The sequence below is a fragment of the Cataglyphis hispanica genome, chromosome 3, assembly GCF_021464435.1.
Source record: "Cataglyphis hispanica isolate Lineage 1 chromosome 3, ULB_Chis1_1.0, whole genome shotgun sequence".
Classification (NCBI taxonomy): Eukaryota; Metazoa; Arthropoda; class Insecta; order Hymenoptera; family Formicidae; genus Cataglyphis; species Cataglyphis hispanica.
The window spans coordinates 4,367,206-4,605,942 of record NC_065956.1 but is presented as its reverse complement, the minus strand read 5'-3'; the positions used below and the strand labels follow the sequence as shown (position 1 = coordinate 4,605,942).

Here is a 238,737-nt window from a genome sequence, read left to right as displayed (position 1 = left end):
GAATTACTAATTGACGTTTTTAATAACGCGCGCGATATTAATATAAATTTCCCAGCGTCTCAACGTGTAATAAGATGGTCAGTTTCTACAATTGCGATATACTTTCGTAGACATTGTGAATTGTAAATCAAATAATTAATTTTAACTAGGATATACTTAATAAATTATCAAGCTTATATTATACATTATAAGCTACACGATTGCTTTAATAACATATCCTTCTGATAGAGTCAATGTGGGGTGCTGTATGAGCCTAACATTTTGGACTACATGAAGCTGCCAAATAATTATCTGTCATACCCCGTGTCCGTGTTCACAAATATAATCGTGACTGTCCTTGACGTCATAAAATACACAGCTATTAACGTAGCTGACCAAAGATCGTCGCTCTGCCGAGCGTCCTGCTCGACACCTTTACTATCGGTCCAAAAGCCATGCGGATGAAAATTGATGAAACCACAATTGGTGTTAATGGCGTACCACAACTTCCCCCTCGTTGTTACCATCCAACAACCTTCTGTATCCTCGTTACATCGCTTTCGACATCTATTTCGGGATCGATCGGATTTGTTTGGAAGTCGGGGATCCGCGTGTGTAGTCCGGTCTGTGAGGATGTATGAATCTGTAATCGTTAATGTATTAATAATAAAATTAGTTTCCTTTTATAACTTTTATGTATATCTTTCCACATGGGATCAATCTAGGATCGATTTATTTTGCACGTCAATTTTAATTTAGAGCAAGTGGCTAAAAGATTAATTTTACATATTTAACATTTTCAGATTATTAATTATTAATTATACGATTTAATTGATAACTATTATTGTATATTTTTGATGTACATTTGAGAAAAACAGAGAGAAGAGATTTTCTATTCTTTTCTTACTCATTATTTAAAAAGATTAAGTTTTTTAAATATTTCAGATAAATGTACATGTGCGTGTATGTGAATTACAACTTAACAAGATTGTGTGTGTATACAAGTCACTGGTTTAATATAAAGATAACTTCCGTCGTTATCAACAATTCAGAAAAACCCCCTTTTAATACTAAATGTGAATACGAGTTGTTACTTTGATAAATTAAAGCAAAGAAACCACGTGCTCACATGTCACATATCTTCGTTTTATCAATTATATTCTTCTTATTGTTTTAATCGTCATAATACTTGGCAAACTTTGTTTTCGCATCGTTAGTGATATCAAACTATATTTAACTAAAGAAGCCAAAGTTGTAAGAAAAATATATACACGCTTATTTTTTTTAATAAAATAATTAATACATGATACATACATATCTCATTAATAAATATATAATTTACATGTATATGCTAAGAATATCTAAATCAATGAATATATGTTTGTCATGTGGTCGGGTATGAGTTTATCATGATGATATTTGCATATTGGGAATATCTCGGGCAGGCGAAGTATTAGCTCCGAGAGGAAGGACCTTTCCGTCGCGGAGAGAAACGGCCGATCTCACGCGGGGAATGCGTGCTCGCGCGCGCTTTGCAACGTTACCCGACACGTGGGACGTGACGAGAGAGCGTATTAATCGTTTATGGAGCGTGCAAATGCAAGCAACACTGCCCGCGACCCCATCGCTCTCGGGCTTAGCCCCCCGCGCCGAGCTTTCGCCGCGTTCGTCATCCTCGTCGGCGCTCGAAATCGGATCAAATCGAAAGCAATCATCGCGCACCGATTGCCGGCACCGGGCCCGACGACCCCCATCGCTAATTCGTAATGCGAAATATTCGATTTGTCGCCGGCCGCCGACGTCGCCGACGTTTCCTATACGTGAATTAAAAGGCGTTCGTCGCGAAATACGGTAATAATGGCCGGCGAATATCATAATCGTTAAAGTGGAGGACATACGCCGAGGAAGACGCGTCGTTTCTCTTTTACGATGCAAGCGATAATAAAATATATCGACGAGCAAATTCCAGTCGGGCGAGTTTATATCGCTCGTCACACTGCCTGCTCTCGCGCGCGTCTTCTCTTCCTCCTCCTCGCCGTTCGTTTCCTTTACCGGGATGACAACCGGGTGTCGGATTATCACGTCTTCCATTTCTACGTAGGTGTTCGAACGGCTGAATTAATCCCGGGCCGACTTTCGAGTCCGATGGCTAAGTCACAGTCGTGGCCTCGGAATATCAAAGACAGGATAGAACTTACAAGAAGACGCGAGAAACGGCAATCCAAGTCCAAGTTTCCCGCAGAAACTCTATCACGATCAGGCTCATCTTACACTATGATTCTTGTCTCGAGTAGAGTTCTTGTAATTATTGTACAGTCATTAATGTGAGTATCGTTACAGTTTAGTATTGCAACATTAGTTCCCTTCAGTCTAATCATCTGAGATATGTTATTCTGATTAATTATATCCATATCCCAGGTATAAATTATTTATTTTCTTTTTTTTTTTTTTAATTACAAATACATCAAGTAAATATTTCGACATTTCTTTAATTAGGAAACTCGAAGGCGGAGAGAAGGGATTGCCCTCGTTCCCCGACTGCGACGTTGCACAGCTACGCTGTGTGAACGTCTTTATGTACGAAACGGAAGCGGATGTGAGTCTCTCCTTCCGTGTATTCTGGTAAACTCGCAGACTCGATGAAAGCGCTTCAAACATGTGCGAGCGCATATACAACGGGCAATCCCTAATCGCCAACTTTTTCCTTAGTCCTCCCAGTTCTCGTTCTTTCACTGTTGCGAGAAGAGGAGATATCGCCATAGACATCGATTGCAGTTTATCCCGAAGCCGATTGATCGTGCGTGAAATGGAATTGCTCTCGGGTACGAATGTAGGCAAATATTGATGAGATGAAAATTGAATATCAATGTGCTGTTAAGTTTCATACGATATTTTAGTTATCCAATTTGAAATACAAAAGCGTTCGCGTGTATATCGAAATTTAATATTCATTTAAATAATATCAATATTATGGCAACACAAAATGCATATCGATGTTCTTGCGAGTATGTACTATTATTTTCGGAGAGACAATTAATGAATAAATGTAGCATTGTTCAAACTGTGCGGCATTATGAAATTACCAAATTTCCACGTCGTGTACTATGCAATTAAATGTATGAAATTACCGAGGAATGAAATATTTTCGATGAGGTGGATACACAGATTTCCTATATATCTGTATCAACCACCATCGTAAAAATTACACATTTAAAACCCAAATTGAACAAAGCTAAATAAAATGTCATAAAAAAATCTAAGCAATTAATTATTATTCGCAAACAAGTACTCTATTGGAAAAAGTCTTATAAATATTGAATCCGCGCTACCGATCAAAGGCCATCTCATCTATTTGCGAAGGATCATTTCCGGCGCTGCTTTTGTCGTTCCATAATTGATTTAGCCAGAAGTTCGCTAAAATGATACAGCACGATTCTGCGCGTGTACAATATATCCTCGGCTTTCGGATTTATTTGGGAAAAAAGATAGCCGCGCGCCCCATGAGACACGCTGCTGGCTAAAACCGTACCCGCCGTGTGTGGGCGTCGTAACTATGTAGCGTGTTCTGCCACTAACAGGTTCGTTACGGTTCGCGCACGTGAAGTGCGGATCGCCAAAATCCGGCGTTGTAAATTCATCCCGATAATGCGGCCGCGCAGTAACGCATCTTACCTCGTAACGGGTGACTACTGCGTATGACTAATACACTTTATATCGTTCGAAATAAGTCTTTATACGCGTAACGCGGTTTATGCCCCTATGAATTTTGACAATCGTACGTGAGAATGAAATTCTTCTTCTTCAAGAAAAATTAACGTTTTTTCGTCTCGCGTCGCATACTTTACTGTTATAAATGCGATATTCAAGTCGCGTATCCCTGACTATAATAGTTATTATATCTTGTCCAGAATAAATTTTTTTCTAAAACTAGATAAAATAAGTACTAGAGATATGTAATAAAAATTAGTGTATTATACAAAATATAAGAGAGATTTAGAAAATAAAATGATAATTATAAATTCTCTCTATGTATGCGTGCAATGAAGACATTCGATACATGCAAAATATTAGAAAGAATCAATTTTCGATAAACAAATATATGTAAAAATTTAAATATTAATTGAATGTACTAATCGGACTTTTTAATCATACACAATTTTTTATTAATACAAAATATTATTCACAATATATATGTAATTGCATTCTTGCGATCGTATAATCTTCGATACAATCCCTGCGACGCCTTTATTGTGCGTCGTATCGTACGATATGCGGGCGGCCTTTCAGGGTAAGAAAAAATTAGCATACTTTGGCGAGATACATATCGGGGGAACACCCAGAGGGTTACAGTGTTCAACTGTCGCCACCCTCACTCGAATAACCGTGTTGCAGTGCACGATAAAATATTACACAGGACGTATATGCGAACATACTTCGTTACGCTTTATTTTCTCTCTGCTTCGCCGAGCAGAAATTATCAGTTTCTAAATAAACTCCAATATTTTGGAATTTACGCCATATATAAACGACGACAGATATATACAAGTGCTTTATACGGATTATAATTTTCCACATAAAATTGTACGTAAGTCTTTTGTGGCACATTTGAAATATTCTTTATATTTTCGCGGATTTCGCCGTTTCGTGTTGCTTTCCTGGGACGTGAGATTTGGCCCATTAACTTTTATATGTGTATTACACATTATATGAATGCGTACTGTGGACCTAATTTTCATGGTGATCGTTCCTTCATGGCATAATGACGCTTGGTCTATTATTGCGAATCTTAAAAATATCGATTAATTCAAATAACGCTATACAAACTTAAATTTTTTAAATTAATTTAAAATTATTCTTATTACAAACTAAAAAATATATATAATTTTATATATACATATAATTTGATATGTTGATATTGACTACAAACTTTGATCAAATAAAAGTTCTCAACAAAATAATATTTATGTCAAATTTTATCAATCTTCCTCAAATTTTCTTCAACAAAAATTAGATTGATTATTTATTAAGTTTTTAAAAATTCGATCTTAAATTATAAGAACGATTAATAAACTTAAAATTAAAAGAAAGGAATATATCTGATTAAGATTAAAATAAGAATAAAAATTTTAAATGTCAAAATTAAAACCGTACTATAAATTTTATAGCACACACGAAATAATCTCTATAATTTCGCGGGTTTCGCCGTTCCGTGCTGCTCTCCTGGAACGCGAGATTTGGTGCATTTACCTCTCGCAAATCGATCCACAACGAGATGTCGGTGACCGAGGCACGTCGGAAGGTTCCGGAGCGATTTGATGGCCGGTCGAAAAACACAACGATATTACAACCGGGATTCTGGGTTACGACGCGACGGACAGACGCCCTTGTGAAAATATTGTTTCAACGCGTCGAGACTTCGCGGGCAGGCTCATATTATTTCAGGGCCGAAATGACGAGGCTTCTTCTTTGTTGGCATTAACGTCGTCATCAAATATCAGGCCTAATCTTGCTGTTCGTTCGATAATGCGCGATGATCGGATAGGCGGAAGTCGCATATTCATTATGAGACAACACATGCCTTCTCTTTCGGAGAATAAATAATAGAGATAATAGCTCTCTGATTTCATGTAATTTTTCATAACATTGCTTTACTTATTTAGTAAATATAATGTAAAATTGCATGCTATAATTGTTTAATTCTTGATATCGTAAATATAATTAGAAAATTTTGCACATGAATAATAATGATTTTCTCTAAATGCATACCAAATGTTTTGCTGTGAATGCTTTTGATTATATTCATATGCTTCTTTGATATTGCACAAGCTAAATGGAAATAATTATTTAATTAATGCGGCCTTACGATAATAATAACGTAGGAGTTCATCATCGACGTGCATTTAAGAACAGGCAGAGACTGTCCTCTCTTCGTTTAATTGCTTCCAGAATGAATTAATCATGAGGGATCAGCGGCTGCCAATCTCCTTTCTCGCAATTGCAGCGTGGATTAATGCTATAGACTGATCTAATTTAGAAGGATTTTTCGTTGGAAGGTATCGACATATATATATATATATATATGTGTGTGTGTGTGTGTGTGTGTGTCGTTTTCGGTAATCTGAATTCTGCGAATAAAAACGAACGGGAGAGCATGATATTCAATCGGGAATTTTCAATCGATCGGGTCGTCGACGCGACGTCGACCTTTAAAGAATCATATTGCACACTCTGGTTGTGTATCATTACTCTTCATATATTATTACCGCGGAGATTGATTTCGCGGAGAGAAAAACAAATCGAACTGCCGCTATCACGGCGGCCGCGCGCGACCTTTGCCATTGAGACAAGAGCTGTTTGTGCATTCTCAAGCAATATATACAGGGTGTTTCAAATATATTATCCATTCATAGATTCTATGTTAATCTTGAGAAGTATATAATTTGTTTGAAAAAAACTTGGTAAAAAAAGCAAAGAATTATATTTGTCATAAATTTACACAAAAAATATCTAAAGTTTCAGTTTTTACTCTAAATCTTGATATTTTGAGTAAAAAATATAACTCTTTTACTAATTTTCTGCATGAAAATTTATCTTTTCATCTCATCAAATGTTTCAATTTCAACATCTAACACTTCCGAAAATAATTTCTTATTCCATAAAAAAAAAAATGGTCAAAGAATTGCCAGTCGAGAGAAATAGCGGCGATTCTACGATACCCTGTACATATGAGAGCACATAATAAATGTATGAATGCAAATGCAGTCGGTTGGCCGATACCCGATATCGCCAATGAAACCTCGATTTTATGACTCCGTGGAGTCGATATAGCGCTATTATACGACGTTTTTTTTCTCTCCCTTGGAAAATAATAATTCACATTCGACCGGCTTGAGATGACAACAACGGTAAACATTTATTTCAATAACGAGGCACGATAAAACGTCTACGTCTCGCGATTCATAGCTAAAATTAATTATTAACCGAGCAAATAATCAAATGAACTGGTCATCGAAGGAAGCGAAGAGTGATATTTCCACGTCGCTGAGTAATATAAACCAAAATGACCGCGTTATTAATTATTAATAGATTTCCTTCTAGCATAAAATGTTGATTGTAAACATTTTATCACATTTTCAATCATAATATTATTTCCAGAGATTTATCTGTCACTATTAGTTAATCCTGTGTTAGCTGATTTTTTATATCAACTTAGAACATAAATGATTGATAAACATTTTAAATACTTTTTGCTGATTGATTTGAAATTCTACTAAAAATAGCCTAAAAAAAATAAACTATAATAAACAGATTTTAAATATTCTCGTAAATGAGGAAGTTAAATCAATAATTCGAACAAGATTTATTGTTAGATTAATCGCAAAATGTGAATAAATCTGTCAGGTAACCGCATATATTCTTTGATATAATTAGCATCGCATCAATAATAATAAAAATAATGAAATGCACTAATAATTTTATATAAAAAATCTCGAATAGCTTTACTTGCATAGGATAAAGACTAATTTCGTATGATATAATCAATGATCGTTTGAAACATTTACGAGTCTGCGACGATCCAATTAGAAGCAGTATGTTATTCGACCGATTGATTCAACATGAACAGCTACGAGAGAAAGAAAGAAAGATCCTTGTCTCTTAGCCCAAGTAACCAGACTGTAAACGCATAATGCTCGAAGTGAACCATAAATTTGAACCGCAACCCTTCTCTGCCAGTCCGTCTCCTTTCGCTTCAGCCCCATTGCACGGTGACTCACGTTATGGGGGTGATTCGCCCCTGACTTGGCTGGTGATGTGCCCGATGCAATTGTTGTCTTCTTCTTCTTCTTATCGATAAGGTCGATACGCGAAGAATACGAAACTTTGTAACATAACGGGATCTTCGTAAATTGTATAAAAGGATCGAAATATTTCCTCTTTAAAATACACAAGTTATCTAAATCATATTAAGACTGTGTTGGATAAAGAATACTTCTCTCTCTCTTTAGTGACGCTTTTCGGATACTAGAATAATTTTGATACTGTAAGATAAATTAATTTGAATAAAAATTTCACTCTCTAAGAACAAGAATAAAAAATAATTGGAACAAAATAAAAATATATAAATGTTATCAGTATAATTGTCATATATGTGTACACATCTACTAAAACAAATATCTACAAATAAATCGTTGTTTTACCTAGCAGCGGTGAAAAATGCAAATCCGTTTTTATCCGTTAGATGCAAAGCGTCGATGTCGATGCGCCACGCCCTCCAGCATCGCGCCAAGGGGCGAAGAAAATTGGAGTAAGTAAAACAAAGAACGCCAGGGTGGGGAAGGGAAAATCATCGTCGACGAGAGGAAGTTGGAAAGCATAACTGAGACGCAAGAAAATTAAATAATAATAAAATGTATTAAAAATCGTATACATTTTGAATATACGCGTATGTATATACACGCGGACGTGTGTGCATATATATATATATATATACACATATATATACTATATATATATATATATATATATATATATATATATATTATCTTTATATTTTTTTGCAACCTACCGAGAGACGGCGGTTGATTTTTTTTTACATCTACGGATTACTATGGCAACGAAAGATTGTACAAAGCAACCGATGGCGGCCGCGTGTGAAACTCGTCGCGCGAGTCAGAACGTAAAAATGCTTGAACGAGGAAAAACGCACGGATGAAAACTAAAGAAGGGAGGCAACAGAGAGAGGCTTCGATATGGTATATCGCGCTTCGGCGAAGCGCGGAAAATGTTGCGGAACGATGATTTTACGTTTCTCGATGAGAACACGTGTTCTCGAAATACACACTCGTGATACACACAGTATTCTCTTTTTTATTGACAATTAGTGTGACAAAAAGTAGCTTACAAATACTTATAAAGACACCTTCTCATATTGGTTTCTCTAACATCACTTCTTAATAGATCCATTCGGGGATCTCTCAAATATTCGCGGGAGAGAAATCGCTTTTCCAGTGTGTATTTTTTCATTCAAGACTCGCATTCTGACACTTTCCTTTCTTTCTTCTCTCCCACTTTCGTCAAACAATGTCAACTATTTTCCCCTTTCCTCTCCCTTATCGGTTATGTATTGGCGTGATATGTGAATACTAATTATAAGACGTCTTTACTCCCGCTACTCTATAACATTACTATTACGCGTGTATGTTCCGTTTTGGCAGAGGTTTACCGTCAAAGATACGACGGTTAATGTATTTAAGTTGGATGAGGCAGTTTTCGTTTTTCAGTCCTTTCACTTTTGTGCACTCCCAATATCCCGTAAAGAAATACAGTGGGCAGTGATTTAAAATTGTCATGCCATATCTCTGTTCTCACCTTTAGTTACGGACAATTAAACTTTGCATTATTACAGATTATAATATTTTGATGGAATTTGAAAAACCTGAAGTATACCGATAAATATATTATTTAAAATTCTCGTTCAAATATTGTCGTATAATTAACTTCCAATATATCCGATTGTAGTTCTATTACGAGATGCCATATATACATATAGTTCCCTGGTTTAAATTTTTTCTCTACGATTTCCGATACTAGAAAAAAATTCTGTAATTGCGATATTGCTAGTGACAAGACGCCGTCACATGTATAATATGTATTTAAGAGCTGTTACTTCCGTTACATATCGCATGTAATCTCACGCTTGGGGGCTACTTCTAGATCGTCGGGATTTACATGAGAATGACATACGCGCGCGTGCATAATTTTCTTCTACCTACTACGTTCGGGGGTGCATGTAGATTTCCTTTCGCGCTCCTTCGCGCCCGCCGTAAGGCAAGCTATTAGGCAAACTCCCTTTATTTCGTATATATCGTTCACCCTTCGCAACACGTATGCAAAGGAGCCGATCACCTCACGAGGTGTAGTAAGAATAAAAAAAAAAACATCGCGTCTCTCTTTTTCTCTCTGTTATCATCGATTTTCTATGAAGATCATAATTATGTACGCGACAAGAATCTGTGACACGTTCTTACTTTACAGTACAAAAAAAGTTCGAGCTAATACATCGATGTGTTAAATTATATTATGTGATATTCGCGAGGCAAACCTATATATATGTATACTTATTATATATGTGTTACACATTTTGTGAATGCGTACTGTGGACCTAATTTTCATGACGATCGTCCCCTCGTGGCATAATGACGCTTGACCGGTCTATTATTGCGGAAGCAGATCTTAAAAATATCGATTAATTCGAATCGTGTTATGCAAACTGAAATTAAATTATTTTTATCATAAACTAAAAAATATGTATATGTAACTTTATATATATAATTTGATAATATAATTACATACTTATCGAATAAAAGTTCTCAACAAAATAACATTTATGCCAAATTTATAAACCTTCCTCAAGCTTCTTCAACAAAAGTTAATAATGATTTATTAATTTTTAATAGTTCGATCTTAAATTAAAAGAAATTGACGATTAATGAACTCTAAATTAAAACAAAGAAATATTTCTGATTAAAATAAGATCTTTTAAGCATTGAAGAGAGAAAGACTGAATGTTATCTATCTCGAGAAAAGTTGGCAAAAGCGGCGGATTCCAGTTTAGCTTGACAACTGGCATAAAGCGTCTCAATTAGCAGACTTTATATCGAATGCGACAACTTTTGGCTGGTTAAAGGCTTGTGGAAGGATACAATGTGTAACGCTTGCCACGAGCACGATCGTCCTCGCGTCAATACTCTACAACATGGCGACCATTTTATTTACAGCATCAATTAACATCTAAGAACAATATTTACAATAGTCCATCCCACTTACTCTAACGTCTGTCCTGTACACTCGCTTTTGCCCATCATCGCGCGTTTACCACGAACGGCGACAGCTTGCTCTTTCGCTAAAGATACTTTCAGAATTTCGCGATTTCTTTCGATTGCGAAGAGTGACGAAGGAGTGGTATGAAAAAAGCCCGGGTTTAGCGCGCGCGACATCAAGGATATAGCATTTTCCTCTCTTTCGAGAGAAGAAAAAGCAGGCTGCCGCTTTTCGCGTCGCATCCGTGTGTGTACATTTCCGACATGGCTTTTTATGGCTAGATTAGATAAATAGACGAGACGAGATACACGTTAGACGGACACATTAACGGGCTTTACGAGCACCGCTTTTTACGAGAAGATGTAAGAAAGATTAAAGAGAGATAGATAGATATGGATATAAAGACAGATCAATCTATCGACACCACGTTCATTGCTATTGTGCGCACGCGTGTACGTTCTCGCGTGCCACTGAGTTTTTCTTCTAAATCACAATCTCACTATACCGCGACACTCGAGCGATCCTTTCTGTCAATGATATTATAAAAAAGAGATTTCGCATTGTACTCCTACAATCACTCACCAAAAAATTCATTCTTTCGTAATTTATTCGTAAGATATAATTTTCATCGATCAGATGAAGACACTATTCGAGTGAAGAAATCGTCGATGGTCCGACTGAAGAAAGGATTCCTCGAGATTCCCGCGGGAGAAGACATGTACAGGCTAAATACGTATATCGGTAATCGAGAAGCACCGCGGCCGCTCGTCGTTCAAACTCCACGTGTTCCTTCCTTCACACCTCGGTGGCCTGCGTGTAGGAGGGCGCGATGCCGTGCGCCGGCGTCAGCGGCCCCGTCGTGGACGCGAGTGACCTCCTGGAGTAGATGGTCGCCGCCGAATGGGGCGTATGCGGCGCCGTATGCGGCGCTGTGTGCGGCGTCGCGTTATGTCTTCGCGAGGCCGAGGCGAAGGGCTAGATGGGCCCGTAGTTGCTGAGGGCGGAAGGCCTCTCCTGTTGCTGCGACTGCTGCTCGCATCCAGCGGTGTTCATGTCGCCCCCCGCCGACTGGTGACGTCATACGTGTGAGAGCGGCGGTTGCTTGAGTACATGATGGTGCAGATGATGCTGAGACGCACTAGCGACGCTCCCCGGTGGTAACAGAGCGCTACCCGGACCAGGTGCCGTTTGATACGGCACCGCGATGCTGCGACCCATCACACCCTTGATGCCGACACTGCCGATGCCGCTGCTCATACCGGTCACGCCAGCCACCATGCCGCCACCTGCGCCCATGTGACCGCCCGGTCCGCGATTACCGCCAAACAAACGCCTCCATAGCCGCTTCCAAGAATCGACCGTTTTGCCACTCCAGATCCAGACGCCCGAGGTGCTACCAACCGCGAGAGCCATAAAATATTTCAGCATGAGGATGGAATAGAGCGGTCTCGCTCGCGGTCGGCAGGGACATGCCAACGAACTCAGCCAATCGTCCCGCAGAGATGATTCGTAGATGTGACAAGCTAATACCGCGCCGGCTGGCAGCGTGTAAAGAACGCTGAATACTCCGATTCGTATCATCAGTTTTTCAAGTTTGTCCGCCTTGGCGCCAGGTTGGCGCTTTATCACCGACCGAATTCGAAAGAGACTCACAAAACCAGCCAGTAGGAAGCTCGTGCCCAGCAGAAGGTAGACAAACAGAGGCGCTAGGATAAAATTGCGCACTCCCTCGGGGGCGACGGTGCAGACTCCGGCTACCGGGTCACCGGCGACACCACCCGCTATATATGCCCAGACTGTTTGTATCGTCGGCGCCAACCATGCCACTAGATGAAAGTACTGCGAGTACGAAGCTATGGCTTCGTTGCCCCATTTCAAGCCGGCGGCGAGGAACCATGTAAACGCCAAAATTACCCACCACACGGAAGATGCCATGCCGAAGAAGTAGATCATGAGAAAAACGGTGACGCACGCGCCCGGACCCTGGGCACCCGACTTGAGTGCTGGACCGTCGCAGGCAATTTCTTCGTGACCGAAAATGCTGCGCGACAGATAACCGACGGACACGACGAAGTAGCAGGCCGACAAGAAGACGATCGGCCGCTCAGGATATTTGAAACGCTGGGTGTCGATCAGAAACGTGGTGACGGTCACGAGAGTGCTGGCGGCGCACAGCCCGCTCCACAACGCCAGCCATATTGCCGCGAACTCGCGCTCCTCGTTGGTGAGGAACGCGCCGCGGCACGGTAGGGCACAATCCGGCACCCCCGCGATCTCCTGGATGATGCTTCGACCGATGCCCCCCATCGACGGCGGCGCCGGAATTACTCCACTTACGGCCATGCCGGCCAGACCAACTCCCGCGTTGACCCCGGTGCTGCTCCCCGTGACGGTGCCGCTGACGGCGCTTATCGGTCCCGGTATCACGCCACCCGCCCCCAGAGGCACGAGGGGCGCCCTGCATCTGCACGCGCAATCCCTTGTCCTCTCCCCTGGGGGATGTTGGCAGTTTTTTTGATTCTTCCCCGGCTTGCAGCGAGCCGGTTGCGTGGTCTTGCTGGGTCGCGTAGGTCGCGCTGGCGGGCCCGGCGGTGCCGGGGCACCGCCGCTTACCGTACCCCCGTTACCACCACTGGGGCCGGTGCTGCTGCTAGTGCGATTGTCCTGCTCCATGCACAGATTCTCCGGATCCTCTCCGTGATTCGGCAGACGCTCGCATGCCATCCGCTCCGGCCATGAGAAGCCGTATTGCTGCATAAGAGGCGCGCAACCCGCGCGAGCTCGTTCGCAGACACTACGACAGGCTGGCAGCGGCTTCGTATATTCCGGCAGGCAAATCGGTGTATACATGGAGCATAGGAAAAACTTGAGATCTGGTGAACACTTGATCTCCACGAGCGGCCAGAACTGATGCACCTCCAAGCCGGCCTCCTCCTGCGTATCGTGATTCAGTTCATTGGGCATAGCGGTGTGATTGTAACCGATGCCGCGACACATGGGGATCGTGATCTCCTCGCATCTACCATTCCCGTTGTTACCGCCACCCCCTATGCTGGAGTGCCCGCCGCCGCCGCTATTTATACCGCCCCCACTGACGCTACCAATTACGCCGTTACCGCTGCTTCCGCTTACCCCGCTACCACCGGAACCGGAACCATCGGACACCACGCCGATCACTGATGATGATGATGAGGAGGACGACGAACCGCTGGACGAAGACGAGGACGATGACGACGAGATTGCTGATCCTGATCCAATAATGCTACCCATCGGATTCATCGCCGATTCCGATTGTACATTCGACAACGTCGTCGCGAGTAGAAGCAAGGTCAAGAGGATCGTCATCGTTCGTGCGGGAAACAGCTTCGTCCGTCGCGCAGGTCTCATGTTCAAGGATATTTGATTCATGGCTGCATAGCTCGCATAACTGCCGCCTGCAACAGTAAGCAAATAATACTCTTTTATCACTGACATTTTTACAGTGAAATTGCTTCTATGTCAGAAGTATACAGACATGGTGCAACATGTTTAGTCTATCATTTCTCTATAATTATGCAATTTTTATATACATTAATTGACAATTATAATTACAATTTAATAAAGATTAAAAAATATAAAATTAAAACATTTTATTTCAGATATTTAGATTGAGACATATAGTAAATAAATAAATTATATATATATTATAATTTTATATATATATATATATATATATATATATATATATATATATAATTTATTTATTTATTATACGTATATCTCGATCCAAATGTATGAAATGGAATGTTTTCCTTTTCTATTTTTATTTTATACATATATATATATATACATATATATTCTATTTTAATATACATAAATAGATAAATAATTTTTAAAGAGTTAAAATCGAACCAATAATTTAGAATCTCTCTTATATGCAATACCTATTTCATAATTTAAATCGTTTCAATAAATTCTCCCAGCACCAAGAGAGTAAATTCTCGCTAATAACTCGTTTCTCTGAATGGCACGTAATCCATTCGTAGAATGAGAGAATATTTACTGAAGATAGAGTATTCATCGCGTTTCACAGAGGAACTCGGAATACCGAATAGACTCGAATTTAATCTCGAACGAGATAGAGAGAGAGAGAAGGAACGCGAGCGAGAACAGCGCCGGCCGGTCGAATGCACCCCGTTCGCCGCCGCTTCGTTTGCAATTCAGACTATCAAAGCACAACGCGGCCGTTTCGGTAACCCGGTCGGGTAACTCTGCAGCGAGTCGTGCTGCGTGTATCCGCGCTGTTTCGTAAAAGTTCCGAGCCGGCGATCGATGCCTAAATAGCAGGCCGGCGCGGGATGCGTCTGGCAGCTCGCTCGACCTTAACGAGCAAGGGCGTAGCGTTCGGATGTCTCGTACATAAATCAACGTCCGGTGCTTCGATCGTTGGCTAGATACCCGGACCCAAAACCGGTACGCTTCTCGCAGAATCGTGGGGTGCCGGGACTCGAGGACCCGAATAAATTCATCAATAACAAATATAATAATAAATAAAAGGGAAATAAAAGTCTGATTAGGGAATAAGAAATAATTCTATCCAAATAAAAATTTGCACGATCGATAAATATTGTATTCAAATAAATTTTCATTAATAATACATTCATATAATTATAATATTGATCAGAGAATAAAAAATCTTTCAAATTATGATAAATAACTGAGTGTTATCATTGAAATAAACAATCAATTTCATCAAACGTTTTAATTAAAAAGATAAAACGCCTCTTATGCTTCTGTGATAAAGACGATACCAATAAATGTTACTATCTTTGATTATCATTTTATTCGCGCAACTAATGAGCCAAATAAAAATTCATTTGAAAAATGCAGCTCCGTCGAAACGGAGACTCGGAGTGATCGGAGAAAAGGGTACGGAGGGAACGCAAAGGCTAAAGGGCAAAGAGTGAGGAAGGATGGAGAAACGATGGGAAGAAAAAGAAAGAGTCATAGACGGAGAGAAAGAGAGAGAGAGAGAGAGAGAGAGAGAAAGAAAGAGAGAAAGACAGAGGGGATCGAAGCAGTCATGGATCTTATAATAGTCGACCCGCGGAAAACACGTGACCGGAGCGAAATGTTATTGTAGGAGGCGGTGTTAGTTTTACCGTTTTGTTAACTGTACTAGCGCCTCGACGCGGGCGTCGCTATTTATAAGACGCCGTCGCGAACGCGCGGCGTGCATTTAACCACATTGAAATAAAGGAAGGAGAAAACCGCTACGTGTGTGGCTCGTATCCCCGATACGGCCGATTGGCGTCCGCGCGCGTACGAAATGCATCTGCGAGATGCATCCGCTGCAGCTGCAGCGAGAGGCTCCCGATGCTCCTCAATAGAGACGTATTCGCTTTCGATTTTCGCCTCGTTACAGCCGAGTTCGCTTCGGAGTATCGTTAATCCGTCAACGAGATACGTACGTATATATACCTTCGATATAATTCCGCTCGTTCGCATTCAATAATGTTGTGGAGAGAGTGCATTACTATAAACCGTATTGAAACACGATCACACCGATAATAAATTCGCGCATCGATCATGTATAATTGTCAGCGAGTATTTCCGAGTTTTTACAGATATCACATGAATCTCATATCTCGTTGCGTCATTTCAAAAATAATTATTTGATTAGATTAGCGAATATATACGAAAACTTCGCCTCTCGCATCGCCCATATTTTATCTGTCTTTTTTTTTTTTTTTTTAGAGGAGGATTACGAGATACTACAAGGATCGCGCGTGATATGATATATTGAATTTGATCCGATCTGCTGGTACATCAGCGAGCGCGATTCGTGGAACTATTATACATAAAACTTATTTGATGAAACGAATATCCATTAATGTATTGCATAAAGCAAAATATAAGGGAAGAGGCAAGCGGGACTCGGCCATGAATCACTTATAAAATCTAGTCCCTGCTGTCCGGAATATGCGGGCTGCTGGCCGATATTGTGTTTGGGTTACGATAAACTCCTCTTTTATGGAAATTTCAAACTCTTTTTGCTCTCCCACATCTATCCTCGTTCATAACTAGTTATTCTACGAATAACATTCACGAGCTCTCGGTTGCGCGACGCGATATCTAATTAAAAGTTTATACATATTAATATTTTATGAATCCTTTTAAATATACGTAGCATTTATTTCCAGATATGCTCGATCGATCGTATATCAGCGCGAGGTCGACCGCGTTCGCTTCACCTCGACGAATTGGACGGAGAGGAAAGTGTCTCTCGATGTATTGCAACGCGTTTATAGAGATTTGTCAGCTGTCAATCTGTCTCTCTTCGTCGAGAGATTTTCAATTTTTGCTGGGAGGAGATTGTATTCGCTCGTAAAAGGGACAAGCAGCGAGTATAGAAGCAGTATAAGAAGAGCGAGCAAGCAGTTCGGCGAAATATCACGCGAGAGATTCTTTGCAAACGGGGGATTCGTTACTCCCAAGGTACGTAAATCAAAACGCGCGGCGGGATTTATGGCGAAGTATGGATAAGGTATGCGTTACGCTCCCTCGTTAGTTGGTAAAACTGACGGCGGTCCGAACTGGTGTCGGGTTTTATATCAAATCCCGCGTCACGAGCATTAATCATGAATTCACCGCGCTCGCCCCCGCCTCCGAACCCCGAAGGTTAAGAAAAACAAGAAACGGAACGCCCGCTGTCTCTCGATGATTTTGCATCATCGACCGAAAGAGTTTTCGTTGTCATTCGTAGAAACGATCCAAGGAAGAGCTATATGCTAAGTCCGCAATAAACGTTGATATAATTAACATTGTCGCCAACAGAAGCATGCAGGAGATATGTAATTTAGAAAAATAAATATAAAAAAAGAAGGATAGCATTTCTATTATATATATATATATATACATATCTGTCATAGAAAAATGCATTTAAATTTATTTTAAGTGGGCATACCTGTTTAAATCTTTGAAAAATAAATACATTTTTTAGATTTTTTGCAGCACAAGATTTGATAAAAACTTTTCTTTAATGCAATATTATTATTTTTATTAATACAATATTATTAAGCTCAAATGAAAATTTCAACTAAAAAAAAATTTTTTTTTAAAGTTATGCGAATATTTGCAGATTTATATTTTCATGCAAATACAAATTTTTTTAATAAACATATTAATATGTATATATTATCTAAACTTTTTTTAAAAATTTAAAAAAATTAAATAACGGCATGTTGAAAAGTTTCGATTTAAAAAAAAAAATTGGTTTTTTTTGTTTACAACAAAAAATGAGAAATTAGATTTTAAAAAGGTTTCGTTAATAGATACGAAATCTTATTGGCAACTCGCATGCGAAATTTGAAATAAATCCACACACCGTGCATGAAAATATAAATATTTGTATGATTTAAAAAAAAAAAATTAAGCTGAGATAGTTTAAGTGTTTAATAATATTATATTAATATTATAAAAAAAAAAAAAAAATTTTATTAAATCTGCGCTGCAAAAAATATCTAGAAAATACATTCATTTTTCGAGAGTTTAAATGAATATAGAATTCCCTTAATGAGTGTATGATCTTTTTACAAAAAAAAAAAAGGATTTTAATAACAATTTATACACACAGGAAGGATGCATTTGTCGGCTGCATTATGTCACAGAAACAACTTTCATTCAAAATATGAAATGGCACAATTCCGGTGTGAATAGAATGCTTGATATCTGTATATATACAGTGTGTGTGTGTGTGTGTGTGTGTGTGTGTGTGCGTGCGCGTGCGTGTGTGTGATATATATATATATATATATATATATATATTATCTGAGGAAGTTAATTTGGCATAGTTTAGGCGCAGTAAGCTCCTTCTGGAATCTATCTTCCCCGACAAATGTGGATATCTAAACTTGGCCTTCGAACATACACTCCTTCAGAGTGAGTTTATTAACGGGGTGCAATGGTACGGAACGTGCGAGAGGCAGAAAGAGAGAGTTCAAGTGGCGCGAAAGCACCGATAACCGGAACTATTTGTTAGAGCCCCCGAGTGCGATACGTATTACATTCGCACTCGACAACTGTATACCTCGGGCCTTTATGCGAATATACACAGAACGCTATCAGACTTCACCTTCCGTTCGCGAATCATAATATTTTGATATTTCGTCACCTTTCGTCTTTATAACAGATATGCACACGTTCTTCGTCGAAAATTAGGAAAGCCGGTTAATATAGTTACATTATAGTTATATTATAATTCTTAAATGAACGGAGAGACATTACAGAGGAATTTGACTAAGAAAGCTCTTCAGAAATTATTATCGAATAAAAGAGAATACAAGAGAATACTTGAAATTTGAATCTAAAATAATTTAAATTCTGTAATCAAATAAAAAATATCGCCCACAGCATTTAATGTTAAAAATTCGAATTTTACGAGTATAAATATATTTAAAAGAACGCGTGGCCACAAGAAAAACTGTGATATACGATGTTTAACCAATAGTACACACAAGAGACACATCTTTTTCATGCGACGCGATTATATAGAAATATTCAACCGCCGATAAAAAGGAGAATATTTCCAATATCACGAATCTCTGTGACTGAAAATACGATCTTTCCTGCTACCCTCTTTCGCATATCCGCCGCAGTTATGCGAGACCGCGTGCTGTTAGTTGAATCGCGCGATTCCCAGAATACACGCGTAAGATCGGATTTACCAAAGCCTGCGTGAAAGCATGGCACGCTTGCAACGGTATACATGGTGTTCCGATTAAATTTTCGTCAAACCTCGGACGCGTTCTTTGATCAATTTGGCAGCTGCTTTTCCCTCGTAACAGTTCAAACAGAAATGTAATTATTGATTTGATCAATTTTGAAAATTAAAGGATTCTGGCGAAGGCCGCTAATAAAGAGCCAAGTGCAGTTCTTGAATCAATTTCGAACGGACTTCACTTCAATAGAATTTCACTATGGAATTTATCGAGTATATATTAGGGTTGCTTAGATAGACTCAAGATAATATTTGTGAAAATATTGTATTGGTGTTTAAAATTATCGGAAACTTACATCTTGTTTTGACTGAATCTTGGTAGCAAATATCTCATCTTGTCTCGATTTTATTTACAATTTTATGTAATATTGAACAATCGTTTAAAATATTATTTAATATAATCTTTAATATAATATTTATATAATAATTTAAGATAATCACTATTTATGTCTTTCATTTACTTCCCAAATACAATATATATATTATATACATATACAACTAAATAATCGTAGAATATTTTATATTGTTTATTTTGTTTATTATATTAATTATCTCTGAATTAGTTAATATATATAAATATTTTTATTTATTAAATAAAAAAAATTTTTAATTTCTACAATATAGTAATTTTCTTCATCTAATTTATAAACACACACATAAATATGTATATATGTATATATTTTTTTTTGCTCTTTTTAAATCAATAATCTTGATAAGACTAATCCTGACAATCTTAGTTTTACTATTGTTTTAATAATTAATTAAAAATCTTGTCTTGAACTTGTCTCAAACTTTGAGATAAGATAAGTATATAGATATCTCGTGCAAGCTAAGAGTATATACAATAAAATATTGTTCAAATAAAAATGTTATTTCGTTCCTATTGTCCTCGTGATTAGCTATTTGTATTTCATAGTCGCGTCAACATGGCAAACTGCAAATCGCGATCCATCATCACCTTCCATTTCCTCTATTTTCACCTCAGCACGATAAAGGAATCGTAACAGCTGGATGATACATCACTCGTTCAATCGGGATACGAAAGCTCGATAATCGCACCATCGAGTTTTGCCATCGCCCTACATGACGATATCGAGATACACGCGACGGTGCATATCATTGTCCAAGATAAAGTTCTGCCTGCATGTAATCGTCGACACTAATGCTTGTCGGGGCGGATCTTGATATAACTATTTCCTGTCTCGAGTTTCCTTTCTGTACCGTCTGTTCGATGTGAAACCGGAGGTGTAGGAATTTTTTTCTCGCGAGCGAGCACGCGCTCTATACTCATCGCGTTCTCAGCAATCATCGCGTTTAATACAGCGAGCAGTAGGTAGGTAATGCGAAAACATGCTTCTTTCGCGCGAGCAACATTCAATGTTGTCGTATCCTGTTCTATTGTGATGCGGAAGTCGACCGGAAGTCGATGGACTCGAAGTCGGGGCATTTTTGTTCGTGCGATTGTTTTATATTAGTATAATTTAAAAGATAGTTTTATATTAAGACTGTCTTATTGTTTTATTTTATATTAAGATTGTTTTATATTAGTATAATTAAAAAAAAAAAAAAATAATTAAAATACATCACAAACGCTTGATCATCTTTTATAAAAAATTCCGTAAAAGACATATTTCACATATATTTCAAAAAAGGTTTTTCTTTTTCAATTTAAAACCTTGCGAAATTAGAATTTTGAATAAATACGGAAGAGAAATTAAATTATATATTTATCAAATAATTTACAAGTGAAAATTATAATCAGGCCAACCATATATCTTTAGCGCGCGTTATCGCCATGTTTATGTAAAGTGTACAAAGCCTTCCATAATAACATCACAATGTCCTGCGTGGAGAATCCCAATTTCATATACACAGGCCTCATAATAATCTGCTGCGGGGTCTGGTAAGCGAGATTGTCATGTCGGGATACCTTTTATCTCCCTATAAAACGATGTAAAGGTGCGCGCGTTCGCACACACCTTGCGGCCGCGTATACATAAAGCGTACGTAGGTGTATATCGCGGAGTTGTGTGGCCGAAGAAGCGAGGCGCGGTGGTAAGCGCGATACCTTTTGTTCCAGTGCGCTTATACAAGGCTGCGCACACCTTACTGCTCGCGAATAAACTGCGGCCGAGAAGGATCACCGATCTCGTCACGCCCCTTTCCCCAACGTTCTTCCATACCTTCTCCACCACCCTCATCGCCCCTCGCACCTTCTTCCCATGTGTACGCGCGCTAATTAATCAGGGAATGAATTATGGATTCATGCGCTCGCCTAATTGGATCCGTCGTCCCGTGGAGGCGCGAAGCGTTCAGTCTCAGAAAGAGGTCTCGGCTCTCGCGATTCGCCTTGGCTCGCGCTTTAGAGAAAGAAAGAGAGAGAGAAAGAGAGGGGGAGAGAGAGAGAGAGAGAGAGAGAGAGAGGAAACATATTCTCGCGATAATCGCGGTAGTAGTTCTGACTGCATCGCGTGTTGCTATCGACATATCTCTGCCATCGAGACGAGTTTATCGATGTATCGCGTGTTGCCCGAAACTCCGCACTGATTACAAGTAGTATCCGCCCCATAATGAGTGCGTTGTTAGCAAGTTATCGCCGCGATCGTTGGAGAGTTTTGTTTATTTCGCGGACGGTGGATGAGAAAAGAGAATTTCGTTTCAAATAGATTATTAATAAGATTTTTTTTTGTTAACGCTGCTTCACTGATTACAGAACTCGGTCATCGCTCTGGTCAAAATTAATTTTGTCAAAGCGAAAATGGCGAGCCGTAAAGTCAAGCGAAGCGATCTAGAACTTCTTTGAATGGCGCCTATGCCATCGTTTGATCAGTTCTAAGAATACCGGACACAAAGGTGAAACTCGGTCACCGCCTTTGAATATATCTCATCTTTCGTTAAAACAGCCACGATGCGAAAAAAAAAAAAAAATAATTAGTCACATCTCACGCTCGTACGTTTCTGAATGTTTGATGGAAACATTGATAAGGTGTATACTCGCTCCGCCGTGTTTCTGACGATGATAGAAAAGCTCGCCTCGCGGCTAAGGGAGGAGATGGCAGAAGGCAGAGCCAGCCTGCAAAAGGAGAAGGAGGGCAAACCATGGAAGATGAACGAGTCGTTGCCACGTTCGCTATTTACTTTTCACATGCGACGGGCAGCATTAGCAGCGACTATCCAGGCGCGTCTCGACGCTACGGAGAAGCCAGCTGGAACCGGCCGAGTAGTTTTTCCCGGAGAAAAAGAGAGAAGATTCTCGCTCTCTCGCTGACGATGAGCGCGAGCGAGACGGGACTTTAAAACCGTAAATCATCGTCCTTACACGCCGCGCGAATGACGGTGCGTGCGGAGAAGCGAGAAAGCAAAGAGATGCTCGGAGAAAAAAAAAGGACGAGAGATCGGGAGAGAGATAAATGGGCAAACAGGTAGGCTGGAGATGCGTTGAGATGTGGAGGGGATTTAGAAAAAGAGAGAGAGAGAGAGAGAGAAAGATACTCGTTATGCGGTTGCTGTCAGTTTCTAAAACTCGTATCCGGGATGATCTGTCGCTTATCTGACATTTCGACCCCGATCGATGTGTCCCACCGAATCTATCGGATGATTATGCAAACCATTCGACGAATGCGAGGTTAACTTGCGTATCGACCTTCGATTAGACGCATGAGATAGCACGATGATTCCATAACGATATTTATCGCGCAACAGCGGTGAGGTTTTTAATTTTTTGTTTCAGTAACACATGGTTCTACGTGGAACTTTAATTTACACGATTAAATCTTTTCAATTATAAAAATATATTTTGAATATATTGTAGATATATCTCCGTTTTTTTCTCCGTGTAATTTTTCTAATTGTAAATCTTTAATATTTTTAATGTTACAGCGATTTATCTCATATTAAAGCGATGAATATCTTTATAACTACTGACGTTTTGACATAACGATATTTTCCAGAACAAGAAATTTCTCAGGATGTCGAGAATGCGTAGGATGTATTCGCGCTCGGCGAAAAGTAAATTCCGCAGTCGGCCCTTAATTAAGATTGCAATGAAGCCCGATTTATAGCAGTGGTCCTTTATCGGTATTTTTAACGCAACCAGCGCGATAAGCGACCGGCTTGGGACGACGTTTACAAGCATCTTGCAAGTAATCTCGCGCCGTTTAATTATTTGTAAGAATTAAGCAACGTGTCGCAAGTCTCCGTGTTTAACAAAATCCGAAGAAAATACAAAAGAGGAGAAACAGCAGCGTAGCCGTTATCCTCCAAGGAAAACGTAATCTCGGTCGGAGATTAAAGCTGGTATCTGCATTTCCAGAGTTAAATTGTTGTTCATGTCTTTGAGTTATCTGATGTGAAGATCGCGTTTAATTTTATCACGGACTAAGAGAAAGAACGATAAATTTCTTGTAATTGATTTTTTTGCAAATGTTACATCATATGTGCACTCCCTTATGCTTAGTATATTATAAATTTCAGAGAGGAGAGTTATATCGTCGGACTTTGATCTCATTATCATCACTTTTCATCTACGATCAACGATAATTTAATATCTCATAAATGTATGGTCTATACATATATTATTATCGCCATATTAAATTCTTTTGTCTTCTTATATCATAATAATAAAATTTCCGATCTGATTCATGTTTTAATTTTTGTATATTGCTTCAATAATGATTTCTTTTTGCCGATATTCTAAATCAGCTTGACTACGTAGTATATGCAGTATGTGTACTGGTTCTAATGGATGTCACCTCGTTTTGCCGTGCTGATTATTTTCCGCGCCTTAGAAACCCACGGCACTGCATCGTCGCGAGAGTGAATGCCAGTGCAAGCGCGTGGGAAGCGCTTTCCACGAGACAAATTAACGACATTATCGCATCGGCTATCTGCGGAATTTGCGCGAGTCGCGATGATAATCGCGGACCGTTGCGGCAATTTTACAAGAAGAAAAATGATTTTCGCGCTAGTTTGCATACCGGAATTGGCAAATATACGAGATTCAAAGTAATTTTCGCAGAGAAGATCATCAATGTTTACGTAGAATCATGTCATTGACATTCGTTAAATGTTCTAAAAACAACGGAATATAAATATTTTTACTACACATATGTATATGTTATTTTTATAACCACAAGAAAAAATATAGTTTCAGCATAAAAAATAGATACTATCGCAATTAAATTGGTAAGTCGTATAATAACTAATTATATATAAAAATTATATTTTAATAAGAAATAATTATCAACGTAATTATACCAAGTGAAGATAATCGAACGATAAAATCGAGCTTACTGTGTGATAACATTAATGAAAAAACAACTACGAAGATAATGATGGCAAAGTGTATCGAGAATAAGTTGTTGCGAATATTACGATTTCCTCGCAATCATGATTCTATAATTAAATTAGACTGTGTCTATCGTACTTGACTTTGCGTCAATATTGCGGAGAATATATAGGAAGGTCAACAAAGTTATCGGTTTGCAAGTTCCAAAGAGCTTGTCATTTTACAAAATCAATTTCCTAATGACTTTTGATTATTATTTATACGCATTTACAAACATTCAAATAAAAAGATGTTAAAATTTCATGGTAATGATACATTTTCAATTATTCTGTATGCATTAATTTATATAATGAAGAAATCAAAGCGAATCAATAATTAAATAATTAGAAATTTCTGTTTAATCAGAACTTCATTTTTTATTCGGATCTTTCAAATCAAAAATATCACAAGTCAATATTATTATATACGTATATTAATATTAAATCAATTTAATATAAAAAAAAATCAAGTATCAGTGTCAGAAATATGTATATTCCTATCGTGTTATCAAACATTTGACGCTAAACATTTAGCGTCAAATGTAATATCATCTCGTTTCGAAGTTAATTTACTTAATAACGGCAGCTCGTATACGACGTGAACGTGAGATGAGAATCTAACAGGCGTGTTTAGCGATAAGTGTGCGAGTGGAATGCTGGCCAAAGTACGGTAAGAATTTCATCGTCGACGTTACGGAGAGATCGCAGCTGGCTCCCGCACGGTCGACGCCAATGCAAATCGCTACCGATGCATCACGGAGCTGTCAACCGTTCGTTGCGTTCGCGATAAAGTTTCCCGCTCGTCGTCCGCTTCAACAGACCCGGGGAGAAACAGGCCAGAGGCACGACCGATACGCAAACGCCTGTGCGTCGTCCCTACTTAACGTGCCCAACGTAAAATGAATCCAACACGTTTACACGGATTATCTGCGGAGCGATGAGATAAAGCGCGTAACACGACGTCGACGGACGATATAATATTTTCAAATATTCTTCATCGGATATTATTTCCACTAAAAAGTTCAATTAAAAAGCATCTATGAAAAAATCCTTTGGAAGGACTTAATTGCAGAAATAGGATTAAGAAGCTATTTTACATACGACTTTGAATATATAAGTGGAGAATTTATCCATACTTTGCGTGACAAGATGTATGGATATTAATCTTCATAATATAAATGTATATGCGAATCTAAAAGATGTAAATTAACTCTAAGACTAAAATTGATTGATGATTTTAATAGATAAGGCACGCGAATGCATTAAAAGTATTAAATTTGCAGTTTTTATTGTGCAGTTTCATGAAAATTTTCTCATCTTATCAAGGTTAAAAATTCTTACTTGTTATTGTATTGATGATCATGAACCGAAATATTGTGTTATTTTATAATATATACATCGACAAACTTGTACGTTTTAATCTGCGCATTTCTAGAACAAGAATTCGTGCACCTGCGAAGAATGCATAGGACGGTGTCATCTAAAAACAGTTCGTTCAGACGAGATAGGCAACTTCATCATTATTTTGCGTTTCCTTTAAGGAAACGGTAGCTTTTTCGCAGGAGCAAGGCGAAAAGGAAAGAATCCCCGTCGTCACGGCAGCGTTTCTCTGAATCCGCGAACATATACATATATGTATATGTTGGAAAAAAAAGTATATACATAGATATACACGGTCGCGAACACAACCGGAATTATTTGCGCACCGCATAGAAATCTTATTCCGGTTATAATCGCAAACTCTCGCCGTCGAGAATTAATTGATTGCGGATAAAACGAGACCCGCCGCCGCGATCAAACGCGTGCTGATCAACGTGGAACACGGCACAGTTAACTTTCTATACTGCTTCTTATCCCGCAGCTTCCATAAGGAAACTAATCAAGAGTGAGTTACGTTGCGCGCTTTCATGCAGAGCGTAAATCAGTTTTGTTGCATGATAAATATGATTCGAATCATCTGATTGTGAGATTAGTTTGAAACTCGATGGAAAGAGCCGAGATCTTTCATCAATGTATTTTTTCCTAACGAGAGAAGTATTCAATTCTTATAAATTTGTAATAATGTAATTTATGGATACTTTTTTATAGCGCATTTAGTACGTAAAATAAATGCTTATCCGTTCTATTATTTATCTATATTTATTTATTTATACATATCTATTCCACATAAACTGCATTGTATGTATTGCAGAGAATACTAAAAATGTATTTGGATGTTAAAATAGCAAAAATTTTGTCTCAGAGCGACAAAATTTCCTTTTATATTCCAAAGTATCAATAGAGGCAGTTAATGTTATTAAAAATAAATTAAATTAATAAAATTTTCATACAATGAAAAATAATTGATTTGTAAATATATCATCTCAAATTTGAGCATGAAAGCGAACATTTTATTCGTCCCAAACGTATTCATCTTCTTCCGGCGGGAAAAATGTTATTTATAAAGGAGTGCACCAGGAGAACGTTCGTCTGATTAAACTCACCGTAAGAAAGAAAGAAAAAAAGAATCCAGACGACAAGAAATCTTATGGCGCAACCACGACGATGTTCCACGTCGTCGGCACTCGGTCGATAGTCACACCACCATCAGCGTAGCGTAACCACTACCTCCATCGCCGGCATTACCACCGCCGACGATGCCACCCACCCACCCTCTACCGTAGGGTTCACCCTTGAAAGAGCTTGCCAAGGGTGGTGTTGCTATCGACCCAACCTTGTCTCCCCAACCGCGAGAGCTGTATGCTAAAATTACAGAATCAACGCAACCAACACACTTCGGACACTGGAGTAACGTAAACTGTAGTTATTGAAAAATACCAGGTATATATGTATGTGTACTCTATGCTATATAAAACGACACAGAGTACGCCACTCGAAAGCTTTTCGACATTTCGTGAATGATTATTACGAAGTAGATATGCATTATGCCAAGAAAATTTTGTTTATCTACAAAATTCGATATGTCAAAATCAATTTAATATTCTCCGCAATGTATGCAATGCGATTTATGTAGATAGAATATAATAGAATAAAGCAATTACGTTCTAGATGCGCTATAAGAAAGTATTCATAAAACTTTCTTGTAATTTATTAACTGAATTGATGATAAATTTCATTCATCATTGAACTTGTAAAAGTTTTACACTTGTAACTGCATACGCTCATTATCGTAAAAAAAAGAAAAATTTTTTTTCGCTTTAAAACAGTTTAAAAGAAAGATTTTTTAAATTTTCGGTAAAGTGTTTCTCAAAGCTACAATTTCGTAAATTAGCTTGCAGCGATTGTGCCAATACTTCATTACAATATATTATGCGGCTTAAAGTATAGGTTGATGATAAAACAGTGAAGAAAATCTCGCGCGACAAGATTGTGTCTACCCCTGAATTATGCGTCTCCACGAAATGATAAGTTATGATTTCGCGGCACGCGATCATCAAACTGATCCGTAATCTTTTCCCTGTTCTTCCAATTATTGTATATGTATATGTGCATAAAAAACAATTAGACATCCTCTTTAAATTACACACATCATACATATGATTATCCTTTTAATATTTTATTTCTTTCTGTGTCGCAATAGACGTGATTTTATTGTATCTTTATAAATGTATTTGTGTATTATTGTTGCTCTTTGTGCATTTTTAATACATTTTATTCCCTTTTTCTCTCTCTCTCTATATATACATCCTATTCTTATGTCTTTCGACCCTCTCGCGACTGCATACTGTTTTCCGCTCAGTAAATCAGACAGCCTGCAGCGCGAGAGGCGACACTCCGTTTCTTTATTCGCGAAGCGCTCTGCTTCATGGAATGGAGAGACCCGCAGCAGTTTCTCGGCCGAAGAATCACAATCGGGGATCTCGCGGCGATCCACGGGGGTCCCCTGACCTCCCGAGAAGGGACCTCCGCGTTTCGATGTAGATTCCTGCGGTAGTCCTGGGCGAGAGGAGACGGAGAGGTGGAAGGAGGAAGAGATAGAAGCGACCGACACGGACGGTCGAGGGAGAAGAAGACGAAGAGACTAACTGCCCTCCTCCTGCGTCCGTCCTTTTTCGGGTGTTAACTCGTGCGACTTAAACGATGAACGATGCAGAGAAGGCGGTCAGTATCTTTTTCCTCTCTCCACCTTTCAACCATTAAAATACATTTGCGATCTCGAGGAAACGCGCAGCCCACGCGTTAGCGAAATGCGCGAATTATGCGCCATTGCGTAATTACACTGAGATGCGGTGATCCGTCTTTCTCTCGCGTAGGAAACGCGGAGGTGGCACATCGTGGGTATCGCGACAGCGGGGGCGGGCGCCACGGGGCTGCTTGCACCTACGCGGGATGCTGTTAATCTAGATTAACTTAATTTAAATTCAAGTCTTTCATGCTTCTCTGGAAATATTCATATATATTCAGCAATCATATATTTCTCCTTGATATAAGCATAAAATTTATGTTGACCTAATGATGCAAGTAATCAGTGTATATGGAACACTATGTGAATCTATTCAAAAGTCATGTAATATATATATATATATATACTCAACCAATTATGCATTATTGAATTTATCGAATATCACACCTGCCGATCGAAAAGCAATTAAATATAATAAAAAATAATATGTGCGTTGAAAAGGATATGTAGAAAAGGTTCGACTTCCTCACCTACGCAAATATTTTATAGACTGGATATGAGAAAAAAAAAAAAAAACAATTGCGTAGCCATTAACGTGTTTGCGTTCTCGATTTCGTAAATTCATAGCGAGTTCTGGACGCCGCGAGTTATTTCGATTAACACTGTGATCCAGAGGCGCATGGCAAATCTTTAACTAACAATAAGAGTTAGCTCAACCGGATTGTTGTCGGTGCGCAACCGGTTCGCGATGATGAACGAAGGAGTTGTGCGTGCGCTTCCCTCATTGTCTCGCTTAATTCACTGGCGCTCTTTGTAAGGTAAATAAAGCCCGCGGGCTGCCTCTCAAATCCGCGATAAATCGTTCTTAATGGCGTATTCTTCCGGTCAGCGCGACGAGGCGTGCGAGATATCGTGTTTCTTTTTAGGCGCGCCGAAAAAACCTCCACCTCGTGAAACGATTCTCCATCTCTCGCCTCCGCTTTAAATGAAATGAGAAGAATCGCGAACGCGGCAACAATTCGACCGCTAACGACGACACGAGACGATTCAACGACGACGTAATTGTTATGCGAAATAAACCGCGTTAAAACGGAGAGTAACAGTAGTAAAGAAAAAAAAAGCATCGCTACATGCAACTCGTTTCCGCATGGCAATTATCGGAAAATGATACAGCTAATATATGTAAAATCGATTCATATCTAAATATGTATTATTAAAATGGCAGCACATATTAAATAAATAGACAATATATGTATAATTGCTGCGTATCGTTTTTCCTAATTTTTTTTTCCATCTCTTTATATTTTGTTATTTATTAATAGTTTTGAAATAAAATAGAAATTTCCATTGCGTCATTTCATTATATATGAAAGATATTGTGGAAGAAAATATTTTATTTTCATGAATTTTAGTAGAATAAATAGCATAGCCATAATATGATAAATTATACAAAATTGACACACTTTCAAATATATATATATATATATATATATATATATATATATATATATATATACACATATAAATTAACGTAAAATAAAATAGAGAATAAAGATAATTTTTATATTTATCTTTTTATTGAATTAGATTAAACATTATAACATGAGTTGAAAATAAAATTATTACAATTAGGAAGAAACCCAAAAATTCATAAAATTTAGAAAGAAAATAAAACAAAGAGACATATATATATATATATATATATATATATATATATATATAAAATGAAAAAAGTATTAGTATTATATAATATTATATTTTCAATTTACCCAAACAACACAATAGCTCCTACGATGAGTATTATTCTGTACTATATAAGAGTGACTACTATATTCCATATCACAATGAACAGTTTATCGTGAAGATTCAATTCTATAGTCTTCCCTGTACCCTGTAGTTAGTGAATAACTAATGTTGCAGCGTTGGATGCATTCGCACGCACGAGTGAACACACACACACACACACACACACATGCACGTACGTACGAACGTACGCACACGCGTATCCTGGTTTCACCTGCCTCGACGCAGGGAGGAACGCAAGACAAAGGGAGGGTGTCGCTTTCGCTCCTTCTCGTTTCTCTGTTTATACCGTGACGAACTGCCGTAGCAGCGGAGAGGAAGGTAGAACGAGTGGTTCGGAAGTGGGCTCGGCGCGCGAATTTCCTCGTAAAACGCTCCGTTCGCGAGAGAAACAGCAGCGAAGGGAGGGAGGTGAAAAAATCCGGTGGCGCGAGATACGCTCGTTGAGCTTTTCCGCGAAACAACAGGAACGGAAATACCGTGGCGCGTATAATGGTCGAAAATAATTACGCTTAACCTCTCCGCGCTCGTCGGAAAAACTCGCGTCCGCTGCGCGAAAATTACGGCGCCGTGAAAAATGTCGGCTGAAAGAAAAATGTTACCGAATAGATGTTACATCTTCACTACACGACTTCGCGTGCATTGGCAGTAGATTTTTCTTTTGTTGACACTTAAGAGAATGCTGATAGCACATTCTTTTCTCCCTTCCTCTCGTAACAAAATGGATGTCACATGTAAATTTTGCGACGAGTAAAAAATATCGTAAAAAAACGGGATTAAAAGTGCTAACAGCTTGTAGAAACATACGGCTGACGAATCATAGGTTTTCAAATATTGGATTTGATAGAGGATATCTCTTGCTATCGCTACTCCGATCTCTTATCGATAAATCCACGTTATCATTGAGTCTGTAGCACGCGAATTTTAGAAGTGTTTCTAACAAGAATATATTCTTCTATATATACATATATATCTCTTTGTTAAATACGAAAAGTTTTATATATTCTCTGGTACACTAACATGAATCATATTATAAATGCGTAAGTTACTTCATCATGAGAATAATGCAATATCGGAATGACGAATTAATAAATCTCGCCACAAAAGATATGCGTATATTATAGTGCTACGCAGTTATCCGTGCTATTTCTCATTAATAGTTTTTTCAACAAATAAAATTAGTTTGATAGAGATACGCCAATTTTTATATTTAACTTTATTATTCATTTATTTTATTTATTTATTTTATTTATTCATTTATTTTATTTATTTAAAGATTGATATATAATTAATACATAATATATAATACATATAAATGCTGAATGCTTTTGTATTTCAATCTAGAATTTTATGATAAATAAATTTATTATGAACCATTATCTTTTGCATACAGACATTGACGAGTTATCTCGACACTTCGATAAGTTATCGAACAATCAAAGACGAGAAATAATGGAATCTAATATTGCTCCCGTGAAGATCGAACTTCATCCGATGTCCCATCATTCGCAAATAAAACTGAACGAACCAAGTTTCACGGCAAATAATAACTATCTCCGAGATTGCAAACACGACGCGATAAAGCACTTTTTTCTACAAATCCAATACTTCTCATATATATATATATATATATATATATATATATATATATATATATACATATATCGACCGCGAGATAAAGAGCCGTAAACTTTAACGAGCATTCAAGTAAAAAAGAAAAGAAAAAAAAAGGACGGCGCAACCGGCAACCTAGGCAGGTTTAAGAACTCTTCCGCACACTCCTTTCTTCAACCTCGGCAAACATTTTCTTTCTTTCATTAATCCCTCTTCTTTTCATACGGCTCCCAAATCGCCTTCGCTATTCACGGAATCTTTTAAATGGACCTCGAAAAGTCACTGGAGCCTCGTCGAATCCATTTGCAAAACAGTCGGACACGTTCTCAAGCGGGGGCCGTGTGTCGAGTGTGCCAAAGTACACTTTTGACAAAGCGGGTGAAAATGTATTTTCTCGCCCGTTATCTCGATAGCTACGTGTGTTTTTTTTTTCGAGGAATGTCTCACTCACCAAAAATGTCTCATTCAATCGAAAATTATCCACGTAATTCTATGTAATGTGCCGTGTAATTCTACGTAATGCGACAAATTTACATTCCAGTTTAATTCTAGAGGATGTACTTTCAGATGAAAGGTAATTATTTTGAGTTCTTTTCTTTTGTTTATTAGGTTGACACTCTTTTTATTATAGCTCTTTTTTTATTTTAAATGACATTTCTCTTATTCATAATCTATATGTAAACAGACAGCCGCATTTCGTATCAAAAAACCAACATAGTGTCGATTTTCTTACCAAGACTTTATTTTTAATTTATTTTAGTAATTAATTTTATAAATTAAAAAAAATTATCTTTTTGTAATTGTTATCTATATTTATCTGAAATTCTGATAAATAATCATAAATTTGACTCTCCGAGAATTATTTATATCTATATCTAAAAGACATTCTAAAAACATTATAATGATATCATATATTATAATATCATTTTTACTTTTTAAAATTTTAATCTTGGCTAAATTATTATTGTTTTGTTGCTATAAAATTTATAAATCAATGCGAAATAATGCGAAGTAATGCGTAAGTAATTTTAGAAAAAGTGTACATGTATTGCAACAGGGAGACATCCCTCGATTTTTTTCCTTCGATACGTAAACTGAAGCGAGAATAAAGTAAACACACATTTGTAGACAAGAATAAAGTTAGTTTTTAAATGTATTGAGCTACATATATTACTGAGATAAAATTCTGTAATAAATATTTTCGGCAAAAAAAAAAAAGGGATTTATAAAAAAAAAAAAAATTAAACAAAAAGTAAGTAAATTGATACATATTTCGCTGGAAAAGTTAAAACACTTAATGGTGATTAAGTAAAGAGAACATTCAATTTCGACAATTAGCCGAGAATTACGGCAATAAATGTAAGAACCACAAAGGCAAACCCTCGATCGTGTTAATGATTTATGATCTCTTCCAGCGGGAGCGCAGGTCTATAAAATTGCTCTATGTGGCTTATAGTGCGTTGCCGCCCCAAAGTCAGTCAATCCCTCCCCCCTCCCCCCTCACCCCCACCCCCAATAAAGTGTCCATAAAATAATCGCGGTGCAGGGCGAATTATATCGTTTTCCGATGTGTGTTACACGCTCGGTAAGCTCGACTCGATTTTATCCGAAGCCGGCGCGTTCGCGACATAATTCACCTTCTCGCCGGCATTCGGGAACGAGTCAATTATAGCGTGTTCTAATTGCGCCGGCGACGTAGCAGCCTCGCCCGAGAGAGTTGTAAAAGGATCCAGACGGACTCTGAAATATCCAAAAGGGTCGCAACGAAAGAGCGAAGGAGAGAAAGGAGAAGATCGCCCGCTCATAGACGTCTCCCACCTGCGCGGGACGATATATCACTTTAAACCAGAGAGCTCTCCGTCTTTTTATTACCTCACTAGGCGACGATCGCGGCGCACGACCAAAACAAGCCAGCAGTATAATTATTACTGTCCTTAAATATCCCTGCTCGCGAGTCTTTCGATTTTATTTTCAAGAAGGAAAGAAAAAGAGAGAGAGAGAGAGAGAAAGAAATCTCATTTAATAAAAATTAATTAAGGATAATTCGAGCAGAAAACAATAAGATTGTTTAAATTAATCCACAGAAAATATAATAAAATCAATCATAATTTACTGACATGAAATGAAACGTTTCAACACTTCGGTCTCTTCAGCCATAAAATAATTTTATTTTAATTTAATCTATATCCATTTTTTTCTCTTTATTATTTAATACTTTGTGGCTGAAGAGACAAGTGAATATACAAATCGCTCGTTATGTCATTAAATTGTGATTAATTCAAAGAAGCTCTCTAGTTTATATATTTCTCATTTTATAATATTTAATATAAAATGTCATATATAATATATATATATATATATATATATATATATATATATATACATATATTCAGTATTACTGTACGGTATTATATTTTTCGTAGTTTTTATAGAGAAGAGAGAAAGAAGAATTTAGCGACAGCCTCGAGTCAGCAAAACTTCAAGCTTTGTTCATTCTCCGAAGCATACTTCAAAGTATATCGCTTCACTGTTGCTACATTGTTTCAGGCTTTTGTCCGCGCGGCCAACGTATTGTACATATTGTACATAGAACTCGAGTGAGCTCCGCAATTCCAAGTTCATCCAAGAAACTGCACGACTCTGGTCGCGAGGGTTAAACTCGCGACTTCGCGTAACGAAACTGTTGAGAGTCACGCGAGCTCCCAAGACGATAAGATAACATCGCTCCAACAACGATCGAAGAGATTGTCCTAAATGCGGGTAAGGATTTTCCGTTATGGCCATGTGAAATTCCATGGAGGGTTTTGTCGAAATTCTATCGGGTTTTTATGACAGTATAAGTAACGATCCTGCGATATGGTCTCGAAATATCGAAGATACTATGCTTCAATATTCCGATACTTTAGGGATGTTCTGATATTTTGAAAGTATAATGTACCTTCCAATATCGTATAAGAGAACCTCAATATCAAATATAATATGTATTATTACAACACATTATACAGGAATGATCATCTTTTCTTTCTCTTCCAAGTAAAAAAAAAATGGAAATTATATATATTTTTACATATTGCAAATCATCTTAAAGTATCCTCTTAATTCAATTTTATTAATAGAAATTAATAGAATATATCATTTCCGTATTCATCTTAAAATTGTTAAAAGACATCGATATCTTTCTTACGCATCAATATTTCTTTTTAACACTCACCTATCGGTTTTCTACTACCTTGGTGTACTTATATAAGGCGTAACGAAATTAACAGCGTCGACGACGGCTATGCGGCATAAGATTTGCGATGCAAATATGTACAATATGTCCGCGGCGAACGTAATTAGGCGTTACGAGGCTGTTGTAACGGCGGGCTCTTTTGCGGGGCTCCCTACGACGAACATTCCCGGACTACAAAGCAAAGCGGGCGTCATTCTTATCGTCGCTCGTAAATATCCGATCCATCCGCCGGCGAAAATTAAGGCGTGATAAAGCGAGTATTTAGCGCCGAATCCAAACGATAGCGAACGAGCGCGAGAATGCAAATAATCGCGAGCGCGAAAAATAATCCATGTGTGTGTGTCTGTGTGTGTATGCGTCGCAAATTTAACGAGAGCACGTTAAATATATACGCCGGAAGCTGCGCGATAGTCGTTAAAAAGGCTGACAGATAAACGTCGGATGCGCGGTTTTGCAGCGCTTTCTACTCTCTCTCTCTCTCTCTCTCTGTTTCTCTCCTCGTCGCGTCGAATTACATCTCGCTCGAGTCTAAACAAGCGATACATTCTATCGCGCGGGTCGACTTTTTTCCGGTGATTTGCGTCCGCAGCAGCATCGAGTGTATATAATACCTGCGCCCTCGGATTCTCGGGTCTGCTTCAGCAAACGCAAACATCGCCGCTTTCTCGTCGACGCGAACCCTAAGCCAAGGTCATCCCGACTTCGCATTGTTGTCGCGCATTTATGGTAATACGTTGGTAATACGCAATCCTACGTTAGCATGGTGTCCCATTCGCGTGCGCAGTTGTTACGTGGCCATGGTAAACGAGTAATTGGAATTTCTTCTCAAAAAAATTTATTACTTTGCGCAAAAATGTGAATTTTTCACATCTAATGATCTTAATTTCGAATTCTAATATGTTTTTTGAAAAAAGAAAATCTCTTTTCTGATATTAATTATTTTTTTAATTCTTTGAATTATGTTCAAAAATTTCTATTAAAAAATTCATGAAATTATATTACGTAATAAAATAAAACTTATTTTATATGCCCATCTAATATGTTAATATACGTATATATTTAATATAAATTGGAATGCTTCTAAATCTGTAATTATATCTATTTCAAATTTACTCATCGTTTCTAATATTATTGCGTGCAATAATACATAATGTATACATTTGGCTAATGTAAGTTCCTTGCGGACTGACAGTAGAAAGCGCAACAACAGATTTCAACAGTTAACTAAGATATTAAGCAAATAAGCATCCGCCATCCCGCGGGATAACAATGATTGCACTGTATTAAGCACTCTTGGTGTGTATCCGATAAAGCATAACGTCTATTCGCAAATCACGGCGCATTTTATTTATAAATTCAACACTTGAGTGACAAATTTTTAGTTAATTATTAGTTTAAAAAATAAGTTAGTTTATTGAAACATTTTAATTTAACAAAAAAAAAAATATATATATATATATATTTTTTTTTTCTTTGTTAAATATGTATATATGTATATATGTATATATGTATATACAATTCGTTTCATATATCTGTAAAATTAATTTGCGCATTGCAGAGAGAAGTCTTATAATAGCTTGAATTTCTGTTGGATATTAATGATCGATTTCACCAGTCGCTTTCTCGAAATGATGTTCGACGCTCAGTTAGATGTGTGATTTATCTAGTTTCATCCATCTCCGTTAGCTTATGATTGGCCGGCCGACGCTATTCCGGGCGAAACATTGAAACATCGGCGGATCGTCAATTTTTCACGTCACGTTTCGTAATAGCGGTAGATCGTCAATTTTTCACAGTCGTTAAATTCGAGAAAGGTTGTCGAACTCGGTACGCGCAAAAGAAAGGAGACGACTTATATTTAATGGAACATAGATCCTCACGCGCGGCTCTCGACTGTGACGACTTTCCGCCGGCGTGGATTTGCATAGGGAGACGACGGCGGTGTAGTATAGAGCAGAATTGCAATCAAGATCCGTCGTCCGAGTCGAACCCGGGGAAACGACGCTTGCTCTCTCTCTCTCTCTTTCTCTCGCTCTCTATCTCCCTTGGGTCCGCTTGTGCGCGAGGAACAGCGATGGTGTGGCTACGGATGGAGGATGAGGATGAGGACGAGGAGTTGGAGGAGGCTTGCGGAATATATGCTACGCGCTCGTGGATGCTCGTTTGCAGCATTCGCAGAGGGCCTCGGACAGAGAGGAACGGGAAAGAGTCAAGGGGGGAAGAGAAAGCCTTGTCGGAATGAGATGCGTCTGGGAGGGAGGGAGAGAAAGAGAGAGAGAGAGAGAGAGAGATACGGAGGAGGACGCAAAACAGTTCTACCGCGCTGGTGAGGCTGGTCAATGGAAGACCCGAGAGGCTATCGCGCGCCAACCCTTTTCGAAAACAAAGCCGGATTCTCACCTTGATTTATCGTGCGGACTCCTGCCGTGCCTCCGCTCCGGTTGTCCGTTTGCGGAGAGTCGGAAAGTCGCAGCCGCCGCCGCGCCGGGTAGCTACTCGCCCCGGCGAAACTTAATCCATTATATCTCTGGTGTTGTGGTAAAAACGGAACGCGTGACCGACGACGGAGCCCGATTCCGTCAGACACAACACGACGCTTCAGTCCCGTCGGATAGAACACATTCGTTGACGGTAGACGTTTCTTTCTTGCACGCTGCACGACTGTTGCGTTCGGGAGCACTATAAATCAGATGCGTAAACAAGCGTCTCGTGTCTTGTACTCGCGCACATGAAACGTCGCGGTTGTGTATATGTACTTACTCCGAATGGAGCGCGCATACGCACAGGCACCACAGTAGTTTCTCCAAATTTTTTGCTTCGAAACCAGACGCGCGCGTTCACGAGATCAACGAGAGGAAGAAAGATGAAGAAATAGGCACGTGCGACCGAACGAACGAGTCGCGATCCTACCCCGACGACGGATGCGGACGCACTGACTCCGAAGTGACGCGAACGCGAGCGAGAAGGCACGACGAGAGCGCCGGAGTCAACGACGAAGCCCGACCGATACAGATGGAAGAGGGAGGGAGAGGGAGAGAGAGAGAGAGAGAGAGAGAGAGAGAGAGAGAGAGAAAACGATTGATGGAGGGGGAAGCGACGGCCGTAGCGCTCGTGTGTTTTCGTCGAGTTTCGGCGCGACAGGGCTACCGGCCCCTCGGCTCAACTCCCCCCCCCTCCCCACCGCTCCCACTCGGCAGCGCTCGACTGTTACACGCGAGCGAATCACGCAGCATCTCGTTTCTCGTGCATCTCTCGACGCTGGCTGCTGTCGCAACCTCGCGAGAGAGTCCGACTTTCGGTCTACGTTTAAACAACCACGCATGCATGTATATGTATGCACGTGCAGATGCATACACGCGACGATACTCGGTAGTATCGTTGTGTAAGAGCACACCTGTGTGTACACACGGGCGTGTGCACATACCCCCGCGGATGCATCGCACGTTAGGGCCGCGCCACGCTAGGCGCGCACGCGAGATGACGTCACGCCTGGGCGCCGTGTGGCGTGGATAACGAGAGACGGTCGAGCAGGATCTCTCTCCTTCCATCTTCCTCCTCGCTCGGGGTCTTCGGGATTCACGAGCGCTTATTATCGGTCCGCGGTTCTTTCCCCCCCCCTTCTCCTCCTCGCTTCTCCAGCTGAACGACTTACTGCTTTCTTTTCGGGCTGGTTACGAGCGGCGAGACACGGTCACCCCCTCGACTCGTAGGTGGATTCGCTCTCGCGCGGCATTAACGACGTCTCGCGTAGGTACGGTCACGACCGGTTCCGAGGAGTACCTACCTACCTACCTCTACCTTCTCGAGATCGAGATCGCAGGCTCGAGGACACGAGGCGGCGAGTTCGACGATCCCGGGTCGACGCGATAAACTTTCCAATTCGCGCGTCACTGCCGGTAAATGACGCCTGCCGTCTCGCTGCTAACGATCGATTTGTCGCCGATATTCGTTCGGCGATAAACTTTACCGATAAAGACGTCTGTAAAAATGCGTAATAATTAAAATAGTTTATCGGAAGAGGCGGATTAATGAGTAATAGCGTCCTCATCATCCGCACCGTCTGCGAGGCTGATTATACGCGGCGTGCGACAAATTTTTTGTCGCGAAATTCCGGCTAAAAATACCGTCAGTTAAAAAATTCTTCATTTTTTACTGCTTGATCACCGTTCCATCTGTCGTAATCGCGTTCGAGAGTTACGCCGATGTAAAATGGGCAGCTATCCAGCCTCGTTGCGCGAAGGAGTACCGTGTAACTGTCAGCTACTGTCCGAATTTTATGCGCTTTCGCGAACGTCCGTGGCAGGCAGACGCGTGCGAAAAAGTAGGGTTTTCGCGTTTAAAAAAAATGTCGAACTGGCATGTTTATTACGGTCGTAAAGCCGCGCGCGAGGAGGCGAGTATCGTTATATCTTGTACGCTGGAATCTCTGTAAATATCTCTGTAACGTTACGTATTTTTTATTTTCACGTAAGGTTTCCGCGATATGGACGATAAAGGATGATATAATAAGATGGAATATTTAATTCTAAATAGAGGATAAAATTTTATATGTTATACCTTTATTCGAGAGACAATAAAAATATAAAAGTTATAAATAATTTTCTCCTTATTAAAAAAAGCAGTTTCATACTTGTCAAGAAACTCCTGTGTTAAAGTTTGACACATTGACAATGGCATATTTTGTCATCGTCTCGTGTCAATAGCGATCTCTCATAGCTTCATTCATGCTAACGTAAGCATTCGTTCCGACATTCTCGACATCGAATAAATTTCGCATCGTATCGTGATCTGACGCCGAACACCTTTCTTCATTGCTCGCACACAGACGTCTCACTATATTCGAGATATATTCCTATATTCTCGCAAATATATAACATATACATACATCGTCGCTTTTCTCGTGGGCGAAGGTAATATCCTCGCGCAGAGGCCGGTATCCCCCCCCACGAAGTGCAAGGGGACACAAGACCCTCGGGCATACGCTTTTCCCTGCTGGAGCAATAACGAGGGGGAAGTCTCGGGGTTTGGCGTCTTCTCCTCAATGTCTGCCTTTGGCGTTTCGCAAAGGAACGGCGACGATCGGTTCAGGATTGGTTGCGATTACCATTTCGCGAGGCTTCAGACGTTAGAGTCTCTACAGACGCGTTACTCGTCTGGACAGTGAATGTAATTCTCCGTACGAGCCAGGTGGTCCGTTGCAATCTCTCTCTCTCTCTCTCTCGGTTGGCAATCGGATCGAGAAGCTCTCGACGGGGAGTTTAAAGGTCAAAACACGGCGAGGCTGTCTATTCCTTTTCGCGGGTTTGCGGTCGCAGCAGCTTCGATCCAATTTAGCAGCGGGCTGTGCCGGTATATGACAGCGTCCGCAAGACGCAAGGAACTGCGCAAGAAAATGCGACGAATCTATTTCCAGTCTACACGATGATAATACAACGCGCGTGAGATTAAGAAAAGAAAGATTTAAAGGAGCGCAAAGTTATTTCAGACCGTTCTCATCGCAATATGAGAATCAATTCAGCAAATAATCAAATATTCTGCTAATATGATTTATCGGAATGCGCTATTTGCCAAAGTGATTTACAAGCATAAACACAATTTATTTCACAGGAATGATAAATATATGTATAATCGTCGCGTAGCTGTCATTTGTTCTTCAATTTATTACTTTCATACTTGTCGTGTTTTTTAATCTTTTTTTCTATTATGAAGAAGAATTATAAATAGAGCGTCACAATATTTATGTTTTGTTTCAATATATCTCAATATATCTATAATGATCTACAAACCAAAATTATATCCTTTTTATTTAAGTGATAATTTCATGAATTTTCCTTTTTCATAGAATAAAAGAATTAATACTATTTGAAAGATTATTCTGAAATATCGATTCTGCCATTTCATCATATCTGGCGTATTTTTCCTGATACGATAGAGACGTTGTGTGCAATGTTTGATAAAATTTTTGAAAGAACGAGAATAGTCAATACCGACGAGACGTATAAAAGAACGAAGAAAAGAAAAATATACATATATATATATATATATACATATATAGGAATCGAGTATATTGAAGTTTACATTGAGGTATTCGTCCCTTGTGGATTTTCGGCAAGGTACGTCCGCGCTCATTGTCGGGTCACGGTTGACAGTTATGCTTGGCGTCCACCAGTCAACGAAACCAAAATAGGGGATTCCCGGGGGGAGGTCTCGTCAGGTCTTTCGCAAAGAAACTCTGTCATCCCCAAACTTCCTGCAACGTCGCTTTAGAAAGGCGCCCCCGAAAAGCAATTTATCTTGAGAGGACGGGATGAACATTAAATGGATTTCCCTTTCAGAGGATTACGCGTTTTTATTCAACGTGAAATTAGCTTATAGATACGCGGCTCTCGCATCTCGAGTGAATCGTCTACAAGATTCTCTGGGAAGTTAGAGAGAAAGAGTCCCCCGAATTCCCCCCGGATTTCTCTTTACGGTCGACGAAGCATTGTCTCACGAGTCGATCGCGAGTCGACACGCGATGCACGCCGTGTTTGTGTTATAGTTTTCGTGTGAATCGTTAGAAGTTCGGAGCACATATAATGATGAAGTGGGAGGGAGGCGTGAATAAATTACTTAACAGCTTATTTAAAAATCTCACGATGTAAACAATCGCTGGTTTTGTCGGGAGATAGCGAAGGGGTAGATTACGACTTCCTGTCACCTATCATCCGTATGGTATGTGCTACATAATGCTTCGCGCTCACGTCAGGAGGGTCGGATGATCAGGGCCCGTTGTTGATAACGCCGTCATATCAGTACGAACACTGCACCAGTTCCAGGTGCACTCTTGCATTGCGCTTTTAAGGTTCTCATAACAATGCGTCAAGATTCTCATAATAATACGTCATGCACCGATCGTATAATTTAGTCTTGGTTCATTTGAGATTCGTAAACATATCCGACAAAAGTTTGTTACACGTCGCTTAGATGGATCTCGCAAGTAATTCTGAGATGGTTCGAAATTGTAATCATACACGTCTTGATTTTTTTTTTGCGTGGTCGTTTGGTACCTAAAGGAATTATGAAAGCCGTTTGTTGCATCAGAATGCCAATCAAAATGCACGGACGAGTGTTTACTTTAAAAGAAATATGGTCTTGTTAAGAGTCTACGTTCTGTTGGATGCGCGTGGAATAAAATTAATGTAAATTAAGTGCTTTCCAAACGAGAGAGATGGGGCTCTCTCAGGAACCCTCATCATGTATATACGTGTGTTAGGTAGAGACGTTTCTTTTTTGAGTGCCACAAATTGATATTAGACTCAAGTGACCAAAACGTTCGTTCCCAGCCTGCACAGGTCGGTTGGCTACGTCGGAGGGGGAAGGACGACGAAGGATACTATCCGGACGATATACCATACGAGCTCTCCGGGGGTCTGCCGGCCATCTTCAGGATACGGCCTCGCGCACGAGTCCTTCCCGCTGGAAGATGCAGTCACAACTTTTTCGGCTTTTATGTCTAGACGGCAACTTCCCTTCTATTGTTCGCTTTTGGAAAGCGCGTGATGACCCCTCCGCGCGATATGCTTTGCACAAGTTTGCAAACAACGTAAAAAGACCGCTCCGCCTTCTCAAACGAACTCACACGTCGCTTCGAACAATCGGAGTCGGAATTTTGAACTGCGATTATATATATATATATATATATATATATATATATATATATATATATGTCGATCCGCAAATATGACTTTCAAAGGCTGAATAAATAATGCATAAAAAATGTATAAAATGTTATTATTATTTATATAGTATTTTTCTCTTTTAATGTAATCGTTTTTCATCTTACATATATTCATCGTTCAATTTTCTTTCCGGTATTAAAAAAATGATTGCAATTATTCATTTTATAAAAGAAATTACACAAAGTTAATTTCATACAGAAAAGAATAAAAATAAATAAAAAATTTTACAGACAAAATTGTATATCAAAATATTTTCTCATTTATATGCTGCTGTTAAAAATTTTTCTATGGGCGTTTATTTTTGCAACTTGTATGTAGCGAGCAAATTTCTACGATGCAACTGTGTTGCGCAACGCGCATTTAAACTTGTCAAAGAAAGTTTTCCAGTGAAAAATCTAATAACAGTCCTTGACGAGCTGATACGCTTTTCCGACTTTTTCGAAACGCTGAGGATGCTCTCGAAAGAGCTCTTTTGATTCCTGCATCTGCTCACGTATGCGTATACAACTATATATATATATATATATTCTCGAGGATGTTGCACGTTAATAAAAGATGAGCGCAAGTTCGCAACTGTCAACGGCGATACAAGAGTTAAAACGATCACGACGAACATTCGACTGACGATGAAATGTTCGGGAACGCGCGCGAGGATAAAAGACGTTGATTCCTACAAATCTTGCGACGCAAAGTCTCTGACATTCAAAGCGTAGGCAGGCACGATTGGTTGCGAGTACCGGTCGAGCAGTAACCCGAGATGAAAGGCGAGAGAGGAGAGATGCCAGAGCGAGATTTAATAAGTGCCACGATGCACAGGTAGGCGACGTCTTAGCATTATAAAGCCGCCTACGGGGAGTCGCATTTCTTGCCATTCTACGATAATTCTGTCCTTGTCGCGCGCGTGATCGTCTCCCCTTAACGAGCCTCGTGGGACGTGTATCCGTCCGACGATCGATGCATCTCACCAAAATATAACAGTCCGCCCGGGGATTGCAGTCCACTGGCTTAGTCGCGAAAATACAGAATCCCGATCGTATCTGCATGATCCACTACGTGGCCCTATCGAATTCTATTATCTGTGTTACTAGGCTGCACCCCGGATTCCTTTCCACCTTAGGCTTGTATCGATTCGACAGAGATTCTAATTAACAGTTCCTCTACGGCGACAATTTGGTCGATAGATGATAAAGCTAACATCAGCGTATTTTATAAAAGAAAAATCTTTGTATATAATTAAATTCAATTAATTAAATTAATTTTCGCGTAATAAGATTTACTAAGCAAATCGTGTTTGATTTGATTAAATTGTTAATATTGTTAGAGTTTCAAATTTTTTACTTTCAAGTATTTTTTATGTGGCACTTTTACTTCAATAAATATATTTTATTCGCAATATTTATTTTTTTTTTCTCATTTAAGCTGTGTAAATAAGTCCACGAGGTTCTTCGAGTTCGAAGAAAATACAACTTGTTATCTAGCAACAGGATACAAATCCTTGATTCGTTTTTTGAAAATTCGTGACCTTTTCAATATCGGCTGCTTGACTTCTCGGCAACGGTATTCGGCTTGCAGTGCCTAGCGGAACTCTCTCTTCTTTTCAGCATGTAAAATTTATTTCAACATCACTTCAATAACATTGGTCACCCTCTGTCAGTTTCAATGGTTGTGACTTTTGAGATCGCTCCTTTTTGGCCCTCCTCCGTCGTAAGACTATGACTCCTCGAGTGAAACGAGGCCCTTAATTCGCCCTCTATTTTCATGTAAAACTGTTTTCTATTTTCTCCTTCCTACATGATCTTGTTATACCGGTTTGTAGCTCATGTAACGAGCTTCTTTTCACAAATAATATCCATGCGTGACAATTTCCAACGTGTGGAAAGATGTAAATTTCTATCTTGTACAAGAGAAACGTAATAAACTCGAATTGTCAATCAAATTGGCGGCGCACCGATCGTATATACGATAGAATTCGTCAAATGACGAAATTTTCAATTAGTATGCTGTGGTTGTACGAACATCATGTGTGTCATTTTGGCCGTATGTCGTCAGTTAATTAAAAAATTTAACGATAACGGTCAGGAAGCAAAATTAATTACTAATAGCCGTAATTTCTTACGAAAAAAATTATATCACCGATAATTTCTTTAGTATGCTGTGGTTGTGCGAACATCATGTGTGTCATTTTGGCCGTATGTCGTCAGTTAATTAAAAAATTTAACGATAACGATCAAGAAGCAAAATTAATTACTAATAGCCGTAATTTCTTACGAAAAAAAATTATATCACCGATAATTTCTTTACACAAAGAATAATCAGAAATTCGATAATATCCATCAATAAATAACGAGGATACATTATGGTCCATAAATCAGAATTTATATCAAATGCGATTACTTGACTTAATTATGTAACGTCTAATGATATCACGAAGAATGCGTATTCAAATTTAATTAATTTTCAATAATTTACAAATTTCATTTTGGCGAATAAACTATTGTATATTTAAATCGTAAAATGTGCAATGTTTCTTTTGATTGCGAGTATAATAGTTTGAGTTTTTGATAATAGATATTGAAACTTGAATTTACATGTTTGTCAAATAATGATACATTAAAATCCGTATAACAAAATCTGGAAAAATTACTGCACGTGACATACATCGTAAAGAGACAACGTTAACGATGTCGACTTTATACGAGCAATCCGAGGACGTCGTAGCTGTCACGACAAGCCGATTTCTCGCGATGCCGTTTCGCGCGACAGTACACCCAGCCTCTCACGATAATCGACGTTGAATCGGAGCGAAATGGAAATACATTCCCACATTGGAACGTAACATCACCCTCGTGGGTTACCTGTGCGCCGCGTCCTGTAATAAAGTCGTAACGTACGGCGCCCCGTAAATTCGACGGAATATTACGGTACGCGGCCTGCGCGCCTTTCGTTTGTCGTAAGGCTTGTAGCCGGTGATCACGCTGAAATTTACCGGCGTGTCGGCTCTCATCGTATAACCGCGCGTGCACGCCTCACGGCCCTCGGCGTGTAAACGCGGCATGTGTGTACACGCTCGCGCGTATATTTATCAGAAGAACGCGCGAGTCGAATCCACCAGTTTCTATACCACCGCTACACGGTATCCGCATCAGACACCAGGGACGGATACGGTGTAATCTTGTGGAACGCTCGCCTCTCTCCTGCACCGCCATCCGCGAGCTTGCCATTCGCAATTAGTTTCTCTCGCTCGCCGACGGTCCGTTTATGCCGCTATACATTTTTTTATGTACATTAAAACGAACCATTAAAAGCGCGGACGTGCGAAAATGTTACGCGTAAAACGAAATTTCTGTTATACGATGTGTACATTTTTGCGCGCACCGGGTGTCCGCATTCGCGCGATACGTATATATTTTTTTTTATCCATTCGGTTTATCTTCTGATTTTTCTTAGCGAAAGTATCCTGATGATTAAGCATTAAATCAAGTTTCTGTTCATATAGAATTCAATTGACATGAATAAAAAAAATGAAAAAGATTTCATTACACGTTATTAAAGCTTATAATTTGTTTAAACGCTTAAAAGTAAAAAATATTGATGTCCTTATATTAATATAATAAAATAATTTTTGTAATTTAATTCAGATACATATCTCACATATTGAGATATATCAACTACGAAGAAATATTTTAAAATTAATTTGTCGTAAGATTTGAATTATTGCCAGGACTTTTTATATTTTTCTACTCAAAACATCATTGCCCGATCTGTTATTTTTATCTTTGGTTGCTTACCAGATTACTACGTAAATGGGTATATAACAAATTTTAAAATTTTAGGATGACAAAAAGAAGGTCCCTAAAAACGCTAAACATTAACTCTTATAGTATATCTGGGGACAAAAAATATGGTCGGAAGTTGACTCTTTTAAATCAGTCAGGTAAAAAAACCACAGTAAAGGAAATTGTTTGCGCGTATGCAATGGATAATACTGAGAATGTTACAAGATTATCCGTTTTCGCGTATACTTTGTGACGGAGATAAACCGCCTTATCATTTACGTAACTTTGCGTAACTTGCTACGGTAGCATCGCGAAAAAATTCGAATAGCTATGCGGTCTATCTTCGTGAGCCCCTTTCGACAATCAGGTATAAAGAATTCTCTGTATCATTGCAGGCTGCATGGTGGTCCGTATTTACTTGAGCATCAGATAACGACTCAGATAAATAACGATAAGGTGAAAAGGTATGTGACACGTGTCGCATCCGGCTATAGAGAAAGTTACGCTCGAAGGGCTAACATAATGTCATGACTTTAATAAGTATATATGTATATAAGTATATATAACGTAGATAGTTAAACATATTATTACGTGATTTATAACAATGTACGATTACAAAATTGCAAAATAAAGACGCGTGAGATAATGTATGTTATACAGATTAGCGCGTGAAATATTGGCATTTACAATGTGCGAGTGTGCTCATAAATCTCGAGATTACAAAAAGTTTTCTTTTTAGTGTGAAAAAGTTTGTTAATTCAATCCGCATTTATTTCTCATTTAAGTCGCTTTAATTGCGAGTTATCCTTGTCCGCAAACTGGATTTATAATATTCTGACTCCTGTGATATTTCTCAATAAACTTTTTAAGCGTACGTAGCAGTCATAAATTTTATAGAGTCCAGAGAGATGCGCAAACACAATGCACAATTTTTTTTGAAGTCTGTAAAGCAAAAAATAAGGTTGAAAATTTATTACCTTTTCGTAACATAATAGTTTTGTTACTTTTGTTAACTTACGGGATTTGAAGGTCTCCACATCTCTCTCTCTCTCTCTCTCTCTCTCTCTCTCTCTCTTTCTAAGGAAGTCTATTATATAAATGGTTTTTTATCTACTAAGGAAATTCTCAAAGAAATTGTTTTAATAATATGTAACATGTCAATGTAGAAAAAAGTTTGAATTAGCTTGAAAAGTGACCGAAAGTAGAGCATACGTCGATAAATTGACCGCGTCGCTTTCTTGCATTGACTTTTACTGCAAAATCTTTTAGATGTGCCGCTTCTTCATTGAAACAACGACAATGAATTATTTGAAATGTCAGTATCAAGGAATTTAAGACCTAATTCTTTAAGAGCTTCCGCATTCTTCAGATTGGCGTCTTAAATGGCAAGGTTGTTTTTTTAGTTTATTCGATTTCTCTAATTAGTTGAAAATTGTCTAATGTTCAGTTTGTGATCTTTTATTATTATTATTTTTGTTTGAAACTCCGCTTTTCATGTTAAATTATCACATTTTTGTTAAAATTATTTTTTTATATAATTTTGTATGAGAGAATTTATTCTAAAGCGCTAAATAAATAGACCTTTAATAATAATAATAATATTAATAATAATAATGCTGTAAATATCAAAATAATAGAAAATCTCGCACAATTGTGTTTAAAAATTGAAAATTCTGTGTTTTACGTATCCATACATTGAATCGAAGGACTACTTCTTTATGCTGATGTACAGATCGTTTATGCGTGACCTGATTTAACAGTTAATATTACACAACGCCTTTCTGTAGTGGTCGTATTAATAGCTTGTGATGCTTGTGACGACCGCATTATGGAACAATAACCATATACGAATAACATTTTTTTTTGGTAACGTCTTGAATTTATGCGAATGATAATGCGTATATTAACTTTGTATTTTGCTTAAGTTACGAAATATCAAAGAGAATTCGAGTTCTTTAAATTCTTTGAGAAAATATCATGCAATTCGCATCGCAAGTCTTTGCTATCGCAAGTCTTTCTTTAGACTGCTTAAATAAAAACAGCTGACTCCTACGATATTCTTTGGCGTGATCGCGCGCGGTGTTTCGGCATCAAGATCACGGTTACTCCGGTATACGTCGCGGTGAAGTGAAAAATCCCATGAATTATTTAAGATCGCGTCCCGTGTAGCTCACTATAGTCAGTGTTATTTTAATTCGTGGCATATTTTCATATTCAAATGCGTGCTATGTTAGCAGACCCTTCGAAAGAACGTCCATCTTCGATCGGCGATGAATAGACATTATGTGTCTTCTCTTTCTTTCTCTCTACGTTACCTCTTCAAATCCCCCTTTCCCCCGCTCTTATCTCTCTCTCTCTCTCTCTCTCTCTCTCTCTCTCTCTCTCTCTCTCGTTTCTCGCTTCGTAGATGATCGTGTCGTGTCGGGTGGCAAACGGAAGCGAGCACTGTTCCGGCAGAGAAATGAGAGACACAGAAAAAAAAAAGATGATATATGTATATACAACAAAGAAGTATGTACGGTCGTTTCATATTCACAAGGCGTCAAAACAATCATGTAAGAACACGTCGCGATACATATAAATTGGAAGCTAAAAAAAAAAAATTGTTCAGAGAATATATGGATTTATATCGTCTGGGACAAGTCACGCTGCCACGTAATTTTCCGCAAATACGACACCCATGATTTCGAAAAGATGAATTGCAAATTTAGTCTCTTTAGCTATATACATATACGCGCGCGAATTTTTTAATTTATACGATTTCTTTTTTTATGTATATTTTAGCAGTGGCTGAACGAATCGATTCCACAACTGTCTCAAAGCAACGCACCAGATGCCTTAATGCTATTTTTGTACGATACCAGCCTGCAGCAATTGCGCGTCTTCTCGTCGAGGATATCGACGTTTACTTACGCTTGCTACGATCGGAGGGATCACGAGAAAATATCTTGGAAATTCGAAACTTTAGATTAACTTCCAGGTGTCGCGTATTGAGAAATGCCAGCTCGAACTTTTCTCATTCATGTTGGGGGATCGATTAAATATTGCCGGGAAATTCGAGACTCGGAATAAACTGTTACATGACACCGTGTTGTCACATTGGACTTGCGGCGCAAGAAACTTTTCTCCTCCCAGGTAGCACGCTGCTGAGTCCCGTGCGAGGAGAAAAAAATCATTCTCGAAATCGGAAACTTGAGATATATCCAAGAATACCTCCTGGAGTTCTCTCTCTCTCCGCTTGATTTTACGACTGTTATAAATCTTTGTTTTTTTTTTCTTCTTGTGCGCTAGTCGTTCGTGCAAATAATTCCCGTCGATAGTATCCTCTGTTTTTTGTAAATTTTTGTGATTTACAGAGTAATAACAATTTTTCATTTTATATATTATTACGGATGATGACACACACATATAAATTAAAACAGTAATATATTTTAAAAATTATTAATAGTTATATTTGTATGATGCTTAGAAAATGAAATAGGGATATAAATTAAAGTGATAAATTGTTTGTCTCTTTCTATATGAAGGATTCTACGTAGACAAGAAGTGCATTTACTTTAATTGTGTTTTCTTAGTTTTACTCTATTTTAGATTGTTACATTTTAGACAAGCTCCTCTTTTATCCGAAATTATTATTTCTATTGCGATATAAAAGCTCGCTTTATTTTAATTCGGAATTTCTTTAGTAATGCCTTATATCAAAAGATTCTTATCGTCATGAGACTTGAGTCGACATGCGTAATATATAAATATCTTGATTTTTCTCTCTCTCTCTTTCTTTCCTCCCCTTTCTTACGCGGAATTTGATCGAATGTGAATTGTAAAATAAATTATGGGCGTTTTCTCTATTTGTCTTGTTTAAAGACTAAACCAAATCGTATCGCGGCACTGAATTCGATGGTGCGACTGAATTAGCGCGCAAGATGAACCTCTCGCTCGATGGCGACGGAACAGCTCAGCGGGGTACAGGACGCGCGTTGTCCTGGACGCGGTCTGGGAGTGTCCGTAAAATGCTCGTAAGATCAACTGGTTGAATGTATAACGAGAGAATGGACGACGAAGCGGGAGCGGGACGAAGAAGAAGAGGTAGACGAGAGCGAGCTGGAGGAGGACAGTTGATAAAAGAAAGAGCCGGAGGCTCTGAGAGAAGGAACGCGAGAAGAGCACCAAGGAAAAATAGAATGAAAGGGAAGAAGTCGAGAACGGGCTTGTGTGCAGAGATCCTACGTACGTGCCCATGTTCGTTGTACGCCACACGCTGAGTGACTTATGACAAGCGATATCGCAGTGGTTCTCATCGCGAATCCCGCCGTTTCCCGCAATATGTTGTTGCAGCGTCCGGTAATGCCCTCTTCTCTTCCCTTCTCCCCCATCCCCGTCTGAAGACGTCAGGATTTATTGGGGTCGTTAGCGCGGATGGTTTTATAGGGGCAGCGTTTGAATTCTCTCGCCGTTCCATCTGCATGAGAGACTTCCGATTACTCCTTGTAGTGGTAGTAGATCCTATTACGAGGCACCATTTTGGTTACTGGTCGGTTTCGTGAAACGGGACACTCACCGTGGCCTGAATACTCTGCCGAAGAGATTGTAAGCGTCGCGGAAGATATATGCGAGTGAAAAACGAACGCGACATACGATATGTCGGCCGTGAAGCTTGAAAGAGAAATGCTGGATACAGAGCGGCCGTTGCTTGACCGCGCCGCGCGCATCCACGCTGATAATTTTACATCCGCTGGAAGCGAGCATCGAGAACAATGAAGCGAACGGAGAGAATTGCTCAAGTGGGATTGTTGATATTGAAAAAGAATAGAAAACTTTGAGTTATTAAAACTGCATTACCGGTAATGACAAATACGCGGCGGTGCTCAATAGCAGCGGTGATAAATAAACCTTGTTCTCCCGTCGCGCGCGCGCAAAGGCATTAAGATGCAATCTCGTTCTATAACTTCCCATGGAATCTCTGACTGTGTACTCATCTCTCGCTGCTGGCAGCGACATTTTTCAAGAGAAGACGCGCTTGAATCCATCGACGTTTATTAACATTCTCTTCCTCTTCGAAGAGAATTATGACTTAATCTTCATCTACCAATTAATCTCGGACAGCAAGATTTATGATAAATTTATTTTACGTAAAAGTAGTTACAATGCCGTTCTCTCCGATTTTCTAGTATTGCGGGAACACCTGCGAGTTTCTCGATTGATCGAAGATTAAGCATACGACGAGCAAACTTTTTAGAAGAATTTTTGTATTTGAATAATATATCGTGGTCACATTCTATTTGAATGCGCAGCGTTTAAAACGTGTCCTTTCGAACCTACTACGACTTTACTTTACAGACAACCTGCGGTTGCAGAAGGGTGCTGACCGCAACATCACGAGTTTATTTCCGAAAAATATAGTCGCTATATAAGTGTAGGTAGCAAGTGCCGGAACAACGAGCAATACTCGAGACTGCCAAGAGAAGAGGCGCCATATCACCTCGAGGACAGCTGGTAGACACGGGCGCATTTTGACGGTGGATGACGGGGTAGTGGTCGTCGTTAAAAATTGTCCCGAGAATTTCTACCTGCTCCTTCTTCGACGCGCTCCTCCCGATCTCCATGTTTATCGCGCGCGTCCGCATGCGTCCCTGGGAACCGCCAAGATGTACCTACCTACCTACGCCTCTTGTATCTCACAGTAAGCATCGTTTAACGAGAGAATCGGAAGGAAGAGTGTATATAAGCCGTCGCTCGTTGGGCGCGTTCGAAACAGTTAACAGGTTTCACAAGGTTTGTTTCCTCGCTATTAAGTTTTCGAAAGAGTCGTTATCCCCTCGAGACGCGCGCGAGACAAAAAAAATTATTAACGCGGAGCCGGCCGATAGAGACGCGATCGGGTCTTAATTTCTCTAATATAAAGGAGAACTCTCTCGCGTGAAAGTTCCTCGTTTCATGGCATGCATGACGCGCACCTTTTCGTAAACACTTATACCTTGAGATTCTCGGGAATCAATATAAATGAGTCGCTACTGTGATGAACGGCACGAAGAAACTTTCAACCGACTCTGTCAGCAACAATAATCTAGACGTGTGAATTATGTAAATCCTCTTTTTATGCGTAACCTACATAAGCGCCTAATGACTTCTAATGGCTATGTATGCTTCCGCCTTCTTTTCCCTCACTTTTGAATTTAAACAAGTTAAACTTAATTTTTTTATGCTCTTGATATGAAAATTATATTTTGACATTATATATAAAGTTTTATTTGTCAAAAAAGTAAATAAAAAAATTTCGATATCCATATTTCAAATTAATCAATATTATTACTTAAAAGCAAATTAATAATTCTGTTAATATTAACTTTATTTCATGATACTATGTATTCGATCGATGTTAACTGTCATTCGTAGATGTACCCGAAGGTTTACCGAGCCTTCGTATTCGTATACGCGAGGTCCTACTTAGGGATTATTCGAGTGTACTCGACGATTTAGGGAGCGAGGTAACGGTTGGGAATTGTGAAACACGTACGCGAAGTGTTTTAAGGCGCCCCTTCCGTTTACGCACCCATAATAGAACAGGTGGCCGCAATTGGCCCGCTCGTCTTTCTCTTCCCAATTATTACGTCGGCCGATTGTCGACTGCCGTGAAAATCGTCGTGCGCCAATTAATTTTCGGAGGCGGTTCTTTAATCCGTGATACTTGTTACAATAATTGCAACACGTCGTATCTTTAATGTTTTAAAAAATTTACAAACCGGCAAAAAATATTTATTTGGAGTCTGTCTTAAAATCGGATTGGCTTTTCATACAGAAGTATTTATGTATGTATATATAAACTCGATATTATACAGAATGTCCCGAATTTAAATGTGAAAACTTTGGAAGCGTAGGGATCGATAAACTAAGAAGAAAAGTTCTTTAGAAATTTGCTCGTTTCTGCTTCATTTTCGAGAAAATCGTAAAAAAAGAAAACAAACAAAAATGTCTGCTTTATTTTGGAGAAAATCTACAAAGATTTGTTTTCTTAGTTTATCAATCCCAAAGTTCTGATATTAAAACTCCGAACATTTTGTATATTATAAATTATTTAAGAACTTTCACATAAATGAGAAGAAAAGCAAATAAATATTTAAACGCTGAATTAATATAAATTTCCTGCACGATTAATTTACTTGGTAATTAAATTGTATCTTAAACTTCTGAAGATAATAAATGAGCGACAAGTTATATCATGATTAATGTTTTGTTAAAAGCATATATAACTACGCGCCTTTCTTCGCATACATAAACATACAACATTAATATATAAAATGAAAGAGAAATCGCGTGTGCACACAATAAAAAATGTATATATATATATAAAAAAGTTAACCGCTCACTTCTTTTTTTTCCAACCCATCATTCAAGGTAAGCTATTGTTCGTGCTTTTACCCTCGAAAGATGCTAACTCACACGCTCCACGGCAGCCCTAACATAAATAAACATGTCTACCTAAAGCTACGCAGGAGACCCCAACGTTTAGAAAAGAAATTCCGTAATCTCCGCATTCTAGCCAGAGATTAAGTGATTTAAGCCAAGTGAGATTTACGCAGGCAGTAACACATTCGTCGGCCAGTTTGTTCGATCTGTTATTGAAATAATACGGACGTTGCTATTTGATGTGTACGCTCCGCGGGCCTCCCCAGAGAATTCCGCGAATTGCGAGGTAACGTTATATGACAACCAATTACTGCCGGTTAATTTGTTGCATCGTCGCTCGGTAACTGTTCGCTCGCGCGCACGTGAATCACCCACCACGCCGTGATATCTCGGCTCGGCTGGCTGGCGAGAGGGGAGTCCTGGCAATCCGCCAAACCCCCCCAGGTCCTGTTTTCTCTCTCACTCTCTCTCTCTCTTCTTTTCTATCTATCTTCTATCTATCTACCTATCTCTATCCTTCTCTCTCTCTCTCTCTCTGGAACGCGGCTTATTCCCGTGGCGTAAGGGCGTAGCTCCAATCGACCGTGGCTGATCGGACCTTCACCGACGCGCCGTATATATATATATCGAATGTAATGTCGGCAGGAAAACGCGTAACTCCGTGAAAGTCGCGGGCGACGGCCAGGTCGCTCGGTCGACCGGCGGATTGAGTTACCACCGGGGGCGAGAAAGGGAAACACCCTTTCCGGGCCACTTGTGGTTCTTCGTTCACACCTCGTCCCTCCGTTAACCGCACGGTAAAAGGACTCTCGAAGACGCGAATACAAACGACGCGACGCGACACGAAGGTGATGGTGAAGACGTTTGCCTCAGCGGGGTGGATCACACGGGAGGGGAGGGAGAATAAATTGCACGCAGAGCCGCAGGATTCGTCGCGTTCTGTACAAGGTATTAAATAGCGTTACCCATTTCGAACGAATCAAAGAAATGATAGATGTAAGTGCGAGTGTTTTTGAATCCTTTCCAAATCCTTTTGAGCAGTTATTTCTTTATTTTTACTCGATTTCTCTGTAGACAGAGTAATCTTGATATTCGATAGTTCATTATCTATGATGTTTACTACGCGCATCGTCCTCCATCAAAATTTAATTGTGACATGTCACGCTGATCGATCACATTTTTCGCTTCGTGAATGTGTTTTTAACTGATCGAACGATTGATGAACGATGACTTTCCAGTTTTATCTAAATGCCGGAAGCTAACGTTTTATCACATTATTACTTATTGTAGAAAATAGAAGGATAAATATATGTGTGTGTGTGTGTAAAAATATGCTATATAAAATGTTATCTGATCGATTCATCTAGAAAGCTTTACCAGAGAATATCGATTTGTTTTCCAAAATTATTTTTCGTTTTTATCATTACATAGTTTTATCAGAATTACAAAAAAACAAACAGAATCTATATTAAACGTTATGATATCAGTAGATTTGAAAAAATCTTTTTTATATTGAAGAATTATAACTTGTGCCTTTTTTCTGAATGAATTGCAAATCCGGTATATGAAAAATATTATAAAATATTAATTTAAAAAGAATTGAAAAAAAGAAATTTATGAAAAAAACCCGTTTAAATAGAATAACACTCTACCGAAGAAGCGATTAGATGTGCGACGAGATATGTTAATTAAATCTTAATCGTCGAAGCGCGAGCACATCGCTCTTTGCAGCGTGACAAAAATCACACCTTTGACAGTGACGTAGCTGGAATCAAATGTTCCACTTGGACGATCTATTCTCGCTGAAGTTTATTTAAGCGACACATACCATTACGGAATCTCTAACGTGGCGTTTGCCGTGTCTGCTGCCGTGACTTCAACGAAAGTTCGTTGCCCCTCGCGTTTCAACTCGCGCGCTCCGCTCGCCAGGCAGCAGAGCGATGGAGAGACAGTTAGAAATTCTTTTGAATATTCGACCGGCTTTGTACGACTGCACGGTGTGGCACGACTTATCGGAAAAGGTCGTTAGCTTCAGTCGTAAAGTAGTCGACGCATTGTTACGATTCGCGGCGCTCGCAAAGCGGAAAATATACGGCAAAAATTCTCGACGATCGACGGTAACCACGTAAGCATCGTCGTGGAGCAAATCTCGATTGCTCGCGTCTCGTCGAACGGTGACAGAAGGCTCGCTGAGACGAATAGACGCGTTCAAAGATAGAGATGTTCGGCGACGTTATTTCTTTTTCAATGCGAATTTTCGCGGAACGACTGAATTCGCGTGTGTTCCTGACTTTCGAGAATCGATGACCGTCGGACGAGGACGACGGGAGAGCGGAAAGCTCGACTGACGCCGGCAAAGGGAGGTAGCCGGCATATCGTTCGCGGTTGCATGGAAAAGGAGCCGCTATGGGCTAAGTGAAATGGCGCGTGCCCAGTGGATTTCACGGTGCGTTAGTTACGGACGCTCCCTGTCGCTACCTTTTGCACCCCCTTTTCTCGCTCTCTCTTTCCTCCCCCGCACACCGCCGCACCGTCTTTCCCGCATCTTGTTCGCTCCTTCCTCCTCCGCGATCTTACTTCTTCATCGAGTGCGCTTTATGCGCCGCTTCGGCATGCTTGTATTCCTCGTTGATAAATCGCCGGCGCGAGACCGCCTTAGAAGCGGTGTGCTAGTCTTGTTTAATAGCGCGGAAACAAGTAAAACGAAATATAGGATCGATGAAATATCATAGAAAAAAAATCTTGGCAAAATTTCAATTACGAGCGAAAAAAATTAGCGAGATACATAAATACAAATTTTTTTATCGTGCCTATAATGCTCATAATATGATGTAATTGTGAAATTTTATTATATTTCTGTCTCTTTTCTTATATCTAAAATTTTCAATGATGTTAAAATATTTGAAGGATTTTCAATTGATAATAAATATAAATATTATTAAATTTTGAATTCTGCATATTTCCTTTTATTATGTTATATTAATGGAAAATTATATTGTAACTCAGTACTGGAATTTGCAATTGGCTGTCGGACATTGTAACTTATACGAAGCAACGCTGCGGAAGCGCGCGCGGATGTTTCATTACTTTATTGCCGCACGGTAGACGATCTATCCGGTGAGCAACGAGACAATGAGACGCGTGCCGCGCGTATAAATAATGGCAATTTAAGCTCGGTTACGAGATACCTATCGTCGTTTAGCAAGCAGAAGCGCTGGAAGATAATTGCAGGATCGATGAGAGATGAAGCGGGGAGGAATAAAGCGTCACGAACTGCGAGGAATTAACGTCAAACGCAAAACTGATAGAGGTGATAGAATAGTTTTGCATAAAAAAATATTTTCGTGAAAGCATACAAGTGAATGTAAACATTAAATGCAAAATAACAACAAAAAATTAAAGCGACATAAGGAAATATATAATGTAGAGAAATAATGAATATATAATAATATAATAAAATAATAATATGAATGTATAAAAGTCAGTTTTGTTTATGCGATAAAGAAAATATAATGAAATTCAAACAGTCAAAACTTAAAATAACAGTTCGTAAAATATTTCGATTAAATTCTTCTTCGAGTAAAAAATGTGTTCTGTACTTTCTAATATGTAATTTTAAATTTTATCAAAAAATATATGCACTTTCTGTGCTTAAAAATATGTGCTCCGACGTGATAAATTATATTCACGCGTATATGATTATATTTATATTTTGTAGAAATCATACAAATATTTATCATACAAATTGGATTTTGCTGGGTATTAGTTTATTTCACAAAAAATCAAAATATCTTTGCCCCATGCAATTTAACGGACGGACGGACGGAACCTAATCAATATGCGTCACGATCGCTCGGATTCGTGTCGTTCGAGCGCGCGACGTACCTGTCAACGCATAAAACTAATCCGGCATGCCTAAAGACCTGAAACGATAAGACCCGCTTTTCAGGCTGCGCGCTTGGAATTCTGTTTTGACAAGGTTTTACCTACTTTCGACGCGGCCTAATCTTGCCTATTCGAAAGCCTCTTTTCGATGGAGGGCTACCATCGTTGCTCTTCTGTCACGCGCGACAAAACATGACGATATTTTGACGATCGATGCTCGCCCGCCAAAAAGCAGAGAGGACACCAAATAGATAATCGGATCTTCGATGTATTTCGATGAGACACAGGTTGAGTAAAGTTTTTACACTTAGGATTGAGAAACGAGCAACGATAAAAAAGGCCAGTAATGTATTATATTTTGATAAGTGAGAAACTTAGATATTGAAACCTTTCTGGAGTCTGCTCACGGAATTTATGTTTTTAGAATTATTAGCTCGTAGATAGCATATGGAGGATCAACAAATTTGTGAGAAAAAAAAAAAATATTTATCTTATTGTCGTCGAAGCAAAGTCATTGAAATATCAATCTGATAAAATTCTATTTGTCCGTTTACATCAATTTGAATTAATATAATTTCTTACAATTGCTGGATGGTAGTGTAGATAATTGCGTAAACTTTTTTTTTGATTTGCATGCGTGCGTACAACAAGTTCGTCGAGTAAGACCATATACTGTCGGCATTTGAACCGTGATTGTGGTAAACGATAATTCGCATTCGAGGTACGTCCAGCTCAAAGTATATAAGGCGTCCGTGCAACGGGTGCATCACTCGTCCTGGCGATGGAAAAAGCAGGAAAAGTTGTAGAAAAAATTCGGTTGCCCTCGCATGTTTCGACGGCCTCGGAGCTGCCCCGAGGCATACGAAAAAAGGCCGTGGAGGCGCGGCGTCGAATACTAATTCTAGGAGCCGTTTTGCGCGGACCAACGGAGAGACAAAAGACGTGACGACGATGGCAGGACGAACGCGACGCGACGCGAGTTAAGAACGCGAAGGCGAATGAGGAGAGAAGAAAGACCGTGATGCTGTGACGGTGCGAATTTGCATGAAAATACGTGAACTCGGTGACGATGATTTCTCCGAGCATTTCCGAGCGCGCTACCGAAATTCCGGCGTCGGTTTCGAGGCCGCGGTAGTCGAGCGACGCCGACGCGACAAAAGGGGTTGCGACGTACCGCGCTCTCTCCGAACATGTATGCAGTATGTATAATAAACGCGGGAATGCGTTTTTTAACGAGTACGCTCCCGCGAGTCACCACGGCGGATTTATTATCTGCGCGCTCCCAAGTGCGCGCGTGTGCGTGACCAGCTTCACCCTTTTGATGCAGCGCTAATGGCGCTATCAGTAATACGCATCTTTCTCGTTCGCAGTTGCAACAGAAACAGAATAAAACTATATTACTGATTATACATCTGCAATCAGACAAATGAGAATCTAACAGCAATAATGATGTCGAGATGACAGCTGATCAGCTGATCAGATTTATGCTGAAATTGCGCCAGATGAGATTTTATAAAAATACGTCTTTTTACTTTCTTAGCTATTACTTTGAGAAATTATATCTTTCGCAATGAAAGATATATTTTGTACGTGAGAATTTTATATATAAAAATCCATTCAAGGTAATAACAATAAGTAATAACAATAAGTCATAAATAAGTCTTTTGAAGATACATCAAATACTGTTAAATACAATAATATACATCTGTGCGCAAAATCTTTTTTTTAACATTTTCTATTAGAATTATTCGTATTTTAAAAATGTTGGACATTTTTCTTTCAAAGCGATATTTCGCGGCTTGTTTTTGCTCAGTTTCCCAGTTAGGACTTGGCTTAAAACTTGCTCATGATGTGAATGAGAATAGCGGGATTCAGAGAACGAAGGCGAAAATCTTGCATCTGTATATAGTCATGTCCGATAAGCACTTTACGGGAGTATGTGTTAAACGAGAAACGTGGGAATTCGCGTTTCGCTTATATTTTGTGTGCCGCTCACGTTATCTGTCTCTTACAGCGCTTTGAAGTTGTATCATCCCAGTGCAGAAAATGAAAAGAATGAAGCTTTTAAAAAAAAAAATAAAAATTTTTGTCTTTTCTAATATTCATAATTTGCATAACATTTGCATTAGACATTTGCTTAAAAATGAGATATCTAATATAATACCTGCAAGAAATTTTACAACAGGATTGTGGCTATTTTTTATGAACATTGATTCTCTCTCTAAAATAATCTTTCTTTGTACAGGTAACAAGAGATTGACTGTGAGTGAATAAAATAATCAATACTGAATAAGATACATTCACCCTAAATATCGAGATGTATATCCAAACCTATACAAACGGTAGTATTCAATTATCGAAATAGTACTGGGATTATTCATAGATTTACACTTCTTGTCAATACTCCTTATTGGCAGTTCGTATCGTCTTAATAATAAGAGCGCAATAAAAGCCACGCGATGTAGATTGAAGGGAGGATGAACGTGACGCACGCGAAACCGGTAAAAAGGATCAGACGGGATTTCCACTTGGCATCGAAGGGGATGCGACTCGGCTCGAACGGCCGATATTATACCCCGGGGCGGTAATTCGTATCGAGTTTTTCGTGCTGCCCGGGAACTCGATCGGAAACGCGATCAGGAGATGGCGAAAGTAATCTTCGGCCGCGTCAAACACGATTCTATGGTAAACAATCTGAGAGCTACTATATTTGTGAGAGAGTTATCTAAAGATGAGTTTTTTTCCGAATTTTATTTTTGCACTTCTCGAATCTTATCTTAATTTCTTTTTTACATTTTATTAATCAATAAATTGTTTAAGGAAAAACTGGACGGATTAGCTATGTCAAAAGTTAATAAATCTAACACATTTCGAGATTCGTGAATTTGACATTGTGCACAAGGTACTTTTAGCCGTTGAAAATATAAAATTAATAATTAATTTGTGAATTAAAGTAAAGATTGGACCTGTAGAATATGATTTCTCAAAATTGTAAATATTATTTTATATAGCACTAACTTTTTTATATCTGTACCACATTTTTAATTTAAGATACAAAAATTCATGAAAATAAAAATTTTAATTCTACAGAGCAAATCTTTACTTTAACTCATAAATTAATTTTAATTTTATATTTTAAAAAGCTAAAAATATGCAATGTCAAATTTATAAATCTCAAAATCAAATTTAGGTATTAACAGTTAAAGGTATTAACATTAAAATAACCGTTCAGTTTCTCCTTAAATAACTATTCAGTGACATTTAAAAATTCATATCCGATTATAATCTATTTCATAAATAATTATTATTGCTCCAATAACAGTGTAAGAGGGGAGACAGTTTATCAATCTACATATTTTATTTACACTTATAACACTTAAATTTATATAGTACACTCCTTTTTTAAACTATTTTCAGATCAATAATAATTTACGAATTAGATATTATTATATCAAATGTTATAGTTAAATTTTTAAAGATGCTAATAAATACAACAAGCTAAAGAAAGTAATTTATTAACTTATAAATTATTGTAATAATTAAAGAGCAATTAATTTTGAAAGTACCAGAAAAAGCATCATGTTGTCAGAATCACACACATCATTTTAATTTATCTACCAAAATAATAATCTGACAGTTTTGTATTTGTCACGCATTGGTATCTCCTTTTCTTTTTTCTCTCTCGAAATTTTAAATATAATTCAATGTTATGTAAAATACCTAAAAATCACGAAAGCCTGATTGAAAGACCTTATTATAGAAAAGTATCACGATTTTTTTTTCCAATAGACTATCTTGTTTTGATTACGATTGCGATGAAAGCCACGGATCCGGCAGGTAAATGAAAAAATGTGCCAAAACGGCAAAAAATATCTAACAATATGTATTCAAAGTGATACTCTGCGTCTTGCAAAGCGTTATTATCTCACCGATGGAAAGTTAAAGCGCATACATACAAGGTGGACGACAACATATCGGACAGTGGACGCGAATGTGAAGCACAAGCGGGGGCATTCCCCGACCGACAAATGGCAATTTAACACCGTCTCGGTCGATATTCGAGCGACCCTTTGACCGTCGACGCTAATGCACGGCCTGCCCTTTATTTCCTGCTGTCACACCGGCGCGGCGATATGCGGCCCCTCACCCCTCATATCGTCGCGCTGAAGCACACACTTTCGAAGCACCCTCCGACCGCCCACGCGAGACGTACACACGAAAGGGAGGAATCCCCTGCCTCCGCCCGAAGGATTTAATTACGAATTAATTGTGATGTACCGCCGCGGCTAATTCCGCCCGGTAATTCCGCCGGTAATTCGAGGAACGCCCAGGCCAAGCCGACCGGTCTTTTTCCCTTCCTTCTAGCGTGACTCTCTCTTCCGTGACGCAAAATTCCGCTACAAGCGCAAAATTCGCGAAACTTATTTCGCGCGCCAAAGCACGCGCGTTTTTTTTCGATCTCGATACGATCGAGTCAAAGAAGTACAATAGCTGCGAGTTTTTTTCTCGAATTATGACGGGAGCGCAAAATTATTCGCGCAAAGTATTTATCGCATAAAATACTGCGAACTCTGTTACTGATAAGATCAGTGTGCATACACAAAAGCGGATTATCTTAGTGGCACTAATAAATTATCGAATGCAGAACTAATTTGAGTGACAAGCCACCGAAAGATTTTAGATAGTCCGTGACGCAATGAGAGTAGATTGGAAGATAGGAATGCTTCTTATCATTGTGATTTCATGCAAAGAGTAAGAATAATTCGTGCAGACAGTCCGTGTGCAACTCATAAATATTCATGATTTGCATGCAACGCTGATTTTAAATAAACTGTAAATATCTGTGAAGATATGCGCAACATCGAGATTGAAATCTCGCTAATCTGATTGAATTTGATTGCTATCTGCATGCGTGTTAATGAGCTTTCCTCATTAATCATTTTAATTAACGAAGATTTGATATGGATGGGTTAGCGCCATGATTTGCATTTGTTTATTACGGCTACAATTCTCCTATAATGAATGTTTATTGCTAATATATGCACAAAATTGTCATTCGTATCTTGCTCGATTTTTTTCTGCCTGATCAACGATTAAATACGAAAATCTCTCTTTTAAAATCTCTCGTCAAAAATAAAACGAGAATTTTGTCAAGATGAATATCTATCTTCCTGCTCTTAATTGCTATGAAAGACATTTGTCTTCCCTACGAGACAGTTTCGAGGCAACGACCGAGGCGCATCTAATCGTTGCGAATCATTCAGCGAGATAATTCGATCGCGTGGCAACTGATTAATTACGATACGTGATGTAACAGTAAAATACACACTGTTGGTTCTACATCTCGTTATCTCGGATTCTCACCTGACAGCCGATTAGATTAAACAACGTTGGCGACCAGACTCCTTGGACATGCGATTATCGAGCGATATTTTCCTTTCTGAACGAACTGTCCACTGATAACGTATCGACGTAGCCTTCAGTAATCACGCAACGATTATTTCTCTCACTATTCAGTTCACTAATGTCGATGCGTCGAGTAATCGTACGGATGATCTCTCCTTTGTCGTCTTTTCTCTCTCTCTCTCTCTCTCCTCTCTCTTTCTCTCGATCCTCGTTTTGTCGCGTTTATCGCAGTTGGTGATGTCCTCTACGATGTCGTCGATATCACGGTCCGAGTGACACCGATGCGATTTTCCTCTCAACTGAATTCAAGCCCCAGGCTGTCACCTTCGATTCATCTTAGTCATTTCTTCACGGCAAATCGCACTCCCGACATCTTCAGATTATTTGCCATTGCATCATATAGCTTCGACGAGCAGCTGCCCACGCGATCAGATTTATCTCCGTTCGAAGTCCGGAGCGCGATAAAAAAAAAAAGTCAAGAATGTCGGAGCAATGTCGGTTTATCTTCGCTTCGAGTTTACGTCGAAGCATAAAGCTCCGACAAGATAAACTCTCGTCGTTTCTACGCGATTATCTTGCGAGATTTATCTCGCAGTCGCAGGAAATGAGACGGATCATCCGTGCGATGATTTCAAGGAGTCTCGCGGTTTATACGCGAGGTCTTTTCGCGCACGCACACGTCTTCGTCTTCCCACGTGCCGGTTGACGGTTTCGTGATAAATGCACGCGGCGCACGGCGACGCTCGGCTTTTATCGGCGCTCTTCTTGCGCGTCAGCTGCGCGCTTCCGCGTGTGCCGTCGCACTTTCCGAACTCTTCTCCCCCGTTTGACATCGAGGTTGCGTCGATTCGCGTCCCCAGCTCGTCGCCGCAAATTTTTCACCGATTCGGCGCGTTCGATGGCGAGCGCGTGCGTGCCACCACTCGCAATCGCCCGACGCGACCTACTGGAGGGGTATCGCAAATTGATATGCCGCCCGCGATTAAGTCCTTGTCGTCTGCATCGACGGCGCCAATGGATCAGGGCAATTATGTAAAATTATGACTTGCGATTCGCAGACCGAAGATACGATGAATGCAAATGTAAAAGAAGTGAATTTAAAATCACGATATAAAAGCATACATCTTTGAGAAGCGATTTAAAAATATTGAGAATGACAAAAGAGAGAGAGAGAGAGAGAGAAAAATAAAAATTTATTCACATTGTTTCATCGTTTGTCTAACGAAGGAGGAGGATTAACACTTCTACAAATTTTTTAAAAACATAATTATGATAATTGTTAATAATCCAGTTGTATGATGATGGGATAAAAGAATTTAATAAAGATCCATTCAATAAAGAGACAACAATCTTGCTCTTGCCTTGAAGAACTGATCGACCAGACGTCCTCGCAAAAACGAAAGCCTATCGTAATTAAGATGTTAATAACTCTCGAGCGCAGCTGTTATGCGCGTCGTATAATCGAAAACTGGTCTACGGAACACAGAATGTAACATAGAAAATCTCGAACCAAAGACATTGAATCCAGAGAACCCAAACTAAAAAATAAGTCAAGACTGTTAAAAATTCTTATCGAAGCAAAATCTCTCATCAAGTAGATCCAGTAGAGTAGGCGAGAAACACGAAGAAATCGCGGATCAAGTTGAATTTATAACTTTGATAATTATTTCGCAGTTGCGTTCGAATGTATCATAATTTTAATTACAGATTACAGATGCAATCAAGTAGCAGTTCATCATCAAGTTTATACATACATACACACTAACGTCATCATCATGTCAACGTTATGTCAAATATTTTTATATATGCTCAAATGGAGCGACATACACTGAGCATTACAGAATTGAACCATCATCGATATTTAAAATGTAATATTTAACTTGACGTTGATATTACGTGAGCAACGCGTTTTACCGATCGGATACCGCAAGCTATATATTTTAAAGCGCGAAGAAACTCGGATCCTACTCCATTACTCCGGTGAATGTAATCCGGCTTGTAATTCTCGGCGATAACATTCGGAATGATGATTACAGTGGCCTAATAACGCTTCTCAGAATCTATACTATGCGAGTTACGATGCTCATAACGGGCACTTAGCCTTACTCTCGTAAGCAATATTGACGAATGAATGGTTGGTTTGTTGTAGCGTTTATTTAAATCGGATTATTTAAAAGCTTTAATCGTTCGTGTCTTTTTCATAAAAATTCGCAGTTATAATATACAATAGCTTAACCTATTAAAGCCACAATGTTATCATTTTTGAAGTTTATATGATTGTGTGAAATTTACTGATAATTTTGACCCATCATAGTCTCATCACGATTTCTAGAGAACTTTAAGATTCGCTGTTTTATACTTTTTGAAAGACTAACACAAATTTTGAAAATCCCAAGTTTTTGCTATTGAATTTCTAATAGCCAACGTGAAATAAAATGCCATACAAAAAAAGCATTTTCATCGAACTAATGACAATTTAGATTTTTTTTTTATCGTTTCGATGAAAATGAACGAAAAGATTGAGATACACTTATTACAGCCATCTCTTTCTCGCTGAAGGCGAGGTCAAAAGAACGCTCGTAAAATCAATGAACTCCGTTCCATCGCGACGCCCTCCTCATCGCCTTAACACGTCGGGACACTCCTTTATCGCGTAGATGCTTTTTCTTCGTTTGCGCACAAGGGAAACCGTATGCGTCTCCCCGGTGTTTTCGTCGTTCTCCATCGGTTTTCTCCGTTTCTCTCACTATCGAGAGAGAGAGAGAGAGAGAGAGAGAGAGAGAGTCCCTCTTTCGGTAGCGAGAGAAAGAGGGAAGAAAGTGAAAAGAAGCAGGAGAAGCTCGAAGGTAATCAAAGGGGTGGGCGCGCACGTTCGCGAGTGCTTGCATCCCTTCGCCTGCCTCTCGAGGTACACACGCACGGGAGCGAGCGTTGCCGAACAATCGTTTCGGTGGCTTTGAAGTTTTTCATTCCCGCTCTCTCTTCCCCTGTGTCGGCCTTTTCGAATGCGTTGCGTTTGCAGTGAGAAAGAACGACGACCGGTGACGCCGATAACAACAAGAGAGACAGGTCCTCATGTACGCACCCATATTCGACTCCCTTAACCCTCCCGTATCCTTATCCCCCTCTCCCTCCCTTGAGTATGAGGGATACAGCGATAATGTTGTCGAACGTGCCTGCGACTGATAAAGCGGGGTCCAGATAAGGATGGCACGCTGAAGAGGCTAATTACAGTGTTTTTTCTCTTGGAGATTGGCATGATGGTCATCGTGGCTGGATGGTACCTGCTTTGATTTATCCCCTTGTGCGCGCATTGCGCACTAAAAGGAAAGAAGGAAAGGGAGGAAGAGCAAGTCGAGGGTGATGAAGCTTTGTGGCGACAAAGCTGCACTCGTTCTTCTTCAACATTTTTCATATTGCAGACCTAATCAGTCGAAAAGAAGCTCTTTCCGTTCGTCTCTGTCCATCTTTTGCGGACTCTCTTCCGTTCTCCCGGATTCTCTGCCATTCTCAAGAACATTCCGCTGGCTGACTGTTCTTTTCCTCTCTCTCTCATTCTCTTCATGTTCTAGATTTCTACTGTTTCTTTCCTTTTGTCTTCTCAGGTCGAAAGGAAAATTTGATTCCAATGCCACATATGCAGAAAAGTTTGCAAAAGTGCCCACTTATTGTAGCACTTCTCCTCTAGTAGCAGTCGAGTGTAGCTTTGACGACAATGAGGTAATTAGCTCACATTATATACTTTGTGACATCGGCCGACCAAGAGCAAAAGAGGCTGCTTTTTTCTGTCTCTTCTCCCTCATATTCTTCATCCTTTTGCCCGTATTTTCTCTCTCTTTTTTTCTCTCTCATCTGAATCCTATTACAAATTTGACCTTGCGCTCTTCATTTGCTCGACGATAGCGTCTACGTGCGTGTACATCGAACGCAATCCTCTCTTCCCTTTTCCGCCCTTTCCATCAGCTACTCGTCGTTTGCACGCTAATTTTCGTACAGATGGATGAAGGAGCAAAACGGAAAGCAACGATCTCTCGGCCGAAAAGTCTTTGTGACGAATGACGGTCGAGTGCGCGGCATAAAGTACGTTCGCTCGCGTACGCAGGAACAAAGGAAAGAAGAAAAAAAAAAAAAAAGAAAAATTCACGATGAGACTCTAATGAGTGTGCTTGTTTTTTCATGAATTCGTAATTCTCGAGCGCGCGTATCGCAGCTCGATGGGAGATGGTTGGTTTCTCGATCTCATCGAGGCCACCATGAGAGGAGGAACCCGATCTCAAAGACGATGCGGGCAACTCTCGTTCGCACTCCGATGAACGCGCAGAAATAATTTTGTTTTTTACCGATGCGAAATGTTCTCGTTAACATCGAAGCGGAGTAGTCGAAGCCGATAGCTGGCGGGTGAGCGGCGGGGAAAAATCCTCAAAGACGTCACGCGGCCTAATTTTCCGACAGAGGGAGCATTCTTGCTTTGATGCGTCGGGACTCTAAGTTTCTCCAAAGCTTTCTCTCTCTCTCTACGCCATTCCCATCTCGTTATGTTTGCCTGACGAATTTTTTGCAAAGAAAAGGCTGCGACAGGAGAGATCGTGTTGATGAGACGCGACAGTAGTTTCCCCAATGTAAATCACATTATAATATCAAGCGGAGTACAGCTCGTGACAAGGAAAACGGTTTTGTGGCTTTGTATTCTCGTCCACGTAACATACGAGTTCATTTACTTACGCTACCACGCTTGATTAGAGAGAAAAAAATTGAAAAAAATGCTAAGATGAAAAAAATGGGTCGACAGCGATGACGACTTGAAACGAATCGAAGTCTGCTTAAAAGGGGAAAAATATGTTGTCGATGTTTTTATGCGCTTGTCAAGCGTCAAAGAGATGCCTACTGCTTTCTCATGATTTTTCTAGACGGTTCTGGAGAGATACAAGCATAGATAAAAAATCTGAGTGAAAACAACTGTAGATAACGTTATAATGATTCTCCGAAAAGACTATGCAATTGTTTGTCCATCAAAATCATATCGACTTATTTATGTCAAAATCTTTTGTGTGGAATTCATGAAATTGCATTTCATGGATCTCGGTATCCATAAACAAATTTATTTCTTTAGTAACTTTAGTTTCAGGCTAGCGGGAGACACACAGTCTGCTCTGTGTATATGATAACGCGTTCTCTAGTATGAGTATGAGCACGTTTACATAAACCTGGGCTTTACATAACATGTAAGTAAGCTCGGCTGCTGCTGGTTCCCTCTTGCTCAATGTCGTTTCCACGTTTCATACGCGCACGTTGTCGCGTCGATGAATTCTTTGATATCCGCGCTGTAATTAATCGGTAACAGGCAGTACGACCACGCCCCGACGTCGTCATCGCGGTGTAAAGCAGCTACCTACCATCGGTGACGGCAAGACAAGAGGTTGACGACTCAACGAAGAAGGGTAGCGAAAATGTTTTAGTGGCGATCAAAGTAGCCTGTGCTTGTGCCGCGAGGGCTTTGCTGCTGAGAAAATGCGAGGAAAAGAAAGGATTATCCCCGCGCGAACTACACAACCCTCCCATTTCTTATCCCGCGACACCGTCATCGTCATTGACGACGAGAAGCAATATAGCAGACGTACGATGCGGTACTTTATATATATGAACAAATCTTTTTTTACGTGTAAACTCTATCTCTCTCAGACTTGAGAAAATATTTACGGATTTTTTTATACAATTCTCTGATCTTGCTTGTTTGTAATAAAATAAAATACTGAGCCCAAATTATTTACCGCGCAAACGTATTTTGATGCTTTTTAATAGTTTGCATTATGAGCTCGTGCGTTTTTCTGCTAATAAATTTGCAATTTTTGATGAAATTCATTTTTCATGAATAGATTCTTTTTCACATGTAGACTTCTCGGCCTTGAAAAAGTATTACTTATAGATTTTTGTATACAATTCTCTGATTTTATTTGTTTGTTAAGAATGTCGCTGTGTGTATTCGTTATTGCGCTAATGAAATAAAATATTAAGCCAAAATTATTTATAAAATCGCGTAAATGTATTTTTTGATGCTATTTATCATAATACATTATAAGCCCGTGCGTTTTTGCCGATAAATTTACGCCTTTTGATGAAATTCATTTAATGGTAGGAGGGTGACAAAATAATATTCTTGTGAATATAATACAAGTCAGTGACGAAGGTCGGCGCTTGTGAGGCGTTTGTCAAGTGCGGCACTCCGCGCTTTTAAAGTACCGTCATCGTTCTCGTCGCGACGCGAGACATTCTGCGACGTCGGTGGATTGCGACGAAGGCTCAAGCGTTTCAATGTAGGAATTTAATGCATCTGTGTAGAAACCAAGCGCGGATAACTCAAACGCCATTCGAATTTCTCAAGATCAGTCGGAAAGTCAGTTTTGGTTTTGTGTCTACATAGCTTGCGATCCACTTGCGAGTAATATGCATTGCTGTTAGTGTAACCAGAATCTACAAACTATACGCTTTTGATATTTTGTCATGTCTTAAAGACATTTCTGGGGAAAAAAATGCAGCGCAACCATACTAAATTTTATTATCGTCTTTACACATTATAGAGAGAATTAGAATAAATATTAAAATATTTAATCTCTTTAGACAAATTAAACTCCTACAATTTTTGACAATGAGTTTAGAAATGCGTAATGCGTGACAAAGCAAATCGTGTTTCCATAGCATTCGTTCGTAAACTGCTGAACGTCATGGAATAATCCTCTTACGCAAGAACGCCTGTTAAACTTTGCCCGTGTAAAATATATAACGAAGTAGTTATTCTGTTATCTTATTGATTTCGGATTGATACGATTAATATATAGTTAAATATATACATATATCATTTTTTTATATATTGCAGAAAAATATTTCTCATACCTCATGTCTCACGTATTATGTTATTCTTACGTTGAATATACATGAGTTAATCTACATATATATATATATATATATATATATATATATATATATATATATAATTTTTCTCATATATTTTATCTTATTCTCATATTACTTTTAATCACAATGTTGTCTTATTTTTCTGCCATAGAAGATATAATTCTGAGGCGTTGCATTTTTTTTATTGTAAGCCGATTACAACGTAATCTTATAAATCCGTTTCATTATGCTATCACGTCTCCCAATTTATTCCTTATTCGATAATTACGATAAAGTTACATTTACAAGCGAGCGAACCGATCAGATCGCCGTAAACGGCTTTCCCTTCTGGCGAACCGAAAAGCGATGTAACCACGATCGATTTGTTACAGCGAGCGACCACGCCACGCCGCCATGAATTCCGACGAAGTTCCCAGGGTCCAACCCTAGGTCCTATGTCGCATTAATGCATCGAAACGTAGTTACAGTTTCGTAACTCTATTTTGAGGGACGCGCACGAGCAACGCGCACCCCCGATTTTCGTAATATTCCGTGGCGCGCAGATAACTGCGAGAGCCGGCTAGCTAACACGGTGATGATGACGATGATGATGGGGAGCGTCGACATTCAACCATTTTGGCGTCGACGTGAAATCAAATGTAAAGTACGTCTGGTCGCTTCGCATCCACGGGAAAATCACGATTCTCATCCTCTTTTTCACTTTATATCGCAAAATCTCTAGCTTAATTACGTCCATCGCCAATTGCTGGCGATTGCTATCATAATTTATACTTCAGCAGAAGTTCGCGAAGTACTTAATACGACATTAATTTAGCGGTGCAGATATGTATTCTTTTTTTATATGTGTGATATATCTCGCAAATAAATACGATGAATTGCGATAGGTTAAGTGGCTCGATTTAAAAGACAATGTGATCTTTAATTGATCTCATTAGTGAGAAATTGGAGTGACACGAGATAATAGAGAAGCATATCGGCCACCCATGGTCCGTCTGGCGTATTAACGCGACGCAATCGGAAGAACCTGTTATGATTTATTAATGGACAGAGTATTTCGCTTAGACATTATGTGTCGTGGGGAGGAGGGGAGGGGAGGGCGATACGACTACGTCGGACGATTACGACCGGCTGTTACATTCCCATCAGATCGCTTCATTGTTCGTTCGCGCACGCCCGGCACGTATTTTTTCCTCTTGATTAATTTCCACTAGAAAATTAATCACCTCGAGGAAGGGTTTGTTGTCCGTTTTGTCATTCGTACGTTGGCGGCGGTCGCACACGCGGTGTCCTGCAGATTTTGCCTAGCCAGTTGACGCGTACACACGAGAGAGATAGGCATAGACGAGAATACGTACGGGGAGGGGAGGGGGACGCGCGGATAAGAGAGGCTGAGCAGAAGGTTGGTTGAGGGAAGAGGGGAGGGGGGGCGCGCGTACGAACCCCACGAAATATTGATTGACATCCGGGTGACAGATTTCACTGGCCATACACCCCTTTAGTCTTCAACCGGCAGCGCGTATTCCGAGCCAAACGCGCTCGAGCATCACCACTACTTCTTCCTTCCCGCACTCTTTGTCATGCTGATTTGTTGCCAACCGCGCAGAGGTGCTCAATCGCGTGCCCGTGGCTCGCCGAAGATCGATCCCGCTTGATAACGCGTCTTTGCACGGTGAACGCTTCATCCACCACATATACGATTAATGCACGTCGTCGATGTCGCATTACTCTCCTCTTATTTACGCCCTTCATCCGATGTTTTGCTACATTTTATAAACGAGCTTATGGAGAATCGCGAGAGATTACTGCCGATTTCCAGAGTCGGATTATGACTGGTCTTCCAACGATCGGCCTCCGATGAGACGGGAACACCGGATATGTACGGATCTCGACACTGCGCACAAGTTGTTTGTCAGGCACTTGGCGGATATCTAATAACGTACAGTTAGCGCGTCGGGTATAATTACGATTAATGCCGGCCGGGAATTATCATTTCCGACTAAACGCTTTGATAAACAAATTCCGAGGAGAGCCGCATAATGAACCGAACGCCAGCGAATCTCGCGTTCCTTACCGTTCGTCGTCGTCGCTCGTTATCGCGTAGGATTTCTATTTACCATCGTGTTAGACAGGTGTAACGCCAACCATACATGCATAATAACGTGCATTATGAAAGGGCTATACCGTTATCGATATCCGGAACGCGCCATCTGCAATCAATATGATTGACATATCGATGGAAAATCTAGCCATACGATTAACCTTTCAGCTGCCGTGATCTACCTGGTTGTGAATGATATTTCCTTCTTACCCGGCACCAAGTGACATTAAAGAAGATGTCAATAGCATGCCTCTTTGAAAGTCATGATCGGATTTATAACACAAGATGATATATTAATTTCTTGCTGTATTATATCTCCACTCACATAAATCGGTTGACTTTCTACGAAAATCGAGGAGATATTAGGTTTAATTATCGCCTTTTTAGATATTAACATTTTTTATATGCTAAAAGCAGAACTGTAAAAAAGAATCTTTTATTTCTCATCTAAAATATCATTCTATAATCGCTTCGATATATATATAAACGATTTTAATCTAGAAAATGTGGATACTTATGTATATTAAACGAATGCGAGAGGAATTGCTCAAGTATATCGTGGAAAGAAAGGGGGCCGCGGTTGGACAAACTTCGAAGTGGCAAACAAAGAGCAATGCGACAAAGACATGCGATAGTGGACAAAGATGACGAAGGCGATGCGATTCTTGTTGGCGCGGGACGCTGATTGCTCGAACGGAGGAGCCAATTGAAGATGTGACAACGACTCGACGCTTCTGAATCATGTCACATGTCAAATGAGCGACTCGGAAACTGTCAACCGACCCAATTACGTCTTCATATGAATAGCCGACCAACCGAAACATCGTCCCACGCGCAACGATGCTCAATAAAGTCGACAGATTCGGCATAACCGGCGAAAATAACCCGCTGTACTAATCTCATAAACATGCACTTCACAAGTTTGTTCTTTCCGACACATCCTGATTCTACGTTGCGTGAACGCCTTGGCCATTATAAAAAAGCGAGATCGATCTTATTTTATTTAAGATTTAATTCAAATCTCAGGAAAAAAGATTATTGCATATTTTCGATATTTAATTAAACGATATTTAATAATAAACTTTTTTTTTCTTTCAATTAAAAGAATTTTGTACATAAACTTTGCGCGCAAAAGTATTTCTAATTTTTATATAAAACTATTAAAGAGACTTAAGATTTACATTCTGACATTAATACATTTTGAACAGAATATATTTAATATTAATTGCTGTGGCCAAAAAGTATTACTTTTAATAATGCACGAAATTTTTTTGTCTTTTATGTTAACAATGCATTGCTGCAAAACTCGATTATTATTTCCTCCGTATACGGAGAAGTAATCTCATTCGTAATTATTTCATTAAACTTCGGCAATGTATTAACTAGCAAGGGTTGTGAGCGAGTGTAAGCCGCAGTAACCCCCTAGCGTGCATATTGCAAATATTGGTCCATTATGAGATCACAATGCTCTCTCACCTCGTATGTACCACGCATAGCGTTAACCTCAAAAGAGCTCCTCATAGAGCGATTAAAACAGGTCGCCTTGCACGCGCCGTTGATGCAATATTATGTAGAACGCAATCGCATTGAATTGATAATATCGATCAAATTAAAGAAAAATACAAGAGCGATGACGTCATAAAAAATTGGATAAATGCGCGGCCTGAAAAAACGTACTTTTTTTCGGAAACACCGCATCATTTGCTTTATCAAAGTAATCTTTATTAATAAAAAAATGATTATGACTTCCCTGAGAATTGGATTGCAATTGTGTTATATGCGTTTTAATTGATGCAATGATATTCATCAAGTTCTTTAAAATTCCTGCAAATATCTTTTACCATACTTTTCTAACCGAAATGAATGATAAATATAGAAAATATATATTATACGTTTATTTTTATCTATTTATTTGTTTTCATATAGCACAATAAAGTCCACATCAATATATGCAATGATATAGAACTCGACAAATAAAATTATCTTCCGTTTCTTTGATTCTATAAATGCAAGACACAAATACTTGACGTTATCAATAACACGCGACGAATTTTAACTTATAATGACTTATAAAAATTTGTTCAAGTCTTTACGTTTATCTTGCGCAATCAAATAACTGTTGTACACATCAAAATAAAATATAATCAGAAAATAATGAATATATACATCGGCGACGCTGTACTCACAATGTGAGCACAAACAGATGAAATTCACATTAAACATCGCGAACATCACGTAGGTGGGGGTTTGCTATATCCCACACGAGCAGTTCCTAAATTCATTATCGAAGAGCGAATGGAGCATAATTGAGGCGTATGTAAAACGCACATGTGCGTTCTCCGCCCACCACGTGATAAACGCCCTCGTGTCTCCTGCTGTCAACGTACTAAAACTGCAACTCCTCGCTTTATGCAGTCGTGCATCGAAGATGTAATTAATAGTACACTGTTGACGCAAAATGATTGATTAAGCGCTTTCATCTTTAAAGATTGTTATCGATTTTGTATGATAGTCTCGCTATCAGACTCCTTGTAGACATTTTCTAGTTAGATCTTTCTTCAACTATAGAAGAATAAATATATATCATGAATTACAATTATAATATGATTTTCATAATGTTTTTTTCTATAATAGATCACAAACGAAGATTTGTAACAGGCACTTTTATTGATTATTTAATGTAGTTGTAGAATGAATAGTAGTCTCTCTCAAAGAATGATTCTAAACTCAGAGGAATTTATTCCCGACATCGTGCGATATTCTTGAATATCCTGTACACACTTCAATTACGGCGCTAACCACACGCGCAAAATTATCGGTGTTCGCGAACAGTAGGCGGCAATGCGGCGGAGGCAGAGCGCGTGATATCGCCCCCGGGGCGGATTTGAGTACGCGCAGCGCAAATATTGCCTCGAGATTACAGGAGCGCAGGGTCGGTACGTATCTAATACCTGCGGTCTTTTCTAAAGTATCGGCCTTGGGAAACCGAAGTGCGAACGGTCATTGTCCTTGTGACAATTCGGAGAATGCGTTTTCGACATTATAATTTATACAAATGGAAGCGTATAATTCAAGTTTTGAAATATTAACTAGTTCAATAAATATTCGTAAGAATTTAAGCAAAAATTGTGAAAAAGGCACATCGCACACATCACGATAGTTTTTGGTTTCAAATAAACAATCGATTATCTATAAAATAAATTATCCATTATCTTTAAAATAAATTATCCATTATCTATAAAACTTAAAGTCGTCAATTCGAAATACCACACAGAAGTATCAATATCGGAAAATTTCTAGTTAGAAAAAAAAATGTTTGGTTCGAAATAGAACTTTAGTATTATTGATTTCTGCCCCTTGTGTCGCGTGATCGAGAAAATTGTGGCAACGCCGGGCAAGGAGGCGCAGCGCCGGAGGGGGGTCGGAAATCGGTGATGCGATTACCCGTCGCTGAGTAATGCACGGCAAGCCCGATGTGATACAGTAACGTTATTATCGTTCTTCCGCGGGATCGCTCGCCGCGCGGCAGAGAAGCCGACTAAATATTCATCGCTCATCGTGCGCGACAAGTGGTACGTCGTAATGTACGGCGTAACCGTTTGTGGCCGCGCTTCGATTCCTTTTGCATTTGCATCTTTTTAAAAAAAAAAAACCCGTTGCGGTGCCCGCGGCGTTGATTGCCAAGCATCGTGGATGCGAGACGATAACGCGTCATTGTTAGTGAGCAAAGGGCAATTTAAAACGTCCTTTTCGGGCAAATACACGTGGAGTTGGTTACATGGAATTTATCATAGAATTTATTGCGCCAAAGCGATAGCTGATAACATATCAAAATTATTCGTGATGCTAAATTAGTTATTAATTCACGATAGTATTGGTACAATGGACAAAATATACTACGCGTTACAGCGAGTTTGTTAATGATTGGATAATGTATGTAAATGAGCGTGTAGAGAAGCGTCCATAATGCAAGCGGTAAACGATGATAGAGGAGAGCGCTGATACCAGCATTCAACAAAACTACTACTCGTTCAGTACATCGTAATAGCTCGCAAGAACGCTGGGTTAAATACCGCGAGATGAGGCACGAGAATGCGACGGGCGAGAGTACGGCGATTAAGGTAAAACAGCTCCTTGCAGAGGAGTCGAATACAAGCGGATAACGATGGATATAGCATTGAGAGAAGGAACACCCGGTATCTCGTCAGACGAGAAAGGAAGAGAGAGAGAGAGAACGAAGAGAGGTACGCGTTGTCCCGTGGGATCAGCTTGAGCATTGTCGAGAGGGTTTGCTTGCTTGCTTCGTCGCCCGTCGCTGGAGGCCGCTACCATTTGCCATCATCCTCCCTCGCCGCCTCGGTTACACTCACCCTTCCTACACCCTTTGCCGCCTCGTCCCTCTCGTCGAAGGAGAAGCAAAGCTGGCGAAGGGACGAAGGGGATTGCGGGATAGGGTAGGTAGGTAGGTAGGTAGCTCGGGACTGTCACTCGGTGATGGATGATTCTACCCCAACGCGATCAATTCGCCTGCCCCACGCGCACATGCCTCGAGGGTGAAGCTTACCCTCGTGCCTTGTACGCCGCTGCTTGTTGAGGAATCGCGATGCTTCCTCTCGATCTAGCGAGAAGGTGCATTCCTCTCTTGCGAGTGCCCGAATTGGCAGGAAGGAATCATGCGTTCCTTTAAGAAATCGATAGGAGATACGAGTCGCCGAGACAATATGAAAGAAATGTGCCTACATTCTTGGTTTCTAGATAGAAATCAAATAGAAAAGCCAATCCAAGCACGGAAGAAAGAAACGCACTTGTTTACAAAGATGAAAATTAATCATTGTCGCTGCATAAAAGTTGAAATATTTTTCTCATAATTGTTTTTATTTTATTTTTAGTATAATTAAATATGTATGTATATATTTTTTAATAATTTATAATTTGACAAAATTCTATCATACACGTAAACTCTGTATTGCAAATTTAAAGTAGACTGAATATACAATTAAAATTCTATCATCATAAATTCTGAATAAAAAAAGCTTTAAGAGAATTATGTTTATTTATATTTAAAATTTAAAAGAATATCAATGTAAAAATTATTTTCAATAATAAAACGCATTTAATAAAACAGCTTATTTATTAATATATCTATTAGTAAAATTAAAAATATACTATTAAGAGATAATCAAGATAATTATAACGTACATGCAATAATAATTAAGAAATATATTCATAAAATCAAATTATAACCGACACTGCACACTGTAGATTAAGACCACTTTTTATCTATGTCGCGGCATCGTTTAAGAGCAAGCCGCTTATCGTGCGGATGGCGACAAAATTTGTAGACAAGCTACTAAAAACGTTAACGACCGCGCCGCCGAGCTTCTCTGCACCTCCCCGAAGGAAAAAGAGAGAGAGAGAGAGAGAGAGAGAGAGAGAGAGAGAGAGAGAGAGAGAGAGAGAGAAAGAGTTGGCTTTTCGTTACTTCTTACTCTTCGTTCCGGCTCTCGCGCACGCTCTATCTCCCGGTTTCATCTAATTTGCATAGTAATTTTAATCAACGTTACCGCAAACTACAATATATGTACGTAGCTACACGTGCGCCGCATACGCTCCTCGCATAGATTTACGCACACAGATGGACAGCTTGGTACATATCGTACAATCCGGTGAAGTCCGTCGCTCTCTCGCCCAGAGTTCACCACCCTGTAATTACTTTCCTCTAACGGTGCGGCACGTCAATTCAAATTGCTCTCGAATTACCTACAGCACCGAGAACATGCTTTTCGCGTGTGCATGTGTAAGTAGGAGAGGTGGAGGTGCTAAAAGAGTGGATAAATGAGCGATGATGCAGCCTCTCGGCTGCTCCGATCCAGGTGAGGAAGACAATGCGGAAAGAGAAAAAGCGAGGGCGAGATCTTTTCTGGACGCGATTTGTGTAACAAGTATACGAGGATTATTCGTTGCTCGAATGCATCGTTTGTTCATTGATAACGCGCGCCCGCAGTCGCCGTCCCTAAAGGGCTAAAACGATTCTTTGGATTATCCACACGGTGAAAGATAACGGCGCTTATCGCGGATGAAAGAAGGAGGGAAAAAAGTGCCGAGAAAAAGAAAGAAACTATGTTGTCGGCCAACATCGCTCACGGCTACGTTAACAACCTCACGTATTTGTAACGGTATTTGCCGAGAAAAATTGTCGCGTGCTATTGTACAGCGGTTGAATACGGCGAGAACTTTGTTATTAACGATGCCGTTAAATCGCATCGGTTAAAAAGACAGTTAAAATGTAAATGAAATCTATATACAGTGGCAGTCTGTAAAAAAGATTTGTAAAAAATCTCAACGAATAATAGTTAATGAATAAACTTAGGGTCAAACTTAGTGCATAATATATTTAAAAATGCCAATCCAAGAATTGATATATATATCTATATTTATGTTTATATATATATATATATCAATATTAATTGATATGTATTTTTTATTTTTCAGTACTATAAAAATATAAATTTATCATAAAAAAATTTATTTTTACTTTTAGATTTATTATAAACAGATATTTTTAATAAAAACGCGGATATACTTTTTAAACAGAGATTTTATATGATGAAAATGAGATTGTAAAGTGAGTGAATAATGATGGATCCGATTATATTTAATATATTATTCATCACACACACATACAACAATATAGATGAATTTAAAGTCATGTTATGTATTAAATTCATATTGTTAATCTAAATATTTTGACGATACGATATAAAAATGAGTATATTTTTCCTGCTATGTTAAAAAAAAATTCTTAAGATTGAAGAAACGCGCTTGTCCTAATAACAAAGAAATTTCTCACAACCGGTAACAGACGCAATATAATCCGTTAAACAAACTTAAATTTCGAGGACTGAATATTTATATATTGCCAACCTTTTTGTATTGTCGAGTGAAAAGAGATTTTTTTACCGCTAACTAACGCTAATACGTGACAACTAAAAAATGTGTTGTCAAACAGTTGTACAGTATGAAACGTCATACAAGACAGAAGACTATTTCCAGGTTTGAAGACTGCCAGGCAATAGTCAATTTTGTATTCTCATTTTTCTACTGTTACAGTTTCGACGAATACATTTTTTAACACATCACAGATCCGTAAAAAAAGCATTAGCTAATTATCAAGAATACACAAAAAGATTATTATCGGCTTTCTGCCATCCAAAATTGAATTAAATGAGATTATTAGTGTTCAATTGTCTGATCTCTATCTCGCAGCTACTTATTTTTCGATACATCTACTCACCGGAAAGTAAAAGTACGCCTTACAATCCTGTTCGGGATACTCGCCGGCTCTCGCACTACGGCGGAGATATTCTCGATCTCGTTGGCCTTCGTGATTCCGGTGCTTCTTCGGAAAACTGTCGATCACTCGCACAATTGCGACGCACAATCGGAGCAACGCGGGACAAGTCGCGCAAGGTCACCCCGGCAGTTCTAATCGAGCGACACGTTTGCTTGACACGTAGACGTCGTGCGAGGGTTAACGGGTTAACCTTGAAAAGGAAACCTGGTGACGACCGTATACGCGAGGCTGGCTGTTTTGGGTGGCGCGTTTAGTGCGGCGGGAGAAGCGCGGACGCGACACACCGGAGACTCCCCGTGAGTACCACGCGAAACATAGAAATCGATAGAATGGTTCTGGCACATGCGTGCATCACGGTTTTCCCCCTCCCTCCCCCTCTCTCACTCACTCACTTATTCCCTTGCTAGGGGAGAAACCTACGAGGACGACGACGAGCGGCGGAGGAGGCGAATACGGCGGGGGCTGCGAGCAGGAAGCGGAAGAAGAGGAAGACGCGGGCGGTAGGGTTGTAGACGTCGCCGGCGCCAAAGTAATGGGAATTTCTTTCTCGCGCGTTTGCCGTTCTATGTGTATCTCTTCTTTCCCTCTCCTTTACCTCTGCTCGTCGGCGAGCTTTTTTCCGGAACGGGAGGGCTTCGCCCTCTCTCGTACCTCTGCTCGACTCTTTACGATGATCGCGGAGCGTACATCCCTTGAAGGTGTATTACAATCGTTCGCGCAAACAGCGCATCGTGTTAGAGATGATATTTCTTCTAAAGAACTTTGCGAGAGAGTATATCTACACTTGGGAGTGATTCGCGCGTATACACTCTAAAATATCATAAAGATAATATTATTAATACGAAATAATGATGTATATGTCATCAGGCCCTTTTTGTAAAATCTTTTTTCAAAAGTAAAAAGACAAACATTTTTATAGAAAATATAAACCTTTTAAATCAGCTGGGTTTAAAGAAATTTAACCTTTAACATATACATATCACAATTATATACATATATAATTATTATATATATATACATATATATCACAATATATCCTTCATATTTATATTTAATTTTTTGTTTTTTATATTTTTTATTTCTTGTTTTTAACGTTTCTTACATTATTTTTAATTTTAATTTAATTATATATCTTGTAATATAAATAATAAAAATAATAAAAATAAATAATAAAAATAAATAATAAAATAAATGATAAAAATAAATTATATATATATATATATATATATATATATATATGTATATAATATGTATAAAATATCAATAAATGTGTATATCGTGTGACGTGTACAAGACAAAGAAATTGAAATTTGCCGGTAGTATGTTAATAAAGTATAAATTTACTTCAATAAAAAAGGGACGACTATTTCTTCTCTCTCAGCAGGTTTTACGCTATATCGTACCAAAGAGGTGCGATTCAAGTTGAGATGAAATTTGTTTCAGCTTGTTCCACTTCGCTCGAGGGTTAGTGCGACGAAATATTGCGTCGTCGGTAACGTACGACGTGACGTGGGAGAAACGATAAGGAATCAACGGTGCAGCGAAAGAGCAAACTAAAGTAGAACAAACTATGCGTAAGACAATCACGGATAAACGTGGCTGGATAAAGTCCAAGGAATTTATCGTTCGGAAAGGATAGCCGGCGGGCCACGCTTTCCGGTAAATTTCTACAGTCGTAAATTTCAGCGCGCGTACATCGGCAAATTTTCATAGAAGAGAAAAATCCAGAGATTCATTCGCCTTACAAATAAGAGTGTTTTTGCGGAGGAAAGATAAATTTCTCGCGTCCAGATACGCAAAATAGTTCGCGGTTTTAAACTTGACCGCTGGAATAGGCTCAAGATTTATTTGCGCGCTGCGGTAAAATGCGACAACGCGCGGTATCGCAAGTATGGTAAAAACTTGTGAACGTTTATTGTTCATTAAATGCAAACTTTTGCAAATAGAAATAAAGAATAGAACGAAATTTATTATTTAAGCTAGGAGCATGTATCACACATTAGGTATATTAAAATTGCATTTTAACGGCAATTAGATATTAGTTCACATGTTAAGTGAAAAAAATTAATAAAAGTAATTTTAATCAAGTTTTTTCTTGATGCAACTACAGCGCTACCGTGAAATTTCTTCCATTAACAGAAATGATTTGCAGACTCGTAAGACAAATACCGCCGCGTAAGAGGCATTGAGATTATGTCAGCTTAAAAATAAATTTAAAAACATTGTTCTAATCATAACCGTACAAACTCGGAGACTCGATCAATCCGATTAGACTGCGTAATAAAACTGAAATTGATATTGATGAATTACGACAGACGGAGCAAAGTAATAAATAGTGAATAAAGTTCTATGGCGATCAAACAGATTCAGACTACTTTGGAAGCAATTGTAAAATGCGCCGAGCTACGTCAGACTGAAAATGTTGAAAAACAGAAAGAAGAAGCGCATCGTCCTGAAGTAAAAGTCGAGAGATAGAGGAGAGATCTGGAGAAATTGCTGGAACGTAGCCAGGTTGTATTTTCAAATGGACACCAACGCTTGCTACTGTAGACTCGTGCCAGAAAGAATTAAACAGCATCCTTTAAATCGCGAATGACAATCGCGTGGTAAGTTTCGTTTAATGGGATGGCTCGATCTCGGCGAGCAAGTTCGGTAATTGTAGAGCTGCATTGTGTTTTTGAAAATAATTCACGTTGTAAGCATTTGTATAACGATAACATTTCGCTCAAGATATATGATTCGATGAATAGATACAATTCATGAACAATTCATACAATTCGACGATGCGCGTTACTCTCGCTCATTTAGATGCTTATCGAAGAAACGCCAGTTTCTCGGGTAAGAGAACGCCGCGGGGGAAAAATGAACGCGCTGCGCCGAAGGAGAGAGAGATCTCGATGTGGGATGCAGGTTTCACGGTGTCATGGCAACACCCGTCGAAAACGTCTTTGGCTCCCCGTTACACTGCCAACGGGGCTGACTGGGAAAGAAGAGGAGAGAATGCGCCGCGACGTTGAAGAAGCGCGGGCGGCTCCTTCAAAAGGAAAATCGGCCACTCGATCGAGTTCCCATCCGGCGTGATGCTTGCGCCTCTCGCCGTCTTATCGGGCGGACGGTGGCGTGTGCTGAGCATATTGGAAAAGCGATAAGAAAGAAGGCCAGGAATTATACGTTGCTCGAACATTCACCACCGCATTTCGCGCGATATTTCATGAAAAGATCTTACCGTGGCAATTATTAGCTATCTATCAATTTTCTTTTTATTGTCGAATGTAAGATTGTTTAAAGATATATTACTTTTCTGACAAAATTTCAAAGATAAAAATTTTGCTTTCGTCGCATTAATTATTAAAATCTGTCTTAACTAAATTATTAAATTTTTTCAAAATTTTATTTTGAAGAGCTAAGTACGATAAACTTATTCTAAAGCAAGCGGTAGAAAGTTCAGATTTTAATAAATAAAAAATGTGATTACTTTTTCTTTTAGCTTTTCCATCATATCTTCTGGACACAAAATTAAAGACTCAATGTTATTATCTGTTATTATCAGGGAAACATCATTGTCACTTATGAATGGTGAGGCACGTGTATTTCTTATGTACGTTAAAGTAGAAGTATATGGTATATCAATAATCAGAAATAATTTTATACAATAAAGATTTTAAAATAATTTAATGAGACACGTGGTCATCGAAAATATCTCTTCCTATTTTAAATTAAATTTAGGATACATTTTTTTAAAAGAGAGAAAGAGAGAGAGAGAGAGAGAGAAAAGAATGCATTTCAATTTTGTTCATAGTAAACCAGAATAAATTAATAACAAACGTATTGTATTCTCGTTTCCGGACGAGAATATCCAGTAAAACAATATTGTTACAATATCTGCATCAATGTATTGCACTTTCATCAAACCTTTTTTTTTATTTTTTTTTAGTTAATCCATCAATTGAAAGCCGCGCGCGTATCGCTGCCGAAACGCAATGTGTCATATTTCGGCTCATGCACTCGGGCGAATTTAGGATGTGTGCGCGAGGGACCGAACGTGCGATTTGAGTCTGACAAATCTGAATTGTAAATTTGGATGCAATTAAAAGTGTATCACCGGCAGCGACGGCAGCCCTGTCTCGCGCGCGCGGATGGCTGGGGTTTGAATCCGCAATTAAGGCGAAACATTATATAACGATCGCCGTAGAAGAAGGGTCGAGGGGTATCGGGTTCTCGCTATACGAGTTTTTCCTTCACCGCAGAAAAATTAGCGTCCGCCCGGAGATCGCGATACAACCAATAATTATTGGCCAATAACAGCCGTATAGGCTCTCGCGCATACAAATTACATCTCGCTCGGAATTATGCGTTGCAAATTTACGCGGCTGTCAAAATTAATTATCTAGTCCCGATGAAAAAAAATAATTAGTCGTTTATCTATTTATCGTTAAATTGATTTTGCTGCATGATATTGTGAAAGAAAATGCAGTTTTAACCATATAAATTTTTGATAATAGGTTGTTGACACATAAAAATTGCAAAACATATTTTAAAAAATATATATATATATATATACATATTGATGTATCATACCGATAAAGCAAAGTTTCTCCTTTACGCATTTTGATAGATCTGTTATAGTTTCCTTTATTTTTGCATCGCATATTAGCCTATTTTTATTTTATCACTCGATTGCGTTTCGCAAAGTGCGTTTCTTGATGCGCTTCAAAACTGGAAGAGTGTCCTCACTAGGTACCTAAATTTAAGCCGGTGTAAATGTGGATCGTATGAAGTGACTTATCGAAGTGGCAAATTTCATTAAGGTGGAAAATTGCCAGTAAGCGAACATCGATATAGGTCGTTCATTGTGCTAGTCACTGATAGCAGGGAAGTAGAGCATGTGATAAGGTATCGCGCATTCTAGTTTTATCGCGTTAATAATATTTATAACAAAAGTAAATTAAATAATAATAAATTTTTAACAAAATTAATGATAAAACTTGCACAAAAGGTATACGTTTATATTTTATATTCTATTTTCACTGCCTTGATGTTATTTCTCTTATCAAGCAACGAGAAGCTAATATATTGATTGCACAGGTAACAGGTTTAATCGAGCTTCTCGTTTACCTTCAACATATGCCTGAAGCGTGTAAACATTCTATCACCTCGCAAGTCATAATATACTGTTGCGCATAGAACGTTATCATAAAACATGATAATAACACAACAACAAATCATTTTATTCACTTCCTCCATCGAAGTTTCACAAATGGCAATTATTATAATTATTATTTTATTTTATTACCAATTAGATCGAAATATTGTGGAATTAATAGTACGGACATAATTTATAAAGTTTTTATGAACTTTAAATGATATAATCATTTATTTTTCATTTTTTTTTTGGCACAAATTTTATTAATCTATTATAATCATTTTTTTAAATCTTTTTTTGCACAAACTTTAGATTACTTATAATACTTGTCACATAGAATTGTTTTTTATATAATTGAATTATTCTGTCATTTCTGTGGAAAAATCCTTCGTATGAATGTTGATAGAAACCAGAAGTCACATGCAAAGGAACCATTTGTTGTTCTTTCTCGAACATTATACGGCAAGTGAGATAGCATATTATGTATCGAACAACGTGTTCAAATCTGGAAGTGATGATTGTTAGACGATGTCTCAGACAGTTTTATGGCGATGCAGAGAAATAATCCACGTTTCGGGATCGTCTTCTCGAGCCTGTTTGTTATTCCAGCCCTATCACAGCGACAGAGCTACGAAGAAAGAAACGCGAGATCTGTCCTCGTAGCATGATTTTAGAATTTTAGATCATGGATATGGCTTGTTAAATCGTCAACTCTACGATCCGTAGTATTTTTTACAGCTTATTTCGGATTTCTTAAAAAAACTTTAACCACTTAAATTTTGAGATAGAATTTAAATATAATATATAATATAATTTATCTTCTTATATAAATATACAATACGAATAAGAATGTGTATACAAAATGTGCTTTTATATAAATACTAAGACTATATTAGAACGAACAAGTTGATGAATTGATAAGGCTCTAAATAAAAAATTACAATTTTAAATTTTAAATTAGGACGATTAATCAAAGAAGTGATAAACTAAAGGCACAAATATATTACATATACAATATTTTCGTCGCAACTTGTTTGTGCATTATTAAAAAAATTCTTTTCAAAAAAGAAAATATCGTTTGCTCTAACAAAACGAGCTTTTGCAAATCACTATTTTATATTTAAAAAACTTTGAATGACATTAAAGCGAAAACTTTAAAAGAATTAATTTAAAAAATATGAAATATTACCGCGTAATACGATTTCATGAAAGCACCATTCATTCCTTAATGAGAATGGAATAAAAAAAGATTTTGCGCGATGAGAAAACAAAGCTTCGGACATAAATGAAAAAGATGATGCAAAGAAAGAGAAGAAATAAAAATCAGCATTGACTTTGTTACGCCTTCTTATAAGATTAAAAGCCACAACTGGATGTATTAACGAAGTCGCGCGCTTTGACACGTAGGGGCGACGACTGCGTAATTTTTAATTATTGGAAAGAATTGCGGTCTTATCCGTCTCGGTTTTTTTTTCTCAGTCTCGTATTCATGGATACTGAGTGCTCATATTACGTATGTAAATACTTTGCGTACGCCTATGTGCAATCTCGGGTGTGCATGCGTGTTCTGTGCGATTTTTTGCTTCGAAATGCGCGTTTTTATATCCTACCGCTTGTTTGCGCGATAATAAAATACGTTGAATATTTAGAAGTAAAATGTACTTTTTGTAATAAATCAATCATTTTAGATTTAATTTAATTCAATTTGAATTTGATGTAAATATTATTTATATTAGCCCATTATGTGTGTGAGACTATATCTTATATCTCGTAAAGATTTATACTGAAATTATTTAAAACATATTAATTGTGAATTAACATTAAAATTATTTTGCAAAATCGTGTCCATTAAAAATTAATATTTATTTGAATGAAATCAATTATGCAAAGATATTCGTCGAGAAAATATATTTACAGCCATATTTATTGTAAATAATATGAAATTAAAACTTTGAATTGCTAAGAATATTTGCATACATGTTCAAATATTTTATAAATAAGAGAAAAATAATTTCAAGGAAAATATCACACATTTTCCTTAATTCCATAATCCGCTTTGTGCAAACTTGGAAGGATTAACAATGTATCGTAAAAGTCACATAATTTTCTTAAAACATATCGTGTTGAAATGTTTCGTTCCACGCTACGACTTCGCGCAGAATCAATGATGGCACATCGACTCTTGCCATGCTTTCTTTTTATCGCCATATTTTTCGCTTTCCGCATTCTTTCTTTCTTTCTTTTTTTCTTGCTCGTTGCGCGTGAGATCGTGAAGCGAAATTCATTACAAGAATGCAACTTCGTTTTATTGATGAAGAAATAGTATTGCTATTTCTGATATACATATATATTCATTGTATTGAACCGTAGGTAACATTTCATCGAGTTTTTTCATGTTAATCTGGCTTTTCTTATTTCTTAAATGTGTTTTTTCGGAGAGATGTAATGAGATTGTTTTTAAATAATTTTTAAATCAACTTAATATATTGACATTCAAAATTAAGAGTAAGCTTAAAGTATGATTTCTATCATATTCATCAAAAATTAAAATAAAATCATAGATTTGGCCGATTATCTTTGCAAAATAAAATGCATAGCGCGAGATTTAAGTTTTAAATTCTTTATCGATAATTTTATGACATAAACTCTATGAGACGACAGATCTCATTCACAACTTGCACTTTTTGTCATCGACATATTCTCATCTTGAAAGTTCAGGACTAGCGAGAAGAGAGAGTCCTTGCAAGGCAGTCAAATTAAAGGATTAAAGGACACGTGTGCTTTGACATTCTCGTGTCGCGCTACTTTCTTTCTCAGCGTTTTATGATAGAAGCAATGCTTTACAAATAGATATGTATTTTTTTTTCTACCATGCGATCGTTCTCTCTTTATCTCGCTTTTCCTTACAGTTTCTCATTCACACTCTCGTTTTACCACTTCACTTTTCTTCTCTTTCTCGCGCTTCCTTTTTGTCGCATTTTTTCCCTCCGTACATAATCCACGAAGCTTCATTTATTTTCCTTTGAGGTTGTTTTCCTCGAATCGCCCTTGCGCAGTTCGCATTAAAGCGTTAAATATCATCCGTGTGAAATGGGATGCGCCGCTGCATCCTTTTCGAGAAGCTCGTGTACTGCAATATCGCATGACTTTGCCCCGCGCGTGCGCGCACCGCTTGACAGACGAAAAATTGAAGATTTGAGATGAAAGGAAATCGGAGAAAGTCGAGCCGAAAAAAATGATGGCGCTTAAGCCCCGGTTATTTATAAATTTCACGAATATTACACGCATATGGTATGGTACAAATCGGTTTTAAAATATTTCCGTCAAAATATAAAAATCAATTTTTTCTATGAATATAAAATATTTTATATACATTACATATACATATATAAGACCCTGTTAATTATATTCAATTTTCTTTTATTTATTTGCATAAAATTATACTATTATAATTTGATTAATGCTATGATTACGAAAGAAAGTTGTCATTACGCGGATAAGACGTGGATAGCGACGCGGTTATTTTTAATCCAATGAATGGAAATGAAAGCCGCTATTGTATATGCGTAGTCTTAAAATTACATCACGGAAATTTGAATCCCGATACATATAACAGAGTTCCCTTCCCGCCTCTCTGCGAATCTCGCGCGAACCGCCCCATGGGAGAGGGTGCTCGCCGTTGTACGCCAAAACGGTATGCCAAATCGAATGTGACGTTATAATGGAAGCGGCATTAGTGGTTTTACCCGGCAGCTTCGAAACGAGAATTACGATGGAAATGTCGCCGCCTCCTTGAAATCGCACTGAGATACCGTCTCCCTTTCTCTGCAAAAAAGACGCCGCGAGCTGAATACGCGATCAAACTATTGATTAAACGAATACCGAGGAATAAACTTGTATGCGTGCGATACAATAACGACGACAATAATTATGCCGGAGGGTTGACACGTAACGAACAATTATTCATGGAACGATAAGAGCCAGTCTCTGGGATAAGTTAAAATTATCTTTCAAATCATTAATTAAAAAAAAAATCAAGTATAATTATGATTATAATTTTAACGAGATAAAATGCAAAAAGTATTGTAAATCCGATTATTGAAATATCTCTCGATTTTTTAACTGATAGATACACAATCCAGAATAATACTTTAGTCTTTGAATTAGTAAAACGTCTATAAAAAGACTTACTTGTTCAGCTCGAAAATCCTGAACTACTTAGATTCTGACTATATCAGTTTATTTCTTGAATATGCAATAAAAGAATTAAAGAAGTAATTATTACATAACTAAATATAATTGTTATAGCATTGCTAAATTCTTACGCGTACAAATACAAGTAGTACGTTACACAGCAGGTGATCCTTGGCAAACCCTTGGCAAACACAACGAGCACTCGGAGTAAAGAGCGAATCACCGCTTTGCTACCACCGGCGGAGCCCACGATTGTCCGCATATTTGACAAAAGCTACGGGAGTCATATAAAGGTCAAAAATGAAGTAACGATTTTGTCGTTACAAAGCGCTGGCGCGCGCGCGCGCGAGAATTTCCGACATTTCTTCGGACCCCTTGTGAGTAATTGGTCGCCGCAGGGGGCCGGCTGAAGTCGCTCTCTTCGTTATCGTCTCGTACGTTTCGGTAGTTGCATGCGTACGAACCGGAACAACCACCGGCAACCCGCAATTTCGAAACTGCTTCTCGAGATCGGAGCAGGACCGTACGTATGTCCGTTCCGCCGTGATGTCACGAGCAACGTGAATCGCCCTCAAACGGAATGATAGGAGGGTAATCTGATGTGCGTGCCTGCGAGCAATCGCGAATCAAAGAAAGTAATCGGATTAACTCGAGGGTGGAATAGCGCAAACGATTTAATCCACGAACTTGGGATGGAATTTATGTTGCTCTCGCCGTTCGATTGCCAGCGCAAATTCGTTTGTTTGAGAATCGGACGCGTGTTCATCCAAGATATGAAATGTATTGATAACAAAAGAAAGCAATTTCTTTATAAAATTAAATTGTGTTATCATTGGAACAATTATTTTAAAATTGAAAGGCCGAAAGGCACAAATAAATATATTTCTTTTAAAGAAATATAATTGCGTATAAATTACAATAAATTTTTTTATAAAACGTGTAACTCTCTGTCTAATGATTATAGGATACCTCTGTGTAAGAATAAAAAGTGCGCCATGAAATTCAATAAAATGCACGCGCTCTAGTAAAAAATGCAGTTATAAAAGATCTTTCATCGCGGACGAGTAATCCGCTTTGCCTTGTGAACTCAGAGATATTTCCTAAAAATCTCGTAAAGATTTGGCGGTCCTAGAGATGAATCAACTATGAATCCAGCACTCACATCTGCATCGTAGTCCTCACGATCGCGTTTCTCTCTTTTTCTTTTTTTCTCGTTACACTCCGATTTCTAATTCTCGATACCTCCTTTCGCTGAAGTACGACGTCAGTGTCAGTCATGAGGGTGACAACCAGCGGGAATCGGAATCGGGAAGAAAAAAAGCTTAGCCTCGACCGCGCGCGGGTCTCCCATTGTCAAGAAACGTCAGTTCCCGCGTCAGTCTCCCTCTCGACGCGGGTCCCACTCCATTGACGATTCGAACAGAGGCGAAGTGTCGACGGTGTGGGCCGGGGTGCCGCGTCGCCGATTCGAATCTCGTACTCGACGCGGACTCCATTCATAGCCTCACATAATGGCCGCGGTAGAACATACAGAGGGGTACGGAGAGGGAGAGGAGGTAGAGATAGAACCCAGGCGTCAAACGCGGTCGTCATGACAGAGGTGGATTCGCGTGTGAGCGCTTGTGTCCTGTGGGACACAGAACGTGCTCTACTCTCCATGAGCTCTATGAGAGACCGAGAGCACTGACGCTCTAGAATCAAGTCCAGAGCGAGGGGTGCCGGGGCGACGCCCGTCGCGTTGACGCGTAAGCGGAAATATACGTCGATATTCCTCCTCCATTTCCCCCTCACCGTTCAACTCTCTCTCTCTCTCGTCGAACTCTCCATTAGCGGTCACAATAGCGCGTCGCCGAATATTATATGCGAGGAACGCCTCGTCCGTTTTCGAGATACTCAGCTGTCGAGCCAGCGGCGGCCGCGTTTATTTTGCATACTGGACTATTGTTCGTACGTCACGGACGAGTCTCTCTCATATCGCGTAACACACGTAATTTTCGTGCGTGCACGCGAAATTTAGTCAATTGCGTCGCTATTCCGCCACGCGTTATGAAATTAAAAGATGATTGTATTTTCCCGAGGAGATATTCGATTTTTGTCATTTAATTTCATTTTTTTTAAATAAAATTACAATCTTCACGCGCTTTTTTAATAGCGCAAAGCAAATGCCTGATATCGTACATAAATTGGATTTTTATGTTCGTTATATATACGCAATTTTAGTTGAAAGTCATAAACAGGTGATGCATCATCTCACTCGCGAGGGTCGAGACCAGTTTCCAGTTTAATTAATCGTTAATATGAAATTCGTGATGTATACGCGCGTATATTCCGGCATGTACTTCATCAGAGAACTAGAGATTCTCGTATCCGCGAGGGGTGAGCCGGAGGGATCCGAACGAGTCCCGCAAACGGTACAAAGTGGACGTTCTTGAAAATATAATGGTGCGAGCCATGCGTGAACGTAAGTGAAGTCGCTGGAAAGCGTGTCGAGCATTGTCCGGCGTATTACGCATTCCCTGTGTGTCTTCCGTCTTTAGAAAAAAATCCGGCGCACACGTTCTCGGCAGGTGTGTATACGGAGGCGGAAGGCAGTCACTGCGTCGCATGTCTTTCTTCCGGGATGCAAGTTTTGTGTTTACATCGAAATAATAACTGTGAAGAGAGAAAGAGAGAGAGAGGATGGATAGATGCTGCGGTGCCGGATATAAGATGAATAGAACGCACGGATGGAGGGCTTGCAAATTAATTTCGAATTGGTGTCATTGGCATTATTGCCGCCGGCAGTCTCTGTAGAATATAAAATATATAAAATAATTATCTTGAAAACAAAATGATAGATAAGATTGTCATACAATTTTTAAATATATTATACGTAATATAAAATGTATAGTAGACAAAAAAAGACTGTATGAACAAGAATGGCAAGAAAGGCTTCTAAATACAAGTGGTTTTCAAATTTAGTTTTATAAAGGTTTTATCACTTATTTTTTGTGTGTGCCATTCTTTACGTTCTTGTATCAATATTTTCTCCTCATTCTATACAATGTAGATAAACGCGGAAGATTAAGCGTGATTTACGCTAACCGATGTCGGTGCACCTGTCGTTATGCAGAGAATGTATTGAATTCGTCTTTAACATCCCCAGCATTCTCACAGTCGTAGTGAACAGACTGAAAACAAGGTGTTCTGGACTATAGAAAGTTATTCGAGGTTCGTGGCGCTGGTTATCCAAGCCGGTCCTGTGGCAATAACGACCATTGCTTGGTATTACTGAAGAATCGCGAGAGACATTGGCGCATTATTTCCCGGTCGTGCACGCTCCACGGATTCGCGGTACTTCCGGAACAAAGCCACGCGCCGGGGCTGGGTGGTAACGCGCGCGCGGGGGCGGCGGGAAGGCATGTAGTTTGCGAGAAAAGCTTTCTTTTTTGCTAGGGTCAATTTGCACGAAGAAGGCGACGGCGAGGTCGAGGGGCGACTCGCCGCCGCTTTCTTTGGATCTTCGCTTTGTTTTCTTTCTTTTACGTTAAAGCTCGGCCACATCGGTTGCTTACCCTCTCGCTGAGCTACATCCCCGACACCGACTCCGCCTACGCGAATAAAAGCGACCCGTTGCGAGTGGCTGCGATAATTGAGTGTCTATCCCGCTCTATGGTAATTAATCGTTTGCCAAGAGTACTCGTGGCTGATTTACTCACGGTTGATTTACTCAGTGTTTCAATTGTTTTCGTTTCGATCACTAAGATTTCTACTTTTGTCACGTTTTTAAGATTCTTTCGCAAAGTCACAATGTATTTTAAATTATTTTTATCGCGAACGAACTGTCTTTCGCTAATATTACCCTTTCCATTATAAAATGACAAAGTTTCTAATGAATTTGCTTTACCTCAATTACTAATAATTGTTTAACATCGAGAGCTATAAAAGACTCTTGATGAATTTAAGAGTATAATAAGTATAAATTTAGGAGTAAAATAAGTGTATACGCGAAGCTTCATTACTCAGTTTTAAATTGATTTGTGTTTTAGTAAAAATTTAATAGAAATTTTAGTACAAGGTTTAATTACTAAGACAGTTGATGTCGAAAATTAATTAAATATGTCGCAATAAATCATCAGTCACTACTAAATTCCCCATTAAATGTTTCCCTTCGGTTAATATTTCATTGCAGTTGTTGGCCCTTATAGTTCATATTAGTCTTTAATCGAGCAGATATTGGAATTCCCGCGACAGTTGCTCGTTCTGTGCCATCTATGTCCCCAATAAGCAAAACGAAATTTGGCGTAATTTCGAAGAATGGCTGCGCGCCATGGTATTTGCGCTGGTCGACTGTGAAATTTCAATTACACGTGTACCCGGTCTGATTTGATTATCCAGGCTGGCTTGATTACCGATTCGATTGTTACGTCGAATGCGCCGAGGAAATCGTTTCTATTTGCACTAGCATGCAGTACGGAATCTATTATGCAAAATGGTTCTACATGTTTGTTAGATCTCTTTTTTTCCCGATTCTGAGAAAATTCTGTACAAGACTGCATCTTTGTCTCTCTTTCTCTCTTTTTTACATATGTCTCTTTTTGCCTTGCCTGTTATTGTACCTCGTGCAATTCCCGTCCTCACAGTAAGTTGTGATGCGGCAACTTTTGTTAGCGGCTAGAAAAATTTTGCAGAGATGCGAACAATTGCCATTGATCCTTTCCCCAGGAGATCATTATGGTCTTTTCGCGATAATTACATGTCAGCTGTGCCTCTGTTTCGATAGAAAAAAAATTTAGGCGTTACCCGCATCGCACATTGCTGTTCCGAAGCCATAGCTTTATTATGCGATAATTTTGTCGATAGAATAATATTTGCAATTGATCTTTGCATACAAGCATAATAATTAATCCAATTAATCTTAAACTATGTTAAAGATATTTATAAAAATTTACTTATTTATTATTTCAAATAATTAAACTATATATTACCTAGTAATATTACTAGTCAACATAAAAAAAAATTAAAAAAATTAATATATCTACAAAAAATATAATTGACAAATAACTGATATCATTTCAATTGTTCAGATTGTATAACGATAGTAAAATCTATTATCTCGCAAAATAATCCATATATTTATTGCACGATTTAAACATGCAATCAATGATCAATGTTTGGACATCTATGGAGGATCGTGAAAATTTTAAGGCTGTTTTACCGTCGATCGATGATTTCTTTCAATCTGACAAGACCGGTTCTCCATACCCTCAACCGATTTTGTATTTGTTGTATACTATATCTGACGATGCGGCAACCTCAATATCTGCCGAGTTCCAAAAGAAGAAAGCGATCCATTGAGAAAAATGTGAGGAAACCAGGAAAAGAATAAAGAGCTATGATATTACCAATTTTATTTTAAAAATCTGATTGGCTTAGATTTCAAATTTGTTTTTTAATCAATGTAAAAAATGATCACTCTATCGTGTATCACACATGAATCCTTTTTACAAAATATAATATTTTAATGCAAATGTGTGATGATATTTTAAAAGTGTATTTATTTAAAAAAATGTTTCTTTATATATTTAAAGTCCACTTTAAACAAACTTAATTTTCGTCACAATTCAAGACAGAAATCTATTTATAATTTTATATGTCTCATATTGTCTCTAATGTATATATGTATTTTTTAAACACGGGTATATTTTGTTTCTGATTTATAGGACTATATAAAACACATAGATAGAATTATATTTCGAATTATTGAATTATTATCTCGCAAATTATAGATCGTCTAAAGTAAATCTAAGAATTTATTTTTGATAATTATTTTTTATTATTTCTTTACCAGCTTTTATAAAACAGTAGTGTTCTTATAAATGTAAACTATCTTATTTGCCTTAAATAACAAGAAAATATCTCAATTGTATTGTTAAATAAGAATATTAAAATCATAATTATAATGCGCACGACAGCACTCGTTTCCGTGATTTCCAACAATTGGTTCTAAATTGGAAGAAAGTTTAACGCGGTGATAAGAGCGAACATAAATTTTTCTGATTCGAGGAATAAATGGAACCGCATTGTATAGTTCGTTTTAGCAAAGTATGCAAAGTCATTTTTGAAATGGCATCAGTTTCAAATGTAATTATATACTTTCTGTCAAATAACTTAAAAGTATGCAAAACTTCTTTCAGAAGGAAACATAAAGTGCGGTTACAAATCAATTGCTGACTAAACTTTATAAAAATTAAATTCCTCTTACACAATTAAGCATACACATATTACTTTTCTTGTTTAATTCATATAAAAAATTTGATCTCTAACATTGAAAAATTGAATTCTAATTAATTTCTCAAATAGATATTAACTCCGGATATAAATTTAAGACTGCTATAAATTTGTGTATGTACACGATGAATTATAAAGGTATAATGAAACCAGAAGAGGTGGAAACGTAACTCTCACAAGAATGTATCGCGAACGTTTTTCGACCGTGTGATCCACGGACGATCTGGCAACAACGGGGCCCAAAGCAACGATCTTGCGGGAGTACAGGTCTCGTGAGACAGAGACACGATGAACACGAGCGAAAAGAGGAACCCTATAAGTAGTATGCGGTAGTATGACGGAGCTGAGAAGAAGGTAGGAGGTGGAATGCGAGAGAGAGAGAAAGAGCAACGGGCCGCTAAGAGTGCCGGAGTAGCAGCATAGTTGAGTGCGAGGGTCCTGGTCCAGCGCTCGTGAAATGAGTTAGAGACAGTAAAGCTTTCCCGTAAATCTTTTTCTCGCGGCGTTTTTCTTTGTATCGACGAACAAAACAGAAACGATTGAAAGCCGAGGACGCTGCAACAGCGATACGAAAGAAGAAGTACGCAGTGCAAGATCGCGTACGACTACTATCTCCATGTGATCAATTATATGGTTCTCTCTGTTGCTCTCGACGTTACGTCTACCTGATCCGGTCGTCCATAAAGGTAAGCATCGCCAAATCGATCCATCGATCACTCGTTCGCGTCGTTGAATTTTTCGAAAATTCTAACGAAGAAATAAGGTTCCTATCGATGATATTGTCGCCGTATTGTATTCTAAAGTATAATATTATAACGTGACTGATAATTGTTGATTTGTTATTAGAATCCAATTGTTTATTTATATTTCTAGTAAGCTGATAGTGTGATATTTTGAGTCTGCAAATTCAAAATAAACAAAAACGTACCCAAACATCTTTGATACAAATGATATTCGTGTAAAGTTACAGTTGAGAATTCGTCAGCAATAATGATTATTAGATTGTGAGTGATTAGATTATTAGAGAACTAATTAAAAACAACGCGAGCTTGATATTTTGCGTATAATTTTTATGAAATATATTAATTTTGTTAGAGAGTAATATTATGTCTTGTTAACGCCAATATTAATAGTGATATTAATGATGATACATATTTAACGTGCAGACAAATTGTGAACCGTGTTCATGTGTGTTATTATTGCCAAATATATTTTTAAGTATGAATAGATTAATTATGTTATAATACGTGAAATTTTTGTTTTTCCTTCTTTCTTTGAACATTTGGAAATTGAGAATGATAGAGAAATAGATTCTCTTGAAGTAACAGGTAAATAACTATTATTATTTGGAGCAATTGTAATTAATTTAAATTAGTTAAGTAAATTATTTTAAAATCTAATTTATACTCAAAGCCAACAAAATTTACAATACGCATTTCGCGTAACATAATCCATGTCTAATAGGCATAAGGATACATAAACTTATTTTATTCAAATTTATAAAATATAAAAAAAATAGATATATTATAAAATAATAATATACCTTGAAATTTTGCATTCCATTAATTGCAATGAAAATTATATTAATAAATTATTATTTACATATTTTTCTTACAAGTATAAAAAGAAGGTTTTTTTGAATTGCTACGATTAAAAATTTGCTTAATTATCATACGAGTACATATGTAAGGATGTAAAACTCAAACAAATTCGTCATGATGTCTGACACATCGTTACAGTCAAAACTTATCAGCGCTTAAAGAAATACCGACAAGGAAACGTGTATACATTAAACATTTGAGCGCCCGTAGCGAAGAGCAGTAACGATCAATTTCACGCGTATATTGCCCCATAAACTTTTGTTCGCAGAGGCGAACTAAACGCTAATTAATTTTTTTATATCATTTTAAATCATCAGAGACGGACTTTAGTGCATTTCTGGCAATGACATTTTAATCGAATCACATTGCCCGGAATGCGACGTGGTGCGCCGGAAGGGTAAATGACTGCCGTTGATTGCGAGCTCTCGTGTCGCGGTACAATCGACGTCCAATGCGTTCGAAAACTACAAAACCCGGACTAATTAAAAGGGAATCAGGAGGATCCCGATCGTCATTGGTGCCGTCGCATCGCGGTAACACGGAATTCTCTCTCGGCCGTGCGCCGCGATCGACCGAACGTATCAACGAACGCGCGCGCAAATCAAATATTAATAGCGCAATTAGCGCCGATTGTACCTTAATCGGTTTTGCCGCTTTTTCCCAGCATCCACAAATTTCCACGTCCGCGACGCGTCGCGAATCATCCGCAAAAAATTCAGCCGGACGCGGCGCTAGTCGCTTGCGCGCACGGGAGGCAACTGTCATCTTCTTGCCACACTTGTGCAGTCCTATTAATTTCAGATTATCGCAAATTGCTGGCGTTGTTCTCCGTTATGAGATTTTCCCGGCAATGTGGACGCGATAAGAAATAAATTAATGCTCCCTTTAGAGCAAATTGTTTTTCGGTTATATCTTTGAAAATATAGAACCGATTTAAAGTGTAGATTTTAATTTTAGATACAATTATTTTCATATCATATATGTATAAGTATATGTATATACATATATGTATAGGTTTATAATATTTTTTTAGACAAAAAGCCATAACTTGAATCTTTTTTTTTAAGACATCTTTTTTTTTAAACATATATCTTTTTTTAAAGACATATCTTTTTTTTAAGATATACATAAATATAAATTATAATTATTCACGTCTGTGCTTTTGATGTGGGAATTAAGTGGAATCTGCGAACATAATACGAATATTTATAGCGCGACCGACAAGTTTGTGCTTTGGAGGATTTGTTTTGTTAATTACCCAAGTCGATATTACTTAATTCACTTTTGATTAACGATCGTCTGTATACAGGGACAAGTACGGGAACAATGGGTACTAGAGCCGTTGCCGTTGCGGCGGCGGCAGGTGCTGCCGGGATGTCTGGCGAGGCAGGGTTGGCTGGTGTACCGAGACTGTTGGAAGATCTGGCGCGACTCTCCGAGGATAAAGACTCAGCTGATATCGTGTTTCTACTAGGGAGAGACGAGACCCCAGTTTATGCCCACAGAATAATACTTCAAGCCAGGTCGGTCTTAACGAGCATTAATTATAAAAACACATTAATTCTATTCTTAATTTAAAAAGAAATACGAAAACAGAATAGTCTCTCTCTCTCTCATGATATTTCTAGAAAATTATATATTAGATTAAATAGCGAATGAAATTCCTTAAGTTATTATGAAAAAAAGCTCCAACAATATTAAATAAAAATATTTAAGGTATATTCTTAAATAACTTAATAATTAAATAATAAATACTTATATATGTAAAAAGTATTTAAAATCGCATACGGACATATTTTGAGAAATATTACAGATATTACAATGTAATTACGGTAATTAGAAATTTTACTAGAGATTTATTGGATATAATAAATCTCGATGAATTACTCTTGCCAAATTCTCGAAGGAGAAATGATATTATTTCTATTGAACAGTTATTTCCAATATTTTCCGATACTATCAATAATTCGACTGACGAGGTTGCATGCAGGTCACTTTGATAAATGGAGAAGCGTGATGCACTCTGGGGGTATTACATTAATTGTCAATAGTAATTATTATAACATCCCACCGCGCTATTTTGTCGACCGAACTGCCACGAATAAGATTTCCTTGGAGAATTTATATATACAAGCGTGCGATGAATCATCAAGGGAGCGTCAATATCGCGATTTTATAACACATGTGCTTCTGATATATAGATATATTTTCGCTGCGAATATCAGTTACGATATTTGCAAGGCGAATATATGTATTATCCGGAGTTAATTTAACGTAAAATAAAATAATTTATAAATATTCTTGTAAGTCTTTAATGGCAATAAGAAAATTATTATTTAATTCAATAAGAAAATGATTATTTAGCAATCTAGTTAATTAGAAATATTAACGTAAGAATGAAAGTTTCCGTTGAAAAACGTATGATTTTCTTTCACACGAGCTGCAGATGAAACGAATAAAGTCGATTGTTCTGAACGCACGGAAAATATTATTAGAAAAATAGAAAGGCACGATTGTCGAAAGAAGCAGCGATTTATTGAATTCTTCTGTGCCGAAGTTCGTGCGACTAATGAATTTTAATTAAGGGAATGTTACGGCTTATGAAGATAGTTACAGCGAAACGAATCGATCAGCTGTTCTAATTAGGTAGAGATAGACTGAAAGGAGCACTCTTTTTTTTCTAGACTTACGTCGCTTCCATCTTTTGACGCATTTCCTTTTTCTCCTTTACCCGGATTCATAAGGAGAGGACTCGGTTGATATTTAGGGGAAGGGTAAACTTGTCCGAAGGGTTGACGCATCGTGAGACAAGACGGCGCTAATTGTAAAGTCAATTATGACATTTCCGTGAAACCCTTTAATATCGGGCGCGGAAAGTAACGGCGGAGCCTTTGTCATCGCGCCGTCATTTCCACCCTCTGGTATTATTCTCTCTCTCTCTCTCTCTCTCTCTCTATTTCTATCTCTATTTCTATCTCTCTGTCTCTTTCTCTCGATTCAGCCGTCCGCCAATGCGAACCTGGGAAAATTAAGTTACGCGTGTTCGTGACAGATGTCCGCAGTCGAAACGAATGGACAATGCTACCGCACGCTCAAACTCTTTACGACGCTCTTCCGCATTGAAAATCGTGATAAAGAGACGCGTACTCGAGAATTCGCCCATCCGCGATGAATACTGGCTAAAAAGGCGGAAATAAAATTTTCTAAGAGCGTATTACTGTTCCCTCCCTAGGCCTCCGGGTAATCTTTACTTCGACAGAGTTCCGGAGGATATTACAGCATAAATGTAAATGGCAGGAAAATTGAAGTCAAACGATAGTCAAGGAATATATAGTATATATGAATGTTTAAATGTAATTTAACCATGTTAAGTTTTTGTGAGAAAACTTTTTTCTACAAATATTGCAAAAATAAAAAAGATTGCGCTGGGATAATTCCATTATATTCCAATTACATTAGTATTAATAGGCGTATACATAAAAATACTATCATAAAAATTCAATTTATTTTTATATAAATTGGTTACAAAAATTAATTATTGGTAATTCGTTTTTCGGATGGCAAAACAAATTTTTCGCGAAATCTCGGCGCAGAAAGAGAGGTAATCTCCTACATAATATTTTCGGATAAAACCGCGGTTTACAAAACACCAGTTTATTCGGACAAACATCATTTCGCCTTTCCCTGATTTTATGTACAGTCAACACTCTCGAGTTTCGAGCGCCGAGAGCTCGAAACTTTGCCACGTCCATCGAAAACGCTCAGCTTAACTGAGGCCGCAGTGCTCTGTTGTATTTTCGCGCTTTTCATCCACTTTACCTCCGGTTTTCTCACACGATCCAGACCTTTCATATATTTTGCACGTTCCTAACGTCCGCTTATGACTATGCTCTCTTGAAGCATCAGTGAAAATGTTACTGATTAAGGCAGTGACAAAATTTTATCAAAAATCACTATTTTACTGATCTTTAGTAAAAAACATTCACCCTTTGTTCTTCCGTTTTATATTTTACTACGTAATTACACATAATAAGATTTTATATAACTAATATTTAAATTCAGAATTATATGCATATTATATTTTTTTTTTTAAGATGTGATTATTCTACTATAAAAGTAAATTTATAAGATTCTTGGTTAGATATTTATTTTTAAATTTATTGTTAGAATATTTTTGTAATAAAATATATTGCTATGAATTTATGGCATATATAATATAAGACACATTTTTTACATATCACTGATTGAAAAAGCTCTCTAATATTAACTGATTTTTTTCAATAAAATTTCGTTGTTTGCAATATTATACTTATAACTGAAATTATTGCTTATCAGTAATAATACACTGATTTCATTTAAGAGAGTGCCGTGTAACTTGAAAGGCTGCATGTCCTTTGACACAATTATTTTTGATTTGATAGAAAAAAAATGCTGATGTACTTTACACAATCGCACTTTGCACAATGTCCTCTTAAATTCTTCTTTGGCGTTTCAATTAATATATGATTATTTATATACGATTTAGATTAAATAAGAAAAGATTCATCATATTGTAGGTTTCTATAATAGTTAGATAAGTTTTCTTTGCATTATAAATTGCATTGTAAATTGATATATGATGGGCTTCAGACACAATGGGCGAGAATACAATATTTTTTTCCTTCCGTTAACAAAAATAAAATTACATAAAACAATATTAAATAAATGCTACATTATTACATTAAATCGCTAAAATCAATATCAGAGTCATATAATTTTATAGAATTCTGTGAAAAGAAAAATTACTACACAGTGAGCTATCTTTTCTTTAATAAAGAAAATGCTTGCAACGAGTGCTCGCAGAATAGCGAATAAGCAGAATAATACAAGAGCTATTAGCAGATTTAACTTCCGAACGTCGTTATTGAAAGTATGAATTATCATGGATTTCTTTTCCTTTCTATAGAGAACTGTCTGGCAAAACTAATTAACGTTGCTAAGTAAGACTAGGTGGAATAAAAACAAAGTATCTGTCTGAGTCGATTGAAAAAACGAATCAATTTACGCTCCTACGTAACCTCGCTTCTTTTTGTTTTTCTCCTTGTTGGAAAACACTCCACTTCGTAAATTCAATTTTGTTTCGATCGAATATCGAGGAGGTCACAATAGTATACCGCTAGAATGTCGGATTGTATTTTTCTGGACATGACGTTTATTCGATTTCTCATTTAATTATATATCAGTTCTCGTTCCAATCTACCTATTCTATGCGATATTATGCTGTTTGTCAAGTAGAATAGCGATGTATGCGAAACGTTTGACTTTGCATTGTGTGTCAGAATTTTATACAAACTCACTGTCAATATTTAAAATATTGCTACGCACGTTCACTCGGAGTGATAATAAAATAGAAACTCGATATTTGCCAGCATCAAATATAACTTATTTACATATTTAGAGAGAAACTATATTGTTTTTAAATAACAACAAAAATATTTGCAAACCAACAACTCTTTTATTACGCTGTTAAAGTTTATCGACCTGTTTTGATCCCCTGTATATATTTTTGCCTTCATTGTACAATTTTTATGAAAAGTTCGAAAAGTCTAGATCGAACAATTAATAAGTTATATGAGGAAAAACCGTGGGAGGGATATTCTCTCAATCCGCGTTTCCCTTTCTACCTTCACTATCTTGTTTCCAATGTAATAGAAACAGAGATACGTTGTGTGAGGGTGCTTCTGAAGGTTGCCATTAATTTCTAAAGGTAGGAAGAACACGTTTCTGCCGCTGTATCTCGGTTTCGTGTGTCTCTACAGCTTCGTGACGAAGTTAATTAAGCTCTTTCGTTACGAGAAGCGTACGAAAAGTAGCGTATATGGGAAACGGGGAAAGGCGCATGTTTATTCTGAGAGAACGCGTCAGGATAACAGACTGCACAAAGCGCAATGCAATGCCGAGTGATAGAGATACCGTTTGTTTTTAAAAAATTATTTTGCAGGTGCAAGAACTTCACGGCCGCCAAAAGGATCGGCACAGCCAGTAATCCGACACCAGTGCGAATGCCACATGCGCATCCGGAAACATTCCGCCAGTTTATTCGTTACATCTACACCGGCATGGTAGGTATCATGTGCAATTTGATAGCTCTCTACGTACAATCAAATCAGATTTCTGTGATTTTGCAACACCATTTTGTTATTCGGTTATTTTCCTCGCACAATCTCGCTTTTTTAAGTGAGGGAACATTTTTAAATAGTAAAAGATCGATGGAAACTTCATAAATAAATATATATAACATATTATTTCATTGATATTGTCATGATTAATTTAAAAATAGATTTTATATCTTTTTTATTATTAAAAAAACTAAAATTATAAAAGTATTTTTTACGGAGATAATTTTACGAAAATCTAAATAAATATTATATACTACTCTGCAAAATATTATTTGACTAATTTTAGAAAATATGTATTTAAAAAAATTACTACATATATTGTATAATATTTTGTAAGATTCTTTTATGTGCTTTTATATTTATAAAAAAAGTTAATATGATTTTTTAAGTATTTTTTATTTATTTCAAGTAGTGATTAATCTTGAGAGAGAAGTTTTATCTCTTAAAATTCAAAATTAGATTTTAATTACTGCACATATATGTTGGATAAATCTATATTTAGACGATAAGATATTGTGTGCAAAAAATTTTATAAAGCTTATTATATTACACAAGATTACGATAAATGGTCACATAAATTTTCTCTCACCTGATTGCAGATAATATTACAAGACAGTGGGATTTTCGAGATGTTAGGATTGGCACAAGAACTTGGTATCGAGGAACTTTGGAGAAGTTGCGAGGAACATGTATCTGCCACTTTAAGTCCCGGAAACGCATGTGCACTTTTAACCGCTGCTTTGGAGGCTCAGGAACGAGTTCCAGGTATGTATTTAAATACATACATACATACATACATACATACATACATACATATATATATGTATATATATATATATATATATATATATATATATATATATATATATATATATATATATTGTAATTTGCATATTGCAAATTAGACTTTGAAAACTCTTGATTCTCGAATTGCGTTATTATTATATAATATGTATGTATGTATATATATATATATATATATATATATGAAAAAATATAGAAAAATTTTACTCACGATAGCAAATGAAGGCTTCTCTTTTATCGATATCATGTTTCACCGAATATACGTTCTCGGCAGCACATTACAGCTGTCTTCTCGCTCCATCTTTCCTAGCAATAAAATATAAAACATTAAATATATGTATATACAAATTTAATACACACATTATACTAAATAGAATTATACATATATACAAATATATTTAATGATAACGATAATGAAAAAAAGAGATTTTTATTATACTTTGTTAAAAATTAAAATATTAATATAGTTTTTCATTATCTATCTTTTATATTTTTATTATTTTAATACAGTATTTTTATACAATATAATGCATTATTACAAAACATATATTTAAAATAACTTTTGAATCACCGTTGAGATAATATTTATATATATATATATATATATATATATATATATATATATATTATAAAATAAGATAAATTAAAATTATTTTAAATATATTTGTTTTGTAATAATGCATTATCTTGTATAAAAAATATTACATAAAAATAATAAAAATGTTTAAAAAGAAATGATAAAAAATCACATTTTTTAAATATTTAACGAAATATAATAAAAATCTTTCTCTCTCATTATCACATTTTAATATATTATTCAAATAAAGCGACTCGAACGAAATAATATCCTATTTATATATCTAATATTTTGTAAAAATAAGTAATTATTTAAATATTTTATTAGACGTAAAATATTTTCGATAATAAAAAAACTATTTGTTGACAAACATATAAAAAAAAAGTTAAATATAAAACAAGTTTTCAGATAAAAATTGTCTATTTTAATGACTAATAAAACGAATTATAGAAAATTAATTTTGAAAATTAATTTTGATTTAAAGATATTTATATTACAATTATGGCTATTAATAGTTCTTTCGTGTTGATATATCAGGATGCAGCATAAAATCAGAAAACGGCAAAATTTAATTTTATTCATTTATTACTATTTAAATATTCAGAACAAAAGTAATACTGATAATATTAACAAAAAATTAAAATTAATTTCATTTTGGCGAGTTTAATTGCTCTTTATACGCGAGAAAAAGCAAATTTTATATCATATTTTTATTTATTATTATTTGAATAAATAGAAGGATCATTATCGTATGCAATGGTATCCAAATATAGACTCAGCAATCATATTAGCATTAACTTATTATTGTTAACAATATTATAGAAGTAAATATATGCACATACTTGACGATTATCGTGCATTTATTGCAGTTGGGCGATCATTGCATTTCGGCGAAAAAACTTTCGAAATGTACGAAATAGTGTGTGGTATCCTTCGGGAACCTAAAAAAGCGAATTATCGAAGTCTCAATACGGATTGCACGCGATATTTAACGCATTATCTATGACACGTTGAACGTCCGATAATTTACGAGAAACACTCGCGACAATTTCTCGCGCGGGAGATTTTTCCGAGAGAATAACAATCGCGACAAACACGGAGCGATATGAGCACAACTCTGCAATCGTTGCGAGACGCATCCCGACATTCACTGCGATTAGAAATCAATCGAAGAACGCGATACGCGCGATTCTCGAAATATCGAAACGCTCGAAATAACAATTCAATTGCAATAGACGCGTATGTAATCGAAATAAGATCTGAAATATTTTTAGTAGATATGAGAAATATGGTCTCTTGAAATGTAAAAAATTAATTTCAATAATTTATCTTGATTATTTATTGAAATGTAACGTACACTTTGAATTATTCGATTGACCAATCAGAATGAAGCAGCCATGAAAGTAAATAGTGTCGTCAAGTTGGCATCATTGCCGCGAGATCGCCATATTTGTCGGCGTCCCACGCTACAAAACACGCTTGCAAGGTATTCTGTGTTTGTTGTTCGTTATCCAATTTTTGAAATATACGAAAAATGTCGTACAAGGGACCGCAAAAAGTCCAGAAGGTGATGGTTCAGCCCATCAACCTAATATTTCGATACCTGCAAAACCGTTCGCGCGTGCAAGTCTGGCTGTTCGAGAACGTGAACTTGCGGATCGAGGGCCACATCGTCGGCTTTGACGAATACATGAACCTCGTGCTGGATGATGCCGAGGAGTATCACCAGAAGACGAAAAACAGGAAGCAACTCGGACGAATCATGCTGAAGGGCGATAATATCACGCTAATACAAAATACAAATCCTGGTGCAAATTAATGGCGAGAGGAAGGTTATAACCTCAACCCGGCATGAAATTTGGCGGGCGGCGTGTTTGACAAACTGATTTCTTGGACTGTGAGAAAAGCGCTCAGGGAGATTGTTTAACTGTAAAAATTCGGTATATATAGTAATAAAACGGTTTTTTAAACGTAAGAAAAATTGTATTTGCGTGATGAATGCGTGGATGGAGATTTATAGTTTGTAATACTTTTAGTTATCTCGATACAAAATTCTACTATATCAATACTGACAAATGCGAAATACAATCAAATTTTGTTATGAAATCATCCGATATTTTATGTCAATGAATATTCCATTTGTCTAATATAAATTTTAATTTAAATTTAATTTTGAACAAATATTTTTTGCAATATATTATCGTGCATTGCTAGTGCTTATTAGCGCTACAAACAATGTAGAATTATATCTTGTATGACATTTCTTGTGGAAACCTATGCTGAATGTGTATTGTATGACTCTATAAAAGATAAATAGTATACATATATACACAATTATTAAATAATTTCATATTCTCTAAAAAATCTCTATTTATTTTTACCTAGACTAGATATTTATTACAATAATCTATGTAGCAGGAAAAAAATTAAAGAAATATAGTTGTATAGGGAAGTAATATCTAAATATGTATTGCAAGTCATGATTGAATAAAGACTAAAGAAATCAACATAAGAGAAGTTTACTAAAAAATAAATATGTATATTTTATAAGAAATTATAAAAGGTAAAGTGCTTGATTTATTTGCTTAAAAAAAAAAAACCTTTAATTATATATATATTACATTTTATAAAAATATTTCTTGTAATTTTCAAATAAATTTTATTTCTCTCTGTTATCATTAAAAATAACGATCATTTTCAAACACTTCAAGTTTAAGTAATATTTACAAAAACCATTTTTTATAGATTATTTATTTGTGGTTTTAGGTGGGAAAACTGCATGTTCATCTTTTATCGAGAAATGTTTTGCTTTTATTGGGGAAAACGCCGTGGACACTGTAAAGACGACAGCATTTTGTAATCTTCCAAAGGATGCCTTGGTAAAATTGATATCATCAGATTACCTTGGTTTGGAAGAAGAGGATGTATGGCGGGCTGTCCTCAATTGGGCAAAATATCAGGTCTGTTTGTTTTGCTTTATTTAATTTCTTGATATGCTTCAAATTTTATCAATCAAATTATCATAGCAATTTAAAGATATGCTTCTTAATTGTATCATTCTTTTAGGCTGGGGTGACACAGCCCACGCAACACTGGACCGAGGAGGAGCGTTTAAGGGTGTGTCAACATTTATCTGGTGTGATAAATCATGTAAGGTTGTTGCTGATAGACAGTCAAGTATTTGCAGAAGAGGTAGAGCCGACCGGAGCGGTGCCGATAGAAATGTCGTTGGAGAGGTACGAATTTTTCAATCCCGATCGATCGAGCGGCTCGAAATTTGTAAGGTATGATCTAACGGGGCGGCATTCACCGTTTGGTGGTATCGCCTTCGATCTCGACGTTTCGCTTTAGGTATAGGTATGCAGCTTTGCCGAACAAGTATTCGGAGATTTGCTCTGACAAACGGCTGCATCCGCGAGTGAGTCCGTTCCTTTTTCCGAGTTCGCAGATCCTTTCCAGAGACAAAGTGGGTTTCCAACGACTCTTGAATCAATGGTACGGAATCTCTAAACAGAGTTGGCGATTAGTCTACCGGTAGGTTTCAAGAATATGGACCGATTATTCCAACTTCTTGGTAGATTTATCAATTACCCAGATAAGATAAATATCATTAAATGTTTCATTTATTGATAAAGTTACCAATAGATGAAAATGGATTAAATTGTAATTACCAAGAGATAATTTTACTTGATGTTTCAACCATCGAATAAAGATTTCTATTTATATCTATATATATGACATTTAATATGGGTAACTGACAGATAAATGTACCAAGAAATTGGAACAATCGGTTCTATATCATGTAAAAAATATTTAAAAAGAAATTCATTATAATAAACAATGAATTAAACAAAATTATCTTTCGTGTAAAAATTTTTATCTCAAAATGATGAATCAATTATTTTCTTAACAATCTATATATATATATATATATATATATATATATTTATACAAAATTATTGAATAATATTTAAACATCATTTACAATGATTTAAACATTGTTTACATTTGTTTACATAGTTTTATTGTATAATCTGTAGATAAAATGCAGATCTTTTATTAAAAAAGTATTATATGCATGATATGTGCAATAATATCGAATTGAACAATTGTGATTCACAAATTACTGCTTCCAGAGCATCCACTCATGGCTATTCCGCTGCGTCTTTTCATCGACACTGTGATAACGTTTGTCCAACATATGTGATAGTGCTGGTGGGTATAATTATTTTTATTTCAAATTTTCTATATCTGCTTCAAAACATCTTCTATTATATTTCAGGGAGTACGCGGCGAAATATGCGGAGGATTTAGCGATGTTCCGTGGGGTAAAACTAACTCGAAGGCGCAATATATTGCTTCGGAAAAGAGTTTTCTGTTCACATTGACGAATAATCAAGACGTACCGCCGACGAAATTCGATATTGTGAAGAAATCCTTTGCAATCTGCTATCATCCCGAGTAAATATTTTCGTAGAAAAGTTTTATGATCATTAAATTTTCAAATATTTTATAAATTAATTTTATTTAATCTATGTTCTGTATTACAGCATAGGACCGATCTTTGGTGCTGGAGCTGATCTGCTTATATCGAGCAACTGCAATGTCAACAAGGAGAGCTATAGCAATCTTCCGCACAGTTACGAGGGGGATCACGCGTCTAATCAGCTACTCATGGGTGATTATCATTTCTCGGTAGTTGATTATGAAGTTTTTACCCCGAGTCATCCTGTTCCCAAATCTAATCATTGATTTAATTATCGTAATAAAATCAGCATTTCACATTGCTTGTAAGAAGTATATTTATCTTATTTGTTACATTTCGTTCGTGATTTATAAGAAAAATGGCGATAATAATTTAGTCGTGCCAGTTATATTGACGTATATATTATTCAAAGAAAAAAGAAAAAATGACATAACTAAAAGACTGATTTTATTATTTTTCATTTTGATATAATTATATTTTACTTATACTTTATATATACTTATATGATATTTTTTTTGTAATAATGTCTCACAAATAAATATCAAATTTATCTATTGAATATATATACTCACGTAATATCTACTCTGATTCATACGACATACTTCATAGTCTAAAAGAGTAAGTATATAAATGTTCTGTACTCTCGGAACTATACATAATACATGACTTATGTGTTCGTCAAATAGAACATTGCGAAAAAGACACACGTCAGCGTAGGTAACGCGAATGTGTATATTTATGAAACCGTCCCATCGAGTATTCTTGGCATACGTACATTGAATATTCATATCAAAGTATTACGACTAAATTCGGCCGTCTGTCACCTAACATTACCACGTTAAACAGTTACATTCGTAAAATCAGTCTAGCCGACCTCGTATTTTTGTATTTTTCGCGGTGAATTCATGTATATATTAACGTCAAGACGTGAGACTCAATTGCTCACATTTGTTTTATAAAAGAAGACTATTATTATTAATAATAATGTTAGTAATTTAATAAAACAATGTTACATTCTTTTTATAAAATTAAACACTTCGAAAATTTTTTTTTATTTGTTGTCAAATATTATTTATGATTTCTTCTAAAAACAAATTCTTTTATATACTATATATCACAATCATATATCAAAATATTATCTAACATATTTTACATACATTTTTGCTACTTTTTACTTGTTTTAAATTCAAGCTCAACAATCGTTTTTTCAGTTATTTAATTTATTATAGTTATAAGTTTTTTAATTTATTATATAATAAGAATATAAAACATTTAAATAAAAATATTCTTTTCGTCATAGCATACGTATTGCAGTTCTAATGACGATTGTGCAAATGTATATTTAATAATCATAAATTTTGACTCTTCAGCGCTACTCAAACATCGAAATGTTCACGATTAAGCTTAAAAATAATGTTATAATGAAGTATAATTTATGTGGCATGTTTTGTAGAATTTAATTTGTTTATTTACGAAAGTACTTACTTATTCTTTTATATTTATTCCTTTATTTTGTTCTATCGCGATTTGAATTTCATATTCAGATTTAGCAATTTATGTAACGAATTTTGCAAATTATATAAATTTTGTAACAATTTTTTTTAATTGGAAAAAATGCAGGAGAAATTATTATTTTGATGTTTGTTGCCATCTATTACCATAGAAAAAGCTAAATCAAAGGAATTATAATGCAACAATCAAAGGCACGTGTCATTTAAACAGATCACATTATATTTAATATTTTACAAAAAGATGGTAAAATATAATGAATTTTTATTATCATCTATTATCAGTGTACAAGTAAGTACTTACTGGCTCGGTCCCGTTCCCATGCCAATCATTTATATTTACAAATTATTTTCATCTTATCACTATTCAACATATACGAAATATTCTACATGTTTCGCATACGTTTGACCAAAATGATCAATTAAATACGATAAACTTAGAATATATTTATATATATATTGTACATGTGTCCGGGATAAAACGATTTCTTAAAATGCAGATATACTGGCCTTTATTGACTACATTCAATCTACAAAGAGTGCTAACGAGACGTAGTTTTAACAGTGATCAACAATAAGTAATTCATTAAAATTTTATCTAACAATTATACACATCAAATATGAGATGAATCTTGGATTGCGCTACGAACGTATATGAGAGAATAAATGATAATATTAACGTCTTCCTTATATATGTACAAATTTTATATGTATATGTATACAATTTTTTAACAACGTTCAGAATTGCAATATGTAATTCTAGAGTATTTATTCAGAAGTATCGTGTAGAAGAACTTGGGATCAATTGTAGTACGGCATAATTTAGTTTTTGTTATCCGCGATAATTCCAGCTTTCATGATTACGGTTGCCACCTCAATATCAATCTTTGCCCGATTAGGAAGATTAGGAAGATTATTACTTTCTCTTCAATAAGAAAAAAGAGCAACATCATATTCAAAATTTTTTAAAATCATAACTATTTTATTTTCTCAAATTTATATATATATATATATATATATATATATATATATATATATATATATATATATACATGATTAAGGATCACATTTTTACAAGATAAAATATATATATGAACGCAACAACAATAATTACAACAGCAAATTCTTTAAATGTTCTTATTACACTTAATAGTACTCTTAAATTATTTTTTCTAAAAAAATAAGAAAGAAATAATGATTTGCTTCATATAGCCCGAAAATTTTCTATTTAAGCAAGAGATCTTATTCCTGAAGACTTCAAGCAAATTCGGGAGAGTGGCAACCGCGTGATTATCATATAAGATATATTAATATCAGATCTGTTTTTATTAAGCTAACGACTAGCTAGAAACAATTGAAGGACGAGAACTTTAATATATTTACATTTACATCCTCAATGTCTAGTTAAAATATAATAAAACTTTGATTTTTTTTAATGTTAAATAATTATTGAATTATAATACAATCGTCGCCAGATTCTCTCATTTATTTTCCCCGATGAAAATCTCAAAGCATCGATCGCTGGACTTCCGAGGTATACGATTCGGTAGACAATTTCTTTGTCTACCGGATCGCGAGCTTATTAATTTATATGTCCTCCACATAGTCTGCCTTAAATTCCAGAAAAGTATTACTAATCTACAAATCACGCTGTGATTCCGTCTTAAAAGCGAAGTTGTGCTCGGCAGTTATGTTACCGGAAAAAAACGACGTTAAGTATCGTCCGTGACACCTGTGTGAAAATTTGGGCGCGCAGGAGAGCATATTTACTTGAAATTTTCAATGTCTACGATGAATCCTTCCGAATTTATTTAGAGAGACAAAATTCTCGAGTACGAGTGTTGATAATAATAATAAAATGAGTAATATATATTGTGCATATCTAAAGTTCAAGAATTAAAAGATAAAATTAATAAAGTTTAAAAAGCTAAGACTGTTACAAAAATTTGTATACATATTTTATATATTTACATTAAAATATTTTAATACCGATTACAGGCAAAAAATTCATCTTTGAAAAAAATCTGTCATAATATATTACGTGACAGAAATGATTATCATGTTAAAAAAGAATGTAAATGAAAAATGAAAATGTCGATATTTCCGAGGTTTTCTTCTTGCGAACGTTTCTTCTTTGCTTCCGGATACATTATGAGGAGACGTGAAGGTCACGGTGGCGGAAACGATATCGGTTTGTAAGATAAGCATTTGTAAGATAAAACGGCCACCAATGTTACATGTGAGTGTACACGTGCGTGTACACGTGCGCTACAGCGGCGTATTTATCGGACGACGTTCCTATCCTCCGTCGTTCGTCTTCGTCTCGCGTGATTATCGCGAATGAAGGAGCGAGCGAACGCGTGCGCTCGTTAATTAAAACGGCGGAATCTCGTTAAAGTCGATTGGTTGTTGCGTAAGCGACCATCGATCGACGGCTTGCTTGTGTCAGAATTGAGATGTCGGCCGTCGTAATTTTTTTTCCACAAGGTTTGCTTGTGCGAATGGAGCGCACGTGCCTCGCATTTACTTAGGCTCGTTCACGAGTAAGGGTGAGCGAAGAAAGGGACCACAGGAATTCGCGCGCGAGAAAGTAATTAAGGGATGGGAAACGAAACTTGTCATTCATATGACACCAGCATATACATCTCACATGCGCTGTTTTTTATGCAGTTGTCTCGCAAGTGTTTGCATTATGAACAGTTTTTCAATCCTAAGGTAAAAAATTAGGAAATTATTTTCTTTTTATACGAATTCTTATGCATTAAAACATTGTTCAAGATTTTATGCATACTGTTGTAATTTTACATCTCGAGATTTTATCTTTATAGAATATAAATGCAGAAAAAAAGATCTATTCAAATCTTTTTTTGTTACATGTTAAAAATTAAAAAAATTTTATCAAAAATAATAAAATATAGAATAAAAAATATGAAATGTGCAAAATATTCTAGAATTATAAGAAAAAAGAGAGATATTAATCCTTAATATATCTATGTATATAATTAAATTTATAATTAAATTTTATAATTAAAAAAAAATGTATATACATTTTATAAAATTATAAAAATTATAAAAAATACATATTTTAAAATTTTTTGCAGCATTTTGAATTTGTTGATTTATCGTCTACATTTGTGTCTCAGAAATATATGTACTTGAAAGTATTGTTGCTCATTCGCGATGGATACTTCTTTGTATAACTTCTCATAATGCAAACATTCGGATTAAATCCTACTAAATGTAACAGTTTTTTTTAAATCAGATTGACAAGTCTATTTATTTAATTGATATCGCAAATAACCGTGACGATATTATGGCCATTAAGTCTAATACTAATCACTGACGCTGCTATTCGATGTGCTTATTGTTAAAACATACATTTAAAATTGTTAAAACTTTACATTTGTACCTTTAAGAGAATGACATATCTAATTTGTATGTAATATCTATGTATAAATGTAATAAGATTTAATACCTACTTTATGCACACGTACGCACAATACTATTTTAAACTAATATACATAGCATATGTATATTAATATACATATACTGTTATATATATTTTTATATATACATATATTATTATCATTATTCATATATTGGTGTATTAAGAGTGAACATGATATTTATATATGTACATAATGTTACATATTAATGGTGCATATGGTACATATTAATATTTATTTAATTTATATGTCGCAGATATTTTTTATATAAATTCAGCCTTCTTCCAAAAAAAATGCGACATAAATATATGTATATATATATATATATATATATATATATATACATGTTTGTAAAAAAACGATGAAGACATATACAGTATATATTGATATACCATATATATAATGTATACATTCCCTTATCTCATATTCTTTCAAATATAAAAATAATTCTAAATTTATTCGATAATATAAGCATGCTTTTAGATAGATCATAATAGATATATTTTCGCTATAAACCAGTTTAGATCAAGTCGTTTTCCTTGCATCTATTCAATTGCTTAAAATATTTTTGTCGTTGACTGCATCAATTAAATAAAATGAAATAAAAGATATATAATATATAATTTTTAAACATACTTGTTTAAATATCACATAAGCTTTATATATCTAATTTATTATATATAATACTCAAATTATTCGGATTTTACTCTCTTAAAGGATTATCAATGGCGATTAGACTTCTTATATACGAGCGATAAAATAACGCGGCAAAAAATCACTCTATATAGGGTCTTATAATGAACAATGGGACACAAAAATAAATATCTGCTTTCTTTTATTTCCTTTTTATCTATCTAGTTTCTATAGGTAAGGACATTAAATCTGTCGACCTTTGCAAATTCTTCGCTCTATACCTTCAATTTCATTTTTTTGGAGAATTACTCATGTGACGATTATTTTTGTGTCATAAACGATGAAATAATTATAAGACAATGATATTGCTCATGTAGATTTTATATAAAAAAAATGGTTTACCAGAAATATTGGAATATTTCCGTTATTTTTAAAAATATAAAAAAAATATCCGAGGAAAATGTTTTACAATAGAGTTGCCATCTCGAATTGTGTAAAACTTTTTCCGCATTTAAGCCAAAAGTTTTCTTTTACTTTTTATTTAAATTTTCAATTCAACATTTTGATATTTTAGATAGTTATATTATCTTTGATATTTATGAAATTATTTAACCTATAGTTTTTGTCGAAAACTCTTCTTTTAAATCTTTAAGAGAAAAATTGTTCGCATTTACCTTCTATTTGAGATACATAGTAGGAGCTCAACTTCTGTATAAATTAAACCTATCGAAATCCTTTGGAATAAAATGTGAAAATGTTGAAAAAATAGGAACAAAATTTCAAATCAGGCAGATATTTTTTTCATTTCTCTATTACAACGGAGATATTCCGATATGTTGTTTCTCTTGGATCTTTCTATAATAGCGAAATGAGAATATAAAATAAATGTCTTTATTTTTCAATTTCTCTCATTATTTTTATTTAAAGTTCTAGACTTTAGGATCTCGTCGTTAAATCTATTGGTTTCTTCGCGGACGAACTTTCTGTGTCACTGGCGCTTTCTATTTCGTCGTCTTGCAAATGATTGTTCACAGGTATCGCGATGGTTTTCATGGAAAGATCTATCGGATTATCCTGCGGTGGTTGACAAGCGTCTTCTCGTTCCGAACTGCAATCGAATGATTCGTCCTCGGAAGTTCGCGTTTCCTTCGGAGTCGGCGATCTCTCCGACAACGTCCGTTCACTCTTCAGGTCCATGTCCAGGCAGAATCGATCGTTATTGTTGTTCCTCTCGCAAAAATCATTCTCGTTGACAGATGACGTCGACATTCTTGATCCAATCGTTGCTGTCGTCGACAATGTCACGGTGGATGTCGTAGGACTGTTGCTCTCATCATTCGTCACCGGCGAACGCCGTAGCATGCTAGACGGATGGTTCGTCATGAAAGGATGAGACGCGCCGTGATGCGTCGCGTAGATGTGAGCGTAGGGTGAGAACATGGTAAGACCAGGCGGTTGCAGAAAAGCCGATGGCAGCAACGACATATTGCCGAGTGGGAAGCCCAATGGTAGACCCATCATTTCCTTGCTCAAGACAGACAGATCAGCCACAGGCTGCTGCAACTGCAGTGGCGGATGCAGCGGTCGTAAGCTGGGGTGTCCGATGAAGACCGCTCTCTTCTCGGAGACTTCGACAGAGCTATCGCTATTGTGAGATTCGGGCGAGCTGATGCTGGGCGAATTCGAATTCTTGTAATCGTCTAGACTGAGCATCATGGTTTCATCCTTGCGTTGGCTACCGTGAATAGGAGAGCTCGTCGGCTGCTGCGAGAGCTGATGCGGCAGCTGCTGCCGACCGAGAATAGCCGGCGTGTAATGATGTTGCTGCTGTTGTTGCTGTTGTTGTTCTATTTGCTGTTGCTGTTGTTGCTGTAAAAGACAATGAATTTTGAACCAGTTCGATCTGCGGCCGTACCGTGAACCAGACTTGGACATGCCGACGTGGAGACATTTTCTTAAGCGGCAGGCTTTGCACGCGGTACGATTTTTCTTGTTTATCACGCACTCGCCCCCATTCTTGCATTCGGTGATACTGTTCAGGTTATTGTATGAACGCCCAAAGAATGACTGCAAAAATAATTAATTAGATCAATTAGTATTATATAAGTACATTATACATTGCAGAACACATGCAATGAAATAATTTTCCAGAAAAGGATATAACGTAACACGAAAAATTAAGGAATTTAATTTAATTTAATTTAATTTTTTATTTATAAGATATCAAATTTTAATTATAGTAAATTGTTATTTGATAATATGAAAAAACTTGAAGCGTATCTACACATTGAGAACTTTTTGGGAACGAGATATCTTTTTCATTAAGATGATTATATTCATCAGTTAGTTAATCCACATAATTTTTTAAAAAATACATTTGTTTTAATTTTCATTATTGTATATTTTTTACAGGTCCATTTGCGCTATTTCTATCGAAGACAATATCAGTTACTATCGACTTGTTGTCAAATCATGGAATCATCATGTGAGCCACGTTTCAGCGAAAACGGGAGACGAAAGGCTTAGAAACCAGCGGCACGATACTGCAACGGCATTGTAACACTTGTAACAGGTACGTAATGTCGGAGTTGTTAGCGTGTAACCGTACGCTCTCGTTGTCTCATTCATGGCGTGCGAGTGGCAGGGGGGTGAGAGGAGGGGGAGGGGAGAGGAGGTGAGGTCGACGGTCGGAGGCGCGTGCGGCCTGTTGTTCTCGCGCTAATTGCCCAAATGGTGCAATTCCACGTGATTCCGACACCGTGCTCGTTGCTTTCGTGTCGCGAGCAATAATGTTGTCTATATGCTTCTTTCTCCTTTCCTCCTTTTTCGCAGGAGAAAACACGTATAAAATTATCTTACCGTTTTACATAATATAATACATATTTCGACCGAGATATAAATGAACTTATTTTTTAATTTCTTTATTTTAAAATAAATTTTAGAAAAAATTATCACAATTTTCATCGTATGTAGAGAAGATTTCATGGATATTGATATATATCAATCATTTTGACAGGATCTTAAATAATCGTTTTATAATAGTTTCAAACGTATATTGCGAAATGTTGCTTCTTTTACAATCGGATCATTGCGAGACAACAGTTTCGGTTGAATTGACATCTAGAATTTCTCAATCGTCGCGATTAATATGTCGCTCGGCGCACAACGGACTGTCACATCGCGAATCGTCGAGCATTTAAAGGGACGCCCGCGCGACCGCGTTGTCCACTTTCGCTTTTTCTGCCCCGTACGCACGCTATATTATTAATCGTTTCTGGTTCGTTTGTCCTGGAAACGAGCTCTTCCTGCGGCATGGTGGTCCCGATGCGCGCATTGCCGAGAACTATGGGCCGGCATCGCGTTCCACTTATTTTCGCCGTCGACGCCGTTTGTCCTCCACCTTCTTGCCGACGTCGCTTACGCGAATAAGAAAAGGAACGCGCGACGCTTCAGAAGCGATGACACAATTGAGAAAATGCTACCGTTATTACGTGCCCCCTCTTCCCGGGCCGCACGCCCCCTTCATTCGTCGTGCACGCTGAAGTTATGCAAACGGCCCCACTTGAAAGCCACAACACGCTTCTTCGTAGCACCAGCCGGATGATCATTATTGAGTCTTTCGGAAGTTTGTTTTAATATATTCGCAAGAAAGAAATTAATGAATTTTGAAAATTTGAATTGTAGTGCGTTAATTCGCAATTCTTTTTAATCATAGTCAAATGTTAAATATACTTGAAGAACAACGACTTAACGAACAAAAATTTATTATTCTTTGCAGTAAACTTTTTTAAATTTTTCTTTTAATCCTATTCTTATCTTTCGCACGTCTTTTCAGAATATTTCGCTATGGCGTCTCTAGTTCTACGCGCGAAAGAGTTTAATCATTTCCTTAAGAGATTTTTCAACGAGACAAAAAAAAAAGAGAGGAGGAAATCCGCGGCGGACGCACGTGTGAGGCCCCCTTTCTCGTTCCGATCATCGTGCTGCCTCGAGACGCCGCTTCCGGTGCTTCGCACTTGTCCGCCACAATTGTTTCCGCCCTAGTTCACGATTACGTCAGCACGACATTGTTTCGTTTCGTTATTTTCGTTTTCAGGCCCATCGTAGCATGTCAGTTCTCCCTTCTCTCCGCGATCCTCCCCCGCCGCCGCTCTCGTTTTTCTCGCTTCACGCTTCTCGAACGAGAGCGTTCTGATGCCGCGCGGAGATTGGCGTGTCGCTTTTTATTAATCGAATCGCCTGCGTATGCTTGTTGCCGGTTTTTGGACCTCTTCGAGGTAGGTTGACACGCATGCCTGACCGAACGTTTAACCTCGGCTACGGAGCTACTCGTGAAAGCGACCGCTCGCTTACCACTCTGGGCCTTTGCGAAATCACGGGAAAGAGAGTCGCCCCGCTCGGCGCAGCGTGTCCGACCGAGAAAAAGTGCGAACGAGCCGCCGAGGAAAACATCATCGCTATTAGACCGATTGATCAGGAGCGAGGTTCTCTTCTCTCTCGGTCACAGCCGCGCTTTTTTGACGGCGAGATCGATTTCCTTTATGCCTGTTGTCTTTCTCAGTGGAGCGATTCTCCGGAACGCGTGTCCCCACTTGCGGTGGCGATCACATTACGCGAAGAAGTTTGGACTCTCGGTTTTATGTCATTCCTTCTGTTTAATTTAATTTATTTGTTTTCGTTTATACTTATCTCAATATTTCAATGATATAAAAAATACGAATGATGATTACGCAGGTAGTGCCTGTATTTAGAACGCCATAGTTTTAGACCAAATAATCATTTATCGCGCAATCATAGCGCAAGATGTATGTACGGATGATTAAATTTAAGCACAGAGGGAGAAGATTTACCATAATCGATGATTTTTTTGTCGATAATTTTCAACGTCGTAATATTTTAAAAGTTGAAAGAAAGAGACAGAAAGACTTAGATATTAAACAATATTAAGATTTACTTTGCAGCCCTCGCAGGTGAACGCGCCAAAGTGGAAGCCAGCCGCTGGTTCGCCGCATACCTTACATTGCTGGTTCATCTGCAAGAGAAAACAATAGTTGTACTGTAGTCGATTTTTGATTGAATTAACGAGCTGCATGTGAATTATATATATTTTAAAAATGTTATTACACATATTATCTCAGAGATTAAAGCAAAGAAAAATTTCAATTTTTTTCAGATATTGTGTATTTAGAAAAATATCTCTTCTCTCGAAAGAAATATCAATCCTTTAATGTATTTAATAGTTTGTGTATTATTCATAGCATTCAAAGTAAAACAAAAATCTGATAAAATATAATTGCTATTGACTTTTTATTGTTTTCGCAATAGAAATTTAGTCTTGTATAAATACCAAATGTTTCTATGCTAACAATATTGGTAATGTATGCGATAGCTAAAATTTTATCAATTAATTTTATATACAAGAAATTGTACAATATTTGTGAAAGTGAATTCTATCCTCTAGATGATGCACTACTTTGTGCAATAATATATAGACAATGTCCCAAAATAATGAGTAAAATAGAGATAGCAAAAATTTATTCAACCAATTATACTCTATTCTAAACAATTCATTTAGTCATTATTTTCATACTTCTTCTCAGATCTTACTTATCATGTTATAAATATTCGTTGAATATATAATTTATAAATATATATATCAGAAGATATTAGAAACTGAGAGACTATTAGATACTGAAATTATAAGAAGCTGACTAATGTAAGTTTGTTGCAATACCATAAAATGATAATGCGATGTTTCTCTAACGAATCACTTCCTACGCGACGGAAACGGAAAGTGGATCGATCGAAGATACACGTACGTTTGACAAGTCGGCGATGCAATCTTTATCGTGCGCCTACACCGATCGAGCGCGCGATTGAGTAAGAGAAGAGGCGCGTTGCATAATGCGCCGCTTTGCAGTGCAGCCCGCGCGCGCACGCGAATCGCTGGATCGTGGCAAAGCGGTGCGTGTTACGTTCAACGAGCGGAAAACTCTTGCGCTTGCTTTTTTTCTCCTTAGCCGTGTTTTCTGTCTCTCTTTCTCGCGCCCGTTCCGCCGAGCCGGCTCCTTTCGCCTTCTTTGGCCGATCGTCCAGAAAATGGACCGTGGCTCCGCGGTCTCGTTTTCACACCTCGTCGCTTTTATTTCCTCGCCGCGATCCCTTGCATAACGTGCATTTGTGTAGGCCAGCGAAGCGACGCCGCGTTCCAAAACAGAGACAAACGACTATCCTACCTCCGCAATGTTCCTTGCTCTTTTTTATTTCTATTCGTTTCTTCTTTTACGAACTCGTCCATTCCCGACGCGCGTCATCTGCGTTCTCGATATTTCTTTGGATTTTATTTTATTTTTTTTTTTTTCAACAAAATGTCAGAAGATCAGGAATATATGGGACAATAGCGGTGACCTAGATGCTTGTGCCGCGGCCCGAGGGCACAACTGTGCCCACCTTCGACGACTTTCATACGTGACGGACTGTCGCTAAATGGAAAAGTAAATCTCAACTAATGGAAGAGACATCTGCGTTGTTTGATCAACGGAGTCTCTCTCTCCTGACCTACACCCAACAGTCGTTGACACTTGTCATTCGCGGATGCCGCCGTTTCTGCCGCGGTATATTCTACAGGTTTACACTTGTACGCACCACCACGCAATTCCGCGTTCATATTTTTTCACTTACTGTGTTCGCGCGCTTATTTCCCGCCGTGTTACACACGCAGCACAAAATCACATTACGATGTGATTTATTATGATGTTATATATATTATAAATTGATTTATATCGATAATTAAAATAGTTTATTTTAATTTATCTCTTCTTTCATGATCGCTCGTTGCCACAATTTGCGATATTTTTTTGATATAGTCGAAAAACTAGCATAGTTTCATGTTGCATTGTTTGCTCGTAGATACTCGATGACAAACTTGAGTAACGCCGCCGCGTATTTCTCAATTGTAACTAAATTATTCAGTATACTATTCATTAACGATAGCTGGAGAGCCTATTCTATTATATATATTTTTTTTTTCTTAAATTTGAATTCTTCATCGATAAGGATTAAGGGGTATTCGTCTTGATGATAAACCAACACGGCCGCGACGCCTGATCAACAGCAACCTGTGTTAACAGAGATAGAAATACATCCGGTAACAGGTAAATCTCATTCGGTGGATGCCCATACGTTCCACGTCGATGCAATCGCGATGTTTAAATGATATTGTGTCGTGTTGAGGTGTCGCAACAAGATACACACAATGTCGTCAGATAAAATCAAACGAGGTTAGCGAATTAGATTCCGCTGAAAAAATAAATAATAGCAGTAAAATATAAAAAATCAGAGTATTATAAAACAAACAAAAATATCAAATTATAAAATATGTATAATCAATTGATAATATACAAATATTTCTTTTTTTTACTTTATATATAATAATTACTTTACAATATAAACTATATAATACTATTCAAAAGATAAAAAATTACATGCAACTAATAACAACTTTCTTGAGTAAAAACAGTAAGATAGTAAGTAATTGATATAATTTACAAAAAAAAAAAAATAAATCAATAGACGAATGCAAAAGGCGAGACGATTATAATTTCTTTTGCTAGAAATTGCTTTGGCAAGATCTAATTAAAATAAGAAATCTATACTTCTACCATACGACCACAACAAGAAGTTTGTTAGGTAAAAGTAATTAATAATGTAAAAAATAAATCAAAATGCAAAGAAAAATAATAACACAAATCAAAATATTTAAATCAAAATATGCGTTTAAAAAAGCTGAAGATCTAAAGAGAGAAATCTGAAAATAAAAGAAATCTGGAAAAAGGAGAAGATTGCATTGAAATTTTATTATATGTACACAAAATGTAATAATCATTACTAAAAACATTTAAAAAATGACGATTGTATGTGAAAAATTTTAAGGAAAGTAGACATAAAAATACCGATAGTGATAGATGATTTTTATTTGCTTGATGCAATATTTCTATAAACGAAATCGTTGGTTTTACCTAGGTGATTAATAAACGCTATTTATCTTGGTTCACGAGAATTATTCGGCGTAATCGAAAATTTCACAATTACACTTGACAACGTAAGTGGCCGCCGCGCGCTTGTTACGCCGATCTTTGTCCGCCTCAGTCGGCGCATGCAAACAGCTGATTCACGGCTCGGTAATCGTAATAGCTCGCGCGACTCGCGTATTAGAGATTACAAGTTATTATCGCAAGCTATTGTTTTCCCTCCAATTTTTCGATGATCGTTTCCTCATGACAGCAAGAGAGTCTGGTCTCTAAGATGGATATCCTGTTCGTTCATTATTCCTTTGCTCAGTTGTACCGATTTTTACGATTGTCGTAACGAAGCGTTGCCGCGGAAACAAGTCACTCTTCTCGGGACACCCGGACACGAGCGTGCGAATCTAGCATCCGGCAATAATAAAAGACGATCCGATCTTCGATTCGCCGCCGATCGGCGGCCCACTCGTGCAGGCGCAAAGGTACTCTGTAATAAGCACTCGTCTCTCGGCACTCCTGTCTACCGACGACGAGACTCGGCGCGTATTATCATCGAGAGCGGATCTCGGCGGCAACGATCATCGCCAAGATCGTCGGGGACCGCCACGAGGCCTGACCTTGCGGACTGTTGCACCAAGCAAGCGCCGATCTGTGCGGAGCCGTGAGAATCGTAACGACTCCCGCGGATCGCAAAGAGTTGCCCGGTGATCATCGGCGGTGACTGCGAGACATTTGATGCACATCTGTCAGAACGCTCGCAAAGCATTCGATCGTTGCAATTCCTGCAAACTGTGCCGCATTTGGTCTCCTTTCTAATGCCGATATCCTCTACAAACAACCACCCACTGTGTCTTTCATCGCCGAAAAAAATAGACTCACGACCAAAAAAAAAAAAAGAAAAATGGGAATGATTCTAACAAAAAAAAAAACTGTTCTCACCTCATCCGCACACTTTTGAGTTGCTATTGAAGTAGCTAAATAGAGAAAATGAATCTAATACTCCATATTTCTTGCTGAAAAAAGTATTTCTCTCTCTCTCTCTCTCTCTCTCTCTCTCTCTCTCTCTCTTTTCCTCCCTGTTTCTACCTCTATTTCTATTTCTTTGAAAAGATAATAGCAACAGAAAATTAGCAACGGAACGTTAAGAAGATCTTGAGCTATTCTTTCGCAGCAAAAGACTTATTTTAACCCGCCCTAAATTTTGCGGTCAGAATGTATAACATATATCCGGAAATAACAACTGAACTTTTTTGTCTATTGTATTCCAAAAACTACATCCTATAATAAAACTTGCTTAAAAAACTGTAAAATTCGAATTTTTAAAGCGATATAAAGACTTAACTATACACCTAAAATCCTCCTTAAAAAATGTGTCCTTAAAACTTTTAAAATAAAACCTTAAAAAATTTTTTTTTTTTAAAGAAAAAGCACTCAAAGATATTTTCGCGTATTATCATGAAAAATACTATATTACTATTTTCTTTTATATCTGTTTTCGCTTTCTACTATCGCATCTTTTTATAAAATCGTTTCTACTTTTACGGTAATGGTAAATCAGCTTTATTAGAATAATGATAAACAAAGAAAGAAATAATGCGATGGAATTATTTTGAGCACGAGCGCGGCAAGAATGTAAAAAGAGAGGTATGTTTTTATTGTTTGTTTTTATGTAGAAGGTCAAAACCCGAAAAACACAACTGATGTGTTATTAAATAACAAATAGAGATCCCATATTTCTTTTTTCCGTATCAAAAGACTTGACACACACACACACATATATATATATATTTATGTACGTAAGATTTGTTACGTAGATATAGTCATAGCGGCGGCCGACGGCGATTCATCTTCTTATTGCTTACAGACTGCTCGGTATCATTCCAAATATCAGCTCACCGCGCACGTTCATATCCAAATTGATCGAAGATTTCGCTCGAACGTTAATCAATACGGCGATCGCTTGATCTGCGAGGAAGCGCTTCCGGCCTCTCGCAACCTCATCTCGGCGAACGGCGGTGCTCCAGTTTGAGAAGAACAACTTCCGTTCTTTCGAAACGGAGCGACGTTCCGCAACGAACGTTCCGACCTTCGCATCGGCCCGCGTGCGACGCAACGACGATGTTTCCGATTCTATTCTATATATCGCGACCGACGTACGATCGACACGCGGCCGATTTATCGCGGCTTGTATGAAGTCGCGGACAAATGCTACGTTTTACGATGACAAACAGGTTCGCGGATGCACGCGCGTTTGATAGAATTGACGAGTCACGAGTGAGAACTCATCACGGCATCTAAATCCGCGACGAAACGATTCCGAAGCAAATTCTCATCGCTCTCGTCGTGTTCTCGATCGTCGTTTTCGAGGCATGACGCGACCCGATATCATTAAGATTGTATCAAATATGAAGAAATGCGATTAGAAAATTGATTAATTACAACAAATTGCGATAATAAATTATAGATACCGATAATTCTAATTGATCGAAAGTTTTATCGTTTATTATCTGAACACCTTTTATCGAAATCCTTATGCCGATATTTCCTCATGGTTCTTAATACATCTATTTTTTTTTATAATAAATTATATTTTTTTGATGCATGTTATTAGATATTTTTCCACAACACAATTTCTAAACTAATCGAACGTTGCGTTAAGAATTTTTATAATGCTCTCATATCGATGTAAAACACATTCTAAATTCTCGATGAAATTATTATGAAATATAACGTACTTTTGTCGTTACGATGAATTAAGGGCAGTTGTGAACAGCATTCAGCATCGATTTAGCTCAGTCGGATTCTATTCCACTGAATCACCACTAATCTACGAAGGCAAGTTTTCTAGTGGCGCTCTTCGCCACTGGTCACCTCACATTTGCATTTGGCAAGGCACAAGACACCGAAAATTTTTGTTCATTGTCCTCGAGTGATCACAGATGAGAGCAACACGACACAAAATTCCACGGTCAATCAAACACACTTAGGAGGGTACTTTCCACAATGCATACATTTCTAAATAAGGTCTCTTGCCGTTATTAACATGTGCCAAGTCTTCTATCCGAAAAGATATCCGCTCGACATCGGAGAGAAATCACTACTAACAGCATCGAACGATTTGAACCTCAAGTTGAACCACATGAGTCTGTGCCTCTTGATTGCACCTTGCCGCGAATAATTTTGTGCAAAAGGTCGCGAACCGACGACGGCGAATGCGAATTCTCGCGACTGGCGCGACCGGATAACGGAAGAAAATGAAGACTCTTGACGCGCCGATGACCGTTAGGTGAATGACTTTGGTAGGTGAGGGTGTCCACATCGATTCTTTAATCGGCCCCCACTTCTGCACATTTATTTTCCACAGTCCCACTTGGATCGAGTTTCCGCTCGCTCGCTCGCTCGTTTGCCGTGCCGCACGGCTCGCTCTCATAAGTGTTTCTCGAATGGGCCTTATAGGCATACTGTGCGTCGGATCGGCACAGTCTATCCAAGTACAGGTGGGTTGCGGTCCTGCCGTAGCTTTGGTGGGGATTTTGCTGGACGACCGGATAATCCTTCTGCATTTGGTGGTGGGGGTTGACGAGGGAGGGGCCTCAATGCTTTACCCTTTCCACTCGTCTTTTCCTACTCTTTTCTTTGCATCTTCTCCTACCTTTTGTGAATCTTAGATATCTATCTACGACATACGGACTCGGTTTCTCGAAGTAAGCTCTCCTTGCGATACGTTTGGCTTTTTTTCTTCTAGAGAAAAATAAGAATTTATGATCTTTATTATAGATATATTTTTTCAGTGATATATTGATCCATATAAAAATTGACAGCTAAAGCCAAAAGAACACAGAATACAAAAGTTTGTTTATAAAACAAATGTACTGTACTTTGGAAATAGACTTTGATTTGAACATCATAATATTATAAAAATTTCATTATCATACATAGTTCTCCATTTTGTACATTTTATTGTTAAAGTTTTCTTAATTTTTTTTTTTTTTATATATAGAAAAATAGTCTTAAAAAAAATCTGCACAAGTATTTTTTTACTATTTTAAAGACTAAAATTTACGATGATATAAAAAAGAGCAACCTCGACTGAAGCCAATTAAATATCTCGTGAATAATTTTTTAACGTATACGTCACACATTTCAGGTATAATCAATCTTTAAGAAAAAAAAATCTTTTTTAGTCACAGTGAGTTATTTATCATTTTTTCTGTAATGTCGACTTAATGTCATCACATATTAGACGGAACACGCATTTTTGTGTTATTCTTTCGGGCAAACAGCAACGTGAGAAATAGTTTCAGCAATAGTGACAATGACCACATGTAGAAACTTCGCTTCTATATCAAGGAAACAATTTATAACAGTTTGTTTTACGTGATAGTTTGTTATTTAGACTGTGACATTTAATGCGAAGTGCGTCAAAATGACTTTTTATAAGACTTGACATAAACGAATACATCACGCATTTACGTTGCGCGTATAATGAGCTGATTCTCGAGACACGTCTTTGGAGGAACGATCGTGATAGCACGTGGCGATCTCGGATTGTGCTCGAGGGCAAATAAATTCAATGCTTATAACGCTCAATCGCTCGCTTATATGTCAGGATTTTCTGTCGGTATTTTCTCCTAAAACGCGCCGCTTTTCTAATACCTGCCGAATGATATATCAAAAAACTTGTAAAACGAAAGTTACTTTTACCTAGCATAGAATTTTCCGGCCGCGGTGTGACCGGAGAATGACATAAATTCGCCTGGAGCTATAAAGATCAATTAACGGCAAATAACAAAATTCTAGACATATTTAAAACAATGATAAATATTGCCGAAATCGAGATTTTGGATTTGAATAGTAGCTGCTCTTTTTTTACAGCTAAGTCTTTTTTTTCAATTGTCATGTTATTATCATCTGAAATAAAATGTTGCTTAAAACAAACACATTATAGTAATATAAAAAGATATATTTTATTCTTACAATTATCTGCAGATACGACAGATATATATATAATAATGTAACTATTATATACTCAAACGTATATTGAATGCATTAGACTTTTGATAATTTTTTCTTAAGTTTTATGATAAGCATCTTTATCCCTTTTTCAGAAATGTATATTAATACTAGTTTCTTTTCAAGTACTATTTTAAATAGTTGCTTTTGTTTTATATTTATGAAATTATTTAGGCCGATTTGAATAAACGTAGTAAGTCTTAAGCCATAAGAGAATGATCAATGACAATTGATTATTTTTTTCATATTTGATTGATCAATTTCTTATGACTGAAGCTTACTACACCTATTCTTCTTCTTTGAATTATTGAAAATACACAACGAACTAAACACTACTAGAAACATCTACTGTTGTTTTCTCACTAAAGATTCTTTCTTTTATGTAAAATTAAATATGTAAAGCGTAAAATGATAAGCATGAAATTCAAATTGCAAGATAATTGATTTAAATATGTGAGTAACAAATATAATGAAGCAATACGTTTCAGTTAAATACTTTTTTCAAAGTGTTTTTAAATCAATATAATTCCGATTTAGCATGCAATTTTAGCCATTTAAAACAATGATGAAAAACAAAAAAGAACAATGGTCGGATGTTATTATATTTTATATCAAAACAACTTAAATTTTTATAAAGGCATTAATCAAATTTAGTAATGCCTTTCGAATCATTTAAACTATCTCTTGGTCTTTTACAATCAAAAATCACTTGGGAGCCCTATTAAAAATTATATATTATTTTTAAAATATTATGAAAACGCTTTGTACTTATAACGGCATCTGAAACGTTTATTGTTCTTGTTTTGAACTTCGCATTTCTATCGAGTTTTTCACAGAATTGCATTTATGAATAGAGTGAACCCTTTTTTTCTTTACCCGTGAATACCATGTTTTTAAATTTCATAGTCGAATAGTTCTCTAGAAAAAGTTAGAAAGATTCTCATTTTTCTTCTTTATAAAGAAAATTTTTGACAGCGCAAGGATTTGATATTGTATTTTTATTATTCTAATAATATAAAGAGAAAAAAGAATGGAGGAGTGACTCTTAAAATTTTTCAAATTTTTTTCTTTAATAATCTGTTTGAAAATATGTAGAATAATTATAACTATAGAAATATCTCTATATATATTTGTTCGGAAATAAAAAAATTTCTATGATAAATATAGCATTATATATTCTGAGATATTATTTTCAAAATCATTACAATGTCGGGTAAATGATTTCGTCCGCTTTCATTCTTCCGTCTGTTTAAAGTTAGACTGTATCTCTCAAGGGAATTACTTATCTAGCCCTTGGCTGAAAAATTATTTCACGAAACCCTCGTTTAACACAATGTTCGAGCGAAACATAGAGAAGTTTTCCTCCCCCTTTCTTTCCCTTTGCTTCTCCTACCCGTTTTTTTTTTTGCGGGAACAGGTCCCGCAATTACGTTCGATGAAAAGTGCAACCCACGCTTCGTGACCTTTCTTCAACTTTATTGTAGGCCACATGCACTTCTCAAAATGCGCCGCTTATTCCTCGATGGGATGATGCGCGGATGCTGGGGCGAGAAACACGCAACTCAAATCTACTTTGCTGACTACAGATGGAGCCATGGGCTCCGCATCGACTTTAATTTCCCGCCTACCTGTCATCTCTCCTCTGTGTCTCTTACTGTTTCGATCAAACGCGCACGCTTTGCATAAATGTCAGTATATCCTGTGTATGTGGTTTTACTTTAAATCGCTTTATTTTATCACTACTCTTTGTTTGTGTCTTTTGTACGCAGATTTAATACAAAGCTTTTATCATCTGGATGATATAAGGTACGTAATCAAAATTAGCATCGTAACAATCTCGGATTCGAAAAACGATTTTAATTTAAAATTAACTTTAAGAATGTCTTTTAGTGCTATCGCAAGAGAAGAATAGAAAATAAAAAAATTTAATAATTAAATATTGGGATAGACTAACTATCAAAGATATTTCAAATTTTTTAGATTTCATAAATGTATCTTGGTAGGTTTGATGTAAGATATAAAGAATGTTTGTTTCCGTTTTTTACGAGATGAAGTAAATCGGAGAACGCACACGAGCGTGACTGGACTTGTGCAGTAACTGGAACACTAATCACACATATTTTATGTAATCGTATTGTAAAATCATTAATTAGACCAACGTAACTTTATGACTGTTGTATTAGTATTTCCATAAGAGACAGACAGTCAAGACGGCTCGTTGGTCTAGGGGTATGATTCTCGCTTCGGGTGCGAGAGGTCCCGGGTTCAAATCCCGGACGAGCCCGAGGAACTTTATTTTTGCTTCCCCTTACTGAATAACGTTTTAATGCAAACATACATACAATATATTGAATATTTGCATTTTATTAAATTTTTATAGATATATAATTTTTTTTAGAGATCGTGTTCCTTATTTTAAAGCGTAGGTCTGTCTACAAAGACATATCGAAACTTTGTCGATTCCCTATTTACATCCGCCGTGACGTAGTTAGTTAATTATATGTTGAGCAACAGCTCAACATCAATTAATTCCTTATCTGCGCGCAACGCGCGAGATAAATAGAGATAATAACAACAAGAACGATATCTCGTGTTGCATAAACGCATGTTAGCTTTCTGTATACAAGTATACTATTAATATCCTGTCTAGCCAGGAGGGGATAACGTCCTTTTTTTAGTACATCGAGGACTTGTATAATCCCTTGAATTATATCTCATTAATGATCCGGGTTTACGTTAGGACATCGCGCTACGCGGTGCCCTCTAATTCGAACACCGGCCCCTTTGATGCTCTAATGCGTTTCTAAAGATAGACCTTTTTATTTGGCCGATAACGGGATATTCATTCTGACTGCTCTCTCAAGGGCAGGATCACGTATAAAATCGTGCTAAACTCTCCGCTTTTAATCCTGACGCGATGAATCTTGTGTACGATGAATTGACAAAATATGTTACAGTAACTGAGTTTTGTTATATGTTATACGATTAAATTTTTAATATCGAATCAGTCATATTTGTATATTTTTTAAAGTTGTATAATAAATTAAATATTGTGATATGTATATATTAATGATTTTTAATTTGTCACGCTGGAAACGTTTACGATTTTTTTTTACAATGAGATTTTATTTATGCTGACTAGACTTAAATAAATGCTGACACACAATTAGTTAACATTGTACATGCTACACAAAGATGTCGAAAGTAGTGCGCGACAGATTCGCGAAGATACACGATATTAAAGGACCTTGACGAAAAAAAATTCTCCTGCCTCATAAATGACCGCAAATATAACGCGTCGTGTGATCCGCCTCGTGATCGATTGCCGGCCCGTTAACGATGACGTAGCTTCTAAAATCATCGAAATGCCCGTTGCCACTTGGCTCTCGCCTTAATCGCATGTCAGATGTTATTGCGGGATAATCAACACCGGGTATAGTGCGCGAGCGGCGACAATTATTCCTTTCTCCGACGCGTAGCGACAGGAACGAGCGTATCGCGCCGACGAAACTTATTTTATTGGCCGGTTTATTTCCGGTAAACTATGATATTCGTTCTATGTTATACATTTCCATTATTTATTGTGTAATTTTACATATTACTTTTTTTTTACAATGCGATGCGCAAAGGCCGCGCGAATTATAAATGTTAATCGGCGGTCATGTCCCGGCTTCTCGCACGACGACGGCGATAAATATGAAAAATCGGCCTATACGTCGGAATATCAAATTAGCGTGGAATTGAAATTTTGCAACATTGAGGCGAGCCTCAGCGCAATTTATCGCGATAATAAATTGTCCAGCGACGGACACGTTCTGCGAGATTTCGCAAGATCGGGACGCATCGTGATCGTAAACTCCGATTATTTAAATCTCTGGGTCCGCTACCGTGCGCGCATACCTCCTCCGACACTGTCCGAAATTGTATGAGTCATTTGTGAGGGAAAATATATCTGAAGCGTGACGATTTATGCGAGGAGCGACATTCGCTAGCGCGTTGAAAATGGAGCCTGGATCATTAATCTTGTCCTTTTTTTTTTAGTTCGTTACGAATATGCTGATATAACACATGCATGATTTTTTGAGAAAACGTTACGCGATCGTTTTCCTTTATTTCACCTTGTTGAATTTTTTTAATGCATGAAATCAGCTGTTCTATAGGTCGGCATAATTAAATTTGAAAAATGTTAAATAATGCCTTGTGCCGTTTTTTTATGCTGTTTTATCATAGCATTTTCGTTTTGATCTTATAACTATTTATTTTACTCATTTTTTGTGCAAGAAATAATCTCGTGAGTATATATTTCCTCACACAGGGATGTTTCAAAGCCATCGCTATCTCGTGCGATTCATGAATCCGTGAAGCCACACAATTGCGGCTAATTCGGGGCAAAAATTTCGACATTTGACAAGCTGTCAGATTCATCCAAAAAAAAAAAAAAATTAAGGAAAGATTGAATTTTTTTTACGTAATCCTAAAGTTATACGATGCAAAAAGAATTATTGCAATTATTTGTAAAATTGCAAAAGTGAACGTTTAGGCAAAAATGTATTTGTGCAATCGAGCTCACATGGAGAAACACGCGATCCTTTGAACCGCGAGTCCTTTTATCGACAACCAAAGGCACATGCGAGGCGTTTGAATGCGCCTCCATTCTTTAGGCTTCTTCTTCGTCGCTTTTTGCGCCATTGCTCGATGAAGGGGGAAAGAGAAAGAGCGCGCGATTAAGTAATAAGTAATTAATAGAGGCACCGTTTTATCCTGATTTTTTACCGCGCACGAGGGCACGCTCGCAGTAATTATAGCCCTACGTCATATACTTGCCTGCCGTCTCCCCTTTCTCGCGATCCTCTACTTGACTGTGTTTGTAATCTCGCACGCATCTCGCATATGACAGGGTCGCCCGTAAAAATCTGAACGTGCAATTAGAGCCAAGTCGTTAATTTATTTTTCTCTACGTGTGGGCCTATGCTTTTGATCCATAAAATTATTATTGGGTGCACTGCAATGTGAATTGTGAGGACAATTTCTAATGCAAAACACAAGTTATTTCAATCTACTAACAGTACTAACAGTTTTTATATTACTGTCAAAATGCTAGAAAAATAGTACACTGCTTAAAAAATTAATAAAAATTTATTTTCAATTAAAATTATAATAAATAAATTACATACTTTTTTATATGTGTGTGTCTAAAATTATAACATATATTAAATGTAGATAAAATCTGCAAATAACAATCATTGAAATGATATTATAAAATTTATAACTTATTATATTAATGATTTCATTGTAAAATTTATGTATATTTATAATTTTTAATTAAAGAGAGAGTTGAGTCAATATTACAGCTAGACTTATCAAAGAAGATTTGTCGATATCATGATTTTAATGCACGATACTAGACTGCAACTTTGACATCCATCTGCATGTCACGCGTTACGTAGTAGATGAACGGTTGATTCCGAATGTTTCCAGCATAACGTGGACCTCGGGGTTAAACGTTCGACATATCTCAAAACGGGAAGGGGGCGAAGCCCCATCGAAGACACGTCGTATATGACACGCGGTGAGACCGGCCAGTTTTGTGATTTACGCAACGTAATCTCATTACGGGTCGCGTCGCCCATTAATATCACACACGTTCCGCGGATTGAACGCGATGCTAGAAATCAAGCGAATTATGCAAAAACGATGTTTCGCTAAAATTCTACCAAAGAAAGAAATGTTCAGAAAATGCGAAACTCTCTCGATCAGCCCAAGATGCATTTTTTCGGTTTTTTAAATATATTTGGTTTCAAATTTTCTTACGAATATATTGTCTTCAGCATTTTATATAAATTCCCTCCCTTTCACGCTTTTAGAATTGAGCCGTTTACGGTTTATCCTGCTTTAACTAATATCTTATTAGAACATTGGCGCGCGCAAAAGATGCAATATTTTAAGTTTTTACCATGATATTGTAAATGTAACATTGTCATATTTTTATGAAAATTATCTAACGTAGAAGAGTCCTCTCCGGCACATACAGGGAGGTTAACATCTAGTCAAGCATCCGGGAAAACAAAGTGAAAGGAGCACTATCCTTCGACGGTACACCGTATGCTCGATACTACGATGCGCATAGTTATATAGCCTATGAATCACGAGCGGGGACGCGCTTACGTTAAGACGGGAGTTAATTGAAACTTTTATTCGTAATTACAGTCTTTTTTCTCTATCTTTAATACGCGCGAGTCTTGCATCTCACTCGCGTATTAATTCACCCTCAAAGTAGCGTCATCTGAGACACACGCAGAAAGACGCGTCGCCTGATGCGTGCATCGCGTACTCAGGGACTCGTCCGCGCAATTTAATTGCGTCTTGTGTCACACTGCTAATAACTATTCTCACGAATGATGTACATCGCCGCGGATATTTGGCAATGCAGTTTCCGGCAATTTTGCGCTAACTTTACACGCGGCGTGCTATTCTCGGACTAAGAAGCGCAATATTTTAAGTAAGAAATATAAAAAATATAATAAGTATTTTTACTATGTGCTACAATGTGCATATTAGCTTTTTTCGTATTTTAAAATAAAATATACAATATACAAAATAAAATGTACATTGTTTTTAAAGTAAGTACTAAATACTGTACGCGGCTGTAAGTTTCTCGTAAATTATGATTCTTCTGCCGTTAATAGCTGCGCGTCTGTGACTTAATCTTAAATCAATTTCACGCATATCGCGAGCCGTGCGAGTCGCGATGTTGCAACACACGATAAATTTACGTAGTTAATCGGTATTTGAAGCGTTCAATTATTCCAGTTTCGCTATACCGAGAATGCTATTAATTATTCATCTCGTTAGGGGGGCTTGCGTGATTTCAAACATAGTCACGTTACTAAAAAGTATATTAAAATGCGATAATATATTGAATGATACACAATAAAAAATCGTATATTTAATTGCAATTTAAAAATAATTACTAATAAAATGTATCTATATGTGCAAAGTAATTTTCCAGATTGCTGTCTGCTTAGTTCCTAAGAGATGACCTAATAGAAAACTCATTCTACTAACGATGCCGATATAATTTCTTAAGAAAATAAATGAGAATATATGAAAATATTAAAGGGCAAGTATATGGCGTAATATTTCTTCGCTTTGACGCCGGTTAACGCATAACCGGATGTCGCACTTTGACCGCTCGTTTAAATGGCCTGAAAGAGAGAGGGAGGGAGAGAGAGAGAGTCTTGCCTCCTTCGTACTAAAACGCGAGATTAAGGCGATAGTACGCGGTCAAGGCTCTCGGCCACCCCCATGAGATGAGGTCCAGGTGAGGTCTTCATCGAGCCGGCGCGACATTGAGGAATATTCCCCTTATGCACTTATCCACTCACGGCTGCCCTGAGGAATCGCCTCATCGTCGGGGCTCACACCGCTAATCACATTGCGGCGTTCAATGTTATATTATCCCCGTGGAAAATAGAGGAGAACGCTTCATTAGCATATATATACGAACGCGGCGCGGTCGTCATTAGTGCTAAGTGCGATTAATAATTGCTCGCGAGGGGCAAAAATCGACACCTCGTTCTTTGTCATGTCTCGTGAACGCTTCACCGCGTCTAATCGCCTATGATTAGGACCAAATGTCCGAGGCGCGGCTGTCGGTTGACGATCGTGACTAAATTTAACAACGTATGTTTCATAATTAACAGACTTTCCTTATTTAGTATTATAAGAATGTTTTTGCTTTAATCTTGAGGTTACTGATCTCGATTCATCCAATAATTTTCGGTTTTAATTTTATTAATTTTTATTAAGGTTTTTCTTATCCATCTTTTCTTTTACAAGAAATATTTTGATTCAAAATCGCGTATCTTTTATCGCTATCAATTTATCCTTCCTGCTTAGTAATCTCAGATTCTTAATACATATACATAAAATGTACATCAAATTATCATATATAAACACACTTATATAAAACGCGTCGTGTCCGACAAGAAAAAAATAGAAATGTAATTTTTCTATGAGCGAGAAGACGTGTGCAACGATAAATCGCTTGGAGCGAGATAAACACTATAGGTACGCAGTTTCACGTACGCGAGTTATGGAAACTTTAATGCGTGGAGCACAGAATCGATTGTTGAGTCGAACGAGGCCGTCATGGTTGTCAGGGAATTAAACATAGACGCGCTGAACGCAAATGTGAATGCGCGTGAGGATCATCGCGGCGGTACCAAATTATTATAAACCTCCTTCTCGATACGATACATCTTGCCCACGAGATAGCAGCTGCGCGGTTTCTCAATTACTTCTTACGTAAGTGTTAATTGCGACATGCGCTCGCGCGCGATTATTCTTATAATGTGTACTCGCGTTTACCGCGCTTATGACCGATCGCGCGTATGCGCCTGCATACGGAATGATCCGATACGAGCTGAAAAATTTTCCTCCTCGGCATCGCGCGTTACGTTACCGCGGAGAATCGCCGGGAGATGCCATTATTAAGATTACCAGGATACAGCGAGGCCGCCGGTCTTTTTAATAAACGTCGCTGCTATACGCGATCGTACGCGCGATATATCAACGAGAGATCGAGTGCCGATTCGACCGAAAGTCGATGGTTTCTGGTATCCGAGAAGAGACCCCGAGGTCTCTCGAGAGGTCGCGAACAATCTCGTTGCGTTCTTCGTTCTGTCGCGACTCTGCTAGATCTCTACGCCCTCGTCGGTCTACACAACATATATTTCTGTTTGTATTCAGACACTATATGCGACGCGGTATGTACATGTAATATGACTGTCCACGGATAATATGAGGTCCATTTACCAAACCGTTACGAAATAGGCGCGGCAGCGCCTTTATAATCGCGCCTCACGTCTCTCCTTTCTACGCGCGAAATGGCGTTTTAATTATTACTCGACGCATTTTAACCCCCGCGAACCCGTGGGCACGCACCTGCGCGTGCCCCTACGCGTAGGTGTATGCGAATCTGCATGGAAGATCGTCTTTCGCGGAAGATTTCTCCGAGCGTCGATCGTTTTTTTATTCGCGGACTATGGATCTATCGGCAGCTGCTTATCGCGGAAAGTCGTAGGAAAATATGAAGAACGGTTTCCAGCTGCGAGAAGCAATATCTTTATGATTGCTTGATGAGATTATTGAGTGACGTAATTGAAAATCGTCGACACATCGCAAGAAAATCGTCAGTAATATTGCATCGGGAAGTCTCAGCAAGATCTCGCGAAGATATAAAACTTTTTTGCAAGATTAGTGTGAATTAAAAGATTCGAGTTTAAGAATACCTTACTCAGTTTTATTACTTGAATTATTTGAGGAAAACGCAGTAAATGATAATTCTAGAAAAGTGTGAGTTTCGATGAAATATTGCGATATATATTTAGATTTTTTATCTTTTAAGCAACGCTTGTAAAACAGTTTTGCATAAATTTAAATAAAATAAACGACATTGCTGACACAAATGAACTTATGTTAGTGGTATCCCATCGATTCTCATGCTTTATCTTACCTTGGAGTAATCATAAGATTTGCAAAATAGCTTGCGGGCAAAGCGAAGAAGAGATAGTCTGCTTTCCTATTGACAATTACACGATCATTGAATCTACTAACTGTCGCCTGTGTTAAACAGGTCGCCAATAAACGCCCACGCGATTGCAAATATCGCTGCTTGCGCGAATACGTTGCCAGTCTCTTTTGAGACATCTTATTATTATAAAGTAATAATTTGGACATATCCTTACGACAATGCTGCAAGCTTCGTACAAAGACAGCAATTTTAGTATAATATCTATTACATTATTTTTTTTTTAACAGATGAGTATAAATTTACATATTTATTTATATTTAGGTGTATTTATTATATTAATCAATCAAGAAAATATAAAGTATAAAGGAGAGATTTCATATAAATTCATATAAAAATAATGAACTCATTGGAAAATTAAAGAACATGAGAGAGTATATACATATTAAATTTCCTATCAGACTGTCCGTGAGAAAAATAAACACATCTTGTTAGAAAACATCAGATAAAACGCGCGATCAATTACAACGCTTAAACGTTTTTTTTTTTTTTCTTGGATGGTTTTTGTTTTGCGAGATGTCGACAATGTACACTGTGAGTTTCGTCGAGAGTTTAATTGTTCCTTAATAATTTCTCGTTAAGAGGTTTTCGACGTCAAACACGGTGGTCCTCGAAACGCAGATGCAAATGAGGCATGTCGTTCTATATTGCCTTCGCCACAGTGGGTCGCATTAATCATACACAGCCGAGGCCCACAAGCCAGACTCCGACTTTGTTGATCCATGCGACTCGCTTCGTCTGTCTTTCCAACGCGAGTAATCAACAAAAGCAAGTGACGTGATATGAGCAATTTTGTAAGAGAAGATCACTATGCGAAAAATTCATATCATCTTAATAAAAATATATTTGTGTCATCTGCAGATATAAATGTTATTTTTAAACTACCACTATCGTTTTAGAAAAAAAGTTTGTTGACAGTGGTCTTCTTGTGAATAATATATATATGATGATTAGAATATAATAATTATAATCAAGTAATATTATTTCATATTATACATATATAAATAATATTTAAATAATATTCTTAAATTTTTATATTATGTATCTCTTTGGTTTACGGTATATTTTCCTACTCTATCTTGTAAAATTATGCATTTAAAAATTAGTGAAATACTAATATATGTGCATAAGAGAGTATACGTGCAGTTGTATATCTAATGCTTAAGAGTTAATACATTATGATTATATTTCAGGTTTGCTAAGCTTGAACGACTCTTGACCGGTGCATTGATTAAGCGTCGGATTATACTGACTGAAGTAGCTAAGTAGATTTTAAATACTTCTTTTTGTACCTCAAAGTTGCTGTTGATTCGCATATATATAGGTAAGTAGATATATTGTCAATATTAAAATCAGGTCGTAATTATTCGCCGCCGATTAATCTTTGTGCTTTATTTTCTTTCGCTGTTCAATGTCCCGCCAAATATATCGAAAATAAACAATTTTTTCGGGAATCTAATATTTAGATGATAAAATAAAGAAACAAGTGCACGAGCAGCAATGGTTGAGAGTAACTCTGGCAAATAATCTTCTGTCGAACGTTTTTAACAGTGAAAATCAGAAGAGAAAAAAATAATTTTTTATCAAAGTAATGTAAATAGGGGGACGAGGGGAAAGAGAGGCGTTATAGATCAGTAAAAAGCCATTTACGCTACTAAATTAAAATTTTCTTGCTTCATAATTCCGTTCGTATCTCCAAGACAAAGAGAAAAAGACATGGATTAAAAAATTAATAATCCATTGAATCCTTTTATGATAGAAACCATTGTATAGAAAATTTTAAACTATAATAATGAAACTTATTTAGAAAAAGAATCTCTATTTCTTAAATCGGAAATTTCCTTTTCCGAAGATGCGTCATTGAAAGGAACGTCTGCGAAATTTCTGCGATGACTCGAGCGAGTTTATCGAGCAATGTTTGCGCAAAGCCATCAATATTTCGCAAATGTACTGGCTCGAAGGAGACTCGGCATTCGTCTCCGGCTATTATCTTTCGTGCCCTCGCTACGAAACAAAGCGCTTCCTTCCCGCCGAGCGGTCGCATAATCGGCGGGTAGTCCGCGAACGAGCTCATTTCTCCGTGAGCTCGCCGCGAACGATTATTCGAAAAAAAGCCTCTTCCGATTACGCGCACTTAATAGGCTGGGACTCGCACGGTAATTGCGAGGTTAACTGATTTTTAATGATGGGTCCGCCGATTGCTACCGCGATCTCGCGCGCTTCTTCTTTATATTCCCTCTTTTTCTTCTTCCAGTTTCTGCCCTACGTCTCCTTTTTTTGCCGTCCTCTCTTGCCCTGTTTCTTTATCTCCGCGCATTATCATCCAATTTCGTTTGCGTAATCCGCCAATTTGTACTTGCGACTATATGCATAATAGAAACAGTATTTATGCCATTCGGCATAAGCTGATAAGCTACAACAATTTGTATATTTAATAAAATAGAAATAATTAATATTAAATCTAATTTTATAAAGTTATATATCTAACAAAATATTATTATTTTTTGGAGACAATATTTTTTTTCAAAATTTTGTGGGGCATATTGTATTTTATATTTATATTTTTATTCTATATTTCTTCCAAAATAATTAAAAAAATACCATCAAATGTTATTTATTAAATTAATTTTGTTATTGGTCTTTCATTGCCGGGATTATACCACGTCGGTGGAAAACTTAAGACGATCCTGTCACAATTAAAACGCCGGTAAAATACCGCTCCCTATATCCGTAACGCCCGGCTGCTCGTAATGATTCGTTGCTGCGGCCCCGGCAATGAATACCATGTAGACTATCTTGCGTAATCGCTTATCGCAACACGGATGCTACTCAAGATTGTCTGTGAATTACCGAAACACGTATATTTCATATCGACCGTAAGTGTAATATTTATTATGCGACTGGGGGTTCCCCCAAAAGCGACCAACACTGTTCGTCGCGTGGGACCGCGTCCTTGAAGAAATTCGGATAATCCGAGCCGAGGACGTATTTGTCGACGGAGTCAAGATCGCGGAAGTGGAATCCCCGCGACCTTGAGTTTTAGCCGAATGCCGCAAACGAGGCGCTTACTTCGCGAATTTACGCGCTTGCGCTCTCATCCGCTCGTCGAAGAAGGACCGTCTACGGACAATAGTTTTACGAACAAACAAAATCAAGGTTACGCAATGTATACATACACAATCGCCATCACGTAGCGTCTGCATGCTAATATCTGTGTGCTAATATATATGTATCGGTTCGTTTAATTAACGTGTGCATTCTTACGAAGCCAACATCGTGATCTGCTTATATTTTCGACAATGAGACGTGTATCGCAAACAAAGATCGAAGAAGGATCGAATAATGGTAGTAAGTCGGTCCATATATGCGAGTTGCATGTTTTGAACACAGTGCAGGAGCAGTGACGCGAGTTTGACAGATCGCTCCGCTTCGTTCGGCGGAACCGTCAGCCGAACGGTCAACAATGTAACGGAAATCGCTCCTAATATGTTAACACCCATGCATGTTATTATCGCGATGCGTCTACTACCTTATTGGCTTCGGCAACGTGCGTCTGCCCTTCACTCCAATGGCCCATTCAGCGACACGGACTCCGAAATCCGGTCGCCGCTGAAACGAGCCATTGTGTCGCCGCGCGAGACGCGCAGCATCCTCGCACAAAAGAAGTTGCTTGTTGCTACCGCGTATTGCTACCGTGTGAAGGTAGCGAGGCACAATAATTGTTGCAGCGTTGCAACAGCGGTCGGAGGACGATGGCCCCGCCGTCACCACGCGGTGTATGTAAAGCAGAGGAAAGGATGAAAAAATAAAGAGAGCAATTCTCTCGTCTCTTCTCTCGTCGCTTCGACGAGACGCCCTCGGCGCCGACGAGCCAGACTTTAACCAGACTTTGCATCGCTTTGTCAATGAGACTAATAATAGCGCGTCGCGTTAACTTTTTCCATTCACGCACGCGTCTTTCAGGTAGATTGTATTTACGTTTGAGACTATTTTGGAGCAGCACTTTCTTTAATATTGTTCCATGTCTCTGTGCTTGTACTCACTTTTTCAATTTTTTTTTTTTTTTTTAGTTGTATAGGTGAAATGACTTCAATGTCGTGTATTGAAGTTATCTTGACATGTGAATTTTTCTGACAATGAATAGATTAAGAGGTGAGGATCTGAAGAGTTTTTCGACTCGATGATTCGAATCTCATTGAGAAATCTGTAGCTAAGAAAAATCTAAGTAAATGAGTTCTATCCATTATACTTATGAAATGAGACTATTTCAGACGATAATGATGATTTCAATGATAATAATGATAATTGCTCAATTATGTCGAAGTATCTCGAAATAATCTTAAAATAATATTCAATGTAAAATTCTGCAGACATTCGGTTATCTCGATATTGCGTAAACAAATTGTTGCTAATAATTTCAGCTTAAAGCATTTAATGAGCTTTTTTTTCCTGCAAGATAATTGTGCATTTAAAGAGACGCGTGATGAAATGTTAGAGCTGTTGCCTTGACACACGGCAAGCGAAACGAGGTGGATGCGAGACGATAAAGACGTCGCCCGGAGCATCGCGCGCCCTTCACTCAGGGGATCTGCGAAACAGGGTCGTGCCGTCGGGATCCTGCGGATCCCTAAGACTTAAGCCGCTGGTCGCCCCGCGTCCTCGCGTCCTCCGCCAGCTTCGTTCTCGACGTTTTGGATGACGTTAGTCAGGATTAGAAGGGTGCCAGTTCGCGCGCCACGAAATTCGTTAACTCGTAGATGTATTCACGAGTCAGCGCGGCGGCGAAGGGAGGGGGAGAAAAAAATAGTTAAGGACAAGAGCGAGAAGACGGAACGATCGTGCTACCTTTCGGTCAGCGAGGAGAAAGAGGAAGAGGAACGACTCGTACGCCACATTCCGACGGATCGAAAGAGAGGAAGGCGCGGAGAGAAATATTTAGGGCTCGGCGAGTATAATTACGGCGATGAGATATATTTTATTGCCGATCTCGCGAGAGTACCGTAGTAGTTTAGGGTCCTCGTTTTTTTTTCTAGACGCGAACGAATCCAAAACCACGCGCGTTCGGGTTTAAAGCTGTTTTTCTTTCTCTTCTCTTTGTATTCTCGTTGAATACGAACTGTAAACTAATCTATCTTTAATATGTTTTATTAGATGTAATATAATTATACAATTGTGATAATTATACAATTGTGACATTAATATAATATTATAATGTAAATGAAGAGAGAAATAGAATTCTCTCTCTCCCTTTTTTTAAATATTTATTTCCATTATTTCCTATTGCATCATGTGATTTACATTGTCTTGAATATTAAATGAATCGCTTATTCGATTATTCTTTTCTATTAAACTAGATTCAAATCTAAATCCCGCAAAATGCTAAAAGTTTCATTCTTAGATTGATTTGTTTGATACGTATGCAACTTACACAGATAGTATCAGAAATAGGCTTTTTCACAACGGATCAGAAGCTTAAATATCTCGAGAAAGAGCTAGAAAACTAGTTTCACCTGTTTTATCCCTCACGTTTCACGGCGAACCCTCTTTACGTCGAGAGAGAGAGATATATACTTCGGTCCACCGTGCTCAGTTTCGACCGCAAAACTCGTCCCTACCTTTCCTGCGCTAATCGACTTACGTAGGTAAGTATATCCCGTGAATGATATCATCGTATTAACCCCAGGTCCGAGTCGGTTGCGCGCATAAATAGAATCGTCTTTTCGCCGCAACGTGATCTCGTGGTAAGGGTTAATATACATGCGTGTGCGTATGTGTGTGTGTGCGCGCGCGCGCGCGCGCACGAGAGGGAAGGGAGGGTCTCAAGTTCTTCTCTCCTCTCTGCGTTACATTGATATCTTCCGTTGCTCATTCATTCGCATACATGAATAAAGAGGGTGACAGTGTCACGGTGATCCGCTTACATATTAATACAGAGTGAAATCTGAATCCAATGCGTGAAAAAGAAACTCGATAAAATAAACCGTATATATGACTGTTAAGAGTACTATATAAGTATTATCATCGTCTAAATAGATAATTATATTATGGATATTCGAAGATCCCTCAAGGTCAATTGTTCGCGCACGTTTCTATCTGAGGCGAGATTTGACATTCACTTTTAACACGATTTCACTTAGAACGATGTAATGCTATACAAACATATGCGTCTTCTCTCTTCCTACGTCATTCCGGAGATTAACAATCTCCTTATCGTATTCTAAATCTAGCACTCGCGTAATATTTTATCCTTGCGCATCTGCAGCAACCTGCACTGCCGGATGAAGCTCGTCTCGATTATGATCGTGCCACCCGACTGCCTTGGAGCGCTTCTAAAAGAAAAAAAAAATATATATATATATAGCACGTCGATTTAATCCTCCTTGCCATTTGTATGTACTCGCGATAAATGCGCCCGTGCGACTGTCTATCGTGTTTAATTAATCGCGACGGCGACATTCCAAGTTCTCGGTGCCGGTCTAGCTCGGTCCGAACATTTCGAACGGAGAAAGTGGCGCAAAAAAATCAACGTGCATCGCCAGGAAATGCAAGGAACAACGATCGCAGTCGTAGAAACGAGATCGTTGAATAAGAAAAAAAAGACACAAATCACGAGGATTATCCGTTAGAAAGGCAATAGTGCACGCGAGGAGAATAGTAATTCGCTCATTAAGCACTTTCGTTAACGCTTTGTTAAGATATTTCGCCATTTTACGCACGTAGTTTCCGTTGAGACTATTTTCACCTATTTTACTTCTATCGCGTGCATTCTCGAGGTCGGCCTTTTACATAATCCTCCCACGCTGGGAGCGCGTTTTAGCGCGGCGCGATAAACGCGTTCCGGTCTGCCGGAGTTACCCGGAGAGGAGACGCGTCTAAGGATTATTACATATTTGCTGGCTTTTGTATATGTATATCGGCCGGCGAGCGCAAGCGAGAGATGGTGATTCATAGATTTCACATGCGCGGATTTTTCTGGCTGCCGACCCACGCCGCAGCGCGGCGTATCGCGGCTTTACAGTCGCATGTGCACCACGCAAAGTGTAAAATTGCGCGAGGAGGAAATAGTGTAGCAATCGTGTTCCGCGCGAGCATTACCTTATGCCTACGCGTCCTTCGCAAAATTGCGTACTTACGCAGAATCGTAGAGTCGGCACGCTCCCCGTAATCATGATTACCTGAACACTTCATTACGAGAAAACTGCGAGATTGATGGAGGCCGTAAATGCGGTTATTCGCCATGCTTAAAGATGACATTAATTTAACGCTTATTAATTAAGGGAAATAAAAGAGTCCTTAAAAAATAACAACAAATTTTTTCAAAGTAACGGTGTCTGTATAATTGTGCAATCAAATGCAGTTACACGATTGCTTTAGGTTGTAGCTGCATTAAGACTATTTCGTGCGGGAGAATTAAATGACGAAATATCAGGACGCGAAATCAAGGAGAAAGAAAAACCTCGTAGGTAAAGACTTGAGCGATTGCAACTCGTTTGTTCGAAATGCGATTGATACGCTTCGTGGTAAGGTCGAGCGTGACCCGATAGTACGCGATATTCCGCGCAGGCAGCGGATACGGCGCGGTGTTAAAGATGTCGACTTTAATGCCGAAGTCGACCCCGTGGCGGAGGATCCCAAGACAATAGGCGGCCCGATTGCGCAAGATCTGCTTCCGCTGCCGAGGTACAGTGTGTTTTCCGTGCGCGAGCCACGAAGCTAGGTGTCGCAATCCTGGCAGGATGTCGACGAGGCTGCTTAGTGCACGCTTCTCTGCCCATGCTGATCCTGATTCCGTTTTGACATCCTCTCCCCCTCGCGCTCCTTCTACCTTCCCTCAACCCCGTTTCGCCACCCTTTCCCCTGTCGACTCGCTGTCTTGTTCTCGATCGATCCCTACTTCAAGGCAGGTGCCGCGATCGAGATTGCAAAAAACGACGCTTCCGACGCTCGATTCATAATTTGGATATTAGACGAAGCCAAATCCAGCTGCAAGTGCATATTAATTAAATGATATTTTTAAAATGCGCTTATTGCAATTTACTTAGGAAATGTCGTTAAGCTAATTGGAAACAAGCGATTCTAGATGCACTTTGCAATATCTTTTCATTTTTATCAAATTTTGTTTTTGAAAAATCGATTAAATGATACTAAATTAATTTACTTTTTAATCAACGAAATTCTTTAAAATGTAAAAAAAGATTAACAATAAATCGAAAATTGCAGCACTAATTATAACTTCAATCCTTTTTAATCTTTAATCCTATTTTTACTATATTGCAACACTAGACTTTTCATATGTCCAATCGCGATTTTGTTTAGACATTATTCTTCTAAAACGAAACCGAGCTCTCTCTAACCGTCTTGGTTGCCGGAAGAATTGCGCACATAGGATGAGGAGAGGGGGATCAAGAAGAGGCTGCGTTTCCGGCGACAGAATCGACAAGGACGATCCGAGACCTCGCGCCAGATGCATCCTTCGCTGCACAAGCTAGCGGTTTCTTCTTTTGCGATCGCTCGTCCGCTGGAAACGGAAATTCGCGGCTCGCAGCACACAAAAAATATACCCCGTGCGACCTGTCGCGAGGCGATGCGCTCATACAATAATAGTTAAGCCACGGTTTTCGTAATACGTACGGAAAAGAGGACGCGGAGATAGAGAGGTTGGAGATCTGTTTGTTGCGGTCGAGGAACTCAATTATCCCTTTGATTCATCGGAAATGTAATTATCCGCTTTAAAAGCCGATACTGCAATTGAGGAGTGATAAATAAAAATACAGATAAATATAATAAAAAGACAGTAAAATTATGTATATATAAATAGTTTAGACGTAGGAATATATTTGAATATATAATTGAATTAAATTAAACATTCATAAAGTCAAATAATGATTATGCATACGAATGTTTAATCGAAAAAGATCACCAATACATCTTTAAAAATTCTTTGTGCGCAACGGCTATCTGAGATACGATGAGATACGATACGTAAATGAGAATTTTCTATTTTCTTAAATTACTTTTTTATTTCGACTTGTCATTCGCAGGATCGTAGGCAACGCGCGATTTATTTCTACCGAACGCATCGTGATGTGATGACGCCTCCCGAGGGACATTATATATCCCTTATTTTTGACGCTTCTCGGCCTCTCGATGCCTCATGCACTCGTTCGTTCGGCAACCATGTTTTTCGTATTCATGTATGCAACCACGCCCCGGTAGTAGTGCGGTATGGACCATGCTTCTTGCTCCAGCGTCTGGTCTACTTCATTAGCGCGGACTAAGCGAGTCGGTATATACGCGCTTAAAACACGATTTTACATACAACACGAGAGACATCGAAAGCTAGTCGTGCATGAATTTATGTCGATTTGTCTCTGTCATATTAAAGCTTTGATTGGAAACAACCTCATCTTTATGTGACAAAATCTACATAGAATATGTCAATGGAAGCACATATTTCGTTGAATTTTTATTTTTTTTATACTCTTACTGCGAGCACGCGCACAGAAAAATTTTATAAGAGATTAGATTATTTTTTACACACACAATAATATGTAAGTGTAATCAAATTTAGGATAATAGAACTGATGACAAAAATTTTCCACAAATAATTACTCTTGGTATTTTTGAAATACTATAAAAAATAATTGTATTGCGCTGCTTTCGCGATTCCGGAATTTACGATATCTTCCTTTCCATTTTTTTTTTTTTGCTATGTTTACACAAATACGCTCCACAAAAGTCCAAGCTTTAATCGCGATGAGACGCGATTTTGCAAACGGTCTTTGCGCCGGCGATGTTTTTAATTTGCTAGCTAACAAGAGTACCTATACTCGCGACCTATCGTAAAGCTTTCACGGTATGATTTACGCACCGCATGATGAGGAGCCATCGCTCGTCTCAAAGAAACTCTTGATTTTATACTTTTTCCTCTTGCGTGCGATCCTCGCGTATTATGTACCTGGTAATGGACATACGGCAATTATTCAAGGAACTTGCATGGTATTACGGCATTCGCGCAATGATAGTTCTTACCTAAATAGAGGAGAAGCCTCAGTAATGTCCGTCAGTTCCGACGGATGCAATTTGGCAGAAAGCCAAGCGTGACGGTTGCGCTAGTGACAAAGGTATTTGGACTTTGCTCTCATCTTTTTGTGCGAAAAATATTGCATTTCTTAACCGGAGTCTCTTGAATAAACATCTTGATCTTTTCTTTTCGTAACAATAAAATAAAAAATTTCTGAAAAAAATATATTTTTTTTTACGTGTTTTATATAATATATTTAATATTAACTTATTAATAACGAATTTTTATCGATATATCTTGCTGCATTTAATTTCTGTGTTTGACATTTCAATGAGTTGCGAGATTTATAGACTATTAAAAATGGATGATTAAATAATTTAACATTTATCTTCACAAATATGTGCTTACATATTCTATTTCAACATAATCGTTGACTCGATTATGCATCTGGACACAATAAAGGAGTATAGAATAAATCGATCTATATATCTGTAAATCCTCCCGCGGGATCGAACGCGAGGAAAGAATCGTAAAAGGCCGGATCAGGACGCGGCATGCCGTGCATGCCGTACGTCGTGTCGATGCGGAGATTAATGGTGCTTTAATAACGTTAATTGAAGCCCTTAGAAGAATCGATACGACGCCGATCGGACCGGTATCGTTTCGAGATACCGATCGATCTTATGATAAATAGTCAGCGGCACTGCGGGCGACCGTTCCGACGCCTTCTTCGCCCCCTCGCCCCCTTTCTTTTATTCTTCCTATAAGGATCTCCTCCGTTTTCTTCTTTCTCTTCTCTATTTTACTCTCCTTTGCCGTGCGTCGCCCTCTTCCCGCTGCGAGACCATCTGCGAGTGATGCTGTATTGCTTAGTAATAGTCGGACGAATAAACATGTCTCGAGCGAGTATCTGCTTCATTTGTAATCGACGTGATTTACCGAGCATCTTACGAGCAATCGGTGAATTGTAGAAATGTAATAAACAACATTAACAACCTCGATTATTATCGCATCATTTTTTCACGGTCTTAATTAGCATTACTATAAGAATGCAATATATAAAAAAATGTATATTTTAATCGTATATTTATATGTATATTTTAATAGGCTATTAATGGTATACGTTACAAGTAATTCTGTCAAACATCATCAAACTCTCTCTGTGTCATGTTTGAAAGGCTGGTACAACAGTATCTCTTGATAATTCATCTTCTTCATTCTTCTTTAGAAAGATGAGTTTCAAAACGATCTCTAATAGAACCACGATTCTTTCTGAGTGACAGAAGGAAGACGTTCGCTATTTTATTCGTGAAGGTCAAGAGACGAGAAACGAGATAACCATTCCAATCGGAAATCTTTTCGAATAGTTGCGCATAATAGCTTCTTTAATTTAAAGTAGAAATGCTGCAGGCTAATTTTGTTAATAAATTGTAAATAACTATAAAACTCAACATACAAGAACACCAAAGGAAATTTTTAAAAATTTTTTTTATAAAAACTTTTTATCATGAGATTAACGATTTAAATCATGCAGCAGAAAAATATCATAATATTTCAAGATATTTTTGAAGGTACGCGCTTATATGTATATCTAAGATGAGGAAATTAGTTGGTAATGCAATTTTCGATTTGCCAAACCAAGTCGGCGCAAGCGACCATGACCTGGGAAATAATAAAACGTGCAACAATAGACAATAGCGATCCCATGCTCTACATACGCAAAGCGCGGTAGGCACGCGCGTGCGACGGCACGTAGGTAAGCGTAAGCAAAACGCACACTGAAGCGATCATATATTAGAGCGTGCACGAGTGCGTGCTTGCGTGAGTGCGTGCGCCGTTCATGCGACGCCCTCCGTCTCTCGCTTGCGCGCAATTCGCTCTCTCTTGCCTGTCGGCAAAAGTGTTGTCGCTAATTGTCGTGGTGCAATCCGCGTATTGTTCGCGAATTAATCGTCATGAGAAACGTCAGTGCGGCGTGTATCCGCTATTGTAGCACGGCAGCGGTTATCCGAGCTGGCTCGCGAGCGCCGTTGCAAAGTATTACGCAGCCTTTGACAATAATTCGAGGCGCGCGAAAGTAACAACGCGAACGAGTGCGCTAGACGTTAAAATAAAGGGTTAGAGATGGGTAGGTGTCAAATAAGTAGGTGGATGAATGAGCGAATAGATAACTGCGTGCGCGCACGTGGGTAGGCACTCCTCCCAACCTGTCTTCGTCGTCATCGTTGTCGTCGATATAAAGCGGATCGCACATGTGTAAGAATCAATTCTTACTGGAGCGCAATTAGGGAAAAGACTCACTCGCGAGCGGGCCACTAGCGCATAATAATCGCTTCCGGTGATGAAAGAGTTATCGTTGCGTGGATGTTAGATCAATTTTTCGCGTACGTAATAGTCTGGACGACAATGGTGGGCTCTATAATGTAGTATTCCTCAACGTAATGTGACTCAACCGGATCACTTTTATGAAAGACACGTCGCGCGTGGTATTGCGAGACAAACGTAATTATCGGTCGGATCGATCAATCGATCGCAGCTGGCGTCACGTTTCGACACAGGCCATTCTACTGGTTCGCCAGCGAGTATATATACTCGTCGATCGGCCGCGCATTCATCGATTTTCGGTCGTCCCGAAAGGGGCGCCGGGCCTCGTGCCACCCACGCGAGATGCTTTTCACGCCTCTGACGCGACTAGTTCCTTTGGCGGGACACCGCGTCCCGTCTGTTGGCCCTTCGGATATCCCCGACATGACAGATAACACAATGGCTCTAATATGCCGCGCCGTGAAAAGGGTAAAGAGGTGCCCACGACGATACGGCGCCGATGAATGGTGGCTACGAGCGATACAGGGACCTTCTCCCTATCTTATCGGATCTCCTGCGCGAGTTGTGCGGCGCAGCCAGGCAATGCTCCGACAGTGGTTCCCATTGTTCCACGCACTCCCCCGCCGCACCCACCCGCATCTTGCATGGCGATTCCGCTCTCTCTTTCTCTTTTTCATTTGCCGACCTACGTTCCGACTTCGATCGCTTGCGATCTGAATCGCTCGATTGCGCTAGATATGCCGGTGTAGGCGATCATTCTCCCGCTTGTGGAACGCAACTGGATTCATAATATTCGAAATTGTCCAATCAAATTCAAGATATTAGTTTTTTTTTTTTAATAATAATTAATAAATTAAATGCAAATGTTTTAAAGAACAACCAATTATAAACAAGAATAGTTTTTTCTTACATGCCGATTACAAGATTTATCTTAATATCTTTTATCTTACATGTCACTAGTATAATTTGACAAGATTTTTGTAAAAATGTAAAATCGAATTCTCTATGATTTACAAAGACTTACAAATTTCAGGTTCGAGATAATTCTCGATGCATCGAGATGCATTTTCAAACCAAATATTATAAAGGGCACAATCATGCATATCCGAGACAATTGTTTTAAGTTTTTAGTCGAAGCTGTTTGTTTCGTTAACGCTATACTAAGTCAAGATATAAAAATCATGTTAAAAAAAAATCATATCAAAGTAGAACAAAAAGTACATTGTTTTATTACTAAATTAATTAAGTTTACAAGATCGCTATATTCTCTTTACCTTTGTGCTCCTTTTTCGTTCCTGTATCACACGGGATCTAAGAAAAAAGCGATCAGCTTTTTTCTTTTTTTTGAAGAGTATTATAGGCATTCCATAGAAACTTGGAACTTTGAAAAATATTTCATTTAAAAGTCATCATGGAGAAGTATATAATAGAATGCTACACGAGTAAAATAGCTAAGTAGATTGTTAATTTATATTTTATCATGATTTCAATTCAAGGATCTCAACGATGTTCTATCGTATTCTATCTCACGTTAATGGATCTATCACACACCGCAATAAGCGTTGCAACCTACGCTCGTTGAAAAGTCGAGCATTACCTCGCCGCGTAGATCGAACGAGTAAGGAAAAAATTCGGTCGCCGCCACCCACGCTCATTGAAAAGCCTATAGGAACTCTCATCTTCTGTCGAGACAATCTTCTCTGGATCGAGTATCGCGCTCTTTTAACGTGCACCAACTTAGATGCATACTTTCTACGAACCGGGCGAAGCATTCGCATTCGCCGGCTGCGCTTGCAACGCTCCTTCTGCTCCCGCCGCGGATGATATCTCCGACCGATATCGAAAGCGAGCGCGCAACGCCTTCGATCATACAGGCGCATAATGTAACGCCTCCTCGTTCGTGCATCATCGATGAATGACTTAATAAAAGAATCCCGATTACGCCAGATGAGATTCCATCCGCCGCGGGCGAACAAAGAGGCGACGGACGGGCCTCCCACCGGTTCGGTTCAACCGCGCTCGTTCCAGCCGACACATACGAGAGCCGCGAGAAAAGGCCTTTCCTGGCCGGCTAATGCCACGGATTTATGTGGGTTAGGGCGTCGACTCTCCGCGTGCAAGAAAATCTCACTCGCGTGCGCTCCAGGTGACTCATACGCGTCTTCTACCCACCTAATCCAATGTACTGCTCGCCGCTCGCCCGATTGCCGCGACGGTTCGTACGGAAGAGCGAGCGAGCGGACTGGTGTAGAATAAACAGGCGAGAGCGACAAGTTGGAGTCGGACGCGAAACACAATGCGGGCGTGGGTCCTTGCGTCAGGCGACGCGACGATCAACGAGGCGAATCCGACGATCCTTCCTTCTCCGTGCGTGTATGTGTATCCGCGTGTGCAGATACGCACATACTCTTCTCTCCTCTTCACCCATTTCATTTCACTCACACCGACTCCGTAGCGCTTCTTTACCACCCCGCCGACGAGAGCGATGCGCCTTGCGAGATCCACGCTTTTCCTTTCCTCCGGACGTGTCGTATAGCGAATAGGCCGCGGCGGTGAACGGGGTTACATACCGTCTTGTGCAAGTGTTTTGACCTACCTGTGCCCCGCGGAGACGCGCATCGCGCCCTCGTTACCTCGCGCGCGGAAAGCTCCTAGGGGAAACCTTGAAACCATTTTGCAGCCATCGAGATCGAGAGACCCGCCGCTCGCTCTCTCTCGTTGCTCGGCAGAGCGAAGCGAAAATGCGCGCTATTCTTCAAGAATGAGCGGGGTCATCGCGCCTTCGTTGCATTCGATATCGAGGAGAATTAAAGTCTTAACAAACGTCACGAGAGCCTTGACATAACGTAACGGTGTTATAAATTAATAGAAAAGTTAATCAATTAATTCTCACAAATGTAAAAGTTTTCGAAATTTTATGTATAACTTTATTTACAGCTTTACTCATATTCATTAAAGGCAACTAATAATATACTAACATAATTTTATATATGAGCGATGGAAACCAGCGAATAAACAACTGGCTATCAGCAAGCTATACATCGAACGTGTACCTACGTTAAAGCTTATCATCGGTGTTTGTCACTTTAATCGCTCTTATCGTGTTCACGCGCACGTTATCACGCGCAGTCTTCAATTGCGCTCTATGCCCATCGAGTTATAGCGCGTACGTTCAAGAATGCATGGATATGTACGTGCACATGGAATACTGTCCCGACCACTGGTTTACGATTAGGTAGTCTAGAAATCGACAGTACACATAGCCAATAAGAAGAAAACGTTTTCAACAAGAGCTGGCGAGCTGCACGATCTACGATCTAGGAAAGGTGATATGTTCTTCGCGAAAGCGAATTCGAGATCCGTTAGCAGGTTCACGAAACACGATGTGGCCCACGTTGATTTACTCCGAATGACTATCCAACTCATTTCGGCTTTGATAAAGCCGTCGGCGAGCCGTCCTTTTGCACAGGATCAAATACGATTTATTACTCCAATATTGCATTCGGCGGCATTCTTTTGCCGCTCGTGAGAGGAAGCACTCTTTTCCCTAAATTTATCGGCTCGCAATCTGCCCGCCCGCAATAAACCCCTGACGAGCTAAAGCTCAAATTGATTCGTCGGTGCCCCAAACACGAAGTTTGTCCGTGTTTCTATCTTATCTCTGCTCTTACGGCTGTCGAACAGTCCAGATTTTATAGCCCCGAGGAGGAAGCTGTGTGCCGCGCACCTGCCCGCATTCTCCCGTGTGCGCGGCGGCGGTCGAGAAGAAATGATTATGGACCATTGTCGAGTAGTGTGTTTAGGATCGGTTTTTAGCGCTCGGGACTTCATCAGGTCAGGTTGGCGGTCGGCGTTTGGGCTCTGAAAGATTTCTGACTGATTCATCACATCTGACTTATTTTGATTCGTGAACAAATTTTTCAGTCGCAAACAAACTAAAAATTTTATTACGAGTAAATAAATAAATAAAAAAAAAAACATGCGCGAGCGCTTTTATACTTTTCCTGCAACGATGTGATGTGAGAAAAGACTCAAAAATAAGTTTTGGAATTTTTGTAAAAATTAATTTTTCTCAAGACGTGTCATGCTATTATTATGGACAAAAGTCTGATGAAGATAGATTGATTGTATGTACATCGTATAGAATGAAGTTTGCTGGATGAATATAAGTAATGGTATATGAAACTTGTTGCCCTGGTCACGCACAAACTATATTTGTCTCACGAATGAACGTTTGGTCGTGTGTAACGTGTAACATAAAGAAGACTCGCCAACAAGAGGGTGAAGACACTTCAGGGTCAACCGTTCACGCATCGATATGTGGCCCTCGTATACCACTCGCTTGATTTCATACCACGGGAGTTACGCATAACTGTCCGCGCCGTATCGTGATTAAGATACGGTGGTGCGATTAAAAAAGATCCGGTTTCTATAAATTCTATTTCTTAATCCATAATGGCATGTGTTTCTTATTAAATCATATATGAAAAGCGCGAAAATAAGAGACACGCGATATATAGGATTAAAGAAACAAACGATAATTGTATGTATATTGTATCGATGCTGTAAATTTGACAGATATTATTTATTACACGTTTTGCGTATATTTTATCAACAAATGCTTTGATTATCATTTATTATCCTCTTTGTTGAAAAAGTGCCCACTATTTTCCTATCATCCGCGCGCCAACATTTTTCCTCCTTCGGGAGGAATACAAGATCGTCGAGGGGAAAGAAATCGTGAGGGCAGAGAGACATTGTCATTTGCTCCACCGGTGCCTGGTATATATATATAAGAGAGCGCGATATATGTGTAAGGCGGACTCGCGTCGCGTCTGGAGAACCCGTAGTTGGGACTTAGAAGCCCACACGGTAGCGAACATTGTTATTCAAATCAGCCATTGTCTCCGAGGCCCGACAGATGCTAATTTTTAAGTCCCGGCTTATTACGCTCACGGGCGTTCCCAGTGCGCTCGGATGTAGAGCGACGGGACTCGCGCTACAATCTACTCGCTTTAGGACGACGCCCTAAATTTCTCCGCGCGCTTATCCCATTGATTATCGCGCGCGATCCCGCTCGCGCTCGATCTTGAGCAGAAACAAAGGAACCGTCGTCTTCTATGACGCATTAAACCGCTTTCTCCCCAAGTTTAGCCGGCAAATTCCCGACCGGCTATTAACTCGATCCTAGCGAGAACTCCTCCGACGTAGATCTCGTTTCGATCTCCCGCGGCACGCTAAGTGCATTTTGAAATTTTAGCACTAGAACGCTAATACGCAATAATTGCCAATTAGGGCTAATAATTTGACGTACCTATAATGCCGGAGGATTATATGGTCGGGAATACAAATAAAACATGACAAATTGATTTCAGAGCACTTTAACAAATTAGCAAATCCGTTGGCAAGGCAATTTTTATATAAATAAAAAAATCTCACCTATAAATAATGTTCAACGATACAATCATAAACTATCGAGTATTTTTTAGTGTTATCTAGAGATGAAATACATTATATTTTCTCTCATCCTTCGATATATGATCAACCATGTTGGCGCCCGTTTTGATCGCGCGAATAACGTACGTGTCAAACCGCGTTCGCTCGCGCTGCAGGATATTTTCGAGACGAGCGATAGAGACATAAAGAAGGAACGTGCGACATCCTGCCCCGCGGGCGGGCACTGGCAAGGTATAAATCATCCGCACGAGGGATTGCATTTCAATGCCCGGGGCTCGATAAGTAACGCGCGCGCGCACAGGCGGCGAGATCGCGAGCGCGACAACCGGCGCTCGGCAGTCGCCGATGCATTCGATGCAACCGCCCGGCGGTTTTATGCAGCGCGCGCGCGCCTACTTGGTGCGGTGCAGCGGTTATCGGAGACGCGCATCCCTTCGTTACAGATGCAACGGGCGCCGCATCCGGCGAGCCCGCGCATCCGTGGGTGCGGGGCGACGCCGACGACAAAGAAAATCGTCGTCGCCATCGATCCGAGACTGGCGGAACTCGCTTCTTTTTTTTCGTTCCCTCGTTTTTTTTTTTTTTCGTTCCGCTTTGATGTATGTCACCGGATTTCACGGCGATCAATCTTCTCTTCGCCAATTACGTACAATCGATTTTCTTCTCGGTCATTCAGATTTTGTATTGTAAAGAATATTTAATGATAAGTTTTTATAAGCGATTGCCGACATTTGAAAATCCTTTAACGTTTTATCATTTTATTGATGATTTTTGATTGATCTCGAGTTAATTCTGTTATTTATCCATTAAAACTCATTCAAATTTTGCTCCACAATCTTACGTCAAATCGGAGAACTTGTAACGAGTAAGAAAAAAAATATAAAATATTTTTTTTCATTTTAATATTAAGATGTTAATTGATGTATAAAATTTTGATGTCGTAACTATAATATTCTATAGATAATATTAATTTTCGCGTGATTTTTCATTGAATAACAAAAAGATGACGCTGTCGATCGAACCGACAATAGCGATCAACAGGCGTGAAGGATCGCCGATCTGATTCGCGGTCGTCGAACGAGCGATCGAGAGATGGTGTCGAGCGGCGCGCGTTCTCTCGAATCTGCACGTGTAAAACGGTCGGTCGTCGATAAACGCGAAGGTGCACGCTTCGCAGCCAATGGCATAAATCTCGGTCCCTGCGTCACGTATATGCGTGCGGTGTCCGAGCCACGCACTGGGCGTGTCGCACGCAACGCCCGGCACGTGGACAGTCGGATACGCATCGACAGGCTCTCTCGCACGAGCTCCGTATGCAACGGTTACGCTCGCGCTGACGTAAATGTAATGCGTAACGTTTCGCGCCTATACAGAGTAAATTGATTATTTAAAATCGCAAGCTTGATATCGGAGATATAATCTATTATTTAAACTCGTAAGCTCGCCATCAAAGACATAATTCTGGCACTTTATATATATATCGCAATCATACGTTACGTATGATCTAAAAACAGAAATACTGCTGTTTAACGTGGCTATTTCTATGCTGTCCTCGTTTAATTTACTGTCAAGCAATGAGCGACAGTTGAATGACACGTTCATAAAATTTTTTGCGGCGCAGAGATATGTAAAAGTGTCTCTTCCGAGGCAATGTTATCCAAACGCGGCGAACGACTTATTGTTTCCTTCACTTGACAAGGGAACTCGTCCAAGTGTCATCGCTTGTACGCGCGAGTCGTATGCACCTGGTTACGGCTCGATGCATAGAAGCGCGTACGAAGGGTGGGTAATGCACCTCTCCGTACCGCGGGACGTGACCAGACGCGGAGCGTCCTGTATCGATGAAGAGAGAAGGCACTGGACTCAGTGGCTGAGTCAGTCTCTTAAAATGTACATGGTGGCACTGTGCCTGACGTTGGCAGGGGAATACGAAACGAGTTTACGTGAAAAAAAGACGGTCGCGTCAAAACCGTTGCTTGCGCAAAATTTCCAAGATTCTTCAAAAAATCATTAGTATTACGCGATTAAAAATACTTCGAGAGGAGCTATTGTATAAAAAAAAAATCTGTATTAAATATTAGACAATAAAATAATATTTTTGTACTTGTATGATATTTAATGATTGGTGCCTGAATATACATTCTAATTTGTTTGCACTCAATCAATTTACAATTTAATGCTCTTAAGAAGCGAATTAAATCGATTTATAGAAATAAAAGTTCCCGTAATTCGCGTCAGCTGCTTCTTGTGAGATCTCTCGAATCGCGGTAAGCGTGGGCCGTTCTCTCTTTCGCCATCTTGATTGACATGGAATATAAAAGTGAATTAATTCTCTCGATTCTTCGGATCGTTGATCGTCTTTGCGCCAATTCGCACGCTGTAGCATGAATCGCAAAACGACTATAAAAATGCTGCCGCGACGTAACAATGGATCTATTATACATTATTCAGTTTTTAACCGATGTTATATAATTTAAAGTTTTTTTAGCTTTTATAAAAAAGTACATTATACGATCTATATTTGAAAAAAAAATTATACGACACATATGAGAGAGATGACATATAACAGATTTTTCTGACAATGAAATATATAATAATATCACAATGATATAATTTGAATGTACATGTTCACGCTGTATTCTGACGCTTTGTACACATCCTTTTAATAATCAATATATTATGCAAATAGGTTAAGGATTTGATCGCGCTAGGATGAGCGATCTCGGGTTTACGATATCGCGTCGATCTTGGCACTCATCGTGCGCGCTTCGTTGCATTCGTTTTCGCAATCAGCATCTTGAACTTTTGCACCGGTGACGTTCGCTCGTCGCGCGAATAAAAACGGATGAACGACGACGGCGGCTGTCTTGCCGATACTATTACGCTCAATGCTCGTAAAAAAAAAAAATATGTTCCAGCGACGTAACGAAGCGTCGACTTCCAAGGCGGTCCATTCGATCGGATGGAGAGATCGTTAACGTCGACTCGCGCGCGTATTGCATGAATCTATGCGGTAATTGCTGCGATAATCATAGGTGTTATTTCCATGTCTTACGGCCAGCGAGCTATTCGCCTCGAGACGAATCTTTAAATTGTCCGTTGCTATGATTTCATCTATTGATGATCGTTGATCGAGTGAGCAGATGGTTGAAGTGATAATATTAGCTGTACTGTGCTTCCGAGAGTGTTTATCGAATTGGAAAGATTATGTGTATTATATTTGGCCCGACGCAATCGTTAAAATTTGAACGAGACGAATTTCGCAGTCATATCCCGATGTGACATGCATATTCAAGATCGTGTTTATGCAAAGTAATATCAATAAATATGCAACGATGCAAATGTTAGATATGTATTCTACGTTTATGGCGGGGTGGCTTGATGTTAATAATGACTGTTATATTTTCAAATTAAACGAATGACTTTTATAATAGCCGATAGAAGAACAGAGAGACACCTACGTATAAGCGTAATAACTTAAGCAAATTGTTAATATCGCAAAAAATACTACGAAATCATTTACTTTCAATATATGTTTGCATATTTAACTCTTTTGTTTTTTTTTATTATTGCTATAATGTAGATTTTTTTTTCCATTCGAAATTGAGAGACGAATCAATTGATATAAAATAATCAATTGATTAGGTAATCTCTTTCAAAAAACAAGCCGAAAGAATTGCAGAAAGAAAATATGTTGCAAAGAAAAGTAATCTATAACTATACAGAAAAATATATTTTACTTTAGATCGAAAATTATTAAGAATATAAAATTTAAATACATTAGGACCGTAAATTGACAAATGTAAACAATTACTTTCTTTCTCGCTCTCTCTTTCTCTCTTTTAGAAAATATTTTCATTCTTGTTTGAAATAAAAATCATATCATAAAAAAACTTTTAATTTGCTAAAAAGTAGAATATTTATTGTATGTGGATATTATACTATCTTGTAAAAATTTATAAGATGAATTTAATTTTTAAAAATCTATTTTTAATGTCGCAAAACATTTTGTCATTCGGGATTTCATATAAGTCTACAAAAACAACGACCATAAAAAAAGAAGATCATATGAGAGAATTATATATAAATATGTAAAAATATAACAATAAAGTTAGACTCGGGAGAGATATCTCTTTCCCTTGCTCGAGCTTTTTTCGCGCCTTTGCGCCTTGCTCTTGTTCCTTCTTTCTCGGCATTCCCGCGTTCGTTTAAATAGATTCGCGTATCGCGTTACTAGCGCGGTGTGTAATGGAAATTCAAATTTATTCCCGTCGTCGTATGCGCGGAACGCTTCATTAGCACGATCCGTATGGCAATGCGCACGCCTTTAACTGCCTCGGCGGCCCGCACGGCGATAATTTAATTATTACGTTAGATTTGCTAATTCGCCCTAAGGGAGGCGGTGCAGCCCAGCGAGACCGCTTTTTCTTAGGGGCGGTTTAAGCAACGCAGAGAACGATCGTCCTCTTTCTCTCTCTTTCTCTGTCTTTTTTTCCTCCTCTCTCGTTTTTATTTTTCTCTTCTTCCATCCGCATGTCCTCCCCCTTTTCTCGACGGAAGTGTTCGCTCTCGCTCGGGAGCATTCCACACTGTCACACTAAGTGTTTCATCGCAAGAAGCTTTGCCTTCTCGGCTACCCCGTTTTTGTCATTTCGATCGGGCGAACTATCGATTAACCGATTGATTGCTTTCCATCGACACGCCCTCCATCGTATTCTTTTTCTGACGACCACCCTGATTTTCTGTCCGTGAGATCGCGGTCATTAATGAGAAATTAAATAACGATATCGCGAGAGTGTAGCCTACTATGTGTTTGTCTCCCGACGATTCGTAATGTTACGATTACGATACGTGATAGTATTTCTTTTTTTCGGTGCACGAATTTATTGCTCAAACATATGCGGAACTCATATTTCTAGGATAAATTATTGGGCAAACTGAATAACTAATTTATTGAAGGATAATTCTTTCTCAACGATTTTTTAGTCAAGATAAATTTTGTTGACCTTTTTCGTTTCTTTTCTATTTTTGTCGATATTAATTATGTTTTTGAGGATACATTTTTTTTGTCGCTAGCTCACAAATTTATTCGAATCACTTAGTCTCGCTCTTTCGATCTGCTTATCGTTCGCGTCGCGCTCCGTTGACATTTGCATAATATACCGCTTGCTCTTTGGCGTGACTTGGAGTTATCATAAATTGCACTTATCTGCTCGTTAGCGATAGGCATAGATTCAAACGTGACAAAATGTATCGTGTGTACGCGCTCTGTAAATCGTGTCCTGTTGACACGAGCAAAATATCCGAGAGTCACAGGTAACCGCGCATCGCGCAAGTACGTATCGTAATGCCTTCATAATATCCAGGCGTGCTTGGTGGGGTCCTGTGTAGAATATATATATATATATATATATATATATATATCGTTATTTTATAATGGTAGCGGATGGTGCGTCCGTCGCATATCATCGAGGCATATTACGTAAAGAAATCGACCTCGCGAGTAGCAAATATTTTGACCGTCCCTCGTCGCGCGAGAGGAGAGAAGGTGGAAATTATATTATTCATTCGAAGAAGAGAGAGGATGTGAGAAATGTTAAAATAGCATCATTCACGATCTGATCATGATTTCACTGATAGTCTATGCCTTTTTTTCTCGACAACTTTTATCTTCAAACATAAAAATGCGCGAGAAAGATCTCTTTCTCGCGAAGATGCTTGATTACGGTTTCCGGTAAAACATGTTTCGCCGATTCGTACCGATCTCTCGCATGCCGTTCGCGCGAGTGCGTGCCATCCTTTCTTCGACAACGGACAATACGTTTCCCGCGACACAGTTTACAGTATCGAATCAAAGCAAATTGCTGTGCACGGCGACCGAGCGAGCGGCCCGTTCTCGCATGCGTGCGGCTTACAAATGTCCGACGGTGGCTCCCAATTACGTAAGATTATGACATCCGTGACACACACTCGCGCACACGCGTACGCGTGACGCCCCCCTTCCGTGACAAGCACTCTCCTCTACTCGAGCCCTCGCGGGTCGCTCTCGCTTTGGTGTATAACCGCGTCTATAGCGTGGGGAGATCATGCTTTTTTTCGCAACTTTCGGATCTTTTGCAGCGTTGAGACTAATTGTCGCGACACTCGCGGTCTGAGCGTTTGCACGCGGATTCATGACCGTATCGCGTTGCGCTGTCATGATTCGCACAGCCCCTCATTCAGTCTGCATCCTCTTCATTCAAATGCGCGCGAGTGGAAGATAGTGATGAATTCTAGGAATTGAATTCTTTTTCCTGTCCTAGACACAACAATTAATAGCGTTTTATAATTTTCATTATTTTATTTAAGTTGTAATTAATTTTAATTTTGTTTTACTATATTTATGTTCAAGTTTGTGTTACTTTATCGTTTGTAAATTTATATTATTCTTGCAAATCGATATTTAATTTATTTTTATGAAAAAATTCACGATTTCTATTCATCGTTATATACGACGGAATTTCATCATTTTTAAAAATAAATAAACCTGTTTTATTCGTCGGATGTCTTTTTAAATTTCGTACTTATTTATTCCCACGCTTGTGAGTATTAAATATACTTTCAACATTCTGCGTCCAGGTAGTCAAAGTACCTCCGATCTCGGATCTATCGTCTTGCCACATTCAACGTAAACTCGAGCAAAAGCCAAGATAATTCACCGAGTCTGTTCCGCTCCACTGGCGGAAGATTGGCAAAATAGTAAGCGCGCTGCGACAGCTGTTTTAACCGTGCTAAAATCGGTCGAGAGCGTGACGTACGGGGGCACCAGATGTGCCTCGCGTTCACGATCGCAAATTGCGGAAAGTATTCGAAATGGCATTTTGCGGCTTGTCGCAGTACGATGATTTCATTACGATTCTTGCCACGCGCTTTCACAATGTGAGGTTGACACGTTCGCGAGCGCAATTATTATTACAAATGAGCAGCTCGATCTCGCGTGTTCATCATATCGGATCAGATTAATTCACCCGTTTCGCATCGCCGCCGCACTTCTCGATAAGCTGGCTCGTATGTATATGTAAGTATAATGAAGTATAACTTCGATTCTCTGATTTACGATTCGCCTTACTTCACCGGCAGTCCCTCATCGCCTTGAGATTACGCGCGCTCAGGCTCGCATTTACTCCAAGTCATTTTGCAAGATTTCACACGATCCTTCTCGCGCGTTGTTTGTAATTGGATTCGAGCTTAATACATTTATAATGCAAAGTTATTAACCTAACTAACGTACGATCGTCGCAATTATCTGGCCGTGTGTTTTGCCGCTTAACGAGCATCTTGAGAAACAGCGTTGACCTGACGAAAGACGCTGACTCGGCCGTTCCCTATGCCAGCAAAAGGGCAGGTGAATCTTCACGCTCGTATGAAAAAAGCGGGCGACAAAATTCGTGGGGTGAATAGCCGCCGGGGACGGGGACGAGAAAGGAAAGATAACGAAAGTAATTGGGAGGACAGAGAAAGAGATATGCGCGGCTCATCGGTAAGCGACGACAGACGAAGAATATGATTTTGTTTTCATATTCCGAGGGCAGACGAGGCGAGACGCACATGGCAATGAACCTAAGCAGCCTTAACGACCGGAAACGAGGGAGGTATACGCGTATCCGGTGATGCGAGACAGAGAGATGTGATTCTTTTCGAGTAAACCTCGTCGCCGTATGCATATGTTCTGTGTATAGAAATGAAAAAAATCTATTATTTGAAAAAAATACTATTAGATATATTCTACCTTCTCTCTCTCTCTCTGCAATATACGATCGGTTGAACTGTGCGTATGAGGATAAATTATTTATTTGTCCCTGTAATTCGAGGCTTTTATATGTCGAAACACAGGTGTAAGTTATTTACTCGAATTAGATAGTTGGTGAAATTTTTTTTCACTCTTCGTGGCTTAGGTCTATATTACTCATGGCACATCATTTATCAAGACTCTAAATTACGAACTTTACGAGCGGCGAATCGCCACTCTCTCGCACTTCGGAATCGCCGCTATTACCCGAGTAATCACTCCAAAACGATTGACTGGTTCTTTTACCCAATGCGCTGCTCTTTCAAGAGAGAGAAACGGAGAAAGACAATGTGGCACTCTGGCATTATAGCACCGTTTATCTCTTTTGTCAAAGGACATTCTTCCGAGCAACCCGCTTGCTCGTGCCTCGACTCCAAAGCGCTGCAATGATCAAAGTAAATCAGCCGTTTGTTCGTGTTGCATGTTATACCTATTTTGCCGGATAACCACTTCTCCCTTCCTCTGTCTTTCTTGTAATTTAACATTCAGGACGATCGCATTGAAGATTTCATTGCAACGTGATGGGCAGATTCGCGTTGATCGCTCTCGCGTGAAGGGATGAGTTCTACATCTCTCCTCTCCCAATCGCCATCCTCCTCGTCGGACTCATCCGCGGAGATCTCGCGAGACCCGGGCGCCGCACTATTGGCGATTTTATTACGTAAGGCGCAGCATAAATACCATGCTCCTCGCAATTAGGGTTACCAATAGGAGGAGACCGCTTCGATCGCGTGCCATGAGAAACGATGTAACACTCGTATTGCTACAGTGTGTATAGCAATTGCGTCGGATCGGTAGACACGTGTTGCAATTTTGTCGATACGCGTGCACGTGCCGGTTGTGCACCTTCTTTGTCTCCTACGGGCGGCGCGCGAGCGCCGATTAATTTGTGTTCGTTATTATTAAAAGTTCAATCTATTTCTACTCGAAAGAGCAGCATATTCTGTAAAACGTGCGATTGCAAAAATGAAAACGATCGTGTTCGTTGTTCCCTGACATTTCTAACATTGCCAAGAGATAATGACGATTACTTTAATTATCATAATCTGTCAAGAGACAGCGGCTCGATGTAACAAGGTAATTTTCACTCACGCTAGATGAAGATGAAATCGTGCACTTTGTTTCGGTGAAGGACGCAATTATCGCTTTCAATGAACCTGTTTAAGATGCAGACAAAGTTGCAAAAAGACATTTAAGACGAAGGATTTCTTTAGAATGACTTTGATATTATAAAACACGAGAAAAGAACTTAGATATCATAATTTAATTAATAAAAAAATATATAAAAATTTTCTCTTTTTTTCGTCAAAAAACAAATTGTCAAAAAAAAAAAATGCTTTTGCTGCTTGTTTCGGCCCTCGGCTAAAATTTAGATTTTTTCTCGGATGAAATCGCATCACGTGAAAAAAAAAAAACCAAATTTCACAGATAATCATCCGGCTTTGCGTTTTCTTCCGTTCAGCTGCCTCTCGTGGAGACAGCGATGCATCAAGAATGATTCGTCTTTCTTTCCTGCGTCAAAGCGTTTCCCTTCCGAGTCCCTCGCGAAGACGAGACGTGAATTCTTTATGTCCAGTCCGGAGAATATATACAGTCCGCTGGAACGCGATCGTTTATCACCGCTATCGAAGAGGCTACCGTGCGCGCATAATACGTGGGTGCGATGCGTCTGTCGCGGCGAAGCGGCAATTCGTATCGTGCGAAATCGTGGCGATAAACTACGACGGTAATACGAGTCGCGACCGGATCGCGCGATTTATATCGAGGCTGGTGTGAGAAAGAAAGAGAGAGAGAGAGAGAGAGAGAGAGACAGAGACCGAGAATATCGTGAATCTACCGACTATGTTCGCAGAGAGATATTTCGAATCGATTGACGCCGAGCACGGCGAATTCGAACGATAGATCTTTCTCGGTTCTACGAATGAGAACTGCACTTTCCTTAAGATGCGCTCCGCACGCAGGTGAGCGCCGTTGTGCATTTACAACGGCGACAAATGGACAAATTGTTTTAGATCAACAGCAATAAAATTCCGTGCTTTCTTGTGGAAAGACGCGTGAAATATATTTGTGTTGTTCTGATGCTATTTCATTCTTATTTTTACAGACATTTTATCGTTCTTGGCGATCCTGTATCCTACATTTGTACTTTGAGTTGGAAGCAAATGTCCTGTTAAGGAAGCATATTTGAATTTTCAAAAAATGAGTAATTTTCTAGATTTTTGGCAATACAATTTGATAAAAAAATTTTTTTATAATATTAATATAATATTATTAAGTACTTAAATATAAATTTTTAGCTTAAAATAATTTTTTTTAAAGATTATGCAAATATTTGAAGATTTATATTTTCATGTACAATGTTTCTTTTTATTAAACATTTATTTATAGCCATCTGCTATCCAAGAGTTTTTTCAAAATTAAAAAAAAAGAATAAGAAAATGGCGATATGCTGAAAAAGTTTCGGATTTTTTAAAAATCCATTCTTTGTTTATAACAAATTTTGTTATGAACAAAAAAATAGGGGATAGGATTAAAAAAAGATTTTGTTAGAAGATGCGAAATTTTATTAGAAACTCGAATGCAAAATTTGAAGTCAATTCGTCAAACGTAGCCCGAGTTTTCATGCACACTGTGTATGAAAATCTGCTCTATTCGCATAAGTTAAAAAAAAAAATTTATTTAAGTAATTAATAATATTGTATTAATGTTGTAAAAAAAATAGTTTTTATCAAATTGTTGCATTAGAAAAAATCTAGAAAATGTACTCATATTTCAAGAGTTTAAACGGTATGCCCTCTCTTAAGTTCTGCTATAGAGAGACTAAATCTTATAGAGATCTACAGATTACAATTACGTAATCATGTAGAGCGCAGCTTCCCGCATACGCTACAGTTTAAAGCTTCTTAACGAACGTTAAGATAATGGGACGCAACACGCCGTAAAAAAAGAAGAAGAAGTCACGAATATATTCAAATATGGTCTCACTTATGCTCTTCACGCCGACAGTTCGTGGACGAGCGCCGGCGTCGTCTCGGCCGCAGGAAACTCGTAAAAAAAGGCCCAGGACTCCGGGTAAGACTGGTGGCGGTCGCGTAACGATAATTCCGCCTCCTTTTTCGTAGCCCTCCTGGCTCGTAGCCGGAACGCACTCCCGTTCTTGGCGTTGCATTCAGCGGAAATATTAAAATGCCCCGCCGGCCACCGCACATGACAATAAGTTGTTCGCGCTCTGGACGTGCTCTGGATACCGCCGCTCTCGCTCTTAAACCACCATCCGCGTACGTGCAACCTGCAACGCTCCTCCCTTCTCTTTCCTCGTCGATGCTGTCCCTTTCTCCGTCCCTCGAGCATATTTCGTCGGGGTGTCCTCAGGGATTGAAATGCACGCGATGCGCATCCTTTCCGGGAAAATGCAAATGAGTCGCTTCTGGCCGTGGCGGGCCTCCACGTACGGCGAGATTTGAAAATCTTTGCTCGGCTCATGGTACGATAAATCGTGACGATGAGTCTTTTCTCAGCAATCGTCAAACACCTGTAGTTCGGGCGTGTGTAAACAAGGTGAAAAAAAAATGATTGATTACTATTCACGAGGATGCAAAATGCAGAAAGGAATTTTATACAACATTTAATCTCATCAATGTATGTCGTAGCTTACACGCGCAATGAAAATAGTCTATGAAAGACATTTCTGTTATTTTATTATGTCATATTATTCGTCTCATTGTCTTAGGACAATGGAAATTGCAACGTCCGTTTCTCGAGTCATATAATATGTCTGCATCGTACGTACTATCTATCGTGTCTCACATTTATGACGCTACGTGGTGAACGCACGACAAGTCAGTGAAATGAGAATGAAGATGCCTGAAACGTCGATGAGAGTCATCTTTTATACAAATGATTCTTTGTACGAGATCCTAGAGGTATACTTGAATTGTTCCCCATCCGTCAAGGATATTTCTAGGCCTCTTCCTTTTGTCCTCGCGAATGGGCTTATCGAGAACCTCTGTCAATCCTCGACGCATCTGTAAGTCGATACTCTATCCTCTCTTAGATTGGCGTTTCGTACTTCCGCATTATGGTCCACGGAATGAAGAATAGTTCAATTCTGTCTCGGTATAAAAAAATAATATTCAACTTTCCCTTTCACTTTATTATACGCGTGGCGTACTCGCCATAAAATTCGCAAACGCGCTAATCACTCGCTCGATTTGTCACCGCCAGCCGCGGCAAAGGTCATCCGCGGTGACCTCCTTCGTTCCCACGGACATTCACCGATCAGCAGCTCGTACTTCTCTCGGCTGATCATTAACGCGGTATGTTTCGAGCCGATCAAGCTAGCCATTTGCTCCCAACGTCGCTAGTTAAGTACACCATCGGCGCCTATAAGAACGCCGCGTTTAGAACGAGGGCCGGGACACTCTCGTATCCTCGTGGCCTGATAAAAACGAGAACGGGGTTATTCGATGGCGGAACCTAATTAGCGGTTTGGGTAATGCACGAACGGACCTAACCCGTTCTTAGTTTTTTCCATTGGCTTTTAATCTCCGCTTTCAGTCGAATGTCTGAGCATCTGCTCGTTTGTTTTTATTTATAATTAAATATCGTATCGCGAATGTTATTGAAATGCAAACGTTTCAAGGATAATCGATTATCGCAATTTTTTATTCGCGCAGATTAAAATTCGTCAGAATAAAATTAATAAAAAGAGCAGTTTTTAAATCTTGATCCACATTTTGGAACTGAGAAAGAAACGATGTGTCCGTTTGCTGGCTAATATGAAAATTAAATTGATCTCATTTGAGAGACACGCGAAACGCTCGATCGTCCTCAGCTTGCGAGTCCTTCCAACGTGAGAAACGGGTCTCTCCCCCCACTACTTTGCCTTTGAAGGAAAAGGCGCGCAAGGAGATCGCGCGGAATGTATGTGAAAAAGTGCAATCGTGGATTCCGCACCTTGCGTTTCAAGTTTCGAAACGATGGTCGATGGAAAAATCAACGTCGTGCGCTATCGCCTTCAGTCGTGCCTTCAACTCGTTACCTGCCAACAGACTTGATAAATGTAACGAGAAATATAGAGCTATACATCTTGCATTTAAAATTTCTCATTGCTGATGGTGCATATTCGCATATTTTAAAACTTACAATCACACATCGCACGTACGCCTATCAGCAATCTCATTGTCGGTCATTTGATTTTTTTGAAATCTCGTATTTCGAATTTATATCAGGATCAGGTAGTTGAATTGAGTGCGCGGTACGAGTGGGAATGCAATTTCAGCGCGATATCAAAGAAACGTATGACAGATCGATCTGCTCGTATTGCTCATATTTCTCGCTGCTCCATTTCGCGAGATACGCCTCGACTTTACGGAGCGCTCGTATTATCCGCGGAAATTGGTTCTAGCGAACGCGAGGTCAGGAAAGACGCCGTGCCGACGCGAGGATCGCGTGCAGGACCGACTACTCATCCACACTCACGTATTAAACATAAGTGCCACTTACTATGCCTGATCCTCACGAGCCGCGAGCATCTTCTCTTCTTCTTTTGCCTCGTTCTGTTCTCCTTCCTCTCTACCCCTCTCTCTCTCTCTTCGGATTTTCTTTCCCGTCGGGTCTTCTTTCTCGCGTTTCGAGTTTCGAGATCCCCGTTGTTGCCGATTGCCGTACCTGCTCTTGCTGCCAGATCTCATACTCTTTCTCCGTCGCCGTCTATTCACTCTCGGATATTTTTTCTCGGTTACGGTGTGAAAAGTGTGTGGAAAATAACAGCGGTTTATTGTATGCGGGAGTGTGCCCCTGGGTTCGACGCGATGTCCTTTCGTGAAGTAAGTGCATTATAGTGGCGTAAAGTCACCGAAAGAATTGTTGAGAAAATAATATACGATTGTAAAACTCTAGGCGCTTCGACCTTGTTCTTCGTAACCTGAATGAAATAGAAAAAAGCTCTACACATGGATTTCTTTTTTAGGGTACTTATAATATATTACGATACTTTTTTACGATACTATATAAGTATCGTGTGAAAAATTCAATAAATTGTTGAAAGCTTTCACTTCCATAAATTGCGTCAAAAATATAGCTTTGTTATATTATTTGTCAGCATAAGAGATACATACGTTTTCAATTAAATTTATCAAACAAATCAATGAGATTCGTCACATGCAATGCATGTGAATATATTTACAATTGTGAAATAATAAATGTATTATTTCGTTATTTCTCTAATTATCGTTATTCTGTCACTTTCTATCATATCAAAAGTTTCGCAAAAAATCCTTCCTTTATTTGCTTTATATCCGGCATGAATCGCTGGCAAATGATGTTTAAGAACGAGTGCAATAAAAACTCCCAGGCTGCGCGAAACCTTTTTAGTCGATCACGTTGCGCAAAAGAGAGTTAAGAGAGAGAAGGAGAGCAAGGTTCGGGGATGCTTCATTTTCACCTGCAGTTACCTTTGCCACACAATCATCCACCATTAGGGCCGTCTACAAAAATATCCAAGTACCGGAATATCCCTTTACATGAAACGGCGGAGGCGATCTCGTGGTATATAACCCGTCCGCCCGGATATATCGCGAGCAGCTCTGGCATCTTCGCGGCATGATCTTTCGAGATCAGGGGGGGAAGAGGTCGGCGGATCTTGTGGGCGGACGGCGGGAAGGGAGGGTGAGACAGGGAGCGTGAAAATAAGACGGAGTCGAGGGATCGGGAGTGGTACGAAAGAAGGGGGAGAAGAGGAAGAGCGGCGTGACGGGAGGGAGGAGGACAGGAAGAAGGTGGAGAAAGAGAGCGCGAGGACGAGGGCGAGAAAGGGAGAGCGACGAGTGCTAGATCTCGGGCAACGATCGGAGATCATCTTCCCTCTTCGGCCGTGCTCCTTCGTCGTCCTCGATCTCTGCAGACGGAGGCAGCGAGGGCGAAAAGAGTACGACAAGGCGCTTCGCCGCCGCCATTATCAAATTATTCACTCACACCGTGCGCTATCTATCTTCGAAGCAGCGCGATCATAACGTGTTATTATTTGATCCTCACTTTGTTAGCGATCTGAGTTTAACGGCCATGCCGGTATACAATGTGTACCTGGCAGATCCTGCTCGCTCGATCTGGAGTACTTCTCACGATCTCGCGCGGCAGCTCCCCTCTGGTGTGGGCGAACGAATCGCGCGTCGGATACGATATTACGTGGACGCTGTTCCCCCCGATCGGATCGGAATTCGTACATGCGTGCTGAATCGAAACACGCTGCGAGTAATACGTAGAGATCCCAGCTGTCGATCGCGTCGATCAAGTGTACGAAGAAAACGGATGCTCGTCTGTCCGTCATATATCTACCTACGTATCTAGCCTACCGTGTGTGAAATTGATACATTCTCAAAAGCTTGCGTTAAAAAATGCTTAAGAAAGAAATAAAGTTGGAAAGTTAGCGAGCGTCCATCTCTCATTCCGACTGATCGATCACGATTTCGCGAAACGAATTTAGTTTTTGTAACTTTTTGTAGAATGTCCTTGGTCAAGCGTGTAATTTATATGCCAGATACACTAATACTTAATAAATAATTATTAATATTTATATCATTGAGCGGGTTGATGTTTGAAATATTTCTCTTGTAATTGTCATAATCATATAAATATGCAGATCGAAACATGTTGAAATGAATTTTAATACAGCTTAAAGAATCCAAGACGATAAATAAATGACGGTCAGCCGAGATACGCTCCATGATCCAATTCTACGATATGTGTAGCTAGATAACGAGCCGACCTCCAGTCGTGATGGAGTTAGAAGTTAGAAGAAGACAGAGACCGAGAGAACGTCTCGTGGATCAAGGTGATTCTTGCGTTTCACGATCGATACACTGATTACGCAAAGATTACGCTCACTTTTAAAGCCTCGTATGAATTACTTCGAGGAGAGAATCAGATGCGTTATTATTATATCATTCATGAGAAAAAATTATATAGTAAAAATATGTGGTAAAAAAATGATACAAAATATTTCAATCAAACGTATCAAATGAATCGCATTTATTGCGATTTATTTTACCTATGAAATGGTTGATACACGTAACTTTGGCACGAATCGATCGATTTGAATCGATCGGCAAATTTCAAGTCATAGTTTGTTAAGATCTGCGATTAATTCTATACGTTTCTAACGATCTCTCTCTCTTTGATATTCGAGCAGCGTGCGCGAAATGGTGGCTCGGTCTGGCGCAGTGTCCGGTCGCTTGTCGAATTCGATCACGTAGCGCTTTAACGCTTTACATTGAACGGCGCGCGTGCTCTGTGTAAGATGACGATCGTAAGGGAGGCTTCGTCTGTGAACGCAAAGACGGTGATGCGTGTGCGCGCATAGATACGGGACGTGGGTGTCGAGTCGTAAAACAAAGTGGTTTCCGAGGAAAGGAGGAGGCGTTCCAGCTCCTCGATAGAATTTATAGGATGACGCGCGATCGCGATGACGATTGATCGGAACGATCGATCCGTCGGCGTCATCGTCCAGATAATTTCAAGTTGCGACGATTCGATGTTCGATCGTCTATTTACTTATTCTCCACGATTCGTCTTTGAGCGTGAGCGAGTTTTCTAAGATTGAAAAGCGGAATTTAAATTTCTTCCAACAAAAGAACGACCGTCTTAATATCATTGGACTTGTATTAGTGACTTGGAGTTTTATTTGTATTAGACTGATATAAATGTAAGAATAATCACATAGAGAAATCTGATTTAATCTTGTTTCTACAAATCGTAGATTTATTTTTGTAGTCTGTACAACAAACTCTCGTGAAAAATTCAAGAAATTTCTTTCAATAATTTTTATGATTCTCGCGTCGAGCTAAGTCTATGTTACTTTGTTTTTATCGTAATAAAAAAATACGTGAAAATACCTCAAGTTTATAAAGCATTAAATATTCTATCGAATGCAATCGTTAATCTAAGATTATATCCTTATGTACAATACGAAATATGATATTTGATAGTGGAACGGAGTAATGTCTGTGTGTAATAACGATGACGAAATCTAATGTATTCTCACCGAAGTTTCGTTGGCGTAGCGGGGTGGGCCCCGAAATCCGAAAACGCGTCACGCGATGCGCGTGTAAGATCCGAGGTTCGGAGAAAGATTACACGCGGCCGTGTCAGGCGAACGGGCCATCCTTTACCCGCGCGCTTTTTCGTCGCTCGAACGTGCGAAGGCGATATGTCGAACGTGTGGGACTCGCGCCCGTGAAAATCAATTGATATGTGTCACGGCGCACCGAAAGCTTCCTTGAAAACGCACCGGATGCGCTGAGGGGGTTCTCGGTCGCGACGACGCCGAGGCATTGTCTCCGCTGTGGCTTCTTCTTCTTTTATCCGACCGACATGTCGAATGCTGGATGCATAACAATTTATTGTCCCATCTCAGAATTCACCGTCCGCGTCTATGGGTCCCTCTTTCTCGCTTCCTTTCGCCTCTCTCTTCCTAAGGTTCGCGGCGTCTTCTCGGCGCCCGTCGACCAGAAGAAGAGTGTTTCTGACCGCGTACCGGGACACAGCGCAAATTCACATATTACTGATTGTCAGATAAACGGATCTTTCTACAAATACATCTTCTTTAAATCATCGAGAATCCGTGACTTTCGTTACAAGATGAATGTAATGGTCCATTCCGCGTAAAATGAAACATTCCGCGTGACGGTCAATTAGATGAAATGATTGATTAACGAATCGCTCGGCGAATAATGATAGGGCATGCGTGAACGCGCGCTATACAATGCTGCGTTTTCGAGAGAAAGATAGAGAGAGAGAGAGAGAGGGTGATGACGCGGAGGGAGAAAAGCGGCGAGGGACGCGGGATGCTGATGGCTCACGGCGGATCTATCACGGCGCCCGGATGAGACGCGTCGGTATGCGTGGGATTCGATGACCAGGAAGTGGGTGTTCCCGCACCCCATAATTCAGCGCGCGTGCGCGCGTGTTTTACACTCGCTGGCGGACCACGATCGGACCCGGTTGCGTTCGCGTCGAGTCGAGTCGTGTCGAGTCGGATGAAGATGTCGGCGCTGATGCACCGAGAGCCAACGTGGAAAGATACAAATGCGTCCGTGCGAGCCCGCGGTTATAACAAATCGTCGGTGTGTATGTATGCAAGCGGCCGAGAGGCTGCGGGGCGAGAGAAGATGCGTGAGCGGCACGCGCGTGCGTGCGTACGTTCGTGCGTGCGTCCGACGAGATCGCGCGCAACCGATCGGCACTGCCGCCGTCCTTCCGCGCGTCCCATCGCTCCCTCGCGTGTTGCCGATCGACTCAATTTAATCCGACGCTTTGGGAGATGCACCGATACACCCCGATCTCTTCCCGGTCGAACATTCAGACATCGTGCGTTTATATGACGGTTTATATCGCGATTCTCAATTTGGTGACAATTTGAAATTGTGTTTATTAATGTTATTAAAGTAAAAAAAATTGATAACTTTTAATTTAGTTTTTATAAATGTCAATTAAGTGCCTTTAAGAAGTATTATATATAAATTACTTTTTATAAATTATTTTTTTTTAAGTTAAAAAAAAACGTGTATAAAACTCTTTAGATTAATATAATATAAATTATATATATATATATATATATATATATATATATATATATATATATAATTATCGCATATTTTCTACGTATAAGAATGGAGAATGGAAAATTAATATATATTATGCTAATTCCAAAATATAAGATACATTTTTAGAATATATTAGAACACTATATGAAGCGTGCATTTAATTTGGAAGAAAGAAATGTTTGTGAGTGAAATCGTAGCTAATTGCAAAAAAATGCATGATCTAATAGATAAGGCCCGGTGAAGGCGGTAGGTATCGCCGCCTTCCAACAGCTACCCGGATCGATTCACAATTTATATCCTTTAGTACCCGGCCGCGATATTCGTGATCTCGAACGGGAATTAAAAATGTTCCGGCAGATAACAGCGAGCAAAAGTGGCAGAGAAGGAAATACAAAGCTGAGACACAAGGCTACGATTCGGGCAAGAGGAAGAGACGAAGTTATTCTCCAATCGACTTCGGAACGCTTTCGAGGTCCGATTCGAACCGGCGGCTATCTATGATCGTGCTGGCAACCAATTACGTTTCCTGAACCGGAAAACATCGGGTCGGGATGTATTCCACGGAGGTGCACCCAGAGAGCCTCAAATTATAAATCAGACGATAACCCCGTCTCGGTTTTCTTCCTTTGACTCCGTTTCTCGTCTCCCTCCCACCTTCTCTCGCTTTCTCTAATCTATCTATCTATCTGCCTCTCTCTCTCTCTCTCTCACTCTTTCTCTTTCTCTCTCCCACGGCGTAGGAGAGGCTTCTCGTGGTCGATCGCGAAGGCTTTTAAGCTCGTACATCACCATGTGGGTTACGCCTCCCGTATTTGCTTAGTCGTGCAAACGGAGAGGCGCGGATAAGGGCCGAGATGAAACAATTAATAATCCCCACGAGGCCACGAAACACCAACTCCGTGGGCCAGATGTTTCAGCTCCGTGACGTGCTCCTTCTTCCTCGCTCACTCATTTCCTCTATCTCTCTCTTTCTTTCTCTCTCTCTCTCGTCGCTTTTCTACCACGCGAACAAAAGGAAAAGGACAAGAGCATTTACGCACGGAATTTAATATAAAATCGGAGAAATTCCATGCCTCATTATGAAACTTTCACTATCGCGACTTTTCATATCTCAATCACGAATTTTTGCACGACTGTGCAGTTGCTTGTTAATGACAAAAAATCATTGATTTTCACTATTTGTTTATGATGCACACAAAAAGATACCATTATATGTGGCAGGGTGCAGCATGATACACAATGATATGTGTTTTATCGAACCTTTTTATATCGAAAAAATGCAAACGAGCAGACCTAACGTAAGCGCCGTTTATCTTTTGCAGCTGCACGTTTAAAAGTACAACGAGAACAAAACATAGCTTTTCGGGCCGTATCTTCGCGACTTCGACATACATAGTCATTGGTGTTTTTAGGCCACGCGCAGCGAGGGCATACGATAGTGGCGCTTGAAAAATGATGCTACCGCGGGGTATATCTCAGCGTCCGCTCTCCGGAGATATCTTAATTATCGAGCAAAAATTAATTACCGTAACGCCCACCGCGGCTGCATGCCCGAACGAAGACGGCGAGGACTTTGCCGTAGGCCATTCGTGGAAGTACAACGATTCACTCGTTGTCTAGCAGAAACCTTTACGATGTTTCCGGGCCTTGTTCCTACCAAACTATTCGTCCTCTTTTCCACCCGTTCTCTTCCCTTCTCTTTCTTCCTTTGGAGGAATATGCAAATGCGCCATGCGCGTATTCGAGTTATCGCTTCGTGAGAACCATCTCGCGACATCTCACTCGTAATTCGCGCTAAAATATCACGCGATAACTCGCGATTAATTTTCATCTCACGATCTCTTTTCTCACTCGCATACGAGCCGGTTAACCTGACCAGGCGAGAGAATTTATCTCCATAACGGAGGAGGAAGGTAGCAAATCCCCGAATTATGCGGCATCCCGAAGCGTATCGGTTCACTTGCGATCCAGAAGAAACGCAAAGGAATTATTGTACGAGCGCACGATGGGGGTTGCTCTCTCTTTCTCCGCCCGGTCGGGACGCTTTCGTGGAAGCGTATCAGCGCGATACCGGTGCGGCACGAAAGAGAAGAGTAACACGAGTAATTTCAACGATGGAAACGGAGCCCCGCGCTCGCGCGGTCCCGGGTGGTGTGGGAGTCTCGGCTTTGGGTTCAAAGGTTCGCGATTATAACATTCCGGGCATGCCGTTTCGTGTGCATCAATTCGGTACGCCAGTTCCCTCTTTGCGGAGTTCACGGCGCCGCGTGCGCGAACGCGAGTCTTTTCTCCCTTCCTTGCTGCCCTTCCTTGCAACAGCGCGTTTGCGGTCCATCGTTCCAGACGAGCGCGAAGCTCCGTGGAAGCGCATCACGCTTATGCTTCCTCTCCCCCATTCCTCCCGCACCGCGCTTATGCTCCGCGCTCGAAAGAACGAGCGTGCGGTTCGATCCTTTCCAGGAAGGACCCGCTATCCGGGAATCGGTAAATGCTTACTTACTTTTCCTCACTCCCTTTTTTCTCTACCCGCTCCGTTCTTTCTTTACCTTTCTTTGCATACGTCAATTGCACGAAATCGTTTCTGGAATTGCATAAGTTGAGAGTTTTTATATATTTTGGTATATCTTTCTATATATTTTAGTATTTCGTTAATCTCCCTGCAATTTAAAATACATGTGCGATATTTCAAATAAAATGAAAATGAATATGAAATGATTCTTAACTACATTTATGAAGATGTAATTTACCCAGAGTACAATAAAATCAAGTGTGCCGTATCTTATTAAAGATCGTATGCGCCGGATATACGAATGGGAATTTTTGAATCTCAACTTTATTTCACATGAGAGATTATGCGAATCATAAGTCAAAGATTACAGTTTAATAACGTCAACCCCATCTCGTATTTCGCAGTGGTATGTATGTGCGTTGTAAACTGGATCACCGCGGGATTTATAGCTGATGGCGTTGCATTTTATTCAACGGCTTTATCGCTCCATTGTTCCGTGGCGTTTTACCGCCGCACCGGTAATTTAAACGTTGGAGCACGAGGTCGCCGATGGCGCTCGACGACGTGGTCGACAGTCGGCAGCTGAGATTCGAGAAACGCAAATAAAATGTATCGTGAATAATTATATAAATATAAATAAAAATAATTTTTTAATAATGTTTTACGTTGTTAATATTAAGAAACTTATTAAAAAAAAGTTAAGATTTTTTTTCTATCAATTTTTGCGAATTAAAAGCGGCGGAGAAATATATAATGGGAATGACTTTCCCTGTTTTCTCTAATGTAACGAGTTTGACTGTTCCGCGGCAACGACATAGGCGGATCCATCAAGGAAGAGCCAGTTTTCTTCCCGGTCGCAATTCGAACTTGCGGCAGCGCGGTTCCAGTGATGGGCGCATAAATAACGCGGAAAATGGACGACAGCGACAAAGCTGGCGCTGATTTCGCTAGTAAACCCAACGGCGCGTGAGCCGCGGCGATCGGGCAAACGGCCTACCGAGATGGATTTATGCCAGCGTCATTAGGGATTAATTATACGCCTTGTCAGGCAGCTGATGCCCGCTCTAGCGACCAGAGATGGCCCCAGCTAAGAGCTGCTCCCATCGTGACCGCGGTTAGAGACAGGTCTGGGAAAGAGAAAGAAAGACGAGAGGAAGATGTGCGCGCTGATGCGCGCGGAGAGGAGGAGAAACGAAAGAGAGGAGCTTTCTTTCGAGCTCGGTATACATACGTGCCTGTTGCGCGATCTTTCCGAGGTGATTTACACCTCGGTTAAATCGCACCGAAAGACACACCGCCGCGCGTATACAAAGCATGCGCGTGACGTTACAACGCGCTCTCTTTCCATGATCATATTAGACGGTTCGTCGGGCATATGACACGACGTAAACAATGCTTCTCGAGAATTGTCTACCAGCATCTTTAAAATTATTTTTAAAATTATTATTAAATATATAGCCAATATAAAATTTATTTCACTCATTATATATATATATATATATATATATATATATATATATATATATATATATATATATATAAGAATAGAATAGAGTTCTACATGTATATGGATCCCAAAAAAATGTTGTTTTTTCAAGTTATAATTTTGACAAGTTTTACCGTAATTACTAATTGTACCATAATATGTAAACCGCAATGTAAATCGCTCTGCAGCAAAACTTTCGAGATTATTCTGTACACGAATAGAAAGAGGCTTATCGGTTGACATTTTGGGTGGGTGTTAGACGATCAGTGAACGAGCTGAAGAGAAGCGCGGAGAAGCACGGATCCGCTAGGAGACGCGCATCGCGAAAAGAGAGAGAGAGAGATATGAAAACGCACCCATAAGCGCAGCGCGTTCTAGACTCACGTACTTCCTTAATGCCGAATGCGCCATCCGCTTCCTTGCCATATAAGTTTCTATCAAAGACCCGGATCGTACGTAATCCAGAAATCTGCCGCGTGACCCCATGGGAATACGCGCTCGGTGAAACTCACGCACGTCCCCCTCCCCCTCCCCCCCTCACCCCCATCCCTTCTCGTCACCGTCCCGTCACGACGTTCGCGATATGCCCGAGGGCCTGGCAAACGGGCGAAACCGCGGTTGACTCATCGCTTCTCGGTTATATCGAGATTAGCTCTCTTTGAGAAATTGAGGTCGCTCGCTTTGACACGCGTTTAATCCATTGAAATTTAACGCGCAATTTTGCCAGCATCTAGCTCTTATATCTGAACTCGCGCTGTCAGGAACAAAGAGAGACGGCCACGGTTGGGATATCTCGAAATCTTTGACCATGATTCTGATGACAGATTCTTCGATTAATGCGAAGATAATTTCTTTCTGACTAAACAGACATCAATTTTTTATAACTAAATAGTAGACGCGTCACGCGCGCGGAAAGCACCTGTCTTCAAAATTGTCGTCACCTCACTGTCTTCATATAATCATCGAGGTATCCAACGTCAGAATTCACAAGCGCTCGGCAATTCTAAACGCTCGTTTTCTCAGGCTCACAGCTCGTTCATATCGTTTCCTAAGAAGAAAGCCCATGAGAATATGCATGATAATAAAATGATGCTACATTACGTTTCGCATAAAATCGTTCGCGGTTTCGTTCGCCAGGCTGCCGCGTGCACTCTTCAAGCACTGCTGCGAGCAGTAAATCCTCCTCTTGACCCACTGTTTATGCAGCGTGATTGATGAAGTTGCATTAATATTTTCGTAGCGGAATCGATATTCACGTGGTGCGAGGGTATCCACTCGTTACATTCTGCGCAATAAAATATGTCTCACTCGCCTAGATTTACGATGCCAGCGTCCGGATGTTCCTACGGATATTGTATAGATACCCTGGTCTTTTGTATCGTTTGATTTTGTTAACGAATATAACGAATATTTCCGATATCGTCGCACCTCTTTGCAAACAAGACTAATAATTGTTTCGATATTGCAACTTTCACCTCTAATTATTACGCAACTTTGACAAATTATTTGTAATTATTTATATTTTTAGAGAGTCATGCTTGCTTAAAAAATATCTCAACATTGCACTTCTGACACATTTTTTTTTTGCGGAAAATGTTTAATATCAACTTTCCAAATTTTCTCTCCCGTTCTAAGCGAAAGTACCAATGCTATGATATGACAGCGAAATTGATCTCACTGTCTAGACAAGAGATTAGATAAGATCTTATTTAATGATTGCCATCTTACCGTAGCTATAATTCTCGAGATTCTTACGACTCTCTTCTTCCCCATAAAAAGTCTCGCAATAAAGGAAATATGTAGGAAGTATCTCCAAGATACTATCCCCTTTAGAGAGGCAAAGCTTACGACCTTTAGACTTCCGAATTTTTTTTCAAACAGTGTGGCCGGGATGCGTCTAATAATTAAAACGCGATTAGCGGCTACAGCCGTGCCGTGTTTCAATAAATCAGTGCCCTGCCCCTTTCTGACCATCGCGACCAGAACGTTCTTCTTCGACCGGCACGAAGGTACTGTATCCTCTGCGTGCGCGCACACGCAATAAGCCCCTGGAGCCAACGCCGAACGAGAAGCAACCTGTAATTACGTGTATTGCGGATCTCTCCCTCCTGTCTGCTTCCCTTTATATCCGGTATCGTCTTTGCGGAAGGCGTATGCATAAACATTGACTGACAAACCATCCCACAAACCTTCCATGTGCAAAGTTTTTGATCCCTCAATTGATTCGCCGATAAATCTCGATGCGCAACAATTATCCTTAATTTTTTTAAATTTTTCGTTTCATCAAAACGAGAGAAAGCTTTTCAGTAATGCTATTTTACAGACTTTCACACTCCAAGAGTACTTTAAAGATATACACATTCAAAAAGTTATAAAAATTTTTAAGTTCCGCGTTTTTTTTTTTAAATCTGATATAATATTTTCGCATCAGAGTAGGAAGTAACCGTGAGACCCGAGGTAAAGGCATCTTGATATAGGCGTTGGCGGAATCCGGATTTTGGAATTAACCGCTATTGGTAGGAAGACGGCAGGTGTAGCCTGCAGGCGATGAATCGCAAGCGAGTCTGAGCGTTGCGTGGGCGCGTTTCTCAGGGTGGCTGCGATGCGTCACACGCGAATCGCGCGAGGAAAGACTCGATGAAAGAGATGCAGGAGGGGGTAGGACAAGCGCGCAATGGGACGAGGCGAGATGAGATGAGACGAAACGAAATGAGACGAGATGAGACGAAAGACAGATTGAGAGAGAAATGAAAGAGAAAGAGAGACACGCATAAAGAGCGAGAGAGAGAGAGAAAAAAGGAGAGTGCGCATACGCTGGCGCAGGACCTGTAGGCGAACTATGCCGGGTATCCAGGCTGAAGGTTGGGCAGTCAACTAACCAGCTAAGCTAACCAGACGAGTGAAGCGGCCCGGGGTATATCCTGAGAACAATCGGACCTACCGACCAGCGACAGCGTGGGCGAACCACCGGCGAAATATGCATTCCTAGCGAGTATCCCGCGCTAAAAGATTGTTGCGTTTACGTGCACTTTGCCACGTCGAGAACCGATAAATAACGGATATTTAACCGTCTTGCTCGCGGCGTGGATCGTGAAGCGAATCTCGAGCGCATCCTCGCGATTCAACCTCGACTGGCTGGTCGACTGCCGTCACCATCGCTAACGAGATTCGGGCTTGCGGCACACAATCGTTTACCACATCTCTCACGTCCTTCTTCTTAAATGATAGAGTATGCCTTTTTACGCGCATACGCGTGCTGCAAACAATCTCACCTTCGTCGAGATAAGAATTGACGAGTGACTTAGAATGACGCGCGGACGAGCAGTCTTACGACAATCCGCGAATTCCATTATATGCGATCGCACGGTTGCAATTCTACTTTACCGAACCGAGTAGAAGAAAGATGTCGTTGACGACGAGAACGTTGGTGGGCATACCTGGGGAAAGAGAAGAAAGAGGATGAAAACATCGTTGGGGAATAATAGGCCAGTTTTGCGGTCGCTAGAGTTGCTAGGTTTGCGGATGTGCCAGCCGTGTCGTGAGCATCGTTGAGAGAAGCCTCGAGCTCGTTGAATTGTCATCATGAGAAACGCGGAGATTGCCAAAACCCGCAGTTTAAATTAGAAGCATACAAACTACAAATTGACTCGTAAAATACTTGTAAATTGCCTCGCGGTATATTTACGCGTATTCCGAGATCGGACGATCTCGGCTTCGTCCGGCAATTCCGTGGAAGCTCCGGACTTCTTTTATCATTTCTTTGCTTCTTTTCTTTTCGCACGACAGCTTGTTATGTGGTAGAGATGGTTCTATTATATTATCTTTGATGAAACAATAATTGTCAGTGATTATTTTATGGAAACTGAAAAAAATTGTTCAAAATTTGACATTTCGAGAGCAGCGTGCTTTTACGAAATCTTTGTCTCGTTTTAAAAGTATATATATACTTCGAACCGGATGTAATTAGTCGTCTACTGTTTTTGCGCGAGTTGTTTTTTTTTCAATTATTCGCGCTCTCGTTAGTGGTTAGACTCTTTTACCTCTACAACGACAATAAATTTTTAACTTTCTAAACGCGGGCCTTCGCGTCACGAAAGCAATCATTACAGTATCGTGCTTCTGCGATATCGATGGTATTCTTTTACTACTTAATGAAACCTCACCAACTTCTCTAATGATCATTCAAAATGTCACGTGCAATTACGCCGAGGAGTGTCGAGAGATCGAATCGGCAGGTGGTAAAAAAAAAAAGACGGGCACGGCGGGCAAGTCGAGGGCAAGAAGAAGAAGAGAAGAAAAGGAAAGAACCGTAAGATCTCGAAAATAGAAACGTGTTAGTAGACGACTGATTGGATACGAAAATGCTTCTATTATGAATCATTAATTTCTAACTGCCTTAATACTATTCAGTTTATGACGTGTGCGGACAAATACATATTTCCGAGTAATCACTCCTGAAGCATTTTTTTTTTTTTTTTGTTAAAACATAAATGCGAACGAAATAAAAGGCTGTGTGTCTATGTGGGACAACCTGTATAAATTAACTTTCATTCAAATTATTGCTCGCAAACTCGAAACGCGCGAATTGAAAGGTAGATAACCGTTTTGCTCTTTGCGTTTGATGAGCGACTCGATAAAGCGACGTATATTCGTCTTATCAGGCACGTAATTGACCTCGCTCGTGCAGAATAGTCGTAGCGGAAGCCTCCCGCGGATAATTGTCTTGGCTGACGGCCGTTTGTGCAAACGACACCTAACAGTGCTGCGAATAAATTGCAGGCAATTAATCCTGAGACAGCTGGTCGGATGATTAACAGGGTTTAAGCGGCTTGCAGATCCGCCGTCCTTCTCGCTCCTGTGCGCGCTTTCTCGTGCCTCTCCTCGTTCGCCACAATTCTCTCATTCTCCTCGTCGCTTATTCGTCATGGTGCTGTACGTGCGACAATTACAGCGGTCTGCTAAAAGCGAAAGAGAGATTAACGCTAGGAAAATCTATGGTCACCGATTCACGCAGAATGAAACGCAGAATGGCAGCGACACGCGTCATGTGCAAAAACCTGATGTTTAAGTACCTTGACATTCAGGTGATGAAGAAACTACACGATCTTTTAGACAGGCATTTATAATATATTGAAGGATATCGAATTATTTTTTTTCTTTATCTATAATCTCTGTATTATAAAATACGAATAAAGTTTCAAAAAAATTTATGATTAATCTAATATCAGAGGATGACGTTATAGAGAGAAGATATATTGGCACGTTTGCTTAAAATCAGATTCAAAACAAATTATGCCAGCACGTTGAGTTGTGAAATATCAAGGCACACGTGCCGAGATTCTAGTATCCTCGTGTATATCGTCGATAATGTGTGACGTCATCGGGTTCGTGGTGCTGATTGGGTGCGAGAATTGGAGCCCGCCAATTACCAGGTGACCTGGGCGCGATTTATGGGGTCGACCATAACTCATGCCAAGTTCTCACACTCCCCCTCACCGGATACCCCCTTATTCCATAACTCGGCACCCTACGACGGCGCTATAGATAGACGGTAGATGCATAAATATAACTGAAAGCCGGCGATCTGAGCGGGACGTAGGATTTATTGCTTCTAGCTCAAAGTTCGGTATATCGCGTCTCATCTCGATGACATGCTAACATAAATTAATTTACATGACATCGATATTAATAATACAAAAACATGTTTGATATCGCCTAATGCATAATAATATTTTATTTTATTCGAAGATATAACAAGAATTATAATTATTTTACTTATGCATATAATGCAGAAATAAGGTTAATTACGGTTTGCTATCGCAAATATCATTACTCACGGTAGAAATAGAGGACAATCAAATTCTTGCATCTTTACTTGAGCTTTCACCTGTCACGAGGACGTGACTTCGTTGTGTCGCGGCGCGTCATTTGCACGAGCTTGATGGCTCAATAAGATAACCCGTTGGATAATACAATTTCGCCAGGCCGCTTTCAACGGGAAGAGCAAGCATAACAACGATAACTTCTCGCGACGACCAACTTCCGCGTCAATTCGTTACGTAAGCCGTAGCAGTACAGGTACCATCGATTGTTTATGCCGCGGGACTGAGAGCCCACTTCCGGTTACCTGGCGGGATCATCATCACCGAAGCACGCCGTCGTGGCGTATCATTCATCGTGGCACGAATCGCGACTCGGCATATTCTACGGGATCTATAATATCGGTGCGCTGCTCTCGACGAAGGAGGAATAACCCGCTGCAATTCGGATTAGCTTCGTGGCCGATTTCGCGGTGAATGCGCCATCAACCATCCGATTTCAAAGTAGGTATCTAATAAGCGACGCGATATCTCGCTTCTGCTCGGCTTGCTTCGCTCCGGGGAAAACGCGGCACGAGCGACAATCGACCACCGAATAGAAAGTGCGAGTCGTGGCCAAGTTGATCTTGGTCATGCGGGACCAACAATAGGTTTTGCATCCCAAAGACGAAACGAGAAAACGGCATTCAACTCGCAGTGTTACACAGCGAGATAAAAAGTATATATTTTCCAACATCTTTTGTTATAATATTTTTATCACATATTTCTTACCTCATATTAGAACAATATAAGCGCGCTCGCTTTTATTTTGTGTGTGTGTGTATAATTAATATTAATATGTATGTGTATGTGTGTATGTGTATAATAGTTTTTTTCAAAATCAATTAAATAAAAATTACATACAATAATATTAATATTAGAACTCTCAAATACGTCGCTCAGTCATGACTTTTACTGATACAAAATAATGCACAGCGCAACATCAAGATAACCAATTAGGGGAAAAAAGGTAACAATGAAAATATCGATTTCAGATAATATTTTAAGAGTGGATATCTCGATGAGAGGTTTATGGCATGTTATTAGAATATTATAAAGATTGTATGTGTGTGTGTGTGTGTGTGTGTTATATAAAATATTATGAAATATGCCATTTAGTTTTCATAAATAATAATAGATAAAAATAATTAAAAATTTGCAATATTTTTTGCAATATTGGTTTGAGCATAAAAATGTTAAAAGCTTGTTTTCTATTTCGTGAGATACTATCCAGAAATAAATAAAATACCTGAAATACAAAAAAATTTATCTTTCTCAATATTTAGATATACCTATATATGAAAAATTGTAATTTTCAAAACACTGACGTCTATTCTATTATAATTATGTTTTCCTATAATTTTAACTATGCTCTGTCAAATTCGAAAAAGTTCTAATAGCTAACAGCATTAATTAATTCTTTTGCGTTTATATGATCCCTTGACGATAGGTATACTGTCAGGTATTCGCAAAATGTCATATGAAAAACAAAAAATTTCTCGCAATATTGATTGGAGCGTAAAAATGTTAAGAGTTTCTTTTATATCTAACGGGATGCTATCAAACTCTAAATAAAAAGCCGGAATTGCAAAAAAATTTACCTTTGAAATATTTAAAATTAATTTAAAATATATTATAAAGTTTACTATATATAACTTAGAATTTTTTAATTATTAAACTTAAAATTGTTTGTAAAACTAAAATCTTCATTCGAATTTACTTCACTGCAAAATTTTTACATAATTGATTTTCGTGCAAATCATAATAAAAATATATTTTCTCTTTATATACATTTCACATATTATTAATTAATAAAGATTTAAATTTAATGATTCAAAAAAATCCTGCATGAAACAATAAAATAAGATTAGACACGCGTGTAACATTTTGATTGAAACATTGCTTATAAATTAAATTGTTATAAAAATCACATTTTAAACAAGCAATAACAGTATGTATACTTCAACTTGTATACAATCGCATTCGGAGATTATTGTACAGTTAAATTCTCTCATGGACGCATAGACGCAGCGGCGAAGACGAGCTTTAGGGTAAAGCCTGTCGGCGAAGATACGTATGCGGGAGTGTCTCGCGCGAGGGAGAGCATTTTTGCCGTTGGTACGAGTTTGCAGGTTGCGCGAAGCGATGTGCGCGCGATCGGCTTGCCTGTACGGGCTCGGTGACCGAGGGCACCCCCGGGTCCCCGCGGGCCCTACGAGCAGCCGCCCTCCCACTAGCCCCTGGCCTGCGTTGCATCGCGTTGCATCGCCTTGCGGTGCATGGCGTCCTCGTGTGGGCGAAGGGTCATAGGTCGCAGACACACCAAGGTGGTTCTCAACGTTGGGACTTTCCGCTCGCGGATCATTATTTCAAAAAGCGTAAAACTTTTTATTGAAAAATAAAGTTGATGAATTTTAACCTGTCGGAAATTATGTATCATCGAATTCTCGAAGGAGGATCGTCTATCACGTTTTTAGAATCTATCTCGTGGTATTATATCGATTTTGAGCACCGCAGTCTTTCGCATCGCGCCGGTTCTCAGGATGGGTGGAGGATCTCACCCGGAGGATACACATGGAAAAAACGAAAGAGAGAGAGAGAGAGAGAGAGAGAGAGAGAGAGAACGAAAACGCGGAATAGGATGGAAGAGAGGAACTTGAAGAGAGGACGACGAAAATCGTAGTCTTTCCGCGCTGCAGAATCGCAGAGGAACGATCGCGCCGGCTGTGTCGTATATCTAATGGTTGGGCGACAATCTCGCCAACATTTTGTTCGTGGCTGGCGACAGGACGGCCGCCATATAAAATGGACTAACGGGTAAGAGCAGGGAAACCTTTTTCGAACCCTCGATGAGGGGTCACGAGAAAACCGATGTGGTTCTAGCATAGGTTTGAGGCGATCATCCGAGGGAGAGAAAACTTCTTGTAACTTCTCTCATACTAAGAGTCGCGTGCGGTTCAACGGCTCTTATTAATGCCCGGCTTTTTTCCGCTTGTTGCTTTATACTCGCATTAATGATAATTACTATTAGTGATTCGTCGTTTATACGGTTGTCATCTCGTTGGCTATATTTTACAGATATGGCGTCGATGTTAATTAACGTCGTTGATCATCCGAATCTGGTTAGATCGATCGTGCGCATTAGGTTTGCCGGGAGTTCCACGGAAAGAATCATCGTCGGAGAATTTTAAGATTCCGCGGGCATATCGGAAGGGAACCAATACGAGTACGTGCACGGAAAGTTATGGCGCAAGTGAAGTGCCTCGCGAGGGGGGCCCCTGTCCTCTCGTGCGAAAGGTCACGTACGAAAAGAAACTGACCACCTTCCCTACCCCTATCCTTCTTCCTCTTCCTCATTCTCTTCGTGTCTTTCTCTCTCCTTCGTATCGTCCCTACCACGTCCCTCGCCGCGGACACCCGCCAGCACCTCGAGGGAGCAACCCCGGCGAGGACTCGGAGAGAGAGAGCAGATAGTAATCTCGGGGCGGGTCCAGCAAATTGAAAAATTATGCCGATGCGTATACGCGACGTGTTTTTGGCGAAGATGCGAGACAATAGGATCTCCAGATAAAACGCTAAGGACTATTCAAAACGATAACGCCATCACAGTGTATATATATATATATATATATATATATATATATATATATATATATATATATATATATATATATATATGTGTGTATGTATGCATATGTATATGTATATGTATATGTATATGTATATGAATATGTGCGCGGATACTGCACCGACCTACGGAAAGATGATCTCGCGCCAAGTTTGACGACGGATGTGTTCATGCATAAACATTGAATTTTTATTTTTATTTTCGATTTGCATCGCAAGCAACATTATTTAAGTTACATTTTTTAATCAATTTATCTGCACTTTCATCGAGTATAACGCGCAGAAATATTTAGTTTAGAGAACGCGCGCTTTCTATAAAATGCAAATTTTTTTCAACCTTTAATTTCTTCTGCCATTGGCCGCGATTATTTTTCCTGACACGCCACTAGTACGTTATCCCCGTAGTTGCTCCTTCCTCGCGATAAAATCAAAATGAGAAACTGTAGTAATGAATCGTTATCGACCACCGATTACTCCGATTTTTCGGACGAATTTATGCGATCCATTGATTCGTTACCGTTTAGAGCTACGTTTGATGCTCGTAAATTCTCATCAGAGATCGAATCGGCCGTGCTTGATGCTGCGCAAGTGGAAGAGGTGGTACTGGAAGCGGCGGGTTAATTCGCGAGTGATGAGCTGCCCGGAGTGACTCCCTTTCTCACTCGCTGCCGTCTCTCGCTCCCCTTCCTCCCCCCCCCTCCCCTCTCCCCCTCGTCTGTACCTGCGCTTCGCCCTCTCCTCCCCCCCCCCTTCCTCTTTCCCTCTTGTTCTCGTCCTGCTCCTCCTTCCATGGTTGACCACGCTCGTACGTACGCACGTCTGCGGGCTCAGTGGGTTCCCACGGACGGGACCGGGAGGAGTTCTTTCGAGTTTGAAAACACGGCAATCAGTGTAACTGCTTCTGGCGAGGAGGTACTATATCTATACTTGCATATTATATATCTGTATGCAAACGTGTATATATATATATATGTTTCGTGCCAAGTACAATCTTATCGTTCGCCAACCTTTTTCTCCCGCAAGTGATGGTAGTAAACATAGTTATATCTAGGTCCGGATTGTTTCGCATCTATCGGGCCCATTCATCATAAGGGTTACGACAAAGTATCGTCAGTAATAGCTGCATATAGGAGATTGATATGAGATGCGTTAGTTTGATTACCGATAGAATGCGTTTCAATACTCGGCCTGGGAAGACTTCACCGTGAAACCTCGAACAAACTTCCGCACACCGTTCATACCGTACGATACCATCGTAGTCATCTTAATAGCAATCGAACTCTTTTTACATAGTCCGCACTGCATACCATTTCAAGCATTAATTCTATAATCAACACTCGACTTTATCCTCTTTTAATTTGTTCCCGCGCAAGAAGTCATTAGTCTTTAAGCATCTGTAATTGTATCCATTATAGTTTAGTCATCAATCTCTTCAAGATTGTAATTGCATCTCTGCTATTACCTGTCGTTAGAAAGCTTGCTCTAGGATTTCAATAATCACTCTATAATATAATAATAATCATTATTTCTCGCGCAATCACGAGAATTGACGCCGGAAGTTGGATGGAGGCGCAGCCGGATGATTCATACGCGCGGATCGACCGGCGTTCAAGTTCGAGTCGATTCTCTCACGCTCGCACAACACACGAATGACTAACTCCGACGTGTCTTCGGGTCCCGATATCGGGAGCGCGCGATGCCGATGGCGTAACATGCCATCGCTGGATCTCGTGATTAAGTTGCGGCAACAAAATTAGAATAGACGCACGCGCGTAGAACGCGTGGATGTGGAGAAACGCACGTCGTGATAAGCCGTCGTTGAAATCCGCGCGGATAATTACCCAAGGTCCGGCATGGTCGCGCATATATCTTGCGGCTAGTTGGAAGCGGGCGTCGCGTAAGCGAGTAAGTAAATTAAGTGCGCGCGGAATGCGCCGCGCGTGTAATACGATCGGTATCGGCGACGCGGCCGATCGTATCGTGCGCGGGCGTCGGCGATGAGGAAGGCGAGAGAACCAGCTCTCGTAAGCTCTTTCCGGCTATCCCCAAAGCAGCTGCTGGCCGCCCCCTCTCGATCGTGTAAGTAATACTTCCTTCACGGCACTTTCGCTCGACGACGCATCAAGCTTGGACGCGCACTCGATCTCTTAATTGATGGGTGACGAGCGAAAGGGCGCACGTGTGAATCACGCTTCAGGCTTTAGACGCGCGAGCTATTTATGTAAGTTCCCCGAGGCGGATTGTGCACGTAGGTGTGATGATTTTAATTATTTCTCGGCGTGCGCTCCGAGACGGGACATTAGAATTCATTAAATGTTGTTTCACGTATGCGCGAAACTTTGGTTTGACAGACAACTGATTAATCACACTCGATAAAATATTGCGGTGCGCGTGTAATAATGAAAGGGAAAAAATATTTAATAAAATCTCTTTACGAAAGATTGCGTAATTCTAAATAACATTTATAAAAATTTAATTTTTGTCTTGTTACGCAAAACGAAAATAATTGACAGCGTTTAATTAAATTGCTCGCTCGTATGTAACGCTATGTACATTATGTATGTAGATAATAATAAATTTTATAAATTGTTTAATAACGTTAGTCACACTTTCTCGGACCGTGTGAAACGCCTTCTACATACAAGGCATCCAAACAGAGTCGAGAAATTTAAATCCCGCTAATTGACAAGTACTCGAGCGAACGCACGGATAGTTTCTACGTCTCGTCGAGACATGCATGAATATCAGATTATCTTCGTAATGCCGGTATGAGTAGGACCTACGAAGCCTACAGTGGCGAAATATAATGCAATATGAGCGAATCCGAGTCGACGCGCACGTAGGTAAACGATCGTTTGTCCTCCCACCGGTCGATTGTCGTCTCTCTGGCGGTTGTTGCATCCTCGCAGCGCAAAGGTAGAGAAGACGACATCGGATAGAGAGATGGTGCACATGCAAGTGGAGGTGGAGACGAAGGTGGGTGCTCTCTCGAGTGTTGAGTAATTGGAACACGACCTCCGTCAACCCCCGCCGGCCCTAAATGGCCAACGGAAACGAGTGTAACACCACCGAGTGGAGGAAGCTACCGCCGCTTCCCTTGCGCAATCGCATACAGATGCACAGTATATTCACAAATGCAGTGCATGTACATACAATCGCGGCAATGAATGCACGCACCCGGCGCGCATCTTTTCGCTCTCGTGCCACGTTGTCCCTTTCTCTTTATTGTCCTCCTACGACGATTTATGCTAATTCGACAGGGGACATCGCGCTTGGATGATATCGGAAATAACAGAGGAGTGTCGTGACGTATCGCGAGCAATTTGTCGTCGCGTGATTGTTGCTTGTACGGTAAACGACTGTTCTGCAAATATTTATTATATTGCACTTCCAGCGTATGTAAGCCATTAATCGTTTACGAATCTTATCTAAAAATTATATAAAAATATACAAATCGTTAAGTAATATTTCTTGTATTTTCAAATATTTCTAATTTTAAAATCGCAAATCGTTTATAGGTATAAAAATATTATCATGAATGACATTTCATTTTTCTGATATCATACATTTTATATGATTTGCAGGAAATGAATTAACGATATATTTTTTGGCAATAAATAAAGTATTTATATCTTTTAATCATCGCATTTAAACAACTTAATCCGACCGGCGAATAATTATGTGAGGGGCAATAAAATGAAAGTTGCGCACTCGAATAACCAATAGTCAACAGGTCCAATTTATGTTCAAAAATACTGGTAGTAAAAGCATCGTGTTATACACGTTCATGCTTAATGGTATTGCCAGTTTTCTTCCACAATGAGAAAAAAAAAAAACTGTTGTATCGATCAATAAATTTTTCTTTAGACATCGTTGAAATGTCAATAAGGAAAAGGCGATGGACACTTTATGAAGGTACTTTTCGGAACATATAAGTTATCTTTGACAAAGCGAACAAAGTAGCGCAACGGACATTAAAATAAATTCAACAGAATGAGAATTTCGTGAAATCACCCATCGAGTCGTAAACATAACGAGACACCGTGTATATCGGGGCATATAAGTCTAACAGCGGGAATCGCCCACACAACTTACGGTCGTGATCAAGGAACAATGTATAACAGTTTCTTCACGGCTGTCTCGTCAAATCAAGGATTACTCATCTGCCGGGAACGAGCCGGATTTAACGCCTCCCCGTGAGACTTTATGTTTTTATGTGCGTGCCAGTTTTTATTATTATTTATTCGCGAGCTTATTAAGGCGGTTTCATAATCTCATAGACGTACAGGAACCAGGCAAGACCGACGCGTTATTATATGTTATATAATAACGCCTTAACGTAACGCCACGCTATTGACCGCGCGTCACGTATCGCGCACATAAATTTGAAATAATGTAACTCCAATTTTGATATACTGAGATATGCGAGGTTTCTTCGAACGCGGAAGTGTTATATTATTCATTCGGATACCCTTCGGAAGTGTGGGCATTATGACGCATATACCCGTAATCTATATGTATCGCTAAACGTGCCTGTCTAGCCCGCATTATTTAATCAGTGAGAGATCTGACACCCGAGATTCAGATTAAATGTATATTATGACAGACTTATGTACGCGTATGATTAGGTTATATGACATTGTGAGATATTGTAATTGCATAAAAAATTTCGGCTTATTAACTGCTATTTAGTCTTAAAAATGACAACTTGAAATTCGTTACGCTATCGACTATGCGAGAAATTAATCATATACGTCCTGTGTTATTTCCACTCACATTATGAATCTCCATTCCAATTATGTCAGAGAATATCGTATCGAAAAGTTTCACGTAAACTATAAAAAAACACCCTGCATACTGAGAAGGGACTGTTTGGGAATCTACCGACCACCCGCCGGCGATCGTGTCGACCTGTTTCCAACGCGTGTCGAGGATCCATCCGTATGAGGAAGAAGGTATCGTTCGCGGATTGACGTTCGCCGACCTTCTTCGAGATGCGTATCTGACAATGAGAGTGGTCCACACACAAGAGATCTCGGCGAACTGCCGCAGGGTTTGCGCGGGGGTAACTCAATTTGTAGTTACAAACGAGCATAATATGATAATGTCCCGTGGCCGGGGTTCCGCGATATACAGCCGGGCCTTCTCCGCTTTGTTAGCCGAGGCTCGCCACGGGCCCCCCCCCCCCTCCCCCCCAACTGCGCCGTGTCATTTGTTCACGTCTGTCAATACGTCACCGATAGGTATACCGATCCCTCGCCGCCCGCCGGGACTCGCCCCGAGACCGAAACTACTTGCGCGATCAAACTACTCAAGATCACGAACAATTCGGGTCTACCGATGTTCTTGCATTTTTTGCTGATTGACAAATGTAAAGTATACCCGTTTAAATCCGTCGTGTGTCTTGGTCTGTGATTAAAATAATATACTTATATCTTTATATAATGTCTGTATACATAAATATATACTGTAATTAATTTCAAAAATCTTTAATTACATGAAATGCGTATTCTTTTTCCTTTACTCATTTTTGAAAAACTGTTAATAAACCAAATCAGATTCTTGGTTTTCTCGAATGTGTCTGATTTGTGAATTTTTTAATAAATTTGAAATAAATTTTTTATGCAATCTTTTGCTTATATAAGAAAAATTTACGGAAATTACGCGTTTTTTATATCAATATCTAAAAAATATTAATATTGAGTAAGGCATGATTTATGTAAAGAGAATGGGTTTAGTATAATAGAAAATTATATGTTCTATGCTCGAGATGAAGGAATAACTTGACACATATTTACTACACTTTATTCGAAGTTACGAGGAACCCATCGGGTAGTTAAATGGTTCGTAATGCACCTCGGATACTACTATCTGCTTCTTGTTGTTCTCTCGAACTATCTTCACGATTTCCCCGGCGAGATGCCGACGGCTCTCGGGTACGCGTGATTTAAGACGCATCGTAAATAGATATAATAATAAATCGACATCGTGGGGCTCATTTGCTTCGGGACCAATTTGTTAGGATCGTTCGCCCTCGCGACCCGAATATATACACCTACGACGCCGCGGGGCTATTTTTCATACGCCGAACCGCTGATTTATTTTGGCACGAACCAACATTGCCGTGCCATGAGCGGATTATGTGAATTCGCTTATACACGGCACATTCGTGTATCTTGTTCGAGTTCGTGGCGCCGTGGCGACCAAAAGTTCTATGGAAAGTACATTTACCGCGCGATCATGAAGAATGTGCATGATCGGCTGTGCCGAGAAATTGCGCCAGCGGCTCTTTTCTTAGAGACAACACAATTGTACATTCATTTGCATTCGCTTTCTACTTAATTGCGTTTACGATATTTAACTTCATTCGCGATCAACTCTCGCACAAGTACTTTTATCATCTATCAGTTTCAAGCAAAATAAAGTTGTCGAGTTTTTGTTTAAAGAGTTTGAATAGCTTTTGTTAAAGATTATCAATATGTTAAATATCCATTATTTATTACAAAATTGCGAGTATTTCACGACGTGCGAACAAATCTTGTATTTTATATAAAATCAAAGAATAATTTTTTTTTCTTAGATAATGGGAAGAGAATGAGACACGTTGTACTACGACTGGAATGGTGCGAATGTCTTCGATCGTCTTAGGGCCATGGCAAATACGTGTCAGATGAAAGGAATCTGATTAACGACAAGCCTCCTTCCGCAAATAGTCGATGGAGCTTCTGTCACTGCGAAATCGATGATCCACGCCTGTCAGGCTATTAACACCTCCGACGTGGTTCGTTATCATTATCGCCTGACATCGGCGGGGATTTTAATTTGAGTTTCACCGCATGGGCACCGGCACTCATGGTAGTCGGCGCCGTACAAGGAAGCAATCACGATGAAAGGCGAAATTGGCGCTAGCCGCGAAACCCTGCGGTGATTTTCAGGGGCGACAAAGGCTGCCCGCTGGCGCGGTCTGATTAACAATTGAAATTTTGCATTCACCGCCGACACAGTCGTCGTTGACGCTAATACCGGCCGACGATACCGGCTGACTTTTCCCGCGAGCTCGGCCGCACACCGCAATCCTTTTCTTCTTCTTTCTTTTTTCTTCCTTTGGCCGACGGCTGGCCTCGTAGCGGTTTAACGATACGACACCGGCCACATCGGTAGCATATGAATATGCGATTTCCAGATCCAGGTACGCATCGCGTGTAACGGTGCCGGCGAGATTTATCGCCCCGTTCTGCCGTACAACGAATCGATGTCCGATTATCCAACGGCGAAGATTACGCCAGAAGAGACTGACTTTCCGACTGGCGAGAGATATCGCGCCAGTGATGCCGCCACGACGATTGATGCATACTCGACTACTTCGTTACACATCGCTCACCTCACCCGGCTATGCAATCGCGCCGTTTGTCTCACAGCCGAGGTCCCGTTGCGCACAGCGCCTCTCCCGTCTGCGAAGTCTTATCACCATAAACTAATCAACCGTCAATAGGTGAGATCGCCGCGGTCGTAAGTAAGCCGTGCCCGTAAGAAACCGCAAACAGCGGTGCTAAAATACTTATAACGTGTCCGAACGGCACTCGCAGGAAGCGCGACCTTTAACGGGAGAGAGAATCCATGCGACTCCTCCGAGCGCGTCCCAGCATCATAATCTAAAACGCACAATCTCAAATGTGTTGTACATGAAACTCTTTTTCTCTCTCTCTCTCTCTATCCATCTAATAAAGTTGTCGCATGTAAATTTCACATTGTAACTATATAACGAAATGGCAAATGAGGAAAGTTCAACTAAGTATAATATATCTATTGAATGTCTAGCTAAATAGTTAAAATAATTGACGCTTTGAAATTTTCTTGACTTAAATATGGGTCAAGTATCATCATAGATTCGAAAGTAGTCTTCGAGAAGTGGAAAATTAAAAATAATATACATGTAAACGCAGAACATATACAGCGTTTGTTCTTCGCATAATGAGTCGACCGACATTCGTGGCAGATGAATCCTTTCTCTCCCTAAAACGCAAGTGGCTGATCTATCGATCAAACCGATCTATTAGCTCGGCTATCGATCACTATGCGTCGCGCAGTCAAAGTCATCTATTGAAGTTCGTTAGACTGTTTGAAGTCAGCAGTTTGGCCCTGTAATGAAACTTGACCGGAATGTCCTCGTTTCTATTCGACACGCAATTTGTATGGTGTCTTCTATTATAATTTATCGTTTGATTAAAGGGATTAGTTCGCCGTTCACCTTGGGATATGCCACTTTACGGCATAGGGTATTAGGTCGAAGGTTAGGAGAAATTTTTGGAGAGGTATTTACGATGGACCGGTCGCTCTCTTGCTCAATTAAGAAGGAATTCGTAAAAGGAGCGTTAAAATATACGTTTAATACAACGCGTTTGCTGAGAGATTGATTTGTTATTCTGTTATTCAAATACGTTCAATTCTAGCCAACGATTACACTTACAATATCCTTAATTGGATTAATCAAAATAATTGTGAAAACTCATTTTTTAATTAGAAAAATATCAAAAGTAAATTTTAAAACAAAGATTTATAAAGTCAAGAGGATTCTTTGACAATATTGCAAACTGCAAAACTTTATAAGAAAATTATTTGTAGGATACTTTTTTTTTTTAAAAAAAATCTTTGATCAGTTACAATAGAAACAACATATTAAATCAATAAATTATATAAATTGTTAATTATCAAATATACCGCTATTCTATCCAAATATAATTATTATAATTTCGTCAAGCATGAAAATTTACGATCTGAAAAAGATCATATCCAATATTTAAATATCCCTAAAGGGGGGTGCGTCATAAACGAGACTAAGAAAACGCATGCAATTTGCACAGTGTGGCGCTATCGCGCGCGACCAGCCGAGCGGCTGATAATTCATTATCTTCGTGCGGCGCGCACTCGTCTCATTTTCGCTGCACGGGGTCTTCGATCACACCTAACGGCATCGCATCGGCGTAAATACGTTACGTAATTAATTTCGCGCAAAGCACGGCTCAACGGCGTTATATTTATAGCAGTGCATTAACCCCGCGGGGTTTTATGCGGCTCGGTTCACTTGTTCGCTCGCGCGCGGATATCGTAGTCGAGGCAGAGAGTCTCGGAAGAAAGAATTTCAACGCTCCTCCTTGGAAGAGCTCGTAGTCTCGCTCGTTCGCTCGCAAGGTACGCGAGCGCGAGGAAATGGAATTCCCAGGGGTCGAACTCCAGGTGGAAATATCGATAGGAGGTCAGCGCGAGGTTAGTTAGCCATGCACGAGCCGATGCTGCCGCCTTTCTCATTTCTCTTTTCCTCATCTTCCTTCCTCTACCGCACAATCTTTTCTTCCTCCTAGCTTCGTCTCCCCCTCTCTCTCTCTTTCTCTCTCTCTTTCTCTCTCCCCCTTCTGATACTCCAACTTCGTCCTCATTCTTGTTGTTTTCTCTCTTTCTCTTATTCCTTGCTTTCCGCACGCAGTCTTCTTTTTTCGGCGTAGGTGCGGATGTGCTTTAACCCGGTACAAAGTCCACTGACGGTGGACCACTGACTGCGCACAATTAGGCCTCGGCGCAGAACAAATTCATCTTCGTTGGATGCGCGAGACTCCAGCCAGTTCGGCACGATCGATTATCAATCATTCTACCGCGAGCCACTCTCGTACACACGGAAATATCGTAACCTTGTGTGTACACATCAGACGCGCTGAGAATGGCCCGCGGGGTGTTTCCACCCCCGCGAGTCTGACCGATCCCTCGGCCCTCGGTTTCGACGTTTCCCGATAGACGTTTCCAGTGCTCAACGAGCCGGCACGTCGATCGCGATAAAGTGGCTGTCTAGATCTCTGATGATGCACGCCGGATCTTATCGGACTCGAGCAGAAATCTAATTTTCGGGCGTCGTGACTAATCGCGCCTGATATTTTTTCGGAATATTAAGCGTGTGATACACCTGAACGATCACGTTCTCGGTAAAGATATATGATATCATTGGATTAGAGCTTGTATTAACGGAAAGAGAATTTTGCAATGTAAAAAAAAGTTTGGGAATTAATCTCGATGAGAAACAATGCACACATATTATAGAATATTATAGAGTATTATCACGCGCACGTTTCCCGCTTCGTTCTCACCATCATGTATCACGTGTGCTCGACTTTAATGCACCGCGAAGCCGCGCGAATAACTGCATCGATGATTTCTTAATGATTCGAAAGAATAAACATTATCGTAATCTGTGTACTTACGTATTTTATGCGTGTATCGGAATAATTTGCTCAATCCTTATATTATAGACTACGCGCGGAATGTATAATCCCAGGGAACGCGGAGCGAAAATTCGATCGTCGTGGGTGGGCGGCTCTCCCGGTTCATCGGAATTTCAAAATTCACTTTAAATTAATGCTTCGGTCAACGTGTTTGTGTTCTCACCCAATCACCAGTTGCTATGTTAGGAAACATTTATGTAAATAAATGATGCGCCCGCGAGCAAAAAACGGGAAAGTACATATAAGAGATGTATTTTTATTCTTTCTCGTACCTTTTATTTTTTTTGAATTATAAAAAAGTAAAGAGATAAAAATTTTATATCTTTGGCAAATATTCCACATATTAGAATCCTAGTGATATATATTACTTTTTCTGTATTTTCATAGCAAAATGACTTATAATATAATTCTGTACTTAAGATAAGATGAGAGGTGACAGGAAAATGAGAACACGTCAGAGAGATTCAAGAGGGTGAGAAGGATGACGGACACTGGAAAACCAAAGGATATACCGATGGAATCGTCGTGCCGATGTCATTGCGCCGCGTGATTTATTGCTTAAACGTCGTCGGTACGCGCGCATCGTTGCAGTTGGAAAATCGTTTGCATTGCGCAAAATTTAATAAAGCAATCCACGCATCGACATCTCGATCTTTCTCAACCGCGATCGCGCGTTCGCGCCTCGAAAGGCCGATGAAAGTGACCGTTTGCATGTCACAATTGCGCAACTATGTGTGTGGCACAAAATCACACTCTATCTCATCAAATATTTCCCTCGTGTTGATGACTTTATTCACCAATCGAATGCAGAAATATAATTTTTTTTTTTAATATAATACTCTTGCAAACTTTTTGCGGAAAATTTTTCTTTATACAAAGCAAGCAATTTATAAAAAGCAGTATATTAATAATTAATATAGCATGTATATAATTAATAATTTGTATCACATTAATATTTTTTGTTCATCATTGTGAGCAAAATATGTATAGTCTTTTCTAGTTCTTTTTTAAATTCTGTCTTTACATATACGATAAGCTAGCGTAAAAAGCAATGTTTCAATGAATACAATAAATGGTATTTGCATCGAAACGTAAATTACTTCAAGAATGTAGTAATAATGTAAAATGGTCCTTGCGAAAATATCGCTTACAATTATTCGCACATGATTCAAACGAGTCAATAGAGTCGCGCCGCGGCGGACAGTGATAATAGTCGAGATTAATAAATCCCGCTTTCCACGGCCATCAATCGCTGAACGCCGAGGCCGAGGATTGTTAACACGTTCCTGCTTCAACGTCGACGATAGAAATATCACTCTCCCAGGCGAGATACGGTAGGTGCAAGGAGACTTTACCGTCTTCTTCCACCACTAGCATTACCGTTCGCGCTCCTGCTCCTGCTCCTCCTCTCTTTCCTACTCTTACTTCTCGTTCGCTTCTGCATGTTCCTGTTCGGTAATCCGCGCTCTTAAGCGCGATAGCCGCTCGCGCCAACGCTCCGCGGACATTCTCGCTTGACAAATGATCGTTGGCGCGATTCGATTTGTATGCTTTCTATCTGTACGAGAGCTACGGAGCCGCCGTCGCTCGTGCGTTATGACGCAATTATAGAAACGAAGGAAAGGAGCGACAATGACGCCTCCGCCGACTCTTGTCCCGCGCAAATGCGGGCGCCATGATTCAGAAATAGCTAAAGGTTGAAACAATATATCGGTGATGAAAAAATACCACTATCTCCCGACATTATCGCGTGAATCTTGTGAGTATTTTATTTTATCTGAAAATAATATATCCCAATAACTACTTGCGAATCGACATTATCCGGAATACGCGCCCGTTAAAATTATAAGAATTATACCTAGGTATATATTATATCTAGATTTTTGCGTACGGCGATAATATTTAATACAACGTATAATTATCGAAACCTGTAAATACCGCTTGCTTATCTTATTCATCAAATTATCGTTGCAAATGGATGGAGAAGAGGCAAATTAGACAATCTTAAAAATCTGACTGCGTATAAAGTGTAAGGAAATTAAATTTTATTATTTAAAACAAAAAAAAAAAAATAAATAAATTGCGTACATACACTCATATTGTTCGCATAATTGCTAACATTATAAATTTTCGGTTAAGATTTTCTTTTAAAACTTATTTAGAAACTGTCTGCTTTGTTTTGTTTTTTTTTTTTTGTGTAAATCGTACTTGTGTATGCAATTACAAGAGATTACGTATGCAAAACGCAAACTCGTCGAGCAAATGTTCTTCTAGTCCGCGGGAATTTGACGAATACGGAGAAAAAGTACCTCCATCGAGGGGTTAATAACGCTGCGGAGCGATTTTTAGGGCGGTACCCCCGTCTACTCGTGCACAAACTGCGGTGCTTAACGGCGCCAAACGACCGGTCGAGTGGTATCTACTTGACTACGAAATGAGCGGGCGACAAGTAAAACCAACGGCGTCCTCGTTAAAAACTTGTCAGCGACTACCTCGCAGGTAGGATAGGCCCGCGGTAATGTCACTGCGATGGGGCTTTTTTGCAAAACGGGCACGGCGGGCCCGTTTTCAGTGCGCGTAATTCCCGAAGCGGGGAAAGGAGAGGGTGGAGGGGAGGGGAGAGGGTGGACAAAAGGGGGCTCCCGCGGCACGCACGACCGGCGTAATAATCTTCGCGAAATCTGAGCGAACCCCGGGCATTTGCATACAAGCTCGGTCGTTATCCTTACTCCCCTGCGCGGCGGTAGGATGCGGGGGCGGAGTCCCCAATTTCGTATCAAGGGTTCGACTCGCGCGGGCCGGGGCCCGGCGGCCGAAAGTGTAGTAGCGGGCCCATCGCCAATGCGGCAATGCGCCCACTGTACGTAATGTTCGACGAGCGGCGGCAAAAAGGTTATTACGTTTTTTGTCGGTTGTCCGAGATTAAAAATGCCCGGGAGCGTTGTAATTGCGAGTGATAGCGACGGTGCGGGAAGAAATGAAAGGAGAGAGGGTGGGGAAGGGAGGAGGAGGAGGAGAGCTGCTACCGGGCAGCAACAGAGATACAGAGGTAGAAAGTTGCCCCTCTTACCCCGAGGGAGGAGGAGAAGGATCGAGAGAAAGAGAGAGAAGGAGAGAAAGAATATCATTCTCGGGAGGACGATGAAGGCAAGGTGGAGGACGACGACGCCATGGATCCTCAGGGCACGACCGCGCAAATTACAGACTAGCGCCAGCAGAAGCCAGTAGGAGCCAGCGGGAGTGTGTAGCGCCGGTGTAGCACGGAAGCTTGACCACGCTCCTCCGTGCGCTCTTCTCTCCTCGCCCTCTCCTCTCCTCTCCTCTCCTCGTATACGCGGGCTCGCGCGGACGACGGACTACGGACTACGGACTCTGGCTATCCCTGCGAGAGAAGAAGCCGCGCACCGTACTAATTGGACGGCGTTATGCATCGCTTCACCAAGCGTGATTACTGAGATCTTCGCACCGTCTAATGAGAGAGCTGTTGTCGATTGATCTAGACTTGCGTTCTTTTGTATCATTGTATTGCTTTTATATTTGATATGGCGGAGGCAGGGACATTTTAATAAAATAATTTATACATATAATTTATACAATTTTACATATTTTTTTTTGTTTAAAATTTTTTATAATTTTATATCTCATTTTACTATTATATAAATAAAGAATAATATATTATATATTATATTATATTATATATCAATGAGAATTAAATATCAATGAGAAGTGTTATATTATGATCCATATTAAGCAAAAAGCTTTCCAACGATGATCTTTTCTGATCGATTAAACATATCGCTTAATAAGCGTCAAGAGCATAGTTAATAGTTTAATCGATTGGAACGACGCGTCATTAAATCATTTTTTAACAGTGCGAATAGCATCTGAGACATCAGAGTACGAGTTTCGAGCTTCAGAAATGGATACTTTACATATATACGCACCCATACGCACAGACTGAAGAAAGACTCAATCGCTCATAGTGTTTGACACGCGCGTCATTAATAATATTCAATATTATTACGTAAAAGATAGCAAGAGCCTTCTCTTACATTATGTCGCCCCTATTGAAGACTACAAGCGCTTCATTTTCCTTCGTCATAGTACACGTCGGGGCCACTCTACATGCCCAGGAGATTACAAGATTCTCTTGAAAGAGTATCCAGCCTAATACTCAGCCTATTCGCGACGACCGATACTCGGACAACGATTTTACTGTTAATCCCACTCGCGCGAGAACTCGTCGTCGCCAAGGGATGAGAAGTCGTCCGAAAAGAAACGGCGAATTTTCTTTCGTACACCCGTTGTTTATACCGCTACCCCTCTCTTTTACGCAATACAATTTTCAATTGCACACGCCCATCACGTATCACGGCGCCTTTCTATTCATATAATCGGACAGCCGGGTATGGGCGCGGGGAGGACGCTTTTGATTATCGAACCTCGACCGGTGCCGGGGAGAGGCGCGCGCCTCACAATACCGACATATACCCGCGTGCTTCTTAGCGGGTATGCATTATAATGCATCAACTATGCACCGCAGTGCGGTGTACATCAAAGCTAGGATTACGTGAGCGACTACGAGACAATACCAGGCCGGCTATGCCGCGCTATCGATATACGCCGCATTGATCACCGAATAACATATTGTTCGATGCTTCAAGAATGTCCGAGATGTCTTTATATATTTGCCTTTAAAGTATCACTTCAAACTGACATGTCTTATGAACATCTCTCTCTTATATACACATTAATTATTTCCTCATTCTAATTTTTTAAATTAATTTTTATTAAGTATAATTATTAAATGATGATTATAATACATATATTTTTTTATATATTATATTTATATATATATATATCATATATATATATATATATATATATATATAAGAAAATTTTTGAATTTAATTTTCCCATACATACTTTTTGCAAATAAAAATACAGTAGCGTTAATTTACGGACAAAGAGAAGGTGAATGAACAGTTTCGAGAGAATAGAGATGTGGTTCTCCAAAGCAAAAGTCGAAAAAGACATCGTAGAAAAGGAAAAGGAAGGCGAAGAAGTGAGGAAGAACGAACGAAATAATAATCCGTCGTGCCGGTCGGATCATTCCAGGCGGCATGTGCTAACTAATGGCATTCAAAATTAGTCCTCCTACTGGCCGCGAAATTATTGAATTCGATTAACGGAGATGGCGGTCGATGTCCGCGGCCACGTCGCGGACGAAAGTTCTACGGGCGTGGAACTTGCCGGTAGCCAGGACCGTTCCTGGCAACCACAATTGCCGGCGGCCTGCCGAGTTTGTCCGATATTAGTTTTCGCTTCCTCGCTTCACGTCCACTCACCCCTCTTTCCGGCTCTCTTCCGTTCTCTCTTCCACCTCCGCAAACTCGGTCGCGGAAACATTTAACTGGTTATTACGGTTATAGAGAAGCGGCGCATTCTCGCGATATAATCCGTTCTCGTTTCTTTAATCTAGCCGGCGATTGTACCGCCGCTATACCGTTCATTATACACCCGTCTGAATTATCTTACTTTGGCTAAATTATTCCTGGCGATTCGGATTAAAAATTGAGCCCGCGAGATGGAAATGGGTGGAGATCGAGTTCCGAGATGATACGGAATTATCTCTTGTCGATAGAAAATTTTTTTAAAGAGTGTTTTCTATGTAATTGTCATATTTGCCTTTGAGATAATATCTTTACAATAAACTTCTCTTCTATTAATTAACTTTTACACATATTGAGGAATTGCGAAACTGACCTCTCTCTCTCTCTTTCTCTCTTTCTCTTCCTCTTTCCCTCTCTTTTCTTGCATTTATAATTATTATATTATTTATATAATTATTGTTTTTAAGCAAAGTTTGCAAACCAATTTAAAACTGCGCAATTTTAACGCACTATCGAGATTCGCGGATGTTTTTTTTTTTTTCCTTTAAATGAATATAAATCATTGCTAAGCAACTCGACAATTTCGAGCAACTATACTTTTTGAGAAAGTTATCATCCATGTATTGATCACAAAACACACAAATGAATCGACATTACCGAGATTACAGGCGACAGTAGGTTAAAGACATGTTGGAATTTAACGGAGAAACGACGAAATCAACGAGAGTAACAACGCCGCCGCGAGGCGTTGATTGACTCGTGGCCCGATTTGACACGTGCTTCGTCGCCGTTGCTGTCGGCGTTCGGTTAATTTGAAACGACTCTCCTCGGCGTTAATGAGTGTCTTGTAACGCGTTAGATCCCGGTCATATTCCTCCGGATTATGGCGCAAGATTGCCTCGCGTACCCTTTCACCCCAACCTAGTCCGTTCAGTCCGATAATGTTCTAGGATGACTCAACCGTTCTCAGATATTTGTTAAGTGCTTTAGATTCCGACGTTGATTAACTTTAACTGTGCTTTCATTAGCTCTCTGTCTGTTTTACCATTCTGTTCTTAGGATAAAATAATTAAAAAAAATATGAGGATTGCTTACCGACTCGTAATAAATTATTTTTTTTCCACAATTTGGATCACACTAATATCGATTACAAGTTTATAAAAAAAGATTTCTCTTTAATTTCTAATGTCTAATTTTCTTTTTGGGTGCCATTTTGCGCTTCTTATTATCTCTCTTGATCATCTTCGGATTATCCCTTCTCCTCACTAGCTTAAATGTGGCCAAGTGATACACATCCTTTCGACATTTTGTTACGAACTAATAGTGATGAGATCATTTATCATCGTAGAAAAATATGAACATCTTACAAAACACATCTCCCTTCGCACTATATCTTCCGCACGAACCGCCTTATTCCCACGAAGAGTTACATACCCAGAAGACCGGTAAGGCGGTCCATCCGACACGGATCTCATCCTCATCTAACGTGTCCCGCTTTTACCTGCCTATCGACACTGCTACCTCTAGAATAAGATTTTCATAACCGAAACGCCGCGAGACGGTTCTCTCGCTTACGAGACGTAAGTGTAAGCGACTCGCGGAAATTTAATTTAAAGCTTGGTTAGCCTTTTCATTAGAGAATCTCCTCTGCTGTCACGTCACAGGGTTCAGAGAGAACATTTTCTCAGAACGTTCAAGTAGACATGTCGTTATTGTAATGGTGCTCTTGCCAAGTCTCTTCTAATGATTATCCGGTTGTCTTCGAGTCGAAAAGGTAAATAAATGCACGCCATGTGTCTTATAGTTTATAATCTCTGCTTCGTTACGTATGTGACGTAGTGCAGAAAAGGTCTATACATAGGAAGATGAACGCTGACGGATAAAAGTAAAGCCTAAACGGTGAAAGTTGTAAGACGCTGTCGAGTTTTCAATTTTCGTTTGTTCAACTACTCTCTTGATAAATTGACTGATCATTTTCTGTGTAGTCTTTGTATCTATTCATTTCATCGCAGAGAAAAAAGAATCGACAAATGTTATTTAGCGAGTTGGCTTTTCACATTTTTAATTACAGCACGTAAAATTTTCATTTAGGTAAGTTCCACGATCGCTCATATTTGCGATTTATTATATGAAGCGTTCTCAATCAGCCAAACATCACACACGTCGTTTTAATGAGCACGTATCAATTAGTTCATTAGAGACAAGAAAGGGAATTTAGGATGGGGAAAGTTTTGCTAATCATGCCAGCGTCGCGAGACGATGCTGTTGATGAGATTGAAATTATATAACACTACGATATATAAGATAGAGGGACGCGATGTGTTTAGAGTTAGTATTATTATGCATGAATTTCGCGCGTTAAATTGATCGTTGTCACTGCCGCGGAACAGTAATTATGTACAACTTTGCAGGTAGCAAATAGCGTCCGATCAGGTTATCTGCCTCGAGGTTCGTCATCCGAGAGAAAGTAATATGTGCCCGCGGCTACGATTTCCCGAACAAACGAATCGTAATGACGTGGATGCGCGACAAGCGAGAATAAACGAGATCCCGCTTAAACGTCGGACGCGCGCGCGGCAACAAGTCGCGTCTAATTTCCCTCGCTCGGCTGTATCACGTATCACGCGACAATCACCGTGGTCGGCACGTGTGAGATAAGCGGAAATCGAACGCACGTGATTTCGCGTTTGTCAAAGAATGTCGGTCAATTAATCGATCAGGCCGGTTTGTTAGCTTGTCATTTATTCAAAGTTGGTCGCGTACTGGTACACGATTGCCAGACGATATAAGATATCGAATCGTATATAACGCCGATCTCGCGTCGATCTCGATGCGACACCGATATTTCAATCGTCTGATAGGGCAACTATCTGTCGGGCGCGACTCAGGCCGGATATCGTTGCGGCATTGAATATGAAGGAGCGACGGTTGCGTCGGCGTATAAATTTAAATCAAACATTCGCGGGCACTATAGCGCATTATGTTTCACGATCGCTCGGCTGTACTCGGGGCCGCTTAACGAGAGGCAGTCTCAGCGCGCTAGATACCATTAGATACGACCTACGCGAGGTCCGAAGGTGTCGAAGGCTAGTCCCCCTTTAACGCTACAAATTTGCACGAGCGCGATGGGTGACTTCGACTAGTGCAGAGCAGGAACGCCTACGCATACGCATGTCCTCGTAAGCTGCGCAGACACAACGATGCTTCGTTAACATTTCGTACATTTGCATAAAATGAAATCAATTTAACGAATTCTAATCACCCAAAGTTGCGTCAACATCGATCATGATCTAATGGAACTGACGAGATGGCATTACTTATTTATCTGCAAATAATTCGTCTATTTTAAACGCTGCAATTACTCGCCTCTACACGCTTCGATATACTTCGAAGCTTATTTTCACTTAAAAATGATTCAAAACATTTTTTTACTTTTGTTGTTTTGTCTACAAGAGAATTCATACTGTTACTTTATTTTAAAATTTCCTATGTATGAAGAAAAACTTTCAAGTAGTATTTCTAATAAAAATATAAAAACGATAAGGAATTTGTGATTTAAAGTTATAACTATGGTACACATAAATGGCATCTCTCTATGACGGATGAGAGCCACTGATGGCGGAAAGTATCGCCGCCGGAACGGAGACCGTTCCGAGGCACAGAGGCCCCCATTACTTGTGTCCACAATGTCGAGATATTAACCCGCTTCACTTGAACGCTCGCCGTGCACGCTTCGCGTATTCCTCACGGTATTCCTTCGCCGAGAGAACGCCACGGCGATGCGGGATGGAAGGTAGGAGGAAGGGGAGGAAGAAGGAGAAGGAGGAAGAAATACGAAGAACGATCGCACTCTTTACCCTCACCTTGCATACGGGGGCCCCCGGCACCGCGTCGTGCGCTCGTAGAGTCGTGCCACTTGTCCTGGAATTCTTGGGGACAAGTGGCGTTCGAGTGGGTCGTCTTCCGCGTTCGGCGGACGCGCTCGAATTCTACCAAGCGCGTTCTCTCTACTTACAGTAAATAAGGCTACTCGGGGGAGACTTGGCTACTCTACATTGTTCGAACGACTGTACGATACGCGATGCGATCTTCGTTAAAAATTCTCGTCGTCAAATTTCTTGCAAATTAAAATGTTTGTGTTGCGGGATAGATTTATAAAAATATAATGAGTAAAAAATTTTATAAATAAATCAGAAATATTAACAGTATTATTTAATGACATATATATTACATTTGAAAACTAAATATCCGCTTTGAATTAATTTATGACTGCGATCATTGTTTGATCGTTCGGCGATCTTTATTGCCATTCATTCGATCGATCTATGTGAGAACAAACGATATATCGAGTGCAAAGCGGGTGCACATTGTATGACAATGACTTCGCGTGCGGCCTACGCGCCTACGTGTTCCTTTGCAAACGCCCGACGATAATAAGGATAATAACTCGATTTTATTACCCACCTTTACTCTTTCTCCCTTTTCGTCGGCGAGACATATTCTGGCGTGACATGCCCCCTTCCGATCCTCGCTCTATACAATGCATCGCTTTCGCGCCGTTCCACTTATACTTAATGCACCGTGGCATCACTAAACGCATCTCTGATCTTAATACCGGCGATATAATGCGCAAAATTAAATTACCCGTTGTATCACGAGCAGGTTCTTCGCACGAGCGTGACACCTAAATGGATCAAATATTTCTCTCCCGTCCTCATTAGTTCGCAACATGAGCGAGAAGAGAGCGTTAATGCAGTCATTTATTATGGGAGACCAACAGACATGTATAATTTCTTTACTCGCTCAACTCTACTCTTTTTTCTCGATTGTATCTCATTAATTTAATAATTCATTAATCTGAATATTTAAACGATTTTTTTTTTGCAATTATCATTTTATGCGCATAAAAATATTATTTATTATATATGTATTGCAATCATAAATGAATAGTAATTATAAAATATTAAAAAAAAAAGAAATGTAATTTCTCTATTCACAAGCATGGTTGTCTTTAATAATTTCTTCTGAGATTATCGTAGATTATCAAATGATTGTATTATAGCCATTACAACAGTTGAATCATAAAGACCAGGAATTGCAGAAAGACACGCAAATCGGAGCGAAACTTTCGTGCTCCGTGACACGACGGGGCGACTAAAAATGCATACGTGACGCATCAACATTCACGATGACCCAGCGCTACATTCTGCAACGACCCAAGAGAGGCGTAAACAGACCGGCTATATAAACCACCAACGGAGAGACCGACGTGGAGATGCGAACGCGGTACAGTCGGCTGTACAAACTCGACCTCGATTTTCCTCCACCGCGACAATCTTACATTACGACGCGCAATCCGTTTCTTCCTGGTGTAATACTTTACACGCGCAGATATAATATTAATTATAAAATATTAGATTTAAATAATTTTAATAAAATTTCTCCCTATATATACTCCGGAAATTTTGACATCACGTGCCGTAGACGTTAACGTGACAGTTCTACTCCGACGGTTCCCACATGTAATTGGTATCGCGCAAATTTACGATTCCTTGTTCTCAGAGCGTTCTAGATAACTTGCGAGATATTAGCGATCTCTCAATAGACATTAAAATAAACGATACTTAATCGACGAATGTATATGTGTCGTGTGTACGAAGAGAGAGAGAGAGAGAGAGAGAGAGGGAGAAAGAGTGAGAGAGTTATTAGATATAATATTCTCATCTATAAAAAAATTTTATATCTCTGAGTTAATAGTTCGATCGTGCAATGGCCGTTTTCCGGGCGTTCTAAAGATAGTTTTCTGGCTTTCGCAAATGACTCTTTAGTCGAGTGCCACAAGTAGCTAGCCATCAAGAATCTCGCGGAATACGTTTTACAGATAATATTGTAAAATATAAGCGCGGCACGCCGAAGCACACGGACGCATTTAATTTTGATTTTGCGACGCGATTGTACCGACATGGCACGCTGTTACATATTAGTGTTAATAATTCACGATTTTATGGCTGCGAACTCGTGGAGTTGGCATTACCGCGATGCCCCGGGCATAATACAGGTACAGTTTGCACCGACGCGAGGGACTCTTACCATTACTCTTTCCCTCTCATCTCTTCCTGGTGCACTCCCCGCGCATGCCTTATAAACATGCCGTAAATCGTCGCACTAGATAGCGTTGTTTATCGATAAATCAAACGGCGGCAGACCCAAATTAATCGATGCGGTGAACTCTCTCGCTGAGTTTGCCTTTCTTCGTGTGTGTAAATTGAATATCACCCGCGTATAGAGAGCAAGTGCTATGAGGAAAGAACGGACAGTCGTGAAACACGATACAGTCTCGATACTTTGACCGATATCGCTTTCCTACATTGTAAAGAGAAGAAAAGAACGATACGCCGCATGAGTACGGTGCGAAACAATCCGCTCGTAAAGTCGCAGGGCGTAGGTGTTAACTTCCTCCGTGGTACCAATTCAAATACGAGCACAAAGCACGCGCCAACGAATATAAGGTTCGCTGAACAATAAAAAAATCTTAATTTTGAGTTGTGTAACCGTTCGGTTATTTTCTAATCGATATATATTTCATTCGGCGCCGATCGTGATTTCGTCTTTCGCTGTAATATATTCGGTTATATCATGATAATTTGCTATCAACTTTTAATTCTATTAAATTTTTTATAGAGAATTTTTTATAGAGAATATTTATCAATTTATTCAGACGATATAAATTATTTTAATTTTATATCATAAAATAAATTTAATATTAGCATTCATGATTTTTATACGAATCTTGAAGAAATTAATTATAATTCTATTAAATATATTGGATCATGAGGTAATTAATAATATGTTACAAACGAATTTATTTAACATATGTGTAATGTCAAACTTTAGCAAAATATTTCATTCCGTGAAAGATAATACAATTTGATACGTTCTCTAATTGTAACGAAACATTAATAAAGAAGGCCTGTTAACGCTTATGTCAAATATTCACACGGACACAAGAGTTAATGAAGTCTCCCTACCGCAAAATTGACGTTTACTTAAGCTCATATCTCGGCAACTTTCGTGAAGAGAATCTATATATCGGTGGCTGTGTATCGCTCGGGGGCTTCCGCTGGCGCCTCGCCGGCGTTTCTCGGCCTGTCATTACCATACGCACTCATCCGTTGCACGCACGATCTCACGTATGTACGTGCACGCCGGTATCTCCGCGCGTGGGAGTATACCGACGACGTCGAAGTGTCTCGTATATGCGATCTCCCAGGAAGTGCAAGAGCACGTGCCGCCCGGCCGGGAGAGAGAGAGAGCTCGATACTCGCGATAACCGTCATTTTGCCAATCGCGCGCCACTATCAGCTCGTTCGTTTTAATGCGACTTAAACGATCGTTTCGTTCTGCTTCATATGCGACGCGACGCGCGAGGCTAGATCGCGATTTAACGACACGACGCGCGTCATAAATTCAGCCTTAAAGTTAATAAAAGACGCAGCATACGCGACGACGCGGCTCCTAAAGTTAATCTTAAATGTGGTAATATCTATCTTTGCTGTGTTTTTTTATTGCGACACTGTGAATTCCTTTCTAAAGTTGAAAATTTATTCTCTGATGTAAGAGAGACGCGAGTATAGAATTAATCAGCGAACGAGCGTTTTAATTTTAACACGAAATCCATATTCGGCATCGAGGATGCGCTCACAGCTGATGGAGTGTAATAAATATATTGCGTCGATAACAACGCGTCGCCATAGCGTGTTCTTGAATTAGTCATCGACGGAAGTCGTCGTTCTTAATTGTTATGCACGGCGAGATGCACATCGGAGCTTTGATCGGTTAACTACCTCGCGGCCTTGAAAGTGTTAGAGACTCTTTCTACTGATTCATTCAATGTTTTGATTTTGACTATGTAATTCCAATAACAGAGTATCTTTCATTCTTTTCTTTCTCATTTCTTATCTCGATTATTCTCTATTTTATATGTTAACATTTTTATAGAAAATGTGAAAGATCTTTCCACACATAATAATATATAAAGGAGAATCGAGATCTGTGGAGCTGCATTTCAAGCAAGCCATTGAAAAATAATCTGCTAGGGAGAGAGAGAGAGAATCGCGTAGCACCTTTTCCGCGCAAGGCCACACGCACAGCATGTCGACAAGATAATTATTGCAAAAGCTGTTTGCACAGGGACGATCGTCTAGTTGCGCGTCGTAACGAGGCTGTACGCGTCGTTACGCATGCGGTCATTGGGAATGAAAGATTACGATATGTGACACGAAGTCGCCCTTGTATGCGATTCGATGTGCTACCGTGAATACGCCATTGCCTCTCAACAGGACTTATCTCTACTATACAATATAGTTCTATAAAAGATCTCGAAGGAAAAAAAATAAATTCTTTACGCTCTCTCTCTCTCTCTCTCTCTCTCTCTCTCTCTCTCTCTCTCTCTCTCTTTACTATCTAGAAATCTCAATATTTATAATAGTGAAAAAGCATTGGTGAAATAATTAAAAAAATCATGAACTACCAAAAGGCATGCATGCATTTAGGTACTTGATAATATCAATAATAATAATAATAATTATTATTATTCTAATAATTATAATAATAATTATTATTATTATTAAGCAAGACGCTCGTCTATACATATCCTGATATTTAAAACAGAAATCGAGACGCGCAATCACAAAGATCGGGATACCGATTTAGCGATAACTCAACGACGAGTACGAAATCCGAGAAGTACACTTCGTACGTGGCCTCCATTAATATTCCTCCGATAAGAGACACGAGGCAATCGCTCTTACGTTCCCGAGTCGTAAAGACGATTCGACGGAGGAGTTTATTGGCTCGTAAATCGAAGGACGTGCTCGCCGTCGGTCCACTTCTTCTCGATCGCGAAAATCTGTCGCGCATAGCGAATGAATTTCTTCGCGGCGACGAGAATTTGGGCCGCAAATCGAAAGATAAGTATCTTGTGCCATCGCGCGTAACCCGCGCTCGCGATCTGCCACGATAATCTACTCGGACTAATGAGCGTTATACGGGTCCTTTCCTCTCTCCGCTAATCACCAAACACGCGTTAAAGGTCAGCATCGACGTAAAGGCCTCTACTGATGTTCACGTCAACGTGCCCATTACCATTTCTGGCAAATGGGTACTCTTTTTATTGCGAGGACCGTCAATCTAGCGAGTTATATTAGAACTGGCAAAGAACACACAGACCAATAAAATAATAATATGAAAGATTTGATGCCAAGACTAGAGATAGATCTTAAGAAATACACTGTAATGTGTATTAAGCATCTTCGGGGATTGCCTTTTACTTTTTTTCTGTTAAATCAAAACTGCGTTCTCTCTATCAATATTATTCCTATTGCATCATACTTGTCTTATGTAACTTTTATTTTAACTTTTTTGTACGAAATTAACAAGGAAGGCACGCTCGCTTCTAATGAAAGGTTTCAGCTATAAATTTGCCAATATCTGTTACAACGATGGCGAGTGCAGGCACGTGGCAATTAATACGACACATAATGTCATTAATACAACGCATCATCGTTCAAATAAATGTATACTTGCTATCTCAATACTACCAAAAAGAACAGAAAGAATCGATACACTATCAAAACATAACATACATGATAGTGCTGCAAAAGAAATAAAATTGTTCCATTTTACTAAAATATTTGTTTTGCAAAAAAAAAAAAAATTCATATACAAGGTGAGTCAGTTAAAGTGTTACATATTTTAATATAAAATATAAAATATCTCGTAAAATATTTAGTTTTTGATAATCTTATCGTAATACTTTTATATACAGAATAATAAAACAAATCAATTGATATTAAGAAAATCATGTTTTTAAGAAAAAGTATGTAATTATTTACAATGTATTTTTTTTAAACAATTATTTGTTTTTTTTTTCAATTAAATTATGTAAAGAGAGACAATTTTCTATTTCGATACATTTTAAAATGATGATGATAATAATAAATGTGTATTAAAGAATAGGTCGAATTGTAGTTCTTATTGCACAAGACTTTGCTTCGCATTTCTGTTTCTGCATGTGAATAATTCCAATCTACCAGTAACGGGCATTGTCGTCTCTTTGTGTGCATAGCGTATTATAGATAGACTGGAACATTGTATATGTATATGTGCGCGTATAGCGTCGCCCGTGGCAAAGTGCTCTCCGATCGACTTGATGAAACGAAAGGAAGCGATTGTTCTAAGCGAGGAGCGGCGGGCGACTCTCTCTCGCGCGAGCGCGTTTCCATCTATCCCTGCTCTTTCACCTCGATCCTTCCTCTCGCCTGTTTAATGGGCTCAGATCTTCAAAGCAGCGGGAAGAGGCGGATACTAGTTGCCAGGAGGAAGAGCGAACTTGTAAAATCACTCGGAGGTCATTCGGAGCACGCGAACGTTCTCGATACGCACCACCACCACCCGCTGTCGTCCGTCCATGATACGCCTTGTCCTCGACTTCTCCGTCCCGAGAGAGACGGTATGTAAACGCGCGCCTCGGGATATCGCTGCGTGCATCCCGTGATCCATTAAACTATGAAACACGACGATAATACGTAACGTCGTAAAGGTGATATGATAAAGAAATTATTACTCCGCTTTATGGAAATTTACGCGAATCGAATAATCCTCGAATACGAAATTAAAGTTATAAAAAATATATAAATATGCAAAAAAATTTATAAATGTAAATTACATTATTAAAATATCATTACTGTAATATATTTGTTATAAAAAATTTGCGAGATTTCAGTGTTTTTCAAATAACCGTAAGTGTCATGATGTGTGCTAAAATTCAAGTACGCACGACGCTTCAAAATATCAGGCAATAATTCTCGAGAAAATATGGAGAGGTCGAGGTACGTCGCTGAAAGTGAAAAGGCGATTAGGGCTAGGAGGGAGAGATCAGAGGAGATGAGTGTGGGGAGAGAAAGCGAAGGTACGCAGCGCGAGCGCGAGATCGGCGCATCGGTGGTGGCGATAGTCGTTACACTTGAAATTGCTCTCTCGCTTCTCTCTTGCTGACGCGCGCAAAAATTGCATCGCGATCGGCTCTGTCGGAGAGACGCGCGCGCGCGATCGGGCGCGGGCAACCAACCCAGGCAAATGTCAGGTCGTGACTTTCATGCGGTCTACCACCTGCCATGGGATCGGTAAGTGCGTCGTTATTAATGGCGTCCCGATCCGATCGCATCCGGAATAGGCGTAGGTCTACGACGATGCCTCGATATCGCTTCGCTCTTCTTGCTGCGGGCATTCGATCGTTGTTTGCTCACCGGTACATGCTGAGCAAATGGAACAGCTCGAGTTTATTCAAGAGCTTCTCAAACAAGGATGACCGCGGAAAGGTGTGATGATTATTAGATGAACCGCGCTTTTGAGAATATCATTGTTCTACTACAAAAATTCCTATGTACCAAATGTACGACTTACATTTTACAAAGAAGTTAAAATTTAGCGCATTGTCATAGTATTGGTATTTACTTCGCGCTGCGAGTGCCACTTTGACAGATCGAGTGTTATAGTTATGTATATCCTGTTCGCGAGAGAGAATACTACTCCTCCGTTCACTAGTTTTCTTGTTTTATTTATCGCGTTACGAGCGGCGTTACTCACGCTTTCTAAGAACTTTTCGAAACGTTGACAGTGACGCAAGGTTCGAGAATCAAGGGCTCCGTGAGTGCGTCGGCGGCGCGCTAGCATAACCACAGTGTGACACGATACGGTGTGGAAATACAGTTGCCCCGTTTACATGCAGTAACCGTGTCGACTCCCACGCAATGCAGTTGACCTGCACGAGATTACGCGATCGTGTATTACTGCAAAAATTCGGCGTCTCTATGGCTGATAGACGCGAGAACGATTATGCATTCATCCTCTTTTTTACGGCGCGAAAATATCCCGCGTCATGTATGCGAAGAAAGTGAAAGAGCAAATCGTTCATTACGCGCTTTACATTTGCAAAGTTCAATATGTCACAAGAGCGCTATTATTATGTCCATTCAAGTCGTGTTTCATCGTGATTTCGCGTGAGTTCGAATTCACGTGCAAGATGAAGAACAGAGAGAGGAGTATTTTAAATTGTAAAGGGTACCTCGCAAAGAAAAACATATCTCGTGTACCAAGTACTTCCGTCTTCATTTCACTTTGAACCAATGAAGTTCGCTGAAGTGATATGCTCATCCAATTTGACTTGGAAACTTTATTTTACGTATAAATTTAAAACACTTGAAAATCTCTTTACACACGTTCGTCGTATCTCTTTCTTGCACGTTCTCGACTCGCACCAAAAAAGGACTGCCCGTTCTCTCGTAAATCGAGAACATCGCGGAATCTTCGGCCCGAGGTCAAATTCGTCGTACTTACGTATGTACGTATGTATGTATTCGTAAAGAATCGCCTGGATGCGTTCGCGTGATATATCGATGACACGAGCGTGGGTGTAAAGTCGGAAAGTCGATCTGGTCAGGACGAACGAGATGGAAAGACGAGAGAAGAAGTGAGGAGCAAAACACTTATTAAACAAAAGATTTTCTCACGGTTAGAATGTAAGGAATTGGAGTACGTTGCGTCAAGTTTATCGCGTAGGGAGAGAGAGAGAGATGATTGCAACATATATAATCTTGCTGTCTTAATCCTATAGAAAATAAAGTTCAAATGTGTGTACGCGTAACTTATCCTATTATTATTATGTTAGGTAATGTCTGTCCGATATCTGTGAATTGTTTCATATAATTTCTATCAAATTTCAACTTATCTAATTTCTTTTCGCGTTTTGTAACTTTAACAAACACATGGTAGCAGCAAACATTAAAATTAAAATTCGTATCACCAAATATTAGGGCAGAAAATATTAAGAAAACGTGAGATGGGAAAGGAAAAAAATTTCCTGTTTATAGACCTTCTCTTTTCGGAAACGAATAGCGAAAACGGAAAACGGAAACGCATACACGGACACAGTATGCGTTGTATTGATGCTCAAGAGACGATCTCCCTCTCTCGCGCGCTCATTCGACCGGTGTGCAGGTAAGAAAGGTTGGTAGGTAGGTAGGTACTACTCTTTCATTTTTTTTTTCTCGTCTCCGCAACGAGCGGTTGCGATTCCGCGATTTACGATTCGTTCCCCGCCGTCGCGGATTCCCGGGGACAGGCAGCGCGACGCTTTATCGAGCGCTCGGCGGTAACCTTTCCATAACTATCGCGTCTGTTGCCGTAGATCAACGGTAACGCTGCGGCGACCAATTTACCGTCGACCTCTCGGCCGACCTCTTCTCCGCCAGGCCTCCTTTCCGCGGATAATACACGTACCTCGCTACAAATATATATATATATATATATCCCGTCCGCGATGTGTAACCCGTACAGTACATCGCGTACAGCATCTTCGGATCCGGTGAACAACGACGACGATGAAGGCGATGACGCAACCGACGATGAATCAAAACGACGACGAGGAATGGATAGCGAGAGACTGACTGGTGGATCAATTGCGGCGAAGAAGCGCGACCGCCCGTGCGAGCGCGCAAATAAATTTGCGCGATTGCGCCCATCGCCCAGTAACTATGTCATCTCCTTGCCCGTTTAATAAGCCGCACGTATGCATATTTACGATCTTCGGTGTTGTGTTAACGGCTTTAACTGCAAGCAGTAGCGCAGCACGATATTTGACATCTCTCGATTCAATAAATATATTCTGAATTTTGAAAGCGCTGTATCTCCTACGGGGTCAGGTCTCAGTAATGAATTGCACACTCTCATATCTGTTAGTCAATCCGAGGAAGAATCCTGTGGAGTTAGTAAACCGGAGGAATGTACACCGGTATCTTGCGGTGCGCGCTTTATCCGCGTTGATAATGAGAAGCCGAAGACAAGACGCATTGTAGGCGGACGTCGGGCGGATGATTATTGATGCGGGCCCTTTTTTTTTTAATCAGAGCTTTGCTAATTTGATCGTTGCGCGAATGAAGCGTGTGGAGTGTACGCAACATGACGGGATAGAACTTAAATTTTGCAACTTTTCGCATTCTCTTTCACAATTACAGCTGCGGTGTTAACGACACGTTTTGTTCGATACAAAAGATGTTCATTATCGTCAAAGTGATGAATATCTAGTCATTAAAGACGACAAACTTGCATGTGTAAAATATTTTACTTTTATCTTCCCTCCATCTCTAAATTCGTTTTCCAGAATAATTTTACGACTGTTATTGCATATCTGCAATTCTCTCCTCGCTGCATTCCAGTGGCAGGTTCGTCGACGCGCGTCGCGTCATCGAGCCAGGAGAAAGGCCCACGGCTTACACGTCCTACGTATATATGTTAATTGCGTTAAACCGACGAAACCGCGATCAGCATAATGAAACGGACAATCAGCGAACGTTGCTCGGGCTCTCGTCACGATTTCACATTATAATGCCCCCGGTGCAACCGTGCGGTCCGCGGCGCACGGTGGCCCGCAGACCTTACGTCCCCGAGCGGCTAGGCGAGTGCATTAGATCGGGGTACACGTCGGCATGTCGCGGTCTTTTTTTGTCCTGCCTGGTGAACGAGAAAATCGCTGCTGCCTCGAGTCCCCGATCGCGGGGACGTATGTACACATCGAGCTTTACGATTGACCTCATACATTAATGTAAACGTTCCGGCTTGTGCCGACAAGTGATACAGACGAAGAGAGAGAGAGAGAGAGAGAAAAGAAACGCGTGCGCAACAAAGAGGTGGAAATAATGAATTCTTTCGCGAATCCAGGAAAGTCGGATAGAACAAAGAAAGAAGAAGAAGAAATTTGAACGGAGATAAATGTATAGACTAACCGCGATGAAGCGCCGGAGAAGTATGCGCTCGTAAAGGGAAAAGTACGCTCGTAAAACACGAAGGCTTGAGATGCATCGTCGGCGAGTAACGCTGCGGCGGGACCGTACGTTTCGGTCGGTTAAATCGAATCGACATATCGCGTGCGACCGATCACGATCGATCGACTTATCCGTCCGTCGATCGATTCTACGCAGCGTATGTATCGCATTGCAGCGATATTGCAAAGAAAACCTTATCTTGGAAGTGAAGCGACAACGTGCAACGGAATCGCGTTCTGCGAGAGCTTTCCCTCGTGAAATTCCGACGATCGGAAGGAGTACTTGCATACGTGCATGCATATACATACATACGTACGAGACGGACGTTTCTCGCAACCGGCCCATAAATCAAGCTTCGCTTCTTGCGCGCCAATCTGCGTTTGCCATTGCCATCGGGTCAGAGAGAATCTTCTCGACGCGCAATTCTGTTTGGTTACAATCTTTCTAAGCGTGAAGATGTACTTGAAGATGTCTTGAATAGTTTTTTGTCCTGTTCTAGGATACGATTTGTATGATATTATGACACGGAAATCGCGTCCAAAAAATCCCCGTCGCAATGAAAATAACATCTTCCAATTATCATCCTATTATGATTTGTATAAATTAATATTTTGATGCGTCTATTTATGTGATAAAGATGCTGCCCCGTTTGGATAATTCTCAGATCACCATAATGATATGGCATTTGAACGAAAATGATAAGAGATTTTAGACCTAAAATCTAGCTAATAATGTTGTAAGTGATTCCCATATAAAATAATAAAAAAAAAAAAAAGAAAATTTATTTTTCTGGAGATAAAAGACGATAAGCAATTAGAGAAACTAAAGAAAAATTTATGTTATTTTAGTTCAATAACAAATAAAATTTCGAAAATAAGAAATATTTATTCTCATTTTTTATGATATATTTCCATTATAATTATTTATCCCTGACCGATATATATATATATATATATATATATATATATATATATATATTTTTTATAACGTATATAAAATAAGTGTCTCCGCGACGTGATTTTACTTAGACGGCTTCGAAGGCGAGGTTGAGAACCATGATGTCATCTTCTCGCGGTGGAGTCACGGAGAGGTCGCTTTCGAGAGTTAGGCTCTATGATCCTGTACGCGTAGCACAACCGGTTGTCTTCTCTTTTTTCAATGCGCACTTCTCGCTCTGTATGCGTGCACCTGTAGACGCGCGCGCGCGCGCGCGTTTATTCATAGACGATGTGTACGACGGACGATGTGCTGTGGGCGACTTCGAACGGTCTGCACACGCACAATAGGCAAATATATGTAATTATATAAATTACGCGAGTTCACGACTTCTCCCGCTTCTTAATAATACGATAGGAATCTATTATGTAGAAATATATTTTATTTGTGGCTAAATAATTTAATTTTCCATCGTTGATCATTATTTATCCACTCACGATAATCATATTTTTATAACATTCGTGATATACAAAGTAATCGAAAGATACTCGATAACATACATACATAAATTCTCACAATTTACATATTTAAGCTCGAGTATAATCGCGAAATTATATCTTCGAAATATATTTAAAAGCGATTAAAAGAGTATATCAGACATAGAGAGAGACGATGTGTAACTTGCGTAATGTTATATAGCGGAGCGCGGCGGTTACGCAACATTTAGTAGGTATCTCGCCGAAACATTTTGTGTCTTGTTACGTCGGCTCCGATTTATTCGTAATACCATGACAGTTCGACATTTCTCCTCTTCGAGGTTCACGTCGTGTTCCAGCAAGAGCGATCGATTATTCGAGAGATCCTTTTAACCGCATCGTCGTGATTACTCGTGATAACTCGCGTCTTCTTTAGAAGGTAAATCATGATTTTATATCGATTATTGATTATCACTATCATTTTCCCGGCATTGCTGTCGCTCAACGCGTCGATTTCTCGTAATCGCCGTCGACGGTCAAGGACACACCTGACGCCTCGTTCCAGCAACGATGCTGGCTACGATACCGAATGAAGCTGACCCTTGACCTGTCTCGGTCCTTCTTGTCGCCGTCGTCTTTCCTTGTCTCTTTGTCGCTCGTACTTCTTCCGCATCTCTATCTTTAGTATCTCTTTCTCTTTCCAGGGGTAAGTGTAAGTCGAGAACCGGTAAAGCGACATAGAGTAGACTCGGTTACGACAGATCGTAAGACGAGCGTGTCTAATAGGTCGCGATAACGCGTTCCGATGATATCCTTCGAGGCGTATCGTCTTCGGTGTGGTCCGCGTAAGACGCGCGATTAAATGCCCACGTATTCGCGCCAACGGTTACTTATATCTACTCCGTTCCGTAGCCGCATGCGACTCCTCTTTGCGTATAGTAGCATTCACGTTGCATAAACGGAGGCGGATTAACGTTCATCGTGATTGCCGTGTGTTTCAGATTTATCGTGATTTATCTGCTTCTCGCGCTCTCCATCATTGCATTTTAACGACGACGATGATTCAGTTGTCGACTGAATTTAAATGTGCGTGCCGTTTTTATTAAATTGTTTATTTAATGAATTGATTTTGCGAGATTTACATAACAAATTCTATGTTTGGATTCAAATCCGAAATTCAAATTTTGTTGTAACAGCAATTTCGTTAATTAAATGTATCAGATGTATCATTTACAATTTGATTAGAACGCTTGTCTCATAATTTTTCATTCCGATTTTTTTTACAATCTCGATATGCGTACCTCGAAATTCCGTATCTTGAAACTATCTGATAAAGAAAATCGCAAGTGAATCGATCGTTTTGGACAATCTACACATTAAAAATTCATGTGAACATCGAAGGTTTAATAATGTGATTCGGGGACATTAAATCTTTCCATTACAAAAAGTGATAAGTTTGCATACTTTAAATCCTCTCTGTACCGAAAATTCATTTCGCTCGCGGTGATAATTTAGTGACGATAATTACCATAAAATGTGAAAGGCTACATTTAAGTTATGAAAGCGACTGACGCCGGTGGGTAACATTAAAACGCGCGACTTAATCGTCGGACTTGTGGCGATCAATTATCAAGATTATTTGGAATCGTATCGAGGACACGGCGTGTTAAATGTCGCACGCGAAATCATTGCCGAATATAAGGGAGATGTAATCGCGAGCGTTCTAAAGTCAATCGTAACGATTATTTTTGTAAATTTTTTTATTTTTTTTTTATTTTCCAAACTGCTTCAGAGAGAAAGAGAGAGAGAGAGAGAAACAAATAACTAATTATTCTTCGATTTAAATTCCTTTGTTTTTACTGACGATAAAAAAACTTATCGAAAATATATAAACAGATATATATAAACATATATATCTAATATGTGTTGCTACTATCTTTGAAAGATTTCAATCTTTAACTGCAGATCGGATTGAACAGACTTCCGTTGGTATTGCATAAAACACTGCATTATTAAATTTAATGTTAACCCCATGTCGCGTATTTGATTTTAAATAAAAAACTTGTTTTTTATTTAAGAACAAATATGAAGAGGAATATATAAGCCACAAGATTTTTAAACTAGAATTATTGTAAAATACAATTATGAGTGTGCATCATGCTAAATACGTATGACTAAAATAATCACAGATTATTATTTATTTATGGAAGAATAAAGGAAGTGAAATAGAGATGATGCAAAACGAACAAGAATGATTGCGGCGCATTGTGTGGAGTTCTTCAAGTCACAAAATTGCAATATGCTCCAACTACAGATCTTTTATAATCATGGATCCGAATGTACGGCTTTTGAAATCGGATCCGCCAGATATTCCTCGACCTGGGACCCAGGTTAGCGACGAGTGGGGGGAGAAGGGCCGCGAGAGAAGCGCGTCTCAGTTACAATTTGTGTTCGCACTTAAAAGAAACATTACCTGGTCGGGGACCAGGTCGAGGATAGCGCGGACGCCTCGTGTGTGGTCCTACATAACGTCCCCCGGCGATATCTCGAATCGTTCGTTACCGATTCGATTGGAGTCGCGTTCGGGGCATCTTCCAGTTGGGAGAAGGCTCGTCCTCAAGAAGCGCTGCCACTTAAAACTAGAGTTTCTCCCTCGATTTCGTCGTCGTAAAGGATACTCGGCAGATAGTAACGCGCGGTCGCTTTTTCGGAGTAGATCGCAGGGAAAGAGGAGAAAGGGACATTGACCTCAACGCTATGGCAACATTTCTGTATTGGAACGATTAAAATAGTCTTCTATTTCATATTTAAATAATTAATAATAAAAAAATATAACGCAATAAACAATAATAATATTTGATAATATTAAATAATATTAATATAATTGTATTTAATAAAAAAATTTTTAATTTTAATATTTTTTTAAATATTTTCTCATGCTTATTACTTATTCTATAAATTTACAGATACATTTAAAAATGTATTAAAACATATATTAAGTTTAAAAAATCTTTAATTCAAGGATTCCGCATTGAATCTTTTTACGAAATTAATATATTATATTTTTAATCATATAAACCAACAGAAAAATCTGAGTAGAGTCTGAGTAAGATCTTTGAAATATTTGAGTTTCGCGACAATAAAAGAATCATGTCTTACTTACATGTCTCTACTTAGTACATAAATTATATCTTTCGGGTAGCTAAACGTATAGCTTTTATGCCGCTTCGTGGGCGAGCAAGTATTTCATTATGCGTAGACAAACGTCGGCTTTTGCTCTATTATGCATAGAGTGTGCAACGGACTATAATGACATACATATATCTTAGAGAGAAACAAAAACAGAATTGCTAAGTATTATATAAATTAATTTGTTATAATATTTTTATTTTATTATCATGCTTTTTATCCACGTATAATTATTTAAAGTGTAAGAAAGTAGCAATTAATTAAGTAAATCTTTACAAGCGAAATAATTATATGTTCAAAATGAATACAAATTTGCCTTTGCGTCGATATCCACGTACAACTGTCTTTTCCAATCTTAACCGTTCCTCTTTCTTTCTCCGAACTCGTCTTCCAACAACCAAAAAAATAGTTATCGCTTCTGGACTGGTGACATACGCGTACGATTCCTACGAAATCAATGGAATTCTAAATGAGCGCTCCCCGGTCCTCTTGAATGTCCGGATAACTAATGGCGTTTCGGAAATCGGGCAGCCTAATTTGAATAGTTTTGTAATTCTCCCGCGGTTGCATCGATAAACAGCGGCTCTCAAGCTATTTAATACAAAAAACAGATTTTATTTCCAGTTTTTTAATAGATGTAAAATGATTAATTTTATTATTGTTTAATGCTTGCTGTTTGTTTCATTAATGTTTTTTATAAGTTGTAGTTTTTACATAATGTACATATAGGATATAACACAAACATGCTTGATCCGTTTTTCAGAACTGACCGTGGGAATATTTCAGTTTGTAACATGATGCCATATGGGATAGGTTAACGGCTATGGTGATCCACACAGAATAAATCTCTAAACTCGTTATTCGAAATCGCACCCAAACATACATGTTACAATTGATACGATCTTCTCTCTAGCGGATATCGCACGGTCTGTTCTTAAAATCCCAATAGAGCTGAAAAAGCATCGGGAGCCGTCTGTGATTCTGGGCGATTACATGGTTGCAATGGTTGTTCGTGATCCGCGATTTACAATCCCCACGATATCGATCAAGTTATTCGACTTGGCGCGACGAGGAATTCGAGCGGGCAGAAAAATTTCACGAGGAATTCATCGGAATGCTAGCCTATTCTCCAACATTGAGTATCCGCGAAATCGCTCGACCAATGTTGTACGTTTTATTTTCAGTTTCACAAAGCTTATTTTCTTGCTTTTGTAACTGCGCAAAGTATTCAATTTCCTTTTGCTCAATGTCAAAAAAAAACATATGTTTTTTTCGATTATATAATTTAGACAAAAAGATCTCAATTTAATAAAGAAATATTCATTCTTAACTCATAGCAAAGATTTCTAAGAATTTCACTTTCTTTTCGCTTATCTTGCGATAAACTCATTTGCAAGATATAAAAATTTATCCATAATTACAGATCATTGATGACTTACGTATATCAATCTATTATGACTAATAGTAACTAACAGACTCCAAATTTACAGATTTTGATGACGATATTTCAAAATAGTGATTTTTTAAGAAGTAGTATAAAGAAATTGTACTCTATAATCTGTTTTAAATTATAGTTGGTAAACAAGCATATATTTCAAAATTGATAGCTTGTAAGGCTAAATTGAAAGTAATCACGCTATTTTGGATTTAAATTAATACTATCGTGAGCTCTAATATCGCATAAAGTCAATTTTATGGAGAGTCGCAACGATTAATAAATGCCAGATGACTTCTCAAGGAGACTACATAGAATTTCATAATATTTTCTTACGCATTCTGTTCGCGTTACAGTACCGTGATTTTTATGGTACGCATGGGATAGCATGTATCTTATAAAGTGGCACGATGTTGTATGGAAAAGCGAAGAAACCAGAAATGACGACGTAGTTGATGGCGATGAACAAGCGAACGTCTTCTCTGCTTTCGAAATCGAATTATTTATTCTCGGAGCGATGCGATATTGGGACGACCGATCGTAAAATTCGAGGCGAGCCTGATGGATCTTAAAGTTCCTCGGTTTTGTCCTCCGTTTTGGTGGGGACCGTGGGGCGCGCGGACTGCTTCGGATAAGGCCCCGAAATTGATGGCGAATAACGGCGTTAAATCCCGACCAAATCGCGCATAATTGGAGTGGGTTACCGCGCTATATGTCAATCGTGCGTATCTGTACGATACGCACGCACACATGCGAGCGATCGTGTATACCGTCGCCGATCGGATTCTGCGTTTGTGTAGCGGTCGAGTAACGCAATACGGAGATTAATAGCGAAATTATACCATTAAGTAGACTCTGCGAGTATCCGACGCAAGATAAAAACTCGCCCGCTCATTTGAATGCCACGTGGGAATTTGTTGATCGGATTAGTAGTCAGTTTATATGCCATAGTTCAAAATTATCGCTGATCGCTTACTATTCTTGAATCGATATTTATTGAGCCGAGCATTGAGTTTGTTTGTTTTTTTTTTGCGATACGTAAAAATATCGTAAACAGTACGATTAATTTTCTTTATTTTAATTGAGAATAAAATTAAAATAAAATCTTTCCATCCTCAAGAGAGTCACGTATTAAACATATTCCGTGTATTTCGAGATCAAATAATTCGGATAGCAATCTTTATGTATCGGCTATAAAGAGAAAAATCCAGCATTAATATGCATTTCGTGAGAAATAAAAGTATCGAATTAATTTATTCCGCCGTTATCACCGTCGGCTGCTGTAGCCAGCGTCGTTCAACAATCCGCCGAATGAGATACGAACTCGGAATGGGAGGCTTTGCCGGTGAGATCGTCATCGTATATATCTATTGGCTCTTTAAATGTGCGTCCAATTACCGATGGGACCGCCTTGTAATACGAGCTTTAATGTTCGCAGCGGCTTATTAGCCGCGAAGAGAAGAGCGACGAAATGGGGAGAGGCCTTCCTACGCGCGGAGGCAAGGAATGAGAAAAGCGATGAGAGAGTACGAAAGAGACGATATCCTGAGGAAGGTAAAGATCGATGTGGGAAAGACAGAGGGGAAAAAAGAAGGAACTGGTATTCGCGTGACGAGCGACGGACGCTACTGTCTGGTATCGACAGATCTATGGGACCGCTACCAGTTTTTCTCATCGCGGCGATCTCGATCTGACGCCGATCATGCTGCGTCGATTTCCGCGTGCGGCATGATTGCGTTTAAGAATCGCGCGTCGACGACGGTTCTCGGAAGCGATCTCGTATCAAATTTTTCTTCTGTTGTAAGGAGATACATCTCGCGAGGTTTTAGGTGACATTTGATATTGAATTATTTTTCTTATTCAAGATATACGACAAATTAATGTGTCTTTATGAGAGAACGATTTTGGCTATTTCTGAGCTCACTAAAAAGTCACTCTTGCGAAAATGTTAATCGACTTATTTCAAAATAGCATCAAAATGCACGTCAAACAAGTGCACGTGCCGCACGTTTCGAAAGTCGTTTTGGGATCAATATCGGCAATTCATTTGCAAAGTGGCAAGGTTAATCAATTCCGATGATTTAATTTAACATATGTGTTCTGCAAAATTACTAATGAACGTAAAAACAAAGATCTGAATTAATTACTTTCAAGGCGAAGGAGATGCGACTTATTTCTTAATTTAATCAGAAATCTTGCGCGAATGCGAATTACTTTAGCAATAATAATAGCAATCATCGCCGCGAATAAAATGTAATATAATTATAAGATCAACGTGTGAGACGAAATCCGCGGGAAAAGCGCATCCGCTTTTATATTACAAAGTATTATAATATACAGGGTATTCCAGATCAAGTTAATAAAACTTCAGAGTTTTTATAAATTAAATTTGAAACAAAAAAATTCCTGTAGATATAGTTCCAAAAATGCTTCATTAAAAAGTTATAGCTAATATATTTCCAAAAATCACGTTTTTTTTTTATGATTTTTAAAACTTCAAAATCCTTCATTCATTAAAAAAAAGGTAACGAAATAAATCCGTTGGATAATTAAATAACAAATAAATTTGATAGTCTTTGTATAAATATTACATTCATAATACAGACATTGCAAATGCAAACATAAAAATGTTCTGATTAAATTTTTATCATAATTATTTAGAGAATTTATTAACTAAAACTTTTTAACAAAACGTTTCCGGACCTATGTTTATGCGATTTTTTTTGTTCCAAAATCAATTTTCTGTAAGATCTTAAAGTTTTATTGATCCGACTTGGAACATCTTTATACTAATATTTAAGAATTAATTATACTATCTCTCTCTGAATTTTTTGTTTTTAATTGCTTTAATGTAAATAAGATAAATAAATTTTTTACATTTTCTTTAAAAAGTGATTTAGCTTAAATATACATACATCATTCAATTAAAAATTATATTATAGATAAAAATCATAACTATGAAATATGATTTACGCATATCAGAATCGATTCGTACAAAGTGCTCTAAATTTGTGCAATAATCGATTTATCGATTGGCTTATTGAGTTCGCCGTTGTTTCCGCTAAGCAATCGATATGCCCGACGATAACATCGTCACGATACAAGATATTACGGTCGATGATCGGTTTTGTAAGCCAAAGGCGTAAACGGCCTTCGTCGTTGTCGCTAATCGCGCGCGACATGATATATAATCCAGCAAATTACTGAATTTGCAATGAATATTTAATGCTCCACAAATCACACGGTGTATCGCCATTTGCATACGTCCGATAAGCCCCCGGCGTCTGTGATGTAGTACCCGCGCTGAAATATCCGTGTGTGTTACCGACCTGTTATCCGAGAATTAGTAACTCACCGACTAGTCGGCCAGCGTGCGCACTCATAAATCGCGCCTAATTAATTGAATCAACATATCGGCGAGACGTGTAATTCGAGTCGCGCTGCTCTTGGGGAACTTTTCGCGGCGCGACATCGCCTCGGAACAGCAGCTTCCGGACGTCTGGACCGCGCCAACAGTTCTCGCAGAGATTCCGTCTCCGCGCGTTTCATTCTCTGTCTCTCTCGGATAGCCACGCATCATGTTTCGCTCGCTCCGTTACGAGCGAGTAGGCGATCGCGGGCCTACCTACTGCGCGCGGCCGCGATTTGCATCTGGCGCTTGTTAGCCGCTCGAGAACGATTTTCTCAGCAGTCATGAAAAATCGATCTAATCTCCGCTGGGTGCCTTCTCGGATCGCCATCTGCCAGGTAAATTACGACAGTGCGCGTAGACGTCTCGCTCGCATACGTGGCAACCAGGACCACCGTGCCGCTATTCGCGCCGCGAATCGAAGCAATTTCTCGTTCTGCGATTATATTCAATGGTAAATATCGTATACATAGAATAAATAGACCGAACATTTTCTGATCACAATGCTTTAATTAAGGACTAGTTAAAAAAGGAGAGAAGATGTAACTAGCGGCGCTTTTTTTCTCTGTTTGCGCCTATGTGGTGACATTATAGCAAAAATTATAGTAAAATTGAAATTTTGACATATCGATATGATCGAATGTTCAACTGTTTTAGCTGCCCCTCACTTTCTTTCCTTTGAGGAAGATGAAATTTGTCACTATGTTTTCCCTTTCCTTAGGCTACGTCATCGATGCTCTCGGTCTATTATTGTACAATATGTGCATGATGAGTATATAACTTTAATAATAGCAGCAATAGGGTCAAGGTAAAAACAATCAAGTGGGAAACTGGGGAACAATGCGCGGATATAGATGCACGAATTTATTATTGTTAAATTTTATTAATTAATGTGCATTTAAAAATTTATTTTTAATTCACATTAATTATATAATTAATTCACATTAATTTATATAATTAATAAAATTTAACAATAATAAGTTTGCGCATCGATACCTGCGCCGTGACTTTTATCTGCCATTTTTCCACTTGATGTAACTTTAAGAATGTATCATGAAAAATATAATAAATAAAAGAAATTAAAAAGTATATGACGGAATATGTGTGTGTGTGTGTGTGTGTAATAGCGTCTGCTGTATTAAGCTTATATCCGATCGTGTAAGAATCTCTGGCTGAAGCAGGCGCTACTCTTGCTCGGCGATATACATATGTGCAGATTCGCGATATAATATAATCAAGCGAGAAGAAAAAATACGTTGACTCATCGACTCAAAGGAAGAACTTCATTTCTTTCACCTGCTTTCTCTCAGCTTTATAGTCAATTAATCACGGGGGACAGCTAGCTTCATTCTCGGACGAGAGCGAGGCGTTGGCGTTTCGCTCGCGATTATGAACGCGCGAAATTTTACGAGCCATTATCGGCGCACCGTTTATTAGGAATCCCAAGCAGAAGCGTCTCGCGGCTCGAGAGAGCTCGTTCGGGCGCGCACATTACTATTGCAACGGAGATGAATCGTATTCCCACAAGACACGTAGAGGGATTATATAACCTTTGATCTTCCTTACAACGGTTCATCCATTGTAGAGGTTCTTTCTCCGAACCGCGGGCGCAGGATCTAAATTATTGCTTAGAACTTTCTTAAAGAGCGTAGATTATTATTTATCATCGTGATTTACGCAAATGACCGAACATTTTGAGCCACCAGATGTTTGCGTTTAATAGTTACGTGAGGCATACGCACGATCATCTTGTAAGTAACGTTATTGGATAGATCGATATCATATTCTACATCGTTTAACATTATAGGTGATTCGCCTTTTAACCCAACGGAAGGATGATATCTTTCTAAAAAAAGGCACACGTTGTTGCGCGATAGAAATCTTAAGTAATCACAGAGTAATGTGCCTGCATTTACCATTTAATAATATATTTTACTATTTAAATCAGATTACTATTTATTCCACTTTATTTGCGAATAGAATAATGATCGGTTGTCAATGTAACAACTTATGATTTCCGATAGCCGAATATATTCACTATCATGTATAGTTTAATAATATTAATTGTTTTAGAATTTAATATATAATGTGGCCATTTTTTACAAGAATGCAAATAAATTGATATATATGATGAAAAATGATAGAAAATTTATCAGTGAGATATCTATTCCGTAACTAATTCAGAGAAAGCGAGAAAATCCTTCATCGTCAATATCATCATCATATGATGGTCATCAAATCTATCTCTTTTTTGGTTATCATCAATTGCGATATACCGGAACAATTTTGATCCTCGTGCAGATACGTGTAGGAATAGAATAACGCTGGTCACTTGTGTGCACGTGTATTTATTTATGTATGTGTGCGTGTATATGTGTACAGCGATTGGTAAGCGGGTGATGACCTAGCCACGATCGGGCCATCACGTCCATGGCGTGCTCTGGCCATCCGTCGACTCGCTCCATATAATTTGGAGCGCTCACGTGACCCCGAAACAACCGGGGTCAACGCCACATTTGTAATCTTCGAGACGCCGGCGCGACCTGTTCGCACGTTGTTCTTGCGACTATTATCTGCGCGGCAGGTACACGACGACGACGACGACGACGACGCGACATCAATAGCGGCAACGACGATGCAGCCAACGACAATGACAACCCGGAACACCGATACACGCTTGTCTAAATCGATGTATATCCGGTGCGAACGAAATTGCGATTTGGGTTAGACACGTTCATCTTTGCGATCTACATGCACATATATGCTATATTGAAAATTTTAATAATAATGTAACGAGCAAGTGGTTTAACATTAAGTGCTATAAGAAAATATTAATTTTAATTATATTTTTTTCACGTGAATTTTTGTTAATTAAGTAATATTTAAAACGTACTTTGTTTTATTCTAACAAATTTTATTAATAGATTAAGTCTTTTTAATGTCATGATATGCCATTTATCTTTAATTGTGAGTTAAGATATTTATTTAACGATCCTATTTGACACATATCAATATATCATTTGTATTATATATTATGTCGTATATATGTATATCAAAAGTACATCATCACAATATATTATTATCGGAAATTATAGGAAATTAAAATATTATATATAAAATACAATATAGAAATAAATCTCGCTATTTATATTCTTGATTAAAATTTTACGCTATATGCAAAGAAAATATTAGACACATTTCTTAAGAATAAAAGCGTTTATTTCTTTCACGATATGTTACATTGTGTGCATGCTTTGATATCACAGATACGCACACATATTCCGCGTTGCACATACGGTCACGCAGAGAGGTCCTCGGAAAGATGCACGAGTCGCGCCATCCAGGAATCCTCGATCTCCATAAGAAATAAGGAGCGGGTCGCGCCGGTGGGAGCAGCAACAAGAGCGTGGAAAAAGAACTGTATGGTCATCCCGAGAATTCCTCGGAGACGGCGCACACACACACACACTCTTTGGCTGCTCTATATATATTTCAACTAGACGGGGACATATTTCGAAGGCGTTCTATTTATTTATTTTATCCGTTCGTGAGGCGCGGGGCGAGCGCCGAAGTGGAGATTAAATTCCCCCTACATACTGCGATCGCGCGGGAGGGTTAAGTTATGCATCTCGGTCGATCCCTCCCTTTCCGTCTCTCGACCCGGGCGACTTATCTTCGAGGCATCTTCTTTCCGCTCGTACGCTTACGTACCCGCAGCGCGGCCCGAGAACCGCTGTTCACGGAGGGAATGCCTTGCGGTCGCCTCGTTCACGTCCGTAAATCACGGATTAAATAAAATAGCCTACCCGCGCGAGTCAAATGAGATGTCAGCGCCGGGCCCACCGCCCTCGCCGAGACCCGGACCAAATTATTCTCTCACTGACTCCGTCGTCCTCTCATCGTTCTCTCCTCGCGCTTTCCTTGCGCCGGCAACAAGGACGATAGATGCATCCGGTGTCTCGCCATCCAATTTAACGAGATTGCCCTATTATTTCTTTTGAAATAAAAAAAGCTAACTAAAGCTTAGTCTCTCGGTCCTGTAGTTGTAAATATTGTTGTCATAGATGTAGCCAAGGCATACGGATTAAAGTATGAAATATATGCCTATTGCTCTTGAATTCGATCTTGTCTCCTTCGAATTTTTTAATTGTAAGAAATTTCCCCTTCGTTTTTTGTTCTGTATAAATTATATTTCTTAACAAAGAAAACTCTAAATTTAATTAACTTTGAAATTGAAAGGGCTGCTATAAGAGATATAAGAGAAATTTCATAATTTATATAAAAATAAAATGCTATTACAACTATTATACGTACGTATTGCATATAATTAATGAAATAGTCTTATACATTATTAATCTTAATTGAACGCAAGCCGCTATAAATCGCCAAACTACGAGCCCTTGACGCGCGTTAAAACGATTTTATGAATATCTACAGCGGGAAATGGTTCTCGTCAAAATTACGCCATTATCAGGCCCTGACAGCAACACGCGGCCGATCGCGACGGTATTCCGCTCCGGCCGATTAAACGGCTGAAATTATATCTTCGAACGCGGCACGGGATGCCGTCACGTATACATTTCGCGCGGGTAGATATTCTATACATGCGATCCGAGGAGGTTGCTCCGGTCACCGTGCGAAAGCTATTTCGTGAGCGTAGCCTCACCCCCGCCCGCGCGGCCGCGTTACACGGCAGCGATATGGGCCCCGATCGACGCAACGCTCACGAGTGGCGTGTAAGGACGACTTGTTGTGCGAGTCGTGTATCACGAGTGCCTGCGGGTAACTCGCGGAAGATACTTCCATCGTGCGCGCGATCGCTGTAATTGGAGCGGTCGGCACTTGCTTTCGCACGGCGCGCGGCGACCTTAGCCGCGGTGTCGATGAGCCAGCGATTGGCCGCGTGACCTTCCAACCGCAAATTTTTTTTTTTCTCTTCACGTTGGAGTAGACGGTCGAGAGGAATCGTTTCGTGTCGACAACTCGGATGATACGACTCTCAGCTGATTTCCACGTCTTGCGCGCGACGTAAACATGAAAGGATCGATGATTAGGAGAAGAAATATCTGATTACTGACGGTTACATCAATGGCGTATTAAAGTGTCTCGCATTTTCGCACGATTACTTCGGGGTAACAAACTCTTTGCAAACCGCAGGTTTAAACGTAGCGCTATATAAGTGAATTATGTTTCGCGATCGTGAGGATTCTTATTTTCATATTATAAAAACGAAGATTATGTTTATGTCAAATTACACGGATTAACAATAATTTAGTCACGACTACGAAAGTCTAACGCACGTGAGAGAACTCTGCCAACGAAGTGATGGCGAATGGTGACACGCCAACACCGTTCTATATCTTTCATTATATTATTTACAGTCACTTACATTGTATAATCTTTGTCACTCATAAATACGTATGTTTCTCTCACACGAAAATATCCCGAGAATCAAAAATCGTAAATCGTTTGATCCACTTTTATACATAAAACGAAGAGAAAAAAAGAAAAGTGATGACCTTCATTCAAGAACTTCGTATCGTGAAGGAAAGGGAGAAAAGAGTGAAACAGGGATGTGATGCAGAGAAAAGGAGAAAGACAGGGGGATGAAAAAAATCTTTTCGCCCGAAACCCGGCAAGAGTGAACAGGAGAAAGAACGATGGGAGTTATGACGATACTTCATCGTAAAGATGAAGGCGCCTCCACTCGTAGCTGCTCCTTTAGTCCGAGAACGGCGTAACCGTCCAATTGACTCCCGTATATACCGTAGAGGAAGCATGATTCAGCCTGGCCTACCGACTACCACGATCGCTACCGCCGACGACTCGTGATGCTCGTGACCCGAGAGCCTCCTCCGTATACGACGATTCTCCTTTCGACGATTGATCGTCTCGCGCTATCGATGTGGCACGGTGCGCCAGGATTTTGCGGATCGATACATCCCAATTGTTCAATTTTTCGATCGTCAACAGAATCAAGTATACTTATGGATTTGCACATTTTAATCCAGTATTGTTCGATATATTGTAATATTATTATTAAATAATTGTCTTACTTCATCTTTATATTAATAAAAGAGAGTTTTAGAAAATGAAAGAATTATTGAAAATATGAGAATTACAATAAATTTGTAAAATATCTTTAAGGTCTATTAAAATTATGTTCTCTGTGATAAAAATAAATGGCTAAAATCTAAATGACATAAAATTTTCTGAGAACTAACAATGTTTTATTATTATGTTCTTGTAATGTTCCTAATTTTTAATATATTTTTTTAATTAATTTCACAAATATAGTTAAAGATAAATTTTCTTTTATTGTGGGAAATTTTTGAAATTCACACTAATTGCATATTTTGACATGAAATGTGAAAAGGAACTGTTAAAAATGTTTAACCATTTAAATGCACAAGAGAGAATATCACAAATTAACGTTGATTCTTTTTCTTGGAAGGTTTTTTTTTCTAATGTTTTTTTCGCAGAAATAATCATCAGAAATATTATTTCCACAATTCCACGTGTTCAAGAATTTGAAATAAAAAATAATTATCACTCACCGGAATATGCGCAATGATAGGATTGTAGTGCATTACGTTAATTGTTATAACGTTGACGTTCTGTAAAATATAAATGTATTTTTATATAAAATAATGCTTAAGATAATTAATTGTTTAAAAAATAATTCTTGAGAGCAAATCGTATTTTTATCTGTCTTTTATATTTAATATAATAAACTTACATATAATTTTTAAAAGATAAATTATTTTTAAATATATATATATAAAATATTTTAGATTTTAATGTAATTTAAAAAAATATTTTATTTATTACATTTTATTTAAAAATATATTTTTAAAATATGTATTTTTATATAAACATATATAAAATATATTTCACCCTTGTGTTTAAAATTTATAAAATTTTTAAATTATTCACATATAATAATTAATTATTTTTATAAAATTTTATATTTGATATAAAACTTATATTACACAATAATACAAAATTTATCACTTTAACTCGAAAGTGTTATAAATTAGCTTCTTAATTAATAAATAATAAAATAAATTATCAATAAATTATCTGTAAATTACTTACTCCATTGTTGTTTCGCTGTTGTCTTCCCCAGGTCTCCTCCTCTTCTCTTGTTAATTTATGCGATTAGCTCTGCTGCACTTTCGTGGCACTCACTCACGATAGTACGATTAATTACGCGTACATTAATCAATTGATTACGACTTTACATGTTACACTCTCGATATCATTAACATCTGAGACACATTTAATTATATTGCGATTTGTAAACAACGATCCCCTTGATACTCAAAAATGGCGCGGCAAAAGATTGAAAAATTCACAAATCGGCTATTGACATATCGTGCAATATTACACATTATTTAATAGTTATTTAAGATGCGATAAATGTACGAAAATATATAATTAAAATACAATATTGCTCATTCAATATCAAATACAGTATATATAACCTACAAAATCAATGTATTATTTCTACTTTAAATGAATGAACAAAAATTCCCGCAAAAAAATTATTTCGATAAATATATATAGCTTCCACGCATTTACGAATTGCATTAATCATTAATTAGAATAATCACTTTAAATACAATCGCGTTTAGTATCTTTCAGTACTTATCGCGATCAGTTAATGCGATTTAACACACGGAGGAATTTACACAACTTCCTACTCACTCGGATCTCGCCGCGCGAATGACAACAAAGTCTAGAAAAAAGTGTAAACAAGAGCGCGCTCTATACATCGAGCAAAAGTCGCACGCCGAATTTTCATAAGTAAAGAGAACAAAATATTTATAACTACATATTCAACTAGATAAGATTCTTACATTTTTGATAAATGGAAAATGAAATTCGTTGACAAAGGCCTTTCTGCATGAAACGCGTAAAGATAACGATCGCAAATTTTTATGCATACATGTATATACATATATGTGTGCGTGTAAATAATAGGACTAATAATATAGGATTAATAATAGGATTAATAATAAATGGGGGAGTGAAGGGGAAGCCAAATACCCAGTGTCGTCATATCGCAAATGACTCGCGTTAACGGTGCTGTCAATTCTTTAGCAAATGTTTCTTGAAATGAGCAACGGAAATAATATTATGAATTTTTAAGTATATTTAAATACGTGCGAATTTGTGGTAAAAGTGAGTATCGAGCAAATCAAATTTAATATATTATTACATTTAATAACATAATTTAGGAACTATAATAATTCAATATTGCACTTTAATCTAAATGTTTCAATAATGTTAACATTCTTATTAATATCTCGTTAATATTCTAATGAGATGCTGCGTAAAAAATTTTTCCCGCGTAGCGCGTGAAGTTGAGCGCCATCACGTGACGAAAATTTCCGCGACCGATCTATTATCCCCCCTCCGATCCCTCCGCCAGTTCGCGTAGGGCATTACCGAAGTGCGTATTCGGGTCGTGATCGCTCTACGTTTTCGCGTCATTTTGTCCGGTTCGACGAATCCTGCGTGCCGATAAGTATCGGAGCTACCGAATTTAACGACGGGCGATCGTCTCGTTGTGATTAACGTGATTCACACGGTCGTAATTAGTGAGTCTCGGTAATTGCGATCGGTACGTGCCTTTGTTCATGACTACATCACCTTTATTGGAAGGGTCCATTTTTCTAAATACCCGTTTCACGTATATATTTCGTAACATTCGCTCATGGGAGCACTCCGAGTGCTATGTAGCATGCGAAGCATCGCGGAGGATCGAAAGATGACGAAAGGAACATCGTCGAGGAATTTATGAATCTCTCGATAATCGCGACCGTACATGCACATTATCGCTGGGTTACCATTATTAGACTGATCCATTTTCTAATCGCGCATTTCGCGTACATATATTATAACATTCGCGCGTTCCACGAGTATTTCGAATGCTGTTTAGTATCCGAATCATCAAGGAGTATCGAAACACATCGAAAGGAGCATCATCGAAGATATCGAGGGATTATCATAACGGACTAATTAACGCAAATGATCCTTGTTCGCGAACGTTCGATATTCGTCCGCCATGACAGTGACGTGTGCACAGTGCAAGCTCCTAATATCAGTTGGATCACGTGATAACGAGTGTCCGGGAGTATCGAGTGCATAGACTTCTAGATAGAGTGCGCGCTCCAATTAAGGGTAACAAGACAGTATTAGCAAGAGGGGGAAAGTAAGATGGCACTACTTTATTTAACTCTTCATCAATTGCACAGTACCTTTGCCCGGGATTCTACCGGGACGTTTAGTGTTGTTAATCACAATCGAACGTTTTCTGACTCGCGTTTGTCGAAAAACTTCATATATGTTCGTTTCGTATTATTCACGATTATAATCCCGGCGTGTCGGGAGTGCCGGAAAAGAATACGGGCGTTTGCATGTGTCAACTTTTCAATAAATATAACTGCAATATCGATCGCATTCTGCGTTCATCGGAGGACATTATTTACGGATACATTTTCGCGAGTGTAATTGTGTATCGGGAGTGCTGGAAGAATATACGAGCGTTGCAATCAGCTGATCCGCTCAATCACGGTCGAACGTTTCCTGATATATATAACTATAGTACTAATCGCATTCGCCAAATCGTCACTCGTTGAAGAATTTTATTTATAGATACGTTCGTTATCCGGGAGTGTAATCGTGTGTCGGGAATGTCGAATAAATCTATGGGTGTTTCAATGTTAACAGCTGATCTGCGCAATGACGATGGAACATTTTCCAATAAACATAACAACAATATTGATCGCGTTCTGTCAAATCGTCGTTCGTCAAAAGACTTATTTACGGACACATTCGTTATTCGCGAGTGTAATCGTGTGTCGGGAGTGTCGAATAAATCTACGGGCGATCATTTTATAGCATTAATTAATCGAATTGTCTGCTCGAATGGACTTTTCGATATCGATGACAGATCGATCGCGTTTCGTTGTGGATCATGTCTATTGGAGAATTTGTTTAGAAATATGCCCGTTCCATTTGATTGGATAATTATTCGCGAGTGATTAAATGTATGAATGCATCGGAGAACATCGAGCGACTTCGAGAGATAATGGATTATTGCAGATAGAAGACAAAGAATTATATTCATCTATGGTGAGTACTCAAATATTTATTTTATATGTAAACATATACTAAAAATTCTGTTTGGCTTTATATACACGTTGTGATATATATAAATATAATAGGCAAAATTTCTCTTTACATTGTCTAACGCGCTTGTGTATTAACGCATATCGGTGTAGTGTAAGCGTAATATGATCTTTTCATAGAGAATTAAATCATCAATATAAATGTATATGGATTGATCAAGAAATCGTTAATTTATCCGAAAATAAAAAATTGTGCGCGCAAATAACCATACTAATGATTGTGATAGATTCAAAGCGAGATTCCATGACCGATTGCGTTTTATGACTTTTGCAATCTCCCGTGTTTAAATGAGTAATGATATCGGTGTAATTGCAGCGTAACGATTTTTTTGTAGAGGATTAAATCATCAATTAATATAGTTACGCGAAATGATCGATGAAAATCATCGATTATATTCGAAAAAAAATGCGCGCTCCAATAAGCATATTAACAGGATGTCTACTCTTTTGTAAAAACATGAAAAACATGAAATTTTCAAGGAATTTTTTGTATCTGCAGAAATCAGGGCATTCTCATGAAATTTTATTGAGACTCAGAGAATCTTCAAAAAAATTTTCTCTTTAATAATTTTGCTCTTACACTGTAAACAATTTGCAATCCGTTGATATATCAAGTTGTTAATTATGTGTTCAAAATATATTATACATATATATTTATCTCTGTTTATAATATATTTAGTGTCTTAACAAAATATTGAATATGCAGTACATATTCTTTAATTTTTAATGACAAAAATAAAAATATTATGCAAATTAAAAATTTTTATCTTAACGAAAGCTATTCTTTCAATAGAGTTTCTTACATTTTTAAATCTAGAAACTTAAAGGATTTTATCTTTTTTCTTCGTGTGAATGAAAAGCATTATAAAAAACAGTAAAAAGATTTATTTTATTTTACCTTTTTTTTTATTTAAGAAAAATGCATCACGAAAAATCTTTAAAATATTCTCTTCACTTGGAATTTTGAACAAAAATGCCTGCAAGATCGAGGAATTTCTTACAAGATTTTTACAAGATTTGAATAGATAGCCTGTAATAATATCGTGAAAAATATTTGAGACACGCGAATCTACCACGTGCTTGCATATATTAATGAATGCACTGATATCAGTATAGTCGTATTGTAACACGATTCTTTTCATAGATGATTAAATCATCAATATAAGCATATATGGAATAAT

At 39.0% G+C, this 238,737-nt stretch overlaps 4 protein-coding genes and 1 non-coding gene across 15 annotated transcripts; 3 read left to right on the top strand and 2 right to left on the bottom strand.

Moving 5' to 3' along the window:
- Positions 1-8,824: 8,824 nt before the first annotated feature.
- Positions 8,825-106,067, bottom strand: LOC126848376 (frizzled-2-like). Of its 5 annotated transcripts, none has more exons than XM_050589226.1 (3): positions 105,798-106,067; positions 104,590-104,684; positions 8,825-14,234 (listed from the first exon to the last, which is right to left on the bottom strand). In XM_050589226.1, the coding sequence occupies exon 3, from the start codon at positions 14,206-14,208 to the stop codon at positions 11,878-11,880; it is 2,331 nt and encodes a 776-aa protein (XP_050445183.1). In that variant the 5' UTR covers positions 14,209-14,234; positions 104,590-104,684; positions 105,798-106,067; the 3' UTR covers positions 8,825-11,877. The 5 variants fall into 5 exon arrangements, with proteins under 5 accessions (XP_050445183.1, XP_050445185.1, XP_050445182.1 ...); XM_050589228.1 differs by having other exon boundaries at positions 104,590-104,679; positions 105,798-105,814; XM_050589225.1 differs by lacking the exons at positions 104,590-104,684; positions 105,798-106,067 and adding an exon at positions 80,149-80,475.
- Positions 96,147-110,414, top strand: LOC126848386 (serine-enriched protein). Of its 4 annotated transcripts, none has more exons than XM_050589251.1 (10): positions 96,147-96,501; positions 98,726-98,939; positions 103,397-103,517; positions 104,174-104,339; positions 107,722-107,915; positions 108,022-108,239; positions 108,307-108,489; positions 109,092-109,170; positions 109,238-109,416; positions 109,506-110,413. In XM_050589251.1, the coding sequence occupies exons 2-10, from the start codon at positions 98,743-98,745 to the stop codon at positions 109,705-109,707; spliced, it is 1,539 nt and encodes a 512-aa protein (XP_050445208.1). In that variant the 5' UTR covers positions 96,147-96,501; positions 98,726-98,742; the 3' UTR covers positions 109,708-110,413. The 4 variants fall into 4 exon arrangements, with proteins under 4 accessions (XP_050445208.1, XP_050445211.1, XP_050445210.1 ...); XM_050589254.1 differs by having other exon boundaries at positions 96,149-96,501; positions 108,022-108,191; positions 109,506-110,412; XM_050589253.1 differs by lacking the exon at positions 96,147-96,501 and adding an exon at positions 96,785-96,819 and having other exon boundaries at positions 109,506-110,414.
- LOC126848414 (probable small nuclear ribonucleoprotein E) lies at positions 106,389-107,319 on the top strand. The gene has a single exon (XM_050589308.1). The coding sequence runs from the start codon at positions 106,490-106,492 to the stop codon at positions 106,772-106,774; it is 285 nt and encodes a 94-aa protein (XP_050445265.1). The 5' UTR covers positions 106,389-106,489; the 3' UTR covers positions 106,775-107,319.
- A 1,572-nt stretch (positions 110,415-111,986) lies between the features above and the next one.
- LOC126848392 (knirps-related protein-like) lies at positions 111,987-234,686 on the bottom strand. Of its 4 annotated transcripts, XM_050589261.1 has the most exons (4): positions 234,456-234,686; positions 233,915-233,974; positions 119,983-120,060; positions 111,987-117,095 (listed from the first exon to the last, which is right to left on the bottom strand). In XM_050589261.1, exons 2-4 carry the CDS (start codon positions 233,945-233,947, stop codon positions 115,965-115,967), a joined length of 1,242 nt encoding a protein of 413 aa, XP_050445218.1. In that variant the 5' UTR covers positions 233,948-233,974; positions 234,456-234,686; the 3' UTR covers positions 111,987-115,964. The 4 variants fall into 4 exon arrangements, with proteins under 4 accessions (XP_050445218.1, XP_050445221.1, XP_050445219.1 ...); XM_050589264.1 differs by lacking the exons at positions 233,915-233,974; positions 234,456-234,686 and adding an exon at positions 168,797-168,988; XM_050589262.1 differs by lacking the exons at positions 233,915-233,974; positions 234,456-234,686 and adding an exon at positions 125,788-126,559.
- Positions 130,278-130,349, top strand: Trnap-cgg (transfer RNA proline (anticodon CGG)). Its single transcript has one exon. It is a non-coding gene; the product is annotated as a tRNA-Pro (tRNA).
- Positions 234,687-238,737: the final 4,051 nt, after the last annotated feature.

Bases quoted from the DNA above. Each gene is read 5' to 3' on its own strand.
- LOC126848414 (XM_050589308.1), top strand. From the start codon at position 106,490: ATGTCGTACAAGGGACCGCAAAAAGTCCAGAAGGTGATGGTTCAGCCC.
- LOC126848386 (XM_050589253.1), top strand. From the start codon at position 98,743: ATGGGTACTAGAGCCGTTGCCGTTGCGGCGGCGGCAGGTGCTGCCGGG. The intron at 107,916-108,021 runs GTCTGTTTGTTT...TCATTCTTTTAG, and splicing joins TCAATTGGGCAAAATATCAG to GCTGGGGTGACACAGCCCAC. The intron at 108,240-108,306 runs GTATGATCTAAC...GTTTCGCTTTAG, and splicing joins AGCGGCTCGAAATTTGTAAG to GTATAGGTATGCAGCTTTGC.
- LOC126848376 (XM_050589226.1), bottom strand. From the start codon at position 14,208: ATGAATCAAATATCCTTGAACATGAGACCTGCGCGACGGACGAAGCTG.
- LOC126848392 (XM_050589261.1), bottom strand. From the start codon at position 233,947: ATGCACTACAATCCTATCATTGCGCATATTCCG. The intron at 120,061-233,914 runs GTGAGTGATAAT...TTTCTCTTGCAG, and splicing joins CTATCATTGCGCATATTCCG to ATGAACCAGCAATGTAAGGT. The intron at 117,096-119,982 runs GTAAATCTTAAT...TTATTTTTGCAG, and splicing joins TCACCTGCGAGGGCTGCAAA to TCATTCTTTGGGCGTTCATA.